Genomic DNA, 288358 nt, shown 5'->3' with positions numbered 1-288358 from the left:
TCTTGCTTTGGAGGATTTCCCCCAATAGGGTTAGGGATGTGCCCTCATCCCCACAGGGAGGAGGCACAAGGAGGGTGTAGCCACCCTCAGGGACAGTAGCCATTGGCTACTGCCCTCCAGCCCTAAACACACCCCTAAATTGAGTATTTAGGGGCAATCCTGAACCCAGGAAAACAGATTCCTGATGACCTGAACAAGAAGAAGGACTGCTGACTTGAAAACCCTGCTGAGAAGATGGAGACGACAATTGCTTTGGCCCCAGCCCTACCGGCCTGTCTCCAGATTCAGAGAACCTGCAACAGCGACACATCCAGCGGGACCAGCGACCTCTGCTGACTCAGAGGACTGCCCTGCAACCCAAAGGACCAGTGGACAGCGGCTCTGTCTAAATAACAAAAAAGAAACCAACTTTAAAGGGACTCCAGCCTCACACCTGGAGCGTGAGTCCCCAACACTCTGTACCCGATGCCCCCGGCTCATGTCAAGAATAATCAACACTGCAGCGAGGACCACCAGGCAACACCCACGATGTGGCCTGCCTGATACGACCTCCCTGCACCCTCACGACGACGCTGGCAGAGAGAATCCAGAGGATCCCCCTCACCGCCACTCCCCGGTAACAAGCAACTGCACCCGCGGCCCCAAGGCCCGAGTGAAACCAACTACCGGTGCAGGAGTGACCAGCAGGCTGTCTTCTTTTTGCCCAGTCGGTCGCTGGCGCGAGAAGCCCCCCTGTGCCCTGTCTGCATCACCAGAGTGACCCCGGGTCCCTCCATTGCTTTCAATGCAAAACCCGACACCTACTTTGCACACTGCACCCGGCCGCCCCTGTGACATTGAGGGTGTATTTTGTGTGCCTGTTTGCGACCCCTCAGTGCTCTACAAAACCCCCCTGGTATGCACCCCGAGGATGCAGGTACTTACCTGCTAGAAGACTGGCACTGGAGCACCCCTAGTCTCCATAGGTGCCTATGTTATTTGGGCCACTCTTTGACCTCTGCACCTGCCCGGCCCTGTGTTGCTGGTGCTGGGTGTTTGGGGTTGACTTGAACCCCCAACGGTGGGCTGCCTATGCCCCAGAGACTGATCTTGTAAGTGCTTTACTTACCTGGTAAACTAACTTGCACTTACCTGCCCCAGGAACTGCTGAATTTTGCAGTGTCCACTTTTAAAATAGCTTATTGCCATTTTTGCCAAAACTGTGTACCTTACTGTTTTCATTCAAAGTTCTATATTTACCTATGACAGGTACCTTACAAGTTATCTACTTACTTGAATTCTGCATCTTGTGGTTCTAAAATTAAGAAAATAATATTTTTCTATGTAAAAATCTATTGGCCTGGTGTTAAGTCTTTGAGTGTGTGTTCTCATTTATCGCCGTGTGTGTACAAGAAATGCTTGACACTACTCCCTGATAAGCCTAACTGCTCGACCACACTACCACAAAAAGAGCATTAGTATTATCTAGTATTAGTATTATCTATTATTGCCAATATCGACCTCTAAGGGGAACCCCTGGACTCTATCTCTCACTTTGAGATAGTATATAATGAGACAACTTCCTACAATATAAATATAAATATATATATATATATATATATATATATATATATATATATATATATATATATCAAACCAAGGCCCTTTCAGGGTTAGAGTGATGCATAAATTATGCAAAAAATAAAGGAGAACTCTGGGAAGTTCCCAATTTAGGTGGAGAGCTGCTCTAGTAAGGAGCACTCTGCAACACCAGCGACACTCTAGATTTGCTCACCTCAAATGTCTGCTTATCTAGCAAAGTTTTTAAGCATAGGATCAGCACAGTGCTATCCACGCCATGCTAGATAGGGACAAAGGTGGTCATTCCAACCTTGGCGGTAAAAGCAGTTTACCGCTGTCAGAAGACCGCCAACATACCGCCGGGGCCGCGGAAACCGCCACGGTCTTTCTGACCCACAACACGCAAACCGCCAAAATACAGACATCCACAAAAGTCCGCCACACCAAAGGGCAGCGAGAAACTGGCGATGACCAAACCTCCACCGTCATGCCAACAGAAATACGCCCACACTATCACGACCCATGAATCCATGCAGCGGTCTTTCAACCGCGGTAATCCATTGGCGGTACACACCTCCGCGCTCAAAATACACACACTCTTACAAAACACATCCACATTGGACAATTTGAAATACACACACCTGATACACATACACACACCACTCCCACACACCCAATACAATATAAAACACACACCCACATCACCCACAAACCCCCACTCCTACAGAATCGGGACCACACACTGAGAAAAAGAGAACTGAGCACCCAGACGCGCATTTTACTTTCACCCAGCAATATTTCCACGCACTTCACACAACACACCGATACACATCACCACACAATCCACCCCACACATCACCCACACCACCCCATGGCACCGCAAAGACACCCCAGGTTCTCCGAGGATGAACTCAGGGTCATGGTGGAGGAAACTGTACGGGTAGAGCCACAGCTCTTCGGGACACAGGTGCAGCACACCACCATTGCCAGGAAGATGGAGCTATGGAGCCGAATAGTCGATAGGGTCAACGCTGTGGGACAGCACCCAAGAAATAGGGACGACATGAGGAAGCGGTGGAACGACCTACTGGGGAAAGTGCATTTAATGGTATCCAGGCACAACATCGCGGTGCAGCGGACTGGCGGCGGACCCCCACCTCCTCCCCCAGAATTTACAACATGGGAGGAGCAAGTCTTGGGGATCCTGCATCCTGAGGGCCTCGCAGGAGTATCTGGAGGAATGGACTCTGGTAAGTGAAATCTTCACTACTTCATCCCCCCACCCCACCAGCATGCCAACTCATACCCCCACCTTCACCCCCATCACATCCTGCTCCTTGCAAATTTCTCACCATCACTAGCCACCCATCCCAACACCAATCCCTGCATGCGACCACAAAGCATGGACACCCATCACCAAAGCATGCCCACTGCACATACCCATCCCCCACCAAACCACCATCACAAAAGCCCCCACACGGGAATGCCAGCACTGGGGTACAAGGGCACCCACCCATTACATGCTATGGCACACACAAGTGTAATAACCATACTTTTATACCCCTGCAGGACCCGAACGCCACGTCACCGCGCAAGAGGGTCCACAAATGTCCACTCCACCCCCAGAAGAGGCCCACAGTGAGGACAGCACCTCTGTCGACCTGGATCTAGATGACCAGCATGGCCCATCGGGGCCCTCGGGACAGTCGGTTCCCCTCAGACAGCCACAGCCCATAGCAGACCTTCCCCCCTCTGGGAACACCAGCACAGCACCCACCCAGCGGGCCCATCCCTCAGTCCCCAGGACACGTCAATCAGCGGTGTGTCCACCACTACAGGGCACCCAGGTTAACCCCCCACCCCAACAACAACAGGGACCTGGGGGCAGTGGTAGTGGGCACACGGTCCAGGGGACAGAGGCCCAGGGAAACAGGGGAACTGGGAGGGCTGCTGTGCGACAGGGGGGGACAGGCCCAGGGAACCCACTCTCCACGAGGCCCTCTCCTCCATCATGGGAGCATACCACCACTCCCAGGAGACGATGGCGACGGTCCTGGCCAGGTTTCAGGAGATCCAGCTTCTGCAGGAGGAACAGTATTTGGGGTTCAGGGAGGAACTTCGAAACATCAGTTCCGCCCTGGCCACCATTGTAGGGGCTCTGAATCAGGTAGTCACCATATTGCGGGGCACTGTGGCAGGACAAAGGGCCCCTGACACTAGCATGGACCAAGAACTGCCTACCACCTCTGCCGGCGCCAGTGGACAGGAGGCCCCGCCACAGGACCAACAGGCCACCAGCACCCCACCCCCTGCAGAAGGAGAATCACCCTGCAAGCGGGCCCTGAGATCCAGGAAGAAGACAGAGTAAGATGCCAAGACCCCCGCCAGGAAAGGATACCTCCCTGACTGTCATCCCACTGTCCCACATTGACACCCTGTCCATTCTTATACTGCCCATGCTCCACTTTCCACATGGCATTTGGACATTGCACCTGTGAAACTAATAGTCTGGACTCTGCCATGGACAATCCTCCACCATCACCCCTCACCGATTTGCAACCACCCACCAATATAGAGCACTGAGATAAACACAGTTATTGCACAAAACAATCATGAGTCCAGCTGTGATTTTGTACCAATGTATTAGACATTACAGTTCCAAAATGCATATTTACATTGTGATGCCAACATACCACTGTCACACAGCTGTAGTCCATGGGGAAACAAAGCAGATGTCACGCAGTATGGCCCACATCTCTGAAACTGGAAATGAAAGTCACAACTCAGTTACCATACACAGGGGGAAAAGTTCAGACAGTAGAGAGGTAGTAGAGGTTAAGTATATGTAATATGCCGGGTTGGAATCTTACCTGTGTGTCATTGAAAATACTGCTGTATTACTGTGTTCCTGTTGTCTATGTCGTCCTCTTCGGCTTCCTCGTCTTCACTCTCCACAGGCTCCACAGCTGCTACAACACCACCACCGCCATTTTCTATCTGCTTAATCACTCGATGCCTGATCTTCGACAGGAGAGGACCTACACTGCAAGTGCTGCTGTGACCTCGGTCTGGAAGAGACAATGGCTCATGCGACTGGGGAAAGGGCCCCTGCCTTCACTGCTCAGGAATTGGAAAAACTCGTGGATGGGGTCCTCCCCCAGTATGCGCTACTCTACGGTCCTCTAGACCAACAGGTAAGTACACTGGGACCATGCTTTGTGGCCAATGCCTGTGTTGAGTCGGTGGATGAAAGATGGTGGGGAGGGGAGCGAATGAGGCATGCATCAAACGACGGATGACAGGATGTGCCACATGGCAAGGGTAGGGATGGGGGGCCACTCACATTGAGGGTGCAGAAGGTGATGACTCTTTTTCTCCCCCTGTACATTTCACATAGGTCAGCGCCCACCAGAAGATAGACATTTGGCGTGCCATTGCCAAGGACGTCCGGGCCCTGGGGGTCCACCAGAGACGGGGCACCCACTGGCGGAAGAGATGGGAGGACATCCGACGCTGGAGCAGGAAGACGGCGGAGGCTCAGCTGGGGATGGCCTCCCAACGTGGGAGGGGTGCCAGTCGGACTTTGACCCCCCCTGATGTCCCGGATCCTGGTGGTGGCCTACCCCGATTTGGATGGGCACGTGAGGACATCACAGCAGACACAAGGGGGTGAGTACACTCTCATTCTGGTGACTTTGCGTGCAGTGGAGGTGTCTGGGTGGGGGAGGAGGGCTGTGGGTATCCCTAGGCCAGGGCGATTTCTGTAGGCTAGGCCCCTCCGTAAGGCATGGCCCTGTGCCCCCGCCTCCCACCTCTGTAGGGTGCCAAGTACAGTTATCCATGGCCCTGTGTCATCTATGTGTGCAGTTTTCGTCCATAGGCTTGTAGGCCATGTCCCATGGATTGAGTAGTGGACCCCAAGTGCGCGGTGTAGTGCAGGGGGCTTCTGTGTCTGTCCTCTCCGCCAACGGTGTCGCCAATGCATGCACTAAACATGTCTTTCTTTTCTCCCCCCCCTTTTTTGTGGTCTTCCTGTTCATGTGTGCATTAGCATCATCAGGCGGAGGAGAAGTGGCATCAGAGCATGAGGGTGCTGCATCCCACATGGCCCTGGAGGGCCATGCAACGGATTCCGAATACACCAGTGGGACGGAGGGCGAGGGGAGCTCCACAGCGGGGACTCGTGCAGACATTAGTGACACGGACTGGTCCTCTGAAGGGAGCTCCCTTGTGGTGGCGGCAACATCCGTGCCCCCAGCAACAAGAGGTACAGCCGCCACCCAGCGCACCAGCACCGCCCTCCCAGCAGCCCCTCAGTGTTTGCCCTGTGCCCGCTCACCCAGGAAGGTGGGCATCTCCTTCGCCCCAGGCACCTCAGGCCCTGCCCCAGTCACCCCTGCTGCCCTCAGTGAGGAGATCATTGACCTCCTGAGGACGCTCACTGTTGGGCAGTCTACCATTTTGAATGCCATCCAGGGTGTCGAAAGAGAGGTGCACCAGAGTAATGCATACCTGGAGGGCATTCATTCTGGTCAGGCTGCCCTTCAGCGATCGTTCAACACTCTGGCCTCAGCACTGATGGCAGCAATTGTCCCTGTCTCTAGCCTCCCCCCTCCAACTTCCTCCACCCATACCCTATCACCTGTACCTCTGCCTATCCCAGACACACCATCAGACCAGCCTGCACACACCTCAACACCCAAGGGAAGCTCATCCAGACATAAGCACCACACATCACACAAGCATTCACACAAGCAACATCCACATACAGACATACCAACACCCACTGCCTCCACTGTGTCCCCCTCCTCCTCGTCTCCCTCCTCCCTCCCTGTCACGTCTCCACTCACACTTGCATGCACAACATCTTCAGCCACTACGTCCATCACCAGCACACACACCAGAACCCCGCGCACACGTGCAGTCACCACCCCCACTACCATTTACATGTCCCCTGTGTCCTCTCCCAGTGTGTCTGTCTCCCCCTCTTCCAAGATACACAAACGCAGGCAGCCACCCACCCAACAGCCATCCACCTCACGACAGCCTCCAGCCCAAGCACCTGCACCCAAAGACACCAGACTTAAGACTCCTACAACCACAACCTCTTCCTCCACTCCCATACCCACTACACCTACCCGTCCCACTGCTCCTAAAAAGCTTTTCCTGTCCAAACTTAACCTCTTCCCTACAACTCCCCCACCCCGTCCATCTCATAGGACTCCAGTCAGCACCTCAGCCACCACAAAACCGGGCCCTGTGATGACAGTCTGCCATGGACTGTGGAGTCCCCCACCCTCAAGGGCAGCCAGTTCAGTACGGAGCCAAGGCACGGGCAGCCCACCCCCGGAAAAACACCTGAAGATAATCAGCGGCCGGCGCAAGAGGGTGAAAACTCCAGGCACTAAAATCCCTACCATGGCTCCGGCACGAAGTGTGGAGACAGGTGGCACACCGCCCAAGGTGGGGAAGGGCCACAGGCGAACAGGGAAGGCTGGGAAGGGCAGCACGCCCGAGGAGACCGCCATCAGCCCAGCTGGCCAGGAGGGCCCCGCCAGCCCCATCCCACGTGGGCTGGAGGACACCAACAGGCCCGGTACTGCAGACCAGGAAGGCCCCGCCAGCCACCCGACAGATGGGCAGGAACCCCCCGCCAGCCACAGGACAGGTGGCAAATGACCTGCACGCCATGGCCGGATCCGTTGAACTGGGCCCTGTCACTCAAGCACCGCTGAACTGGGCCCTTCATCTCAAGCACCGCTGAACTGGGCCCTTCATCTCAAGCACCGCTACACTGGGCACCGACGTCTCAAGCACCGCTGAACTGGGCCCTTCATCTCAAGCACCGCTGAACTGGGCCCTTCATTTCAAGCACCGCTGAACTGGGCCCTTTCACTCAAGCACTGCTGCACTGGGCACCGCCGTCTCAAGCACCGCTGAACTGGGCACTGCCGTCTCAAGCACCGCTGAACTGGGCCCTTTCACTCAAGCACCGCTGAACTGGGCCCTTCATCTCAAGCACCGCTGAACTGGGCCCTTCATCTCAAGCACCGCTGCACTGGGCACCGCCGTCTCAAGCACCGCTGAACTGGGCCCTTCATCTCAAGCACCGCTGAACTGGGCCCTTCATCTCAAGCACCGCTAAACTGGGCCCTTCATCTCAAGCACCGCTAAACTGGGCCCTTTCACTCAAGCACCGCTGCATTGGGCACCGCCGTCTCAAGCACCGCTGAACTGGGCACCGCCGTCTCAAGCACCGCTGAACTGGGCCCTTTCACTCCAGCTGGGCCCTTTCACTCAAACACCGCTGCACTGGGCACCGCCGTCTCAAGCACCACTGAACTGGGCCCTTTCACTCAAGCACCGCTGCACTGGGCACCGCCGTCTCAAGCACCGCTGAACTGGGCCCTTTCACTCAAGCAACGCTGCACTGGGCACCGCCGTCTCAAGCACCGCTGAACTGGGCACCACCGTCTCAAGCACCGCTGAACTGGGCCCTTTCACTCAAGCACCGCTGAACTGGGCCCTTCATCTCAAGCACCGCTGCACTGGGCACCGCCGTCTCAAGCACCGCTGAACTGGGCCGTTCATCTCAAGCACCGCTGAACTGGGCCCTTCATCTCAAGTACCGCTGAACTGGGCCCTTCATCTCAAGCACCGCTGCACTGGGCACCGCCGTCTCAAGCACCGCTGAACTGGGCACCGCCGTCTCAAGCACCGCTGAACTGGGCACCGCCGTCTCAAGCACCACTGAACTGGGCCCTTTCACTCAAGCACCGCTGAACTGGGCCCTGCCGTCTCAAGCACCGCTGAACTGGGCACCGTCGTCTCAAGCACCGCTGAACTGGGCCCCGCCGTCTCAAGCACCGCTAAACTGGGCCCTTTCACTCAAGCACCGCTACACTGGGCACCGCCGTCTCAAGCACCGCTGAACTGGGCACCGCCGTCTCAAGCACCGCTGCACTGGGCACCGCCGTCTCAAGCACCGCTGAACTGAGCCCCGCCGTCTCAAGCACCGCTGAAATGGGCCCTTCATCTCAAGCACCGCTGAACTGGGCACCGCCGTCTCAAGCACCGCTGAACTGGGCACCGCCATCTCAAGCACCGCTGAACTGGGCACCGCCGTCTCAAGCACCGCTGGCCCATTAGCGGCAGGCGCAGGCCCGCATCTGTGTCGGGCAGGGCTGCACGGAGAACTCTGGGCACCAGTCCCCCTCCAGGACCAGTGGAGACTGTCATCCACTTGAGAGACTGTGGCTTTGCACTCCCCAGGATGGTCCAGTGGGCAACCCACCCACTGCAGAGACTTGAGAGACTGTGGCTTTGCACTCCCCAGGATGGTCCAGTGGGCAACCCACCCACTGCAGAGACTTGAGAGACTGTGGCTTTGCACTCCCCAGGATTGAACAGTGGGCAACCCACCCACTGCAGAGACTTGAGAGACTGTGGCTTTGCACTCCCCAGGATGGTCCAGTGGGCAACCCACCCACTGCAGAGACTTGAGAGACTGTGGCTTTGCACTCCCCAGGATGGCATAGTGGGCAACCCACCCACTGCAGAGACTTGAGAGACTGTGGCTTTGCACTCCCCAGGATTGAACAGTAGCCATGGAGGCCCCTCGTGGATCTGGCGTCGTACACTCATCTGGCTGAGGTGCCCCCCCTTCCCTTCCCCCTGAGGTGCCTGTAGTTTTCCTCTATGATGCCCCTGCAGTGTTCTCTCCATTGGAGTCAGGTATCCTGTGTGGGCTTTGCCCATGTGATTTGGGCCCAGTGGTCCACGGACAATGCCTGCTACAATGCTCTGACTTGTACATATATGTATATGAGTGTTTTTGATGTGTAGATATATATATATATATATATATATAATTCAGCCAGTATTACAATATATTCCAATGTTTAGAATAATTTCCTTTTGTCTTTGCGTACTTCCGGGGGGTTTGGGGGGGGGAACTGTGACGTATTTCTATGCATTGATGTGTGTGTTGTAGTGGGTGGGGGTGGGAGTGTCGCGTATGTGTGTGCCCGTAATATTTTCTCCTCCCCCCTCCCCTGTGTCGTAGGTGCAGTACTCACTGTTGTCTTCTGCGCCGGCGTTCGTGCTCCTGGTAGAGGAGCAGGAAGACAATCGCTGGGAGGATGTGGAGTTCGGGTTCCATGCTGTCCAGATTCCTCGTGGGGTGTATGTAGGTGAGCGTTTTCCGTTTGAAATGGTTGTTTCTGCCGTGTTTTTATCGGTGGGGCTACCGCCCCGGAAAAGGTGGCGGATTGGTGTGTTGTGATAGGGTGGGCGGTACATTGACTCCCGCCTGTCTGTTGGCGGTGACCGCTGCGCTGTTTGTTTGTCCCGCCGTGGCGGGCGGTGTGTTGATGTGGCGGTCTCTGTTGGCGGTTTCTGCCAGGGTTGGAATTTCATTTTTTTTCCCGCCAGCCTGTTGGCGGTTTAGCCGCAGGTTTAACACCGACTGACAGGGTTGGAATGACCCCCAAAGTATTTTGCCATTTGTACAGCAAAGTCTTTAAGCATAGGTTTGACACAGTGTCAACCTTGCCGCGCTCTAAAATGACAAAAGCAATTTACCACTCCAGGCATAGTATTACAGTTTTGGACTGGTAAAATACCATCCAGGCCAACCTGAAAAAGCAACCCGTGACACGTGTTATGCTCTCATTAGAGCTCATCAGAGAGGTTTAGCTTTGTCAAGACACAAGGGAGCACCCAGTATAAGTCAAAACAAATTGTATATCTATATATTGCATATTGATATATTACCTAGTGGTGGTCACCACTAGGTAGTTATAGTTAGGACCTAGTTTCTATATAAAAAGCGTTTTTTTTACTTGCCTATATCTTTGTCACTGGCTGACAAATCTTCACAAAATTTTCCAAAACAATTTGCCACTTATCTCAGTTGGTGTCTGGTAACTTTTGCTGTGATCCATCAAGCATGGCCCGAGAAAAAGGAGGGGGGGTCCCAAAACACATTTTCCTCATTTATTTTTCCATTGAGATTTTGAACAGCAATAGCACTGGAACCATTGGATGAAACTACACCAAATTTGGCATTCATTCATTAGTTTTAGAGAAATTAAGAAATTAAAGAAAATCCATATATTTGTGTATATATATATATACATATATATATATATGTGTGTGTGTATAGGGATGCAAGGATTGGCAACCCCTCCAGATCTTGTGCTGAGATCTGATTGGCTGCCAACACTTCCTTGTTGAAGTATTGGAACTTGGCTTCAGCCGAGTCCCAGAATAAAGGTTAAAAATAAAGAAAAGGGGCCAGGATACGGACACCCTGACCCCTCAGCTTTATTGGTGGGGTCCGAGAGGGCCCCCCCCTAGAGTTGAAAAGCATTTTTTTTAATGTTGCCGCAAATTTGTGACGGGTCATGAATCTGCTGCAACATTTTTTTTTTAAATGAAGCATGGGCTTCTGCGCTTCGTAATTCTGAAGCCCCCGGGTGGGCCAAGTCCTGGGGGCATTATTACTTTTGAGGGAGAGGGGTCACCCAACCCCCCTGCAGCCCTAGGAACCACCATCTCCTCTGGGCTTTCATGATTTATAAGGGGTGATGCCCCCCCGCCGCCCTGGGGACCGCCAACTCCCCAGTGCGACAATATAATTCAATACAGGGGGGCTGCGCGCCCCCCCTGCAGCCCCAGGGCTTCACAGAAATAGGGTGCGGGGCTGCGCAGACCTCTGGCAGCCCCAAGGACCTCCACCTCCCTGGGGAAACTGTCAAAAATAGAAACTGGGACTATTTTCATGAGAGGGGGCTTCGTGGCCACCCATGAGGAGCCACTGATAGTCCACCCCCTTAGGCCGGCTCCTGCTATGTCCTGGGGTGCCCACCTCCGGGACATAGCTGTTTGCTGTGGCTTGGCTGCCACCAAGTCACAGCAAATACTGTGCTCTGATGAAGGGAGTGCTGTTCATCGGTTCAGAGGCATCCTCTGTCTGCTTATCCACGGAGATGCAGGCAGGGAGACAGAGGAAACATAGCTCTCTGTGACAGCAATGCTGGCTCCCGCAGGAGGCGGGGAGCCAGGTGGGACCATGGGGGCCTTCAGGAAGGCCCCCATGGTCCCCATCATGGAGACTGGGTGCCCTGGGGGGCACCCAGGTCACATGGCTGGGCCCCGGGGGATGAGGTCCCCGGGGCCGAGATTGGCCCTGGCGACAGGGGGCACGGAGCCCTCCTCTCCAAAAAAAAAAAATTAGGCCGGGCTGCATGGGATGGGGTCCTCAGGAAAAGGTCCCCCCCCCATAAAAATTTAAGACTGGCCTCGGGTGATGGGTTCCCCGGGACCGAGATCGGCTTTGGGAGGGAGGGCACGCGGGCGACCTCCCCTCAAAAAAACGAAATGTTTAGGCTGGGCTCCAGGGGATGAGGTCCCTCGAGTGAGATCGACCTGGGGAGGGGGGCCGCACAGCCCCTCTCCCCCCCAAAAAATGTAATGCTTAGGCCATTTCCCGGTGGATGGGATCCCCGGGACTGAGATCGGCCTGGGGGGAGGCATGCAGGGTTGGGTTGTTATAGGGTTTGGCCGCAGGGACTGGCCACAGTCCAGGCCCTGCCTTCAGCCCCCGCTGTGCATGGCCAAAGGCCATGGGCAGTGCAGGATTGGGTGGTTATAGGAGTTGGCCTCAGGGAATGGCCACAGGCCAGCCCCTGCCAACAAACGCCACTGTGCACGGCCGAAGGCCATGCGCAGGGTTAGATAGGGTGGTTATAGGGGTTAGCCACAGCGAATAGGCGCAAGCCAGGGACTCGCACGGCCAGTGGTGGTGGGATTAATGTACAGTAATGAAAATTACTGAACGTTAAAAAAATCCATGGAAATTCACTGAAAAAAAACAAAGGTTACAGATACTTTATAGTTAGGAAATAGAACAAAAAAAAACATAGAATTTCACTTAATAAAACAAAGGTTACGGGGATGTTATAGTTAAGCTCACATTTTAAATGTATCAAACCATAGCAATTCACCAGTTATAGTTATAGTTATCTGAAGGAACTATAACTTGTGCCCTAAGGTAACTATAACTTGCGCCCTCGCTATGCACTGCTAATTACCCCACAAATTACAGCACTCATAACATCTTTGATAACATCATTGATAATGTCACTGTAACATCTGCAGTAAAATGATTAATCAGATAACTGTACATGGTGGGGGCGCGAGTTATGGTGACCTTAGGGCACGAGTTATAGTTACTTGAAATAACTAACTATAACTGGTGAATTTCTATGGTTTGATATGTTTAAAATGTGAGCCTAACTATATTGTCCTTGTAGCCTTTGGTTTTTTAAGTGAAAATATATATATATATATATATATATATATATACATTATTAGAAATGGTGTCTCTAGTTGGAAGTTGGTTTACACCCTATCCAAGTAGGGACCCTCACTCTAGTCAGGGTAAGAGAGGTACCCAGATCAGATAACCCCTGCTCACATCCTTGGTAGCTAGGCATGAGCAGTCAGACTTATCTCAGAAGCAAAGTGTAAAGCATTTGCACGTAACACACAGTAATACAGTGAAAACACTGCAAAAGGACACCACACCAGTTTTAGAAAAATAGCCAACATTTATCAGTGTAAAACAAGACGAAAAAGAGAAAACTCCAACATACAACAAGAAAGATGAATTTTTCAAGAATTACTTAAAAATTCAGTTCCTTGAAGAGGATAGCTCCAAATCCAACAGTTCGGGCCTTCCGCAGCGCTGCGAGCCAGTTACAGTGTCAAGAAGACCCGCAAACAGTACCTTGGAAATGTAAGGCGTTGTGATCCTTACGCTGAAATTTGCGGTGCGGCATCGCTGGCGTCAGCAGGCTTTGGTTCTGGAGCTCAGTGCAGGGGTCGTTGGGTCCTTGAAGTCACAAGAATTGTAGATTGAACTCCGGGCTGATGACAAAGTCTGGAGCGCTGGCATTGATGGCGTCGGGGCTGGGGTGCAAAGCGGGATGATGCGATGTGCGGTGCAGGCAGTGGCCCGGGGACGGCGTCCTGTGGCATCGGTGAGACCAGGCTTTGGTGTGAAGCAGGGCGGGGCGACGTGCAGGGTCTCCAGGTCACAGTGCAGGCAGTGGCATCATCGTTGCTGAACCTCTGTGGTCGGTAGGCCTAAGGCGGCAGTACGACGCAGGGAGGGCTCCGTGCTCACCCATGGTTTGCGGTGCAAACAGGGGCGTCTGTTGACAATGCTGTAGTCGATGGCACAGGTGTCGGTGGACCAGGGTTGCGGTGCGGGACAGTGCTTCGTGTACCTCCTGGTCAGTGTCCTCAGGCCACAGTGCAGGCAGCAGCATTAGTGTCAGCAGTGTAGAGCGTTGTTGTCGGGGATACCAAGGCTGTGGTGTGAGCAAGGTGTTGCAGAGTGCGGGCCCATGGGTCACGGTGCAAGCAGCGGCTCGGTGACAGCATCAGGTGGCAGCGTCAGTGAGACTAAGGTTGTGGTGTGAAGTGGGGCACGGTTCCGTGTGGTGGTGTCAGGTCACTGTGCAGGCAGCAGCGTTGTATATGGTGTGGTGGTGGTTTTTCTTCTGTTGCAGCACAAAACACAGTTCCTAGTGCTGTAGGCAGATGAAACTGAAATTATTGATAGCCCTGAGACTTCCAACAGGAGGCAAGTTCTACTTCAAGCCCTTGGAGAAACTCCACAAGCAGGATACACAGCAAAGTCCAGTATTTGTCCTTTTTAAGGCAGAATCAGCAACTGCAGGCCAACCCAGCAAAGCACACACAGCAAAGAGGCAGTACTCCTCCTCCACGTCTTCAGCTCTTCTCCTTGGCAGAGGTTCCTCTTTATCCAGAAGTGTTCCAAAAGTCTGGGGTTTTAGGTCCACTACTTATACTAATTTCTGTCTTTGAAGTAGGCAAACGTCAAAGGATAGTCACTGTTGTTCACAAGATCCTGCCTTGTCCAGTCCTAGCCCCTACCTCCCTTTGTGTCACTGTCTAAAGGGAATTCACAAACAGCCCAACTGTCAGTCTGACCCAGACGTGGATTCCACAGTCAGGCAGAGGCACAGAATGGTTAAGCAAGAAAATGCCGACTTTCTAAAACAGACAATCTAAAAACCAACTCTACTAAAAGATGTATTTTTGAATTGAGAGTTCAGAGACCCCAAACTCCATATCTCTATCTGCACCCAGTAGGAAACTGACCTTAAAAAATATTTAAAGGCAGTCCATATGTTAACCTTTGGGAGAGATAGGCCTGGCAATAGTGAAAAACAAATTTGGCAGTATTTCACTATCAGGACATGTAAAACACAAGAGTACATGTCCTACCTAGCACATACACTGCACCCTGCCCATGGGGCTACCTAGAGCCTACATTAGGGGTAACTTACATGTGCAAAAAGGGTAGATTTGGGCCTGGCAAGTGGGTACACCTTCCAGGTCGAATTGGAAGTGCAAGTCTGTAGACAATGCAGTGGCAGGTTTGAGACATGTTTACAGGGCTACTCATGGGGATGGTACAATCAGTGCTGCAGGCCCATTAGTAGCATTTGATTTACAGGCCCTTAGAACACATAGTGCACTTTACTAGGGACTTACAAACTAAATCAAATATGCCAATCATGGACAAACCAATCACTAGTACAATTTACATTGTGAGCACTTGCACCTTAGCACTGATCAGCAGTGGTAAAGTGCACACAGACAATAAATCAGCAAAAACAGAGTCCAGCATACCATAAAAACAGGAGGCCAGAAGGCAAAAAGACAGGGGAAGCACACCAAAAGATGTTAGGTCTAACACATGTCCCCTCCAGATGAGAGTAGGGAGAACTACCCAAACTCTTGGGAGTTCTCCTCACTAAGGCGGAAGAACCTGGACAGCCCATCAGCGTTGGCGTGTCTGTGCCAGGACGGTGCTCCACCGTTAAGTTCATCCCCTGTAGGGAAATGGATCACCTCAACAGTTTTGGGCTCTCACCCCTCATTTGCATTAACCATCTGAGGGGCCTGTGGTCGGTCTGAACGCAGAAGTGAGACCCAAACAAGTAGGGTCTTAGCTTCTTCAGTGCTCAGACCACAGCAAAAGCTTCCATTTCAATTGCACCCCACTTCTCTTCCCTAGGGAGTAGTCTCCTGCTAAGGAAGACTACAGGTTGGTCTAGGCCCTCTTTGTTCAGCTGTGATAGTACCACTCCAACACCATGCTCTGAAGCATCTGTCTGTACCACAAGCTCCTTGGAGAAGTCAGAGGCAAGCAGCACAGGCGCCGTGCACATGGCCTTCTTCAGGGTGTCAAACACAGTTTGGCACGCCTCAGTGCAGATCACCTGTCTAGGCTGCTTTTTGGAAGTCAGCTTTGTCAAGGGGGCAACAATGGTGCCATAACCCTTGATGAATCTCCTGTAATATCCAGTGAGGCCTAAGAAGGCTCTCACTCCTTCTGGGTCTTGGGGGGGGTGCCCAACCCCGAACGGTGTCAGTCTTGGATTGTAGGTGCGTCACCCGGCTGCTTCCTATCTGTCCCAAGTACAACTCTGTCCTCTGCCCTATCTGACACTTAATGGCCTTGATAGTGAGGCCTGCGGCTTTTAGTGCCTTCAACACTTCCCAGAGGTGTGCAAGTGGTCCTCCCAGCTGGAGCTTAAAACAGCAATGTTGTCAAGGTAGGCGGCACTGAAGTTCTCAAACCCAGAGAGGACCTGATTGACAAACCTCTGGAAGGTGGCAGCGGCATTCTTCAACCCGAAGGGCATAACCCAGAACTGGAAGTGCCCCTCTGTAGTGGAGAATGTCGACCTCTCCTTGGCCCCATCAGTTAAGGCAATCTGCCAGTACCCAGATGTTAAAACAAATGTGCTGAGGAACTTGGCAGCCCCTAAGGGATCAATGAGCTCATCAGCTCTGGGGATGTGGTGGGTGTCAGTTTTGGTGACTGAATTGAGCCCACGGCAGTCCACATGGAACCAAAGTTCTGGTGTGGCACCAAGTGCAGCAGCCTTAGGTACCAAAACCACTGGGCTAGACCAAGGACTGTTGGAGTACTCAATCACCCCTCAAGCTTACATCTTGGATACCTCATCCCTGATGCTGGCCTTCACTCTGTCAGCTAACCTGTAAACTTTGTGTTTCACAGGCAGGCTGTCCCCAGCGTTCAGATCACGCGTGCATAGATGAGTAACACCTGGAGTGATTGAGTACAGAGTTGAAAATTGTCCCAGTAACTGGCAAGTCACTCTGCTGCTCTAGAGTCAGAGAAGGGGAGAAGACCACACCTTATACTGACCCATCCTGCTTCCTGGCAGACAGGAGGTCAGGGAGAGGTTCACTCTCTTATTCCACCCCATCATCTGTAGCCAGAAGCATGATCAACTCAGACCTCTCAAAATGGGGATTGAGGCGGTTCACATGTAGGACCCTCAAGGGGTTCCTTGGAGTCTGCAAGTCCACCAAGTAGGTGACATCACTCTTACGATCCTTTACCTCAAATGGCCATGTTTACTTGTCCTGTAGAGCGCAGGGCTCTACTGGGGCCATGACCCACACTTTCTGGCCAGGCTGAAACTCAAGTAACACAAAAGGATGATGGACAGAGTGCTGAAATGTTTCAAACACTCACCCCCAGTCACATATCTGGGTTTAATCTACCGTTCTTTTGCTCACCATGCCACCCCAGTTTGGACCCAGCTATATGCAAATCAGTCTTGACCCTATTCCCCATGGGAACAGTCCAGCCCAACCTGTCAGGCCAGGTCCTCCATGAACCAGAAATAAGCATCCTGGGACAAGTTTCAGGGTATCACCATTCATCAGCCAGTCTAGCTTGAATCCAGTGGCACAGTGAGCAAGGAACCCACGTCTGGGCATACCCTTCCTACTTAGGCCAACTTTAGCAACACAAAAGGATGATGGACAGAGTGCTGAAACTTTTCATACACTCACCTCCAGTCACAGATCTGGGTTTAATCCATCGTTCTTTTGCTCACCATGCCACCCCAGTTTGGACCCAGTCGTATGCAAATCAGTCTCGACCCTGTTCTCCATGGAAACAGTCCAACTCGAACTGCCAGGCCAGGTCCTCCCTGGACCGGAAACAAGCATCCTGGGACCGGTTTCAGGGTATCACCCTTCATCCGCCAGGCTAGCTTGAATCCAGTGGTGCAGTGAGCAAGGGACCCACATCTGGGCATAACCTTTCCACTTAGAGCAACTTTAGCACAGCAAAAGGATGATGGACAGACTGCTGAAACTTTTCAATCACTCACCCCCAGTCACTGACCTGGCTTGGCAGTTCGGGCTGGAGTGTTCCCATCAGGAACAGGATCAAGGCTGATTTGCATATAACTGGGTCCAAACTGGGGGGCATGGTGAGCAAAAGAACAATGGATTAAATCTAGATCTGTGGCTGGGTCCACACTGGGGTGGCATGGTGGACAAAAAAAACATGGATTAAACTCAGATCCTTGTGACTGGGACTGAATGTTTTCATTGTTCAGCATTCCATCCATCATCTGTTGTTTTTGGCGGCTGAAAATCAACTAGAGTGGTATTCTTGTTGTACCAGAGTTTCATGTCCTCCTGGCTTGCCTCTAGGTTCTCTTGAGTGAGCTTCCTGAAGCAGGCAGTCTGGTTTCTGAAGGCTAGCATGTAACTAAATACATCCTGGGGTAAATTCCTAGGAGGTTGCTCCCAGCCCTCTTTCACCAAACCTAGAGGTCCTCTCACTGGGTGCCCATACAACAGCTCAAAGGGACTAAAGCTGAACTCTTTCTTTGATACTTCCCAGTAGGCAAAGAGACGGCATGGCAAGAGGACATCCCACTTACACCTCATGGAGACTGACAGACCCCAATCATGCCTTTCAGCGTTCGGTTGAACCTCCTAACCAACCTGTTACTTTGGGGGTGGTAAGGAGTGGTGAACTTGTAGTTGACTCCACACTCCTTCCACATGGCTTGTATTAACATTGACATAAAGTTGGTACCCCGGTCAGATACCACTTCCTTCGAGAATCCCACTCGAGGAAAAGATTCTCATCAGTGCTGGGGCCACAACAGGCGCCGTCACTGTCCTCAGAGGGATAGCCTCTGGGTACCGACTGGCATGGTTCACCAAGACCAAGATGAACCTGTTGCTCAGGGCTGCCATTGGGTCCAGAGACCCTACTATGTCAGTGCCCACCAGCTCAAAAGGGATGCTCATGACAGGGAAGGGTTGGAGGGGAGATTTACATTTCCCTCAACTTTTGTCACTGGCTTGGCAAGTCTGGCAGGACCTACAAAAAGCATCAGCATTTTTTCTCATTTGGGGCCAGTAGAAGTTGGTCACAAGCCTAGCAAAGGTCTTGCCCTGCCCCAAATGTCCTGCCAGAGGCACATCTTGAGCCAAACCCAGTAGGAAGGCTCTGAAGCGCTGGAGTACCACTTGAACACGGGCTGCCCCAGGCTCAGCAGCCTTAGGCTTTATAGGGAAGAACACTCTTTTTGCATGTTACCCCCAATTTCTGCCTGATGTCAGTGTGTTTTTGACTGTGTCACTGGGATCCTACTAGTCAGGACCCCAGTGCTTATGGTTTATGGCCTGCTTGTCATTGTGTTTCACTGTTTTCTAAATTGTCACTGGAGTCCTGCTAATCAGAACTCCAGTGCTCATGCTCTCTCTGTTTCTAAGTTTGTCACTACATACTAGTGACTCAGTATTTCACTTCAAATTGGCATACTGGACCCTCCTTATAAGTCCTTAGTATATGGTACCTAGGTACCCAGGGCATTGGAGTTCCAGGGGATACATATGGGCTAGAGCATTGCTTTTGCCACCCATAAGGAGCACATACAAGGGCTTCTAGAGGACTGTTATTGCAGCTTATTTCATGCAGCCTATTACATGCACTATTTCACAGCCATTTTCACTACACCAGGTCACTTATAAGTCACCTATATGTCAGGCCTTCAGACCCTGAAGGCGGGGTGCAAAGTACCTGTGTGTGGGCACCCCTGCACTAGCAGAGGTGCCCCACGTGGTCCAGGCCCATTTTCTCAGACTTCATGAGTGCGGGGATGCCATTTTAAGTGTGCACTGCACATATGTCAATACCTATGTACAGCTTCACAATAGTAACTCCGAATATGGCCATGTAAGGTGTCTATCAACTGGGAATTGTACCCCAATACTGATTCTACATACTGGTTTTACAATTCCATGGACCCCCAGAACTACCATACCATCCTTCTGAGGTTTTCACTGCGGCCCCAGCTGCTGCCACCTCACCGACAGGCATCTGCCCTCCTAGGGCTTGAGCAGCTCAATCCCAGGAAGGCGTGACAATGCATTTCCTTTAGGAGTTGGGAGTTACACCCTCTCCCTTCGGAAACAGGTGTTACAGGCATGGGAAGGGTATACTCCCAGAGCCTCTGGAAATGCTTTGAAAGGCACAGATGGTGCCCTCCTTGCATAATAGAGTCTACACCGGTTGAGTGACCCCCCAGTCCCTGCTCTGGCGCAACACTGGACAAAGGAAAGGGGAGTGACCACTCCCCTGTCCATCACCACGCCAGGGGTGGTGCCCGGAGCTCCTCCAGAGTGTCCCTGGGTTCTGCCATCTTGTTTTCAGCATGGTCAGGGAACTCTGGGAGCATCTGAGTGGCCAGTTCCAGCAGGTGACATGAGAGACCCCTCCTGATAGGTGCTTACCTGGTTAGGTGACCAATCCACTTCTCAGGGCTATTTAGGGTCTCTCCTCTGGGTGTTTCTTCAGATTCAGATTGCAAGACTCCAGCAGGAATCCTCTGCATCCTTTACTTCATCTTCTACCAACGGATCAACCGCTGACTGCTCCAGAAACTCTTCAACATTGCAACAAAGAAGCTAAGATGACTTCTGCAATATTGTATCTTTAGCTCCTGCCAGCAACTGCAACAGTTTCCAGGTTGTGCATCCTCCGAGGACTGCCTGTCTTCAGCCTGCACCAGAATAACTGAAGGAATCTCCAGTGGAGTGACGGAGTCACTTCCCTGCTTCAGCAGGCACATCTCTGCAGCGACGAACAGTGGCTTGGGTCCCCTCTCCAGATGACAGGCTTGGATCCAGCAACACGGGTGGCGGACTAAAGGTACTCCGCCAGTCCCCAAGTCCAGCTGTCTAACTTTGGTGGAGGTAAGAGCTTGCCTCACCACGCAAGACAGTACCCCCGTGCACTACATGATTTGCAGTTGCCAAGGCTTGTGTGCGCCCTTCCAAGACGTTCTTCATGCACAGCACAGCTTAGGCCCCCCAGCACTCCATCCAGCGACACACAGCTTCCTGAGTGGTTCTCCGGCGGCGTGGGAATCCTTTGTGTTGTGTTGCGTGGGCCTCCATTTGCACCTTCTTTGTCCCCGGGCTGTGGGACTCCTGTGCGCGCTGCCTGGTCTTCTGAGGGCTCTCTGAGTTGCTGAGGGCCCTCTCTTGTTTCCCCCTCTTGGATAGAGGCCACCAGGTCCCTCCTGGTCCCGGGCAGAGCAATTTTCCGCTAACCGCGAGCTTTGCGTTTACCAAGGCTTGTTGGCAGAATCCAGCGACACAAACCAGACTGCATTCTTCAATCCGGCGTGGGATATCTTTTACACCAACCAGGAACCCGTATCTATGTTCTTTGGTGCAATACTGACTTTGTCTTCTCGCCTGTGGTTCTTCTTTTGCACTTTTATCTGGGATAGCAAGGGCTCCTGTTCTCCCTGGACTCTTCAGTGCTTCTTGGACTTGGTTCCCTTCTTCCACAGTTCTCAGGTCCAGGAATCCATTGTTGGTGTCTTGGAGTCTCTTCTGGTTCTTGCACTGTCTTCTATCACGACTTCTAGTGTGTTTTAGGAAACTTGCTGTGTTTTACTTCTGCTTTCCGGGCTCTGGCGTGGGGTGTTTTACTTACCTTTGGTGTTTTCTTACACTCCCAGCGCCCCTCTACACACAACCCTTGCCTACGTGGGAAACCGACTTTCGCATTCCACTATTTTAGTATATTGTTTGTGTTCCTTCTAGGACCATTGCAACCTATTGTGATTTTCACTGTTTGCACTATTTTCTTACTATTTACTTACCTGTTTTTGGTTACTAGTGTATATATTGTGTAATTTACTTACCTCCTAAGGGAGTATAGTCTCCAAAGTATTTTTGGCCTTGTATCACTAAAATAAAGTACCTTTATTTTTGGTAACACTGAGTATTGCCTTTCATGTGTGTGAGCACTGTGTGACTACAGTGGTATTACAAGAGCTTTGCATGTCTCCTAGTTCAGCCATGGCTGCTCTGCCTACAACTACCTCTAGACAGCCTGGCTTCTAGACACTGATTACATTTCACTAATAAGGGATAACTGGACCTGGTATAAGGTATAAGTACCTTTGGTACCCATGACAAACCAGGCCAGCCTCCTACATCGGCGGTGCAGCAGTGGGATAAGCACTTGCAATTGCCTTATCACTCTGTCACCGCAGCTTTCCACAGGGAAGTGTACTCTGTACTTGGAGCTATACAAAAAGTATACCTAGTATTTTCACTTTCATTCTAATATTCTAAAGTTAGAAAAAGTAGGTATTTTCTTTCCTTTCATTTTACTCTAACTTGCCTATCACTCTGTCTTACTCTGAGGCCACCCCTAGGGTTATCAAAACTACTTATGAGAACCTAAACTTTAACAATGTGATGGGGCTTTGCTTAGAGAGAAGCCTAGGGATTGGGAAGAACTCTAACAAAGATGTCCTTTTAAATCTCCTTCTTCAGGATGACCAAGAACAGTCTGGTCACCATGTAGAGGAGATAGAGGGGGATTCTAACCAGGTAGAATCAGGAGAGGGTCCTGAGGATGCAGGGGAAGGCCCTTCCCAACATCTTACCCCTGGTAAACCATCTTGTGTAGCTGGCAGTGGAAGGGGGTCACACACAAGTAGAGCTCCCTTCAAACCTAGAGGCCAGGTTACTAGGGTTACAAAAGCCAGGGAAATATCTGCCTCTGCTCATTCCCTTGTCACTTCAGTCTCAGAAGTGTCCCACACATCATCCAACCCTGAGGACAACTCCCTAGATAGGGAACCCAGAAAGCTGAGGTTGGAGGAGGCCAGACTGAGGCTGCAACAGCAACAGTTGGCCTTAGGTAGGGATGCCCTAGCTGTGGAAAGGGAAAAATAGGGGTTTGGGTTAGTTCCCCATGATGGCAGCAGCAATAGCAGTTTCAAGAGCTATGGTGTTAGGAAGAACACATTTGGCTCTAGAAACTTGAACAAGATTGTTCCCCCTTATAAGGAGGGGGGTGACATCTACAAGTGGTTTGCTGCACTTGAGATGGCCTGTTGTTGCCCTTCTCTGGCAAAGGGAGAGACAGACTCCTTAATGTCAGAGAAGACGATTTAGAAAATTACAATATTTTGAAAACAACACTCTTGGATGGATTTGGCCTAACCACTGAACAATATAGGGTTAAGGTCAGGGAAACCAGAAAAGATCTTCACAAGATTGGATAGACTTTGTGGACTGTTCAGTGAAGGCTTTAGAAGGTTGGTTACATGGAAGCTAAGTGTCTGATTATAAGGTTCTATATATCTAGTTCTGAGAGAGCATATTCTTAACAATTGTGTGTCTGACTTGTTGTACCAGTACTTGCTAGACTCAGATCTGACCTCTCCTCAAGAATTGGGAAAGAAGGCAGACAAATGGGTCAGAACAAGGGTGAGCAGAAAAACTCATACAGGGGGTGACAAGGTCAAGAAGAAGGATGGTAAATCTCATGATGAAGGTGGGGACAAAGATAAAAAGTCAGAGTCTTCATCAGGTCCCCAAAAATCTTCTGGGGGCGGGCACAAATCTTCTTCCATCCAACAGAAAAAGCCTTGGTGTTATTTGTGTAGAAGCAAATGCCAATGGACAAGTGGCAATGCTTGTCCAAAGAAAAACACCAAAGCCCCCACCACCACGACCCCCACTGCTTCCACTAGTGGCCCTATTAATAGCAGTGGTATGAAAAACACTACTAATAGCCAATCTAAGGGTGTAGCTGGGCTCACTTTTGGTAATGTAGTGGGGGTTGGTCTAGTTAGGGAGACCACTGAGGCTGTTTTTGTCTCAGATGGTGGCATTGACCTTGCCACCCTGGTTGCTTGTCCGCTTAACATGGATAAGTACAAGCAACTACCCCTAATAAATGGTGTTAAGGTTGAGGCTTACAGGGACATAGGTGCCAGTGTCACTGTGGTGATGAAAAAACTGGTAGCCCCTGAGCAACATCTACTTGGTCTTCAGTACCAAGTAACTGACGCTCATAATAACACTGTTAGCCACCTTATGGCTGTTGTGAATGTCAACTGGGGGGGGGGTAACTGGTCCAAAGAAAGTTGTAGTATCCACTGACCTACTTGTAGAGTGTCTATTGGGCAATGATTTGGAGACTTCAGCTTGGGCTGAAGTGAAATTGGAGGCTCATACAGCAATGATGGGCATTCCTGGGCACGTCTTTGCTTTCACCAGGGCTTAGGCCAAGAGACAAAGAGGACAGGGAAACTTGGATCCTAGAACAATGGACCAAGTGCTCTAAAAAACTAGGGGTAGAAAGGGCAAACCATTGTCCACTATGCCTCCCTCTCCAGAAGATCCCCTCTTTGATGAGGAGGGGTCAACTCCTTGTGCAGAACCTACACCAGAGGAGCTTCAGGCTGGCACAGCTGAACTCTTGGGTGCAGGGGCGGGCTGCCAGGGAGGCTCTGAATGTGTCCCAACAGACCTGTCCCACATTAGAGTGTTTAAGACAGCAAGCTGTAAAACAAGATGCAGGGGATGTCAGTGATTCTCACAGAGTTTACTGGAAGAACAATCTCCTTTATACTGAGGCAAGTGACCAAAACCTGGTGCTACCGGGAGACTGGTCATTCCCTTGCAGTATAGAGAATTTCTCCTAACACTGGCACATGATATCCCCAATTCTGGAAATCTGGGGCAAAGTAAGACTTGGGACAGACTGGTCCCTCACTTTCATTGGCCTCACATGTCAGACGACACAAACAAGTTTTGTCGCTCTTGTATCACTTGCCAAGCCAGTGGCAAGGCTGGTGGTATTCCAAAGGCCCCCTTGATCCCACAACCTGTGGTTGGGGTGCCCTTTGGGAGGATTGGGGTTGTCATTGTTGGCCCCCTTGACCCTCAAACTGCTTCTGGAAATAGATTCATCTTAGTGATAGTAGACCATGCCCTCTAGATACCAGGAAGCCATCCCCTTAAGGACCACTACAGCTCCTGCAGTGGCAAAGGCCCTCCTAGGAATATTTACGAGGGTGGGCTTCCCTAAGGAAGTGGTGTCAGACAGGGATAGCAACTTCATGTCTGCATACTTAAAGGCAATGTGGAAGGAATGTGGTATAACCGATAAATACACCACACCCTATTATCCACAAACTAATGGATTGGTTGAGAGATTTAACAAAACTCTCAAAGGCATGATCATGGGACTCTCTGAAAAACTCAGAAGGAGATGGGTTGTCCTACTGCTATGCCTCCTTTTTGCCTACAGGAAGGTACCCCAGGAGGGAGTGGGCTACAGGCCCTTTGAACTCATTTTTGGTCATCCTGTTGGGGGTCCACTTGCACTTGTCAAAGAGGGGTGGGAGCAACCCTTGAAGCCCCCTAAACAAGACATTGTGGATTATGTGCTTGGCCTAAGATCAAGAATGGCTGGGTACATGAAAAAAGCCACTAAAAACCTTCAGGCAAGCCAAGAGTTACAAAAACAGTACCATCTAGGACAGAATGTGTGGGTTTTGGAACCTGTGGCACCAAGAGCACTCCAGGACAAACAGAGTGGACCACATCTCATAATGGAGAAGAAGGGTGAGGTCACCTACCTGAATTGCCTAAAACCCTACAATGATAAGGAAGACTTGACCCTACTCGTGGCCACTGACGAGGGGCAGGAAGAAGAGAGTGACCCTCTCCCTGACCTCTTCTCCAACCCTGCAGCTGATGGGTCAGTGGAAGGAGTTATCCTTGCAGACTGCCTGACAGTAGAGCAAAAGGAGGACTGCAGGAACCTCGTATGTCAATTTTCTGAACTCTTTTCACTTACACCTGGTCAGACCACATGGTGTGAGCATACCATTGATACTGGAGACAGTTTACCTATCAAAACTAAAGATTTATAGGCAGCCTGACCATGTCAGGGACTGTATTAAATCTGAAGTTCAGAAGATGTTGGACTTAGGAGTGACTTAGCACTCAGACAGCCCCTGGGCCAGCCCAGTGGTGCTAGTACCAAAGCCTCACTCATAGAATGGAAAAAATGAGATGAGGTTTTGTGTGGATTATAGAGAGCTTAACACAGTCCCCAAGACTGATGCTCACCCTATACCTAGGGCAGATGAGCTGATAGATACACTGGCATCTGCCAAGTATCTGACCACTTTTGACTTGACTGCAGTGTATTGGCAGATCAAGCTATCAGAAGATGCTAAACCTAAAACTGAGTTCTCAACCATTGGAGGGCATTACTAATTTACAGTTATGCCCTTTGGCCTGAAGAATGCACCTGACACTTTCCAAAGGCTGGTGAGTACAGTCCTTCAAGGTTTGGAAGCTTTTAGTGCAGCATACTTAGATGACATTGCTGTATTTATCTCCGCCTGGGATGACCACCTGGTCCACCTGTGGAAAGTTTTGGAGGCCCTGCGAAAGGCAGGCCTCACTATCAAGGCTTCAAAGTGCCGCATAGGGCAGGGAAAGATGGTTTATCTGGGACACCTAGTTGGTGAGGAACAGATTGAACCACTAAAGGGTAAGATCCAGAATATTTGTTTAGACAAGTCTCCCCCTACTACTCAGACCCAGGTCACAGCCTTTCTTGGTCTCACTGGGTACTACAGGAGGTTTGTTAAGAACTATGGCTCCATTGTTGCCCCTCTTAATGACCCCACCTCAAAGAAAATGCCCAAGAAGGTATTATGGACAGCCAGCTGTCAGAAAGCTTTTGAGGAGCTTAAGTAGGCTGTGTGCACTGCACCTGTCATGAAAATCCCAAACTATTCTAAGAAGTTCATTGTCCAGACAGATGCTTCTGAGGTAGGGGTTTCTGGCAGTATTATCACAACTTAACTCAGAGGGCCAAGAACAACCTGTTGCCTTTATGAGTAGAAGGTTGACCCCTAGAGAAAATCGTTGGTCAGCCATAGAGAGGGAGGCCTTTGCTGTGGGCTGGGCCCTGAAGAAGCTAAGACCCTACTTGTTTGGGACTTACTTCATAGTTCAGAGAGACCACAAACATCTCTTATGGTTAAAACAAATGAAAGGAGAAAACCCTAAATTGTTGAGGTGGTCCATTTCGCTACAGGGTATTGACCTTACAGTGGAACATAGACGTGGGAGTAACCACTTGAATGCAGATGGACTCTCCAGATATTTCCACTTAGACAATGAAGACTCATCTGAGCAAGGTTAGCCTTAATGTCCCTCGTTCGGGGGGTTGTGTAGGAAAGTACCCTCTTTTTGGCATGTTACCCCCAATTTCTGCCTGATGTCAGTGTGTTTTTGACTGTGTTAATGGGATCCTGCTAGTCAGGACCCCAGTGCTTATAGTTTATGGCCTGCTTGTCAGTGTGTTTCATTGTTTTCTAAATTGTCACTGGAGTCCTGCTAATCAGAACTCCAGTGCTCATGCTCTCTCGGTTCCTAAATTTGTCACTACATACTAGTGACTCAGTATTTCACTCCAAATTGGCACACTGGACCCCCCTTATAAGTCCCTAGTATATGGTACCTAGGTACCCAGGGCATTTGGTTTCCAGGGGATCCTTATGGGCTGCAGCATTGCTTTTGCCACCCATAAGGAGCCCATACAAGGGCTTCTACAGGACTGCCATTGCAACCTGTGTGAAATAGTGCCTGCACTATTTCACAGCCATTTTCACTACACCAGGTCACATATAAGTCACCTATATGTCAGGCCTTCAGACCCTGAAGGCAGGGTGCAAAGTACCTGTGTGTGAGGGCACCCCTGCACTAGCAGAGGTGTCCCCACGTCATCGAGGCCCATTTCCTAGGACTTCGTAAGTTCGGGGACACCATTTTAAGTGTGCACTGCACATAGGTCAATACCTATGTACAGCTTCACAATGGTAACTCCAAATATGGCCATGTAAGGTGTCTATCAACTGGGAATTGTAGCCCAATACTGATTCCAGTATTTGTTTTACAATTCCATGCACCCCGGGGGCTCCACTATGGACCCCCTGAACTACCATACCAGCCTTCGGAAGTTTTCACTGCAGCCCCAGCTGCTGCCACCTCACAGACAGGCTTCTGCCCTCCTGGGGCTTGAGCAGGTCAATCTCAGGATGGCAGAATAATGCATTTCCTTTAGAAGAGGGGTGTTACACCCTCTCCCTTTGGAAATAAGTGTTACAGGCATGGGAGGGGTATCCTCCCAGGGCCTCTGGAAATACTTTGAAGGGCACAAATGGTGCCTCCTTGCATAATCCAGTTTACACCAGTTCTAGGACCCTCAGTCCCTGCTCTGGTGCAAAACTGGACAAAGGAACCTGTCCATCACCACCCCAGGGGTGGTGCCCAGAGCTCCTCCAGAGTGTCCCTGGGTTCTGCCATCTTGTTTTCAGGATGGTCAGGGAACTCTGGGAGCATCTGAGTGGCCAGTGCCAGCAGGTGATGTCAAAGACCCATCCTGATAAGTGCTTACCTGGTTAAGTGACCAATCCCCCTCTCAGGGCTATTTAGAGTTCTCCTCTGGGTGTTTCTTCAGATTCGGATTGCAAGACTCCAGCAGGAATCCTCTGCATCCTTTACTTCATCTTCTACCGACGGATCAACTGATGGACTGCTCCAGGAACTCTACAAAATTGCAACAAAGAAGCTAAGATGACTTCTGCAACACTGTATCTTCAGCTCCTTCCAGCAACTGCAACAGTTTCCCGGCCGTGTATCCTCCGAGTACTGCCTGCCTTCAGCCCGCACCAGAACAACCAAAGAAATCTCCAGTGGAGTGACTGAGTCACTTCCCTACTTCAGCAGGCACCTCTCTGCAGTGATGACCTGTGGCTTGGGTCCCCTCTCCAGACAACAGCCATGGATCCAGCAACACAGGTGGTAGACTGAAGTGACTCTGGCAGTCCCCACGTCCAGCTGTCCAACTTTCGGGGAGGTAGGAGCTTGCCTCCACACGCAAGACAGTACCCCCATGCACTGCGCGATTTGCAGTTTTCAAGGCTTGTGTGCGACCTTCCTAGAAGTTCTTCTTGCACAGCACAGCTTAGGCCCCCCAGCACCAACTTGTGATGCACAGCTTCCTGTCTGGTTCTCCGGCAGCGTGGGAATCCTTTGTGTTGTGCTGCGTGGGCCTCCATTTGAACCTTCTATGTCCCCGGGCTGTTGGACTCCTGTGTGTGCTGCTTGGTCTTCTGAAGGCTCTTTGAGTTGCTGAGAGCCCCCTCTGCCTCTCCCTCCTGGGTAGAGGCCACCAGGTCCCTTCTGGTCTCAGGCAGCGCCATTTTACACTAACTGCGAGCTTTAAATTTACCAAAGCTTGTTGGCAGAACCCAGCGATGCAAGCCAGCCTGCATTCATCCATCCGGTGTGGGACATCTTCTGCACCAACCAGGAACCCGCATCTATCTTCTTTGGTGTAGTACTGACTTTGACTTCTTACCGGTGGTTCTTCTTTCGCACTTTCATCCGGGATAGCAGGGGGCTCCTGTTCTCCCTGGACTCTTCAGTGCTTCTTTGACTTGGTCCCCTTCTTCCACAGGTCTTCAGGTCCAGGAATCCCTTGTTGGTGTCTTCCAGTCTCTTCTGGTTCTTGCACTGTCTTCTATCACGACTTCTAGTGTGTTTTAGGAAACTTGCTGTGTTTTATTCCTGCTTTCTTGGGCTCTGGCGTGGGGTATTTTACTTACCTTTGGTATTTTCTTACACTCCCAGCGCCCCTCTACACATGACCGTTGCCTAGGTGGGAAAACGACTTTCGCATTCCACTGTTTTAGTATATGGTTTGTGTTCCCCCTAAGCCCATTGCAACCTATTGTGATTTGCACAATTTTCTGACTATTTAATTACCTGTTTTTGGTTACTAGTGTATATATTGTGTAATTTACTTAGCCCCTAAGGGAGTATAGTCTCCAAAGTATTTTTGGCCTTGTGTCACTAAATAAAAGTACCTTTATTTTTGATAACACTGAGTATTGTCTTTCATGTGTGTGAGTACTGTGTGACTACAGTGGTATTGCAAGAGCTTTGCATGTCTCCTAGTTCAGCCTTGGCTGCTCTGCCTACAGCTACCTCTAGACAGCCTGGCTTTTAGGCACAGACTGCATTTCACTAATAAGGGATAACTGGACCTGGTATAAGGTGTAAGTATCTTTGGTACCCACTACAAACCAGGCCAACATCCTCCAGGCTGGCTATACAGGAGACCATTCTTCCTATAGATCAGGTGAGTCTTGGGCTTGGGCCTGCTGCGTAAGACCCATGAGAGTACGGCACACTTTCTGCTCTGCACAGAACTCCTCCCTGGTGGGACCCTCTTCTTGCTGGCAATGGGTCATCTCAGGTATGTCTCCAGGTTCGGCCACTTGTTCCCCTGTAGGTGCTGGGGCATCCCCCTTGAGGTCAGACACCTCCTGCACCGTGGGAACTTCAGGGGGCAGTTTCCCTCACCCTCTGCCCTTTCTTTTGGCAGGCACCGTAGGAGACTAGCCCTCTATGTAGTGTATAAACTAGGCACACAGTGTAGGGGGTCCAGGCAACCACACATTGGTTTCCAAAGGTAAAAACTAGATCACATAATGCTCTAATTTTTGAGGTAGGTTGGTCGAGCAGTTATGAATTCTTCAAATTTTAATAAATGCAGTTTTTCTCTGTGTAAATACGCACCATATGAATCAATGGAAGGCCACTTTTAAAAATGCATATAAAATCATACAGTTGCTTTACCAAGTTCAGCTTTGGCAGGTTGGTCGCAGTCGTCGGTGGGCATGCTGTACCAGCAGGAGAAGTTCGAGCGGCTCCCGGTTCTGGGGAGAGCAGCTTTGGAAGGACTCTTGGAGCTGGTGCAGGGCCAGTGCGAGGGACCACGTGGAAAAGGTCTGCAGGGGCAGATTTAGAGATGGTGTCTTGGGGTCCCCTTGTGATGTTGTGGTCGCAAGGGGTGAGGCAACATTGGGGCACAGTTGGTTCCTTGTTGCAAGACGCAGGGCGGCCAGGTGCAGGGCAAGTTGTTGATCCAAGGGCTGTGTGCAAAGATGCCTCTCTGGTCCAGATGCCGTCGCGGTCAGGGTCACTTGCAGGACAACTGGAGCACTCTGGTGGGAGGTCCAGGATGTTCCTGAAGTCCCTTGACTGTGGCTTTCTTCTTGTCCAGTTGCAGCTCAGGGATAGCTGTTTTACTTTGTTTCCAATGTCCACTGACCAGTACCTCGGGTATTGGCACGACTCGGCCACTGGAGGGCACAGTGCCACCAAACTTGGCACACTTATGTAGTTTGTCCTGGCAGTCATCAGTGTGTTGTTGGGTCCAGCTGCATCGTCCGGTTCAGGAGATATCAGCCGGTCAGTGAAGTGAGCCTCACTGGCTTGTTGGTTCTTGATGTTTTGCAGAGTGGTACCTCCACTCAGAAGGGAGATGTCGGGCTATTGGTGAAGCCTGGAGGTCCTTAGGGCTTGTTGAAGTCAGTCCGGTGGTCAGCTCCTTGCCAGGACAGTGCACATTCCTGAGGAAGGGGGTGTTAGCTCCTCCACAGAGGAAGAGCATTGACTTACAAACCGGAGAGGCAGGTGTCTCCCCCAAGGCTTGTATATTTGGCTGTCTGGAGGTGGCAGCTGGATGAGAATAGTCAGCAACCATGCCAGGTTAGTTTAGCTTTTGCGGGGGGCACCTCTAATGTGGCCACTGGGTACATTTAGGGATAAATCTAATACTGGCACCAGTTTGGATTTATCATTCTGACTTATTTGATACCAAATAACCCAGGGTTCAGAGTGGCCACCATGTAGCTGGGAACCTCGTGTTGACCAGTGTCCAGCACATGTATTAAAATGGCTGCTCTGTTTACTCATTATGTCCCAGGTTTGGCAAGGACACAGTGGGGACATATTGCTCATGCAACTATGCCCTCACATATAATATGGAGCACCCGCCTTAGAGCCATAAGGCCTGCCAGAGGGGTGTCCTACCCACAGTAAAGCCAGTATGCCATGTTGAGTATGTGTTTTAGGTTTACACCAGAATACTCAGCCTGCAATGGCAGTGCTGGGTGCATCTGAATGCATGGCCCTAGAGGGTGGCACAGTCAGGGCTGCTGCCCTCAAGGACCTACTCCTAACAGCCTATGCCCTGGGCACCTCGGTGCCCCTTTGCTATGGACTTATAGAGGTAGCTAGGGGTGTATCCCATTGTGCCAATCCATCACAAACTATTGAGGGAAAGAGCTCTGGCCCAGGGAACCTGGTTAGGTGGGGCCCATGGCACTACAATTTCTAGAACACATCAACATCAGTCAGAAAAGTGGGGGGATAACCATGTCAAAAAGAGGCCCTCTCTCACACTAACCCCTATCCAAATGAAAGAGGGTCACATCAGCTCTATCATAAAAGGGTTTTAGCTGGTTGACATGAATTATTCTTTTGGGTTTTGTGCAACTGCCTAGGTCAACAAAATAAGTGATCTCCCAAAAGGATTAGGTTTGTGCCTCCCCTCCCCAAAGGGAGTGGGCACAAGGAGGGTGTAGCCACCCTCGGGGACAAAAGCCATCGGCTACTACCCTCTGACCCCTAAAAAGCCCCTAAATCCAGGATTTAAGGGCCTCCCTGAACCCAAGTCATCAGATTCCTGGCAACCTAACAAGAATAATAAGGACTGCTTAGCAGAAACCCCCAGCAGAGAAGAAGGAAGACGACAACTGCTTTGGCCCTAGCCCTTCCTGCCTGTCCCCTGCTTCAAAGAACCTGCAAAAGATCAGCCATGCATCCTGCGGGACCAGCCACCTCTGCCAAGCTCCAGAGGACTGCCCTGCACCCAAAAGGACCAAGAACTCCTGTGGACAGCGGCCCTGTCCAAGAAGAAACCAACGACTAAGGATTCCCGCCTCACTCTGCACCCGAGACCCACGGCCTGTGTCCAGGTGGCCCAACCAGCTAGAGAGGATCCCCAGGCGGTTCTAATCAAGTGCCCATCTTGGGTTGACCTCTCCACCCCTCCACGACGGCGCCTGCAGAGGGAATCCCGAGGACCCCCCTGACCACGAAAGCTCCGGACGAAGATGTCTGATGCCTAAAGACACACTGCACCCGCAGCTCCCAGGCCTTGGAGAAACTCACACCCAGTGCAGCAAAGTTCAGCAGACGGCCCTCCTCCCTTTCCAGCCTGTGGTTTGACCGAGACGACCCCCTGAACCTCGACTGCAGCCTCTGAGTGACCCCCGGGGTCCTCTCGTAGAGAATCATTGGAGTCCCGATATCTTGTTTGCACCCTGCACCCGGCCGCCCCAGCACTGCTGAAGGTGTATGTTTGGTGCCTACTTGTGGCCCCCCAGTCCTCCCCTAAATCTCCCAGGTCTGCCCTCAGAGTGGCGGGTACTTACATGACTGCAGATCTGAAACCGAGTGCCCCCAGTCTCCATAGGATCCCATGTTAATTTGCCTACACTTTGACTTCTGCACACGGCCGGCCCATGTTGCTGGTTGTGGGTGTTTGGGGTTAACTTAAACCCCACCCTGTGGACTTCCTAACCCCCGGAGACTGGAACTGTAAGTCTTGTACTTACCTGTAAAACAATCGAACTTTTCTTCCCCCTCGAACTGTTTCTGAAAATTGCACTGTCTGTTTTTAAAACAGATAATTGCCAATATTTCAAAAACTGTACAACTTAGCGATTTCAGTACTGTTGATACATGTGTGAAATACAAATCTAATGAAATACTTATCTGCAACTTGAATCTTGTAGTTCTAAAAATAAATTAAGAAAATATATTTTTGCACTATAAAAACCATTGGTCTGGAGTAAAGTCATTGAGTGTGTGCTTCTTCTATTGTCTGTGTGTGTACAACAAATGCTTTGCACTACACTTTGATAAGCCTAACTGCTCAACCACACTACCACAAAAGAGAACATTAGTATTATCTAAAAGTAGGTGGTGCCCTACTGGCGCTACCGCTATACGACGCAACGGTCGCTCGGACCGTATTATTATTCTTCAACACTTCTTGTCGTGTCTACACATTTACGGGACTTATTGACCGTCGCACTCCACAACAAGCATATTGACTGTGTTACTTGTGGTGGATCTCGATACACTTGCACCATTCACTATATATAAAAAAATATAAAAAAAAGATTTTTGGTATTTTTTCTCTTCCCCTACTACTACTGATTTCTAAGATTGACTGGATATAATTTTGCCCTGCAGAAGCCCACTTCTGTCGATGGGCGAAACGCGTTAGCTGTCTTATGTTTCATTATGTGCTGCAACATGTATACGACAATAGTGTGGAATTAAAATTCACTAACGGATGATCTGACTCGCCCCTACTACTGAAGGATTGGACTGTTTATTTACTACTCGCGGTGCACCACCTATTTTTGTTTAATTCCAGGGCTTTGCTTTGCTTATAGGGCCCTCTATGCAGCAGGGGCCGCGGTGTGGTTGCACGCCATTCTTGATATTTGAAATATCTATTTCTTTACTGAACATTGTGTTAAACAGGTATTCTTAGGGATAGTGCATTACCTATGAGCGTGCTGCATGAACTTTCTGAGTGTCATTAGTATTATCTACTTTAGCCTCTGGTAAGCCTTTGGGGAACCCCTGGACTCTGTGCACACTATATCTCATTTTGGTATAATATATACAGAGCCAGCTTCTTACAATTGTGCATGAATATATATATATATGTAATTGCTGTTTATAGATTGTAGTAGAATATCCTTAGTGCACGTTTTCAAGATTATTATTTCATGTATGTGATTATTTTTGAACGTGCACTTTTGGTTGTACACTTTCAACCTACTTCTTCTGCGGACCTTGCAGAGTGTTTTAATAAATGCAATTCTTAGACTAAGGCCCTCATTACAACCCTGGCGGTCGGTGATAAGTGGCAGTAATACCGCCAACAGGCTGGCGGTAATTGCCACCAAATTATGACCATGGCGAGAAGATCTCCAAAAGACAGCCAATGTACCACACCGACCACCATGGCGGTCACCACGGCGGTAGCTGCCTACAGTCAGGCGGAAGTCAAAGTTCCACCCACTATATTACAACAACACAATCCGCCACCTTTTCCGGGGTGGTACCAAAGACATCAAAAGCCTGGCTGAAACTGAGCTCAGAAGGGAAAGGACTCACCATTGGAGATACAGGGAATAACACTGCCGACATGGAACACGAACTGCATGTATTTCCGATAATATTCTATGTTCTGCTCCACCACAAACACCAACGCCAGTGAAGATGACAATGGTGAGTGCAGCCGCCTAGCACACAAGGGAGGGGGGGGAAAGAGAATGACACACACACACGCAACACACACACCCCATACACACAACCAGATGCACAAGAAAGAAAGTTAATCCCCCTAAATCAGCTGAATAATGCAAGAACAAAACAAATTTACCAAAGTGAGTGTAATAATATCAACACAGTAAAAAAATAATCAGTCAACCAATGTAACAGATATTTACAAATGTACAGAACAAGGGACACTGCCCAGTCCTCAGTTCGCATGGGCCACATGGCCACAGGCCAAAGACCAAGGCCCCACTTGTTACCTGCATCAACACGGAGAGAAACCTGCAGGGGCATCAGTTGGCAAATAGGCAGCCACCTCAGGGGTGGGGGGCACCTCAGCCGGGAGCAGAAACAAGACCACTGGTTCTGGAGGGGGCAACATGACCAGTGCTTAGATCTGGGGAGTGATAGGCCACAGTCTCTCAAGTGGGTGACTTGCCCACTGGTTCTCGAGGGGGCAACATGCCCATTGCTCTGTCCTGGGGAGTGCAAGGCCACAGTCTCTCAAGTGGGTGACATTCCCCACTGGTTCTGGGGTGGGGGGCAACATGCCCTGTGCTTGGTCCTGGGGAGTGATAGGCCACAGTCACTGGAGTGGGTGACTTGCCCACTGGTTCTGTAGGGGGCAACATGCCCATTGCTCTCTCCTGGGGAGTGCAAGGCCACAGTCTCTCAAGTGGGTGACTTTCCCACTGGTTCTGGAGGGGGCAACATGACCTGTGCTTGGTCCTGGGGAGTGATAGGCCACAGTCTCTCAAATGGTTACTTTCACACTGGTTCTGGAGGGGCAACATGCCCTGTGCTTGGTCCTGGGGAGTGATAGGCCACAGTCTCTGGAGTGGGTGTCTTGCCCGCTGGTTCTGGAGTAGACAGGCTGCACAGTAGCCCATGGAGGCAGGATTACATTGCGTCCGCTGGCGGTGACGGCTGCACTGTGTTGGTGGTGGGAGGCTCCTGCACATCCCCTGCACCCTCAGATGGATGCACTGTAGTGGTGCTGGTGGTGGTGGGAGGCTCCTGCACATCCCCTGCACCCTCGGATTGATGCACTGTGGTGGTCATGGTGGTAGGCTCCTGCACATCCCCTGCACCCTTGGATGGATACACTGTGGTGGTGCTGGTGGTGGTAGGAGGCTCCTGCACATCCCCAGCACCCTTGGACAAATGCACAACCATGATTGGTGGTGGGGGCTCCGTGACAGCTACTGGTGCAGGCTCCTGGCACTTCTTGCCTGCTGGTCCAGGCTCCTTGCCCTTTTGGGTGGCAGATACATGCTCTTTGCCCTTCTTGCCTATTGGTGCAGGCTCCTTGCCCTTTCGGGTGGCAGGTGCAGGCTCCTTGCCCTTCTTGCCTGCTGGTGCAGGTTCCTTGCCCTTTCGGGTGGCAGGTGCAGGCCCCTTGCCCTTCTTGCCTGCCGGTGCAGGCTCCTTCCCCTTTAGGCTGGCTGGTGCAGGATCCTTCCCCTTCAGTAAATGTGGCCTGGATTCCTTTCCATCACAAGTAGGTGCGGATGGAACTGGGCCCGTGGACTGTGTGGCTGAGTTGCTTGGCTGCATTTGTGATACCCTGGCCATTTGTGCAGGACTGGAGGGGGAGGGGTAGGGAAGGGGTCAATGGTGGATAGGAAAAGTTTCTTAGGGACATTGGGACGGGAAGAGGGAGAAGGGATGGGAGTGGAGGATGAGGGAGTGGTTATTGGAGGTGTTTGTCTGCTTGATTTGGGTGCAGGTGCATGGGCTGTATGGTGTTGTGAGGTGGATGGCTGTTGGGTGCTTGAGTGTGTGCGTTTGTGTACTTTAGGAGGGGGGGACAGACACAGTAGGAGAGGACATAGGGGATGTGTGCATGGATGTTGAAGAGGTATCTGCCACTGAGGTGTGTGTTCTGCTTGGTGTGGTGATGATGCTGGTAGGGGATGATGATGTAGTGCATGCAGCTGTGAGTGTAGATGTAACTGGGAGGGAGGTGGTGGAGGGGGAGGAGGAGGAGACAATGGAAATACTGGATGTTGTAGTGTCTGCAAATGAATGGTGTTTGTGTGAGTGCCTGTAGGATGAAGATTGGTGCTTGTGTTTGCCTGTGCCACTCTTGGGTGTTGTCTTGTGTGCGTGCTGGGATGGGTTGGGGTTGAGGAGAATTAGACTGGGAAGTGGAAGTTGGAGGGGGGACGGTAGAAACAGGGACAATTTCTGCCATCAAAGAGTGAATCAATCTCTGTTGGGCCACCAATCCAGTGTGAATGCCCTCCAGGAATGCATTAGATTGTTGCATCTGGGATGCCAGTCCCTGAATGGCATTCACTATGGTGGACTGCCTTTCAAAGATGGATCTCAGGAGGTCAATAGCCTCCTCACTCAGGGCAGCAGGGCTCACTGAGGCAGGGCCTGAGGTGCCTGGGGCGAAAGAGATGCCAACCCCTGTGGCTACTGGGAGGGCAGTGCTGGTACGGGGGTGGTGGCTGTACCTGTAGCTGGGGTGGTCACAGAAGTGTCTGCCACCTCCAGGGAGCTTCCATCGGAGGAGGTATCTGTGTCTGAAGTGTCCCCTCCAGTCTCCGCCGTGGTGCTCCCCTCGCCCTCCTTCCAATTGGCGCCCTCAGCGTCGGTGAGCTCTGCCTCCTGGGTCCTGTGGGATGCAGCTCCCTCCGTCGCCAGTTCCTCTGATCCTTCCCCAGATTATGCTAATGCACATAAGGACAGGATGACAAAACAAAAAAGGCAGGGAGAGAGACAAAGGATACACTAAGTCAATGGCTGCACCAACACCACTGTTGGTGTGCACAGCACCCTCACACACAGGGAACAGGCCTACGCAGTATGCATTGCACCACCACTGATATCCCTAGCCACCAAGGCATGAGGAGGGGCATACACCGCCAACTGCAGCACACCTGGGACCTATGCAGCCCTGACAAGTAGTGGATGCTTACAAGGTAGGAAGGAAGGATTATCCCTTCAGGACCGTAGCCACCAGAGGACCTATGCTGCTATGTTAGGCCTAGCCTAGGGGCACCCACTGACACACATCCACCACCCGGATACCACCCCACCAGGCGTAAGTTGTAATGATGGGCACTGAACTCACCCCCTTGTGGCTGCTGTGATGCAGTCAAGCGTCCATCCAGCTCGGGATAGGCCACTGCCAGTATGCGGGCCATCAGGAGGGGGTCAGGGTTCGACTGGCACCCCTTCCTCGTTAGGAGGCCATCCCTAGCTGAGCCTCCGCTGTCTTCCGTGCCCAGCGTCTTAGGTCCTCCCACCGTTTCCGACAGTGGGTGCTCCGCCCGCCATAGACCCCCAGGGTCCACACCTCCTTGGCGATGGCACGCCATATACCCTTCTTTTGATAGGCGCTGACCTGCGGAGGCAATACACACAGGAAAATACAATTAGACAAACAGTCCAGCCTGTTACACATATGGCCCACCATACCCATTCCATCACCATTGGCACACACATAGCCCAGCACACAAGCTGTACTCCGCAAAGAGGACATCCACCCACCCCACTTACACGAGGCCTTCACACACACCACTCCATGCATTCATGCCACATGCATCGTGCCCACAGTGAACTCACCTGTTGGTCTGGAAGCCCATACAGCAGTCCGTACTGGGGTAGGACCCCCATCCACCAGTCTCCCCAACTCCTCCGAAGTGAAGGCTGGGGCCCTTTTCCCTGGTCACACGGGCCATGGGGAGGTTCCAGGCACATGTCACAGCAGCACATGCAGTGTAGGTCCTCTCCTATGGAAGGTCAGGTAGCAAGTGAGGAATCAGATAGAAAATGGCAGTCATGTCTGCGGCGGTGCATACCGTCACCGCCGGCGTAGATCACCATTGGCCACTGTAACCCATAGGGCCCAATATTAACCAATGAGGAGCTACACAGCGGTTCCCGACCGCCTCCCGCTACAGCGCACAACGTCAGCGGAATTACCTCACTTCCACTTGTCCCTCAGCACAGGACAGGCAGACGCCATTTTGTTGGAGGGGCAGCCCTATGTATTCATGCTGCGTCACAGGAGAAATAGGCACATACTGGACAAATCACACTGTCCCATTACAAGTTTACAGATTGAAAACTCTTGTTGTGGCTCTAGTGTTAAGTTTGTGACAGCCTCCTCATTCTTGTGTCCCTTAGATACCTACCGCTGCAGATGAATAGGAGATGGAGATATAGCTTTGTGTACAGACCCCTGGTGGACTTGACAACACTGGAGGACAGGCACATTATCCTCACCTATAGACTTGACAGAGCCACAATCACAGAGCTGTGTGCCCAATTGGAGCCTGACCTGATATCTGATATCCGTCACCCCACTGGGATCCACTCTCTTGTGCAAGTGCTAGCTGTACTCCATTTCCTGGAAACTGGTTCTTTCCAAGTGACAGTGGGCTTGGCAGCAGGAATGCCACAGCCAATGTTCTTAAACGTGCTGACAAGAGTGTTGTCTGCCCTGATAAAACACATGTGCAGCTACATTGTTTTCCCCCAGGTTAAGGATTTGGCCACAGGGAAGGCTGAGTTTTATGCAATGGAACTTATCCCCAACATAATTGGGGAGACTGATGGAATACATATTGCATTTGTCCCCCCCCCACCAGGCAGAATGAACAGGTGTTCAGGAATCGTAAGAGTTTCCACTCCATGAATGTTCAGATGGTGTGCTTCCCGGACCAATACATCTCCCAAGTCAATGCTAAGTACCCTGGGTCAGTGCATGATGCTTCTATCCTGAGAAATAGCAGCATCCCAAATGTGATGGCCCAACTACAGAGGCAGATGGTGAGGCTAGTAGGTGAGCCCTGGTTCCCACCCAGTAGATGTTGGTGTATGGCTATGGTGTGGGACATATAGGATAGTATGTGGCTAAATGTTGTCCCTCAATATTTGCAGGTGACTCTGGTTACCCAAACCTATCATGGCTGCTGACCCCTGTGAGGAATGTCAGTACAAGGGCAGAAGAATGTTATAATGAGGCACATGGGTGAACAAGAAGGATAATTGAAAGGACCTTTGGCCTCCTAAAGACCAGGTTCCAGTGCCTCCATCTAACAGGTGGATCCCTGTGCTTCTCACCCAAAAGGTCTGCCAGATAGTAGTGACATGCTGCATGTTGCACAACCTGGCCCTCAGACGACATGTCCCTTTTCTGCAGGAGGAGGAGACTAGAGATGCCCATGTGGCAGCAGTAGACCCTGTAGACAGTGAGTATGAGGAGGCAGAGGATGAGGATGAGGACAAGATAACATCAGTTATTCGACAATACTTCCAATGACACACAGGTAAGACAGTGTAACTTTACATTTCAATGACTTTGGTTGTAATTTGTGTGGCAATGGCATGCGATATTTCCCACTTCTATGCCCACTTACTGTTCCCTCTGCCAATTCATTTTGCAAATGTTGGTGAATTGACATATACTCCTGTTACAGGTCATTAATCTATTCTCATTCTATGTACAGTTCATTTTCAATGTTTGTACCTGTTTCAATGAATACATAGGTGATATACACGACATACTCCAAATGGATTTTTTGCAAAGGGTGTTTATTGAAGTGCTAACATATAAGGGGAAAGTGCAATGGGATGGGGTGATGATGGAGGAAAGTCCAGGGTATTGTTCCAGTCTGTTTGTAGCACAGGTGCATTGTCCAAGGGGACATAGGAAGGGGAGCAATGGCAGTTCAAGGTGAACAGGGTGACTGAGTGGGACACAAGGGTGACAGTCAGGAGGGTCTAATTTCCTGGCGGGGGTCTTGGCAAGTGTCTCTGGCTTCTGTCTTGATCGCAGGGAACGTTTGTGGGGTGGTTCACCTTCTGCGGGGGAGGGGTGCTGGTGGCCTGTGATTCCTGTGGCGGGACCTCCTGGCCACTAGCGGCAGAGGAAGTGGAATGCTGTTGAGATGTCTGGCTAGTGGCAGGGGCCCGCTGGTGTGAGACTGCCTTCCTCATAATGCTGGCCATGTCTACCAGCACTCCTGCTTTGGAGATCGGGGTCTTGTTGATGGCCTGCAAGTCCTCCCTGATCCCCTGGTACTGTCCCTCCTGCAGCCGCCTGTTCTCCTGCACGATGTCCAGGATCTGGCCCATCGTGTCCTGGGAATGTTGATAGGCTCCTAGGATATCTGTGAGTGCCTCCTAGAAAGTCGGTACCCTGGGCCAGTCCTCCCCCTGGTGCACAGCAGTCCTCCCAGTTTCCCTGTTGGCCTGTGCCTCTGTCCCCTGAACGGTGTGTCCACTGCCACTGACCCCAGGTCCCTGATTGTCTTGGGGCCAAGGTGTGGCCTGGGGACTCTGTAGAGGTGGACATACTGCGGATTGATGTGTCCTGGGGACAGAGGTGTTGGTACGCTGGGTGGATGCTGTGGTGGTGTTTCCAGATGGGGGAGGCTCGGTGGTAGTATGTGACTGGGCCTGGGTAACCAGCTGTCCAGTGGTCCCTAATGGGCCAGGTGGGTCATCCAGATCCTGAAGACCAGAGTTGATGTCATCACTGTGGGCCTCTTCATTTGGGGGACTGGATAGTGCTGGCACCTCTTCTCCGCTGACATTGGCTGGGGTACCTGTGGGAATGTAAATGATATGTTATGGTTTATGTGTCTGACCAATTGTACATCCATGGCTTCCCCTCTATGGCTGGATTTGCCCAGCCAGCTTTCACTTGTGTATCTTAGTGTATGGTGGGATTGTTAGTTCTCTGTGGTGTGCATGCTTTAGTGATGAGTGTCCATGCATGGCTGTGAGGGGTGTCCATGCATTGGTACAGCATGCAGGGCTTGGCATTGGGATGAGTGAGATGTGATGGTGAGGTGTGTGGGATGGAGTGGAGTGATGGGAGTGATGGTGAGAGTATAAGATGGCATGCAGGTAGGGGGGTGATATTAGTGGAGAGTTGACTTACCAGAGTCAAGTCCTCCTCTGACTCCGGCCAGGCCCTCAGGATGCAGTATTGCTAAGACGTGCTCCTCCTATGCTGTGAGTTGTGGGGGAGGAGGTGGGGGTCCACGCCAATCATCTGTACAGCGAGCTGGTGTCTTGCTGCTATGGAATGTACCTTCCCCCGTAGGTCGTTCAACCTCTTCCTGATGTCATCCCTAGTTCTGGGGTGATGTCCCATGGGGTTGACCCTGTCCACGATTCTCTGCCATAGCTCCATCTTCCTGGCTATTGATATCTGCTGCACCTGTGCTCCAAAGAGCTGTGGCTCTACCCTGACAATTTCCTCCACCATGATCCTTAGCTTCTCCTCTGTGAAACTGGGGTGTCTTTGTTGTGCCATGGGTGTTATATGAGGTGTGTAGGTGAGGGTGTGTTGGGCAATGTGTTGCGGTGTGTGATGTGGACTTCGTGAGTGGTGTGTAGGTGTGTGTAGTGTGTGGCTCTGATTGTGTCAGTGGTCTTGGTGTCTCTCTGGTGGCAATGCTTTGTAGTCTTAAAGGGGTCTGAGTAATGTGGGTGTGTCTTTTATAGTGGTTTGGGGGTGTGGGTGTGGTGTGTGTATGGGTGTCCCATGTGTATTGTTTGAATTGTCCAATGTGGTGTTGTTTTGTCTGTGGGTGTCCATTGTGAGCGTAGTGGTATTTACCGCCGTTGAATGTCCGCCTTGGTGATCCGTGGGTCATAATGTGATGGCCGTTGTTCTGTTGGTGTAACAGTGTGGGTTTTGATACCGCCACTTTATCACTGACCTTTGGGCTGGTGGATCTGTGTGTGGCTGAATTCTGTTGGATTGGTGTGTGTGTCATAATATGGTGAATGGATATCCGCTGCCGCAGCTGTAAGTTGGAGGCAGACAGAGTGGCATTAAGTGGGATTTACCGCCAATTGCATAATGGGGGCCAAAGAGTGTTGTATTTCATTAATTCCTTTCAATGTTCGAGTATATCCTCTTGGTCTGTAGTGAAGCAAAACACATTGTTGTAGTCGGACAGTTTTGAGGAAGGGGTTATTAGTTGAGAGTGTACGATTTAAAAGTGAAATATGTTTGGCAGAAAGTCAAAAGCAGCCTCGCCTTCTGCTCCTAAAAACGTGTGTGAGAAAAGCGAGATTCCTGGATGGGTACGGGAGCCTTATAATGTTTTAGCAAATGAGTTTTCTTATCTATCCGGACTGTCGGAATTTTGAGGTAAATGTTTAGGTGAGGCAGAACCACAACATGTTTTATTATGTTTGAAAAAAGTACCTTTTAAAGGGAGATGATATTTCAGTTCTTGGCAGACAGGGTGGATACTTTTGTCTGCTTACAGGAAAATGCATGAGAAGTGCAAGCAGTTAGAACAATAAAATCAGCAATTAGAAAAACAACTTCTTGACACAAAAAATACAGTAACTATGCTGTCTTGCCAGAATACGTTATTACAGGACAAGGACAACAATTACCAAACCATCACTGAGTACGCAGCGGTCAAAGTTGCCCAGAACAAATTCCATAAACGCAGAAGTAGAATAAATCAGAAAAAGGCTATTTTAGCCATTTCCAAAGCTGGTTTGGACAGGAGGCCAGATTTGTGGGACACAAATGTTTGGGACAGCAGTGATGAAACTCTACTGATGAAGAGGATTAAAAATGTGGGGCCCAGCGTGAGCCAGAGGAGTAGAATGTGGTTCGTGCACAGCCAACATTTAGATGAAAACTGCAGCACACACCACAGATTCTGGCAGGAATTGAAATGCATTCCTTAGAAGATTACACCCAGCAATAAGTCAATGATATTATAGATAGATTTAAGCAGCGGGCTGGGGAAACAGCACTTACCTGGATAGTGCGTTTATTTGATTCTGGAGCCTTGGGGGTAATACTTAATATATGAGACTCTCCTAAATTCTACACTTTTAGCTCAGACCCGCTTATACAAGAACAGTTTAGAAGTTATCAGGGTCCACAACAAATCACCCTGTTGCAGTTGGCATCTGAGGGTGTAACCATACGTACCCTACATAATCAGATTGGCCACCAAATGATAAACCCTGGTACACATTAAGAGATGCAATGCAAAGAATTAAAGAGGAAGGTATGAAGACAGCTGCCTTTCTGAATGATGCACACAGTCTATTAGACGGACCGCTTGCGGTTTCAGTGCACAATAGAATTATTCATCTTGCTCCCCCAGCTTATCAGCAAGTAATCATGACTCTCCTAATTAATCAGACAGGGCAGCCATTGAAGGATGTGCTTGAAGCTGTCATGGAGTTAAGTGATTTGGGGCAATGGGACAAACCAGAGAGAGCATCACATTCTGAGGGTCGCATAGATAACAACAGAGTGTCCAGAAGAGATAGGTTTATGGCATTACTAAAGGATGATGTCAGCAAGGAGCAGATTGATGGGATAGATACCAAAAGCTTGTGGGAGATGTACCGTAAAAGAGGTTTGGATCAGAAGGAAGGGAGCAGAAAGGTTAGCATGCAGTACAATAAACATGAAACTCAGAGCCAGCCACAGTTGCCAGAGAAAGGAAAAGAAAGGGAGAAAAATGTTTCTGCATGAATGAGAGAGGAGAAAGAATGTCTGGACAGTACCGGTTACCTTTTGAAAACAGGGATGGAGGCGAGCCTACTCGCAAATGTGAAAGCATATATCCAGACCTCACGTGGGCAAAAGTCGACAAGTTTAAATCAGATTAGGAAACTGGCTAAGCTCAGGTACAAAGTTAGGCTTGTAAAGATAACAGACCACATGTTGATTTAGAAATACATTAGAAACACAGAAATGTGCAAAAAGTTCGAGCATTAGTCTATACTGGAGTAGAGGTCTTTTTCATATATGGAAATCCTAAAAAGTATTCAGGTCGGCAGTACACCATCACAGGGCTGGAGGAAAGCAGAACCCCGCCATGGAAACTAGAGTTCAAATGAAAATAGGAAGAACACCAAAAAGAGAATATACTGTTTTGATTGTGCCCCTTCTAGAGTAGATACCGGAAATTCACATTTTTAAAGGAATTACTTTGTATTTGGATGATGGCTGTTATCAGTTTGGGTCAAAAAGATACATTTCAGTGGCAGCCATGAGAGTGGGTCATCTGAAGATACCCCCAGTGAAAGTGCCCCAAACCACTAAGGTTAATTTGTTTCAAACAGTACCACATTTCCGGAGGACATGATGAAATCAGTGAAACCATAAAAGACATGATTGAGGCTGGTATAATAGCGCCAACTACCACTGAATGGAACAATCCCATCTGGCCCATTCGTCGACCTAACGGGCGGTACTGAATGACAATTGATTACCGCAAACTGAATAAATATACGCCCCCCCTTTGAGAGCCGTGGTCCCAGACACCATCACCTTGATTGAACGAATACAGAAACATAAATGGACATGGTGTGCAACTATTGACATAGCCGATGCGTTCTTCTCTATTCCCTTGGCCCCAGAATGTCAAGAACAATTTGCCTTTTCACATGCCGGCAGACAATTCCGGATACAAAGGCTCCCCCAAGGATATTTACATAGCCACATCATATGTCACCGGCTGGTGGCAGAACACCTGGAAGAAGTATCTATCATCCCAGGTGTGCAACTGACCCATTACATTGATGAAAAAATCTGTCCTTCATCCTACCAGGAAATCAAAGCAACCAAACATTTCTTAAAACCAATTTCAGGCTTTAATACCTGTGCTAACTATTCAATCTGCAAACTGGGTCTGTCTAAATCAAAAGAGATTAAAATCAATGATCAACATTTTGCAATACACAATTTTATTAACTGTGAAATTACCAATGTAGTATAACTTTTCATTTGTCCTTGTGATAAGTTCTACATAGGTAGTACAACAAAGGGACGATTTGAGACTTCCACTAGTGGAACATTTTATATCATGTCACCCTTACGGAAGGACCTACAAATTCTGTGGTCTCCCAAAATTAAAACAACATCCTTGGGGTGGAGACCTTGAACTGAAGCTGTGACAATGTGAAAGTGCCTTTATTATTCACCTTGATACAGTTCAACGTGGTCTTAACAAAGATGCAGAATGGCACTATTGGCTCCCCTAATGAATTGAACTATGGAGACTAAACAGCACAGTCTGCTCATTTTGCGTAAAGTACAGGGTAATAGGAATTTCAAGTATAAAAGGATGACATACCTATATATAGGCATTACTTGGTTTTATACATGAGGATGGTGTACCTATACAAAGATGTCACTAGTTTCAAAACAAAGATATTGGTGGTTTTCTCTTTTGTCTTTTCATTGGAGGTTAACGCCGGTTAGACTTTTATCCATTGCATTTATTCTGGCTCCTAAAAATCTTTCCCAACAGTAGTCTTGGTTGGAGACCCCCTTTTTCCACTCATAAGGACCATTATTTGTCAGTTTATGTAGAGATAATAAGAGGATGCATCTATTCAATCAGGATGTATATTACTTATTTTTTATAATGGTCCGATAATAGTACTTATCTAAAAGACAAGGACGCTAACATTTTATTCCCATGTGCTCTAGACCGGCAAGACACCTTCTTAATATATCCATTCCGTTTCATATGTAGGATGATCCAGAACTTGAGCTAACCTTCCATTCTTTTATTTTTTCGATGAGATCATATTTTCTTCACCTTACATTATGTCTTACTATGTTGCTTCTCTCCATCTCATCATGGCGGCTATAACAGAATCCTAGTATGACTTACATCCCGGACCATGACAACAGAAGAAGGACTATTAGGACTGTTACTATTAACATGACGCTAGGATAAAATATTATTATTTAACTCTAAACGAGGCATATGCTCAGTGATTTTTCTTCATCTCAATGAGACTGTATCACTCATTTCTAACTGACTATATTCCAATATTATACTCTGTTTATAAAAGTTCTCCATTATGGCTGCCAGAATAGGGAATCCAGAGTGACCTACTTTCTGGGGCATGACAATAAAAGAAGGACTACATCACGAACCATGATAATAGAAGTAGGAAGATAATAATGGAAGAAGGATGATAGACCAGTTACTATTAACATGACGTTAGGATGAAACTTTGTTGTCTACTTCCACATTTATATGGGATGACGTGTGTCCAGGGAGATTTTTCTTTTCGTCTCCATGAGACCGCATTACTAATTTTTAACTGATTCCAATGTGATTCTCTGTTCACAAAAGTTCTCCATCATGGCTGCCAGGATAAGGGTCCAGAATGACCTATTTCCGGGCCATGGTAATACAAATATGATTACAGGCTCGTTCCAAACAATATGGTGCTGGACTAGAACGTCAAGCCGCTGTTAGGGATTTAACCCAGGGTGAGCCTTTCCCTGCAGGACAACATTGTGTCCCTTGATCGGTAAGTGACCTTATGGAACGTTAAAGGGTATTATAATGATTTGGAAGTCCTTTTGGGATAACAAGTTATCTATATCCTATGAATTATGTAAGACATTGTCCAACTAGCTTGGCGAAATTGATTTTTGTGTTTATTAATTTGGTCATATGGCTCATCACTTATGTTGAAAGATGAATTTTGGGTTTTGCAACTTATGATGGTATTTTTGTTTGAATAACTTTTATCTGATGTATCCCGTAATATACAATGATGTACCGTTTAGAGACAAACCACTATTGTAAAATCTCTAGTCTAACTAGTTACTAAAGTTTATCTGTAACATGAAGCGCATGTTAATTTTAATTGGACATGGATACGTACAAGTTAAGTGATCGCTATCTGAAATAGTATATTCTCACATTTTCTTAATGACATGTTTCAATATAAGGCTATTACTATACATATTTCTTTTGTATAGACTGTGTATTCTGTTCAGCTAATATGCTGTAGGGAGTTGGCTCTGTATATACTATCTCAAAGTGAGAGATGGTGTGCACAGAGTCCAAGGGTTCCCCTTAGAGGTTGATAGTGGCAAAATTAGATAATACTAATGCTCTATTTTGTTGTAGTGTGGTCGAGCAGTAGGCTTATCAGAGGGTAGTGTTAAGCATTTGTTGTACACACACAGGCAATAAATGAGGAACACACACTCAAAGACTTAACTCCAGGCCAATAGTTTTTATATAGAAACATATCTTTTCTTAATTTATTTTAGAACCACAAGATTCAAGATTTGAGGTAAGTACATAAAATGCAAGGTACTTCACACAGTAAGTATGGAACTTTGAATTAAAGCAGTAGTATATACAGTTTAGGTTAAAATGTCGATAAGCTATTTTAAAAGTGGACACTGCAAAAATCAACACTTCCTGGGGGAGGTAAGTTTGGCTACGTTTCTCAGGTAAGTTAAGCACTTACCAATTCAGTCTCCTGGGCATAGGCAGCCCACCGTTGGGGGTTCAAGGCAACCTCAAAGCCACAGCACCAGCAACACAGGGCCGGTCAGGTGTAGAGGTCAAAGGATGGCCTATGGAGAACAGGGGTGCTCCAGTTCCAGTCTGCTAGCAGGTAAGTACCTGTGTCCTCGGGGAGCAGAACAGGAGGGTTTTGTAGAGCACTGGGGGGGAAACAAACAGGCACACAAAACACACCCTCAGCGGCTCAGGGGCGGCCGGGTGCAGTGTGCAAAGTAGGCATTGGGTTTGCTATAGAAAGCAATGGAGGGACCCGGGGATCACTTAGGTGATGCAGACAGGGTGCCGGGGAGCTTCTCGGGCCAGCCACCGACTAGGCTAGGAAGAGGGCCGCCTGCTGGTCACTTCTGCACTGGAAGGTGGTTCCTCTCAGTCCAGGGGGCTGCGGGGCAGTGCTTGGTCCAGGGGTCGGGTTCCTTGTTACCAGGCAGTCGCGGTCAGGGGGAGCCTCTGGATCCTCTCTGCGGGTGTCGCTGTGGGGGTGCAGAGGGGTCGACTCAGGGTACTCAAGTCATCGCAGTCGCCTGGGAGTCCTCTCTGTGGAGTTTGTTCTCTGGAGCTCAAGCCGGTGGCGTCGGGTGCAGAGTAAGAAGTCTCACGTTTCTGGCGGGAAGAGAGAGTTCTTTAAAAGTTGCTTTAAAGTTGCAAAGATGTTGCAGCTTTTGAAAATTGCCGCTGTTCTTGGGAGTTTCTTGGTCCTTCGGGTTCAGGGCAGTCCTCTGAGTCCTCAGAGGTCACTGGTCCCTGTTGGATGCATCGCATGTGCAGGTTCTTTGAGTCTGGAGACAGGCCAGTAGGGCTGGGGCCAAGTCAGTTGGTGTCTCCATTGTCTCTGCGGGGCTTTCAGGTCAGCAGTCCTTCTTCTTGTTGTAGGTTGCAGGAATCTGATTTCCTGGGTTCAGGGTCCCCCCTACATATTACATTTAGGGATGTGTTTAGATCTGGGGGGCAGTAGCCAATGGCTACTATCCTGGAGGGTGGCTACACCCTCTTTGTGCCTCCTCCCGGAGGGGAGGGGCACATCCCTAATCCTATTGGGGGAATCCTCCAATCTCAAGATGGAGGATTTATAAAGGCTGGGGTCACCTCAGCTCAGGGCACCTTAGGGGCAGTCCTGACTGGTGGGTGACTCCTCCTTGTTTTCCTAATTATCTCCTCCAGCCTTGCCGCCAAAAGTGGGGGCAGTGGCCGGAAGGGCGGGCATCTCCACTAGCTGGGATGCCCTGGGGTGCTGTAACAAAAGGCATGAGCCTTTGAGGATCACCGCCAGGTGTTACAGTTCCTGCAGGGGGAGGTGTGAAGCACCTCCATCCAGTACAGGCTTTGTTCCTGGCCACAGAGTGACAAAGGCACTCTCCCCATGTGGCCAGAAACTTGTCTGGTTGTGGCAGGCTGGCAGAAACTGGTCAGCCTAGCACTAGGAGTCGGACTGGTATTCAGGGGGCATCTCTAAAATGCCCTTCGGTTGTACTTTACAATAAATCCCACACTGGCATCAGTGTGCATTTATTGTGCTGAGAAGTTTGATACCAAACTCCCCAAATTTCAGTATAGCCATTATGGAGCTGTGGAGTTCGTATTTGACAAACTCCCAGACCATATACTCCTTATGGCTACCCAGCACTTACAATGTCTAAGGTTTTGCTTAGACACTGTAGAGGCATAGTGCTCATGAACTTATGTCCTCACCTGTGGTATAGTGCACCCTGCCTTAGGGCTGTAAGGCCTGCTAGAGGGGTGACTTGCCTATGCCACAGGCAGTGGGGGGTGGGCATGGCACCCTGAGGGGAGTGCCATGTCGACTTAGTCATTTTCCCCCCACCAGCACACACAAGCTGTGAGGCAGTGTGTATGTCCTGAGTGAGGGGTCCCCAGGGTGGCATAAGAAATGCTGCAACCCTTCCTTGGCAACAGGGCCCTTGGTACCAGGGGTACCATTTACAAGGGACCTATCTGTGTGCCAGGGCTGTGCCAATTGTGGGAACAAAGGTACAGTTTAGGGAAAGAACACTGGTGCTGGGGCCTGGTTAGCAGGGTCTCAGCACACTTTCAATCATAACTGGCATCAACAAAAGCAAAAGGTTAGGGCGTAACCATGCCAAGGAAGGCATTTCCTTACATATGCCCTCTTGTAAAATTAGAAAATGGACATATCCTTGTGACAATTGATAGGTATGATATGATCTTGACTATAGTTACCTATTGGAATTGGAGTATCGCAGTAGCATGCAGCAATGGTCACAGGATATGAGGTGTTCTTGACATGGGCTGTCATTCTTTATTCACACACCAAGGTTTTTTCTCTGAGTTGCAATAATTTTCCTATAAATTGCTTTTATAATCGGCTATAATCTGTCAGCATCTGTCCTATTGACAATCTCTGCATCCAATACTGAATGACTAACCAACAATATATGAAGAATATATGGATACAATCAATTATTTTTGTATTTCTTTGCAGTTTTTTCACAGGTGCTGATTTATTTCCTTTCATTTTATTTTTTCTCTGCACCATACTTGATAGGTATACCCTGGTATCATTCATTGCTTTTCCACATCTCTGAAGGTGCATGTGACTAGGTAGTTCCCTCATTTTCCTCAACTGATTCCACCTTTATATTTCCACAGCCTGGGAAAAGCCCCAGGCAGATATACCCTAGGGGACGAAACACATGTCGGCTGTTTCTTCAAGTGTGCATTTAATAAATATCCTCTGGATTTACAACTTTGATTCAGCGTATCAATCTTTATACTTAATCGATATACAGTACACGCTTGGAACGTTCATATTGGATATACAGTGGGTTTATCAATGCTTTGTAGTCTTGAGTTTGAATGGGGCGAGCAGCAGCAGTGTACTTTTGTTTTGGCAAAAGAAGCAATTCAACAGGCTTTAGACTTGTGGCCAGTGCAGGAAGGAGACATTGAGTTGCATCTAACTGTCCAGGGACAATATGCAAATTGGAGTATGTGGCAAAAACAAGGAAGGACGAAGGTGGGGTTCTGGGCTAGGAAACCACCTGACTCCCTCTGAAAAACAGCTTTTGGCTTGTTACTGGGCTCTAGTGGATACTGAGCAAATAACATTAGGCCATAATGTAATTCTGAGACCTGAGATTCCAATAATGCAGTGGGTGATGAATTCACCTAAATCTCACCGTACAGGACATGCGCAAGAAGCTAGTATCACATGCTGGAAATGGTGCATACAAAATAGGGCTCAAGTAGGACCAGCAGGCACCGCAGCCCTACATGAACAGGTGTCACAAGCCCCTGTGCAAGATGAGGAGAGGGTGCAGGAGGTACCACAGGTAAAATAGTCACCAGTGAGATGAGGTACACCATTTGAAACCTTGTCCCTTGAGGATAGGAATCATGTATGGTTCAATGATGGTTCAGAAACATATGTGGGAGCTAAAAGACTTTGGAAAGCAGCAACATATAATCCAGTCACCAAAAAGTTGTTGACCACTACAGGAGAAGGGAAGAGTAGTCAAAATGCAAAATTGTATGCTGTGTATCAGGCGCTGAAACAGGAGCTGCCTGGAACTTGTCATATATACACTGATTCTTGGTCCACTGTCAATGGGTTAGCCACCTGGCTTCCCACATGGCATGCTCATAACTGGTTTATCCATTTAAAAGAGGTGTGGGCAAAGAGTTGTGGCAAGAAATTTGGGAAATGCTGGAGCAAGGTGCCGTAACTGTGTAACATGTAGATGCTCACTGTCCCATTGATTCACTAGAACACTGGGTCAATTCCCTTGCAGACGACAAAGCCAAAATCTCAGAGGCAGAAGTGGCAACACAGGATTCTGACTTGGTGGGAATGGCTAAATGGGCACACCAAAAATGTGGACACCTGGGAGAAAAAGTTACTTACAGGTTGGCAGAGATTAGAGGGCTACACATTCCCCTAGATTGGATAAACACTGTGATTTTGCAATGTCCTATTTGTCAGCACACACATCAGGGATCTGTCCTGCAAACGGTCAAAGGTCAATTGGGGAGAGGAAATTTACCAGCAAAGATATGGTAAATTGATTACATTGGGCCACTACCAATTAGTCGCAGGTGTCAATACACCTCCACCATAGTGGACACTTACCCTGGTTACCTGATTGGTGTCCCTTGTAAACATGCCACTCAGCATAACACCATCAAAACTCTGGACTTGTTAATGTTATATTATGGAGTACCACTTCAGGTCTAGAGTGACAATGGGTCACACTTTAAAGGGAAATTGGTGCAGGACTACTGTTTATAGCACAATACTGAGTGGATATACCACATTCCTTATTATCCACAAACCTCAGGACTAATTGAGAGAATGAACGGCTTGTTGAAAGCTCAGTTGTGAAAATTATCTGATGGGACTCTGAAAAACTGAAGACAGCATTTAAATGAAGCCCTCCAGATTCTGAATAACAGACCGTTAACAAATGCTGAAACCCCCCTGATATGAATGCTAACCCCAGCTTTACAGATACAACCACACGTAGCCACCAACACTATCATGTACTGGGAAATAAAACTTGGAGCTTTAGCTCCTTACAGAGCCACAGCAGAATCTGCAGGTCTTGACCTACATGCTTTAGAAGCTTACAGACTGAAACCAAGAGACATGGCACTCTATGAAACGGGCGTATGAATACAGATTACCCGGGAGCATTTCAGATTTATTGCTCCCAGATCTGGGCTGGCACTTAAAGGTATTCAGGTCTTGGGGGAGCGATTGATGGACATTATCAAGGAGAAATTAAGACTATTCTTTTGAATAGTGGGGATACTGATTTACTTATACAAACTGGAGAGAGAATTGTGCAGTTTATCATAATTCCAGTGTATGGAGGATTAGTGAGAAAGGGGACTGCCCCAGCCCTTCTTATAGTACGTGGGGAGGGAGGTTTTGGTTCAACTGACAAAAACTCTGGTGCCAAAGTGTGGGTGGAATGCCCAAATCACCCTCCAGAACCTGCAGAAATTATAGCCAAGGGCCATGATAATGTTTTGTTGATCATGAAACCAGGAAAGGAACGATGGGAACATATCCCAGCTGACAAATGTTATTTGCCAGGATGATCATACTTGTTTCTTTTTCAGATCATACTACAGCTTGCCCCTGCTGTGAGTGTGCTGTTTGGTCTCCTTTTGGGCATGTGGGGATGGGATGGACCCAACACCCCCAAATCCAACCTGACTGATCGACCACGTCGAGCGACGCCACTGCTGCACTTGACTGAGAATATCTGGAGCCACTTAGCCCGAGTTGTGCTCAACAGATCAGACTTCTGCATGGGTCTTGTTAGAGATTTTCAATGCTACTAACCAGGATGTAGATGTTCAAGAACATGACATGAAAACCCATTTTAATCCATAGGAGTATTGTAGGGACTGTCAGGAAGCAACTGATGAGAAGTGGGATAATCTCACTCAGATATTCACATACAATATCACCACAGGCAACATTTGTTATTGGATATTGTGTAATCCTCGTGATGTTGGAAAATGCATTCAACTGTGTTTAGAAAGAAAAATATTCTCTTCTCAAGAGATACCTTAGGAACAAAGGACACTGTGTTCTTACCGAACAGATCAACATTGTAAAAATGTGACCAACCACATGGCTTGTCATCACTTGGTGACTGCTGCCAGCCACATTAAACATGTTAAATTGCAAGTGGCATGGTTGTTTTCATGCGGGAACATTACCTACACCTACATTCCTGCTAATATAACAGATGGACTGTGTACCTTTCAACGATTAGGACCCATGATGTTTCCATTTAACTCTGTACATACTCGGTATCCTAGGGTCGCAGTTCAATTAAGTGAGGACTGCAATTTGAACATTAGATTGTTATCCCAATCAGAATATATCAGCTTGAGTCTTTCTATTGTAGGCGTGTCTGGTTTATAATACTCGAATCATCAATATGTTGGCATGCTTAATAGTTACAAATATTAACCCCACTTCTATTGCTTTATCTGAATTTTAGCTGGATATACGTGGTACTAGAAAAGCTGCTTTGCAAAATAGGGCTGCTTTTGACTATCTTTTATTAAAATATGATCACTGGTGCTTAGAGTTTGAAGGCTGCTTCTATCTCCCAGACCACTCTAAATCTATCCAGTCCCATACTGACGCCCTATATGAACTAGTAAAAGGAGTAAAACAGGACGTGGATCAAGGGTGGTGGGACTGGTTATTTTAGTGGTTGCCTGATTTTGGGCAACTGCGCAAAGTCTTGGGTGGAATTTTTGTAGTGATTGCTCTTGTCATTTCATTATGTTGCTGTGTACAATGTATACCCAGTTTGCTTGCAATGTTGAAACAAAAAAAGGTTGATTTTAGACCTGTATGTTATGTGAGTCATTGGTCAAAGGGTGGAGTGTAATGATATCTGTATATAATAGATGCTACATCTTGACCACTGACTCCATCTTCTACATAGATTGGCAGCACACAGTCACATTGGTGACCAAAGGCTCCATTTTGAATACAGACTCCATTTTGCCTGTAAGTTAGCTTTAAACACCATGGAGGTATTTTTCCATGCACATGTTATGCAATGTGGTTTTCGCTTATGTTTTCACTCTCCCTGTTCTTTCCCATCAAGGGCTAGGACATAATATGGAGGAGTCAGAGAGATAAGCATGTACTAGGATGATGCTTATGGTACGGCAAGGACGGGTTTAGTTTTGGGAGAGCACCTTGGGATCTTGGCCAGTTCCAACGTGTTTCCTTCGAAACTGACCTGATGTAGCCAGCATTTTGAACAGCAATTTACACAACGGGGGGGGTTTCTAGAATTCTCCTCTCTGGCTTGTTTAAGGTTTCTAAGAGACTGAAACCGGATTGAACTCGAGCAGAACCAGGACGTTGGTGTTGGTTATTCCCTTGAGGGTAGTTTTCTCTCTCTTCACGGTCGACTGGGTTCACGACCTGTTGTTGCTGGCAAAGAGATTAAGCAAATTCAAGTTTGCCCCATGGTGATGATTTTTTTACTTTATTATTATTATATATAAGTATACAAGTCCCATAATGCATCTTATTTTAAACTTTTGATGCCTGTATTTTTGCTAAGTAGCGTTTCTTCTTTCAGTCATTTTTAGATGCATAATTGAGTACTTAACATTTCAATCGTCTCGTGCAGTGTATAATATAATTCATTCTCATAGTCCTTGCTCATTAGCCACCACAGTCATAATATTCCTTAAAGCCTCGGTGTGACTGAATCATTGACAGGAGACAAATTCCCTTGCCGTCTCCCTTGCTCACCTCCGTGCCTCCAAATATCTAGTTCAATCCATTTCATGGCATACAGGTGAGCAGGTCTTGCTCCCATAATAAATCCATCCTTTCATTCTCCATCCACTGGGAGCCCCAAACCCTGCAGGGTGGCCTCAGATTACGGGGGACAGAGCATCCCGTGTATAATCAAACCTCCAAAAGAAACACCGAAGTCTGATTCACCAGAAAACCACTGCTTTTATTTCAAGTGGCAGCACTTCATTTCTTTTTCTGACGCATTTCGGCTGTTCTAATCAGCCTTGATCACAGGTGAGCCTTATTGGTGTGCTGAACTAAGAATATTTGCATACCAATAAGGCTCACCTGTGATCAAGGCTGATTAGAACAGCCAAAACGCGTCAGAAAAAAGAAATGAAATGCTGCCACTTGAAATAAAAGCAGTTGTTTTCTGGTGAATCAGCCTATGGTGTTTCTTTTGGAGGTTTTATATATATACATATATATATATATATATATATATATATATATAAGATTATTATTTCATTTCTGTGATTATTTTTGAACGTGCACATTTGGTTGTACACTTTCAACCTCCTTCTTCTGCGGGCCTTGCAGAGTGTTTTAATAAATGCAATTCTCAAACTAAGAGTCTCGTATTTCATAAATTCCTTTCAGTGTTCGAATATTTCCTATTAGTCTGTAGTGAAGCAAAACAACATCCCATCTCCTTCTGAGCTTTTCAGGGAGTTCACTAATCATGCCTTTTAGGGTCTGGTTGAATCTTCCTACCAGCCCATTGTTTTGTGGATGGTATGGGGTAGTGAATTTATAAGTCACTCCACATTCCTGCCACGTGTTTTAAGTATACAGACATGAAGTTTGACCCTCTGTCTGATACTACCTCCTTGGGGAACCCTACCCTGTTGAAGATACCCAGGATGGCTTTTGCAACTGCAGGTGCAGTAATAGACCTAAGGGGTATAGCCTCAGGATACCTAGTGGCATGAACCACTGGGCTGATACTGTTTGAGGGTCAAGGGGGCCAACAATGTAGACCACTACCCTTTCAAAGGGTAGCCCAACCACTGGAAGTGGCATTAAGGGGGCATTTGAGTGCCCACTTGCTTTGACACTGGCCTGGCAGGTGAGGCAGGACTAAAAAAAGTCCTTTACTTTTTGGGACATTCCTGGCCAATAAAGGTGGTTAACTAACCGACTTCAAGTTTTAGTTTGGCCCAGATGCCCTGCTAGGGGAATGTCATGGGCTAGAGTGAGAAGTAATTCTCTGAACTTCTGGGGTACTACCTTCCTCCTGGTTGCACCAGGTTTGAGGTATCTGGCCTCAGTGTACAGGAACCCCTCCTCCCAATAGACCCTGTGGGTACCTCTGACATTTCCTAGCTCCTCCTGAGCAGCTTGCTGCCTCAGGCCTTCAATAATGGGACAGGTTCTCTGCCCCTGGAACAGGTCTTCCCTGGAGGGCCCCCCTTGGTCCAAGAGCCCTGGGTGGTAAGGACCAAGCTCTACAGGCTTACTTCCCTCTAAGGTGGGTGACTCCTCTTCCTGAGAACAGGGGTCCCGTCTTGGGATCTGTTGTGAAGCTGGTCCCTCAGTCTTCCTGCCTTTTCTCTTGGGAGGATGGTCCACTATTTCAGGATCCAGCTCTCCTTTTTTTCTTTGAAGTTTTCTCTGTGCCCTTGTCTTAACACATGCCCACTCAGGGATCCCTAGCATTGCTGCATGGGTCTTCAGTTCTACTTCAGCCCAGGGGCAATGCTCCAGGTCATTTCCAAGCAGACAATCTACAAGGATGGATGAGGACACAACCACTTCTTTCTGCCCTACTACTCCCCCCATTCAAAGGTTACCATAGCCGTGGGATGGAACTTTGTCTCATTGTCAGCAGTGGTGACAGGATGAGACTTCCCTACCAGAAACTGATTTGAGTGGACCAGACGCAGAGTTACCATAGTGATACTAGCTCCTGTGTCCCTCAATGCTTATATCTTTTCCCCATTAATCAAAGAGTGCTGCCTGTATTTTTGCATATTACTTGGTCTCCCCCACCAGTGGTAGTTTTGGTCATCCTTGTTTTGACCCAGTGGTCTGCCTTCCTCCCCAATTCTTGAAAGGAAAGTGGACCCAGGTCTACCAGATGCTGATGTAGTCTCTCACTGAAACAAATACTAAGCAGATGCTCTTTCATGAACAGGTTATACAGCCCATCATAGTCATATACCTTGTTTCTAGCTAACCAACCACCAAGGGCACCAATCTTTACTGAAAAGTCCACAAAGTCTACCCAGGTCTGACTCTGAGTTTTTCGAACCTCCCTGAACTTTATTCTGTACTCTTCAGTTGTAAATCCAAAGCCCTGAATCAAGGTACCCTTCATGGGGTCATGGAATTTAGAATCTGCCTTATTCAGTGCCAGGAGCCTACCCCTGCACTTTCCTGGAATAACTCCCACACCAGCGTGCCCCAATGTGTCTTTTCAATTTCCCACTCAAAGCAGGCTCTTTCAAAAGGCAGAAAAACATTTTACTATATCATCCCATTCAGTGAAGGGAGGGACAACTCCTTTTGGGAGTTTGATGTTGAAAGCTTTTTTTCCAAGACTTGAATGCTGCCACCAGAGATGGGTCCTAAGCCCAACTATTTTCTTTGTTTTTCAATTTCTAAGAGCTCACTCTCTGAGGTCAGTCTCTTAGTCAGCCTGGCAATATCCAGGTCTATCTCTGTGGGTGTTCTAGAGCTGCTGAGGGATGAGGAGCTACCCTCATCCCCATTCTCTACAGGATCTTCACCCATCACAGATGCATCATCATCATTGATCTCATCTGTGGGGATATTGCTTTCATACTGGGCCACCAGAAACCTAAGTTTCTCTATTTTGGGGCTCTTTCCAGTCTGAATCTTATATAGACTGCAGAGTTTCCTTCATTGGTCATAGCTATATACCTCATAAGGGTCCAGGTTGAGCTCCTGGGTTCTAGCCTCTGTCTCAGATGTATTTACTTTACTAAAGTTGGGGCCTTTTTAGAAATGTAGAATTCCTTTTTTGGATAGGCCCACTAAAGTAAGGACTTCTTAAAACTTTTTTGCTAGAGTTGTAGGGACCTAACCAGGGCCCTAACAATTATTTTACAAATTTTAAAAAAATGTTTAGCCAATTAGAAAATCAAAAATGATTTTCTAAAAGCAATTCGGAGAGTTATTTGTGTGCTCACACAATTGACAAAGTGGTATCAGCAAATGCAAAGTCTTAATCTCACCACTGATACACCAAATATAGGAGGCTGGCCCTCTATGTAGTGTATAAACTAGGCACACTGTGTAGGGGGTCCAGGCCATCACATGTTGGTTTCCAGAGGTAAAACCCAGATCACCTAATGCTCTAATTCTTGAGGTAGCTTGGTTGAGCAGTTAGGCTTATCTTGGAAAAGTGCAGAGCATTTGTTGTACTCACAGAATCAATCATGTGATTCACACACTCTCAAAAGAATAACTCAGGACCAATTTATAAAACTACTTCAGATTTTTATATAATTTTTAAGACCAAGATTATTAAGATTGGTTAAGTACTTTTTAAGTTACGAGTTTTTCGTATTTTAATAAATGCAGTCTTTCTGTGCATAATTACTCACCATAGGAATCAACAGAAGGCCACTTTTAAAAAGGCATCTAAAATCATACTGTTGCTTTACCAGTTCAGCTTTGGCAGGTTGGTCGCAGTCATCGGTGGGCATGTTGTATCAGGAGGAGAAGTTTGGGCGGACCTGATTCTGATGGGAGCAGCATTGGAAAGACTCTTGGAGATGGTGCAGGGCCTCTGCGAGGGCCGACTTGGAAAAGGTCTGCAGGGGCAGGTTTAAAGATGGTGCCTTGGGGTCACATTATGGTGTCCAGGTCACAAGCGGTGAGGGTCTCTTGGGGCACAGTTGGTTCCTCGCTGATAGGCACAGGGCGGCCTGGTGCAGTGGGAGTTGTAGATCCAAGGGCTGTGTGCAAAGATGCCTCTCTGTTCCAGATGCTGGTCATGGTCAGGGTCGCTTGCAGCACAATGGAGGCACTCTGGTGAGAGGTGCAGGATGTGCCTGAATTACCTCATACGTGGACTTCCTTCTGGTCCAGTTGCAGCTCTGGGGGAGCTGTTTTACTTGGTTTCCGTTGTCCACTGACCAGTGCCTAGGGTATTGGCACGATTCAGCCACTAGAGGGCGCAGTGCTACCAAACTAAGCACACTTGTGGAGTATGTCCTGGGGGTCATTGGTGTGTCATCTGGTTCAGCTGCAACTTTCAGTTCGGGAGATATTGGCCGGTTGGTGAAGTGACCCACACTGGCTTGTTGGTTCTTGTTGTTTTGCAGAGTGGTACCTCCACTCAGAAGGGAGATCTCGGGCTTTTGGCGAAGCCTGGAGGTCCTCAGGGTTTGTCGACATCAGTCCTGTGGTCAGCTGCTCTACAGTGGCGACTGTCGGGTCCTAAGTGCAGCAGGCAGGGTATGGCGCCTTTTCTTGTGCAGCAGGTCCACATTTCTCCGGCTTTGGTTCTTCTTTGGGGTGTCTTCTCTTCTTCCTTTTGAATCTGTTTTCTTGGTCTAGGGGTGCCCACTAAATACTGAATTTAGTGGGCATTTTAGAGACCTGGTAATGTCCAATGGAACACTTACCATAGGGTGGCTACACCCACTATAGTGATAACTGCCTGTGGGAAGGGTCACTACCCTAAACCTCATTGGCTATTTTCCTCTATCCCAAGATGGAATAAACTGAAAAAGAGGGTCCACCTCTCAGGCAACATCTTAGGGGTGGTGCATGCCAGGTGAGGCCAATCCTCCTACCCTTCCTTAGGTTTCCCACCAAAAGTGGGGGTTTGCAAAGGGGGATGCCAGCTGCTGCTAGAAGCAGGTTTGGGGGTCGAGTTTCAAGGGCGGTAAGCCCTTTGAAGCTCACTGCCAGGACAGTGCACAGTCCTGAGGTAGGGGGTGTTAGCTCCCCCACCCAGGAAGGGCATTGGTTACAAACCAGGCAGGCTTTTCCCCCAAGGTTTGTATATTGGCTGTCTGGAGGTGGCAGCTGGTTAAGACCAGTCAGCAACCATGCTAGCTTAGTTTTGCTTTTGCAGGGGGCACCTCAAAGGTGGTGACTGGGTACATTTAGAGATAAATCCAGTACTGGCACCAGTTTGGAATTATCATTCTGAGTTGTTTGATACCAAATAACCCAGGGTTCAGAGTGGCCATCGTAGCTGGGAAACTTGTGTTGACCAGTCTCCAGCACATGTATTAAAATGGCTGCTCTGTTCACTTACTATGTCCCAGGTTTGGCAAGGACACAGTGGCGGCGTATTGCTCATGCAACTATGCCCTCACATATAATATGGAGCACCCGCCTTAGAGCCATAAGGCCTGCCAGAGGGGTGTCCTACCCACAGTAAAGCCAGTATGCCATGTTGAGTATGTGTTTTAGGTTTACACCAGAATACTCAGCCTGCAATGGCAGTGCTGGGTGCATCTGAATGCATGGCCCTAGAGGGTGGCACATATCCCTGAAACCACCTATGGATATCATCTAACATCTTGTACTTGTTCCGACATTCTTGGAAATGTGTACCATCCTATCTAAGTGCACTGAGGTATTGCTGCCACCATTGCAGCTGGATCTACTCCTTTGATTCAACTCCTTTACTCTGAGGTCATGGTCTAAAAGCATCTTCCTTTCCTCCATGGCTCGCTTCTCCCTTTGGACCTCCATCTTTAACCTCTCCAACTCTATCTGATGTCTCCTGGCTTCTCTCCAGTCTTCCAGCTCTTCTGGAGTCAGGCCCTTTGAACCACCACTGCTGCCTGGCCCAGAGGGTACCTGCTCCCCCACAGCAGCACATGCGCCCCCAGAACATCTTCCCTTGGATTTGGTCCACAGTCTCCCCAGTTGGATCCTCAGGTCACTGGCATTTCTGGTTGCTACCTAGGCCCTCAGCACCTTTTTTCGCTCCAGCTTCCTGGTGAGGCCTCTAACTTCAACTCTGAGGCTTTTGCAAACTGACTTCAGTTCCTTCACGGTGTAGGTTTCCAACCTATCCTCCTCAAAAACCAAATCCAGGGATGTAACTGATGATGCTCTTGACTGAGACAGGATGTAGTAGGAAGTTCAACTTGAACTCAAGACCAAAAAAAAAACTGAAAGGAAAATCAAAAACAAAAAGCCTGTATGTGGTACGTAGTGGTCTGTGATATGGTAATAGTGTACAACAATCACTGTACGTCAAGTGCAAAATGCAAGTCCTATCCTCACTGCTGACAACCAATGTTAGAAATGGGGTCTCTAGTTGGCAGTTGGTTTACACCCTGTCCAAGTAGGGACCCTCACTCTAGTCAGGGTAAGGGATATACTCAGCTCAGATAACTCCTGCTCACACCTTTGGTAGCTTGGCACGAGCAGTCAGGCTTGTCTCAAAAACAATGTGTAAAGCATTTCCACATAACACACAGTAACACTGTGAAAACACTACAAAAGGACACCACACTAGTTTTAGGAAAAGTTTTAGGAAAATATCCAATATTTATCTGTGTAAAACAAGACCAAAACAAGAAAAATCCAACATACAATATTAAAGATATGAATTTAGCAAGAATTACTTAAAAATACAGTTCCTTGAAGTTGATAGCTCCATCTGGGGCTATCACGGTGTTGTGAACAACAAATCCAACAGTTCAGGCCGGCTGGGCATTGCGAGCCAGCTACGGTGTCCGGCAAACAATACCTTGGAAATGTAGGACGTTGTGATCCTCATGGAGAGATCTAGGGTGCGGCGTCACTGGGGTCAGCAGGTGTTGGTTCTGGAGGTCAATGACGGGGTTGTCGAGGCCTTAAAGTCACACATGTTACAGATCGAACTCCGGACGGTTAAGGAAGTCAGGAGCTCTGGCGTTGATGGCATCGGGGCTGCTGTGCGAAGCGGAACGACGCGATGTGCGGTGCTCACAGGTCACGGTGCAGGCAGCGGCTCGGTGACGGCATCTGCAGCGTCGGTGAAACCGGGGACGTGCGGTGCCTCCAGGTCACGGTGAAGACAACACCGTCATCATTCATGAAGCACTGTCGTTGGTAGGCCCAAGGCGGTGGTATGACGTGGGGCGGGCTTCATGTGGCAGCCACAGGTTGCGGTGCAGACAGGGGGGGGGGTCTGTTGATGCTGGAGTCGACTGCACTGGTGCATTTTTAAATTATGAGTTCAGAGGCACCAAACTCCACATCTCTATCTGCTCCCAATGGGAAACTGCACTTAAAAGATATTTCAAGGCAGTCCCCATGTTAATCTATGTGAGAAGTAGGCCTTGCAATAGTGAAAACTGAATTTGGCAGTATTTCCCTAGCGGGGTATGTAAAACACACCAGTACATGTCCTACCTTTCAAATACACTGCACCCTTACATGTACAAAACAGGAAGATTTGGGCCTGGCAAGTGGGTACACTTGCCAGGTCAAATTAACATTGAAAGACTGCACACACAGACACTGCAGTGGCAGGACTGAGACATGTTTACAGGGCTACTCATGTGGGTGGCAGTCAGTGCTGCAGGCCCACTAGTAGCATTTGATTTACAGGTCACGGGCACACATAGTGCACTTTACTAGGAACTTACCAGTAAAATATGCCAATCATGGATAAACCAAATCACCAGTGCAATTTATCAAGGGAGCACTTGCACTTTACCAATGATCAGCGGTTGTAAAGTCCACAGAGACAATAAACTAGCAAAAACAGAGTCCAGCATACCATAAAAACAGGAGGTCATAAGACAAAAAAACAGGGAAAACACAGCAAAAGTACCAGGTCTATCTAACATATATATGTTCACTGAAAAAAAAACAAAGGTTACAGGGACGTTATAGTTAGGTTCTGAATTTACTTGTGCAAAACCACAGAAATTCAGCAGTTATAGTTATAGTTATTTCAAGTAGCCACCCGCCCATATATAAAAATTGAAGTCCTGGGGAGGTGGCGGTCCCTGGAGCTGGGGGAGGGTGCGGGAGGCCCCCCTCCACAAAATTTTGAATGCCCCCGGGACCTGGCCCACCGGGACCTGGTCACCCCGGGACATGGCACACCCTGGCTCATGCCGAGTCCCAAGATGGCTGCCAACACTTCCTGGTTTGAAGTTTTGGCAGCCAATCAGAGCTGTGCATTTACTTACACAAGCTTGTCTTTGTTCGCAGTACTTCGCAGCCAGAGATATACAAATTTGAATTTCCCTAAATTTCTCAAAAACAACAGAACGGATTTACTCCAAATAAGCGAAAACGTAATGTGCGTACAGATGGCTAGCTTTCTGACAAATTTGGTGTAATTAAGTCTGGTGGTTTGGCCTGTAGTTGTGTCTAAAGAATCCTATGGAAATTAACATGGAAAACTCAAAGTTATTTGAGGCCCCTTTTTCTCTGTCCCCTCTTGACAGATCACGCTGAAACTTTCCGTGCGCAGCAAGAATCATGTCAACACTTTTCTTGGAAAATTTCATGAAGATTCGTCAAATTTGTGAAGTCGCAGCAAATAAATTAAAAAAAAATAAGCACGGGCTCCTGTGCTTGTTTTTTTTTATAGGCCCCCGGGTGGGCCAGGTCCCAGGGGCATTAACAATTTAGTGTGGGGGGGGCCTCCTTGCCCTCCCACCGCTCCAGTACCACCACCTCCCCGGAGCTTTCATTTGTTTATATGCAGGAGGGGGCCTGCACTCCCCGACTGCCCTGGGGACCGCCACCCCCCCAGGGCTTTCATTCTTAAATATGTGGGTGGGGCCGTGGTCCCCTGCTGCCCTGGGAATCGAAGCCCCACCAGGTCTTTCCTTTTTATGTATGCGAGAGGGCCCACAGCTCACCCACCCACCGGGGACCACTACCCCCGTGGCATTAACTAAAGTGTTGCTTTGAGGACCACCACCACATGGCTTTCCTAAATGAAGATATGTATGGGGCCCATTGCCCCCCCCCCAGCTACCCTGGGGACCGCCACTTTCCCAGGGCTTTCCTTAATGAATATGTGGGGGCCCACAGCCCCCCGCATACCGTCACCTCTCCAGGGCTTTCCTTTTTATGTATGCGGGGGCCCCACGGCCCCCGCACCCCAGGGACTACCACCCACTGGGGCATTAATAAAAGTAAATGCAAAGGCCTGCAGCCCCTCCACTGCCCTGGGTACTGTCAGCTCCACAGGGTGTTCAGAGATGAATATGTGGCAGGGTGCAAGCGGCCCCCCACTGCCCTAGGGACTAACACCTTCCAAGGGTTTTCCTTTTTATGCATGTGGGGGGGCCTGCAACCCCCCATTGCCCTGGAGATCCCCCCGGCGCATTAAGAAAGTATATGCGGGGACCTTCAGCCTCCCCCACCTGCCCTAAAGATGGCCACCTCCCCAGGGCTTTCCTTTTAACATATGCGGGGGGCCGCAGTCCCCTGCTGCCCAGGGACCACCACCACCCTGGGCTATTCTCGTTGGAGGGGGCGCACGGTGCCCCTCTTGGAGCCACTGATAGCCCTGGGGACCGCCACCCCCACAGGGCCGGCTCCTGGTATGTCCCGAGGTAACTATAACTTGCGCCTTTGTCATGCACAGCTAATTACTCCACATCCTATATCGATAACATATTCTATGCCATCTTTCATATTCTCACTGAAACATTTGCAATAAAATTATTGATGAGACAACTGTGCGTGGCGAGGGCGCGAGTTACCTTGGGGCCCGAGTTTTAGTTACTTGAAAGAACTCTAACCTTAACTGCTGAATTTCTAAAAAAATATATAATATTTATATATATATATATATATATATATGTATACATATATATATATATATATATATATATATATATATATATATATATATATATCCACAGTGCTGGCATTGTTGTCATTGTCTCTGTCCAAAGGTATTCCTAAAGTGTAGTGTTTGGAAAATCTTTTTCTTGAAACCTAATCTTCGTATTTGGTATTTTTAACAGAGCCTTGCCTGTGAAATAGGGGCTTCATTGTCAAACACGATAAAAACTCTAATGGATCCCACAATGTTTTTAAAAATTTACAAAGTTGAACCACTTTCAATTTTATTTCTGACATAATGTGTAACAAATAGAGTTTTGATAACCTGTACTTCAACAAAGAGGGGCAGCAAGTAAAGTGAAGGTAAAGAAACCTTTTAGATCTAAACAAGACGCCCAGTGATGCAACGTTCTGTAATCAAAGTTAGCACTCTAGCTCTTTGGTATACCGCTTTTGCCGCACACCCTTGCGAAAGAAAACTACATTTCCCGAAAGATGTTCGTACACAGCAGCAATTTGGTATTTTTTTTACGCTGTAGGTAGGTGGCTGACCCCGCTCTACGAAGGCTTCCGTACTCTTTTTCCAGTTTATCGATATTCTCAGCTTTTTTCTTCAGCTGCACCCTCAGACCAAGCAGCCCGTGTACTTGTGCAGAGAGGCTACTTTAGAACAGTTCTACTCTATTCTACAGTATTAAGAGTACTTTTAACTTTTCCCAAAATATTTCGGATACTGGGTTAGAACTATAAATATGACTCCTTTACAATGTCAGGAGTAAGCTACACGTCCCACAAGTCTTATGGGGGGGGCGGGCGGGAATAATTATGTGTTTTTCTTCCGTCCTGAGGGCTCAACGGAGGCAGAGGATGAAGGCGGTGACAGTTAACATTGTGACTCGCATGTGCGTAGTGTGACGTATTTGCCACGCCCTCTGATTCTGCGCAGTGCCTTCTGTGCCCGGCAGACATGGCGGCTCGGTGCTCCTCACGTTGGCTGTCGGTCACTGTGTCCCGGGGCCTTTGGAGCCGTGCCGTGCAGCCCCTGGGGGAAACGGGACGGGGCCCGTGGGCAGTCGTTGCTTTCGCAGCCCAAGGGGTATTTGCACCCAAGAGACTAAGAGGTAAAAGAGTAGGTGTCATGAACCTGGACTATGTGCGAGACAGAAACGTGTGTTCTGGTGTTGACCTTTGGGGACAGCGAAAAATATATTTTGATGGTTTGCCCGTATGGTTGAAAGTGGGTGATACACTCCGGTGATACGAAAGTTTCTGTATTTCTCAAATCTTTACGTGTTGGTCCTGTTGACGCATTTAATGCGAACTAAACTACACCTTCCAGAATGCACCAATTTGTTAAATGAAAGGGCACGGCTGAAAACCCGAGTTCGTCGTCCTTTTGGGGATCTGGTAACCGAATCTTCCGGTGGTGTAACTTTGCCCAGCAGTATTCCAGTTCTTCGTTTGTGATTCAATGGGAGGTGCACCTGCTAAAATGTGTCTCGAAACTAGAAGATCTTCAAAAACTGATTTACACCTGTTAGCCAGAGCTCCCCTTTCCCATGTCCGTGCACCAGTAGCTTATCATGTCCAGAGGTTTGCTTTGCAGTCAGGAGCTTGGAATTCTGATTTTGCAACCTGCTAAATAGTACTTCACATCCTCACATACGCCGTATGCTTGAGAACTCTGGATCTGCAGAGTGGATAAGCACCTCCAAATGAGGAGGTATGCGCTAGATTAGTTACTACCGAATGACCAATATAGGAGATTTGTTTGTAGGGTTGCGGGGGCAGTCAGCGATTGCGTGTGTAAGTGATGAGTGTCTGTTCATTTGTGGCACTGTGAAAAGTAGATTCATATTTTTTAGTATTTTGCTGCCATTGACATGGCTGTGGAGCACACTGAAGTATGCATAAACTTGAGTTTGCATGAATGGTTGTCTTTTCTGGTGTAGTCAAGTTCCCTTGTTTGCCAAGTAGCGTTCTCCTGAGGCTGTAACTTCTCACTTTGCTTGTAGATCAGGTCAGATTCCCAGATTCCAGACAGTTGAATTTAGTAATCTAGTACTTGAGTTTCTAAAATTAGGCCGTCTCAGACTTCTAGAGAAATGCATGTTTTATTTTGTTAGCGGATCTAAAGCCCCTGCTTATCCCTTTTAGGCAGCTAATGGTAATGATTCATGCTCTTCTGGGTCTCAGAGAGTTGGACTCCTGTAAGGTCTCTGTGTAGGAGATTCTGTTACCTCTTACACCCATATGAGGCAAACCTTACCTACACTTCCATACGCTTACAGTTAACTGCAGTTGCAGCTTGCTTACTAAATAGACAACACTTCTCTTGTCAAAGTCCTTTTCCTTAAGGCCTTCGTGGAGGCCCTGTATGGAACCTGCATGTAGTCTTCACATGACTTATGGGCACTCCTTTCCAGTTCTTTGCTCAATGTGCCACAGTTCTTTCTTGAGAGGTAGCCTTCTTAATCTCAATTACCTCTCTCAGATGCATTAGTGGGCTTCATCCTCTTACAATACCTGCTAGCTCACAAAGATAAGGTAGTCCTTTTCACAACCCCCAAATATCTGCCAAAAGCTTTCACTTTTTCACTTGAACCAGACCATTTATCTGCCTTTCGTCTTCCTGATATCAGAGTATGTAGTGGAAAGGGCCTTTTACACCCTAGATGTTAAAAGGATGCTCATTTACCATATTGGTAGGACTAAGCGAATTAAAAAGACTGGTCACTTTTTTGTAGCATTTGCCGAACTCTATATGGTTTGCTTCACCTCTGAAGCACGCATTGAGAAATGGATCGTCAGTGCATCAAGAGTTGCTATGCTAATGTGAACCACACACTCCCTGTGCCCCTGAAAGCCTATTAATATACAAAAATGGTGCCACCTTAGCTTTTCTAGGAAATGATCCTTTAGCAGATGTCTGCAGAGCTGCTACTTATTCAGTGCTACACACCTTTACCATGCATTATTGTGTAGACATTCTAACACTTAGGCAGGCTCTAGTTTGCCAAGCTTTCTTAGGAACACTGTTTAAAAAACATCTTCATCATTTGCTCATTAGCCTCTGCTTTTGTGAAGAAATACTTTGCAGTTCATGCAGAGCACGTGTTTCTACAGCCACACATGCTACAAACGGAAAATATTACTTACAGTGTAAAGCCATTCATTAGTGAAATTGTAATGAGAAATGTCCAAAGGTCTATTTGGGAAGTGCTCTGACTCACAAAGCATTGTAAAAAATCTAGAGCCAAGGGTTGAGCGATCAGATGAGAATTCTGTTCCTCAGTGGAGCAGCAGGATGATCCTCTCGAGCGGTGCACAGTGCCCTTCTGCCCATCTTCCAAAAGGCTTATTTAACCACAGTACATGTAAATCTAGCTTTCGTTTCACAAACAGATGAGGCTGTTAATTCTTCCATGCCACATTTAGGGACTAATGGCATTGCACAATATCATTTCCCCTGTATCATAACGCTGGCCCTAATTAAATACTGTTGCAGTTCTGTATTGTTTTCACAGTATGACAACTTTGCACAAACTTTAAAAAAAAAAAAAAAAAAAACCTCCTGTGTTGAATGATCAAATCTCAAAAATAGTAGTTTTTTCTTGAAATTTCCATAGACATTTTTTGAGGGGGGAGAACAGAAAAACAACTGCCCATTCCACAATCTGGAGATGGACATTAAGTACAGAGCATGACCAATGTCACACCTTGTTTTCTCCAAGCACTATTGTTAGGGCTATTTAGCACAGGAAGAGGCTGAAGCACATTGCATGTGCCACAAAGACATAACCACAGTATGAGCCTAGTGCGCTGGTAGACAAAATTGACACTAAGTGTTGCCCCTGGTATGCACTGCCTGCAAGAGTATTTTACTGAATGTGACGCTCAGTGGGCACTGGGCAAAAGTTACTGGACACAAGATGTTGCCAAAGACCAAGATACAAGTCCACTGTAGGCAAGGAAATTGATCTTGTCCGTCATATAGAGATGTAATATTGAAGTTGCATTGACAATCCAACCAGTGCCTTCTCTGAGATTGCATGGATACAGACATATAGAGAATATGTAACAAACTGGCATTTTTTTCTGACAGCAGATGTCATCACAACAATATATGCAAATATAAATCTTCATTTTAGATGGTAGCATGCATATGTGCACATGAACTGTGCATTTGACTAAAGGCTGAAGTTCCACTGGCCACATACAGCCACTAGGACTGTCTGCCATCATATTTCTCTCGGACATTGCCCTGATAAGCTGGTTTGCAGATCCACTGAAGGCAAACAGATCTGGCAGTGGCATTATTCTGCTGCATCATTGATGCTGTAACGTTGCACATTCACTCTGATTTCCTCACTAAGAGTACTGACGCAAACTATATAGAGAATGTATATACTGACACTGTTCTTTTGACTGCAGTAATCACAACTGTACATGCAAACATAAATCTGCATTTGAGCTGACAGTATGGATATACCAACTTGAACTGTGAATTCAGACAAAAGGCTGCAGTTCCACTGGCCTCAGACAGATTTCCTCTTACCCCTAGAGACTATGTGAAGTCGTAAAACTGCCTGCAGTACTGTCCACCATCACATACTCACAGATATTGCATTGATAGGATAGTGTGTAGACCTACAGGAGCACCTGGAGCTGGTGCTCACACTCTGGGCCTCCCACATTACACCAAATCACAGTATTAAAATATGACATTTCAACCAACACCCTTCATCCATGCACTATAGATATAGTAACTATTCACTTGAATGCATAGAAAGTCCTTTGAGGCCTACACGAAATTAGAAAAGCACGTAGAGACATACAACAATACAGTATAGTGGGGACACGACGAAACACTGCTCCATGAATGAAGAGTTCAGAATCCCCCAAGTCTAGTGGGAAGCAGTGTCCAAGATAACGTTTTAGCTTTGGTCACAAAGGAGTGGCCCTTGAGTTTGCTATATCTAGTAATAAGCTAGTTTTAGACCTGCTGTTGTACATGGTCAGGGTGCTTACTATACAGAGAGAGAAAGTTAGTGTAAGAATGTTTAATGGACACTAAGCCTGGTGGGGGTCTGAGTATGAAATCCTCAAACAGGCAAGTTGGACTTTCAGACAGTAGATTACACACTACATGTATGCAAGAACTCCGACTGAAATGTGAAACTTTTCGTCTCTGGCAGATTTCCAGAGTGGATGTTCTAGATACACTCTGATGTGGTAGAAGCATGCTACTGTCAAAGGCAATACAATCTCATCTGACCCTCAGGGTTGATAGCTCCCCTTTGTTGTGATGAGTTATATAAATCACCTGACGGTCTCTGGGTCATGACAGGAGACGGAGAGTCTTCTTGGTGCTGGTTCAGCATGTCATTACTCCACAGCTCAGGGAAACCATGTCAGTCATATGCTGCTCCCTTTTATGGAAACATGCTGGCAAAACACTTCTATACTTTTGACAATCCAGCCGATGCAGGACATATACTCAGTTTCCAGGCTCATCCGTGGACCTGTCAAAAGGCCGTCCTTTGGGGACAGTCAGCTTAAAGGACTGTCGTTTTTTTTGTCTTCAGCACATTGGATCTCAGCAGCAACTATATGAGGTTTTCTCACTAAGCACAGGAAGCATACTCCAATGTATAGTACAAGGAGACATAATAACTACATTTCACTCAAACGCCATTGCCTTACACACCATAAATCTATTTGCTACATATAATCCGATACTAGTACAGAACAGTTGGTGTGCTTTCATGGTATGTATCTAATACACCTGCTTTCACGTAAACTGCGTTTGTCTGCTATGCAGGAATAATGTACTCATAACATTTCAGCATGCAGCAGAAGTGCTAAACCCTTGTACTTCTCTGCATACCTGAATGGAACTGTAAACCTTTTCATGCATGTGCTTACTGCTATTCACGTAAACGTGTTTTCAGTATTTGCCATCTATTTTTCAGAAATTGTATTTTCCACGTTACAGAATGCTGGTTGTACTGCTTGCTTCAAATAGGCAGAATCCTGCTCTGTTCAGTTAATTGATGTCCTTTTGGTGGGGAGGGGTGGGAGCACTGGAACAACTGAAACTCATTGTCTGTGAGCTGAAAGTTCTGTTTTTAAGCTTTGCTCGCATCAAGGGATGTTTATTTTTCACTGAAGTACTTTTAAGAGAGTCACCCAAACTATAAAGCATTTCAAGACTGCATTTAACAGGACAGTACGAAAACAGTTGATCAATGAAATACGGGGAACAACAAAGAGATCACAAAGAATGAACAATTATGTTGTCTCTCTTGGCAGGGACTACTTTTACAGGTGTAGCTTTGTCGTGTCACAAAGGAATAGCAGCGAAGTTGAGAATTCTTATTCCACAATTTTGCCAAACAGGTCAATACCTAACAATTAGTTTAGCATTTTGGTGGCTTTATATATTTCTCACATCATTTGTGGTTTGGTTCTTGTTAAGACAGTTCCTGCTACGTTTCGGAGGAGCTTTGAAACTGTAAAACCTTCTCAATGTCGCAAACGATTTTGTTGAACATTCTGTTTTACAGAGGTATTTAATCTAGACCTTTTAGGGGTACTCTGTGGTCAAATCTTTTGCTGTAATATACGTTGAGCCTTGGCCCACTGGTTAAACTCCTTATTTTTCTTGCTGGCGCCTAACTAGTTAAATTGTGCTATGGGTGGTCTGCTACATCTCCCGAATGCACTCGCAGTACTCCAAAATTCAAATATGAATGCATTAAAAATAGGAAAAAAAAAAAAAAAAAAAGACAACTTATATTAAAAATGTCTTTTTTTTTTGTGCTTGGAAAATGTTAAGTCGTGTTTTGGGTAAGCATACAATAGTTCATCGTGGTTAAAATTACAGGGGTAAAAAGGCAGCTAGAGCAGGAGTAAAGTCAATGGATGGTGAAAGAAAGAGAAAGGCTTTGGAAAGAGAAGCCGTATAGAGATTAGAGAGCAAGTAAAGGCAAGTGGGACACAAGGGTGAAGGAGTGCAACTTGAAAATGATAGTGGAGAAAAAGAGGTGATGGAAGCGGTTTATATAGTTGAGGGCTTTTGTGTGATGTCGCCCCAATACATGTCAACCTGTGGAGCTCGAGGTGGTTACAAATGCTAAATGTTATTCCACTGCAGTGGTTTGATGTGTTTTTCTGGTTGTTGACATTTTGTTCATGACGTAAAGAAGTTGGAGCTGAAGTGGGTTTAAGACTTAACCTTACTAAGCTCTGCTTCAGCCTTCTTTGCCAGGAGTGTTTGCTTTGAAGTTTGGACGATGCGTATCATACAAAATAAACAGTGTTTCAAACTTTTTGTAAGGGTGAAAATTTTGGGCAGCAGTTTGCTCGGGCAAGTGGTTTAATAGGGTAAGCATCTTGACTCATTTAATCACGTATTTGGAACATTTCTTATTTTTTCATTTCTGAAAGCGAGCTGGTTTGAAAGAAAAAGGGATTTATAGTAAAAACAGGAACAGGTCATATACTGCTTCTGCTTTATTTCTTGTCCATTGGAATATTTAAAGTGTTTGCTTAGTTCTTTTGCACAAAATAATGTGTAGTTAAAGTTTGAAGACCACAGTTTGAAGTCTGGTCCTGACAATGGTCTGTCATTGCCTCCTTTCATGTAAATTGCAGCAGGCTCAGGTTTCGTGACATAGGAGCTGCTCCCATGGAGGATTAAAATGCAGCAATCAGAGCAGACTCTTTTCACAGTTACCCAGGCTTTGGGCAGCTACCGCATGTAAGAGTCACTTTGAGCAATATGGTCATCAATTCCTAAACAGAGGTGTGATGAAGCAATGGCACTTCACTTTTTGTATAGCGTTTGTAGACTTCTCCCCACCCTCATTGCTTTGTCTGACCTGATTTGGATTTTTTTGGGGCTAAATGTAATTTGCAATAAACCATTGCCGGTGGCAGATCTGTTTAGAAAGATTCTAAAGGGAAACACATAAAAGTAAACAGCAGTGTATGAAGTTAAAATCTGAATCATTACTCACAAACTCAGAAGGATGCATAATTACCTTTTTATTTGCAAATTTATGGAAACGGGTACTTGAATCTTCGTATTGCTATTCGGGGGGATACAAAGGTAAAGGTTTGCCCGTTATTGGGTTTTATGTAGTTTAATTTTTTGCAGAGATTAGTGCAGATAACAGACATTTACCTTGCTCTGCCTGAAGTGGCACAGTGGACAGAAATCATTGACTGGAGTGCGGTCTCGGGCGATAGGCAGTAGCTCCGATTGAATTCAAGATTGTTTCTTTCACCTTGTTGTTGCTTTCAGTGTTTTGTTTTACCCAACAAGGACAGTAGATTAAAGTATCCCTCAAAGTTTCCAATGCAAAGTTTACATATAGACTTACATGTAAGTTTAACCGTTTTTTTTAAGCCCAAAGAAATGCTTCTTGGCTGTAAATGAAATCCTAACGTAATTGGGGTTGATTTTCAATGGAATGTAATTATATATTTGTTTGCATTGGTCCGTCATTCAATGCAATATACTTGTGGGCGTATCAGTCAATTTGTTTCATTCACAGGGTTCTCAGAGGTTATTAAATCGCTTTATGAAGTTGTAACGAGCTCTAGTTAGTTTAGTTTTCAAAATATTGTGCTGTGGTTGAATGAAATCAATTGAATATTTCATTAAACAAACCCAGAAGGATAAATTGTCTCTTTAGGATAGTAACCTAACTCCATGGGACCTACAGCTGTGCTTTCTGAAGTGTGGAACTCTGCTCTGAGATGGTTATAATTGGTTGAGATTGATTGACTTTTTTCCTTCATCTATGTGGAAGCAGATCTTTAAATTGCAGTGAGTGTGTGGACGACGATGTGTGATAGAAAGTTTATTAATTTCCAATTCCCTATACTGTGACTGAAAGAAATTACGTTTTTGTTTTGGTTTGCTAAAATTAAAATCTCTAGTCGTTGTGTGTGCCTCCCTACCTTGCAGTATTTTCTAGTGTGGCAGAGCAAGTTAACACACATGAAGCACACTATACTAACACAGCAGCATCTTTGCACTGATAATCTGTCTTTGGGGTTTATGTTCCTTTTGTTAAATGGTCCATTGTTATAGTTCCTCATATTTGTTTGAAACTATGCATTTTGAAACTAGTTCAATGAGCTCACCTGCTTTCAATTTCCTGCAATCTTTTTTCGTACGCTTTGCCATTTCTGTGGGCGGATTGCATAATTTACTTGTGGTGCTGGTCAGATATACCTTTCTAAAGGACGTGTTAAGGTCAGGTGTGTGGATCTCATTTATTTTTTGTCAGGTTTTATTTGATATTCTTTTGAAGTTGCTCATTTTTTCTTTTGTCTTTTTTTATTTAGGAAGTTGCCCCTTTAAGCTTCCATTGGCTGCATTTCACACCAGTTCCTCTGCCTACGCCAAAACTGATTACTACCAAGTTTTGGGGGTTCCCCGCACTGCCAGCCAGAAGGAAATTAAAAAAGCTTACTATCAGGTATGTGTATCAATAACTGCATAAAAAAAGCCTTTATATAGAAAAACATTGTGCTGTATTTTGGTAAAGATTTATGCAAGAAGCTCGGTGATAAAAATGGGCACAAAAAGTTGCACTAGCAATCTCCCATGTGACAGGATTAAAAAAATGTGGCTTTAGCTTTGGGATTAATTTTGACTATTACCTTACAATTGTTTAAAATAAAACAAAGTAGTTCGAACTTGTTCAATGTCATAGGAAGACAGGGTAGTTTGCAACGTTTCTTCTGATTCAGGCAAAGCCTGGCTGATTGGTTTTGTGTTGTTTACTTTCTGGATGTCTTTCCTAGGTGTTTTTGCATAAATTGTCTGGATCATCCATCCACATTTTTAGAAATTTGAGAAAATGAATAAAGTCTAGAAGAGCAAGTCTTTATGGGTGGAAAACATTTCATATATCAGTCCTGGCCACGCCATAGGAAAGAGCGTTACATTGGGGATATTATCTGCTATGGTCACCATGCAGTCGCTGACTGTTTCCTGACTGTTTCCCAAACGGGTCTCAACATCTTTTAAAGAAAGGGAAATGAGCTTTCCATTATGTAATGCACAAAGTGCATTGTAAATATTTGGGTAGTTTTTTTTTGTTTTTTTTTCTTTCAGATTTTATCTAAATTACGTTTGCAGTTTGTTGCCTAGAGAAGCTTTAAACAGGTACCAGTTTGTCAGAATTCATCATGTCTTTTTCTTTATTCATATGTTCCAGAGTCATTTGGTGGAGCTGTTGACCAAATCCACCGATCGAACATTGTCATCCTGGAGGCCTACATGTTTGGTTGCATTAAGGGTTTTTGCATATCATCCTCTGACAGATTCCTTTTTCTGTAGGTTGTCAAATTTTATAAAGAGCTTTCTCCGTTCCTTTTATTGTCTCTTTTAGGTCTACATCTGGGGCCTTCAAGAGCTGAATGTAAATATAATTTCTAGGGGCCTAAGGATAGCTATCTTTCCTGTGTTAGAAGGTCTGGGCGAAAACAGAGCAGCTAGGTGTGAAAGTACTTAAAATGAGGCATTTAGATATTTGACAGGAATGTCACAGATGATGCTGAGCATCTGGTATCTAAACTACAAATTGAGACTGGTAAAAGTTTACAAATTGCTGACCTTCATTTTGAACAGGCTATCATCGAAAACAATGACATACTCAATGGAATAATGAGTGTTTCTGGAAAAAAAAGCGTAATGAAATAAAACTAAATAGGACCCTTTGGAGGAGCTCTGGCAGCACCCCTGGGGTGGTGATGGACAGCAGAATGGTCACTCCCCTTTCCATTGTCCAGTTTCACGCCAGAGCAGGGACTGGGGGTCCCTGAACTGCTGTGGACTGCTTTATGCATGAAGGGCACCAAATGTGCCCTTCAAATCAAATCAGTGGCTTGGGGAGGCTACCTCTCCCAAGCCAGTCACGCCTATTTCCAAAGGAAGAAGGTGTTCCCTCCCTCTCCCAAAGGAAATCCTTTGCTCTGCCTTCCTGGGCTTGATCAGATCAAGTAGGAGGAGGGCAGAAACCTGTCTGAGGGGTGGCAGCAGCTGCGCTGCCTGGAAAACCTTGTAAGAATGGTGGAGGCATGTTGAGGGTCCTCTAAGGAGCCCCCTGAGTGCATGGAATCGTACTTCCAATACTTGCGACAGTATTGGGGAATGGTTCCGACATGTTTGATACCAAACATGCCCAGATTCGTAGTTGCCATTATGTAGCTGGACATAGGTAGTGACCTATGTCCAGTTCACGCGTAAAATGGCGTAGACACACTCACAAAGTCCAGGAAAATGGATCTGGAGTTTGTAGGGGCACCTCTGCTAGTGAAGAGGTGCCCTCACACACAGGTACCTGCACCCTGCCTTTTGGGCTGAGAAGGCCTACCATAGAGGTGACTTACAGTGACCTGGTGTAGTGACTTTTAGTGAGAACTGGTGCATGCACCCGAGTCACGCAGGCTGTAATGGCAGGCCTGGAGAACCCTTTGCATGTGCCCCCTATGGGTGGCAAAATAACTGCTGCAGCCCATAGGGATTCCCTGGAACCCCAATGCCTTGGGTACCTTGGTACCATATACTAGGGACTTACATAGGGAGATCATTATGCCAATTGTGGGAAGAAAAAGATACAATTTAGAGGAGAGACTAAATCTACTGGGGTCCTGGTTAGCAGAAACCCAGTAGACACAGTCAAACATACTGATAACAGGCAGAAAATGGGGGTAACCATGCCGAGAAAGAGGGTGCTTTCCTACACGCAGTCTGCCAGAGCACCTCAGATCTTGCAATCAGTATGTTCTGTGCTGCTTCAGTACTGTGACCTCGGGCGCAGCTCCATCAGTGCACTGCAGTTCACACACTCCGAGCCCTCCGCCATGCCAGTGTCATGGCCCCCACACATGCTGTCTGCCACAGCACCTCAGTTTTCACAGTCAGTACACTCTGCTGCTCCAGTACTGGGACCACAAGCGCAGCTCCATCAGTGCACTGCAGTTCACACACTCCAAGCTCTCAGCTGTGCTAGTGCCTGGAACCCCACACATGCTGTCTGCCAGAGCACCTTAGTTGTCACAGTCAGTACACTCTGCCTCTAGTACTGGGGCCTCGGGCGCAACTCCATCAGTGCACCTCATTTCACACACTCCAAGCCCTCAGTCCTGCCAGTGCCAGGAACCCCACACACGCTGCCTGCCAGAGCACCTCTGTTCTCGCTGTCAGTACTCTCTGCTGCTCCAGTACTGGGATCTCTGACGCAGCTCCAACAGTGCACCGCAGGTCTTGCACTCAAAGGCCTCAGTCGTGCCAGTGGCAGGAACCCACATACGCTGTCTGCCAGAGCACCTCTGTTCTTGCTGTCAGTACACACTGCTACTCCAGTACTGGGACCTCGGGTGCAGCTCCGTCAGTGCACCTCAGTTATACCCCGGCAGGGTCTCTTCCTTTCCTATACTGGGACTCCTTCACATACAATTCCATTGCAGCAGCTCAATTCTAATATTCAGTCCCACTGCCCAGCCAATGCTGGACCCAGAAGAGCAAATCACAGCTCAGCCAGTGCACCTCAAGTCTAGCATCCAACGCTACTGTTGATGGGAACCACCACAACTCTGCCAGAATCCATCAATTCTAACATTCAGCGCACATTTCTTCTCAGTACTAAGGCTCACACACACACACCCTTCAGAACTCCTTGATTCTGTGGTTCAGAGGCAATGCCACTCCCATACCGGACCCCACTCTCAGCTTCACCAGTGCACCTCCAGGTTAACACTCGGCAACACTAGCAAGCCAGTGCTAGCCTCCACACATAGCTCCATTAACATACCTCACTTCTGACCTTGTTTGCCAATTATTATTCCAGTACTGCTGCCCACATACAACTCTGTCAGTGCACCTTAACCCTAACATGCAGCACCCCATTATTGCATTACCAGGAATTTCATGGTGCTCCGTTTCTCATGCCTCACCCACCGCCTTTCTGTTACTCTAGCACTGGGCTGGGATACAGCCCTGTATATTCCCCCATTCCTGATCTCAAGCACCCAAATATTGCTGTATTGGGGTTCACATACAACTCTGCTGATGCACCTCCTGCTGTTTTGCAGTGCCCCTCTGCTTTTCCACACGCTGACTTCTGTTTGAGGATATGGGGTGCCAATTAAATCTATTCTTAGCTGCCATGTTTATTTGGGAGTGCCTGTTTCACCTATCTCACTCCATTCTTTCGTTTACTCCGTTTACTCTCCAGTTTTCTTTCTTCTCCACATTTCTCTTTCCAGCTCTTAAAATCAACATGTTAAGTTTCGCTCTTTCTTTCAACTCTTTATCCTCTCCCTTTTTTAATTTCCCTCTTCCTCTTGCTACCTACTCTTTCAAACTCGCAAAAACTTGGTTATTTCTTTCATTGTTTCGTTCCTCTCTTTTCTTCAGGCATTCATTATTTCACTGTTTTTTCTCTTCCCTTCATTCTTTGTCTTTTTTTATTTACTCTTTCCTTTGACTCTATATGCGTCCTTTCACATTTAAAAAAAATCTTTCTTCCTTACTTTCTCTGGTGTTTTTCATATTTGTATCTGTCAATTCACGTTTTAGTATAAATCCCTCTTTTTCTTGTCTGTATGTGGAAGCCACAAGTTACTTGTTGGGACCTGTAGTGACAAAGTAGTTTTCCCATTCTCTGTCTGTGGAAAATGTCAGTAGATACATGCCCTAGTTCTTTTGCTGCTTATTTCTCTCACCATCTCTTTTTTTTTTAATCTAATGTTCATTTTCCTCTTTCTTTCGTTTGTTAGTTTCCTTCCCTTTTTTCTTTTGTCTCACATGTTTGCTCTATTTCTTCTTAGTTGTTTCCATTTTCTCGTTTTTTCTTTCTTTTATTTCCTTGCGATCCCTTCTTTCTTCCTTTTGTCTGTCGTATTCCTTTAGCTTCTTTCTGCCCCATCCGCTTTCTATCTTGAGGCCTAGTTATTATTGGAGCAGCAGGTGCAGTGGCACCGGGGCCCAGAGACCTATGGATCTCACTCAACTCTAATTACTGCTGTATTTTCCTACCGAAATTGCAGTCAACCTTTTTCGCTTCCTACTCCAAGGCCTATGACACCCTTACTACACCATTTGTCCTCTCAATCTTTACTGCAGACTCCCTCTTTCCTTTCATCCTCCAATCCGTCCTAAATTATATCTTTGATAGTGTGTCTTGAGCATTACACTCTAATGTCAAAAGTTTAATTGTGATAAAGGTTTTTATGATAATTGTATATGTTTTAAGATAGAGGAAGAAGGTAGATGGACGTGCTTTAATTAAATGCTGGGCCACTGGAAATATATGGCAGGAAAAGATGACATTTTGAGACTGGGTTGACCAATTTATGTGTCGAGAAAAGTCCAGTTATCAATTTACAATACTAATAGCTCTAACTCAAGGAAATGCGAGACCTATTGCATTGAAAATACTTGTTTCTTGTTTTCAGATGTGAGATACACCACAAGGCAGATCTTATATGCATTCTCTTTTATTTAAATGCATTGCAAAGATTGATCCATTTTATGTCATATCTTATTCTAGAATTCATCATCAGTTTCTCAGTTTGTCATTTCATTTTCTCATCCTATAGTGCAGAACATTTTTTCATTAGCATTTCACCTGGAGAAATATATATATATATATATATATATAAATATCCAGTAATATTTCTGTAGGTAACTCCTCATTGGATCCCTCGGTTTTAATTTGATGGTTAGTGATTTTTTTCAAATCTATTTAATTTAGTAAAATAGCATTGCATTGATTGATTTGCATTTTTCAGACACTTTAGCTGAGTATTATTTATATCTTCTCATTCAAGTTTGGTCATTTTTATGAATTTCATAAATTTGCTTGCTAGGGTATCAGAAAAGAAGTCAGGGTTCCCTAATAGGGTTGTGAGTGAGCTTGGTTTGGAGGAAACATTAAATATTCTAACTGCTTCTTCAGGGTGAATTGTAATAGTTTTCTCCATAGCACTTGTTTCTCCATTTCTATGATTTTTGGCAACCACAGTGGCTGTCTTGGTTGGCCAATTAATCCGTGTTTCTTTGGTAGGAATAAGCAAACTAAAGTTCATGGCTTATTGTAGGCTAGGGCTAATACATATTTCTTGGTATCTTGTGCTTCAAAACCTCCCTGGCTTACTGGTTAGAGTAAAAGAGTTATGTCTTGTTTTGTTTGATCTCCTGCATTAAACATGATTGTTTTGTTTACTGCATAAGATTATTTTTAGGAGTGTGACAGTGTTGGTTCGTAGCACACATAGTAAGGGAGTTCATTTTCATATTGATTATACTACCAAACATTGAAAATTATAATTTGTTACGCTCTTGAAGATCTTTGTATAAATCATGCCGTCAAGTTGCATGTATAAAGGCAGTTCTGACTCTGAGAAAGTATTTGATAGTCTCCTCTGTCCCAGAAAAATCAAATTGTCTTCTGAAGATTGTAATCTATCAGAGATCCAGTATTTATTCTGACGTTTATAAATTTATATATGATAAAAAAAAAAAAAGGTTTTGCAAAATATTTATTGTCTTTGGGGGGGGCTGCTTTCCAAAGGTCTGGTATAAGACCTAATGTGTTGTGATGCTTTGGATTAGCAGTATAAGGATCTTTAAACAAAGGAATATGCGTAAGATGTGGTGCGAGTAGCGTTATAAGGCAAAAATCAAGAGGTAATGGACATCCTTGCTGTGTGCCTCAGTATACACATTACTTTAGCAAAACTTTTCTATGGGTTCTGAACTTTCTTTTTCTTTTTTAAAGAAACTAAACTAAATAGTATATATTACAGGTGCCTTTATTGGCATCAAGTGCTGAGTGCATTTTCTATACTGCGGTTACTTATATTGATACTTTGTCTCCTGTATTTAACAGTTGAAGATGTGTGTTTATCATTTAGAAGGAATCTACAGTCCAGACTAAATCACTCCATGTATAGAAATAGGATGCCATCAGTCCATTTATTACATATTAAAGTGCTAAGTGCAGAAAAGTGAAAAAGTGCATTTCACCATCTCCAGTGTGGGAGAAACTGTCCCAGTCCAGTGGCTTATCTGGAAGTACCAAAAACCTGGAAGAGAATCAGCGTGCTCACATACACTTTTTAAGGCCTTTTTGTACCCACAAATACATTCTCAATGACTGGCCAAGCAGAATGTTATAGAGAAAAGTAGACCTAAAAACCACACATAGGCCTAAAGCCCTAGATGTTCACAATTTCATAACAAGCTGAAAAAAATTAACAAAATGTAAACAATGAGAAAGGTATATTTCTTCTGTGCAGTACAACATGTCCTTTTACCTCAGAACAGGCTTCCACTGCCTCTTGGGCACTACATTCTGGTACAAAAGTTCAAATGAGAAAACAAGACTTCTGAGAGTTGTGTAATAGTCTGACCTTCTACAAGCAACTGAGTTTAATTCTCATGCAAAATGCATGTCCGGTCCCTATGGGAAAACTTTGTGTTCTGCAAGATGCCTTCTCATTGAGTAATGAGTTTATAAAACAAGAAAGACAACCATGAGCAAAGCCAGTAGGTATTACCTATGCGAGATCTATTGGCTTTGGCAGTTTTTTAATTTTTTATTTTTTACTTGTTCCACAGCTGCTCAACATAGCTCAAAGTTAAGAAAAAAAATCACTATGGCACGGCCAGCTTTGGTTGCGTCACAGAAAAGAATTGAAGTTTGGCCTGTGTTGTCCAATTAGGAGTCAGCAAAGGAAAGTGGCAGCAGATCCAACAAATTATAGGCAATGGGCAGTCTTTAAGCCCTTTACTGTACACAGTACATCTTGCAAGTAAGAGTGCATGCAGTGCACGGTCTGTTGTAGGCTCCACCTAAAAAATGTTGCTCCTTGCACCAGAGTTGTCTTGCTATAAACAGTGTCCTACAATGTTGGTAATTTAAAATCAGTCATTCACTGTTGACTGCCCTCAAGAACTCTTGCGGTGCTTTTTGGAATAAGTCTTCTTTTTTTAGCCGTCTCGGTAGGGAGAGTTCAGGGGTGATAACTTGATCATTTCACCAACCAGCAGTCTGATGGAATCATTTTTCATCTGTTTTTTAATGTATTATTGTGGATATTCCAGTACTTCTGATCTCCTTATTAAAAATGCAAAGGGTGTGGCAAAGAGAAACCACAGGAGTTTTATAATCTGGCACTTTTTTTTAATTTATTTTTTATTACCTAAGGATACTATAGTCCCATGGCAAAAGATGTTTATTCCAGAGAATTTACCACTTGACATGTGATGCAGTTTACGTCAGATCCGTTTTAATACAGAGGCATATGATGTTGCTGTTTACACACTGCCCCAGGCCAAGAATGAGGCATATTGCTTGATTTCGGGAGTAGTCTAGATACACTGTCTACAGCAGGGGAGGAAGTTTTACTGGTGATAATCTGCATATCTACTCTATCAATTTAATCCCCTTGGAGTGTTGCAGAAAACTTAAAAGGCACCCTTGGTGCCAGAGGACACTTAACAGTAGTTAACACCTTTTTTTTAAATAATCCTTTGACTACTTTTGCACTGGTGTATAACAATTCGTAGCCTTTACTGCTGCAGTATGGAGTGCCACAGGGCATGCGTGTTTCTGTGAAGAGTTTGTTTTACCTCCGCTTGAGATTCAGTGTTAGCTATACAATTCCACTCTTATGATGTCCATACTCAGTTCATCTTCAAAGTCCTCAGTTTGATATCAGCTGACAGCAGAGGAAGTGTGCCTAATGAAAGAGTTCTGCAAATGTTATCAAAGAGCAGCCATTGACATTAAAAATTAACAAATGTGAAAAAAAATGTTAGGCAAACATAGGTGCATTGTGGTGCCGTTGCACCATATTTTGTGTTGCCCATCTTGCAGGCACCATTGCTAGAGGGAAATCTTCACTCCTTCGGCAGAAGCTAACATATCTGTGTTTGTTAAAAAAAAATAAAAAAAACAGTGAAGCCCTTTTAAATTCCATGGTATCATGTAGCGAGTTCACTCTGGCAAGGAGCACCAGAAGATGCATTTCATGTCCTTGGGCATCAGCTTACAGCAACTATGATGTGAGGAGCATTGGGAAAGAATGGAGGATTTTTTAGTTTTGCCACATAAGAAGTCAAATCATGCCTACCTAAAATTAAATCTGCAAAATACATATATGCAATTGGAAACAAAACTGAGTGTGAGGCTATATTTGTGAAAATCACACCCGTTTCCTTATATAGGTGACCTGCCTAAAATCTAGACAATTAATTGGCTAAGCTTGAATAATGCAGAGCCTGAGCTTTTGTTCTGTGTTGCCCAAACGAAGTAAAAAACCCACCTATCAGGGATTGTTTAGGGGGGAACTTATTATCCCCACAGTTCACAGGGTAAAAACTTGCTATACCTTTATTATTTTGGAAGCCTACATAGGTGACATTGTAAGTGCCTTGTATTATCCTATTCAATATACATGAGAATTATCATGTCTAACATTGCCACCGTTACTTGGGCAATTGCTTGTGCTAAGCTGGATAATGGAAATAACATTTTCTGGCATTTCAAAAGATCTAAAGACTTTTATTGTTTAAAATTTGTATTCATCAACAGGTAGAACAATCCTTAAGTATTAATATAGAAATTGAACATACATCCTCAATTCATATAACCTCATCATAAAGTATTTCTGACATGATTCAGATAGAGGTCTAAAATAAAATACCATGACATTTATATAAAGTCCAAATCGTGCAGTACCAAAAGGCATCCCCAGTTACTCCTAAGTGTGGAAGACTACCCTTACCAAGGATTGCAACATCCCTTCTGATAGTATCAAGCCATAGTTTGATCAGTTTAATCATGCCAGATCACCCTGAACTTTTTAAGGGTACTCACCCTTTGGGCATACAGCTCTTCAGAGCGCCTGACCCAAATCATCTTCATCTCCCAAAAACGTAGAGTTGGAACTTCAAAAGACAACCACTTTTGGAGTATCAGAGATTTGGCTATTAATATGAAGATGAAAAAAAAATGTTGCTTGTGCACTGTTATCTGATTGGATGGTGAAGCAAAACAATATAAGATTCCTTACAAATCGGCATCAATCTTGATTTTGCAGCTAACCGCTAATAGAGCCAAACATCTCCTGTCAGAACTTCTGAAGGACAGGGCATGTTGCACGTACTTGGGGCCGGTCACTCTTCTAATGACCATATCTAAAGCACGCTGCAGAGCTGGAAGGGAACAGTTTTTGCAGTTTTTAAGGGGTAAGATGAAGCATCCATCTAGAGAAGAAGGCCATTCTTTTAAAATGTGGCCCTCTGATTGCTTTGAGTGCCATTTGATTATAGCAAAGCCATGTCTGCCTGTCGAATCTACATCCGTAAGGGCCTGAACATTGGCCAGAAAAGCTGGGAGCAACGTATCGCCTAGGTCCTGAGAGAGTAGACAATACAAGTTCCCTGTCCCGGCAAGGCCAGTCACAAAGTATGCCCTACTGATATCCTCCCTAAAAGAATTTTTAGGCTGATTATACCCACAAAAAAATAACTAATTTGTAAACGGGAGAATATAAAATTAGGGGACACGGTTGGACTCTTTTAGTAGTGAGCAACTCCCAATCAATCCAAAAAATTGATAAAGCGCGCTACTCACCCGTGTGGGTCTATAGGTGCTTTGTGGGGGGGGGGGGGCAGGAGAGTCACTGCATCAATATCACTGTGTCCAACACCATGAAGTGTCAAACCCTTAGATACCCTGCCTTTTCCCACTCCGTAATAGATAAACAACCCAGTTGCACTCCCACAGAGGGCAGTCCCGTAGACACATCAAAGGGTGAACCAAGGTAATTGAGTATTCATTTTTAAATTGAGTGAATCTGGAAACTACGATATGGGGTAGTTTATTTCTAGTGCGTTTGGGTAGTCTAGGGATTTTCAAAAAAGCGTGGAGCTGGACTCAACCTCACTTAGCATCCAATGAAGATAAAAATAGTCTGATGAATTTGAAATATTAGCTGCACATAACAGCCAGTCTGAAAAGCCGATTGCTAATACTTTTTCAGGTTCAGGAGGGCAAGGCCCTCCTCTTCGTATTCAACTGAAGCGTAGTCAACTTAGTATGCGATTTTTTTTTTTTTTTGTTTTTTTTTCCCGACTTAAAAAGTTACATAGGATAGTATCAAGTGCACTAAGGAAAGAGTAAGGAATTTTGATCATAACATTTGTAAAAGTAAAAACAAATAGGGGAAGAATTGCTATTTTAATCAGGGCTGCATGACCTATCATAGAAAAAGACAAATGCTGCCACTGCTGCAACAGTCTGTGAGCCTTATTAATGGAGGTAGTGTAATTTAGTCGATACAAATGCAAATGTTTGAGTGACATAATTACCTAAATATCTAATTGGGTTTGTAGCAGAATCTTCGAGTAGCTTGGCAGTAGGTAGAACCAGTGGCCCACTATTCAAAAGAAGGACTTCAGATTTAGTATAATTTATTTTATAACCTCCTAAGTTGGTAAACGCCTGAATCATAGCTAGAGCATTGACAATATGATAAGGATGGTGACCGTTCTCAGATAAACTTGCTATGCAATATACCAAAACACTTGTAAGTACTGGTTACCTGTAATTGGCGCTAGCAGGTTACAACAGACATTCCAGGGTTGTGTTTACAGTTTGATTATTCCTAAATTGGCAGGACTGTGGAATGTAATTTTCATGTATGGTTGAAAATTGAATGGTACTCCGGGCAGTCATTGCTAAGAATACACAACAGATAGCGTGTTTAAACCATCTGTAGTCACAAATAGTGTGTTTAGTCTAGAAAAAGAATTGTGACGGTTTCCAGGCCAGCACTGTAGCTTGTATATAGTGCTATAAGGCTTGGGACAGTTGATACAATGTCTTGCTAGGCTTTAATCATCCTTTTGTTTTGTCTTCTAGCTGGCAAAGAAGTACCATCCAGACACAAACAAAGAGGATCCCCAGTCAAAAGAGAAGTTTTCCCAATTGGCTGAAGCATATGAGGTAAAGTGCCTGAGAGATTATCTGCATTCCAGGACTTTGGGCTCCATTTGGGTTTGGAGGGGGCTGTTTTGACAGTTATACTGGTAGCGTGGTGAAGTGCCCTGGTTACCTCTCTTAAATTGATGTATGTGACAAACTACTTTTCTTGCATGGTTTGTCAGGTCAGTGGAAGTGTTGTTTTTCATTCACACAGACTATTTTCTGAATTTATATCTGTAAAGATCTGACCATTTTTCACATTAGCCTAGTGCTCTTCAATTTCAAGACCATTACGTTTATCTTTGAGGATGCCCTCTCTGCTAAGGGACCTGTAACACCACACTCTTTCAGCAAAATATACAACTCCCAACAACCCATTCTAAAGCACATAGGCTAACAGTTTTCAGAAATGTTCGGACATTTATAAGAGACAGACCTATACCCGAGACACAGAATATCACACATTCCTTTTCTCACATATGTTCTGGGGCATTCTGTGTCTGGACCACAGGTGGGGATTTTTATTTTCTTTCTTCGGTTGTTCACTCAAATGCCACTCAAACCTAACATTATATCAACTTAGAGGACAGAATGCCCCGTGATTTTCTAGAAAAACATCAGCCCCATATTCAGTCAAAGTGTAACAGTTCCTGTAAACCAATTTTGAAGAAATAGCACTTCCTCTTTCTTTCCTGCTCTGTACAGGAGTCTGAAAAGTGTGCTTTCTTAATGATCATTATATTGCTAAACGGATTTTATATACTTAAATGGTATATCATTTATACGAGGATGCGTTGTGCTTGCATGCTAAATACTGTTGGTTTTCTTTTGTTCCACTATGGAGGTCATCCTGTGATCAAGAGCGGCCTAACTCTCCTGACCTTCCAGAGCTTAACATGCCCGCCTGGCCCAGGTTAGGTGGAGGCATGTCCTTCAGCCTGCCCACCTCCCGATCAACGGTCGGGGTGCTGAGACACGGCTGCAAGATGTAGTGGGCAGGCTCCATTCTTGCACGGGATGTAGTTGCACTCCAGCCACTGGGAACGTCTGTGGAGAGCAACACGATGCTGTATTCGGCAACATCTTGTTCCAGGCTTAGAGACTCCGCATTAAGAGCACTGCCACTGGGACCTGTTTGTTATAAATAACTGCTGGTTAAGGGACTCGCAGTCATCTATGGGACGGTGTTCCCAGCAGGATCTGACAAGTAGGAGTAGGTCCCCCTTTGCACCACGTGGGTTTTGCCTGAAAAATACAGTAGAATGTTGGTGCTGGAGTGCATTTTAAACAGGGTTCCTCAGATGGCCAGTTGGGATGGTGATCTCCAGGAGGAGATCTTCTCTCTGGGGGGGAAAATACACGTGGATGCTTTTGATTCATCGTTCCAAGAGGACTAAGTATGTACTGGCTTCAACCCAGTCACTGAAACCTCTGCTTGGGGAAACTCCTGGACATCCTATGCCCAGAGAACACTAGGGTGCTCAAGAACCAAATAAGCCGAAGTATAAATATGCCCCAGGTGTCCACTCGGATGCCTTTGAGTGCCTGAAAGTGGCTTCTCTAAAAAGTAAATAAATACATAAAAAAAGAAACAAGGATTCATCCTATCGTCCTCTCTTCCAGGGGACGAACATGGACAAACCTTGGTTTCAAGAGGTTTACCCCCCTTTGATGATCCCAATACCACGAATGCATTAGAGTGGCCTGATGAGGACTTTTATGAGAGTCGTGGACCCAGCCCACTCTGGCGCTCAAATATGAGGGACAAATGCCCAAGAATAGAGGGTAGGGACCTTTTGATCCAGTAGGTAAGAGTATCTCTGATTTACTGGAACATGAATACCTATATAACCCCCATCCTTGAAAGTCCCACCATCTGATAAAGTACAGTATGTGAGTAACATATTGCAAAAACATCTTTCTAAAGAGGTTAAAGGTTGCCTTTGGGTTGGAATCCCAAAGAGGTTCTCTAGAGGTTAGGGTATACCTAACTCCCAGAATAAATGGGAAGGTGGCCACTTTCCTGGCTAAATGTTTAAAGGTGTCTGAAAAGGAATCATCTGCTCTTGGAAAGTTTGACGAGATAAGCTTCTAGATATAGCAGCAGGCCTGCTTAGAAAAGTCCTTGACATTTCCAAAGCGGTCAGCGAGGCAGACAGTATGATAACACCATATTTCCTTTTAATTTGAGGACAGTGGGAACTTGTTTCTTGGGAAACACAAATGGCACCCTTTCCACTGGATAAAACGGTTCGCTTCTCCTCAAAACAGACCCAACATGGAAAATTTGTCAAGTCCTTTTTGTCTCTGTTTAGCCCAGCAATTAAGAGAATATTTGGCCAAAAGGGTTTTGGAGAGGCTGGTAGAAGTAGGAGGGTACTCAGCAGGCCATTCTTTCCAGCCTTCCAAAGAGGTTTAAAGTTCAAGATGGGCTTTCCAGTGGCAAAACTATAGAAAATGTGGAGGGTTTTTCCCTATTGTTAAACAGGCAGGGGTTGTGGAAGAAGTGGGGCTTACCGGGAAGCATCCAGTGTTCCAGGAGTAGTATTAGGTAAAGATTTCTTATTTTTTTCCAACCAAAGGTGGGAGGAAGTCTGGGTAGATTTTTTCACAGGTGGCAAGAGATCACCATTGATGTATGGGTCCTACAAACAACACAAGATTTTTGCACTGAGTTCTGTGGTGCAGTCCTCCTTCCTTTGCTGAAGCAGACAAAGCCCTTATCAATCAAAAGGTGCAAGCCCTTTTCAGAACAGGACAGTGATGCTCACTACTCTGCATCCAAGAGGCTTTGTGAGAAGTATCTCTTTGGTTCAAAAGAGCAAGGTTCATTACCTGGTTATTACCGTTCAGAAGTCCAAGAAGTGTTCGGTATGCGTCATTTCAAGACAGAGGAGATTCATCTTCTTCGAGACATACTCCATACGAGAGACTGAATTTGAGGTGTATATACCTCACTGTACCTATTTCACCTCCCAACTCACCCTCCCCATCAAAGATTTCAGCAGTTCTTTTTTGAGGGCCCAGATCTATGAGTTTGTGGCCTTCTGTTTGGACTATTGTTGCCCTCTTGGCATTTTACCAATAGACCAAGACCCGTTGTGGAACCTCTTTGGTTCACAGGAGTACCCTTGATTGTATACCTAGACGAGATTCCACTGATGAATATATCCACATCGATTGGAAAGGGGGCACCAGATGATGTTTCTCACCTATCTAGCAGAACTAGCCTTGATCAGCGAGGACAAAGAAGTTCTCTCCCTGACCCAAACGAGGAGTTAAAATTGATTCTATCCAAAGTGTGGCTGTCCCCCAGACAACTGGCCAGACTGGTAGGGTTACTGACCTCTCTGATTCATGCAGTTTTTCTTGGACTCCCTCCATTACCAGGCCCTCCAGAGACTAAAGACTTTCCACCCCAGGAGGAGCTTAACCTATTTTGAGACGTTCAGACTACCTAAGGAAGCAAAAACTAAAATCCAGAGGTGTTTGGATCAGAAGGGATTTTGGAATTGTTGAGCCATTTTCTAAACCTGGTTACGGAATCAAATGGGTGTCGTTTGGAATGGGTTGTCCGACGTGAGTATAGTAATAAAGGAGGGCAATGATGTGAAGAACTGGGCTTTTACATCACTTTAGAGCTTCTGATCGGATCCTTTTGTAGTGAAATGCATGACATAGGGCAACGTTTCTTGTTCAGTGCTCTTGGAGGACAATGTATTGACAGGCTGGTACAACCGCCTTATAGGAGGAACAAGATCCAGCACATTGACAGAACTAGCGAAGTATTTTTTGCACTTCTGCTTCAGCACCTCAGCAATCGGATTTTAATCTCAGCTGTGTACCTTCCAAAGAAATTAAATTTGAACCTAAGGTTCCTCTGAGATTCCAGTGCTTGGAAACTGGATGTGAAAGTATCCTATCCCTTGATTCAACACTGGGCCAATGCAAAATAGATGTCTGTACCCTGTTGTGTCAATCATCTGCTCCTGAGCTTCTTCAGCTGGAGGCTGGACCCTGGGTGCCTTCTTCCAGGTGTGGGATATGTCCCAGAAGTATGCTTTCCCTCCTTATTCATTGATGACAGATGTCAGCAGGTCAGGCAGAAGCAGGCAGATTAATTCTTGTGACTCCATTTTGGAGGTTTCCAGTTCTTCTAGAACTTTCTTGGGCTTCTCCAGTCCTCCTTCCCCTGTGTCTGAACATTTTGAGGGACAGTCAAGGCAACCGGCACCAGTTAGGCCTGGCCAGATCGCTGCCCCTGGTCACGTGGAGGATTACAAGACAATGTGAAATCCTAGAACTTTTTGTCCCGGCTTCAATGTGTATTAAGAAGTCCTGGTCAGAGACCACAGTTGAGATATAATTCAACCTGGAGAAAATGGTCCTTTTGGTGTTTGGGACGAATAGCGTTGCTTTGGAGACCGAAGTGGTAAATATTGTCAATTTCCTTACAAGCTGGTTGAGACTGGGATAGGGTCAGGGGACTCTCGATGCCCGTAGCTCAAAAATGTCCACAAATTTCACGCCTGTGAACAAGATACCTCTGCAGAAACACCCTCTAAATTGTAAACTTTCAAGAAGTATGTGTTTTTCTACTCTACCAGAACCTAGGTATGCTAATTTCTGGGACACTGAGTGTGGTCCTCGGATTCCTTCGAGTTGACAGTCCAATGAGTTACTTTCACGGAAGGAACGTTTAAAAAAAATTAGCCATGTTACTGTGCTAAATATCTCGTAAAAGTGTGTTGGCTGTGAGAGCGCTGGTTATTTCTTCCAGGATGAACACTCCAGAGGAAGTCCCCTTTACAGTATTAGGGTGATGGCATAGTATGTAACACATGGTGCTTTTCTTAGCCAGCTTTTCCAGCTGGCCCTTAACTCTGCATAGTTAATTGGCACAGGAACTACGAGGATGTGATGGAGGAGATCGGACCCTGTGGGGTTTGTCTACTTTTGATCTCTCTCAGGAAGCCCAGATAGCTCTCCAAGAATTGCTAGTTTGATCACAGCTGAAACTGGGATTTATATCTCTGTTTTGCAGGCCCATTATGCCAGACGCGCTGTGGCTTCTAAGGCATTTTATCTAGAAGGCCATCTAAAGGCTATTAGGAACACTGGGTTGGTCCTCAGAATCAACATTTACATTTTTTTATTTCAAACTATTTATGAGAGTGGCAAAGCTGGTGGTCAATAAGCTTTAAACATGGCTAATTCTCGCCTCCGTGCCTGTCATAGAATGAAAAAGTTCCTGGCTAACATGAAGGAAAGTTTCAGTTCTGTTAAGGAAACAGAGGAGAGGATTACCCCACCCTTTGCCTGTCAGACATCTTTTCTCTTGTATGATTAATCAAGAGGCGACATTTGATATAAGCATGGTTATTATTATGTGGTTATTAACTTGTGCCTACATACTTAAGAAAATGTGTTTTCTCTACAAGAAATGCATACCAATGATTGTTGATAGGACGCTTTGATATGGATTGTATGCATTTTCCCTTCCTGGTTTTAATGGGAGCAGAACAAAAACAGGATTACCAAGGAATTTCCCATCAAGAGAACATCTGAATTGCATGAAGAAAGACAAACTGCTGTTTCTTGAGGATTGTTATTTTGAAGCATAGATATGGGACGTGTTGTTTTTTGTAGCGACTCATGGGAAATGTAGTCCTTTATGTTGATATAATGTTAAGTATGTTCGGGTGCTGGGTGAATAAATGAAGAAAGAAGTGGATAATCTTCACATCAGTGTCCTTAACAGAAGTGAAACTTTCCTTCATGTTAGCTACATTTTTCATCATTCTTGCATGGGCAAACATCAGTTTTCAGTAACATGCTTTTCATTTTGGTTTTTCTGTACGTTGAACATTTAGATTATAACAATGTATGTACTGCAAATTTTCACATCAATTAAAAGGACCCTATGTGGTGTAAACATGGAAATATTATTAAATCAATTGGACGCTTTCGTTCTAGAATGCAGGTTTAATGAGTTTTGAAAAACGTGTCACAGTGCCTTTGGTTCCGAGTATTTAAACTTGGTGGGAGCAAGAAAGCGAAGCTAAAACACACAAACTAGTACATGAAGGAGCATAGAAAAATAAAACACTTAACATGTAACAGTACCCAGTGTCACATATAAGGATAGTGACTGCCACAACACAGTAGTACTTTGAGGGTATGAGAAGAGGCATAGCAAATGTCATGCATGAGATGTTTTGACTCCTGATTGAAGAGGGATAATGATAGGAGAGTACTAGCAATGCTTTGAGAGTAAAGAAAGCTAAGCACTGATCAGAGCAAGTATTGGCAAAGCCAATATGGCTTGCCAAATTCTTCATTTTACCTTTTGGCTCTGCAAATGCTTGTTGTCAGTGCTTCAAAAAAATGGCTCCACCATGATGAAATATGTGCTGATTTGTCGTCGCCCTGCGGAAGCAACTTTTTTTTTTTTACATAAAGAAAAATTATTTCTATTTTTTTTTTTTTTTATCTCAAGAAGCTGGACGTCCATCTTGTAGCACTAAATGTAAAACTTAACAGTGGGAACTGGTGGGTGAAGACCCATTCTAGAGAATTGGAGCATTCCAGTGGTAGTAAATCCCTCAAAAAGAAAAACAGCGCAGTGATGGACCATTGAGCAGCAGAGGGGGGTCGGAGGGGGTGGGAGGCACTGAGATCAAAAGAATGCTGGGGTGGGGTAAAAAAAAAAAAAGGAAACCCAAGCAGGATGGGGAGAGCTGGAGGAGTAGACTTTAGAGGCTGTGAATGAAGCTGCACAAGCGGAAAGAAAACAAATACACTCTGAGTGTTTAAAAAATAATTATTTACTGATTGTTCGCTCTGAAATGGTGCAGGTCATACAGTCTAGAGTGGTAAAGAAGCTATGCTGCAAGGGAGGGTCAGAGAAGAAAAGGGACGAAAGACGTCGGCTTAGAAGCAAACAAACAAGACAGACAAAAAAGAGAACCAGTCATGAGCAATGGGCTATCTTCTAGCCCACTGTAGGTATTGGAACCGTACATTATAAGTCTTCTGACAATAGACGGATAAAAGATGTCTGTAGGCAGGACCTAAAGATCAGTGGTTCTTTAAGTTGATGAATAGCATAAGTCATTCCAGAGTACTGAAAAGGGTGATAGAAGCCAGAAATGGAAAGTTTTAGTTTCTGGTCGTTAAGGAATGCACATGCAGTCAATCTAAAGACCAAACAAGAAAGAAAGGATAAGCAGTTAACTGAAGGAAGGCAGGAGGACATTAGCGAATTTATGTCTGAGAACGTATTGAGAGGATAGCCAGCCTCCGAGAAAAGTGGAGGAGTGTTTGTGAATTAAAATGTGGCAAGAAGAAAGTTATAATATCATAAACTTTTGGGATTGAAAATCGCCATTTTAATTGAGCTGTACGAGAAGTGTGCTCATTTTAGATAACACACAGTATTTTTCATGCCTATCAACTTACTTGTCTTAATATTCTTACACACACGTCCAGCAAAACATATACATGTTACATTGCACATAAAGAATATGTATTAGGTGCGATATTTGTCTTTTTCTAATTGTATTAACACAGACCATATACACAACATGACTGAACAGAAGAGAAGAGCTGAGGAAGTGTCTCAGAAAAGTGGGTGCATAATAGGATAGCATTACAGATCTTCATGTCACAAGCCTTGTGGGGAAAAAATGCACAGAAAGCGAATATGCACATCTAATATAGTCCCGGTTCTCATGGTACATTTGATACTTATACACCACCAAAGTGGTTATGACTGACAATATGGCTATCCTAGCAAAGGGATTAGTAGCGGCAAACAGGGGTTACGCATACATAGCTTGAAGATGAAGTATGGAGCACATGTCAAGACATAGACTTCAAAGACTCGCACGAATTGGCTCTGAGGTATACCGTTAAGGAGGTTTGATATCAGTGGAAACTTTATATCTTGTGGTCTGGACGAAGGCAGAAACAGGTCCGCATAAAGTTAAAGCTGGGCTGTGCATTAGGTAAGCAATTCCAGCCACATCTTAAACTTGGAGGTGCCCTACCTGTACCCCAGAGCGACAGGCCCCCATTCATTTGGCCAGCATCGGGGAAAGAGCTGTGAATTTCCTGTATGTCACAGTAATATCCCCCACCCAGCCACGGATGGTGATTTTGCAGTCCCTACTTTTCACATAGCCGTTCATTTTGGACAAGGCTGACATAGCCTCACTACAGTACAACTGCGCCAGGCCACCTAACCATTCCAGGTGGAGGAAGCAGCACCTGGAGACCTACATCAGTCACAATTAGAAGCACATGGACAACTATATTGATTATGCTTGATAGGGCTATAATATGCCATGTGCAGAGATTTAAAATGAATGATTTACCGCGTATTACTATGGGTAAGCATCCCCGTCTGCCTGCAGCAGGAGCACCACACATCATCCAACATGATCTCACTTAAGGCGGATTTCCTTCCAGGCTGGAAGTAGAATTAATATGTGCTGTACTTGTTGCCACTAAAGCTTTATGCAAGTGTACAAACAAAAAATGAACACTTGCAGAAAAGATAAATAAATTTTGATTGAGAGTTGTCACAGCCCGATGACTTTACGTAGGGATTTTTTTCCCTTTGCTTTTATTCCTTTGGGTGACTGGAGAGTTTTGCTGTCATAAAGAAGGGATCTTCCCGCATTATGCTTCTAACACTGAGGTGCAACCCTCTAAAAACATGCATGCTTTCTTTCTTAACTTACCCCTGCCAGCCCTTACCATCGGATCAAATGAAGGGTTTCACTCCTCGCTAGTTGGCAGTCAGGGTTATTTACGCAGATAACTCGCAGAGTGTATTGTCTTGAGAATAATGACAGCTGGTACTTCTGACAACAAATTATATTTCCTGGTTCTAGTAAAATGCACTTTATTCCTTTTTTCTTCCTTCTTAATAGCTTCTGTTTAGATTCAGCTCTTTGTAGGCTGGGGCAGCAGAAGGGGAATTGAAGCAACCGACTTGGGTGTAACTGTGTAATCCCATCTTCCGCTTAACCTATGCTATTCTTTTTTTGCCTCTTTAGCTCTTCTGTTCCACTGCAGTTTTTGTACTGCCCAAACAATCTCCATGACCTGTCCTTCTCTATTTACCCGCCCCCATGCAAAACCTTTTCTCTGACTTTACTTTTCAATTTTCTTGCTGCTTTTTTGGTCCGTCCTAGCTTTCAGAGATATCTGTGGGCAGAATCCTCTTGTGCATCATACTATACCATACTAAAATCTTACATTGGGCTTGGAGCCATCCATTGGTTGGCATTATTGTCACTTTTATTTGCTTGCTTCTTATTCGATGATTGCCTTCCTCCTCATGTCTGTTCTTCCTGCTAAATACTCATCCCGATGCTGCTTGTTGCTGTCTCTCGTGTACTGCTTACACCTTCATCCCGTGTCGTCCAACCTTGCTTTATTTTTTATTCCCACTCCATTGCTGCCCTAGCCCGCTACTCCGTTGATCGCCCACACCTTGCGATCCTATTAAAATTTGTTTTTAAATTATCTACATTTCCTGGAGAGCCTGGAAGTCTCCTCTTGCTGCCTAGCTCCTCTGCTTCAGAGATGCGCTTTAGTGCAATTGGAAAATGTATTTTTATTTACCATGCGAAGTGGCACCCACCATCTTGAGAAGCTAAATTAATAAAAACTAAAATTAATAAAAAATAAACTGTTGTTTTAGTACGTGTATGTCCAGCAGTCCATGTGCACATATACGTCATTATCAATGCGCACGCCTACTGAGCGATGCAGGTGCAATAGCATCATGATGTGGAAGTTGTATCATTACGTTATTTTCTTCATTTGCAAAAACTATTTTGCTTTTCACCGATACTGGACATCATCTCCAAAAAGCGTTGACAAAGCTATTCGACCAGAAAGGTCAGACCTGTTGGCTTTGCCTGTGCTAGTTTTTACTTTCTGCCTCGGTGTGGTGCAAGAGCTATCGCCAGACATGAACATACTAGCACAAGTCATAAACTAGCTCTGGCTCATATGTCGTATAGGCTACACCAGTTTTTTTCGATACTTTTGAACTGTAGCATAATATATAATCAGTTTGGTTGTTTTTATCAAATGGCATGATATATTATGTTAATATTTTTTTATAAAGCGTGACTGCTGCTCAGTAGGATGGCCTAATGCTAGAGCTGAAGTGAAAGGAGTCCATTCTACCGTGTCAGGTCTGATTATTATAAGGGCAGGGATTTCTTACAGCTCAGACGATGGGGATTTTGTCATTGTTTATGTGCCAGCATCTGGAAACAACAACCACCAGCTCTTTCTCTTCCGTAATAGTGCCTAACCAGCGACTCTTTCTCCTCTGTAATACTGCCTAACCAGCGACTCTTTCTCCTCTGTAATACTGTCTGCCCACCGGCTATTTCTCTTCTGTAATACTGCGTAACTTCCGCTCTTTCTCTTCTGTAATAATGCCGATCCAGCGACTCTTTCTCTTCTGTAAGACTGTCTATCCACCGGCTCTTTCTCTTCTGTAATACTGCCTAACCAGAGCATAGATAATGATGATGTGCAATAAATATCTTTGAGAATCCCTGTAAAGGGTAGTATGAAGGACATGTTACTACTTCTACCGCGCACGAAGAATCAATTCCTACGTCTGTCTTAGACGTTCAGGAGCAAGCTTAGGTCATAAAAATATGCTTTGATCACTGCTTTGTGAATGTAGAACTTTCTTTTTGTGGGTGGCTGGTGTTCAAATGCATAATTTGATAGACTGGCTGGAGCAGAAAATGTTTTGTTCTGCTAAAGGTTTTGGCAAATTATGGTATGGATTTTGAATTACGTTTTGGTCAAGTTTTTTTAATGCTATGTTTGGTCTAGTGTTATGCTTTTCTGTGAAAGTAAAATTAGAAATGTGAGCGTTGTTGCAAATGTATCTGCGCATAGGTCGTTTTCCTGGAAAATATGACGAAATCGGGCGAAACCCGAGGCTGTAGTGTACTTGAGCACTATCTATCCTTGTTTGTTATACAGGTCAGTTTGAAGTGTTCTTGGTTATTCATGAAAAGTGTGCATGCTTTTGATGAAAGGTTTTATGTCACATTTAGTTTTTTCCTCTCCAAGTTGCGAAAGTGTAATGATTGTTTGTATAGGTTGGTTCATTTAGGATTTGCAGGGATCTGCAAAATTATAGAGGGCAAACTTCAGTAGTCAAGGTCATTGGAATGGAGCAGTTTAAGCATGTGTGCCGTTAACATGTACGTTTGAGTTTCCTGCAGGACTGGCTCAGAATCTCTTCCAATAAAAGGCATACCATTGGGGCTGCGTTATAGTAGCATAGGTTATTTAAAGTTGAATACAGTGCACACTGTATTAAAAATATTTATTATGTTTATGTTTCTGATTATCCTAATGGAGGTGGCAGAAGTCAAATGTAGGCAGTAAACCGCGAGATGGAGGGGTGAGAGATCAAGTTTGGTCAACCTGCTTCAGGCTAAGAAGAAGTCTTGTAATGAATGACCAGATCAGCAACAATAACTCGATTTATTTAGCGATTTATGCTGTCGGGCCTTGCCCCTTGTTTACAGGAACTAAAGAGAGCAGTAAGACAAGTTTTACTACACATTAAAGTAGAATTTACCATCCAGTGACCTCCTCAGTTGAAATTCAGAGCCTCTGCCTGCCCAGTCTTCACTCTTTTTGGACGCCAAACAAGTGTGCACCTCTGCTGCTGCACCTCACAACTAGTTTCTTCCTGTTGAATATGACATTGTGTTTGCCGAGTCCTGCATTTTATCTTGCTAATCTTTCAGGTATGTTCTCCCTTGTTAATTCATCATCTTGCCTGCTTTCTAACTTAAAAATCTGGAATCCATTATCATTTAATTAGTTGTTTTTGTGTAATTTTCCATGCAGTGATTTGTATTTTCACCCCATAGCACCAATGCTGCCCCTCATCTCTTTGAGACCTGCAATTTCCACCCCAGGACCTATAGAAGTGCAGGCTTTTCCTTACTTAATAATACGTACAGCACTTTCCCCAAGCCCACGTCTCCACCTTTCTCTCTCTCTTGTAGTTTGCTTCACCCCTGCTTACCATCATGATATATTATCTTTTTTTTTGTTACATTTATTTATTAAACACTACATCGACTGACCGTTTAGCCAGACATTAGACCAAAGCATACTTGTACTTAGGAAAGTAGCAAAGAATAAAATTCAACTGGTTGTACATCAGAGCATTCCATATCAGCCATTAGTAAACAGGAAATTTAACAGTATATCCCCATTTCCACCCCCTCAATTCCAAGCTTCCATGTGGGAACCATTTTCTTCAACTTAACAATATAAAAAGGAGTTGTTCTTATGATGCATCTCGCTGGAATGAGAATGTTCATTAAGTGTTTAAGGGGGCTACTGGCCCCCGGCAAACTAATATAGTGATAGACAACTGCACCTCCCTGAGACTGAGTGGATATGCAGAGTATGCGAGTAATAATTTAGTCATTTCTGCCCAGGCCAGTAAGATGTCCTGTGCTTTTTCATCTTTTCTTGTCCTCCGCAGGTGGACCTCCTCTGCTCCTGCCCACTCCACCCTATCCGACTCCCAAGAGAGTCTGGATGGGCTTTGGGACTTAGCCAATAGATGGCAATGCACCGCTTTGCAGCTATCAAGCCCAGCATTGTGTAGTGTCTGCTCAGGTTTTTTTGCTATGTGGATTGGGAGAAGTCACAGTAAACACTGTGCCGTTTCGCATGGAACATCCCAACCTGTTGTCTCTTTTAGCTGAACAAGGATCTTTCTACAGAAAACGTATCTTGGGGCAATCCCAGGCCAGGTGAAGAAAGTGTGCCTCCTCAACCCCACATTTTGGGCAACTAGCATCTCTGGAAGGGTATATGGCATGTTGGCATTTGGGGAGTGAGATATAACATATGCACTAACTTAAATTAGATTAATTTAAAATGGGCGCATACAGCTACTTCGCTCACCCTCACATGAGTCCTGCTCCATTCCTTCGGCGTCAGATCGTAATCCGTGTGCGAGTGCCAAATTGCCTCCACTGTGAAAGTTTGTAGCCCTCTATCCAAGCGTAGTGCCGCAATAAGTGTGTGTTCTTTTCGGGTGTTAGAAGAACTTACCTGTGACATTTTGTTTTAGAAGGAAATACATTAGACATTTATTTTTGTGACAGCATTCACACACAGTGGTTACTGCACCCATGCTATTGTAAAAAAAAAAAAAATGTAAAAGGGTGACCTGTGCAATTCCCTTGTGCGACTGTTTAAGGTGGTGCATACTCCCAAGAACACAATACTACCAGTATTGTGTCTGTACTTTTTCATCTTGGGCAGCTTGTTTATGCTATGAAAACATGAAAGACCAGCAGGATTTTCTACCCCCCAGTGAGCCCCCCCCCCCCCAGTGAGGCGAAATTGGCACATTTATCATTTAACTTCGATTTAAGTTTTTGAGGGTTCCCAATTTCTCATGTCTTTGCTATCTGGATTGAGGTACTGCACAAAAAAGTGTCGGAAATTAATTTCCCTCAGAAATTGTTCAGGTTGGGAGTTCTTCTGCTGAAGGTGTGTTATTTGCAGTAGTTTTCTCTTCCAGACATAGGCCCTCATTACTACTTTGGAAGGCTTCTATCTCCTGTCACCTAAAATGCATAGCCCAGAGTGACTAGCCCGGTTTCCCTCAATTCTTTTACCTTCCTTGTGCCTTTTCTCAAGATCAGTTTCTAAATAACTGTTACAAGACCTTAGTTTTGCGTATGGGGTTTCGTTCTTAGACTGTGTCCATAAAATAGTGTACTAGTTCAATCCAGATTTTATTGACTAGTTTCACTTGTTGCTTCAGGTCATATGGCATCTTCTCTAGTTCTAGTGTCTGCCGTAAACCATGGATTCATCTGTGTCATGCACTATGGGGCTTGTCTTTTCCAGTGCATAGCCATAGCGTTTTTTTCTGCCTCCATCATGTGAGCAAGTAGGATTCTTTGGGCTCTGTTTGCGTGTACTCCATTTGTTGGTTTGAGTCCGAGAAAAACCAACCCATGGCCAGCTCTTATGGGATACACCAACACCATACCCACTATTTTGAGGTTCCCCTTTCAGAAAGGTTTGATGAAGTCACACTCCCAACAAATATGTATGCTGTTCCCAACCCCTCACATGACTTTCATGACACCTTCGTCTTGAGTACAAAAACGTATAACATGTCCTTATGATGGACATTCCTAAAGCACCTCTGGATAACACCCTTGATGTTTCCAATGCTCATTCTACTCAATGGACCATCCAAGGTTCCTTCCCCAGTGCGCCCACAATTCCGAAGGTTGTCTGCCAATAAAAGGTATAAACAGGCTGTTGGACCCTGTAGTTTATCAAACATAGACATTCATTTCTCAAAATGGGTAAGTGTTGGTATTTCTGCTTCATTTTTGGAGCTTTGAAAACTTAATGTCTCCGCTGCGGTTACTGCATCCTATCGCACACCGCTACCTTAAGCTTTTTTTAACGTACCTCGAAGGTTCTGACATGACCCTTCAGGAACTTGTCCCCCAGTTTAAGAGACACTCCCTTCCTTCTCGTGTTAAAGGCCTCTCTCTCATTTCCTTGCAGGGAAGTACTTCGAGTCGAAGAATATAGGTGGGTATGGTGAGGGGAGTACAGTGAGGCCACCTTTTAACCAAAAGATTGTCCCAGCCTCCAAAGCTGTCTTGGTGACCCCTGACAAAAAGAGATTCTGAAATCTCAATTTTCAGGAACCAGGGTACGTCGCACAATGTTCCACTTTCCAGTACTTGCAGTATGAGAACACAGGATCGCATGCTAATGGTAAGTTGGGAAGCTGGTTAGTATGTGAGGGGGGCCTCGCTACACCAGTCCCTCCTAAGATCTAGATGCCATGGATATTTGCCTGCTGACCTGTGCCTCACCCCCCACCTCCTGTAATATGCCTGAAAATCTGTGTTGTAATCAGAAAAACTGACTGTTTGGAATAGGTGTTGGCATTCCCTAAAATTGATAGATATGGCAGCACATTCATCTTTAGCTTAAACAATGCAGTTGATTCATGGAATGAAATATGAACTCCACTTTACCAGGTCAAATGTGTCAGTTGCAGAAATGTGCAAAACTCAATTTCTCTAATTCCAAGGCGCACTCAGATTTGTCTCGGACAGTCTCCATAACAAAGTGAAAAGACGGGTGACTAGAAACTATACTTCCTAGCGTCCATTTCCAGGTCCATTCTACCTGTCAATTTCCACTAACTTAAACACATGCTTTCAGGCTGAATAGCCATACTCCAACCATCTGGGGCCCTAAACGCACCCTGTGAAGAACAGCTCTAGTTAATCCAAGGTTACCTCATTAAATACTTTTTCTGCATCCATAAGAAACCCCACTTGGTCAGGTTCAATAAGGTGGGCCATCTCCTGGTTAAGCTTGTTTATGAGAACTGCTGGAAATATCTTAGAATGTACATTAAGCAATGCTATAGATCTCCCGTACCTAGTCTTCTGTTTTTTTCCTGGTTCCAGAATAATTTTTTTGCCACTTCGAGTGTGTCACTCACTTCTGTGCAAACCAATTGTGCATGCTAGTCACTGGATTTCCTGGTCCGGCAGTAAACGTTTTATAAAACTGGGCAATTAAGCCATTGAGTCTTGTTTCTTTCTAGTCCCCAAATTACCTGGCGTGTCTCGTCTGTCTGCGTTTCTGTAATTGCTCAATCGATTTCACCTGTGTGGTCTCTTATTTCTGGCGATGGCAATTGTTTCCCTGAAATAAAGATGTTGATAAAAGGTTCAAAATAGCTATCCCCATTTTCAACCTGAGTACCTTGCCCCCTGGCTTACTAAGTTGAGTTATGTGTGCTCTCGCTCTTTGCACCCTCATTTATAAGTCTAATATTCTGTCTGCTTTATTGCCATCTTTACAGGAAGTATCAGCATCAAGAGAACTCTCTCCGCTTTATTAGTGTTGGTACCTGCAGTTTGCCTTTTACGTGGGCTGTCTTTCTCTTGCAGGCTTTAGTTTGCGTATGTGTTCTCCTTATCCCTATTTGCCCTCGCTAGTTCCAGACCGTATATATTGAATCAGTCTTGCCTGCTTCATGACCCATCTTTTAAACAAATAGTTTGACAGCGTGACCCTTGCATCTCTTTTTCTGTCCTGCTTATGTCTGTTTTTTGCCTGTATAGTGGGCTCTATCAGTACCAGCTGAGAAATCTGGAGAATATTTCAAAATGTCTTGAAAGGGTCCTCTCACACATGTCGTATTCTGTCCCTACTCATTGATTGTGGTCTCAAATATCTGTTTTCAAGGTCTTCACACATACCCATAGGGCATTTGTTTGAGCCTGTAGGTGGCAGATTGTCATGATGGTGAGTTGGTCTACATCCAACAGTCTGTAGTGGAGTTTCCACTGACTCTACTCGCAGTTTGATGCTCTGCATGTCCATCTAGATTTCTGCTGTATCTATACCAGTGTCCTCAATTTAGCATGATTTTCCATAAAGTGGTTCTCAAAGTCTTATTTCAATTGCAAGAGACCCATGTTTAAGTCCACCTTAGTGATGGAAGAGTCACCCATGCTCTAAATACCTTGACGCGCCTCAGCAACCAACTATCAGTTGTCGTTTACATCTCGCCTAATGTAGGTTGTCCAGTCCACCAGTGCTTTCCAGAAGGCTAGAAAAAATCATACAAAGCTCCTGGTTTGATCCTGCCTGAATGCTTGAATTATTTTCATTGAGGCATACAGCTGGCTTCCAGCTTTTCTCTTCCAGCTAATGGGGAGCAATGGGCTCCTTCCGCTTTTCAGGTATTACTGACACAGGATGCTTGTTAAAACTGTTCAAGTCATGCCTTATGGCTAGTCACACTTCTCCAGGATCCCCACCCGCCCTCCTGCCATTACTCACTTATCAGTACCTGCTTTGAACTATGCCCAAATAGACTTAGGATGCCAAGACTTGTGTTTGTCACATGCCCGTCGCCACCAGCCTGGCTCAATGAAGTCTATAACCCCCCTACCTAGGCAATTTCAAAATGTTTCTCATTTCAGCCAACCCTTAGCCTTGAGGGTATTCAGTGGATCTTATCTCTATTGGTTTCTGTTTCCCCAAAAGGTCCTTCTACTTCAGCTGCCATTTGCCACTCATCAGTTCCTTGGGGTCCCCATCTCTCTACTTGCTTCAGCCCAGGGAAGGGCCCATCATAGCAGGCCACCAGACTCACTGTGTTTTATTTTATTATTCTCATTTTGGGCCTTTTAGCAGCTTTGTCTAATGTTTTAATCCTTCGGGTCCTTAGGGGAACCACACCACCAGAGCAGTGACCACATGGGCCAGACTCAGCCACACTTGGCCTTCTTGTGTCTCTTCAGTGGGCCACTCAATTACTGTTGGTGGTTGCTGGCCATCTTGTGCTCTCCGCTTCCAGGAACCTATAGGCTGCAGGGCTCATGCAGATACTGTTTTCCAGCTGCAGGGTCTTTATAAGTTGTCTCCTTGCCAGACCTGATCAAGTCTTGCAGCAGTTCCTCTGCTAGTTCCCTCAGTGGCCCATGCTTTTAGCCCTAGAGTGATGAGGCTGTTTAGGTCGAAAACTTACTGCTGTCTGGTTTGCTAAAGGAATCTTGGGGACATTCAGAAAACTGACCTAGGAATGGATTCTGTCCATTGCTTACCACTGGCTTTGTGGTTTGTAACTCACATTTTCTGGCTATATTTGCTTTAGACTGTCCAGCTTAAGTTTGTCCCTCCTGTTGCCCAATCCTTGTTTGCTGTAGTCTTCAACATACTCGCTTTCTGTAAACAGGCCTTCAGTTGTTCTTAACTTGTCACATTTACTGTGCATTCGAAGACGGGTCAAGTGTTGGGCTCTCTTTTCCAGTGAGCTTAGTGTTTATTTTTCTTTCTCTGAAAAAAGTGAGATAATTTATGTGACAATCCTGCAGAGTATCCATGTAAGAGAAAGGGTGTCTTTTTTTTTTTTTTTTTTCAAGTACACAAAAAAAGTGAACTATGCTTATGTTTCAGAATATATCATAGTTAGTACAAATGATGCCCTTTTTTGTAATTCTGAAGTGTGATGGAAACACATATTTGAATACAATCATAACACATCAATACACTGTGAGATGCCAATTGCATACTATTGTTTGTGTGCGGTAAAACTGTATTTTGGTGCAAATGTAAGTCATTTCAATTAAAATGTGTTTTTGTAATGGCAGTGCGCTGTCACACCATGCATACTCCACACTACTTTCCACTCTATGCCCTTTCATTCTATGCTATGCCACTGCCTTCTAGGACACTCAACACCACTCTGCGAAATGCCCCTTCATTCTAAGACACTCTGACATGCCATGTCACTTGACTCTGCACCACTTCAATCTACGCCACTCACTCCACAACACAACATTCCACTCCTATCTCCCCACTCCACCCTACTTTATCTCACTCCACTGTACCCCAATCTGCCCCACCCTACTTTGCTACAGCCTAGCCCAGTTTACTCCACTATATCCTGTTCCACTCCAGTCTATCCCACCCCAATTTACCCACCCCTACTCCAATGCACCCCGATTAAGTCTACCCACTCCAATTTACCCCAATCTACCCCAGTCTACTCCATTCCAGTCCAATCTACTCCACTCAATCTAACCCCAGTCTACCCCGATCTACTGTACTCTATTCAAATGTACCCCACTCTGCTCCAAGCTACCCCAGTGTACCCCACTCCATTCCCCAGTTCACACCACTCCAGTCTACCCCAATCCAACCCACTTCACTCTATCAGACTCTCAGTGTACCCTACTACAATCTATTCTAGTCTACCTCAGTCCAATTTGGCCCACTCCATTGTAATTTACACCGCTCCGTCCCAGTATATCCCACTCCACTCTCCTCTGCAATCTATCCAGTATTCTACCCCACTCCACTCCAGCCTATCCCGCTCCACCACAATCTACTCCACTCCAGTTTCGCACAATCTACCCCAATACACTCTACCACACTCCAGTCTACCCATTTCACTTGAGTTAACCCCACTTCAGTCTACCCCACTACAGACCATTGTACCCACTCAGTCTCCCCACTCCAATCTACTCCACTGCAATCTACCCTACCCTAATATATCCCACTCCAGTCCTTCCCACACCAATCTACCCCACTCCACTCTAACCCACTCCAAACAACCCCACTACACTTCACTCCAGTCTGCCCCACTCCACTGTTTTCAATCTATCTCCCTCCACTGCAATCTATCCATCCTCACTCAGCCCCACTCCAATCTACCCTACTTCTATCTATCTCACTCTAATCTATCCCACTCCCCTCCAGTCTACCCTACCATAATCTACCCAGTCTATCCCACTCCAACCTACCCCACCCCACTCTACACTACTCTACCCTAATCTACCCCACTCTACTTCAACCTACTCCTCTCCACTCTACTCCACTCTAATAGTAGTAGTAATCATTTTTTATTTGCATATTTAATGAAACCATAGAAGAACAGATTAATACAATAAAACATATACAAAAATAAAATCTTTTCAAAGTTGAATACCAGAAAACTGGCACATTCCGGTTAATAATAATTAACAGTATTTAGACTTGGGTACAATAATTTGTGTAAAGAATCATGGAATAGCAACTGTAGGATGCTCACATGTCAAATGACTTCTATGATACTAATCCCTCACTAATTAACAGCACTTGATTCCCTCTTAGTCAACCAGAATAATTTGTATCATTAATTCTTTCCCATTATACCTTTTATAATAGCATAGCATTCATCATTTAGGAGTTCATTGACACAGTTCATTAGAACAGAACTGAAGTACGTGTGCCTTGCATTTCAAAGTGCAAGTGCAAACACTAGGTGCAAATCATTGTCGCCAGGAATCCATTACATATCCTGGAACATAGCTACAAGTTCTTACATCTTAACTGCCTGGCATATACAAGGTATTTATATAGTGAAAAGATTAACCATTCTGTACAGTCACTTATAAGAATTCTAGTGGTAGTCTTCAAGTGCCTCAGATAGAATACAACAGATTGAAATTAGCCCGGTTCTTCTGATAGCAGTGTACCTAGGACAAAAAAAAAAAATATTTTTTTTCTTTCACGACCAGCCTCACACGATGGACAATTTGGAGAAATATTACAGCCATTCCATCTACTATGGATACTACTGACTGGCAACATATCATATCTGAATTTCAGATTCAAGGACTTTGCTTGAGGGGGTTCAATTTGGTTCAGTAATTCCTTACGATGCATTTGATCTTTAAAATCCAAGAACCTTTCTGTTAAGTCCCCAGAGGTACTGTAATTCATCCAGAGTCCACTAGTATAAAGCCAGTGTCTCTTTTTAAGGTACTTCAGCGTGTTTCTTTGTATACAATGGGGTTGAGAGGTCACTCAAACCTAATCTGACTAATTATTGTTGACCATATTTTAACCAAGGTGTAATCCTGTTAGTATCAAGTGTAAGCACCTTAGAAAGAGATTGCCTTAGGGGGAGTGGTGAATTTTCGGACCAAACTCGAATCCAGTAGTCAAGTGGTATGAAAGGTACCTCATGCAGTATGTTTTTGAGACCGAGGTATTTGCTGTTTTTTCCATGGTCTCTACACTGTTCAACCCCAAATCTCAGCACCAAGACCCTTAGCCCAGTAAGGGTATTACAATTAACTAGAGTCTCAATCAATCCATTGATGTAAAGAGTGAACAGAATCAGTGCCAAAACGCAACCTTGCCACACACCTTTTTTCACCTTCACACATTCTGTAAGTTCCCTTGCTTCCCTATCTTATCTTAGTATAGTTATCCATATGGAGCCTAAATATAGTATCTAAAAGATACTTCAGGAACCCTAACTGCTCTGAAGATGCCCTAATTTTACCTCTGGGAACAAGATAGAATGCGGCATGTATGCCCACGAACACTAAATATGTGTCCTCTTTGGATACCAACATATTTCTATAATATGGTTAAAAACCGAACGTCCGTTTATACTGCTCGTATTTTTCCTGAACCCATCTTCTATTGGTGATATTTGCCCTTACTTAGCCAGTCCTGTAGTCTCAACAGCAGTCGGGTATAGAATAACTTCTATGACATGTCAGTCACGCTAATATGCCTGTAAATTCCGTTGTTTGTATTTGTCACCCTTCTTATATACTGGTACTACCTCCACTCCCCTCTAGGGATCAGGTACCTCGGGACCCTTTAGGATGGCATTGAATCATTGATTAAGAATGACACTCCATATTTCAGGCGCAGAGACAAAGTGGTCACTGGGAATTGTATACAGTCCGGGTGCTTTGCCCTTTTATAAAGGAGCAAGGGCTAGTTTAGTTTTCTCCAGATTAAAAGGGACCATATCTACATCCTGTGTCTCTCTATGTATATCTGGATAGGCTGTTCCACTTGACCCCAGCTCATTGGCAATTAATCTGTGTAGAATAAGCTAAAGTGATTTATCCAAATCTGAGGCTGGATATAAAACTCCTCTTCAGTGATTTGGCTCTTAGACTCCTTCACTAATTTGTGCGAAAACTGCTTACTGTCTTTAATTTTGGCCACTTCAGCTAATTTACTCCAAAACTGTTCTTCACAATTGTTTTGGTCTCTTTTTGGATTGGCCCGGCTCCTCTCCTCCCCTCTCCTTTCTTGCTCCCCTCCCCCTGCCTTACGTCGCCTCCCCACGCCCGCTGTATTCCCTGGAATTCCTCGGCGGCCGCAGGTGTCTGAGTGCATTCCCTGCACCTACTGGCTGCCCAGGGTGTCGGGAGACTGGAGGGAGGGGCAGGGGTGGCAAAGAGGAGGGCCTGAGGAGGACTGAGGGTGGAGGTGGCTGTGGCTCCTGCTTCTCTACCCACCTTGCCCCTTGTCTCCCGTTTGCCATTCTGTAGTTTGCCCTTTATGCCCTCAGACCATCAGGCCATTTCATCTGGCTCGCTTGGGCACCTGGGTATAAAGAACCCGGGTGTCAGGACTCCGCCAGGCAGAGAGCCACGCCTCATGCTCCACCATCACCTCACCTCTTGGAGCAACGTCCAGGAGCTACCAGGGGACTACTACTGGTGCAACCGGAGTGATATAGTACAGCCAATCCTCTTTGCAGTAGCAGCAGGCAAGTGTGGTGACTGTAGTCAGTCACTGCGAAGGGTGTGCCCCAGCCACCCGCAAAAGTGGCCCAGCTATGGTGGGTGTGGCTTGCGGGGTCTGGCAGGCCTCACTTGCCTCCCCACAGTCCCCTTGGCCAAGGCAGTGCCTGCAGCGGTATCCATAGAGCTCTCCACCATCTGCTTCTGCATCAGCGGAACTTACCGAGCAGCTAGAACAGCTCACCATCAGTTTCTTCAGAAGGAGCTTGAATGCAAGAGCACCTCCCCGTCCAGAGTTTACCTAGACGACTCACCGATCTCTGGAGGACCTCAATCTTGCATAGTGCTTTCAAAAAAGCTGCCTGGAAATCAATTAGACTTCAGTCCTTGTTGGAGGACAAAGCAGTCTTTTCATGGAGATCTCACGCTTGGATGATTCTGAACACCTACACTACTCTGGCCCCACAAGCATACCTTGGCCATGGCTTTTCGAGGCGAACAAAAGAGAAATTCCTAAGGTACCGATTAGGGCTTTTACCATGTGCTCTAAACGCAGTCCCCTGGCTGAAAGATGCAACAAATACTACCTGCCGTTTATGCGGTGAGGGCACAGAAGATCTTACACATTCTCTGTTTATGCAAAAATCTTCTATTGGAAAGAAAAGCTTTATTAAAAAATGAGTTTAACGAAGGAGGCCTACGAACAAGGAGGCAAGCTGTGCTGTCTTGTTTTGCACCTGGGGATCTGCAACTGAATTGCGGCCTAATGAAATTCCCATCCCTGTTAACACAAAAGCATCTTCCAAAAACACAGTGAGCCACCAACTTCACACACCATCTTTCTCCAATCCTTAATACGGACTTTTATGGTACAAGACCTCTGTCATCATGGCAAACAGGGTCCTCAGCTGTCACACATGCTTAACTTAATCAACCAGTTAAAAAACTGTGCCTAATTACTGCTTAAACTTTTAAAGATTTTAAACAAAAATGTAATAGTTTTAACCTCCCGCAATGATAGGGCTGCACATCTCTGCATTCTTGTTCTCACTATTTTAAAAGACCGGGGGTTAAAATGGCTTGGACATTCAACTCCAGGTTCCACGGCTAAACTAGGGCGTTTTGCTCCAGTTCCATTAGCTTATGTTAAACGTGTCAGTTCCATAGCAGAAGTACAAACCCCAACTTCACCCCCTTTAGTAGCTGCACAGACCACATCATTATTCTCCAAAGGTACTGAAACCGTGCCAAGGGCTCCCCTAGAATCAGTGGCCTTGAAGGACTTTTTCTTTATAAAAAACATTTCCAGGACTTTCGGACGCAGAATTCCCACCAATACAGGGCTTGAAAAATCTACTTGACCACTCGCATTGGCGCGTTTTATTTTACGAGGTCGAGCTATTTTTATGTTCCACTTGCCCCTTCTGGTGAGTGGCCAAAGAACAGAAGTTCTGTTCAGCCAGAAACTGAATTAGCAATTAAGATGCCTTTATATCTTCTTCTTGTCACATTTGCTGTGTGTTCAGAGACAGAGGTCAAAAGTCAGTTTGTCTTCTTGCAATGCAAGAAGATTTCCTTGTGACTGCAGAGTTCCAGGATTTTGTAAGGTGAACTGTCTGATCTATGTGAAAGAAAGGCTTTTGGTATCAGGTTTTTTCCTAACACACATTTATTTATTTATGTAATAATTAACTCATCTTTACACACATTTCAAAAATATATTTCTGTTGCTGTGAAAGACCATTTTTCTACTTCTGTGTGGTGAAAAAAATATTTTAATAGAATAGATAAAAATGCAGAACACTTTACTTGATGATTTCAAATGATGTTTTCTGAAACCCAATTTTAACAGATTTTTGTTAATACACTATATAGTTTTATCAGTAAAGCTGCAAGTTAATGGGAAGTTTTTTGGACATTTCTTGGAAATTTACTGTCTGAAAATGACAGTGGGCTACTACATCATGCTTTGGTAATATATTTATTAAAAGTGAGTGTTTAAATATAAACTGAGAAACACTCCTGCCCTGATGGCAAAGCTATTAGTAAACTAAGAGGCAAGTCCTGCATGGATCATGTGTACCCTAAATGTGGGCTTAGATGTATTACACATGGAGCAAATGTTTAGTGTATTTAATCAAACAAAAGAGAAATGCTGAACTCACATATTTGAAGGTGCACTCATAAGAGAATGAAGAGAAAGGAGACTGTAAAATACAATATTTGCCTAGGATCACACAATTTGAGACCCGCTTCTGGGTCAAGTACATTACAGTCAGGTTGAGTATATTATTCAAGGTACTCGACCTGCAGGTCTAGTAATATTTTTATGATTGTTCGAGGCCTGCCCTAAGTAAAAGATTCCACTTCAATGTCATGAACTACACAGTTTTTTTTTCAGCATTAGCACCAGTCAGTTTAGCCATCTTTGTAACCCCTTGTGGTTTTCCTGCTTGCTTTGTAGCTTCCTTTTGCCTCACTTTTACCCATAATAAGAGAAAAGCCTTACCCTGGAATGACCACTACTTCAGGGAGCCGAAAAGTAATGATAGAAGACCACAAAAAGACAGCAGATGTTAATACCATGGCCCTGCCTTGCCTCTTCCTGTCTCAGACAGGCTAAGACTGGTCTTTCTTGGCCTCGTCTTTGCCTGGACACAAGCCCAGGCGCAGGCCGCTATTTTATGTTCGTGATAACATCCACGCCCCTCGTGGGCTTAATGTGACTTGGGGACAAAGTCTGACCCCAGCAGGCTTACACAAGTTCAGAAATGCGGGCAAATATGACGAGGAACAGCTTTTGGAGACTCCAGTCTACCCCACTCCATTCTGCCCTACCCCACTCCACCCCAAACTACCTAACTCCAAACTACCCCATCCAGTCCACCTCACACCAATCTACTTTACTCCAATCTACCCCACTGTAACCTGGTCTACCCCACACCATCCAAATCTACCCCAATCCACTGTATCCAACTCTACTCCAACCTACTCCACTCCAGTATATCCTACTCCAGTTTACCCCACCACACCCTACTCCAAACTGCCCCACTCCTTTCCATAGTTATCTATTCCAGCCTGCCCTACCATATTCCACTCAATCTATCCCTCTCCAGTTTAGCCCATCACTCCACCCTAATCTACCCCACTCCATTTTTGTACTCTGTACTACAATCTACCCCCTCTGCTCGTCTACCCCAATATCTCTCACTTCACTGCACCCCGATCTAACCCAGGCAATCTACCTCACTCCAGTCTACCCCACTCCAATCTATCCTGCTCCAATCTACTTCACTATAATATACCCCACTCTAACCCAGTCTACCCCACACCACCCCATCTACCCCAGTTCAATCCACCCCAATTCCCCACTCCAATCTACCCTACACCAATCTACCTCGGTGTACTCCACTCCACCCTAACCCAATCCACCCCATCCATCCCACACCACTCTATCTGACTCCACTCCAATCTGCCCCACTCCTATTTATCTCACTCCAATCTGCCCCACTACACCCCACTTCAATCTACTCGACTCCAAACTGACCCACTCCTCTTAAGTCTTCCCCCATCTACTCCAGTCTATCCCACCCCACTCCTGTTTACCCTAATCCAATCTGCCCAATCCTGTCTGACCCAATCCACTGTGCTCCACTCTTCCCCAGTGCACCGCACCCCACCCCACTCCAGTTTACCCCAATATATCTTGTCCCTGTCCCACTCTGCCCACTCCAATCTGCCCCAATCTAATCCACCCAGATCTACCCCCTCCACCCCCATTAAATCTGTACCACTCCAACCTACCACACCAATCTACCCAACTGACCCACTCCAGTATACCTCAATCCTCTCTACTCCATTCTACTCTGCTCCATCTCCAATCCATTGTGCGCAAATCTTCCCAACTCCAGTCTACCCCATGCTATCCTATTCCACTCTACCCCATTCTACCTCACTCCAATCTACTCCACCCCACTTACATTTAGCCATGCTGAACAGCTGCCACACTGGTGTACTACATGACTGGAATACAATTGCATAGGCAAGATCTATTGGCTTTGAAGTTTAAATGGACCTGACAGATCTAAATAGACTTTGTTAAATTTACATTAACCCTCATTCTTCAACCAGTTTATATTATGTTGTATTGAGCCACATAATGTCTCTCGTTCTCAAGTGTATTGCTCTGTCCTACTTTTGTCTTGCATAGCTGCACAGTGTATCCCAAGGCATTACAGACTGCTTCTCTCTCTGGTAGTCTTCTCCGTTGTAATGCCCTGCTGCAGTGTTTATCCTGAGAGCTACAGTTGTGTTTCTCTTCTCTTTAGGTGCTTAGCGACGAGGTGAAACGAAAGCAATATGATACATATGGAGCTGCCGGATTTGATCCTGGGGCAGGCTCTGGACAGCAATACTGGAGGGGTGGGGGCCCTAGCATCGACCCAGAGGAACTCTTCAGAAAGATTTTTGGAGAATTTTCTGGTTCTTCTTTTGGGGATTTCAACAGTGTTTTTGAGCAACAGCAAGAGGTAAGGCAAAACACTTTTTAAATATGTATCCGGCTGGTGCAGGAGACATTTGACATTCCGGGCAGTTGTCTCCTATTCAATTTGTGCTGTAAAAAAGATTTCTTGTGTAGTTAAATTGGCTACCTCAATATCAGCATTTCGTCTTGGGAGCTGTGGGTGGCAGTAGGAGCAAGAATTGTGTTCCACATTATTATATCAAGGTTTTTGCGTCCCATCTGGCTGTGATCGTACAGCAGCGTGCAGCAAAATGTTGCATTTTACCAAACGTTTGCATGATAGGATGGTTTTCTGGCAACTTCTCCCTGTTCCCCTAAGTGCATGCAGAATTGTGCTTGTGTTCCAGTTGATGCCGTTTTCTGCTTCCACTGTACTTTACTTCTGGTTTCAGTGACAAAACAAGAATAATTTCTAGCTGAGTGGGTAAATAATTATCTGTTGGTGTTAATAGGAGCTCGAATTCCTGACAAGTGCTGTGTGGTGAACCAAGGCTGGCTGACCCTCCCACCAAAAGAATTTAAAGAACATGTATTACCCTCACTTTCTCTCACTGCGAGTTGTTCAAAATCTTAAATAACTATAAAGGGTGTGAAGAACGAAAACGATGGCAGATATCTGAATAGCGTCCTGCATGAATAGGAGCTTCATTGGTCACAACTCTGTGGTTGTGTGTGTGTTTGTCTGTGTGGTGTTAAAAATAAGATGACTTCACATGAGAGAGACTGAAATCGAGTAGGAGATAATGAATGCATTGCAATTCCATAGATAGAGTGCCACAGCTAAAACTGAAAATTGTCATTTGAATACTTCTCTTCCAGGCTCCAGAAAATAAGTATGATTGGTTCAAGTAACTATAAGCATCAGTTGGTTAAGTCTCTGATATCATTTAGGGTAAATGTGTGCTTTCCAAATGAGCATTATGGTACCGAAGGACGTTTTCATGTTGTTGTTTTTTTTTGTTGTTGTTTTTTTTTTACCTAACTTTGAGATCAGCAAATCTGTAATATGGCTTAGAGGAATATGGTACTGTAGAGTTTCCTTTTATCATGGGGTTCTGAAGAATTAGCTTTACTGCTAACTGATGCTTTCAATCTTGTTGCTCTCATCAGTATGTCATGGAGCTGACCTTCAACCAGGCTGCCAAAGGTGTTAATAAAGAGATTTCAATCAGCATTAATGACACCTGCCAGCGATGCGACGGCAAAGGAAGTGAGCCCGGGACAAAAGTGCAACACTGTCATTACTGCAATGGCACCGGAATGGTAAGTTCTGACACAAATTCTACTTGAACAGTCTGAGCACCAGTAATGCTGCAAACCACCCCTTGACTTCATTTTGATAAACAACTTTTATTGAGTTTTCAGTAATAAGGTCAGAAACAGCACACCTAGCCACAGAGGCCAGCACAACATCATAAGCAAGCAGGCACTTTACAGTAGGTAATGGCCAGTTACATTCAAATTGCAAGACCTCGCCAGCAGTGGGCCCAGAGCCCCCAAAGAGTGTTCATGGGATCTGTCCCAACGACTTCCCCTATATTTTATCATGTTTTCAGGGGTGTTAGAAATGGGATCTCTAGTTGGCAGAGGTATACACTCTTGTCCAAGTAGGGACCACAATACTAGTCTGGGTAAGTCACACACAGTCCAAATTATCCTGTGCCTACCCTCTGGTAGCTTGGCACGGAGCAGTCAGGCTTAACTTACAAGGCAATGTGTAAAGTATTTGTGCAATAAATCGTACAGTAACAGAGCGAAAACACCACAGAAATAGACCACACAGGTTTTAGAAAAATAGATCATATTTATCTGAATAAAATAAGGTCAAAAAGACAAAGATTCAATAAGCGCAAGTTGAAATATCACTTTTGCAAGCTTTAAGAGTCTTAGGGCCTGATTACAACTATGGAACTCGTAATACGTCTGGTGGTATATCCATCACATTTGGGACGGATTAACACCTCCTTTGTTGTAATCAGGCCCTAAATCCCTAGAAATCAACAGTTGTCTCTGTTACACACAGTACCTGGTATGCGTAAAAAATAACGATGTGCAGAGGAGGGGATGTTTGGAAAATAAGGTGCGCATCGTATTTTCGGCACAGCACAGGTGATTAATTGCTTTTTTTCCATGCTGCAAGGGCTTAGTGTCATTTTTCGGTGCGCAGTCTTGGTTCCTCACTGTGATACAGGGTATTTGGACGCCCAGGGACGAGGCAGAGAAAAATCTTTGACTCGCTGGAAGAAGGCACGAGCACTGCGTCGATCTGGTAGGCAATATGTCAAATTTTCCATTGCAAGGCAGGCGCTGCGTTGGATTTCCACTCGGGAAGTCCGGCTGCATCGTTCTGGTTGACTCCACGGCGATTTCATGGTCTCAGTGCAGGCTTCACATCGATTCCGGCAGGCAGTTAATCGATTTTCGATGCACAAGGAGTTTCCTGAAGAGATTAAGTCTTTTTGGCCCTGTGACATCAGAAAACAGGTGGCAAGCTCAATCCAAGCCCTTGGAGAGCACTTTTGGGGAACACTTTAGAGTCCTTGTCAGCAAAGTCAGAGGGCAGCAGAGCAACAGCGAGGCAGCAGTACTTCTCAGCAAAGCAGTCCAGATGAGTCCTTTGGGCAGCCAGGCAGTTCCTCTTGACAAGTTGCAGGTGCAGGTCCAGAAGTGTCTGAGTTGGTTGGGGTCAGAGCCCCCGTTTATATACCCAAAAATGCCTTTGAAGTGGGGTAGACTTCACAGAGTGGTTTTGAAGTGCACAAGTTCCCCTTTGAGTACAGTCCTGTCTGCCAGGGTCCCAGTAGGGGATTTGGCAGTCCGTTGTGTGAGGGCAGGCCACTAGCCTTTGAAATGTAAGTGTCAAGCCCTCCACCCTTCCAGCCCAGGAAGACCCGTTCAATGTGCAGATGTGACTGAGTGTCGTGTTTGTGGTTGTCTGGATGAAATGCGCAAGGTGGCTGTCAACCAGCCAACACGTTGACTGGAGATGGGCTGTAAGGTACAGATATTTTTTTAAGTGCAGAGAAATGCTCACTTTCTAAAAGTGGCATTTCTAATATAGTAATATAAAATCCAACCTCACCAATAAGCAGGATTTTCTATTACCATTCTTGCCATACTAAATATGCCCTGGTTACCCCTTTCTGATCAGAATCTACCACTCAAAAAAGTATATGAGTGTAGTCCTAATGCTTGTCTGTGAAAGAAGCAGGCCTCACAGGAGTGGAAAAAGAATTTAGGAATTTTTCATATAAAACACGTGTACATGTCTTGAAATTTTACCTACATATCACCCTGCCCTAAGGGTTGCCTAGGGCCTACCTTAGGGGTGACTGATAGGTAGGAAAAGGGGATTTTAAGGCATGGAAAGTACTTTTAAATGCCAAGTCGAAGTGGCAGTGAAACTGCACAACAGGCCTTGCAGTGGCAGGCTTGGGACATGGTTAAGGGGCTACTTATGTGGGTGGCACAATCAGTGCTGCAGGCCCACTGGTAGCATTTATTTTGCAGACCCTGGGCACATGTAGTGCACTTTACTAGGGACTTAAGTAAATTAAATATGCCAATTGGGTATGAACCAATGTTACCATGTTTAAGGGAGAAAGCATATGTACTTAGCATTGGTTAGCAGTGGTAAAGTGCATAGAATCCTAAAACCAGCAAAAACTGTGTCAGAAAAGTGGAGGGAGGCAGGCAAAAAGTTTGGGGGTGACCACCCTAAGGCTTTCAGGTCTAACAAGGGGCAACCCAGAGCTTTATAGATCTGCTTCTCTTGTCTTGCACACCAGTCCACCCCTTGTCGGCATCTTGAGAGGGTAGGTGTTGTAATTGATTTCCATCTGTTTGCAATGTCTCTTTTAGCCACCATCAAGGCGGTTTCTAAGAAAGTTTGTTCTGTTCGAGTGCCCTGTATACCTTCTATAACTCCTAGCGGAACCAGTCATGGGGGCAGTGGGACCTTCCAGCCCAATACCTCAGCGATCTCGTTTAGCAGTACAGTCCAATACTGCTGAAATGGATGGCATTTCCAAGTCACATGAAGGAAAGCCGCAGGGGCACTTGCTCATCGGGGATAGGTTGGGTCGGGGATGAAACCCGCCCGGTGTAACCTAGCTGGTGAGAGATATTTTCCATATCGGTGATATGTTTGTATCAGTCGTAGTTGAGATGACATGGTTATAATTCTGGGCACCATTAAGGCATCATGCCATCCTTCTTCCTGAAGGGGTCCCAGTCATTGCTCCCTTCGTCCTCTGATGTGATCTGAGTCACCTGGCGCATTATTAATTAACATTTTATGTATTTGCGAGTGGGGAGGGGAGTCAGTGTAAGATAGGGGTGTATGCAGTGTGAGACAGAGTTGGATATATCAGTAAAATTAGGTATGGGAAAGCTGGTTGTTAGGTTTTGTCTGTTGAGTCAGGGTGTTTGTCCATAGAGTATGCTGTAGGGCTGGGCGCCATGCTACGAAAAACACCTTGGTCACCTGGTCCATATTACTGGGGATTCGGGAGCCGTGCAGCAGATCTAGTATCTGAGGAAAGGTAAGCTTGACTCGATACGCTGGGTCCGTCCACCCCCGTTAAACCATTCATGTTAAACAAAGAGCTGAGTTACAAAGTAGTATAGACAAAGGGTAGCCACACCCTGCCCCTGTCATAGGTGCCCTTTTTACAATATTGTCAGAGGAAAGGTGATGCAGATTTATCCAAGGCACGGAGGGCACCGGGAGCGCAGTAGTGGGACCGAGAGAATCTGAAAGATGTACATGAGCCGTGGGTGGATCATCATTTTGTATAGTGGTATGTGGCCCAGAAAATTCAGTGGGAGGGACCGCCATCTTGCCAGATCTGCTTTGGCACGCTGTGTCAGCCGAGTGAGATTCAGGGACCAGGTCAATTGTGGAATGAGAGCCACCCAGATATTTAAAGCTCAGCCGGTGAATGGACAAACGTAAACTTCGCACTTGTATAGCACACTACTCACCCATTAGGGTCTCAAGGCGGTGTACGCATATCGCTGTGGAACCCCTCGTGGATTTTCCCTGTGAGGCTCCCACTCCTGGGCAACCCCCAGGGTGAAACCAGGCATTCAAGCACCGTCAGGGCCGTTGTGAAGATTAAGCAAGCTATTGCCCAGAATTACAGAGTGGAACCCTTTAATTAGATTAGGCACCGAGGCGTGAATTATCTGGTCCAAGGGAATTGAGCCCAAGACCCGCCGAGGCGGGAATTGAACCCTGGTCCCGGGCCAGATCTCTTCATCATGGGTCTGCCGCTATAACAATTGTGCCACACTTCTCCACAATGCCCCTTGCCAGGCAAAGCAGTCTCAGGATGGCATCAGGGGTACCAATACCGATTTTTATGGATTCATGCTGAGCCCAGAAGCCTCCTCAAAGCATTGAAAAAGTTGGAAGCAATGTGGGCCACTGGTGACGGGGTTTGCCAATGAGAGAAGATGTCATCCGCATTGAGTGCTATGTGGTCCTCATGATCTCAGCCCCAATTCCATCCATGAAAAAGAGGATCACCTCTGATCAGTTGTGCAAGTGGCTCAATTGCCAGGGCAAAAAGGAGAGAGGGGCTGCCCTGATGGGTCCCTTGACGGATAGGTAATGTGTGAGAAAGGGTTACATTAATTTGGACATGGGATGTGGGGTTTACATATAGAGCCTGTACCAGTCTATGGAAACGAAGTCCCACTCCAGAATGACATGAGACCAACTGCAAATACCTCCAGTCCACCGTGTTGAATGCCTTCTCAAAGTCAGTAAAAAATAGTGCAAGTTTAGAAGGCAGTTGATGACTGTGGGCCAAGGCTACATGAAGGTGGCGGATACAGTGTCTTAATACAAAGGTTTGGCATGAACCCGCAGGATGAATTAGGAGTGGCACCTTTCTTTTGAGGCGGTTTGCCAGGAGTGTGGCATAGATTTTGATATTTCTGTTAATAAGCGAGATTGGGCGGTATTCTGCACAGGACTGAAATGAAGGGCGAGTCTTTGGGATTACCACTATGGTGGATGTGTACAATTTGGGTCAACCTCACGATAGGGTGCGAGGAGCTGGGGTATCCGGATGTCTCAAAGTGCTGCATAGTATTCGGCAGGGAAGCTGTTGGGGCCAGGAGTCTTCCCAGAGGGCAGGGTGGAGATCGCCAAGACTATTTCCACACTTGTAATAGGATCATCCAGTATATCTTTGTCAAGTAAGGTCAGCCTAGGGAGGGGTACGTCCTCGAGGAACTGCACAGAGTAGTCGTTGTCAACTTTAGAGAAGGCTGTATATAGTGATAGGTAGTAACTAGTGAACGCTTCAGCCACCTCCTGGAGTGTACTTGCTTTATTACCCCCAGAGTCCATGATTTCGGGCACAATTATGAATAATTGATGGTGAGAGACCAGCCAATAAAGTAGTCTACCATTTTTATCGTCCCATCCATAGACTCAGCTGTGGAGGCCCGCCAGATATATTTGTCGGCCTTCATCGACTGGTTGCATATTTCCTCTCTTATTAAGGAGAGCTGACAGGAGACCGTTTCTGTGGGGCGCACTGCCAAGGTAGCTTCAAGCCAGAGGCCCTGGGCTTCTAGTCTATTACGTGACGAGTGTGCCTGCTCTTGGGATTGTATAAAAACAATACAGTGGCCCTGCAGTGCCGCCTTACTAGACACCCAGAGGACGTGGGCGATGAGACTGAGCCATCATTAACATTGAAATACATCTGAAGTGCTTTCTGCAAGTATGGAACGCAGGATTTATGTTGCAAGTGGCAGACGTTGAGGCGCCACATGGGGCAGGTCACCGCCCCACGGGATCTGATACTGAGGAGGAAAGAGGCGTGATCAGAAATGCCCCATGAGAGAATCTCTGTGAGTAAGGTTACAACAGTCTGGGGCGAGCTTGAGGAGAAGATGTATTCTGGACTGTATTTGGTTTGCCACTGAGGTGTGAGTAAATTGTCGGTGTCATGGATGCCACTCCCTCAATACATCGTTAAGCCCCAAAGAAGTCAGCCAATCCGATAGGTGGCGTGCAGTAATGCGGCTGGAAGTGGAAGGTGGGTGGTGGGGGAGGTTGACGTATCCTTCCCAGGGTTGGGAACCGCGTTGAAGACTCCACCTATCAATGTAAGTCCCTGGGGTAGGACCAATATTAACTTAAAAAGATATCTAAAAAAGGTGCAGGGAGCCGCTAGGGGTGGGGACATATGCACTCACCAAATTGATCGGCCCTCTTATGTACCTGTAAGAGCCAAGAAGTGCCCCTGCTTACCTTTCACCACCCGGGCGACCGCCATTGGGAAGGAGCGGAGCAGGAGTATGGCCATCTCCCCCACACCCTCGGGTAAAACTTAAATGATGGACCCTATTATAACCACTGTGGGTCAGAAAGGGGCAACAGTTTCCCAAGAGATGGGTCTCCTGAAACAGGAGAACATCCGGATGGTGACTCTGGGCGAAGATAAGTATTGCTATACGTTTCACTGTATCCAGGCGACCATTAACATTCCAGGGTAAAGCTTGAATGGGGCCTACCATAAGATGCGTTAGGTGGAGTATTGCATTGCAGGGAGAGACCAAACTCCTTCCTGCCCTGACACCAAATGCCAAACCTGTGAGGACCAATAGTGCTGCAGATACGATAGGGGACGTGCCTGCCCCCTCAAGGTGTGTGCTTCTACCTGTGGAAAACTCAAGGAAAAGGTAAAAAAACATATATCCAAGGCAACAACAACATGAACTTATGATTCAACTTACGTTCCTTCCCCCCAACTTCCGCCCCTCACCATATTTCCTCCCAGAAGCATTTGTCGGACGTATATAACAAACACTTTCTACAACTCATAATACAAAACTGATGGACAGAGGCTGACCCTTCCATTATGTAGGATTGCGTTTAGCTCCAATCAATGTAGCAATAGACCAGCTTGCATAGTGTATGCGCCAGGTCACTGGGCCCGGTTTTGGGAAGAGCATTAGAGTGTAGGACTCCGGGAAAGGTCAGTATCACTGTGTGATTCAACCCGATGAGGGGAGGGCCTCCCCGGAGGTGTTCCAGGGACGGAGTTCGGAGCAGCAATTTGAGAACCTCCTTTGGCATTTGTCAACAGTTGAGACAAATGCAAGGTGGCGGGTCCTGGGCAATGGGGTTGCACAAATGGATTGCCGGAGTGGCCTCCGGGAGCTGGTCCGTTTCCACTGAAGCTTGGCTCCTAGAGCAGGTCCGGAGAGGGCCAGTGGATGCTCCTCTGTGAACCTAGTCCATGCGGGTGCCGGTGTCTCAAAGAAGCAGGTTTTGTTGGTGTAGACTACTTTAAGTCGATCAAGGAAAAGGGGACGGTATGATATCCCCATTGCCCTAGGTTTCTGTTTGACCTCTACATTTGATTGGCATTGCCGTTGGACTACTTTGGTGTAGTCCGGAAGCAGGAGGACCTTGGCATCCCCGTAGTGAAAATTATCATGGGCTTGGGCCTCCTGTAGAACCACATCTCTATCCCAGAAGATGACAAATTGGACTGTCACTGGTCTGGGTGATTAATCTGGAAGCGATTTAGCGATCAAAGCACAGAGGGCGGCGATAGTTGGGTGGCCGGCATCCAGTTTTCAAACCAGTTCTCAAGAAAAAAACAGTTGGTCCATTAGTCTATTGTTCCATGCAAGTTTGGGCAGTTGAGGAGCGGGTCGCCTTATCCATTCCAATGTCTGTCTCTGTCGCCAGCCAGGAATATGTGATTCTGAAATTTAGCCTGCTTACCATCCCTTGTGGCAGAAAGAGCAGCTGAGTCTTGGGGATAAGGGCGTCGCCCTTACCCAGGGAGATGAAGGCGCTGGATCGTTAGAGTAGCCCCCAGGCGATAGTTATCCCAAGAGATAAACCCCCTGAATCCATCTGCAGATGTGTTGTCAGAGCAGGCTGAGAGGGGTGGGAGTGGGGGTACCATATTAACCCTGCCCGCCCAAGGGAACAGGAGGCGCACACAAGTTCTTATATCCGCAGGTGGCAGCACAGACCCCAGATTACGACTGACCCATGGCGTGGCTCTGCAGAAGCATCTGAGTCTGGGGGGTAAAGGCAAACCCTTGTCTGAAGAAGCGAAGTTGAGGAAGTTCAGGATTATCACCCACAGGGTAGTATTCCTCAAATCCGCCGACAGAGGTGGCTTCAGAACAATCAAGGGGGTGAGGGAACCACATATGTCCCGCCTTCCCCAGAGTCCAGAGAGCGCACCAGAGTCCACATGCCACCTGACAGCAGCACAGTCGAGCTTAGGCGGAGACCGGGGTACGTTGATGGGCCAGGCAAAGGCACTGATGGCATCACCGGTTTATAGACGGACTCTGTCTTGAGGAGAGCATCACACACGTCGATTACCCAGCCTCACCAGTGCCTGGGTGGGGTAGAGGCCCAGGGCCCCGCTGCAGACCCCTCCCCCCGATCGCTCCCAGCTAGCAGGACCACATTTACAAGCCGGGCCAGGCCAGGCCTCTGGCATCTCCAGGCGGGACCCCCATGCTCCACAGGGGCCAATGGGTAAGCATGTCTTAGTGTGGGCCAAGGCCCAACCAGGAGTGCAGACACACTAGGCCCTCCTCCAGTCGCCTCAGCGCCCCACAGTTCTCCAGGCCGGGAAGGCCACACAGTGCTCTAAAGCTGGCCTCTGAACTCCTCAAGCCCTGGCAAGAGCAGATGGAAGCACTAGGCTGTCAGATCACAGGCCTAGGAGATCCAGGGTCACCCCTCCACACCCTGGGCCGATCCCCCCACCCCTCCTTTCACGGTGACAACAGGTGTTTGGTCTGACATCACCCCCGCTTCAAGCCCCACCCCACAGGGCAGTCGCCACTTCAGTAGCGACTGGGCGGGAGGGGAAGAAGAAAAAGAGGGGGAGGGGGCTGCCACAGTGCTCAACTAGGACATTGTTAAAATCTGTACAAGATGCTGGCCTCTGAAACTGGTGCTTAGTGTGTGACATGGGCTTAGTGCATGCTCAAGGCTGGCAGGTACAACAGTTTTCCCCTATATATCCCTTTTGTAATATCAAGCCATCATTCATAGTGTAACTGACATCATTCATAATGTAACTGATGGAACTCGTCCACTCTAAATGGCACTGATTACTGACAAGCCCATGCGTAGTGGAATCATGGGAAATCCCTGTATACTACAGTATTTGGAAACGTATTGGAAATATGGAATATTCAGGCCTTGAAAAATCATAATTTTACTAGACCTGCAGGTCGAATAACTGGAATATTATACTTGACCTAACTGAAATGTACTTAACCTGTAAACTGGTCTCATATTGTGTGATCCTAGGTGAATATTTTATTTTACAGAGACAACTTTTACTTCATTTTCTTTTTTTCTTTTTTGTTTGGCACATTCATTTGTCAATTTCGACATAGCAAAAGCAAATGAAATGATAAACAGCAGTTCTGGAGGTCAGCCCCATTGTCCGCATGTCAGTAGCAATAATCGTTAACTCATAACCCTTCCACTCTGCACCCTTACCTCAGACACTCATTAGCCCATACAAGTTCACTAATAAAAGAAAATTGTAGACAATTGTAAACAACATTTCATCAGATAAGGACACATTTTCTCTCTCCAAACCACACCCAGCTCTATATCCCATTGTCTTGCCACAGCTTTGAAGAACAATATTATATCCATTTACCTCCTACTTTAAGTAACTTTCGGGGGCAACCTCTGCTGGCATATGTAGCTTTTTCAGCCCCCATATACTTGTCCAAAACACTTTTCCATTTCTGGGGACTCCCCTGACCCGCAATATCGAGCTTTGTCTGTCTTAGCGACCACCAGGACTTAACTGCAAAACAGAAGCTGGGCCTGGGGTAGGTCATTGTCATTGGGGATCCCCAAGAGAAGGAACTCAGAATCCAGTGGAATTTGTACTTATAGTATTCCTCCAAGTTCCCCAGTGATTGCACTCCAGTAGGTCTATATTCAGGAACATTTCCAGATCGTATAGGAAAAAGAGCCCTCATCTTGACATCTCAAACATTGTGGGTTCTGAGCCCTCCCCATGGCATGCAAACTGCGTCTATTATAATACACTCGGTCTAATATTTTGAATTGAACCAGTTGTAGCCATCATTTTATGGCTACCTCCCTAGGATTCATTAGGGTCGCCTCCAAATCAATGTCCTCCATGTCCCCCACCTCCTCCACCCATTTTTCTTGCAATTCACTCAGGGTATCTGGCTTATTATTAAGGGTTTTATACGTGGAAGAAATTGCACCCTTCCCCATTTCGGCCATCAGTAACTGTCCTTCAAGCAGGGCAAAGTCTGGAATACCCTCACCTGGAGCCCCTCTTCCCTGCACGTGTGCTGCACCTGTGTGTACTTTAGTAATTGATTCTTATGCATCCTGTGCTCTCGTCGAAGGGAGGAGAATAGCGCAATATCGCCACTTTTGAATACTTCTCCCAGTTATGAGATCCCTATCAGATCCCAAGCCCTAAATTCCTTCAATTTTTAGTTTGGGAAGCCAGCGTCCCTCCAAATTGGTGTTCCTTCGTAGTTCTTTTGTACCACCCGATGAACTTCATGGCTCTATCCCAGGCCGCTATTGCAACCCGAGTGCCTGGAAGAAGAAGTTGAGTCCCCCAAACCCCATATAAATAATGTAGACAGGGCTGTGATTCTCATTGTAATCGTTCCAGTCTAAATGTAGAGTCAACTGGTGAAAGGGGGAGGGGTTGGGGGTGAGCGGAAAGACAGTTAACATTAATGAGATGGGGCGCCCAATAATAAGTGTGCATAACTGACAGATCTTTTCCTTCATTTTATTGATTGCAGTTTAGAGTTCTTAGGGCTATTCTGAGGTGCTTGCCATCCTGTAATAGGGTTCGCATATCTTCCTCAATCATTGTGAAGGTCTCCAGGGGATCGCATAATACATATTCAGCAGGGCATAAAGTAACTTAGGTAGCAACGCCATCTTAAACATAGCTGCTCTCCCCAACAGTGTGAGGGGCAGCCCTCACCACCTCTCCATGTCCTCCTGGCAGGTTTGTACCACTCTCCCGAGACCGCGCTCAAAGCATTATTTCCTTAAGCAACTTTGTGAATATGCCTAGGTATTTAAAACCAGGGTGGTGTGTGGCAGATGATGGGTTAGAAGAGACATCTCTGTTCCTCTCTCTGGGAGGTAACGCAACAACTTATCCCAATTAATGCGGTAGCCTGAATAGCTCCCGTAATATTCAAACACCTGAAAAAGCAGGGGGAGGGACCCAAAGGATGTTGTAACATAAAGGATGTTGTAACATAAAGGATGTTGTAACATAAAGGATGTTGTAACATAAAGGATGTTGTAACATAAAGGGTGTTGTAACATAAAGGGTGTTGTAACATAAAGGGTGTTGTAACATAAAGGGTGTTGTCCTCTTAAAGCAAGATCTTCTCCTCTAGTGCAGCCCCTCCTGAGATGCTGAAACCACGGATCCCGGGGTGGTCACAGACTCGACATCCCAATGATTCTATAGTATGGGCAAACTGGAGAGGGGATAGGGGGCAGCCCTGCCTTGTCCCCCTACTTATGGGAAGCTTTGAAGACACCACCCCATTGACTTGACGGAGGCTACCGGAGCCTGATAAAACAATTTAATCTATTTCCTATTGCAGGGATCAAACTCAAATTTGACCTCCTTTTCAGCGTGCAATGCTAGGAAAGTGAGTTTCTGGCCGATCTTTTTTTCGTTTAACCAGTTATATGTACGTCTAAGATTATACCTCGTGGACCCACCGGGCATGAAGCCTGACCGGTCGCAGTGGATTAATGGTATGATAACTTGTATAAGTCTAGCGGACAACATGGTGAACAATATTTTTACCTTGGTATTGAGCAGTAAGATTGGGTGGTATGAGCCACAGTGCTCCGTTGGTTTGCTGTCTTTATGTATAACTACTATAACTCCATGCCTAAGGTCCAGGGGGAGGGCCCCTTACTGGTTAACTTCTAAAAACATGTTAAAAAGATTGGGTTCTAGCAGACCTACCCATCGCTTGTATAATTCTGCAGTAATTCCATTAGGGCCCGGGGTCATATTGGAGTTGAGCTTCGCCATGGCACGGACTTGCCTCTGCATCCATTACAGGAGTCAGTCGTAACTGACTCTAGATAGTATGCTAGGTCCTGATAATAACAAGCAAAAGCTCCAGCAATTGAATCATCAGAGTCCTCTTCCACGGGCCCTACTGTCCAGTGAACCCACTTATCGGCCTTACCCAGTTTTCCAGCCTTATCGCCCATATCATACAGCTGGTGTAAGGTCCTTATCATTTGGCTTTTGGCAGTCTCTTGTGCCAGGGCTCGATATTCGTCCCTCAACAGTGCTAACTGTCTGAGGATTAAGGGGTCAGGCTCTGGTCCAAAGTTTTTCTTGAGCTCCAGCAGTTGATCCTCAAGTCGTTCCAGGGAACCAAGTGTCCTCTTTTTCTTCTGTGCCATCAGATTTTGGGCCTTGTCATAAAGGACTGTTTTGTAAGCTTCTCAACGCACCATTCTAAATGTGACTGAGTTTTCATTTTCTTCAAAGGTGAGCTCAGTGTCCTCCCTAAGTCCGACTGCTACGTCTGTCTTGTAGGTCCCATGCGTTTAGTTTCCAGATGAGAAACCCCCCCACCACACCTTCCGCCCAATCTCACCAGTAAGGCTGAACAATCCGAGAGGCCTCGGGCCAGGTAGTCGGCCTGCTGTTTTGTACCCACTTCCTCTGCCAGGGCAAAGATATCGTCTAGATGGGAAATCACTCTGTGGACCCCAGAGAAGTATGAATAGCTTTTTTCAAGGGGGTGAGCCGGGGCCTAAAGTAGTTTTAAGTCAGGCAAGCTGGGTTGGTGTGCAGTCGAACCTGGTGGGCTTATCCTAACTTGCTCAGGTATCATGACATCATTGAACTCTCCAACCGCCACATGGAATGAGGAGTCTGCCATCAGCAGTATAGTTGCCAATTTCTCCAATGTGGGGGCCTGTAGCCAGAGGAGAAGAGGGGGCGTATAATCTAATTAACATGACATCTGTCCATACCCAAAGACCCTTTACCCCAACATTTCTCCCTAATGGATCTATGCATTGTTTTGTGATTTTGAAGGGCAGGTTTTTTTCTGAGCAAAATAGCCATTCCCCTAGAGCCAGGCGTGTATCCTGAGTGCGCAAATGTAACATAGGCACTTCTCCGAAGCAATCTATACTGTGTCCCCTTGAGATGGGTTTCCTGCAAAAGTACCACGGACGGTTGAAGTTGTTTAATATATTGAGCCACTAGTCCCCTTTTGACCCTGTCTTGTAGGCCATTCACATTCCAGGATAGGACTTGTAATGTCCTATCGTCTACTTCTGAAGTACCCATCTTGAGTACAGAGGTGAGGACAAGAAGCACAGGGAGCGGTGCAGCTGCCTACTTGGTGGCTGAGGAATGAAGCGGTGTATGTGTTGAGAGACGAGGGTCTACCAGTGTGTTTGTTGCTTTCCTCCTCAAGTTGTGGCGGTGTCCAGAATCTGCATAAGCCCTAACCGGAATATCCGTATCTGCACCCTCTGAATATCACAACCCCAAACCAATCACCCATCCCACCCCACAAGGATTCCAGTGAGTAAAATCCATCATAATTAAACGTAAACTACTCAACTGGGGAGACTGAGAGGTCTGTTGCCTACCACCCTCCTCCCACTAACTCAATCCCACAAACTTCAAAAACAACAGTCAAATAGCCCTGTTAACAGTGGCTCTGTGATAGAAAGCAAATTTGTTTGTCTCTGCACTCCTGGAGTCGACCATGAACAGGTGTGGAAAGCATACATCTACTACTATTTGGTCCTGGTTGCCATGCCAGTCTGCCTGCTAAGGAGTTGACGGTGGTCCTGCAGCCATACCAATGGGGCAATCTCCCAGCCGTCCTCAAGGGTGTTTATAGCCACTGCAAGAAGGTGGGGGTCTCCACGTCAGACTCCTGGTCGTCTCCCACCTCCTTGTGTGTGAGTCCTCTCCCCCCCCCCCCCCCCCCCCCCCCCCACTTCATCTTTTGGTGCCTTCTGGCTGGTCCTATGTTAAGTCCGATGAGATATTCGGGTGCTACAGAGTGTCCGGTCTCTGCCACAGCATGTCTGTTTCTCTTTATGTGGGTGTTGTGGATCGCTCCTCCTGTGTCATCATTTAACCCTCCATAACACAAGGGCGGAAACCAGGCTCCCCATCTCTGTGCCCTGACAGCCTGGGACACTCCTCCAAGCAGGTCCGGGCCTCCTTCGGTGACTGGCAAAAAAAAAAGTTTTCCCTTAAAATAAAACTTTAAGCTTTCCTGTCAACAGAAGCATATACTGCAACTGGAGGCCCCGTAGTCTCACTTTCACTGTATCAAAGGTGCGCCTCTGCTTCTGAACCTCCCTGGTGTAATCGGGTAATATAAGGATTTTAGAGCTTTCATTGCGCATTTTGCCCAACCTGTGCCCCCCTGTAAGGATTGTGTCCTTTTCCTGAAAGTTCAGGAAGTGTGCAATCACAGTCCTGGGGGGTGGGAGGGGCTCTCCCCCAATATAAGGTGCAACCTTTCTATAACAAAGCAGGGGAAGAATTTGTCCTGAGGAAGAACAGTGCATAGCCTCCTGTTCAGTAATTGCATCATATTGGGGCCCTCAATCCCTACAAACCCTACGAAGCATGCTTTGCCAAGCACGATTGTTGGTGTCCTCCATTCTCCATGGCACATCTTTCATGGAGGCCCGGGCCTCAGTTACTTCCTTGTGGAGACTTGTGACTGTGTTTTCCAGTTCTGATATCCTGGACTTCATCTTCTGGACATCTTGGCATGACACTGAAACTTCTGAGCCTACTTAGCCCACTCATCCCTTGAATATCTCTCAAGAGGACTTTATAGTCAAAAGAAGGGAAGTGTTATCAGGCATGGGCTGTGGGGCATTTCTATTTTCCGGGGGTGGGGTTCTTCACCACACTTTTTTTTTTTCCTTCATTCTGACATGAGTGCACCTTCAAATATGTGAGTTTAGTATTTCTGCTGTACAAAATGAACTAAACGTTTGCTCCATGTATAATAAGAATCTAGCCAACATACAAGGTACGCTTGATCCCTGAATTGCCTGTTAGTTTACTAATAGCATTGCCATTGGGGCAGGGACAGGAGTGTTTTTCAGTTCACCTTTAATAAATATGAACTAAAAGATGATGTGGTAGCTCACTGTCATTTACAGGCAGTACATTTCCCATTGAAATGGACAGAAACATTTCCACTAACTTGCAGCTTTATTGTAAAACTGTATAGTGTACTAACAATAATCTGTGAAAACATATTTATAATTTTCACATCACCAAGTAATGATGTGAATTGTTTTCATGCTATTAAAATACTTTTTCCATCAGACAGATGTACAAAAAATGGACTTTCACAACTACTCGAATTTATTTTGAAATGTTTGTACAGTTGACTTATTAGCTATTTAAATGCTGTGCGTTAGGAACAATCTGACATCATACAGCCTTTCATTTCACAGTCTTTGTACAGCAGATGACAGTTCACTTTACAGAATCCTGGAAGTCTGCAGTCAGAGTTGTAAAATGACGTCTGACCTCTTATCTCTGATTACAGAGCAAATGTGACAAGATTAAAACAAGATGTAAAGGCATTTTTATTGCTACTTCACTTTATGAGTGAATAAAACACCTGTTATTTGTCAACTCGCCACAATAGTGAGATAACTATAGCTCGACCTGATAAAATCTGACTCGCGATAGGGAGTGGACTAGTAGATTTATGAAGGCCTGTTATACGTGCATAATTGTTTTGTGGGAAAGGCACTATTTTCCTAGCTTTTGTCACTGGAAAAACTTCTGTTATACCATATGAGTGTTAGTATACCTTTGAGCACTAAAGGGCATTAATCTCTGAGAAAGGCCACTTCACCCAATGCCCCATTGTTTTTTGTTCCCCTGTTCCCTTTACTTCAGGAATTGGCTTTCATGGTTGTAAGGAAATGCCTCCTTGGCATGGTTGCCCCCTGACTTTTTGCCTTTGCTGATGCTATGTTTACAATTGAAAGTGTGCTGAGGCCTGCTAACCAGGCCCCAGCACCAGTGTTCTTTCCCTAACCTGTACTTTTGTATCCACAATTGGCAGACCCTGGCATCCAGATAAGTCCCTTGTAACTGGTACTTCTAGTACCAAGGGCCCTGATGCCAAGGAAGGTCTCTAAGGGCTGCAGCATGTCTTATGCCACCCTGGAGACCTCTCACTCAGCACAGACACACTGCTTGCCAGCTTGTGTGTGCTAGTGAGGACAAAACGAGTAAGTCGACATGGCACTCCCCTCAGGGTGCCATGCCAGCCTCTCACTGCCTATGCAGTATAGGTAAGACACCCCTCTAGCAGGCCTTACAGCCCTAAGGCAGGGTGCACTATACCATAGGTGAGGGTACCAGTGCATGAGCATGGTACCCCTACAGTGTCTAAACAAAACCTTAGACATTGTAAGTGCAGGGTAGCCATAAGAGCATATGGTCTGGGAGTCTGTCAAACACGAACTCCACAGCACCATAATGGCTACACTGAAAACTGGGAAGTTTGGTATCAAACTTCTCAGCACAATAAATGCACACTGATGGCAGTGTACATTTTATTGTAAAATACACCCCAGAGGGCACCTTAGAGGTGCCCCCTGAAACTTAACCGACTGTCTGTGTAGGCTGACTAGTTCCAGCAGCCTGCCACACTAGAGACATGTTGCTGGCCCCATGGGGAGAGTGCCTTTGTCACTCTGAGGCCAGTAACAAAGCCTGCACTGGGTGGAGATGCTAACACCTCCCCCAGGCAGGAGCTGTGACACCTGGCGGTGAGCCTCAAAGGCTCACCCCTTTGTCACAGCCCAGCAGGGCACTCCAGCTTAGTGGAGTTGCCCGCCCCCTCCGGCCACGGCCCCCACTTTTGGCGGCAAGGCTGGAGGGAACAAAGAAAGCAACAAGGAGGAGTCACTGGCCAGTCAGGACAGCCCCTAAGGTGTCCTGAGCTGAAGTGACTCTAACTTTTAGAAATCCTCCATCTTGCAGATGGAGGATTCCCCCAATAGGGTTAGGATTGTGACCCCCTCCCCTTGGGAGGAGGCACAAAGAGGGTGTACCCACCCTCAGGGCTAGTAGCCATTGGCTACTAACCCCCCAGACCTAAACACGCCCTTAAATTTAGTATTTAAGGGCTACCCTGAACCCTAGAAAATTAGATTCCTGCAACTACAAGAAGAAGGACTGCCTAGCTGAAAACCCCTGCAGAGGAAGACCAGAAGACGACAACTGCCTTGGCTCCAGAAACTCACCGGCCTGTCTCCTGCCTTCCAAAGATCCTGCTCCAGCGACGCCTTCCAAAGGGACCAGCGACCTCGACATCCTCTGAGGACTGCCCCTGCTTCGAAAAGACAAGAAACTCCCGAGGACAGCGGACCTGCTCCAAGAAAGGCTGCAACTTTGTTTCCAGCAGCCTTGAAAGAACCCTGCAAGCTCCCCGCAAGAAGCGTGAGACTTGCAACACTGCACCCGGCGACCCCGACTCGGCTGGTGGAGATCCAACACCTCAGGAGGGACCCCAGGACTACTCTGATACTGTGAGTACCAAAACCTGTCCCCCCTGAGCCCCCACAGCGCCGCCTGCAGAGGGAATCCCGAGGCTTCCCCTGACCGCGACTCTTTGAATCCAAAGTCCCGACGCCTGGGAGAGACCCTGCACCCGCAGCCCCCAGGACCTGAAGGACCGGACTTTCACTGGAGAAGTGACCCCCAGGAGTCCCTCTCCCTTGCCCAAGTGGAGGTTTCCCCGAGGAATCCCCCCCTTGCCTGCCTGCAGCGCTGAAGAGATCCCGAGATCTCTCATAGACTAACATTGCGAACCCGACGCCTGTTTCTACACTGCACCCGGCCGCCCCCGCGCTGCTGAGGGTGAAATTTCTGTGTGGGCTTGTGTCGCCCCCGGTGCCCTACAAAACCCCCCTGGTCTGCCCTCCGAAGACGCGGGTACTTACCTGCAAGCAGACCGGAACCGGGGCACCCCCTTCTCTCCATTCTAGCCTATGTGTTTTGGGCACCACTTTGAACTCTGCACCTGACCGGCCCTGAGCTGCTGGTGTGGTGACTTTGGGGTTGCTCTGAACCCCCAACGGTGGGCTACCTTGGACCAAGAACTGAACCCTGTAAGTGTCTTACTTACCTGGTAAAACTAATCAAAACTTACCTCCCCTAGGAACTGTGAAAATTGCACTAAGTGTCCACTTTTAAAACAGCTATTTGTCAATAACTTGAAAAGTATACATGCAATTTTTATGATTTAAAGTTCCTAAAGTACTTACCTGCAATACCTTTCAAATGAGATATTACATGTAGAATTTGAACCTGTGGTTCTTAAAATAAACTAAGAAAAGATATTTTTCTATACAAAAACCTATTGGCTGGATTTGTCTCTGAGTGTGTGTACCTCATTTATTGTCTATGTGTATGTACAACAAATGCTTAACACTACTCCTTGGATAAGCCTACTGCTCGACCACACTACCACAAAATAGAGCATTAGTATTATCTATTTTTACCACTATTTTACCTCTAAGGGGAACCCTTGGACTCTGTGCATGCTATTCCTTACTTTGAAATAGCACATACAGAGCCAACTTCCTACATTGGTGGATCAGCGGTGGGGTACAAGACTTTGCATTTGCTGGACTACTCAGCCAATACCTGATCACACGACAAATTCCAAAATTGTCATTAGAAATTCATTTTTGCAATTTGAAAGTTTTCTAAATTCTTAAAAGTCCTGCTAGGGCCTTGTGTGTTAAGTCCCTGTTTAGCATTGTCTTTTTAGAGTTTAAAAGTTTGTTAAAAGTTTGAATTAGATTCTAGAAACAGTTTTAGATTCTTAAAAAAGTATTCCAACTCTTAGCAGAATAATGTCTGATACAGAGATGCAGGTGGTGGAACTCGACACCACACCTTACCTCCATCTTAAGATGAGGGAGCTAAGGTCTCTCTGTAATATAAAGAAAATAACCATTGGCTCCAGACCTACCAAAATTCAGCTCCAGGAGCTGTTGGCAGAGTTTGAAAAAGCCAACCCCTCTGATGATGACATCACAGAGGAAGAAATTAGTGACTTGGAGGCCAATGTCCCTCCTCCAGTCCTAAATAGGGAGAACAGGACCCCTCAAGTCCTGTCTCCAACTGTGTTAGTCAGAAATAGTGAGTCCCTCACAGGAGGGTCCCACATTTCTGAAATCACTGAGGATGCTCTCAGTGAAGATGACCTCCTGTTAGCCAGGATGGCCAGAAGATTGGCTTTAGAGAGACAGCTCCTAGCCATAGAAAGGGAAAGACAAGAGATGGGCCTAGGACCCATCAATGGTGGCAGCAATATAAATAGGGTCAGAGATTCTCCTGACATGTTAAAAATCCCCAAAGGGATTGTGACAAAATATGAAGATGGTGATGACATCACCAAATGGTTCACAGCTTTTGAGAGGGCTTGTGTAACCAGAAAAGTGAACAGATCTCACTGGGGTGCTCTCCTTTGGGAAATGTTCACTGGAAAGTGTAGGGATAGACTCCTCACACTCTCTGGAAAAGATGCAGAATCTTATGACCTCATGAAGGGTACCCTGATTGAGGGCTTTGGATTCTCCACTGAGGAGTACAGGATTAGGTTCAGGGGGGCTCAAAAATCCTCGAGCCAGACCTGGGTTGACTTTGTTGACTACTCAGTGAAAACACTAGATGGTTGGAGCATCTGGTAGACCTAGGACCAATTTCTCCCCAAGAATTGGGAAAGAAGGCGGACCATTGGGTCAAGACAAGGGTGTCCAAGACTTCAACAGGGGGTGACCAAAAGAAAGGGGTCACAAAGACTCCCCAGGGGAAGGGTGATGAGACAACCAAAACTAAAAATAGTAAAGAGTCTTCTACAGGCCCCCAAAAACCTGCTCAGGAGGGTGGGCCCAGAGCCTCTTCACAAAACAATGGGTACAAGGGTAAAAACTTTGATCCCAAAAAGGCGTGGTGTCATATCTGTAAACAGCATGGACACCAAACTGGAGACAAGGCCTGTCCCAAGAAAGGTTCCACTCCAAACTCCCATCCAGGTAACACTGGTATGGCTAGTCTCCAAGTGGGATCAACAGTGTGCCCAGAGCAAATCAGGGTCCACACTGAAGCTACTCTAGTTTCTGAGGGTGGGGTGGATTTAGCCACACTAGCTGTCTGGCCGCCTAACATGCAAAAATACAGACAGCAACTCTTAATTAATGGGACTAGAATAGAGGGCCTGAGGGATACAGGTGCCAGTGTCACCATGGTGACAGAGAAACTGGTTTCCCCTGGCCAATACCTGACTGGAAAAACTTACACAGTCACCAACGCTGACAATCAGAGAAAAGTACATCCCATGGCAATGGTTACTTTAGAATGGGGAGGGGTCAATGGCCTGAAACAGGTGGTGGTCTCCTCAAATATCCCAGTGGACTGTCTGCTTGGAAATGACCTGGAGTCCTCAGCATGGGCTGAGGTAGAACTAAAAACCCATGCAGCAATGCTGGGTATCCCTGAACTGGTGTGTGTGAAAACAAGAGCACAATGCAAGGCACAGGGTGAACAAGTAGAGCTGGAGTCTGGAAGAATGGCCCAGCCTACCAAGAGAACAGGAAAGTCAGTTGGGAAACCAACTGCAACACAGCAAAAGAAAGGGAACCTCTCTTCTCAGGAAGAAGTTCTGCCCTCTGAGGGAACTGAGCCTTTGGAGCTTGAACCTTACCAGGTTGAGCTCTTAGGCCCAGGGGGACCCTCAAGGGAGGAGCTGTGTAAGGGACAAGAAACCTGTCCCTCTCTTGAAGGCCTTAGGCAGCAAGCTGCTGAAGAGTCCAAAGGCAAGAAAAATGGAACACATAGGGTCTATTGGGAAGATGGACTCCTGTACACTGAGGCCAGAGACCCCAAACCTGGTGCCACTAGGAGAGTGGTAGTGCCTCAGCTGTTCAGGAAGTTCATCCTAACATTGGCCCATGACATTCCCCTTGCTGGACATTTGGGACAAACCAAGACGTGGGAGAGGTTAGTCAACCACTTCTACTGGCCCAATATGTCCAACATGGTTAAGGAGTTTTGCCTCTCCTGCCCCACCTGTCAAGCCAGTGGTAAGACAGGTGGGCATCCAAAGGCCCCCCTCATTCCACTTCCAGTGGTGGGGGTTCCCTTTGAAAGAGTGGGTGTGGACATAGTTGGTCCACTAGAACCTCCCACAGCCTCAGGAAATATGTATATCCTGGTAGTAGTGGATCATGCTACCAGGTATCCTGAAGCTATTCCCCTTAGGTCAACTACTGCCCCTGCAGTAGCCAAGGCCCTCATTGGTATCTTTACCAGAGTGGGTTTCCCTAAGGAGGTGGTGTCTGACAGAGGTACCAACTTCATGTCAGCATACCTAAAGCACATGTGGAATGAGTGTGGAGTGACTTATAAATTCACTACACCATACCATCCACAAACTAATGGCTTGGTTGAGAGATTCAACAAGACATTAAAAGGCATGATCATGGGGCTCCCAGAAAAACTCAAAAGGAGATGGGATGTCCTCTTGCCATGTCTGCTTTTCGCTTACAGAGAGGTGCCACAGAAGGGAGTAGGATTCTCACCCTTTGAACTTCTGTTTGGTCATCCTGTAAGGGGACCACTTGCCCTTGTTAAAGAAGGCTGGGAGAGACCTCTCCATGAGCCTAAACAGGACATAGTGGACTATGTACTTGGCCTTCGCTCTAGAATGGCAGAGTACATGGAAAAGGCAACCAAAAACCTTGAGGCCAGCCAACAGCTCCAGAAGTTTTGGTATGACCAAAAGGCTGCACTGGTTGAGTTCCAACCAGGGCAGAAAGTCTGGGTTCTGGAGCCTGTGGCTCCCAGGGCACTCCAGGACAAATGGAGTGGCCCTTACCCAGTGCTAGAAAGGAAGAGTCAGGTCACCTACCTGGTGGACCTGGGCACAAGCAGGAGCCCCAAGAGGGTGATCCATGTGAACCGCCTTAAGCTCTTCCATGACAGGGCTGATGTGAATCTGTTGATGGTAACAGATGAGGATCAGGAGGCAGAGAGTGAACCTCTCCCTGATCTTCTGTCATCAGACCCAAAAGATGGCACAGTAGATGGAGTGATCTACTCAGACACCCTCTCTGGCCAACAGCAAGCTGATTGTAGGAGAGTCCTACAACAGTTTCCTGAACTCTTCTCCTTAACCCCTGGTCAGACACACCTGTGTACCCATGATGTGGACACAGGAGACAGCATGCCTGTCAAAAACAAAATCTTTAGACAGTCTGACCATGTTAAGGAAAGCATCAAGGTGGAAGTCCACAAGATGCTGGAATTGGGAGTAATTGAGCGCTCTGACAGCCCCTGGGCTAGCCCAGTGGTCTTAGTCCCCAAACCTCACACCAAAGATGGAAAGAAAGAGATGAGGTTTTGTGTGGACTACAGAGGGCTCAATTCTGTCACCAAGACAGATGCTCATCCAATTCCAAGAGCTGATGAGCTCATAGACAAATTAGGTGCTGCCAAATTCTTAAGTACCTTTGACTTGACAGCAGGGTACTGGCAAATAAAAATGGCACCTGGAGCAAAAGAGAAAACAGCATTCTCCACACCTGATGGGCATTATCAGTTTACTGTTATGCCCTTTGGTTTAAAGAATGCCCCTGCCACCTTCCAAAGGTTGGTGAATCAAGTCCTTGCTGGTTTGGAGTCCTTTAGCACAGCTTATCTTGATGATATTGCTGTCTTTAGCTCCACCTGGCAGGATCACCTGGTCCACCTGAAGAAGGTTTTGAAGGCTCTGCAATCTGCAGGCCTCTCTATCAAGGCATCCAAATGCCAGATAGGGCAGGGAACTGTGGTTTACTTGGGCCACCTTGTAGGTGGAGGCCAAGTTCAGCCACTCCAACCCAAGATCCAGACTATTCTGGACTGGGTAGCTCCAAAAACCCAGACTCAAGTCAGGGCATTCCTTGGCTTGACTGGGTATTACAGGAGGTTTGTGAAGGGATATGGATCCATTGTGACAGCCCTCACTGAACTCACCTCCAAGAAAATGCCCAAGAAAGTGAACTGGACTGTGGAATGCCAACAGGCCTTTGACACCCTGAAACAAGCAATGTGCTCAGCACCAGTTCTAAAAGCTCCAGATTATTCTAAGCAGTTCATTGTGCAAACAGATGCCTCTGAACATGGGATAGGGGCAGTTTTGTCCCAAACATACAGCCTTTCATTTCACAGTCTTTGTACAGCAGATGACAGTTCACTTTACAGAATCCTGGAAGTCTGCAGTCAGAGTTGTAAAATGACGTCTGACCTCTTATCTCTGATTACAGAGCAAATGTGACAAGATTAAAACAAGATGTAAAGGCATTTTTATTGCTACTTCACTTTATGAGTGAATAAAACACCTCTTATTTGTCAACTCGCCACAATAGTGAGATAACTATAGCTCGACCTGATAAAATCTGACTCGCGATAGGGAGTGGACTAGTAGATTTATGAAGGCCTGTTATACGTGCATAATTGTTATGTGGGAAAGGCACTATTTTCCTAGCTTTTGTCACTGGAAAAACTTCTGTTATACCATATGAGTGTTAGTATACCTTTGAGCACTAAAGGGCATTAATCTCTGAGAAAGGCCACTTCACCCAATGCCCCATTGTTTTTTGTTCCCCTGTTCCCTTTACTTCAGGAATTGGCTTTCATGGTCTTTATTGTTCATGCTGCACCAGAAGGGTGCTACAATGTTTTTTTTTAAAGAATCCTGTATTATCTGCATGACTTCTACTCTACTGTCTGCAAACATATGGAATAATGTCCTGGAATGCTCATAGGCACATCTGGTGGCTAAAAGAATGGTTGGCAAGTGAGACTGGAAGTGAACTTGGCCTCTCTCTCTCTGGATGTGGCAGATACTGTGCCTTGGCAATCTCATGTCTGAAGGTGTGATTGGTCCTTGTTGGATGGCCTCATTTCTCTTCCTTCGGGATTGTCTTATTTGATGGGGACTGATTACATGGCAGCTGCTCGATTGCTTTCTCAAAAACTTGTATTTGAGTGTTTTTAATCCTTTATTTAGTTTAAATATAGTTTGTATAGTTTGTTGGGACCTTCATTGACCGGTCCATGTTTTTCCGGTGATGTGCATGTTGTGCCATTAGAGACATTCTATTTAATTGGTTTTTTCCTACCGAAGATACAATAATTTGTACAAAAAAGTTGCAACAAAATTGAAATACAGGATTGCTAAATCTGCAGATTTGCCTTTAATCGCCCACGAGTACAGGCCTCTCAGCAGGTGATGTGGGCTTCCGAGCAGCTTTGCCTGCACAAATGCATTCAGTTGCAGCCACCACTCAGCCGTGCCATAAACCATGTAAGTAATCTAAGAAAAGGTACCCTGTGAAACCTCAGTGCTTATGAACTACTGTGAAAGCAGGTTATCTACTAGACACTACACCACATACTAAATGAAGTCATCATGCAATCCCCACGTTTTTGCTCACATCCGAATGAGGCTTTTTTATTGTGATCAGAGCACATGCATTCTGATTACACTAAATACTTAATCTTTAAGTGTACATTTTTACGACTGGATTTTCAGCTGTTGAAGTGCTGCATTTGCATTTAATATGAACGTTTACAGCATTTAATCTCGTATTCTATATAAAATACTGAGCATTTAAGAAGTACTTCACTTTTATGAGGAGCACCAAATAAAGAAAATTAGTTTGAGAATGGTCTGCTTTGTGAAAATGAAGATTTCTATAACTGCTGGTTTACATTAATTGCTGCTTTTTGCGTGCTGATAAAGTTTTGCTATGGTGGAAAATCCTGGTGGACAATTCAGGCTTATTGCATGATTTGAATGCATACCATAATTTTGTGAAACCCATAAGTTTTGAAATTTTAAAAAGGTTATGAGTGTCGGAATTAAAAGAACGCCATGCAAAACAGAATGATTATTATTTCATGCATATCTATTTTCTGTGAAATCTGGTGATATTTTATTGAAAGTGTTAGTGACTTCAGTACATAGCAGCATTATTGGCAATACTTGCGTATCCAATTTGAGAGTAATCCATGCCTGAATTGTTTAAATAAGTGCATATTAAAATAGGGAAAGCCTCTTCATGTGATGTTTTTAAGAAGTATATGGAGATGAAAATTGTGTAAAGCGAGTGGGAGGGACAGAATACTCAGATTGAAACGCAGATCAGAATTGTGGAAAACTCAAAACCAGGTAGGAGTGTCAGGAAACCTGTAGGTAGGTTGGGTTTGTATTGAAATTGTGGTCATGTTTGTGCTAGTCAGAGCTGTAGGAAATTAATGGAACAGACATAATTGTAGGAAAATTCATGAAATGGTACGTATTGCCTGAATTTGAGGGACCGGAGGGCATTTCAGGTAATTTATGGGCACATTAGTATTGTCGAGATTACATGGTATTGTCAGATACGTTAACTTGTACTGACTAATGTAGTTGCATTTTTTTTCATATTCAAACATAAAAATCATATCATTTAAATCTGTGAAAACCTTCAGTTCCACCCAAGCTCAAAAAACGAGGCTATTTTCTCATCTTTCGTAATTTCTCCTTGACCTTTTTTGATATGAAGTATCAGCCACAGTATAAGGAACCGTTTGCTGTGAGTACGCCCTTTTTCAGAGTTATTCACTTTTCATAACCCCTACCGTTGGTTCTCATGGTCAGCCAGTCAGACTATCAAATTCCCAGTATGTCTGATAACAGGTCCCACTTAAGCAGAGGGGAGGTGGACCTGGGGAGACGGCATATGCGGCTCCTGATCAAACTTGTGTACACCACTTCAGAGGTCTCAGGAATGGGGAGTAATCCCAAGCATGCTTGTAGGTGTCTACTAAGTCCCCATCGCCTCACCACAGTGTGTTCCTAATATGTCACTTTTGTGGTGAGTAGGCACTATTTTTACCATACCTGCCCATCACTATGTGACCTGCACAGTAAAACGTGTGTTTCATATCTTTTGGACTGTTTGTGTTATCACCTGTTAAGGGGCAAGGAATGAAATCTTAGGCCTCTGTATTCCAAAGTACTGTGGACATGCTAGATAACATAGTCTGATGTGTAAAAGTTTAGAAAATAGAATCTTAACTTTTGTTTCAATTGCTTCTTTTCTGCAGGAGACAATAAACACTGGCCCATTTGTGATGCGATCTACATGCCGGAGATGCGGCGGCCGTGGATCAGTTATGACAACACCTTGTATTTCTTGTCGCGGAACAGGCCAAACCAAGCAAAAGAAAACTGTTATGGTGCCTGTGCCAGCAGGTCTGTATCCAGTATTAAATGATTTCTACTCGCATCAAAAGAGATTAGAGGGACATGAGAGGATTTGACTGTCACTGAGTTATGTTAACGTTTTAGTAAAGGACACAGATACCTAAAAAAAAACAAAAAAAAAAAAAAAAAGTGCCCTGGCGTTGAAAGAACCACTACTAACTAGGAATTGGATTAGATCCTATAAAGCTAGGTCCTCAAGTCTTTCCTAAAGCTCAGCAAATCATGAGTATTGCTAAGAGTGAAAGGAAGATCATTCCAAAGTTTAGCTGCTGCAACCAAGAAGACCCAGCAGAGCACCCATTGGATTATTGGAATGGTCAGTAGACAAGCATTTGTGAACCGAAGGGAGCAAGCAGGTATCAAGATGATAAATTTAGTCCAAAGGTAGCAAGGGCCTTTCCCATCAACCACCCTAAAAACATGACACAAGAAATTGAAGACATTTTGTTTTGTACACTGAGAGCCACGGTACAGTAGTAAGAGCAGAAACTGCAAATACAAAATGGAAGGTCCAAGACCAATTTATATGCCTCATTCTGAATCCTCTGCAATTTTTCTGTAACACCCACAGGTAGGCCCAGAAGCAGAACGTTACAACAATCTAGGCGACCTAAAATGGTCATCTGTATAACAACTTTATGCATGGCTCTAGGAAGGAATTATCATATCTTAATTGTCCTCAGTAGATGAAAACACGTTATGTCATTAACCTTCCTTGCTAGTAATAGTTCTGGTGAACTTAAAGTATGAAAGCAATCGGGTCTCCTGGATGTACACAACATGGCGAGCTTTGCTTTGAGTGCAGTGTTTTTGAGTGCACACTCCTGATGAGAGGTGTATGTGCCTTTCTCTGTGTCCTCCGAGTAGGAGTGAGGGTTATTGTGTACTGTAATGTAATAAATAATTGTATGCTGTAATTGCAAGCACATCGAGTGAAATTAGTTTGCATTGTCATGTTTGCTGTTTAACAAGTGCATCTGAGGATTCTGTGCCAGTAGATGTAACAGATGAGGGATTTGTCATGTTGCATAAGAGGAAACCTTCTCCACAATTCCTGGTCCTGGAAATGACCTGTCAGTCTTTTTTACTTTCTTGGAACAAGCTAAAGGTTTCTCTTATCTTCAAACATCACGTCATTAGAAAGGGATGGCATTGTGAGCAGGTTGCAAGACTTTCAATCATTGCAGATGTGCAAGGTAAATATGATGTGAGCTAACTTGGTTCAGGAGTCTTGATACTCATAGCCAAGGATCTTGCTTAGTAAGTGAGATGGTGAGGGTTTTAGAGAGATTTCCCAACATTCACTGTTTTATACCCTATTAAAAACAAGATGCGTAAAAGGGTGGTGGGATGATTTGTATCGACGAGAACGTAGTGGTTGTTTGGGGGGGGGGGGGGGGAGGTTGACATTATTGAAGCCCTTCAAATCGCTTCAAGCAGTCAGGTCAGTGTATGTTGTGATTTATTTTGAATATATTTATTTATGGCTTGTGCATTGTTTATACAACCGTAACAACTTTAAATATCTTTTTTTTGTCTTTAATATTTCGCCCTAATAGATGGTCTTAACAAAGGGGGTACCAAAAAGAATTCCCCACTATCTATCCTTGGTCTTCCAGCCTAACTGCTTACCTCTTACAAACAATTTCCCACAAATTTTAGGATTTCCTCTTCTAATTCCTGAAAAGCTGTAGGAAGTTGGCTCTGTATATACTATTTCAAAGTAAGAAATAGTGTGTACAGGGTCCTAGGGTTCCCCTTAGAGGTAAGATAGTGGCAAAAAGAGATAATTCTAAAGCTCTATTTTGTGGTAGTGTGGTCGAGCAGTAGGCTTATCGGAGGGTAGTGTTAAGCATTTGTTGTACACACACGGGCAATAAATGAGGAACACACAAAGACTTACTCCAGGCTAATAGGTTTTTATATAGAAAAATATATTTTCTTAGTTTATTTTAAGAAACACAGGTTCAAGATTTACAAGGAATACTTCAAATGAAAGGTATTTCACTTAGGTACTCTAGGAACTTTGAATAATCACAATGGCATGTACAGTTTTTGTAAAATTGCCAATAAGCTATTTTAAAAGTGGACACAGTGCAAAAATCAACAGTTCCTGGGGGAGGTAATAAAGGTTAAGTTTGCATGTAAGTAAAACACTTACAAGTCTCAAAGTTGGGTCTAAGGTAGCCCACCGTTGGGGGTTCAAGGCAACCCCAAAGTTACCACACCAGCAGCTCAGGGCCGGTCAGGTGCAGAGGTCAAAGAGGTGCCCAAAACACATAGGCTTCAATGGAGAACAGTGTTGCCCCGGTTCCAGTGTGCCAGCAGGTAAGTACCCGTGACCTCGGGGGCAGACCAGGGGGGTTTTGTAGGGCACCGGGGGAGGACACAAGCAGGCACAGAAAGAACACCCTCAGCGGCACAGGTGCGTCCGGGTGCAGAGTGCAAACAGGCGTCGGATTTTAGATAGGAAGTAATGGAGGGACCTGGGGGTCACTTCAGCGATGCAGGCAGACACAGGGGGGGGCTCCTCGGGGTAGCTACCACCTGGGCTAGGCAGAGGGTCACCTGGTGGTCGCTCCTGCACTGGAGTTCAGTTCCTTCAGGTCCTGGGGGCTGCGGGTGCAGGGTTGGTTCCAGGCGTCGGGTCCCTTGTTACAGGCAGTCGCGGTCAGGGGGAGCCTCTGGATTTCCTCTGCAGGCATCGCTGTGGGGACTCAGGGGGGGTTGTCTCTGGCTACTCACGTGCTCACAGTCGCCGGGGAGTCCTCCCTGTAGTGTTGGTTTTCTGCAGGTTGAGCTGGTGGCGTCTGGTGCAGAGTGGAAAGTCTCACGCTTCCGGCGGGAAACGTGAAGTCTTTAAAGTTGTTTCTTTGTTGCAAGAAAGTTGCAGATTGTTGAACAGGGCCACTGTTCACTGGAGTTTCTTGGTCCTTGGTTGCAGGGCAGTCCTCTAAGGCTTCAGAGCTCGCTGTTCCCTGTTGGATGCGTCGCTGTTGCAGTTTTCTTCGAAGTTGGGAGGACAGGCTGGTAGGGCTGGGGCCAAGGCAATTGTCGTCTCCGTCTTCACTGCAGGGCTTCAGGTCAGCAGTCCTTCTTCTTGTTAAGGTTGCAGGAATCTAGTTTCCTAGGTTCTGGGGAGCCCCTAAATACTGAATTTAGGGGTGTGTTTAGGTCTGGGAGGGAAGTAGCCAATGGCTACTGTCCTTGAGCGTGGCTACACCCTAATCCTATTGTGGGAATCCTCCATCCACAAGATGGAGGATTTCTAAAAGTAAGGGTCACCTCAGCTCAGGACACCTTAGGTGCTGTCCTGACTGGTGGGTGACTCCTCCTTGTTTTTCTAATTATCTCCTCCAGCCTTGCCTCCAAAAGTGGGGGCAGTGGCCGGAGGGGCGGGCATCTCCACTAGCTGGGATACCCTGTGGCGCTGTAACAAAAGGGGTGAGCCTTTGAGGCTCACTGCAGGTGTTACAGTTCCTGCAGGGGGAGGTATGAAGCACCTCCACCCAGTACAGGCTTTGTTCCGGACTACAGAGTGACAAAGGCACTCTCCCCATGTGGCCAGCAACATGTCTGGTGTGTGGCAGGCTGGCAGAAACTAGTCAGCCTACACTGGAAGTCGGGTATGTTTTCAGGGGGCATCTCTAAGATGCCCTCTGGGTGTGTTTTACAAAAAATTGCACACTGGCATCAGTGTGCATTGATTGTGTTGGGAAGTTTGATACCAAACTTCCCAGTTTTCAGTGTAGCCATTATGGTACTGTGGAGTTGTTTGACAGACTCCCAGACCATATACTCTTACGGCTATCCTGCACTTAAAATGTCTAAGGTTTTGCTTAGACACTGTAGGGGCATAGTGCTCATGCACCTAAGCCCTCACCTGTGGTATAGTGCACCCTGCCTTAGGGCTGTAAGGCCTGCTAGAGGGGTGACTTATCTATGCCACAGGCAGTGTGAGGTTGGCCTGGCCCTCTGAGGGTAGTGCCATGTCGACTTAGTCATTTTCTCCCCACCAGCACACACAAGCTGAGAAGCAGTGTGCATGTGCTGAGTGAGGGGTCCCCAGGGTGGCATAAACCATGCTGCAGCCCTTAGAGACCGTCCCTGGCATCAGGGACCTTGGTACCAGGGGTACCAGTTACAAGAGGCTTACCTGAGTGCCATGGTTGTGCCAATTGTGGAGACAAAGGTACAGTTTAGGGAAAGAACACTGATGCTGGGGCCTGGTTAGCAGGGTCCCAGCACACTTTCGAGTCATAACTTAGCATCAGCAAAAGCAAAAAGTCAGGGGGTAACCATGCCAAGGAGGCATTTCCTTACAAAAGCTTATTATTAATGGACTAAATCCCCAAATTATCAAATGTTTTCTCTGAGCCTGTTGCAGAGTGATCACCCAGAGGATTACTTTAGTTCTAGTACAGAGATCTGACCTTCACTTTACCTCTGTGCAGAACAATAATTCCTTCAATATCATTTCGAAAAACTTGCTAAGGTATATACTAAACAGGACTGTGGTTCGTGTTTACCCTTAACTCAGTCCACTGTGACAAGGGTTTTTAGAAGTTGTAGTTTTGTGCTATAAATATGTATCACCCTCCTACAGTAATAAAATGGGGTTCAATTAGAATATTACCCAGGTTCACCTGGGCAAACCACACGTGTTTCTTCCAGTCTAATTTTACAAATGCCATCAAATTCTTATGAAAAATAGTCACGTACAGTGCAGGAAAGCATCCCTTCTTAAGGCACAACTTCCTGTGAGTGTGAAAGTATTTCTTTTGTTCATTGTCGAGTAGCTTTTTCTTACCGCCATCTGGATTGGAGGAATTAAGTGTTGTCACTTACCCAGGTATTGTGTTTACACAGCAGAACCTTTGCATAAATCATAGCTGGGTATCTGAGCACATCCAATTATGTAATTAAGCCGAAGGGATTAATCAACTGTTGTCTTTAAATACTGGTATTCAAACATTTCCTTTTTATGTATTGTGAATATTTCTGATCGGTAAAAGTGGCCTGAAAACGCATAATACTGATGCCCAATTACATGGTTCCGATTTCTTGATATTCTATGACCAATTTGTGGGACGAAGTACATTGGACAATTTACTTCATTTTATCAGTGACATATGTTCACTTTATTAGATTGCTAACTTAGTCTGAAAGAAATAAATCCTGAATGTGCATCATTCCATGATCATCTTCATACAGAATCCTGATACATATGTAGCCCCTTGTTTTCAGCAGCTCAGCTTGTCTTAGTGCTGTTCTACTTGGCTCATTTAGTCCTGATTTCCAGAACTATCAACCTCATCTCCACCATATTGAGCATCAAATCCCAGTTCTTCAGTTTCACTTGCTTTTTTTATATTTTGCTATTTAAAGTCTGTTTTTCATTAGTTTTAACTACACTTCTTATAAACAGAGGTTCTCCATCCTCATTCTCTGCCCCTTGCTTGCACTCCTAACATTGGTACCAAACTGTGAGGTACTGTCATTTTTGTTTATTTGCAACACTCAATTGTTGTTTCGCTTGCACCTTCTCTTCAAGCTCACAAAACAGTTTAAGCTAGACTCCACAAAGGATTTCCCCTTACAATACTACACCAAGAATCTGTAAAATTGTGTACTCTTTTCTAACTAATTGGGATTAATCTGCTTTTTCAGTATACTCCAGAGTAGCATTTTTAAACCACTTTTGAAATTTGAAAGAACTGTATTATTTGCTCAAGTCTGTGAAATGATTGCCCTCCCATCAATAAAAAAATAATCCTAAACATTAAAAGTTCAGCTGACACCAATGAATAATCAAGTTAAGAAACGGACTACTCCTGTCACTCTTATAGAGCTCTTAAACCTGCAGTTGAGTTGCTGTGGATTACGTTTATCCAGGGTAGGTTTTGCTATTGCAAACCTGTTGCCTCTATCTTGAACAGAGGATCAGGGATGTTCATTTCAGAATCCTAATCGATTTACGACAGAGTTCAGGAGTTCGAAAGTTTCATATTAAAATAGAAGAGTGGTCTGAGGAAGTGTGGAATAAGGATGGCTGGATGTGGGTATTTAACTGAGGGAGAAAGTGAGATGTCTCAGAGGCATCCTAATGACAGTGTGAGGCACTGATGTTAGCAAAGGGTCAGTTATGAGTGACTGAGGAGTCCGATGGGACATGAAGGAGTGGATTAGTGTGTGGGTTAATGGAGCAAGATGGTGAAGACAATAGAAGGATGTGTCTTTGGGGGATTGAGTACCACAGGTATCTAGGTTTAGGAGGAGAGTGATATTCAGAAAATTGACTTCATTAAATGCAATTCATATGCAAATTAGCACACAGGAGTAGCGTGAGAAAAGAAACATAAATTGCAAGTACAGGAGAGGCAAGATTCTACTGTAATGGCAAGATTCCTACAGAAATAATGGTATTACCGCAGAGTACTAATGATGCTGGGTACATCCAGGATAAAGTTATTTAGTGAGAGGCTGAAAGAGGTGAATCATTACTGTAAATTGTTATAGTTGAGTTGGAAAAAAAGCATTTCTGTCATAAGGCCTGAACAGAGCCGAACAGCAGAGTCTGTCTTGAATTGGCCACAGCTAACTGGGGTACACCATTACAAGGACACTGTGGGATGTACACACTTGATGAAGGTGCATGTCACATGTTTGTGTCAGATGGCTGGAAATGGCCTTAGTTGGGGTTACTGTCAACTTTTGGACAGTTGGGAAACAAACAAAAAAGTTGGGTGGCTGGAGCACATTTTAGGAAGAAGTGGGGTGGACACGTTTGACGGAGTGAATTGTAAACTATGCTCTAAGTCATTGAATACATTCTGATTGATGTTTGATTGTGTTACTTGTAGTGACTGTCTTGTTGCAGCAGAATGGCCAGTTGTGGGAATACCAAGGCTAGCAAAACATTGGCATCTTTTTCTAGCCAGAGAAATTTGGTCATGCATTTCATTAACTTGTTTTTTCATCCTTAGTGGGTATGATCGCATTAATGTTAAAAAATATATATATATAAATATGAATGGCATACAGAAGACTGTACTGCCATTGTGCGTACATTAAAATATACATATGTAGTTTTGTGTGTTTGAAAACGGGACTGTAGACTTTCAGTTGAGTGATATTGTGTGCACACTCAGTCCTAAGTTTCTTTTAACCTGTAATTAAGTGACCACTGAAAGGAAGCAGGATCTTGTGCATTACTAAGTACAAGCATGGAAGGGAACTGGAGCTGTGAGGGTTGTTTATGCTGTTATTATTGAGGAGAAATGCACAGTTGTTCAAGGAAACTGAATCACTGTTTAATTTACATCAAACCATGTAAAGCTTTGAGCCTGCATGCCCCAAGGGAATAAATGAATCTGGATGCCATGTTATGCCATGGTTTCATGATGTGATTCAGACCCGAGTGTAAAAGGTAGTGTTCCATTTCGAGTAAACTGTCATGTTCACACAAAGCATACACCCTGTGTCTCATTTCATTCTTTAGTCCTGTGTGTGACTTTTCTTTCTAATTCCAGGAGTTGAGGATGGACAGACTGTGAGGATGCCTGTTGGGAAGAAGGAAATCTTCATCACCTTTAGGGTATGTAAACACAGGAGTACTGCTGGTTTCTTGCGGTTTTGTACCTCATGCTGCGTACTCCTTCCTCTTTTTCTTCTCTTGTTGACCCCATGTATGTTTACTCCTTCAAACAAGTTGATCTGCATTAGTTCTTGTTTTGGTCTACACTGCAAATCCTTGGTTTCCTTAATGTCCTCATTTTGTAGACCAGTGACCATGCACGTCTCAAAATGAGACCATAGCAAGAGGAATTGCAAGTTCAATGGAATCAATCACAAGGATCATTCGAAGATCAGATATCCATCATACCAATGATGACAAAGCTACTGGAATGGTGGTCTCACCAATCTCATCTTTCCCAAGGCCTCACTTATCTGCCATTAGTCACAGAATTTATTATTACAACAGATGTGTTGATGGTCAGATGGGTAGGTCACCTCCAAAATCTACGAATCCAGGGAAAATGGTCAAAACATCAGAAGCTAATGCACATCAACAGCTTGGAACTCGAAGCCATCTTCTTCTCATTACAAGCTTTTCACCCAGGGATAGAAGACTCTTCAGTGCTGGTAAGGAGAGAGAGCACGACCTGCATGTATTATATCAATGAGGAGGGAGGCACCAAATCTCTAATACCCTCACAAGAAACCCAGGATTAATGGACCTGGCTAACAGTCCACAACATCTCCTTGAAAGCCGAACAGGTCTCCGGAGTACATAGCACTGTAGTGGACGCATTCAGCAGAGCCAAGAACGATTGTCATGAATGGGAGCTGACCCAAACCCAGCTAGACAGAATATTTGCAATATGGGGAAAACCAGCACTGGATCTTTTCGCAACAAACAGGAATGCCAAATGCCAATTTTACACAAGTTGACATCCCCTTCCAGGGTCTTGGGGGAATTCCCTTTAGATGCAATGGTTTGGGATTTATGCATCCCCCCCCCCCCCCCCCCCCCCCCTTGCTAATTCCCAAAGTCATTGTCAAGATGGAGGTGGAAACCGGTTGCCTGATTTTAATCGCTCCCAAATGGCCCAGACAGTTCTGGTACACAGAACTTCTCCTGATGTCAGAAGCCACACAAATAACGCCTTCCACCAACTCCGTGCAGAAGGGACAGATATTACACCCAAATCTGATTACATTGCACTTGCATTCATGACTCCTAAATTCTACAAATTCCAACATCTGAAACTCACTCAAGAATGTGAAGACTTACTCTGTAAAATGAGACCAGACAGCAAGAACAAAACATACAGATTGAAATGGAAGCGGTTCTGTTCTTGGTGTCCAAATAGCTTACACCCATATGAAACCTCTCCAGTACAGATATTGACATATCTGCAAATGCTAGCAAAGTCTGGGCTCGTTCACTCCTCAGTAAAGGTACACTTAGCAGCAATTTCTACTTATAGACAGTCTTCAGATGCAGTGTCTTTGCTCAGCACGACTAATTAAGCAATTCATGAAGGGTTTGTTCAGAGCTTTTCCTCCAGTAACAGCTCCTCCTCAAGAATGGTCCTCAACATTTTTCTCTCACAATAAACAAAACCCCCATTTGAACCTATTTACAGAGCTGATATGAAGTTTCACACATGGAAAGTAGCCGTCTTACTTGCGATTACTTCCAACAGAAGAGTTAGCAAGATCCAAGCTTTCACTGCGCAAAAACCTTTCTTGCGCTTCACAGAGGATTTTGTCCTTCTCAGAACAAATCCAAAATTCATCCCTAAGGTTCTCTCTCAATTTAATCTCACTCAACCAGTTATTGTCGCTATGTTCTTTCCCAGTCCAACAACACCAGCAGAAAGATCTCTCCACGCGTTGGATGTTAAGAGATGTCTTAAGTTCTATCTCCAACGCACTAAAGCTATTCGCAAGACTGATCAATTACTACTGTCCTATAGGACTGGGCGACAGGGCACCACAGTAACAAAGGCAGCAGTAGCAAGATGGCTGTCAGCAACCATTGAGTTTTGTCATTCCACAGCGGGAAAACCTTTAACAATACAACCGAAGGCGCATTCAACAAGGGCAGTATCTACCTCTGCTGCTGTGTGTGCTGGAGTTCCGCTAGAGCAACTATGCAGTGCTGAAACTTGGAAGCGCACCCACTCGTTCACGAAGCATTACTGCCTCCAGTCCACACATAGAAATGATGCAGCTGTGGGACAAGTAGTCCTATGTCATCTGTTCCAGTAAGGTGAGCCTCAGTTGTAATAGAGTGTAGGAAAGTAACCTCTTTCTAGCAAGGTTACACCCACTTTTTGCCTGTTTGTCAGTGTGTTTGACTGAGTTCACTGGGATCCTGCTAACCAGAACCCCAGTGATTATGTTCTCTCCGTTAAACTTGGTTAGTAGAACCTTCTTCAACCCACAGTTGGCAAACTGGTGCCCCCATGTAAGTATATAGTACCTAGGTACCTCGAAGCATTGGTGTGCCAGGGGATCCCTATGGGCTTCAACAGTTAATTCTGCCACCCACAGGGAGCCCATGCAAAGGGTTCTGCAGGCCTGCCATTGCAGCCTGTGTAAAACAGGTGCATGCACCCGTTTTCACTACAGGTCACTGCACCAGGTCACTGTAAGTCATCCCTATGGTAGGCCCTCTCAGCCCAGAGGGCAGGTTGCAAGTACCTGTGTGTGAGGGTACCTAGGAGAGGTGCCTCCACAAACTCGAGAGCCATTTTCCTGGACTTTGTGAGTGCGGGGATGCCATTTTACGCATCTGGACATAGGTCACTACCTATGTCCAGTTACATAATGGTAACTCTGAACCTGGGCATGTTTGGTATCAAGCATGTCGGAATCATACCCATATACTGTTGCAAGTGTTGGAAGTATGATCACATGATGCACGGAGGGCACCAAATGTATCCTTCAAAGCAAACCAGTGGCTTGGGAAGGCTACCCCTTCCAAGCCAGTCACACCCATTTCCAAAGGGAGGGGGTGTTACCTCCCTCCCCCGAAGGAAATCCTTTGTTCTGCCTTCTTGGGCTTGATCAGTTCAAGCAGCAGGAGGGCAGAAACTTGTCTGAGGGGTGGCAGCAGCTTGGGCCACCTGGAAAACCCTGTGAGACTGGTGGTAGCAAGACTGGTGGGTCCTTTAAGTATCCCCCAGAGTGCATGGAATCCTACTTCCAGTACTTGCAACAATATTGGGGTATGATTCCGACATGTTTGATACCAAAGATGCCCAGGTTCGGCGTTACCATTATGTATCTAGAGATAGGTGGTGACCTATGTCCAGTACACTTGTAAAATGGCATCCCCACAGTCAAAAAGTCTAGGAAAATGGCTCTGGAGTTTGTGGGGGTACCTCTGCTAGTGCAGAGGTGCCCTCAGAGGTACCTGCACCCTGCCGTCTGGACTGAGAGGGCCTGCCATAGGGGTGACTTACAGTGACCTGGTGCAGTGGCCTGTAGTGGAAATGGGGGCATGCATCCGTTTCACGCAGCCTGCAATGGCAGGCCTGCAGAACCTATTGCATGTGCTCCCTCTGGGTGGCAGAATAACTGTTGCAGCCCATAGGGATCCCCTGGAACCCCAATGCCCTGAGGTACCTTTGTACCATATACTAGGGACCGACATGGGGGCACCAGTATGCAAATTGTGGGGTGAAAAAGGTTCCAGCAACCAAGTTTAACGGAGAGAGCATAATCACTGGGGTCCTGGTTAGCAGGATCCCAGTGAACACAGTCAAACACACTGACAAACAGGCAAAAAGTGGGGGTACCCGTGCTAGAAAGAGGCTACTTTCCTACATAGAGAATTTATTTCTAATGCACTTTACAAATACTACTATCCAGTTTATAATGTCTACAAATAAGTTTCCTGTTTTATGTAAGCGCATGATAATATTATAATATATTGTACGATTGCACATATAAATTCTCTGATACCCACCATCCGCTAAGATTTTGGTACTGTATATTGTTAAAACTGCTTGATATTCTGATTCAATCATGTGAATCTATGAAAGATCCAATACTGGATAAGAACATGACGTACTTGCCTGTAACTGCAGGTATCCAGTATTGGTGTCTTTCATAGGTTCACATGTGACCCACCCTCCTCCCCTTAGAGGCTCCCCTATAGTCTCAAGAAGTATAACTCACTCTAGTGCTGAAAATCTGAGGGACAGAGCCTCTCTTGGGAGTCTTCTACAGGGTGCTGTCACCTGATTGGTCATGGTTCAAGTTTGGTCCATTCTTAAAAAAGAAATAGGCTAGTGAATTCAAGGCCTACTATTATCATAGCCTATGTGTTTGTTGCATACTGCTCTCTATACTGTGGGACTCCCACTTCGATGATAGGGAAGGATTCAAGCATGTGAATCTATGAAAGATACCAACACTGGATAACTGCAGTTACAGGTAAGTAACTCATTTTCACATTTATTATGCAGCCGGTGAGATCGTTCCAGAATCCGGGCAACCTTACCAGCTGATGGAGAGGGATGCTGCATCGGCATTGCAGAACAATTGTCTCAATCTCATTGGGTGTAGGAGGATGTCAGGACAAGCAGCACCCTGTGGCACAGGAATTGTAGGCTCACCTGCGCAATGCCTTGAGGCAGTTGAACATTTGCTCGACCAGCGCAGTTCTCTCTCGCGTCCGTTTGGCATGGTGGCTGTTGCGACATAGTGCTCCTGGGCAATTTCAGTTCTTCAGGTTGTCACCACAGGCAGTTCTTCAAGTTTAGATGGGCCTTTGCATCAGATACTATCTCCTGGAATGTTTCATTCAGCTCCAATGTCAAGCAGTTGCCTTCTTGATATTTTTTCCACACCGTGTAGATGCCTTTTGTCACCTCCGAGGTGTAAGTAGTATTTGAGTGAGCAGAGCTTGGTGTTAGATAGACATTCTTGAATATTCTGTCATGGGCTGTTCTTGATTTTGAAAAGACTAGTGAGAGGTAATCCCTCTTAGAGTTCTTAAGATATTTTAATGCGGCTTCAATAGGCTTCCGAACTTGAACACTTGCTATGGCCTGTGAGTTGTTTTTATTCTCCATTCATTCATACAAATAATGACATTTAATTATGATTCTAATTTTTAACAAACTAAAACTGATAAACATCAAAAGAGCAAAGATGGAATTCAGTCCTAACACAGCTTCTAGTGATTGTGCCACCTGACAAATATAACATTACATATCATTAACCAGTCTGCAAAGTTTCACCTAATCAAACTTGATGTGCCTGCAACCACAAACCTTTATCCTACTTGGCTCCCTGCAGAGTGCAGCTACAGTGTCCAGTAAGATGAGACATCAGTCTTGATTTTGTTCTAGTCCTGTGCTGCAGCAGATGCCCAGGTTTTTTTTTTCATCCTCTTCTTCTTACTAGTGGGACGTTCCTTTATGCAAGATACAGTGCAAGCATCAAGCTGCTGCAATAAATATCAAAGATGTGAAAATGCAAGAATGTAAACATTTTTTTTTAGAACATTTAATAAATAAATATGCAACAAAAGCAGATGTGCATTAAAACAGCTATGCAATAAAAACAAGCATTTTATAAAATGTGTGCTAAAAAATAATAAGTATGTTAGCATGTTAAAACCCTGTCATGTGGAGAAAAAAATTATAAAAATCCCACAAGGATATGATGGGGCAGGCATGTGGCTGCCCCGGGGCATTGGCACAACTTGGGGAAGTGGTGAAGGCTGGCGATGTGAAAAGGTTAAACATATGTTTAAAAAAAAAAAAAAAAAAGTGAATGTTGTTATGTAAGATTTTGAAACCCAGGTTGGGCTTAGCAATCAGTACTTGAACAAGGTGCGGCCTATGAATGGTACTATATTAAAGCAATCTTTCATATTTCCATTATAACATAATACCAACGTTATTGCATCCTAAATACTTCATAGTAAATCCAGTTGTGGTTCACATGTGCCATACATTGTTAAAAAGCAGTGCCAATTTTTTTAAAAAACACAACCCCCTTTCAGACTTATCACAAAAGAAGTACAAGAATCACAGGAGTTTGAGGATCTTGTGGTCACTATGCCCTTCCCTCTCATGATGATATGAAAGAAAAAAACACCCTAAAACCACATACAAATTAGGGCAAGTAATTTGTGTAATATGACAGGTCCTCAATGACAGACATTTTTTGAAATAGATAATTAAGAAAAAACATATCCAATAGGCAAACTTTACAACCAGTGTGTAAGAAAAATGTTTTACTTGATAGTGTCAGAAGTGTCTTGTAGCCAGTTGAGAAATCTTTAATGAACTGGTCAAGATCCTAAGCTGGCATTGAGGAAGGTGAAGTAAATGCTGGGGACAAGACTAATGTTGTAGCTTTTCCGTCATCCGCTAGTAAGTCAACTATATTGTCAGACGTCAAGTCTTACTTTATTCGGTTGCATACATCCGCCATAAAGGTGCAATTAAAAATCAATAGGAACAAAATTTACAGCCATTAAATACACATATGCAACTAAATACCAATAAAAAAAAAATCTCAACTAGATTAAAATATAAAAATTATCTAAAAAACGTCCGTAATTTGATAACACCCAGTAAATATTTCACCACAACCCAACAGATGTGCAGCAAAGGTAGTGATTGAAAATAGAACATGGCTTCTTTACAATACCTAAAATGTGCATCTTTCAAAATAGGCAGCAGGAATCGTTGTCTGGGAGAAATGTAATATTTCCCAAAAAACAGTGACCGCAGTATGTAGTGAGTAGTTTGTTCATCACAGAGACATAATGGTAAAATCGCAGAATATAAAGTCGTCAATGGCAAAGCCACCATAAAGTGCATTGTTAACCACTTCGCTGCCAGGCCTTTTCCCCCTCCTGTGCCAGGCCTTTTTTTGCCTATTTGGGGCAGTTCGCGCTTAGGCCCTCATAACTTTTTGTCCACATAAGCTAACCAAGCCAAATTTGCGTCCTTTTTTTCCAACATCCTAGGGATTCTAAAGGTACCCAGACTTTGTGGGTTCCCCTGAAGGAGGCCAAGAAATTGGCCAAAATACAGTGAAAATTTCGTTTTTTTCAAAAAAATTGGAAAAAGGGGCTGCAGAAGAAGGCTTGTGGTTTTTCCCCTGAAAATGGCATCAACAAAGGGTTTGCGGTGCTAAACTCAGCAGCTTCCCAGCTTTCAGGAACAGGCAGACTTGAATCCGAAAACCCAATTTTTCAACACAATTTTGGCATTTTACTGGGGCATACCCCATTTGTGCAATTTTTTGTGCTTTCAGCCTCCTTCCAGTCAGTGACCGGAATGGTCATGAAACCAATGCTGGATCCCAGAAACCTAAACATTTCTGAAAAGTAGACAAAATTCTGAATTCAGCAAGGGGTCATTTGTGTAGATCCTACAAGGGTTTCCTACAGAAAATAACAGCTGAAAAAGAAAAATATTGAAATTGAGGTGAAAAAAACATAAATTTTTCTCTACTTTTTACTCTGTAACTTTTCCCTGCAATGTCAGATTATCGAAAGCAATATACCGTTACGTCTGCTGGACTCCTCTGGTTGCGGGGATATATAGGGTTTGTAGGTTCATCAAGAACCCGAGGAACCCAGAGCCAATAAATGAGCTGCACCCTGCAGTGCGTTTTCATTCTATACCGGGTATACAGTAATTCATTTGCTGAAATATAAGGAGTAAAAAATAGCTATCAAGAAAACCTTTGCATTTCCAAAAAGGGCACAAGATAAGGTGTTGAGGAGCAGTGGTTATTTGCACATCTCTGAATTCCGGGGTGACCATAGTAGCACGTGAATTACATGGAATTTCTCAAATAGATGTCTTTTTTTTTTACACACACCCCTATATTTGGAAGGAATAAATGTAGAGAAAGACAAGGGGCAATAACACTTGTTTTGCTATTCTATGTTCCCCCAAGTCTCCCGATAAAAATGATACCTCACTTGTTTGGGTAGGCCTAGCGCCCGCGACAGGATATGCCCCAAAATACAACGTGGACACATCACAGAAAACAGAGCTGTTTTTAGCAAAGTGACTACCTGTAGATTTTGGCCTCTAGCTCAGCCGCCACCTAGGGAAACCTACCAAACCTGTGCATTTCTGAAAACTAGAGACCTAGGGGAATCCAAGGAGGGGTGACTTGTGTGGCTCGGACCAGGTTCTGTTACCCAGAATCCTTTGCAAACCTCAAAATTTGGCTAAAAAAACACATGTTCCTCACATTTCTGTGGCAGAAAGTTCTGGAATCTGAGAGGAGCGACAAATTTCCTTCCACCCAGCATTCCCCCACGTCTCCCGATAAAAATGATACCTCACTTGTGTGGGTAGGCCTAGCGCCCGCGACATGATATGCCCCAAAACACAACCTGGACACATCACAGAAAACAGAGCTGTTTTTAGCAAAGTGACTACCTGTAGATTTTGGCCTCTAGCTCAGCCGCCACCTAGGGAAACCTACCAAACCTGTGCATTTCTGAAAACTAGAGACCTAGGGGAATCCAAGGAGGGGTGACTTGTGTGGCTCGGACCAGGTTCGGTTACCCAGAATCCTTTGCAAACCTCAAAATGTGGCTAAAAAAAAACATGTTCCTCACATTTCTGTGGCAGAAAGTTCTGGAATCTGAGAGGAGCCACAAATTTCCTGCCACCTAGCGTTCCCCCACGTCTCCCGATAAAAATGATACCTCACTTGTGTGGGTAGGCCTAGCGCCCGCGACAGGATATGCCCCAAAACACAACGTGGACATATCACAGAAAACAGAGCTGTTTTTAGCAAAGTGACTACCTGTAGATTTTGGCCTCTAGCTCAGCCGCCACCTAGGGAAACCTACCAAACCTGTGCATTTCTGAAAACTAGAGACCTAGGGGAATCCAAGGAGGGGTGACTTGCGGGGCTCGGACCAGGTTCTGTTACCCAGAATCCTTTGCAAACCTCAAAATTTGGCTAAAAAAACACATGTTCCTCACATTTCTGTGGCAGAAAGTTCTGGAATCTGAGAGGAGCTACAAATTTCCTTCCACCCAGCGTTCCCCCAAGTCTCCCGATAAAAATGATACCTCACTTGCGTGGGTAGGCCTAGCGCCTGCTACAGGAAACACCCCAAAGCGCAACGTGGACACATCCACAATTTTGGGAGAAAAAAGTGCCTACCTGTGGATTTTGGCCTGTAGCTCACCCGGCGCCTAGGGAAACCTACCAAACCTGTGCATTTCTGAAAACTAGAGACCTAGGGGAATCCAAGGAGGGGTGACTTGCGGGGCTCGGACCAGGTTCTGTTACCCAGAATCCTTTGCAAACCTCAAAATTTGGCTAAAAAAACACATGTTCCTCACATTTCTGTGGCAGAAAGTTCTGGAATCTGATAGGAGCCACAAATTTCCTTCCACCCAGCGTTCCCCCAAGTCTCCCGATAAAAATGATACCTCACTTGTGTGGGTGGCCCAGGTGCCTGCAACATAATAAGGCCCAAAACCTGAAGGGATAGAAGGGATAGCACAGCAAGTTTATAAGGGCATATTCTTTTATACATCTTTAGACGGACTCTGCTTTGGGGACCCACATAAGTGAGGTGTCATTTTACTTGGGAGACTGAGGGGAAAACTGGGGAGTAGGAATTTTGTGCTGGAGCGGTGATCCTACTAAGAAAAATCAGGAAAATATGCTTTTTTATGCAAATTGTGAGGTTTACAGAGGAGTCTGGGTAAGAAAATGTTGGGGGAGCCACACAAGCTACACCTCCCTAGACTCCTTGGGGTGCCTAGTTTTAAAAAGTTTCTGGGTTTTGTAGGTTTCCCTACATGACGGCCGCACCCAGGACCAAAAACATAGGTGGGCCCTCCCCCCCAAACACAGGTATTTTTGGAATATATCACTTTGATGTGTGCACATACGTCCGTGATGTGCCAAACACTAAAATTGTGAAAAGAAACACACTTAGGTTATGTGAAGAAGACCCCTCACCCACCAACCAAGTTGGTGGCATGCTTCATCATCGGGGTCCCACCTGAGGCACCTAGCGTGTCTCAAGTGTGCTGCGACGCCTGATTACAGCGGAGCAGGTTTTGTCATTTGTACCACACATACTGGTTGGATTTGGCACGAGGGTGAGTGATGGTTCAGTAGATCAAATTTTATTAACAAGAGATTTCACAAAAGTGAAATGCACTGGTAATAACTGAAAGGCCAAAAAACTGAACCAATGACTCACAGCTCGTGAGCTGTAAAGCCACGACAAGGCACCAACCGCTTTACAGTCCATTCACACACCTTTCATACATGACATGCACTAGACCATTCACGCCGCCAGCCACGGGCCCAGCACATTACAAGACTCGCATCCACAGACAGCGCCAGTCAAGGGCCCATCACTTTCATACGCCCACATGCCTGATACAGCAATCACACCAGCTGATGAGTGTGTGGACTGGCGTTTGGCCGGCACTGCCAGCCAAGCGCCACACCACCAGCCAAGCGCCACCCCACCCACACCACCAGCAAAGCGCCACCCCACACACACCGCCAGCCAAGCGCCACCCCACACACACCGCCAGCCAAGCGCCACCCCACACACACCGCCAGCCAAGCGCCACCCCACACACACCGCCAGCCAAGCGCCACCCCACCCACGCCGCCAGCCAAGCGCCACTCTACACATGCCATCCCCTTTTTTTTGTTTTTAAACAACAAAGAAACCACTAATCATAAATTAGTACAAAACTACAAACACAAAAGCTCTAACTGAATACATGACTAATGCCAACCGTGAAACCGAACATATAAAAATATAAAACACCAGTTTACGCTCACGGAATTTCCCAATAATTCTTCTGTGTGTGGTAGCTCCTGAAACAGCCACCCACACACAGCCCAGGCTTTGAAGGACAATCAGGGCAGTACATCCTAGTCTCCTTCCTGATACCTCTTCGAGCACAGACTCTACATCTCTTAGCAGGAAAGTTTTTTTTGGCCGTGGGAGGAATGTGCTCAGCAAAGTGACGATCTTTCAATCTAGCCACATCCTCCACCACTGCTTCTCTAGGAACTCTTGCCTGTTCCAGCACAACAAGGCTAGCTATGATAGACTCCTGAAATTTCACAAATGTCATCCTTGACTCTGGAGAACTATCCTTAAACACAACAAAAGCATTAAAAGTTGCCAAGTGGAACAAGTGAAGCGCTAATTTCTTATACCACACATAAGACTTACGAGCAGCAGTGTAAGGTTCTAACCTCTGATCTACTCTATCAACACCACCCATGTGCTTATTATAGTCTAAGATGCACACAGGTTTGCGCACTTCGGCAACGTGACCCCAAACAGCCACAGGTGAAGTACTCTCATCATGGATGGTGCTTAGCATGTATACATCCCTCTTGTCTACAAATTTCAGAGCTAGCAGCTCATCATTCCGCAAGGCACTGCACTGTCCCTTCTCAAGTTTTTCACAGACAAGCTCTTTTGGATAGCCTTTCCGATTAGAGCGGATTGTGCCACAAGCAACAGTGTCCACTCTGAACAACTCCTTGAACAACCGAACTCCAGTGTAGAAGTTATCTACATATAAATGGTGACCTTTGTTAAACTGTCGTCTACCAAGTTCCCACACAATTTTCTCACTAACTCCAAAAGTGGGAGGACAACCAGGGGCGTCAATATTGGAATCCCTACCAGTGTAGACCCGGAAATTATAAACATATCCTGTACTACTTTCTGACAGCATACACAATTTAATTCCATACCGTGCCCTCTTGCTAAGAATGTACTGCCTAAAAACCAAACGACCCTTGAACAGGACCAAAGACTCATCTACAGATATTTCTTTCCCTGGAACATAGATCTCTGAAAACCGATCTACCAAATGATCAAGGACAGGTCTAATCTTAAAAAGACGGTCAGAATCAGGATGATCTCGTGGCAAGGCTAAAGCATTATCTACAAAATGCAACATCCGAAGAAGAAGCTCATACCGGTTACGACTCATGATGGCAGGAAATATAGCAGTTGCCATCAAGGGACTAGTAGACCAATATGAAGACAGCGACGGCTTCCTTATCAGCCCCATCAAAAAAGTTAAACCCAAGAACTTTTTCAACTCTTCCAGATTTGTGGGAATCCACCGGCTAGCTCTAGAGTGTGGCCTAAGTCTGGCAGCGTTGTCCCTCAAAAACTGCTCTGCATACAAATTAGTCTGCTCAACAATCTCTTCCAAAAATATATCGTCCATAAACAACTCAAAAAAGTTGACGGGCAAAAAGTTTTCCGTATTAACTCGACACCCTGGAAAACCAGTAAACGCAGGCAACTGTGGCTGCTCCGTGTTTGGTGCAACCCATGCGTCAGGTCTTCCAATGGGAAGCCTTTCAGCCGCTGGCTCCTGCACCATTGGCACATCACTGTCCTCCTCTAAAACAGGCCCTTCATCAGCACTGAGAGTGGCTTCATCATCAGATGATTCATCTCTGACAGAAAATTCACTTCCAGAATCCTGCACTTCCTCCTCTGCCTCAGATGCAGAGTCAGTCTCATATTCATGGTCAGAAGATGACTCAAAAAGCACACTAACAACCTGCTGAGCGGTCATCCTACGGCTGGCCATGATCCTTCCTACTAAAATTAACTGGACAAATACACCACCAACAACCAGCACTGTGTAAGATAAGTAACAAAGTATAGGTTTATCACTAACAATTATAAACTCAAAAACTATACTGCTATACAGCTGAAAAAGCTTGACTCACCAGCAACTACTCTGCACAGCCACAGCAATCACCAACAATATCCCACTAAAAAGAGAAAAAAAAAAGCAAATTAGACATAAGACAACACAATAATCATTGTGCATAACTCTAAGGACAATTTCACACACAATCCTGCATTCAGTACACCACCTACAAACATGTCATTCATGCATTGCAACAATACTCACTTGGAGTAAATTTATGTTCGATGGCATCTGTCGCTGTAGATACGCATGTTCTGCAATAGCTCGCCATCTGGTGTTGGGCCGGAGTGTTACAAGTTGTTTTTCTTCGAAGAAGTCTTTCGAGTCACGGGACCGAGTGACTCCTCCTTTTGTCTCCATTGCGCATGGGCGTCGACTCCATCTTCGATTGTTTTTTTTCCGCCATCGGGTTCGGACGTGTTCCTGTCGCTCCGAGTTTCTGAACGGACAAAATAGTTAATTTCGGAAGATTTTCGTCGGTATTGTTGCGTTCGGGATCGGCGTACTTAGATTCAACACCGCATCGAAGATCGAAGAGCTCCGGTGCCCTTCGGGGTAGTTTTTCGATCCTCCGTCGGGGCCTGGTCGGCCCGACCGCGTGCTGAGGAACGCCGATGGAACGGACCCCGTTCCGTTTCTGCCCCAAATGCCACAATAAATACCCCTACACAGACCAACACTTGGTCTGCAACCTGTGCCTGTCACCTGAGCACAGCGAAGACACCTGCGAGGCCTGTCGTGCGTTCCGGTCCCGAAAAACACTCCGAGACCGTCGAGCCAGAAGACTTCAAATGGCGTCCGCACCGACAGCCCGACGGGAGTTCGAGGAACAGGAGGAGGAAGGTACCTTCTCGATCCAAGACTCAGACTCCGAAGGATTCGACGATACACAAACCGTGAGTAAGACGTCGAAAAACACACAGAGAAACATTTACAAGGCCCAGGGGACGCCACTGCCACCAGGCCATGGCTCGACCCATAAATTCGGTGACCGACCGTCGGCACCGAAAAAGGCCCAAACAGTGCCGAGATCGTCCGACTCCGGTCGAGACACCAGCACGCAGCCTTCTCGGGACCGAGAAAGTGCTGGAGACAAGCCTCGACACCGAGATACCGGTGTGGACACGGCTCGACGCCGAGACAGCGGCACCGAAACAGATCGACGCCGAGAGGTTTCGGCCCCGAAAAGGAAAAAAGTCACCTCGGAGCCGAAAAAACACGCAGACAAAGTTTCGACGCCGAAACAAACTGCAAGCGACCCAGCTTCAGGCTCTTATACAGAAGAGCACTCGCTAACCTCCCAAATGCAAAAGCATAGGTTTGAGGAAGAGCTACAAGCAACTGATGTGGACCATACGCAAAAGCGTATCTTCATTCAGCAGGGGACAGGAAAAATAAGCACCCTTCCCCCCATTAGGAGAAAGAGAAGGTTGGAGTTCCAGACGGAACAAGCACCACAACCAAAAGTGGTTAAAAGAATTACACCACCACCCTCTCCTCCGCCCGTGATTAACGTTTCACCAGCACAAACTCCATCTCACTCCCCAGCTCACACCACCATGAGCCAGGGTGACCAAGATCAGGACGCATGGGACCTATACGACGCCCCAGTGTCAGATAACAGCCCGGAGGCCTACCCTACAAAGCCATCTCCACCAGAAGACAGCACCGCGTACTCTCAGGTGGTGGCTAGAGCAGCACAATTTCATAACGTAAGCCTCCACTCAGAACAGGTCGAGGATGATTTCTTGTTCAACACACTCTCCTCCACCCACAGCTCCTACCAAAGCCTGCCTATGCTCCCTGGTATGCTCCGGCACGCAAAAGACATATTTAAGGAGCCGGTCAAAAGTAGGGCAATCGCACCACGGGTGGAAAAGAAGTATAAGCCGCCTCCTACGGACCCGGTTTTCATCACTACACAGCTGCCACCAGACTCTGTTGTTGTAGGAGCAGCTAGGAAAAGGGCCAACTCTCACACATCTGGAGATGCACCACCCCCAGATAAAGAAAGCCGCAAGTTCGATGCAGCTGGTAAAAGAGTCGCAGCACAAGCTGCAAACCAGTGGCGCATCGCGAACTCCCAGGCACTACTTGCGCGCTATGACAGAGCCCACTGGGACGAGATGCAACATCTCATTGAACATCTGCCCAAGGACTTCCAAAATAGGGCGAAACAAGTGGTTGAGGAGGGACAGACCATCTCCAACAACCAGATACGTTCCTCCATGGACGCTGCAGATACAGCTGCACGGACAATTAATACATCTGTAACTATCAGACGGCATGCATGGCTCCGAACGTCTGGATTTAAACCAGAGATTCAACAAGCAGTTCTCAATATGCCTTTTAATGAAAAAGAACTGTTCGGTCCAGAAGTGGACACAGCGATTGAGAAACTCAAAAAAGATACGGACACTGCCAAAGCCATGGGCGCACTCTACTCCCCGCAGAGCAGAGGGAATTACAGCACATTCCGTAAAACGCCCTTTCGAGGGGGGTTTCGGGGTCAAAGCACACAAGCCAGCACCTCACAAGCAACACCGTCCACTTACCAGGGACAGTATAGAGGAGGTTTTCGGGGACAATATAGAGGAGGGCAATTCCCTAGAAATAGAGGGAGATTTCAAAGCCCCAAAACCCCTACTACTAAACAATGACTCACATGTCACTCACCCCCTCCACACAACACCAGTGGGGGGAAGAATAGGTCATTATTACAAAGCATGGGAGGAAATCACTACAGACACTTGGGTTCTAGCAATTATCCAACATGGTTATTGCATAGAATTTCTACAATTCCCTCCAAACATACCACCAAAAGCACAAAATTTAACAACACACCATTCCAATCTCCTGGAGATAGAAGTGCAGGCACTATTGCAAAAGAATGCAATCGAATTAGTGCCAAACACACAAATAAACACAGGAGTTTACTCACTGTACTTTCTGATACCAAAGAAGGACAAAACGCTGAGACCAATCCTAGACCTCAGAGTAGTGAACACTTTCATCAAATCAGACCACTTCCACATGGTCACACTACAAGAAGTATTGCCATTGCTAAAACTACACGACTACATGGCAACTTTAGACCTCAAGGATGCTTATTTCCATATACCAATACACCCATCTCACAGGAAATACCTAAGGTTCGTATTCAAAGGAATACATTACCAATTCAAGGTACTGCCTTTCGGATTAACAACCGCACCAAGAGTCTTTACCAAATGTCTAGCGGTAGTCGCTGCACACATAAGAAGGCAGCAAATACATGTGTTCCCATATTTGGACGACTGGCTAATCAAGGCCCATTCGTTCATACAGTGCTCAAATCACACAAATCAGATCATACAAACCCTCTTCAAACTCGGGTTCACCGTCAATTTCACAAAATCCAAAATTCTGCCACGCAAGGTACAACAATACCTGGGAGCCATAATAGACACATCAAAGGGAGTAGCCACTCCAAGTCCACAAAGAATTCAAAATTTCAACACCATCATACAACGCATGTATCCAACACAAAAGATACAGGCAAAGATGGTATTACAACTCCTAGGCATGATGTCATCATGCATAGCCATTGTCCCAAACGCAAGACTGCACATGAGGCCCTTACAACAATGCCTAGCATCACAGTGGTCTCAAGCACAGGGTCACCTTCTAGATCTGGTGTTAATAGACCGCCAAACTTACCTCTCGCTTCTATGGTGGAACAACATAAATTTAAACAAGGGGCGGCCTTTCCAAGACCCAGTGCCACAATACGTAATAACAACAGATGCTTCCATGACAGGGTGGGGAGCACACCTCAATCAACACAGCATACAAGGACAATGGAACGTACATCAAACAAAACTGCATATCAATCACCTAGAACTGCTAGCAGTTTTTCAAGCACTAAAAGCTTTCCAACCAATAATAGTTCACAAATACATTCTCGTCAAAACAGACAACATGACAACAATGTATTATCTAAACAAGCAGGGAGGGACGCACTCCACGCAGTTAAGCCTGCTAGCACAAAAAATTTGGCATTGGGCAATTCACAACCAAATTCGCCTAATTGCACAGTTTATACCAGGGATACAAAATCAACTCGCACACAATCTCTCTCGAGATCACCAACAGGTCCACGAATGGGAAATTCACCCCCAAATTCTGAACACTTATTTCAAACTCTGGGGAACACCTCAGATAGACTTGTTTGCGACAAGGGAGAACGCAAAATGCCAAAACTTCGCATCCAGGTACCCACACAAACAATCCCAAGGCAATGCCCTATGGATGAACTGGTCAGGGATATTTGCTTACGCTTTTCCTCCTCTCCCTCTCCTTCCTTACCTGGTAAACAAACTCAGTCAAAGCAAACTCAAACTCATATTGATAGCACCAACTTGGGCAAGGCAACCCTGGTACACAACGCTGCTAGACCTATCAGTGGTACCCTGCATCAAATTGCCCAACAGGCCAGATCTGTTGACACAGCACAACCAAAAGATCAGACACCCAGATCCAGCATCGCTGAATCTAGCAATCTGGCTCCTGAAATCCTAGAATTCGGGCACTTACAACTTACCCAAGAATGTATGGAAGTCATAAAACAAGCAAGAAAGCCATCCACCAGGCACTGCTATGCAAGTAAATGGAAGAGGTTTGTTTGCTACTGCCATATTAATCAAATACAACCATTACACACAACTCCAGAACATGTAGTGGGTTACTTGCTTCACTTACAAAAATCTAACCTGGCTTTCTCTTCCATTAAAATACACCTTGCAGCAATATCTGCATACCTGCAAACTACCTATTCAACTTCCCTATATAAAATACCAGTCATTAAAGCATTCATGGAGGGCCTTAGGAGAATTATACCACCAAGAACACCACCTGTTCCTTCATGGAACCTAAATGTTGTCCTAACTAGACTTATGGGTCCACCTTTTGAACCCATGCACTCCTGCGACATACAGTTCCTAACCTGGAAGGTGGCATTTCTCATCGCCATTACTTCCCTGAGAAGAGTAAGCGAGATTCAGGCGTTTACTATACAGGAACCTTTTATACAACTACACAAAAATAAAGTCGTCCTAAGGACCAATCCTAAATTTTTGCCAAAGGTTATTTCACCGTTCCATCTAAATCAAACAGTGGAACTTCCAGTGTTCTTTCCACAGCCAGATACCGTAGCTGAAAGGGCACTACATACATTAGATGTCAAAAGAGCATTAATGTATTACATTGACAGAACAAAAAACATCAGAAAGACTAAACAACTCTTTATTGCATTTCAAAAACCTCACGCAGGAAACCCAATTTCAAAACAAGGTATAGCCAGATGGATAGTTAAATGCATCCAAATCTGCTACCTTAAAGCTAAACGACAGCTGCCCATTACACCAAGGGCACACTCAACCAGAAAGAAAGGTGCTACCATGGCCTTTCTAGGAAACATCCCAATGCAAGAAATATGTAAGGCAGCCACATGGTCTACGCCTCACACATTCACCAAGCACTACTGTGTAGACGTGTTATCCGCACAACAAGCCACAGTAGGTCAAGCTGTATTAAGGACATTATTTCAGACTACTTCCACTCCTACAGGCTGATCCACCGCTTTTGGGGAAATAACTGCTTACTAGTCTATTGCAGAACATGCGTATCTACAGCGACAGATGCCATCGAACTGAAAATGTCACTTACCCAGTGTACATCTGTTCGTGGCATCAGTCGCAGTAGATTCGCATGTGCCCACCCGCCTCCCCGGGAGCCTGTAGCAGTTTGGAAGTTACCTTCAATTATTTATATATGTATCATCTCAACCTTAAATAGGTGCATACTTAGTCACTCCATTGCATGGGCACTATTACTACAATTCAACTCCTACCTCACCCTCTGCGGGGAAAAACAATCGAAGATGGAGTCGACGCCCATGCGCAATGGAGACAAAAGGAGGAGTCACTCGGTCCCGTGACTCGAAAGACTTCTTCGAAGAAAAACAACTTGTAACACTCCGGCCCAACACCAGATGGCGAGCTATTGCAGAACATGCGAATCTACTGCGACTGATGCCACGAACAGATGTACACTGGGTAAGTGACATTTTCATTACTTACCTAAAACATGCAACTACGCAAACCGCAGGACAACTACTGCCAAAACTGCAACAAGCCACAGCAAAGTCAGCAAAAGCTTTGAACTAAAACAAAAAGGAGAAAAACTGTTATTATCATAAAAGCAAATACTTCGCCAGTTGACAAACACTCCGCCACTAACCATTTTTTCATTTTCCCCTGTGTCTAGTCTTCTCTGCTTGGGGGAAGATGGGCCTAAAAAAAAATAGGCCAATCTACCCCCAAGGGGAGGGGGCAGAAATCGCCCAGATTACATTGCACCCTTTGGGGGGGGGGGGGGCGACCCTTGCCCAAGGGGCCACACCCCCACACAAAGCACACACACACACACACACATAGTATCCCTGGCGCTATGGGGATTCTGCCCCCCTTGGGGACAGAAAGGCCTAAAAAATAGGCATATCTGCCCCCTAGGGGGGCAGAACTGCCCAAAAATACACGTGGGCCCCTGGGGGCGACCCTTGCCCAAGGGGCCGCCCCCCAACACAAAAAATAAAAACCAACAATAAAATCCCTGGTGTCTAGTGGCTTTCTGCCCCCCTTGGGGGCAGATCGGTGTAAAAATAGGGCCAATCTGCCCCCAAGGGGGGCAGAAACGACGATAAATACATTGCGCCCCCGGGGGGAGCGACCCTTGCCCAAGGGGCCACCCCCCAACACAAAGCACACATACAAACATATCTTTCTGGCGCTATTGGGATTCTGCCCCCCTTGGGGGCAGAAAGGCCTAAAAAAAATAGGCCTCTGCCCCCAAGGGGGGCAGAACTGCCCAAAAATACATGTGGGCCCATGGGGGCGACCCTTGCCCAAGGGGCCACCCCCCAACACAAAAAATAAAAATCAACAATAAAATCCCTGGTGTCTAGTGGCTTTCTGCCCCCCTTGGGGGCAGATCGGCCTAAAAATAGGGCCAATCTGCCCCCAAGGGGGGCAGAAACGACAATAAATACATTGCGCCCCTGGGGGGAGCGACCCTTGCCCAAGGGGCCACCCCCCAACACAAAGCACACATACATACATACTATTTCTGGCGCTATTGGGATTCTGCCCCCCTTGGGGGCAGAAAGGCCTAAAAAAAATAGGCCTCTCTGCCCCCAAGGGGGGCAGAACTGCCCAAAAATACATGAGGGCCCCTGGGGGCGACTCTTGCCCAAGGGGCCGCCCCCCAACACAAAAAATACACATCAACAATAAAATCCCTGGTGTCTAGTGGCTTTCTGCCCCCCTTGGGGGCAGATCGGCCTAAAAATAGGGCCAATCTGCCCCCAGGGGGGGCAGAAACAACGTAAAATACATTTGCCCCCAAAGGGGAGCGACCCTTGCCCAAGGGGCCGCCCCCCAACACAAAAAATACAAAGCAACAATAAAATCCCTGGTGTCTAGTGGCTTTCTGCCCCCCTTGGGGGCAGATCGGCCTAAAAATAGGGCCAAAAGGGGAGCGACCCTTGCCCAAGGGGTCGCTCCCCTACACTAATAAGCACACACACACACATACTGAAATCCCTGGTGTCTAGTGGGCATTCCTGCTGCCCGATCGCATCGCAATCGGGCAGCAGGAATGCTCAAAGAGACATTGAGGGAAAGGAAAACCCTTTCCTTTCCCTCGATGCCTCTCTGAGAGCACCCCCACCCCGCACGAAGGTGAAAAACTCACCTTCTCCCTTAGACGCGCTGGAAGCAAATGGCTTCCAGCGCGTCTTTCCCCCTTTCCCTGAAATCAGCGCGCGATTGCGCGCTGACGTCATGGGGGGGGGGGGGGGGGTGGGGGGGGGGGTGTGAAAGGGGAAGGGATTCCCCTTTCAGCCCTGGCCTGGGGGTGTTGGGGGGCGGCCCTCGGGGGAAGCGCTAGCGCTTCCCCCGACTGCCAGTCCCAGGACGTAATGGTTACGTCCATGGCGCCACACGGGCGCTGCCATGGACGTAACCATTACGTCCGTGGCGGGGAAGGGGTTAAATCTCAAGCATGTTGGCAGATGGCTTGTGAAAACTGAGAACCCAAACCACGTATTACACAGCCAGTGGGCTAGTAGTGTGCAAAGTATAGTCACTCACAGAGGTCTTCCTGACGTCCTTGCCCATTTTCAGTGAATGGCATAGGTCAGAGAATCTCTCTGCTAAGACATACTTAAGTGGTGGGCAAACCACTGGGATTGGCAAAAAAATCAGGAATACCAAAGGAGCGGCTGAATTCCTTGATGTTCATCAACCAAGAGATTTTATAGCCAAATCCAGGCTTAGGCAATCTTCTAGTACTTAGCGCATAAAAGTATTCAAAGGGTTAGAGCAAATTGACAACCACAGAAGGCCAAGGTGGAGTCTGATGACGTCATTTATATAATACAACCTTGATTAGTTATGGCACAAATATGTAGGGGTGCATTGGGGAATAGGCAGCCAAAAATCCATTCTCCACTTTCTGTATCCTATCTTACTCCCACAGTTCCCATATCCCTGCACCATATGTAGCATTTGAAAGACCTCTGCTTTTATAAACCATGACAGGCTCTCAGGCTACACTTCTCCCGAACATAGCTGCCCTTTTATGGTGTAAGGAAATGCCTCCTTGGCATGGTTGCCCCCTGACTTTTTGCCTTTGCTGATGCTATGTTTACAATTGAAAGTGTGCTGAGGCCTGCTAACCAGGCCCCAGCACCAGTGTTCTTTCCCTAACCTGTACTTTTGTATCCACAATTGGCAGACCCTGGCATCCAGATAAGTCCCTTATAACTGGTACTTCTAGTACCAAGGGCCCTGATGCCAAGGAAGGTCTCTAAGGGCTGCAGCATGTCTTATGCCACCCTGGAGACCTCTCACTCAGCACAGACACACTGCTTGCCAGCTTGTGTGTGCTAGTGAGGACAAAACGAGTAAGTCGACATGGCACTCCCCTCAGGGTGCCATGCCAGCCTCTCACTGCCTATGCAGTATAGGTAAGACACCCCTCTAGCAGGCCTTACAGCCCTAAGGCAGGGTGCACTATACCATAGGTGAGGGTACCAGTGCATGAGCATGGTACCCCTACAGTGTCTAAACAAAACCTTAGACATTGTAAGTGCAGGGTAGCCATAAGAGTATATGGTCTGGGAGTCTGTCAAACACGAACTCCACAGCACCATAATGGCTACACTGAAAACTGGGAAGTTTGGTATCAAACTTCTCAGCACAATAAATGCACACTGATGCCAGTGTACATTTTATTATAAAATACACCCCAGAGAGCACCTTAGAGGTGCCCCCTGAAACTTAACCGACTATCTGTGTAGGCTGACTAGTTTTAGCAGCCTGCCACAAACCGAGACATGTTGCTGGCCCCATGGGGAGAGTGCCTTTGTCACTCTGAGGCCAGTAACAAAGCCTGCACTGGGTGGAGATGCTAACACCTCCCCCAGGCAGGAATTGTCACACCTGGCGGTGAGCCTCAAAGGCTCACCTCCTTTGTGCCAACCCAGCAGGACACTCCAGCTAGTGGAGTTGCCCGCCCCCTCCGGCCAGGCCCCACTTTTGGCGGCAAGGCCGGAGAAAATAATGAGAAAAACAAGGAGGAGTCACTGGCCAGTCAGGACAGCCCCTAAGGTGTCCTGAGCTGAAGTGACTCTAACTTTTAGAAATCCTCCATCTTGCAGATGGAGGATTCCCCCAATAGGGTTAGGATTGTGACCCCCCTCCCCTTGGGAGGAGGCACAAAGAGGGTGTACCCACCCTCAGGGCTAGTAGCCATTGGCTACTAACCCCCCAGACCTAAACACGCCCTTAAATTTAGTATTTAAGGGCTACCCTGAACCCTAGAAAATTAGATTCCTGCAACTACAAGAAGAAGGACTGCCTAGCTGAAAACCCCTGCAGAGGAAGACCAGAAGACGACAACTGCCTTGGCTCCAGAAACTCACCGGCCTGTCTCCTGCCTTCCAAAGATCCTGCTCCAGCGACGCCTTCCAAAGGGACCAGCGACCTCGACATCCTCTGAGGACTGCCCCTGCTTCGAAAAGACAAGAAACTCCCGAGGACAGCGGACCTGCTCCAAGAAAAGCTGCAACTTTGTTTCCAGCAGCTTTAAAGAACCCTGCAAGCTCCCCGCAAGAAGCGTGAGACTTGCAACACTGCACCCGGCGACCCCGACTCGGCTGGTGGCGATCCAACACCTCAGGAGGGACCCCAGGACTACTCTAAGACTGTGAGTACAAAAACCTGTCCCCCCTGAGCCCCCACAGCGCCGCCTGCAGAGGGAATCCCGAGGCTTCCCCTGACCGCGACTCTTTGAATCCAAAGTCCCGACGCCTGGGAGAGACCCTGCACCCGCAGACCCCAGGACCTGAAGGACCGGACTTTCACTGGAGAAGTGACCCCCAGGAGTCCCTCTCCCTTGCCCAAGTGGAGGTTTCCCCGAGGAACCCCCCCCTTGCCTGCCTGCAGCGCTGAAGAGATCCCGAGATCTCTCATAGACTAACATTGCGAACCCGACGCCTGTTTCTACACTGCACCCGGCCGCCCCCGCGCTGCTGAGGGTGAAATTTCTGTGTGGACTTGTGTCCCCCCCGGTGCCCTACAAAACCCCCCTGGTCTGCCCTCCGAAGACGCGGGTACTTACCTGCAAGCAGACCGGAACCGGGGCACCCCCTTCTCTCCATTCTAGCCTATGTGTTTTGGGCACCACTTTGAACTCTGCACCTGACCGGCCCTGAGCTGCTGGTGTGGTGACTTTGGGGTTGCTCTGAACCCCCAACGGTGGGCTACCTTGGACCAAGAACTAAGCCCTGTAAGTGTCTTACTTACCTGGTTAACCTAACAAATACTTACCTCCCCTAGGAACTGTGAAAATTGCACTAAGTGTCCACTTTTAAAACAGCTATTTGTGAATAACTTGAAAAGTATACATGCAATTTTGATGATTTGAAGTTCCTAAAGTACTTACCTGCAATACCTTTCGAATGAGATATTACATGTAGAATTTGAACCTGTGGTTCTTAAAATAAACTAAGAAAAGATATTTTTCTATACAAAAACCTATTGGCTGGATTTGTCTCTGAGTGTGTGTACCTCATTTATTGTCTATGTGTATGTACAACAAATGCTTAACACTACTCCTTGGATAAGCCTACTGCTCGACCACACTACCACAAAATAGAGCATTAGTATTATCTCTTTTTGCCACTATCTTACCTCTAAGGGGAACCCTTGGACTCTGTGCATACTATTCCTTACTTTGAAATAGTGCATACAGAGCCAACTTCCTACATATGGCCTAGCATAGACAAGCCCAGTCACGAAAAAGGACACCCAAATAAGAAAAAGTGAAGACAGGTTGGATCTTGGTGCATCTAACAGTAAATGACTTCCACTTAAATGTCATGGGCTCAAAAACCATTATGTTTGTCTTGGACTGGTTTATGATGAGATCAGGATTTACCATAGCGTTTGTGAACCTGTCCAGCAGCCTCTCGAGATGAATCGGAGACTGGGTCATGAGGACATCAACACCCGCGTATAAATGTGCAGGAATAGGACGAAGGCCAAAGTATTGATCGTCAGCAGGATTGTTCTGGAGCTGCTTTTCCAGACCTTGGGTGTAAAGCAAAAACAACAAGCATTGGCAGAGCCAATAGGTCTCGGCAATTTGAGAGCTATAGGGTTGGCAATCTAAATGTATTTGTGTACGGCTCTGGGGTTGATTCTTATTACTGTGCACATATGCATTAACGTTGCCAACGCCTATAGCTCTCAGATTGCTGAGACCTGTTGGCTTTATGGGAAATAAAGACATTGAGTGGGGTTAAGGAGGATTTCAGTGAATTGGCATTTTAAATGGATAGCGCCATCCATTAGGTATGTTAATGGATGCATTTTTCCTTATTTATAACTTCTGGGCCAGATGCATTGCTTCAGCAGGTGAAATGCTGTCCATTTGTTCAGAAGACTGTGAGGCCAGGGGCACTCAATTTGGAATAAACCACTGGGTCTGGGCCTGGTGTATGTAAAGAGTCATACTGTGTGAAACAATGTGTTTCTAATACAATGTTGTGGAATTTTTTGTTATTTTATATTATTACCAAAAGCCTTTATTCAGTCCGATTTTTGGACGCAAGTGAATCAGAGACATCTATGGGAATGCTATTACAATTGTGCGTGCTACCTCTGACGAGGCTCAATGTTGGCAGCAAGCATATAAAAATACATTTTATTTACATTAGTCATTTGTAAGAATTGAAGGGAAAATGCAACACATTACTCACTCGTACTACTGGGTATAACCAAAGGTACATGTCTATATTCGTGAAAAAGAAGAAAGGAAAGCCCCCAAAAATATAAACATTATACATTTTTAAACAGTATCATATAATTATTTGGGCTTGTAAGGTCAGCAGAGTAACAGGAAATTGAAATATAATAAAGTTTGATACATACGCAATTAGCAAGTATCGATTTCCAAGATACTCCAACAATGTACAAGCTATGCATTTACAAGCATCTACAGTGCCACCCAGGGATGGAGGAGATTATTGCAGGTGACAACCCACATGGTACTTGTCCCACATTTGGAAGGAAACACCAACATTGTTATGTAGGCTTGTGCATAGCTGCCAAGGTTTCAGAGTGCTATGTCTTACATTTTCATAATTTCAGTGTAGTTAGGAGTGAAATTTCAGTAACTATGAGTGACACTTTCTCACGAGCAAAATCAAGCGATGAAGTTGAGGGAAGCTTATAAATATCAGAAATTACACCCATTTGAGCAACGCGAAACTCTAAGACCTTAAAATTGTTGCAAAGCACCAGAAATGAAACCACTTACTGCCCTTGTGACCTGATTGTACTATGAGAGGGTCATCACTGAACTCCTGGCCACTCTGTCCTAGGTGGGACTACAGGTCACCTAGGTGGAGTAACGGGTGTGAGAGTCCCTTGAATACGGATCTCAGCTGCCTCAGTCTGCCTTGACTCATAAATTAGAGTCAGCTGACTCGAACCCCAGCTGCCATAGTCCACACTGCACGGGCATGATAATGATTTGGCAAGTCTTAGAAGATGAGAGGCTGTGAGTGAGGCACACATAGCGCCACAGTCACAGCCAGGGCTGAGGAGCTGTATTCCAAAAAAGTCAGAGCTTATGTCTTCATTTAAAAACAAATAAGACTTTTACTTAGCTTCTTCAAGTCACACTAATCATTATTAATAAAGCATTTGAGTGTAAGCACTGCACCTTCTCTTTAAATACTGCGAGTCTTCAATTTGCAAAATAAATCAAACAAGGAAATGCAAATGTTATTACACTGGGGTAAAGATGGGTATAAAAATTAAAATAATGATATAAAGATTCGGAACTAGGCCCGTAAGGATGACATTTACAGGTGGAGGGGAAGTCTTGCAGTGCGCGTTGAGCTTCAGTACTGTACCTCTCTTCAAGCATACCTATCCTTTAGCAGCTGTCTCCTGCACACAGCAGCGTGCAGCACTCCAGGCAACAATGAGAAAAGAAGTCCAACGACCGTTGGAAAGACGCCCGAGAGAACACAAGATTACTAATGAACATGGATAGAACTTGGAGGTGGACTTCCCAAGCAGTATGTTCTGCGGGCATTCGTATGTGCAAGATATGTATGGAGAGTGGGGAAAAAGCAGAGAAAAACAGCAAATACTGAATGTCTTAAAATGTAAAACACTGGTTACATTTAATACCTGTAGCATGCTTATTATCTTGCTTATTATCTAATGTCATCAATGTGAAAATCAAGCACACGCTCTGTTTCGAGTCAATGTTTGCTGTGGAGAAGAAAAGTACAGAACAGCCATTGTAAGTGATTTAGTTGCATTCTTTACTTGCTCGCGGGCCAGTTAAACGGTAGTTACTCCGTTCTAAGACGGCCTTCGGTTTGCTACTCCTGCAGGAGGGGAGTGGGATGGCCTTCTACGTGCAACCTTCCCTTGCAGGGCATCTAGTCTGTGGTCATCCGAAAATGAGGGTAGCCGCCCATTGACCTATGAGGGTCTAAGGGGGAATACGATTAGAGCACCCAAATATTAGGACTATAGTGCCTACAGGCTGTCAGAGACAGCTGCAGGCAGAAGCCCGGCCCTGCCATCGGAGCTGAAGGAGCGAGGCAGCAGCATGGGCACAGGGTAAACGTAAAAAAAATAAAAAAGGAGCTCTGTGGTTGGAGCGCATGGAAACACCAGCGCTCGTGAGGAGCGCTTGGAAACGAAGAGCAGCATGGGCATGGGATAAAAGGAAAAAAACGGCGCACAGAGCGAATTAAAATATCAGACTTCTTTAATAGGGCTTGGAAGCTAAGAAAAAAAAAAAAGGTCCTAGATTGGGAATAAAATGAGGGATAGTGGAGGGATAAAGTACTTGGTCCCTGCTTTCAGGAAGGGGTAAAGACAGGAAAAGACATGGCCAAAGTTTGCCATGGACAAATGGTGAGAAACAATGGGAGAGCGACGGTGGAGCCAGCCAATGGCAAACCTATGGGTGGGCTGAAGCAGACGATGTAGGCACAGTATGACTCCACTAACAGTCTGAAAGGGTTTGATTGCCTCTACATAAAGTGGGCACTGTCAGCCTCAACCCCCAAATCACTCATGATATCCCACAGCTTGCTCCCATTCGCATGATCAAAAGCCGAGCTGAGATACGTAAATACGGCATGTACAGAACTACACTTTGCAGCTGAGTATTTATTGATTACTATATAAAAATTGAGGAACTGCTCTAACATCCCCACTTCCGGTCTAAAATCATTTTGTAGGTCTGAAATTACATTGTTGGCCTTGGCCCAAGATTCGAAACAACATAATAAAATTCTGCTCATTAATTTAGCTGTAGATTGTCAGATGTAATAGATGATTCAGAAATTGGCAGTGTTATTTCATTCTGAGTCATTTTGGAAGCCAAGGAACACCATTATGGGTGCTCTTGCAAGCTGCCCATGTGCTGTTGAGACACTGAAGGTGATCCTGAGCCCACCATCTCAAAATCCACTTCTAGTATGCCAGACAAATGTAAGGTCTCCAAGACATAATTTTACTTTCTGTGCTTCACAATGAACCTGGTGAAGGCATTTGTCACAGCAGCTGTATTCTGGAGAAAAATCGACACAAACTTTTCATTACATCATTATTGTTGGAAGGCAGAGTGTAACAGAAAAACTATCTGAAACTTTCGAATGGCTAGTGAGAATTCACTCATTCGTCCATCATTGTACATAGCCTGTTTAAGGACATTTCTAATGACTGCTTACGAATTCATCATGTCCTCATCGAAGAAGCTGAATGAATAGCACCAGTATTTCAATCAGAAGCACACTGTTACTTCTGAAAAGGTGCTGAAGGTTACTGATTTAAAGATTGAACAAACTTCAGACTGAAAACTGTTGGCGAAGGCACCACTGATGACTTTGAAGAGAGGCCATTAAGAAATGATGGACCAAGTGCAGAATTCTGTCGATCAGCAAGAAATAAAGAAATTGAAGTCTTTGTGATTTATTTCACTTCATCTAATGCTTTTGCACATTGTGATGGGAAAATAATTGCTGCTGAGGACAGAATACACATATTACCGTTTAAACAGCTAACAGCATGGTGGCTATGTTTCTGTGCGTGAACTCTGTCCCAGTTTAGTAGCTAAAATACCTTACTTGTAAATTCTTCTGGCCTAGAAGCATCAGCGGGGAGTGCATAGACTGTTATGCATCTGACCACGCTGAGTGGTCTCCTGTGAACGTGTCCCTGACTGTTGGGGTGGGTTGGTGTTTTCAGCGAGGAGAACAAAAGTTGAGGCAGAGACACCTTCAAGATGGTGCCTCACGTGGATGAAATGGAGGCAGAGAGGCAGCAGAGGGAGCTGGTCTAGCAGTGGCAGAAGATCTGCTAAAGCAGACGGAGCGTCTCCCTACTGAGCAAGAGAGATGCTCCTTATGAGCGCTGAATGACAGGCAGCCTGACGCTCTAGTTGAGTTGAATAAAGAGGGAGATGGCTATAAATTGGTGGCTCTACACGCACATTTCTGGCATTGCGACTGCCATCAGTGTTAAGAAGGGGAACTTCGTGAACTGTCCTAACTGTGTGGCTTCAGATTTGCTGAATGGCCCAACAGATGACAATCAGTAAAGTATATTGCTTAATATGACATCAATGACTAACCATAATGCTAATAGTTGAAGAGAGGTCTATCCTATGTACTGATGCGGAGCTGATGACAGTGCAGTTGGTGTGCAGTTTGTTCAAGGATAGCAGGTACACGAAATGTAGGTTATTTTCTTCTTTATTAAGTACACAAGTACAACTCCTGCCAGAGCACAGAGGAGGCATCCAAGCCGTCTGAGATCTGCCAGGACACTTCCAACATAAACACTCTAAATAGGAACCCTGTTAAAGTTGCTAGGATACAACACATCTCCCCCCTTTACTTCATCACAAACGCAAAGAAGCAATTACTAAGATTGATAAATAAAAACAAACTCACACAAATAAGGATTACATAGTATACTACACAGCACACGATAAAACTAAGACACGCAATATGCTTATGGTCATTAATAGATCTTAATTAATTGCACACGTAATCTTTCATCCATAATGGTTTAGATTACGTGCGACCACTACTCCTCACTGTGTGATCCATGTCAAAGCAACTCTCCCTGGCTTTTTCTCCATTCCATCTCATTACAAGGCGTCAATTTTCACATGTTCCATTTCCTACCATCACTTAACCACACACTACTACCCTTTACATCATTGACTAGCTTCGGTTTAGACCACTTAGATAAACTCCTTCTTTGACTGTATGGCATAAACGATCTTACCCAGTCTCCGTTTTTGTACTTATGACAAGCTTTCCGCATAAGGTCATTGTGTTTTTTAACATATTTGTTCTGGTACTTCTCAACTTTTTCTTCTGTATTCTTCCTGTGTATAACCTTGACTCTTGCTCTGTTCATCCAGGCAGGTGTTAATTTTGTGCCAGACACTCTTCCTTTTAGATAACAAAAAGGAGTCTCACCTGTAACCGAGTGGGGGTATTAAGATAACTCCACATCATTTCCTTAACAGCTTCTTTACAATCCATGCCTTGCACATTTCCCAACTTCACACATTCCTTCAGCACTCTATTAAATCTCTTAACAAGACCATTCTCTCTAGGATTGTACACAGCAGTGGTGTAATGTTCCACCCCACAACTCTTCAAGTAATCCTTAAATTGTTCTGCCACAAATTGAGGACCATTATCAGTAATAACACTCTTCGGATAGTCTTCTCTGCGAAACACCTCTTCGCAAAAATCAATCATGTTGTCAGTTTTCACCTCCATCATAAAGGCTGCCTCTGGCCATTTAGAGAAATAATCTACTAAAACTATTGCAAACTTTCCAATAATTCCCTTGGAAACAAATGGGCCACAAATATCTATAGCCACTTTTTGCCAGGGTTTTTCAGGCAAATTGGTACACGATATGGGTGAATCACCTTGTACATGTGATTTGTTACTACACATGCACGCAACACAATTACGCACACACCTCTCTGTCTTTGTCCATTCCCGGCCACCAATAATCTACACGTGCCCTCCTTTTCATCCCTGACATTTCACCATGACTGTCATGTAACAAGTTCACAAATCTTTTCCTTAAATTCATGGGTACTACTAATCTCTCACTCCTTCTCAAAACTCCATCAATGACAGATAATTCTGGCCAAATTTTGTTATACTCTCCAAATTTTCTATCAGACTTATGTACTATAGATACATCTGAAATATTCTCACACAACATGCTCAGAATATTATCTTCCTTAAGAGCCTGTATCCTTTCCTCCATGCTAATGCTGCCGCCACTCGACTCATCAACACTGGCTACCAGCCAATCCTCACCATCCTGTGTATCATTGTTGTCTGTTTTGTCTTGCACAGGCATGCGTGACAAACAATCAGCATATCTGTTAACCACCCCTGGAACGTACACTAAATTAAAGTCATACTCTTGTAATTGATACAGCCATTTGGCAATTCTAGGGGTTGCTTTGCCAGCACCCTTGGTAGAAAATGTCAACTAATGGTTTATGGTCAGTTCTTACTTCAAATTGATTGCCCCATACAAATATTTTGAAATAATCAATTCCCCACCAACACGCCAGTGCCTCTTTTTCAATCACAGAGTAGGTAGCTTCTGCTCCTTTGAGCGTTCATGACGCAAAGTCCACCCCTCTTTCCTGTCCCATTCTTCTTTGCATCAATACTGCACCAAGACCATGGGCACAAGCGTCTACCGCTATAATTGTCCGATCGTTGGGATCAAACGGTTTCAGCGCAACAGCATTTATAATTTCCTTTTTTTTTAAAGTCAAAAACTTCCTGACACTCCCTTGACCAGTGAAATTGCACTTTAGATTTCATAAGAAGTCTCAAAACATGTACCTTCTCAGCAAATTGGGGTCCAAACTTCGAATAATATTCTGCCAGACCCAGAAAAGACCATAATTGATCCTTGTCCACGGGGGCTGGTGCATTTTCAATGGCTTCTAATAAATTCTTTTTTGGCCTCACTCCCTCTCCAGATAAGGTGTGCCCAAGGTAGTCTATTTGTTTCACTCCAAATTTGCATTTTTCCACGCTTATTGTGAGTCCAGAATTCTGCAGTCTTTGTAGGACATCTACCAGAACGTCATTATGATCTTCAAAATTTGTGCCCCAGACTAAAATTTCATCCTGGAATACTACTGCTTTTTGAACACCCGTTAAAATGTTGTTCATCACTCTCTGAAACACCGAAGAAGCCAACGCTAATCCAAACGGCATGCACACACACTGGAACATACCCTCAGGAGTAATGAATGATGTCAACTGTTTGGAAGACGGATGCAATCGAATCTGATGGTATGTATTAGACAAATCAATTGACGAAAAATATTTCGCATTTTTAACAGAGGATAACAATTCATTGATGCGAGGTAGGGGGTGACGATCCACCCAGATACATTTGTTGAGGTCTCTTAAATCGATGCACATGCGCAATTTTCCATTAGGTTTGTGTGCTAAAACAATGGGACTAAGCCATTCTGATGATTCAATTGGCTCGATGACTTTAGCATCACACAATGTCTTTAGCTCATCTTTCAACTGCAATCTCAATGCAAATGGTACATTCCTTACTTTATGTACGTTAGGAATGCACCCAGATTTCACAATAATTCGATGCTCCAACTTTTTTAGGCATCCCAATGTATCAGAAAATAAGTTAGGAAATGCTGCTCGCCATTTGTTCTTCTCCACATCGTCTACTGATAATACCTGATCAGGATGGTTGGGGTTTAATACCATATTAAGTGTTTTTTATTCTTTCCACTCCAATAAATTCTTTCCTTGTTCCACTACAAACACAGAAGCATTAGTACACCTCCCCTTGAAAGTGATTTTACACTCTACATAACCAATTAAAGGTAATTTGCCCCCACAATATCCCACAGGTTCAATGTCTGAGGGCAAAATGTCACCACAATCCACATCCATCCACACTTGTTTGTTTATGATTGTGTAAGGTGAGCACGAATCCGCCTACATTTCTACATCTTTATCATTCATCTTTACTGTACACTTTGGGGGAGTATATTTGTCTCTAATTGCACCCACACATTCATCTATAGTTGACATTTTAATTCTTTCCTCGTCGTCCTCCTCCTCTGACTGCACACTAGCACATGCATTGATACTATTCACTGACTGTTTTTGAATCTGACGACCAGCTTTGCACAACCGTGCAAAATGCCCTACTTTTTTACAATTGTAACACATCACTAGTGTTGCAGGACATTTACTCGCATCAGCAGCATGATTAATGCTACCACATCTAAAGCATTCCCTTTCTTTTTTTCTTTCCCACTTAACAGATCCACACTTCTTAGGTTTGGAAATCATATTTATGTCTTTTGAAGAACTATCACCACATCGTTGTTTAAGATTTAGTTCAGTTAAATATTTTGACGTATTTTCAATACGCCTGGCTATATTGATAGATTTTTGTAAAGAGGTGTAGGAAGTTGGCTCTGTATATACTATTTCAAAGTAAGAAATAGTGTGCACAGAGTCCAAGGGTTCCCCTTAGAGGTAAGATAGTGGCAAAAAGAGATAATTCTAATGCTCTATTTTGTGGTAGTGTGGTCGAGCAGTAGTCTTATCAGAGGGTAGTGTTAAGCATTTGTTGTACACACAAAAGCAATAAATGAGGAACACACACTCAAAGACTTACTCTAGGCCAGTAGGTTTTTATATTGAAAAATATCTTTTCTTAGTTTATTTTAAGAACCATAGGTTCAAGATATACATTAAACACTTTAAATGTAAGGTAATTCACTTAGATACTTTAGGAAGTTTGAATGAAAACAATATCATGTACAGTCTTTGTAAAAATGGCAATAAGCTATTTCAAAAGTGGACACAGTGTAAAAATCAACAGTTCCAGGGGAGGGTAAGTAAAGGTTAGTTTTGGAGGTAAGTAAAACACTTACAAGTCTCAAAGCTGGGTCATAGGTAGCCCACCGTTGGGGGTTCAGGGAAACCCCAAAGTTACCACACCGGCAGCTCAGGGCCCTTCAGATGCAGAGATCAAAGAGGTGCCCAAAACACATAGGCTTCTAAGGAGAACAGGGGTGCCCTGGTTCCAGTCTGCCAGCAGGTAAGTACCCGTGTCTTCGGGGGGGCAGACCAGGGGGTTTTGTAGGGCACCGGGGGGACACAAGAAGGCACAGAAGGTACACCCACAGGGGCAGCTGGGTGCAGTGTGCAAACAGGCGTCGGGTTTTGTATAGGAAGTAATAAAGAGACCCGGGGTCACTTCAACGATGCAGGCAGGCACGGGGGGGCTCCTTGGGGCAGCCACCACCTGGGCTAGGCAGAGGTTCGCCTGGGGGTCGCTCTTGCACTGGAGTTCGGTTCCTTCAGGTCCTGGGGGCTGCGGGTGCAGTGTTGAATCCAGGCGTCGGGTCCCTTGTTACAGGCAGTCGCGGTCAGGGGGAGCCTCTGGATTCTCTCTGCAGGCGTTGCTGTGGGGGCTCAGGGTGGTGGTCTCTGGTCACGGCTCGCAGTCACCGGGGAGTCCTCCATGAGGTGTTGGTTTTCTGCAGGTCGAGCTGGGGGCATCGGGTGCAGAGTGGGAAGTCTCACGCTTCCGGCTGGAAACGTGAAGTCTTTAAAGTTGCTTCTTTGTTGAAAAGAAGTTGCAGGTTTTTTTAACAGGGCAGCAGTTCACGCGAGTTTCTTGGTCCTTGGGTGCAGGGCAGTCCTCTGAGGCTTCAGAGGTCGCTGGTCCCTGTTGGATGCGTCACTGTTGCAGTTTCCTTCGAAGTTGGGAGACAGGCCGGTAGGGCTGGGGAAAAGGCAGTTGTCGTCTCCGTCTTCTCTGCAGGGCTTCAGGTCAGCAGTCCTTCTTCTTTGTTAAGGTTGCAGGAATCTGATTTCCTGGGATCCCGGGAACCCCTAAATACTGCATTTAGGGGTGTGTTTAGGTCTGGGAGGGCAGTAGCCAATGGCTACTGTCCTTGAGGGTGGCTACACCCTCTTTGTGCCTCCTCCCTTTGGGAATGGGGGGGAACATCCCTATTCCTATTTGGGGAACCGTCCAAAATCAAGATGGAGGATTTCTAAAGGCAGGGGTCACCTCAGCTCAGGACACCTTAGAGGCTGTCCTGACAGGTGGGTGACTCCTCTTTGTTTTCCTCATTATCTCCCCTGGATGTGCTGCCAAAAGTGGGGGCTGTGTCCAGGGGGCGGGCATCTCCACTAGCTGGAGTGCCCTGGGGCATTGTAACACGAAGCCTGAGCCTTTGAGGCTCACTGCTAGGTGTTACAGTTCCTGCAGGGGGAGGTGTGAAGCACCTCCACCCAGTGCAGGCTTTGTTGCTGGCCTCAGAGGGCACAAAGGCCCTCACCACATGGGGTCAGAAACTAGTCTCTCAGCAGCAGGCTGGCACAGACCAGTCAGTCCTGCACTGATCAATTAGGTAAAATACAGGGGGCATCTCTAAGGTGCCCTCTGTGTGCATTTTGTAATAAATCCAACACTGGCATCAGTGTGGGTTTATTATTCTGAGAAGTTTGATACCAAACTTCCCAGTATTCAGTGTAGCCATTATGGAGCTGTGGAGTTAATTTTTGACAAATATCCAGACCATATACTTAATATGGCCACAACTGTACTTACAACGTCTAAGAATAGACTTAGACACTGTAGGGGCATATTGCTCATGCAGCTATGCCCTCACCTGTGGTATAGTACACCCTGCCTTAGGGCTGTAAGGCCTGCTAGAGGGGTGACTTACCACTGCCACAGGCTGCATTTTGTGTGCATGGCATCCTGAGGGGGATGCCATGTCGACTTTGCCTTTTTCTCCCCACCAACACTCACAATCTGAAATGGCAGTGTGCATGTGTTAGGTGAGGGGTCCCTTAGGGTGGCACAACATATGCTGCAGCCCTTAGGGACCTTCCCTGGTCACGGGCCCTGGGTACCACTGGTACCTTTTATAAAGGACTTATCTGTGTGCCAGGGGTGTGCCAATTGTGGGAACAATGGTACATTTTAGGTGAAAGAACACTGGTGCTGGGGCCTGGTTAGCAGGGTCCCAGCACACTTCTCAGTCAAGTCAGCATCAGTATAAGGCAAAACGTGGGGGGTAACTGCAACAGGGAGTCATTTCCTTACAAGAGGGATCTTTCAGTTCCAATAGATGTTCCTGGATTTTGGTATTGTTGGTTTTGTTAATGAACTGATCCCTTATTAACTCCTCTTGTAAATCCCTAAATTTGCAAGACACAGCCAACGTTCTTAATTCTGAGACATATGGCTCCACAGTTTTGCCTGGAGCTTGAATTCTAGAAAAGAACTTGTGCCTTTCCACAACTACACTAACTTTCTTGCCGTAATTGTCTTCTAAAGCTTTCATGGCCACACTGTATTCATCCCCATTAGAGTTGTCTGATAAGAGTAATCATCACCCTCACCATCTACAATCGAAAAGGCACTACGACTAGACCTAGGCAATGTCTTTAACACTCTTCTTCCCTCGACACCCAAATTGTGCTTCAATATCGCTAACTTTCGCAAAGGATCGAATGAGACACCTCCAATTGCATCTAGATAGGTTTCAAAGGCCTCACGCCAGTCTTCCCAAACCATGCACAGTGGACCTCGGTTTTGTAAAAACTTAACTGGTGCTAATATGGAAGACAGATCCACTGTTGCAAAGCCGAATGCACTCTTAAAACAAGAGCTGTGCTGGTTTGTAACTGCTCTGCTGAGAGCTGCCCTCCCACTCCAGTTCTTTTGAATTAAACCTCAAATTAAAAACAAATACAGTAGACTTTAAAAACAAAGTAGTCACCGTTGTCCTTGCCGCATGTTTCGCCTCGAGACGGTCTTTTGTATAACCAATGTTGCATGAGAGAACAAAAGTATTTGACGATTCCTTTGCCAATTTCCTTATTAATACTTGGTTATAGCGAAACCATCGCTTGTATCATCGTTGCGGCAAAAACTGTGTTCTGGTGTTTACGTTGCGTCTCTCGCACCCTGATGTTGCACAGGTTCCATTGTACAGCGTCCTTTAATTGTTGTGACAACAGCACTCAGATAGTACTACGCTACCTCTCTCTGTGGCGTCCTTCAGTTGCTGTGGTGACCAATATTACGCCAGTCGTCTTCGCGTCATGGCTGCACTCTGGTAAGCACCTCGCGTGTCACACTCTGTTATTGTTTGAAGTAGATTTCTGTTCCCCGTGCGTCCTTTTTCCGTTCGCGTCGGTCTCTATTATTTTTTGAAGTAGATTTCTCCTTCCTCGCGCGTCTCTTTTCTGTTCCTCGCGCGTCCTTTTTTATTATTGTTTGAAGTGCGCTTGCATTAAGGCCTGTTACCACCTTTAAAATTAAACCTTGCACTCACGGAAGTTCGGGTCAAGCAAAGCTGACACCGGTTCTCTCCTCATACAGGGCTTCCATACATAAAACGAACAAACTGAAATCTCTCACCGCTCTACGCGTGAAGTCTGTTCTCTGCGCTTTTGTGGATTACTCTTCCACTTCGTAACTTACTCTTCTGTTTCGTAACTTATCCTTTGTGGCTAGTTTGTCTGCTTGCAGCAGGTCCCCTTTCCTCACTTAGACAAGGTTTAGACGAATATATATATTTTTTTAATCCACGTCCTGACTGTTGAAAAACTCCTTCTGGCAGTGGATGAATGTGATGTACAAACAGCTGTGCTCATGCTCATTCGTATCCCACACTCGTCGCCATGTTCAAGGATAGCAGGTACACGAAATGTAGGTTATTGTCTTCTTTATTAAGTACACAAGTAAAACCCCTGTCATAGCACAGAGGAGGCATCCAAGCCGTCCAAGATCTGCCAGGACACTTCCAACATTAACACTCTAAATAAGAACCCTGTTAAAGTTCCTAGGATACAACACAGTGTTGTAACCAAATTTCAGAATCAGGTCAAAATGGAAGGAAAGGGCGTCTTTGAACAATGTGTCCTGCTGTGGCAAGCATTAAGGAACTTACACGAACACTGAAGGGAATTGAGAGGTACGTTGGTGTGGGAGGCCCTGGTACACCCTCCCACTACGCAAGCCTAAACAAACAAAGGTATTATGGTGCCCAGTGACTGGGATGAGAGATATCCTAAATTAAGGGTTTGAGAATTGAGACCATGCCCTTTTATAATAACTCCTTACTGAGGAGTTTCTTAAAAAGACAATTGCGTTCACCCACTTGCAGTGGTATGCTTCATCAATGGATACTTCCTTGCTGCTACCAACCTGTAGGTATCTAGTGGGCTTCCTTGTGGGGTAGAGTGTAGATTTAGTGTATACACAGATACAGTGAAACATTAGCCCAGAATATTCCACAGCAGCAGAAGTGGAAGTTGAGTCTGTTTTATAACCTTGCTTGAGTTTGGTTATCATTTGTATTTATAGTATTACTTATTAATTTTATTTTATTGCCTATGTACTTTAAGTGGTGGGAGGGTGAACGAAAATGACCATGACAAGGCTAGTAACAAATTGCAAAATGGACCTCATCGATCTGAAGGGATGTTTTTTCACCACAAAACACAGCATTCTACACCCTTCTATTTAGTGCTAAAGAGGCTAAATTCCCCGTCCAGAAGGACAAATATATCTGTTTCGCATCTGAAAAGGCAGAAATTGTAGCACTACCAGAAACTCACCTGAGGAAGGGTGATTAATGTAAGTTACGATCCAAGGTCTGTAGTACTCAGATTCACTCATCAGTCTCCTCCAAGACTTGTGGAGTAGCATTTGTGATTGCTAGGTCCCTCAGTTTTGTCATGCTGACACTGACAGATAGAGAAGCATGATACGTTAAGCTAAAAAGCAGTGTGAAAGGGGATATTTTAACAGTTTTTGAACTCTATGCTCCCAATCAAGGACAAGATTGAGTCATTAAGAATATTCTACAAATGGTAACAAGGTTTGCAAGTGGAATCTTGCTTTTTCTTGGCGACTTTAGTAACAGTAGTGGGGGGATGGAAAGGCCACCTGAAAGTTTTCCCCGTGCATTTTCCCGTAGGGTCTTTAGACACACCGATACCTTAAACCACTGAATGGAATTACACCAAATTTGGCAGAAAGCTAGATCTTTGTGTGCAGATTCTGCTTTTTGTATTTTTGCTAATTTGGTGTAAATATGTTCAGTAGTTTAGGAGATATTAAAGGGGAAACAAATTTGTATGGCTGTAGATCCTCCCCCGACTACGCAAATAATAAGAGCTTGTGGACAGAGCTTCAGAGCTATGATTGGCTGTCAACCTGGAAAGGTTGGCAGCCATCTTGGGACTCTGCTTCCGCCGAGTCCCACAAAAAAAGTAACAAAAAATAAGACAAGGGGCCAGGATAGAGTCACCCAGAAAGAGGGACCCCGGCAGGGCAAAATAAATAAACCACTTTTTTTTTTTTAATTAAATTGCCTCGATTTTGAGACAATGTCACAAAGTTGCGGGAACAACTAAAAAAAGGGAAAAAATGGAGGCTGCCACTCTTGTTTTTAAGAAGCCCATGGGTGGGCAAGGTCCGTGGGCATTGACATTTTGAATGTGGGGGGGACTGTCTCCTGCATACAAATATGTGTGCAGGGAACCAGAGGAAAAAAATGTTTTTGCAAGCAAGGAGCTACTTGATGCAGCTCCCTGCTTGTGGCAGCAGTCCTGGCTCCCGCAGGACGTGGGGAGCCAGCTAGAACTGCAGGGGCCTTGAGGTTCCCTCCGTGATCCTGTCACAGTCTCGCTTTCCATCTCGTAATGGGATGGAAGGGAGAGCGAGACATCATTATTGCAATGGTCTCTCCAAACAATGTCTTCAGAGTCAGACTATCTATATTTGGTACCAATATTATAGTTACGTTTGGATGCAGAGCAGAACAGAGTCACTTCTGGCCTAATGGTCAAGGCCTTGTGCTGTCAGTAGGCTGAAGGTTCAAATCCTAGTATCGCTTGGCAGTGTCTGTTTATTTTCTAGTGTTTTCAATGTTAAACATTCCTTGTGATGGAACATTCAAGCATTTTGACCCTCAAACTTTGGGTTGAATCTCATAGCTAAGTTTGGACATTGCACAGTAAGCAGTCACCTCTGGCCTAGTGGTTACGGTCTCAGACATGCACACTAAAGGTTAAGGATTCTAGTCTAGGTGAGTCTGTGGTCATTTCCTGCTTTAGTTTATTTTCACCTGTAAATATTTACATTACATACATATTATGTTGCGGCCAACTGCACCGCACATGGCTGAAGGCTGTGGGTGGTTAGCGGCTGTTGCCCATAGGTATAGTTAAGACCTTATTTTCATAGGGTAAGCGTTTTTTGTTTTGCCAGTAACTTTGCTGCTGTTTGACGAATCTTCACAAAATTTTCAAACTAATACGACAATCGTTTCAGCTGCTGCTGTCTTGAAGGTTTTCCAATGCATTTTCCCATAGGGTCTTTAGACACTCCTACAGCCTGAACTGCTGAATGTAATTACACCAAATTTGTCAGGAAGCTAGATCTTTGTGCACGGATCATGCTTTTTGTTGTTTGGTGTAAATCCATTCAGTAGTTTTAGAGATATTAAAGGGGAAAAAATATAGAAATATAGTGATGCGGATCCTCTTTGGATCCAACAATCCTCTTGCTCCTTTCTGATTGGTTGCCAACACTTCAACCAGGAAGTGTTGGCAGCCATTTTGAGACTCTGCTTCAGCCGTGCCTGAAAAGAAAATACCAAAACCAAAAGAAAAAGGGATAGGCTAGAAATACCCTAACCCTGCACCCTTGGTGCTGGGGGTCTCCCGGGATGCTGCCAGGGCAAAAAAAATATATTTTTTTTTTTATAAATGTTGCAGCTTTTTTTCCTAGCTTTTGTAATGGAAAGTTTCAATTCTATTAAGGACAGAGAGGCAAGGATTAGGCTTTTCTTTCGTCACTTTATTTTTCACAGCAGCGTTAACCAAGCGCTTAACCACTCAATAAAACGGCATTTCCCATGAAAACTTGGGAAAAACAACAACGAAGATGTGCCAAGCAGCGACATCCAATCAGCCGTCGTCAGGAGCCTGAAGAGCCCAAGCCTACGTCTCTTCCTTCTCTTTCTTGCTGCGACCTGTAGCAGTATGGATTTCTTCACTCCTGTTTCGAGGTATCTGTCCCTAAGGTAACAAATCAATGATTAACACAAGTAATCTCTAAGAAAACCTGAAATCAAACATTACAACTGAGTCATGTCCAAGTTCCACATGGTACCAACAACTACTGAAACAGCATGTAGGTATATAAAACCATCAAAGCCTTCATCATTAGCATTTATGTATACAGAACATTAAACCTTCATCATTAGTTCTTTTGTACAGGTATAGAAGCCAATTTAGCTTACCCACCTGATACTTCAGGCAGGAACCTTATCTAAAGAGAGGGCTAATCCTCGCTTCCGTGTCCTTAATAGAATTTAAACTTTCCATTACGATAGCTAGGAACTTTTTCATTCTGTCAGGACCGTAGGTGAAGATTAGACTAGTTTAAGGCTTATTGACCACTAGCGAGGCCACGTTCTGAATAGGTCTAAAGTAGAACGTCTTGAAGGTAGACTCTGAAGACCAGTCGGCTGCATTAAGGATACCCTCCTATTGAGCTCCCAAGGAGAAAGCTTTAGATGCCATAGCACCTCTGGCAGAGTGGGTGCCAAAAATAGAAATGTTTAATCCTGCCTCACTCATGGCACATTTAACCCATCTGGCAATTGTAGGGGAAGAAACAGCTCTATGGGGTTTCGTCAGGGCTATGAGAAATTGTTCCTCTCCATGTGGTCTGAGTTCACTTGTCATGGCTTCAGAAGCCTTTATCGCTCTGACCACGCACAGTTGTGGAGCCTGTGAGAACTGTGGGTATGAAATTGTCCGGGACTTGGACTTTGTAAGCCTGTGATTATGAAAAGTCAAGCCTTCAGGAGTGAATACTGTACCTGTTAAATCCAATGCCCTGACGTCTGAAACTCTTTGACATAATACCAGACATAAGAGGGTTGCTATCTTAGCTGACAATTGTTTCCTGGAAAGGTGTCTATTAGAAGGCCAAGCATTGAATAGAGCAAGAACCTTATTGACATCCCATAGGGAAGAGTAACAAAGCTGGTGAGGATAAGATGGTATAACACCGCTCAACAGCTTTTATACCATAAGGTGTTGCCCTTTGGGAAGCCCTTCAATTGGGCGATTACCTGCTGAAATGGCCGAGCGGAAGGTATTAATTGACCTATACACCATCCCTTCAGATGTTAAAGATGCAAAGTTTATTATATGGACAACTCCTGCCCCCATGGAGCCAGGTGTCGTTGAAGGCACCAACCCAGCCAGCAGTTCCATGTGGAATTGTATCTCCTGCTAGTGCCCTCTGACCATGCTTTGGCAAGGAGAGAGGTACCCTCTTGCAAAAGGTCTGGGACTTTCCGTCGTCCCAGATAATTCTCCTCTCCACAGGATTGAGAGAACCCTTCCCTATAGGGATGGGGATGCTCCAACGTATCAAGTAGGAGATCCGGGAGAAGGGGTAGACGGATTGGAAAATCCCCAAAAAGTTCCATCAGAACTGGAAACCAGCTTGAGACTTCCACGTCGGCGTGATCAGTACTAGATCTGCCTTCTGTCGCTGGAGGTGGGATGATGTCCTCATTATCATGGCAAAGGGAGGGAACAAATATCCTTGTTCCTGAGACCAGTCTTGGAGGAACGCATCCGTCCATATTATTCCAGAACCCGGTTTCCAGCTGCAGTACCTGTCGATCTGGTGGTCCAGTCTGGAGGCGAAGAGGTCTATAGAGAGAGGACCACAATGATCGCTCTGAAGACCTCCTTGTGGAGCTTCCAGAGGCTTGCGTCGTGCCAGTGACGTGAATGCCAATCCGCCACCTGGTTGGAGGTTCCTGGTAGATGTTCTGCCATCACCAAGATTCGATTGTCAAGACAATCCTCCCAGAAGGACTTTGTTAGGTCCGAAAGAGCCTTCGAGCGGGTGCCTCCCAGGTGATTGATTTAGCGGACTGCTGCCACATTGTCCATCTTTAGGAGGACACAGCACTGAGGCTTGTCTTTCGTCCAGCAGCGTACCACGAAACAGCCTGCCAAAAGTTCTAGACTGTTGATGTGGAGGGAACGTTCTTCTGAAGATCACATGTCTCCTGTGGTAAACTCCCCACATCATGCTCTCCAACTGTATGTGGTGGCATCTGATTCTATGACCACATCCGGTTGGGAGCCGAAGATGGTGCAGCCGTTCCATGGCTACATGTGCGCGATTCACCATTGGATTTCCTCCTTGGCTTTGTCCGAGAGGGGAATCATCTGAGAATATGTGAGGCCCCTCCGAAGGTGGGAGATCTTGAGCCTTTGCAGGGCTCGATAGTGAAGGGGACCCAGAAAGATTGCCTGAATGGAGGAGGATAGAAGGCCGACAATGCGAGCTAGGACGAAGGGATATAGTTTCCTTGACCAAAGTCTGCCTGAGTTTGTGACATATCTTGGATAGCTTGCAAGCCAGAAGAATTGGAGGGACTGAACAGGAGTCGGAGCTGACTTTGTCTCTTCATACCTAAAAGACTCCAGGAGAAGAATGGAGAATTGGAGATGCGTGGAGGGACGACTTGGGCTTTGATCCATGAGGAGAAGACCATCGAGGTAGATGATGAGCCTGATACCCCTGGACCTGAGGAATTCCACCATGGGACTTAAGAGCTTGGTGAAACACCATGGAGCTGAGGAAAGGCCGAACGGTAGAGAAGTAAACTCGAACATCTGCTCACTCCATTGAAACTGGAGAAAGTGGCTATGAGGGGGAAAAATAGGCACTGTTAAGTAAGCATCTTTTAGATAGACGCACCATCCAGTCATTCTCCTCCAGGAGGTCCCGCAGGACATGGATGCACTCCATTTTGAAATGCCGGAATACCCCCCATTTGTTGAATTCTTTTAAATTGATAACTGGGCAGTAACCCTCGTCCCTCTTCTCCACCAGGAAAAAGATTGCTGACGAACCCAGAAAGATGGGGAGAGGTTGGGGTAATAGCCCTTTTCTCCAATAGTTCGGAGATATAGACGTCTAACAGATCCATTTGGACTGTGGAGAACAGTAGGGGTCGGGCTCTTTTTTCCTGTACGGGAGAGTCGTAGAACTCTATATGAAACCCTTTCTTTGTCTGCAGGACCCAGGCATCTGAGGTAAGGCTTTCTCAGTTGTGAGAGAATTGCGCCAATCGGCCCCTCAAAGGATAGCAAATGACAGGAGATGCACTCACCTTGAGGATTGTTGTTATTGCCTCTGCCGGTGCCTCTGGATCCCTGGTGTCGGAGGTACGTCTGGAAGGGTAGAAGGACCTGAAGCGGGAGGCATCTTGCCATTGTTCTCGCCCCCAGAGGCATTCTGAGGCGGACGACCAGTCGAGCGCCCCCATCCTTAATTGGCCAAGGCAAAAACCCGAGGGGTGAAAAATGTTTTTGATGGACATCTGCGCTCTATCCAGGAATGTGAAGGTGTTGCCGAACTTGCTGAGTTCCAGGATAAACAGCTCACCGAAGAACCCGCCTTGAGTCACTGAGCCTGCCTCTGACGTCGCCAATTCCCCCAATTTGGGGTCTACCTTAATAAGTAAAGCCCTGCTTCTGTAGAGAGCGCGCAGTTGGCATTTCCCAGGAAGATGATTGCCCGCTCCGCCCATCCTGACAGCGCTTCCAGGAAGATGAGGGTACCCGAGGACTTGGCCTCTTCTGCCATGTCGAGGATCTTGGTGAGAGGGCCTAATATGTCCAAGAGTTTGTCCTGGCAGGCCCGCCAGGACCAGTCGATTCCCCCTTCTTGGGATCCTTCATGAATTTTGCTAGGAACGTTGCCATACTGGTATCTATCTCGTGGGTGGATTCTACTTTATCCTGGAGAGAGGGGAGAGGACATTCTGGCTTAAGACTGTTTCTGATTTCCCTGTCAAGCGGTTTGCGTAGGTGCCCCGCAAACGTAGGAGGCCACTTTGGGTGCTGTGATCCATTCCGGTGAGCGCAGGTGGATCAGATCCTCATGATCTAACATTTCTGAGGTTTCGGGGTGAATGTTGTCTTATCCTTGGACTTTTTGTGCAGAATTGGGATGACCCATAGGCTGCCCAGGTCTATCTGGTTCCGTGTGTGCGTCCGAGGAGAGTGGAGGGTCGTCGGGTTTGGTTGGCTCACGCATGGGGTCAGGGGATTGAGGATTGTCCATGAAAGCTTTTTTGAGGCGAGCAAAGGCCTCCAGGTCGATGCCATCGTCCCCTGTTTGCTTTTGCTTAGGATCCAGACTTTTCGCCTGCCCCGCAGGTGTAAGGCCTGAGGGTCCGCCCTGGTCTTTCCTTAGAGGGGGTAGAGGGCATTGGGATGCCATCAAGTTTACTTTCCTCTCCTGGGGGGCCATTAATTGACGACCTTAAATATGGAAGCATCCATTATTTGGCAAAAATTGACATCTATGGGGAGGTAAATATTTTCCTCCTCCATATAATCCCCCAAGGGGTCTTCATAATGGCATTTCCTAGCAATATTGGGAGGTGTGCTCAGGTCGGATTTAGAGCACTGACCACTGAGGGCAAGGTCGGTTTGGGTCAAGCCCCATGTAAGAATGTGCCCGGGACACTAGAACACACTTTATTTTATAGGGGAATTGTAAACCATGCCAAAGGTTAACCCCTTCGCTGCCAGGCCTTTTCCCCCTCCTGTGCCGAGCCTTTTTTTGGCTATTTGGAGCAGTTCGCGCTTAGGCACTCATAACTTTTTGTTCACGTAAGCTACCCACGCCAAATTTGCGCCCTTTTTTTCCAACATCCTAGGGATTCTAGAGGTACCCAGACTTTGTGGGTTCCCCAGAAGGAGGCCAAGAAATTAGCCCAAAAACAGTGAAAATTTCGTTTTTTTTAAAAAAAATTGGAAAAATGGGCTGCAGAAAAAGGCTTGTGGTTTTTTCCCTGAAAAGGGCATCAACAAAGGGTTTGCGGTGATAAAATCACCAGCTTCCCAGCTTTCAGGAACAGGCAGACTTGAATCAGAAAACCCAATTTTTCAACACAATTGTGGCATTTTACTGGGACATACCCCATTTTTACGATTTTTTTGTGCTTTCAGCCTCCTTCCAGTCAGTGACAGAAATGGGCATGAAACCAATGCTGGATCCCAGAAACCGCAACATTTCTGAAAAGTAGACAAAATTCTGAATTCAGCAAGGGGTAATTTGTGTAGATCCTACAAGGGTTTCCTACAGAAAATAACAACTGAAAAAGAAAAATATTGAAATTGAGGTGAAAAAAACATCCATTTTTCTCTAAGTTTTACTCTGTAATTTTTTCCTGCAATGTCAGATTTTCGAAAGCAATATACCGTTACGTCTGCTGGACTCTTCTGGTTGCGGGGATATATAGGGCTTGTAGGTTCATCAAGAACTCTAGGTACCCAGAGCCAATAAATGACCTGCACCCTGCAGTGGGTTTTCATTCTATGCCGGGTATACAGCAATTCATTTGCTGAAATATAAAGAGTAAAAAATAGCTATCAAGAAAACCTTTGTATTTCCAAAATGGGCACAAGATAAGGTGTTGAGAAGCAGTGGTTATTTGCACATCTCTGAATTCCAGGGTGCCCATACTAGCATGTGAATTACAGGGCATTTCTCAAATAGATGTCTTTTTTACACACTGTCTTACATTTGGAAGGGAAAAATGTAGAGAAAGACAAGGGGCAATAACACTTGTTTTGCTATTCTATGTTCCCCCAAGTCTCCCGATAAAAATGATACCTCACTTGTGTGGGTAGGCCTAGCGCCCGCGACAGGATACGCCCCAAAACACAACGTGGACACATCACAGAAAACAGACCTGTTTTTACCAAAGTGCCTACCTGTAGATTTTGGCCTGTAGCTCAGCCGCCACCTAGGGAAACCTACCAAACCTGTGCATTTCTGAAAACTAGAGACCTAGGGGAATCCAAGATGGGGTGACTTGTGTGGCTGGGACCAGGTTCTGTTACCCAGAATCCTTTGCAAACCTCAAAATTTGGCTAAAAAAACACATGTTCCTCACATTTCTGTGGCAGAAAGTTCTGGAATCTGAGAGGAGCCACACATTTCCTTGCACCCAGCGTTCCCCCACGTCTCCCGATAAAAATTAAACCTCACTTGTGTGGGTAGGCCTAGCGCCGCGACAGGAAACGCCCCAAAGCGCAACGTGGACGCATCACAGAAAACAGACCTGTTTTTAGCAAAGTGCCTACCTGTAGATTTTGGCCTGTAGCTCAGCCGCCACCTAGGGAAACCTACCAAACCTGTGCATTTCTGAAAACTAGAGACCTAGGGGAATCCAAGATGGGGTGACTTGTGTGGCTGGGACCAGGTTCTGTTACCCAGAATCCTTTGCAAACCTCAAAATTTGGCTAAAAAAACACATGTTCCTCACATTTCTGTGGCAGAAAGTTCTGGAATCTGAGAGGAGCCACAAATTTCCTTCCACCCAGCGTTCCCCCACGTCTCCTGATAAAAATGATACCTCACTTGTGTGGGTAGGCCTAGCGCCCACGACAGGAAACGCCCCAAAGCGCAACGTGGACACAGCCAAATTTTTGAAGGAAAACAGAGGTGGTTTTTGCAAAGTGCCTACCTGTAGATTTTGGCCTGTAGCTCAGCCGCCACCTAGGGAAACCTACCAAACCTGTGCATTTCTGAAAACTAGAGACCTAGGGGAATCCAAGATGGGGTGACTTGTGTGGCTGGGACCAGGTTCTGTTACCCAGAATCCTTTGCAAACCTCAAAATGTGGCTAAAAAAACACATGTTCCTCACATTTCTGTGGCAGAAAGTTCTGGAATCTGAGAGGAGCCACAAATTTCCTTCCACCCAGCGTTCCCCCACGTCTCCCGATAAAAAATGATACCTCACTTGTGTGGGTAGGCCTAGGGCCCGCGACAGGAAACGCCCCAAAGCGCAACGTGGACACATCACAGAAAACAGACCTGTTTTTAGCAAAGTGCCTACCTGTGGATTTTGGCCTGTAGCTTAGCCGCCACCTAGGGAAACCTACCAAACCTGTGCATTTCTGAAAACTAGAGACCTAGGGGAATCCAAGATGGGGTGACTTGTGTGGCTGGGACCAGGTTCTGTTACCCAGAATCCTTTGCAAACCTCAAAATTTGGCTAAAAAAACACATGTTCCTCACATTTCTGTGGCAGAAAGTTCTGGAATCTGAGAGGAGCCACAAATTTCCTTCCACCCAGCGTTCCCCCACGTCTCCCGATAAAAATGATACCTCACTTGTGTGGGTAGGCCTAGCGCCCACGACAGGAAACGCCCCAAAGCGCAACGTGGACACAACCAAATTTTTGAAGGAAAACAGAGGTGTTTTTTGCAAAGTGCCTACCTGTAGATTTTGGCCTGTAGCTCAGCCGCCACCTAGGGAAACCTACCAAACCTGTGCATTTCTGAAAACTAGAGACCTGGGGGAATCCAAGATGGGGTGACTTGTGTGGCTGGGACCAGGTTCTGTTACCCAGAATCCTTTGCAAACCTCAAAATTTGGCTAAAAAAAACACATGTTCCTCACATTTCTGTGGCAGAAAGTTCTGGAATCTGAGAGGAGCCACAAATTTCCTTCCACCCAGCGTTCCCCCACGTCTCCCGATAAAAATGATACCTCACTTGTGTGGGTAGGCCTAGGGCCCGCGACAGGAAACGCCCCAAAGCGCAACGTGGACACATCACAGAAAACAGACCTGTTTTTAGCAAAGTGCCTACCTGTGGATTTTGGCCTGTAGCTTAGCCGCCACCTAGGGAAACCTACCAAACCTGTGCATTTCTGAAAACTAGAGACCTAGGGGAATCCAAGATGGGGTGACTTGTGTGGCTCGGACCAGGTTCTGTTACCCAGAATCCTTTGCAAACCTCAAAATCTGGCTAAAAAAACACATGTTCCTCACATTTCTGTGGCAGAAAGTTCTGGAATCTGAGAGGAGCCACAAATTTCCTTCCACCCAGCGTTCCCCCACGTCTCCTGATAAAAATGATACCTCACTTGTGTGGGTAGGCCTAGCGCCCACGACAGGAAACGCCCCAAAGCGCAACGTGGACACAACCAAATTTTTGAAGGAAAACAGAGGTGTTTTTTGCAAAGTGCCTACCTGTAGATTTTGGCCTGTAGCTCAGCCGCCACCTAGGGAAACCTACCAAACCTGTGCATTTCTGAAAACTAGAGACCTAGGGGAATCCAAGATGGGGTGACTTGTGTGGCTCGGACCAGGTTCTGTTACCCAGAATCCTTTGCAAACCTCAAAATTTGGCTAAAAAAACACATGTTCCTCACATTTCTGTGGCAGAAAGTTCTGGAATCTGAGAGGAGCCACAAATTTCCTTCCACCCAGCGTTCCCCCACGTCTCCCGATAAAAATGATACCTCACTTGTGTGGGTAGGCCTAGCGCTCGCGACAGGAAATGGCCCAAAACACAACGTGGACACATCACATTTTTTCATAGAAAACAGTGCCTCTGGCCTCTAGCTCAGCCGGCACCTGGGGAAACCTAGCAAACCAGCGCATTTTTTAAAACTAGAGACCTAGGGGAATCCAAGATGGGGTGATTTGCGGGGCTCTGACCAGGTTCTGTTACCCAGAATCCTTTGCAAACATCAAAATCTGGCAAAAAAACACTTTTTCCTCTCATTTCGGTGACAGAAAGTTCTGGAATCTGAGAGGAGCCACAAATTTCCTTCCACCCAGCGTTCCCCTAAGTCTCTCCATAAAAATGGTACCCGACTTGTGTGGGTAGGCCTAGCGCCCACGAAAGGAAATGGCCCAAAACACAACGTGGACACAACATATTTTTTCACAGAAAACAGAGGTGTTTTTTGCAAAGTGCCTACATGTGGATTTTGGCCTCTAGCTCAGCCGGCCCCAGGGGGGGGGGGAAATGCCCTAAAATAAATTTGACCCCCCCAAACCCCCCCCCTGCCCGGGTGCGACCCTTGCCTACGGGGTCGCTACCCATGCGTGACATTGGCGCCAAAAAACAAATTCCCGGTGCCTAGTGGTTTCTGCCCCCTTGGGGGCAGATTGACCTAAAATCGACCAATCTGCACCCAAAGGGGGCAGAAATGCTCTAAATACAGTTTGCCCCCCAGGGAAGCGACCCTTGTCTGATGGGTCGCTCCCCATCTCTAAAAAAAACAAACAAACAAAAAACAAAAAAAAACATTTGCCCTGGCGCCTAGAGGTTTCTGCCCCCCCCTGGGGGCAGATCGGCCTAATAATAGGCCGATCTGCCCCCGGGGGGGGGCAGAAATGGCCTAAAATAAATTTGCCCCCCCCCAACCCCCCCCCCCCCCACCTCGGAGCGACCCTTGCCTACTGGGTCGCTCCCCCTGCGTGACATTGGCGCCAAAAAACGAATCCCCGGTGCCTAGTGGTTGCAGATTGACCTAAAATCGACCAATCTGCCCCCAAGGGGGGCAGAAATGGTCTAAACACAGTTTGCCCACCCAGGGGAGCGACCCTTGTCTGATGGGTCGCTCCCCATCTCTAAAAAAAAAAAAAAAAAAAAAAAACACTAAAAAAAATTTGCCCTGGCAACAAGAGGTTTCTGCAGAAATGGCCTAAAATAAATTTGCTCCCTGAACACCCCCCCCCCCCCCCCCCGGAGCGACCCTTGCCTGCGTGACATTGGCGCCAAAAAAAAAATCCCCGGTGCCTAGTGGTTTCTGCCCCCCTTGGGGGCAGATCGGCCTAATAATAGGCCAATCTGCCCCCAGGGGGGGCAGAAAAGGCCTTCCTAAAAAAATGCCCCCCCCGGGAGCGACCCTTGCCCAAGGGGTCGCTCCCTTTTGCCAATTTCACTGAAAAAAAAAAAATCCCTGGTGTCTAGTGGGGTTTCAAAAGCCGGATTGCAAGCAATCCGGCTTTTGAAACCTGTGAGAGACTTCAAAGGGAAGGAAATACATTTCCTTCCCTTTGAAGCCTCTCGGGGCCTCCCCCATGGGATTGAAAAAGAAATGCAAAAGCATTTCTTTTTCAATCGCGCTGGAAGCTCTGCTTCCAGCGCGATGGGGGAGACCCTGTGACTAATCAGCGCGCTGACGTCACAGGGGGGGTTGGGGGGGTCGGTGGTGGGAGGGGAAGGGCTTCCCCTTCCATCCCTGACTTGGGGGGGTGGGGGGGAACCCCACAGAGGGAGCGAGAGCGCTCCCTCTGGGCTCTGTGCACAGGACGTAATGGTTACGTCCTGGGCACAGCAGCACTGTGCCTCAGGACGTAACCATTACGTCCTGGGCACAGAAGGGGTTAACGTGCCTGTGCCGTGTCTCTTGGAACGTATTTTATAGGCCTTACCCCTGTCGGGTGTCAGGTTCCAGGCAGGTTCCGATATAATAATTGACAGCTCCCACCAAGCGTCGGGAAGGTAAATCCTCCCGGCAGTAAGAGAAACGGCCGCGCGTCAGTGACAGTTGCTCAGAACACTGAAACCGATGTGTGCCAGTCGCCGGGGTCTGACGTGCGAATCAAATTGCGGTATGTAAAGAATGCGAGGAATGCCCGGGGCCCTCTGGCGGTCGGAAGACCGCACTGTGCTCGGAGCCTGAATGCAATGCTGCGAAGGAGACTGGAAGCGTTCCTGAGGCCTTTCATTTCACCTTACAAAATCCTGGAACTCTGCAGTCACAAGGAAAAGTATTTGCATTACAAAAAGACAAACTGACTTTTGACCTCTGTCTCTGACCTCAGAGCAAATGTGACAAAAATAAGATTTAAAGGCATCTTAATTGCTATTTCAGTTTCTTACTGAACAGAACACCTCTTCTTTGTCCACTCACCAGAAGGGTCCAGTGGAATCCAAATATAGCTCGACCTCATAAAATAAAACTCGTCATAGCGGCTGGTCAAGTAGATTTTTCAAGCCCTGAGGAACACAAAGCATTTTTTTACTAAATAACAAACATTGGTCTAAATCTACTACTTTACAATAAAAACAGACCCTATCTGCTCCTCATTACAGCATGGATCTAAAATCCCATCATTGCTCAAACTGCAGGACTCTTATGTCACCTGCTAAACATTGTAATGATATTGGCTCCGCAAGTTTTAGCAACTTCAATGTTCACAATTTGTTTTTATCAAAGAAATTAACCTTTGCGTGATCTAAGACTGAAACCTTCACCAAATGTGGGCACCTTCTAACACCAGGTTTTTTTTTCCTAAAGAAAAATTTACTGTAGTGAGTTAAGCCAACATACGGTATTTTGGGGGGAAATAATAATCACCTCTGTAACAAAATCTCCAAAAGTATTTTAGGTATTCACAAGCCCTAACTGTGAAATTAAGATTATTTCATTAGCAAAAACGAACAAAACAAAAGGAGTTCATCGTTCATCCTGTGCACATCAGCACTTTGTTCAACTCAGTCCTGATAAATAAGTAGGATACGCAGAAAAATTGAGGTGATGATAGAGCCTTTTTTAAAGTTTTGGGAAACTGAATTACTGTTGTGTTATCTCCATTATCCAGCTATGCCTCAGAAATGTTGCCAGTAGGAAGATCCTAGTATCTTCCATAAGTTCCTGGAACACATCACAAAAATAGGGTGGACATAGAAATTGTTTAACACAGTAAAGGCTGTGTGTGGACAAGCTGGAAATTCAGGCTTCATATCTACATACATTGTGAGTGAATGCTGAGCAGATTCGATTCTACAGTTTAAAAATAAAACTTTAAAAAAGGAATGATTGGCAGAGCTACTCCTCCACGATAAGGCAAACTGAGCGGTCGGAGTATTGACAAATGTAATTTTGTTTCAGTTTCTAAAAAGAGGCTGGCTACGAAATAGGTCTACTATTCAAGATTAGTAATATTTCTGCATGCCTGAGCCAACAAATATAACCACATTGGACAGATGCAGTTAGTATGTATCTCCTGGTAAAGCGCTCCGACTGATAAGTGCTACTGTGGCCCTTCTTAAGCTCTGCCAAAAAGTGCTGATCCTATCAAGTAAGAATAGAACCAATCTGCCAAGAAGTACTAGCACTATTTATCATCAGTGTGAGACGTCTGCTGAGCAGAACTGGCTGTCAATTTTAAATAACTAAGTTTTGCTGAAATGTGTTAATAAGAATAATGAATGACAGCCATGTTCAGATATGTCAATACTAATATAGGGTTGACATTATCATTGTTTGAAGTACATATGACCATGGAAGCCTATTAGTCACTCGTCATCATGAAATAATAACTGTGTACACTGCCCTTCATTCAATGCTGTGACGCACAGTTATATCTCTAAATTTCCAGCATGGATGTGCATCAATGTCTAGAGGAGCTTCAAATGTTTCATATTTAGATCACAATCCACGTATATTTTTTTCTATCAAGTACCCTTTTTCAAGTAATAAAGCATTAGGTTGATCCACCTGTGGTACGTGTTGCAATAAACCGCTTTTTAAAAAGTACATGGTCATTAAAAGCTTCAAACACATACCAACACTTCCCCCAGGACAAAACTCCTAAGCAGCACAAATAAACAGAATATAACAAAATGTATTAGACGTGAAATCTAGAGTGTTCAGCTAGTTTATATTCCTGCAAACTAGGCTACTGAAAACACGCTTATTTCAGATTAGGGTTAGATGATCTGAAAGTTACATTATTCAGCTAATGTGGAGTGGTAGTACCATATTTTTCAGCCACAGACTACAAGACAAACAACGCAATATTTGTGTGTTGTTTGACTTTATGTAGGCAGAAATAATAGCCGAAAAAGAAATGAATTTGGTGGTTGTGGTGCCCTGGAGAATACTGCATGCAGTCATTCCTTGAAACACACTGTTTTTTCAGTGATAAATATTCCATACAATAAGTCAGCTTTCCTGAACACAACAAAACTGTGCACTAGTTAAATAACAGAATGTATCTTTTATGCAGACATGTACAACATTTAATAGCGATGGACTGGGCTTTATTTAGCCTACATCCGTAATTGCTGAAAAGAAGAATGGCCCAAAACATAGTAAACAAATCAGTGTACATTGATGATTCTAGCATCTACTAGACAAAAATATTGGTTATGTTAAGTAACCAGAAAGGAGACTCCAAAGAGTTGTGATGCTTTCTCTTCGAACTTCTGATGTGCTTTTCTGTGATCTGTCACTGATAACGTTTTTTTTTTTTTTTTTAATTTAAAGGTTTCAAAGCATGCATTTCCATAGGAGTAAAGGTAAAAAAACACAACTTTCTTTGCATTCCAGCATCTTCTCAGGTTGCAGAGTAGTGCTTACAAAGTCACTAGCAACCACCTTACTAGAGGGCAAATCATGTGCGTTATTTCTTAACTCCGTTAACTGTTTTCAGCAACACACATACAATATCCGGAAGTAATTTGAAACAAACGGCATGAAAAGTTAGTATTTTCCTTTTAGAAAAACAAGCATGTTGCAGTCAAAAATCCAAAGCAGATAGTGTTAAGAGGACACAAAAATACACACGCCTCCTTTGATGAATTGGCAGCCCCTCCTACGTACAGGCTGCACAATGCGAGCTTGTGCCACGACTCGTGCAAATGAAATGCTTCAACACAAAATCATCTTTGTAATTCATCATCAACATAGGTTTCTAAAATGACTGAAGTCTACTCGATCTCACCTTCCGGTAGGTGTCACATTGCAACTTTCTTAAGAAAAAATGCTTCCGTCTGCCACAGGAAAACGGGTTCGTGCTGTATGAAACTTCAAATCGCCATGGTGCGCGAAGCGGAGAGACAAAAGAAAAAAGTAGTTTGCTCACATTAAAGTATATCTGCAGTCATGCAATAATTTATGTAACGGGCAGTTTGCAAGGCGTAACAAAACAGCCTCAAGGTGGGACAAAGGTAAAGCACTTACAAATGACATCAAGGGATTTTTGAAAGGCCAGTTCAGGAATGATTGAAAGTGATGGCAGTGAGATGAGCATGGTTAAAGGCCACAGAATAGTTTGCGCACTGCTATTAAAAGGAAGGTTTTGCCCTGGCAAAAGTTTTTTTGTTTGTTTTTGTTTTGTTTTTTATCATGTCGATTTGGCAGGTTTGAAGATGCCCGAGTAGGCTGCATTGACAGACCTAGGGTCACATTTTCACCTTGTCACTTTAGTGGTGGTAGAATTAAGTACTGCAGTCCACTCGTACCATTTAACTTACTAGCCCTGGGGATATTGTGTACCATATACTAGGGACTTTGAAGTAAGTCTAAATGAGTGAATCGGGTATTAGCTAATTGTACATGTGCCTTGGAGGTCAGATCACATGCACTGGGGCCTAGTAACCAGGGCCCAGTGCACTACTGAGTCGAAAATCCAGCAGCATGAGTCCAAAAACTTGAGGGGGTGATGATACAAAAAAGGTCCTTTCCTACATATGGAATCTGACCTAAAGACAGTGACATGTTGACAAGCTATATGTTTTCTGAGATGTCAGACAGATGCTGGAGGGGTTGTCAAAAAGGGCGTATCTCTCCATGTACGGTGTTCTTGCCCCATTATTACCACTTAGTGGAAGGTGGCACATGCAGCAATAAAAAATATAGGGGTTTTCTGACAGCACCAAATCCTGGCACCACAGTTCTAGGCCTATCCCTCGATAACTTGTTGAAGGTCACCCCAGGTCTTGAAAATGGGTATACTTGTAGCCAAATTAACTAGTGCCAGACATTGGTTTAACTCCTGCCTGGCACACACAGTGTTTGAAATTATGGGAAACAGTGGTGGCAGAGAGGTTATCTGCACATATCATTAAAGATCAGGATCAGACCACGCGGTGCTGGTTCTACCATTTATGTAGAGTAATCAACACAAGTGTCCATGCTTTCCAGAGTTGAGAGCAGCAATAAGTCTTTACTGATCTTATGCTAGACACTTGAATGAGTTCTCAGTCCATTGAAAATATGATTTTAAATACATAGAGATGGTCAATGTCATCTACGACTTAATTTTCTTTGGGTGAGGTGGTATGAGAGAGGTTTGAGTTTTGGTAATGATTTCCTTCTTTGGTTTCCTTAGTGCAGTTCACAGCTGGCTATTACATAAGACTACCTGTTATGATTTGGCACCAGTGTGTATAAGTTAATGACAAAACTATTGAAGGAAAGTGCCCCTTTTTGACATGGTCATCCTCACTTTTTGCCAGGTATTCAATGCAATTTTGACTGAAAGTGCACAGGGTTCCTGCTAACCAGGTCCCCAGTACCAGATCTCTTTCCATAAAACTGTGCAGTTGTTCCCCAGTTGACAATACCTTTGGCTCCCCTACAAGTCACCAGTAAGTGGTACTCCTGGTACCTAGGGCATGGGTACCCAAGAGGTCCCCAAGGGCTTCAGCACGTATTGTGCCACCCTCAGGGACCCCTCACCTAGCACATGCAGACTGCCATTGCTGGCTGCGTGTCTTGGTGCAGCTAAAAGTGAAAACACTGCTTTGCACGCTGCCTGTGTGTCGTGTCCCCTAACACTGCATGCAATCTATATATCACCCCTACAGTAGGCCTTACAGCCCTAAGGCAGGGTGCATTATATTACATGTGATGGCATATCTGTCCGAGCAGATATACCCTTGTTATGTTTTTGTTGATTCTTAGAAATAATGAATGGGCAGGTTATTTTAAGTACATGTGCTGGACACCGGTCAGTATTAGTTCCCCAGTTACATGATGGCTTCACTGAAAACAGGGATAGATGGTATCAAACAGCTCACAATAAGCTCTCACTAATGCCAGTGATGGATTTATTTAACACATGCACCCAGAGGGTACATTAGAGGTGCCCCCTGAATAACCTACCATTTACCCTTGTGCTAGCTGACTAGTTCTAACTGGCCTGCCACCACTAAACCCGTGAGAGCCTTTGCTCTCGGTGGACAGAACCAAAGCCTGCTCTGGCAGAGGTGTTAGCACCCCCTCCCAACATGATAGCCTGCAAATCTGCCCTTGATATGTAGATCTGGTGTCCCTCAAAGGAAATGATTCCAATCCCTCAGACCAGGGGCAATTGGCACACGGACAGGCAGGAAAATTAGCATTCAGAGAGGTGTGCCCACCTCTCAGGCCATACTCACCGCAAAGGTGAGCTGCCTAATGTTCACATAATTTTTTTAAGTCTGCCATCTTGGTGATGGCAGAACTAGGAACTCTGGGACAGGATTATGCCCACTTCCCACAGGAAGTAGTCATAAATGGGGTGTAGTGACCCCAGGGTAAGCAGCCCATTGGCTCCTACACTCCCTCAACACCCCTAAATTCAGGATTTTGGGGAGTCCCTGGCCCCAGGAAATTAGATTCCTGCAGACGTACGAAGAAGGATGACACCCAAGAGCCTCAAAAGCAAAGACTTGAGGAAGAAACACTTGACTTGGCCCCAGCCCTCTGGCCTGTGTGTTGTTCCCGACTATTTGCAGCAAAGTCTATTCGTCCTGCAAGCTGTTGTGCCTCCAAAAGCCTGGGAGGACTGGCTGCCTTCAACAAAGACCCAGGAATTCCCATGGAGCGGCTAAGCTGCTTCCCTGCATCTTACAGACAGTCCAAGAGACCTCAGAGGACTCCTGACCACAAAAAAAACTGACACCGGAAAGCACCACTACACCTTTGCCATCTAGCCTGAGATGAAGTAGGCCAGTGGTGCCAGCGTGGTCCCCCAGTCCTCCAAAGACCGAGCTCATTTTGGACTTGCCCACTGTGGACTTCCCAATGCAGCCTCTGCCTCAGGTCTCCTCATCCACAGGTGCTCCCATGCACCCTTCACCAGTGGCCCTTGGAGAAGAGGACCCAAGGTGTCCCCATGTCTGCGAGTATCTCAAGACTTGAACCCACATGTTGGCTCTCCTTCGGTGGACTCCCTGTCCAAACCCACAGCCTCTTTTCAACAGGACAGATCCCCACTTACTAGCATTGGGCACCCGATTCTGTACTCCACCTCTGCACCCAGCCGCCCCAGTGTTGCCCGGTGTGACCTTTTGGTGTGGCCTTGGATCTTGCCTTATACTCACCTTAAGTACAGTAGATTGGTCCTGTAAGCCGCTGTACTATATCTGAATGTAGTACTTGTTTTTCCAATTGCCACTTCTGATAAAAGCAATTGTGTTGACTTTTGAAACTTGAAAGTATTTTTCTTGAAAAACTTACTTATCTAATCATATTGATTCTGGTGCCTATATATATATATATATATATATATGTGTGTGTATATATATATATATCTCAATTTGAATTGTAGAAAAACGGCACTCTACATGCTTATCAAGCCTGGACGCGTTTCGACCATAACAGTCTTTGTCAACAGCCTTGAGATATTTAAATATGGGTCCTGCGCCCATAATGGTGCACCAGCTCCGTAAGGCCAGTGTTGGAAGAACAGCAGGAGCAGTTGAAAAAAAAAAAATATATATATATATATATCTAAAAAGATACTTGCTATTTTTGTAAATTGGTGTGGATCTCCTTATTGAGTCGTGTCTCTCATTTATTGGCAATGTGTGTAATTATGATGTCTAACACTCCTCTCTGGTAAGGCTAAGGCTGCTCAACCACACTCTCCTAAAAGAGCACCTTGGGATTGCTAGAGCAACCCCCTGCCCACTAGTAAGGAAACCCCTGGAGGCTCTGCATGATATACCTCATTTTGATATATCTTATAAAAAGCCAGCTTCCTACAACTGTGTTTGATATTTATACATTATTGTGCAAGAGGTTAAGGGTTTTAGGAAAAAAGAGTTAAAAAAAAAAAAAAACAGCCAACAACCTCTACTCCTGTCAAAGTTCACTTGGAATAGTTTCATAACAATTGATACAAATTAATACTGTTTTCGATAGTGTGTACAAATTATAGCTGCAACAATGTACGTGCACCATGACAGTGATAAAATACAGCATACTTTTAGTGAGACAGGAACACTTGTCATTAAATATGAAAAAATTGTACCACTTAACAGTAAATCATTGTGCTTTGGATCAAATTCTAAGCCATGGTCTGCAACTTCCAGTGCATATTTGTTTTTCCAAAATCACAAACAGAATGTCAATCACTTCACAAATCAGTGCTCGCTGAGTGGTAAACGGTACTTGAGTATCATTTAATAAGCAGTGAAACTGTTAAAAGAGCTCCCAAACATAAAATGGCTAAGATTTGTGGTAAATTATCATTCCATGTATAAACCGACAAAATGAAGCTGTTCACTTGAAATGAAAGTTAGCCTTTCCAGCATTTGAACAGAGAGCAAAATATTTTTATCTTGATGCCCCATGGCTCTTGTTGGAAGTAAGGTTGTGCAGGAAAAACAAAACAGTGTCATTTACTGCTGACCATGGAACTGAGTTTTCGGTGCTTGAACGATCCAATTCACTTGTGTAATAGCTCTCCATTACAACTGATCTGCACAAAGGTAATAGAGATCTACTAATTCTTCAGGTGCGGACAGCTTAGTGAGAGGAATATCCTGCTTCAGGCTGAGCTGAGAAGTTGGTGTGGTGCATGCCCTGCGGTGGAAGATCTCCCACATTGCGTAATGCGAATACATATTTATGTAAATGTTCAACCTTAACTAACTCCTGATTACAAAATGTGTCCTGTTGCTGTGTGCATTGTATCACCACCTTCTGGTGGTAGCCGTGCTCTGTGTAAATATACTCATTGAAATAAAATCTGTATAAAGTTATCCTTTCTTCTCTGCCTCCCCACCTACTTTACCATTTAAACTAGAAGGCTAGTTTAACCGGCGTTCAAAATAACATTTTGTAATTTTACACCATTCTGAATGCAAGTGCTCTTGAGTCTAAAAAGGTTGTAGCCAGGTAGGTAGTTTATTACATTCACCTATGGCACTGTAAGTCTAAACATCTTGTTTCCAGGTAAGGCTAGTCTAGTCATTCCACTACTAGAAGAGCGGCACATGCATTCCTGGTATGAAACATTAAAACATTTTTTGTGTTTTCACTACTACTAAAGTGAGTTTTCAAGTAGTGCAGGTTGACCCCATAAGTTGTTAGTTAGTGAAAATAATGTAATCTAATTGGGATCAGAACTTCTAATTGAATTCTAACATTTTTTATAGTTATGAAGATCCTGCAAAGGCGAAGTTAGTTTCTTGCCCGTTCTTCTTGCTTATCTTCATCAGATAGCAGTGAGATCGTCTAGACTGTGGCTTTTGTCATTTGTATTTGATTATAATATTGATAAAATTATTTTTTATTGCTGTTAGTTTAAAAACTCAACATCCTGTATTTTTGGAGAAATGTGAGTTCTCTTGTGGCACTTTAAATAGATTTGACGGGTCAGGCTGATAAAGGGTGTTCTGGATGCTGTGTAACAGGTGACTTTAAATAGTCAATGCCGGATTTCCACTGCTGCCTTTGCTTCTGTGCATTTGCGACTAAAAATACATAAGGAATATTTTTCTCTACAATGTTATAACTTATTTTAAATCTATATATGAACTGTTCCTCAATTCCACTTGACTGGTGGGAATAGTTGCATTTTCATGATTGATGACAATATCCATAATGGATAACTATTGTTACAGGTAAGAAGAAAGTCTTTTGTACTTGGCAGATGTTATTAGTGGGATATGGAAAACGTCACTGATTCCTTCAGTACTCAAAAGACATGAATGATAATTGTAGCGAAAGAAAACAAAGTTAGATAGTTCATGGTGGGTGTGAGCAGCTGCTGCTTCTTATGCGTGCCTGGACTTGAGGAGCCCTGGATGTGCAACCTCTGGGGTATATTTGATTGCAGCATGATAATGGTTGCACAGATTTTTCTGTGCTAAGACATATTAGACCTTGCATTTACTTGTAGTGGCTTGAGAACAAATAATTGGTCTGCCCCCTTTTCAGACACGCCTGCACAATGTGAATGACTAAATTGAAAGACTTTCCTTGAACCTGTTACGAAGTTTACAGTTAGTGTACAATTCAGCATCTTGCAGTTTGACACAGGTCTTTTACTTGAGCGCATCATACATGATTCCACACTTACATGAAGCTCGCCATAATGGATTTGAGCTGGCTGCAATGGTCTTTGAAGCTTTGCAGTGTATTGGATCGCATTAATGTGCGTAACAGTTTAGTTTAACACATTTCAAATAGGTGCATGTAGGATGTGCATTTAGTCAGACTGTAGGTATGAGTCTGACACATGGTCTATACAAAAACCTGAACGTTCTCCCATAAGTGTGGGACTTGATTTCACTAGGCCTTTGAAGCACACCAAGTCACCTGTCTTTATGATCTCCCTGCTAGACTTGCCATTCAACATGAAGCTCCTTTTGCAACTATTTGTAGGATTTTGGAAGTATAAAGTTGTAGTTTTGTACCATAAACTAATATCCCTTTAAAGCAGTGGTCGCCAAACTTTTTAATGACGTGCGCCGCCCAGTTGAAAAATAGAAATCATTGGGCCCCCCTTCGAATTTTTCACAATTATTTTATAAAGATGGCAATGTTTAAATATGTCTAGACCTATTTAAACATTGCAGTTAAGTACCGTTATAATTGTTTTTAATGCAATAACATGCTTCTGCTTAAAACAAAGGCCTATTATCTGTATAATGCTTCTTTTGGCCAGAGTCTGGTGCCCCCCCCCCCCCCCCCCCCACCACCACATCCCCCGAGATAACTTGAACCCCCTCCAGGGGGGCTGCCCTCCAGTTTGAAGACCTCTGCTTTAAAGGAATTGCATGTTTTACCTTAAACATGAGCACGGTGAGGAATGCGACTAAACCAAAACTTTATTTGCTTCCAGGTGCAGAAAAGCCCCATCTTCCGGCGAGACGGAGCAGATATTCACTCAGATCTTTTCCTCTCCATTGCACAGGCTGTTCTTGGAGGAACAGCCCGAGCCCAGGGCTTGTATGAAACCATCAGTGTGACGGTATGAGCCTGCCAGCTAGATCAGCTGGCATCTGAAGGGGCTTTGCATGTTTCCTGTCATGGATGTTTAACTACTACCCATGCATGTTGTTTTATCACCTTAATTGCTGCCCACAGTTTGTCCTCCATCTGTCACCCCTAGGATCCATGCCTGCACATATGACTCATAACCTATCTGTCTGCCATACACATAACTACATAATCTGCCTATATCCATGCCTATGAAAAAATGTTGTGCTAAAATACTTTTTTTTTTTTTTTAGCCTTCAAATTTAGATAGGATCAAATGTGGATTTAGTTATGTTAATACTGTGCAGGTTATGCTGTTTGTAATCTATCATGCAGAGAACTCAGGATTGTGCAGGTTTCTAAAGTTTGATGCTAGATTCCATATGGTTTTGTTAGGAGAAGCCTCACGTTCTTAGTAACATTGTATGTGCTAATTTGTGCTCATTATTGGTAGATGTTTTGTTAGTGGAGTCACATAAGAGCACTGTTGTGTGAGGGCTGTGAACTCCATTTGCTATACTCTGGTGACAGTATTGAGAATTGCTCAGATAATAAGCTATTGATAAAGTAGGATTATGTATATTTTGTAATTCATGCACTTGATATCTGGCGACTATGCATGTATATCCAGTATTGGGAGTTCTGGAGGAGTTCAGCTAGATTTGCAGTCGGGGTCATGCAGAGTGTACATAAATAGATAGTAAAGACAGTTCTAGATGCATGTAAAGTTTTTATTTTAATTACAGCTCCAGTAGGGATACTGATTTGTGTAATGCACCTCTGTTGTGGAGATGGAGCTTTACCTGCTGGTAGGGTGAATTGCCACAACATTCAAGGGGCGTTGTCTTTAACTTCTTTGTCTTGACTGCTTGGCAATGTGATGTGAAGGATGTGTTTCCTTGTTAGTGTTGAGCAATTGTCTTGTAATGGATAGCCTTCTACTGGTATCATCTTATTGGTGATGGAGGGGCATACTTTTCTGCATTCTCCAGTTATTTTAAAGATGAAAGAGTTGAGCTTTAATTGTATTCATGTGCCTACTTGTCCAATTCTCCTGCCACCCTCTACATTAAAGGTTTTAAACAACCATGGCCCATTGCTGCATTTATTCAACACTTTTTTGACTCCAAGAAGTGAATTTACATCTAAAGATTTGAGCTAACATGTATATCGATTGTTTTCAGTGCATTGAACAGTGGTTTTTGAGGTTGACCCACCTCAACAAGGATTTTCATCATTGCAGCATGTTTTTGTTTTGATGTTGCATCCCTTTTGTGAATTCTCACAAGTTTTGTAGATGCTAAAGAAGACATTCTCACTTATACAGACATGCATACAATGAATGCTCTGATCGTATCAGAATATCTTCTGCACCCCTCTGCTCATTTGTTGCCACGTCTCTGCTGTTGAGTGTTCCACCTCCTTCAATTTTTCACTCTGCATCTTTTGCTGGAACATCATACATGCCTCAGTCTGTGAGCTCATGATCAAATGATGAAAAAGTGAAAAGTTTTATCTTGATCTGCTATTGCTTGAACACTGAAGTTGAGTAATATACACCGTTATGTCTCAAACCATGTTGAATTGGTTAGGAGGACCAGGGACAACTTGACAAAATATATACAGGGCTATTCATCAAGGTTACACTTGTGAGTAATTTTCATGTATAAAACACTTTTGAGTAACTTTATTACGTTTGGTTTTCACAAAATCCAAGTGCAATGTTACTTAGAGGAGTAGACATATAGATCAGGCCAAATTTATGACTGTTACTACTGCAAGAAAACAAGACTGTAGTAAATTCATAACCATGCATGGCCAAACACTGATACTCCAGCATGGTCCCATAGACCATACTAGAGGTAAATAATATATCTGATAGAGAGAACTAGCCGCAGCTTCCTTATCTTAGAATTCCCCCCCAGGGGTCAGACTGAATCCGGAAACCCTTCCTCAGCAGTACCTCTGCATGTCAGTAGTGGGCGTGGAGCAACTCCGCAACAACGTCGCGGAGCCCATATATTCCCTCCTCAGATGTCAGTTTCTTCATTTCCGCGCAGCAACGCTGATCCAGTATATCTAGTACCTTGGGCTCTTTTGGCCTTTCCTACCCTACTTTGGGTATTTTGTATTACTTTCTACGTAATAGTGTATATGCCTTCTGGGTTTAAGCGCTGTGGATCCTGTTCTTGGCAGATGTCTACCACGGATCCTCATTCCGTCTGTTTGTGGTGTCTGGGGTCTCATCATGACGGTGCCGACTGCGACGCCTTCCATCATTTGAAGCCAAAGTCTTTGAGGGAGCGTCGCATGAAGCTCATTGCGGCGTGAGCTGACAAGTCCTCTTCGCGCAGTCCGTCTTCGACTTCACAGTCCCGGGAGTGCTTCAGGAGTCGTTCTCGGATGATTCTGTTGACCTCAGTTGAACCCTCGGCGTCTCCAGGTGTGTCTTCCTAGGCACCTGCACGCTCTTCGGCGTCTCTGCGTTCTCCTCCAGTGGAGTCCACCCCTGTGTCGACCCCATCCCTTCCGCCGTATCCCAGAGCCGGGGCGACTGTGCAATGTCATACATCCCTCCATTCTGTCTTTGGTCCTTCCCCTCCCTCTGGAGCGCCTTCGGGCCCTATGGAGTTGAGTGTTTTGGAGGGGTCTTCGCTGGCAGTTTCCACCTCAGTGTCTGCTCACACTCTCAAATCCGACTCCAGAGTCGGGTCGGTGCGCGGCCTCGTACAACCTCCATCTCCTTCACCTGATCCTCTTGTCCCGATGCCCCTCACGGCGCCCTTGGACCAGTTGACTCCGCTTGACACGCCTATATTGATATCTCCGGAGTCGGACGTTGCCGCTGCCAACAACGCTTCCCCCACTCAATGTTGATCGATGTCGCCACCGAATCCGGGAGCGGCGCTGGGGACTTTACATGAGGCTTCTGTGCTGGGTCCACTTTCTGAACCTCTTGCACATCCTCCTGCTCCCCTTATTGGGCCCATTCCAGGTTCATCCTTGGATTGGTTACTTGATTTGGGAATTGCTAATGGTCTAGACTCCTCCCCAGCGTCTAGCCTGCTCTTGTCCCCTCGCTTAGCGACGGAGGCCAGCACTGCATTTGCAGATGTTTTCAGGCGGTTGGCTGATGTTTTCACTTTGCATCTTTCTATGGTGCAATTGTCTATTGATTCATTACCTTTTACTCTGCATCAATCAGACACCAAACCCGTTCTGCCTTTTTGCAAGGCTCTCTACAACATCCTTCTTGGTGTCTGGAATCAGCCTGTGTCTGGTCCTTCAGTGGATTGTTCTAGTTCACACAGACATCGGCCGGCACAGGAAGACCCTTTGTGTCTTTGCAACCACCCTACTCCTCAGGGGTTTGTTGTTCAAACTGCTTTAGGCGTTCCTGCTCTGGAGCAGGTTCCACCTATTCTGCCGTACAGGGATTCTAGGCAGCTGGATGCTGCAGGAAGGCATATTTTCGTCTCTTCTAGTGCCGCTCTTCGTTCCACCAACACTTCCTGTGTGTTGGCCCACTTTTCCCATGTTCTTTGGGACTCTGGTGCACGTTTAATACCATCGCTTTTTGACGATGTTCACCCTGCTCTGACGTCTTTGTTCAGAGATGGTCATCAGGCTGCTCGACTTGCAGTTCGATCTGGTATGGATTTTGCTGATTGGGCGGGTCATGGCTGCTTCTGTTGCCATACGTCGCAGGGCTTGGTTGGCAGCTTTCAACTTCTCATCTCCACTGCGAGATGCTCTACTTGATGTGCCATTTGATGGCAAGTCGCCTTTTGAGGCGCGCGTAGAATCTGCCTTGCATAGTTTCCGTGATTTCCATGGTGGGACTAGTGACCTTCCTCTTCTAGCACACGTGATCATCTGTTGCGACTATATGTCAACTGTCAAGTTCCTCTCAAGTGTATGCATACTCGCCCCCCACTTCAATAGGAGGGGTATGGGCTACGTCCAACACTCGATTCTGCAAGATTTTACAACTTGCTTGGTGCCCTTTTTGTCCCTCGCCTTCCTTGTTCATGGTGATGGCCTGGGTGGTGTAATGTCTTTTGTTTTTTGTTGTCGGTATTCCTTCCATTGTTTTGGTATAATGCTACAGACACATGGTTTGGTCCCCTTCTGTGCAGGTCTCTAGGGTTCCTTCCCTAGTGTTTCTTATCTACTTGGTCATTGCTCATTAGCATTGCTTCGGTCGGATCTCTCTCGAACACTCTATCCTTCTGTATCTGGGATGGCTCTGTGTTTTTCTTACAGCTGGTGTTGTTGACACCTTGCATGTTTCCTGTCTTTCTTCCTTGGCATGAGCCATAGTTGAATTTCAACATCTTTTTACATCCTTCAGGACCTGGTCACAGAAACACTTACTCTTTTCAGACTTTTCACATTTCACGGGTCTCCGACTCCATGTTCTTAAACTTACCCTCATTTCCCTTGCAGGGTGCCATGATTCAGTTACTTTGCGATTTCACAGAGCTCTAGCTCGGTGGCTAGGTCCGCTGTCTTGGTGCAGCAGGCTACCCCTCTACAGGGGTTCGAATTTCGCCACTGCTCTTAAATATGAGCAGGCTCCTTCCCTTATGATCTGTGCTTTGTTACCCAGTTCTTTGGCTGCCATGGTATGCGGTTGATAATTCTGCCTCCGGTTACCCTGTTTGTTTTCTGGCATAAATTTTTGTTCTCAGTTCACACAGAAACGTCTGCTCCTTTTACCTCGTTGTTCAAGTTCGTATATCTATACACTTTGCACTTGCATAAGGCCTTGCTGGTCTTTCCCATTTTGTTGTCCCATTTGGGCTAGGAGCTGTTCATCCGCTCCTTCTGAGCCTATCTTCCAGTCCATCTTTACTCTTACATTTTTTTCATTTGCTACTAGAGCTGTTCATCCGCTCCTTCTGAGCCTACCCTCCAGTCTATCTGTACTCTGTTTTTTCATTTGCTACTTTAACTGGAGTGCTTTCTCATTACTGACTGAGATTCTTGTTTGTCACGGTTATGCTAGTCTTTCTACTTTGACTCTTTTACACGTTTTATGTCACCTGTGTGTCTTTTCCGGTGCCCCTTACCAGCGTTCCATTTTATCATCCTGCTGGTTTTTTCGCAGCTTTCACTCCCCTATGGGGATGGGTGCTGCCTAGTCTCCGGTAGAGACTTAACCTTACTAGCCATGACTTAGCTTTCTCCTGGTGGATGTTCAATTCATTTTCTCGCATGTGTCACTTATGTTTTTCTCTTGCCCACTCTGTCTCGAGCTGGGTTATTCCTCTGTGTTGCTGGGATGTTTGTTTGCAAGACTAGTGTGGTCTGTTCGCGTCCCTCTGCCAGTGGTTGGGATTGCTTAAGTATCTAATTCTTCGATTAGGAATCTGCGGCTGGTTGTCTCTATCAGATGGACAAGTTACATACCTTCAGTAATGCCTTATCTGGTAGAGACACGGACTAGCCACAGATTCCTTATTGACCCACCAAGCCTCCCCGCTTGTGAATTGTGTACTCTTCAATCTTGCCTAGGGTGGTTTTGAGTGTTTTGTAGTTCTGCTAAGAAGGTAAGTAACTTGTCCGTTTGTGGCATGTGTAGCTGTAGATACACATGCTGTACGTACTCTTGCCATTTAGAGTTGGGCTGATATGTGTGCAAGTTGTTTTTCTTCGAAGAAGTGTTTTGAGTCACGAGATATAGGGACTCCACTTACTGCTGGGTAATGGATTGGGCATCCGCTCCATTGTTAGATTGTTTTTTTTCCTGCACCGTCTGGTTCAGGTGTGTCTCCAAGTCCTGGTGCGACAACACATGGTGTTGTTGCCGGGCTTGCTCAGATCCTTCTTACTCATCGGAAGAAAGTACAGTTGCATTTAGTTATCTGCATTTGTGTTGTATACCTTATTTCTTCGGCTCTGTGATTGAACACCTTTGGCACCTTGTATGGGAGCCTTGGTCCCAGGGGGCTCCATCGGTTCCTCAAAGATTTTGATGGAAAGGACTAAATTAAACTACTACCCGAAGTGCTGAGTAAAATATCGGAGTACAGACCTTGATGATCAGGTGTGTACCTTCTGTCTGTCCCTGGACCACCAGGAGGCCTCCAGTTTGGTGTGCCTTGCCTTCTGGGAAAAAAAGATTCTCCCTTACTATCAAGATTGTCGGATCACCTTGGCTTTGGTAGTGCAATGACAAGCGGTCAGTACTCTAGACGTATTCAGAGACCAGGACACTGAGTGTGAGCAGCAGCCATAGGCTTCCAACGGAGAAGTCAGTTGTTTTTTATAGAGAGCACAGACGCCGAAGCAGACTAGTCTCCACCTGCACAGCAACCAGCATCGAAAACCAGCTTCAGGGAGTACAGACATGCCACCTCCCACCCCTCTATATCACTCAAAAGCAGAGCATTACCCGCGAGGGGCTCAAGTTTGTAGGCAGTCTTGTGGCCCCTGGTCAACCACTGCTGTAAGGTCATGGTTGGCAACAAAACACAGAGTTGGACTTAATGCTTTCCCACCTTTCTGTGCCAAATTCAACCTTGAAGCCATGCCCTTCAACTTTGCCCATCTCTTCATCAAGGCTTTCAGAGTGGAAGTCGGGTTTGATGCCAGCAGGCATTCTTGGCTCTGAAAAAACATTGTCCAAGGCTGTTTCCTCTTTTGCTTCTGAGAATCAACACGAACCCATCCACCAACAGGAGTTTGATATCAGACAGCAGGGCTTCTATACCCAAACCGAGACTGGACAGATTTTAGCCCAACCTCCTCTCAAGGCAAAGGACCTTATTCCTCCCAAAGAGGAAACTGACATTCATAGCGTGTGTTGGCTGTAGATACATATGCTTAGCATACTCCTGCCATTTAGTATTGGGCTCAGGAGTCTGCAACTTGTTTTTCTTCTAAGAAGTCTTTCGGTATTGTGACTCTTCCTCTGTAGTCTGCATTGCTTATGTTCATCAGCTCCTTTGTTAGATTGATTTTCTCCACCATCCGGTTTGGACATTGCCCTTGAAGCTCCAGGACTGAAGCATCAGTTCCTGCCACAAGGCCTTACCTGTGTCCTGATTCATAACCCTTCGGCGGAAGATACAACCACCAACCACTGGTTTCCTTTACATACTTCAATCCACCTGCCCGGGCTCGGTTCAACCTCTTCCTCTAACTCTGCTGCCATCTTCTTTCACTTGACGCCACAGAGTGATGGAAAAGACTCTCTTCAGTTTCTGACCCAAGTGCCACACCAAGTACTCCATACAGGATCAACACTCGGTCTGTAACCTCTGCTTGTCCCTAGAACACAACGATGTGTCTTGTGTAACTTGCCTGGTCTTCCGATCTAAGAGACTTTTCGACGAGTATCCGGTTTGAGGCCTGATGTCCAGCAGAATCTACTCAACTTATCATTCGATGCCGAACATTTGTTTGGAGCACAAGTAGATAAGATGCTCTAAAAAATAAAGAAAGACATTGATACTGCCAAGGCCGTGGGTGCGCACAAACCTACCCACAGAGGGGTTCCTTTTGTAGAGGACACTATAGAGGGGTATCAAAAACAAGCACCCCCACAGACACACCCACTGAGCGGAAGCAGCAAGGTTCCCATCAGTCCCAATACACCAGAGAGACATACTATAGGCCAAGTACAAGAACAACAGATAATATGGGTCATGGATCTGCCTCCAAAAGGACCACTCCCACTAAGCAGTGACCCTCTACGCCTCCCCCCTCCAGTAGGGAGATGGCTGCAGCACTACCACAAAGACTGGAGACTGGTCACAAATTGCAACAGATCAGTGGGTCCCTACATCATGAAGGATAAGTGCGGTCTATAACTTACAGCTACCCCACCCGCTATACTACCACGTACCCAAACTGTTAAAAGAACACCTATCACTCTAACCAGAGGAGATCCAAGCTCTGCTTTAAAAAGGGGCATTCGAGCAGGTCCCAAAAAAAATCAAGGACACAGGGTGTACTCCCTGTACAGTCACATCCCAAAAACATGATAGAACTTTAAGGCCTATACTAGACCTCATGCCACTCAACAAGTATATCCTGTCAGAGCATTTTCATATGGTAACACTTCAGGAAGTAATATGTTGCTACAAAAAGGAGACCTCATGACAGCCATAGACCTCAAAGACTCCTACTTTCATATTCCAATACATCCAGCCTATTGTTGCTACCTCCAATTTCATGTAAGTGGCCAACATTACCAGTTCAAGGTAGTGCCATTCGGAGTAACTACTGCACTGGGAGAATTCGCAAAATGTCTTGCTGTAGTAGCAGCTCATCTCAGAAGGGAAGGGGGCGTGAGAAACAAACGTGTTCCTATATCTAGACGGCTGGCTGATCAAAAGTGCAAGCAAACAATAATGTGTGCAGGGCACTCAAAAGGTACACAAATTAGGCTTCATGCACAATAAAACAAAATCTCACCTTCAACCCTGGCAAGTGCATCCGTTCTTAGGCACAACCTTAGACTCTATTGCACCAAACGTATATCCTAGTCCTGTAAGAGTTCAAAGGTTTGTTAGCATTGCCTCTTTTTCAGAAACATCGTCAAGCTACAGTCAAAACGTGATGAATTTTCTCGGAATGATGGTGTCACGCATCTCCATAGTGCCACACACAAAGATGCACATGCACCCCCTTCAATGCTGTCTTCAGTCACAATGGTCTCAAGTGGAAGGGAATTTACAAGATCTAGTGTTGGTAGGGCCAGCGACCAATCGCGCTCTGCAGTGGTGGGAAAGCAACAATCTGTTGGAGAGTTGGCCCTTCAAAGCACCACTCCTGCAAATGACCATTACGACAAATGCATCCCTTCAGGGCTGTGGGACACATTTGCAGAATCTCACAATACATGGTCTATGGTCTCCAACTCAGAAACTCTTACACGTCAGTCACCTAAAGCGTTTTGTAATTCAGTTATCTCTCAAAGCTTTTAACAACATCTTCAACACAAAGTAGTTCTAGCCGTACTGACAACGTTATTCAATGTACTGCTTTAAAAAACAAGGAGGTACACACGCTATACAACTCTCATGCATAGCGGGACATGCTCTGGACCATATATCACAAAACCTACCTCTTCGCAGTATACCTATCGGGTGGACAGCGACTTCGCAGATATGCTCAGCAGAATGTATCAGCAAGGACACTAGTAGGTGATCCCCACAACACTGTTCCACTCATATTTCCAACTGTGGGGAACCCTGAAGATAGATTTCTTTGCTACCCAACAGAACGCAAAATATAAAGCTTCGCCACTAGGTTTCCTCACCCATAATCCAAAGGCAATTTCTTATGAATCAACTAGTCCGGGATATTTGCTTACTCGTTTCCCCTCGCACTTAATCCTTATGTGGTTCTGAAGCTCACACAAACATCTGACTCAAATCCTAATATCCCCAACATGGGAGCAACAAGCTTGGTTCACAACCCTCCTACAACTGTTGTTTGTGGCACATGAAAAACTGCCATTTTTGCCTCGTCGTCTGACTCAGAAACAGTTCATGCATATAAATCCCAAGCAATATGGCTACAGAAGTCTTAGAATTTGGATACCTAAATCTGCCAATAGAATGCATTACCATTTTAAAACAAGCTTGCAGGCCAACAACACAAGCCTGCTTTGCATATAAATGAAGAGGTTTGTCCATTACTGCTTAGCCAGAAATATCCAACCAGTTTCTCCAACCGTGCAAGACTCTGTTTGTTACCCGTTATATTTACAAGGGGCAGGCCTGGCATATACCTCTATTAGACTACATTTAGCAGCTCTTGCAGAATGCATGCAAAACAGACAACATATGTTGCTGTTCAAAATTGCAGTAATCAAAGCATTTATGGAAGGACTAAAGCGAATCATTCCAACGTCCATCCCACCAGCATCAGTCTTAAACCTCAATATTGTTCATCGGAGTCATAGGCCCGCACTTTTGAACCACTACATTCATGGGATTAACAGTTCTTCACATCGAAAGAAGCATTTTTTGTAGCTATCATATCTCTTAGGCGGAACTTCAAACTTCCAATGCTTACTCTAGAAGAATGGTCCTTCCAAGTCTGTCTAGATAAATTAGTACTTAGAACAAACTCTAAATTCCTCCCTAAAGGTTTCGCTTTCCACACAAATCAAACATTTGAGCTACCAGTATTCTTTCTGAAAACCAGATTCAGTAACAGAAAGAGCTCTACACACCCTCGATGTTAGGAGCATTATGTACTACATTGAGAGAATAAAACCCTCTTGTAAAACACAACTTTTTGCTGCCTTTTCAAATCTACAAAAGGGTTTCTCTATATTTCTAAAGCTGGAATCGCAAGATGGATAGTAAAAGTATTCAAACTTGCTACTACAAAGCAATTGCTACCTGTAACTCTACTAGCACACTATCTACGCAAAAAAGGAGACTCCATGGCCTTTCTAGGAAGCATCCCATTAGCAGATATCTGTAAAGAAGCTACATGGAATAACCCACAAACATTCACAAAACACTATTGTGTTGATGTCTTAGCTAATCAACATGCCAGAGTGGGTCAAGCTGTAATGCGAAAACGTTTTCAAACATCTATGTCAACCACTCGCTAACTAATGATTTTTTCGGAGCACTGCTTTGCATTCGACGCTACTAAAACACTCAACCTTATCTTGACTTGCACATCCTTTCTGTCACTATACTGCTCCTGTCCTCAGCTCACCCGATGAACCAAAAAACAGTCAAAGGAGCCAATGAACATGCGCCATACAGATAATAGGAGGTGTCACAATACCTTGTGACTTGAAAGACTTCTTCAAAGAAAAACAAGTTGCAAACATCTGTGCCCAACACTAGATGGCAGGAGTATGCTAAGCATATGAATTTACAGCACTACACACTACAAAGAGATGCTTACAGGGTACGTAACACTCCTTTCGGTAAAGCCTAGAATCCACTCTTGGGGACAGCACCTAAGAAGCCTCTCAGCACCATGACCAAGGCACATCTCCACCACATCCATTGCCTTGTCTAACTCGTTCTTCTCCTCCTCTACGCCTGCCTTCCACACCACATCTATTTGCTGATACAAAAATGGATGCTTATGCCTGCTCCTCACCTCTTTAGGAGCCGGTAAATGCTCAAGTCATCATGCCTAGGGTTGGCAAGAAATATTAGGAATCTCCTTCTAAACTTCTCTACATCAGTGGTCAACTGCCACCTGACCCACAGCCCGAAAATGTGAGAATCTCTGGGCACAGGGGATGCACACCCTCCTGACAGGGGGAGTAAAAAGATTGGTGCATTGGGAAAGCACATCACTGCTCGGTCTGCTGTGCATTGCTGTGTCGCCAATTCAGTGGATTTACTCTTCTGGAACGATAGGGCCCACTGGGATGAATTGGAGGAGTTGCTTCAACACCTCCTAGACCAGTATAAAATGAGAGGTCAGGAGTTGATTAAAAGTATATCAAATACAAGCATTTGATGCATGCTAGATACAGCACACATCACTGCTCATGGTGTAAACACAGGTGTCCTCTGCTGACACATTTGGGTGCGTGTTTCCGGCTTTAACCCGAAGTGCAGCAGCATCTGGTCAACTTGCCCTTTTACGGGGAATACCTGTTCGGGCCCACAAGTTGACCAGATGCTGGAAAACATGTAAAAAGGACACTGAGACAGCTAGTCATGGGTGTCCTACAGTCCCTATTTGCCTGTGGCTTCTTTCTCCACACTTGATACTGTGGAATGGCTAAGACCACCACCTCCAAAGCATCCTCCTACCTTCCCCAGGCTTCAGCAACCCTCTCTGGGCTGTTATGGCCGGGCAAGTTGCAAGAATAACAATGGTTGAGGCAGAGGCAACGGTAGGGCCCTCAAGGAGGCTGCACCTGCGAAACAGTGATTCCCTTTCCTCTCTGACCAGTGGATTTGCAACATCATGGTAGATGGGTACTGTGTAGAAATCACACAAATAGCTCCCCTCACCCCCCACTATGTCATGGCCTTTCTTTTCTTGGTAAGAGTTGGAGAAATGTTGACAAGCTACCTAGATTTTCTAGGGATCATTTTCATAAACCCTATTGATCCAACGTTTGGGCCAAGAGTTTGTGTTAAATATGCTTTTTTTTTTTCTCCAAATGTTGTGAAAAAATATCATCCAAATGTACTTGGACACAGGGTAAGTCCGATTTAGGTGTAGAAAATTGTTTGTTGCTGCAGCGACCTGACAAATGGGGATAAAACTAATAAAACTAGGTTTATAATAGTATTGACTAACACATTTAAATTATAAGCGTTTGTGTTTAATTCATGGCAGTTGCTTAAAACTTCAAATACATGTCTCATAATAGTTACAACATTATCATTTTCCACTGTGCTTAAAGATCAAACTGCCTCCTCTGGAAATAAGTGGATCAAGGGGCCTGCGTGTTCAGATTGGTTTGGGAATGTACCCAGAATTCCTTCAGCATACACTTGATTAGATCTGATTCAGGCAGGAGACTCCTAGTTCCTGAAGCCAAAACTGGCTTTATTTTTGCAGTCTCTGACCTAAAATTGCCTCTGCCATAATAGAAGTCAATGGGGATAATTCATTCAAGCGATTTTAATTTTTTCTCCCTCCAAAATCTCCTACTTTCCTGTTCCAAAATATTGGCACGTCTGCTTCAGGCAATCATTAATCAAAAAGTTTTGACTGTTTTAGTTGTTATATACATATTTTGTTTTAAGTTATTGACAAATTTATATGGATTGATTTTGACATTGTTTCATGAAAATAGTTCTCAAATGTGACAGACCCTGAATGTTGACAAGAGACACATTAACTAGTCTTTCTAAGTGATCCCTGTCATGCTCCTCTTATTTATGGCTTGATGCTAATGATACCGGCGTAGATTGGGTAAATTCTCTGCATAGGTGAGGATGTTCTGTGCCATTTGTGCCTGGACCCTAAAGATTTTCTTAAAATTCAGAGCTGAAAGAATCTGTCTGTCGTATTGTAGTACTAAAGCTTTTCATTTAATTAGTGGCTGTTTACTCTGTGAGTTTAACATGAGAGTTCTCATTTGAGAATGTTTTTCTCTGCAATATTTGTATGATTTGCAAATAAGTATACATATTTTTGCCATATAACCATCTTGATTATGTATCCCACTTAATGCCAAGGATTTGCGTTGCGTTTTAGCAGTGCCGTAGTTGAAGTGAAACCTTGCATCCAAATCGCTGATACTAGTCATACTCTTGTTAGTCTCCTTGAACCGTATTTGTTCCTGTTTCATGTGGTAAATAAGTTAAAGGAGATATTTCCAGCTTTGATTAGTTTATGGAGAGTCCTGAAAATTCACCATATGTGAAACTATTATCCCTGGTAGGTTTCTAGTTAGCTTCTGCATTTGAAACATCTGCACAGAGATTGCTAATTACATAATGCAGGAGAAGGAGCTTATTGACAAGCTTTTCTTTCATAAGGAAGGCTATGGGCTCAAGTGCTAATATAAGTTGTGAAAGGGGACAGCCCTCTCTGACACCTGTGATAAGTGTTATTTGAGCAAATGGAGCTCCATGTGTAAGAAGTCTGACCTGGGGTAAGTAAATTGTAAAACAGCTAGAATCAGATGGTGACTTCTTCAGAGTTTCTTAAACAGAAATGTCCACTCAACGGAATCAAACGTCTTTTCAGCATCTAGCGTCATCACAGCTATATATTTATTAGGATTACTTTGAGGGTGACGAATAGATGATACCCGACACCTTCAGGGGATTAACCCAGAAAGGTGTGGAAGAACTCGGGCATTAGACAACAAAATCTTTCTATGACAGTATAAGATCATGCATCATCGGATTTACCTGTCTTTGAACAAGGAAGTGATTGTTGCTTTCCTGACAGTAACTGTTCACTCACTGCCTTATTGTACATTGCAAGTAAGCATGGGAGAAGCAGTTCTGAAAAGGCAATGTACATTTTAGCTGTGATAGCAGTGCTGAAAGGTGAGGCCTTAAGAGTTAGCCATGGCATCAATTGCTGCCATTATTTTCTAATCTGGCATGGGGTTAATTAGATATTGGCTAATATGTGCATCATTTCATGCAAATACAGTATGTGAACAGTACTCTTGAAGTGTAGTGAGTATTCCAAGAAAATATAACTAAGGTCAGAATTACTAGTTACCAGACAGTAGTGAATTATGGGGAGTCTGGATTCAAAATATACTAATTCACATCACACAAGCAGAAATCTTGGTCATATATTGTATGCCTCTTACTAAACGTGCACACTTACATGGACATGGTTTTGGCATAAGGAATTGCAGACATTTTACTCAAGGAGGGCATTAGGCCTCATCTCCAGGTTAAAGATAAATGTTACACCATCAATGCATTATTTCCTGACCTTAAACAGGATGTTGCGATACGGAAAAGGTTTCAAGAGGAATACTCTTGAGTACCCAGCTGTATCCTAGGGTGCTTGTTGGGAGCACTGTCGGTGGCAGCCTTGTAAGCAATGAATAATCATAGTCCACAGAGTGTAAATGTGAATGGAAACTTTTAGGGTCATTGGAAGAAATTTAAAGTGGCACAGCTTTATCCTTCATTACTGAACTTTCATCCTGACAACGATGATCACCGATGCAGTTACAGCTTTTACAATGTGGGCCATTTGCGAAACCTTGCCAGTTCAAAAGATGGCTAGCTAAAGCGAATGTAGGAAGCTAGCTCTTTATATAGTGTACCAAAACGAGGTATACTGTGTATAGAGTCAAGGCAAACCCCTATCGGTTTACAGAGGCACAAATGACCTCTCTTGTGGTAGTGTGGGAAAACAGTTTACTCCAGTATTGGAACTTTTATAGATTCACTTGCTTGAATCATTCCTCGTTGTCGAAGTGGGAGCCCCCAGTGTATTATAATAGCAATGTAATGATAACTAAAGTGTATGCAGACCTGAGGCCTGCCGCCTTTGTAGTCTATCCTTGTCTATTTGAGAGAAAAGACCCAAAGCAGGTTTCAGCCCATCAGGCTGCCCTTCCCTTTGGAACACTCCTGTGAGAAGCTCTAGTGCCTCAGATTTTCTACCACACGTCGTGCTAGGGAGGCTCCATTGAGCTCTGCTCAGTCACACCTTTCAGAAATCAATTCTGGTATTTCACTTTGAGGACCCCCACAAAGACTGCATATATTGCCCTTATCCAGACCATTCTGCTAAGGATTGGAAGGTATGCAGAACATTTTTTAACAAGACTCTTAAGGACAGGGAGGGCAGGCTGCTCATTTGGCTCCAGAAATTGAAATCTAGGAAAAATCCTGTTTCTGGTTCTGACAGTGAGGATTCTTCTATATCCTCCAGAAAATCTAACAAAAGTGGCAGATCACCTCAAATTGGTCATATAGAAGATCAACCTAAAAAAGCTTTAAAAACACTAAACGTGGGTCTAACAAAGCTCACAGCCCTTCAAGTTATCCTCACAGAAGGTCTGTATCCTCCCACAGAGAAAGAAGAGAACGTTCTGCCTTGTCAGAACATCCTACAAAAGTGTCTTCTGAGCCTTCTGCACCACCTCCAATGACTAAACATTCTTTCAAGAAGCCATCGGTCAAACAGTCGACGAAATCGTCCATGAAATCGCTGATGACTACAGCGTCAAAGAAGGTGTGCACGGCATTGTCTACCTCTACAACGACAAAGTTCTATACAGTATGCAGTACTTTCAATGTGCACACGACAACAACACCGTTGACGGCCCCCTCCGTCAGGTCGTCGACACTAAAAATAACCATCTCCTCACCTCCGTCAGGTCGTCTACAATAAAAACAAACGTCTCCTCACCTCCGTCAACGAATCCGATGACAAAACCATCATCGACGATGCCCTTACCGCCGACGACTGCTCTGTCGCGAGTCACACAGTCATTACTTCGAGCACTGTCGACGGTGATGATTGTAGAGAAACATGGAAAATTGAAATCCCTGATAGTCGCACACTTCCCCTAGTAAAGTATTGTAGGAGGCTGGCCTGGTTTGTAGGGGGTACCTTGGATACTTACACCTAATACCCGGTCCAGTTATCCCTTATTAGTGAAATGTTTTAGTGTTCTAGCAGCTTAGGCTGATAGAGGTAGCTGTAGCAGAGCGGCGTAGGCTGAACTAGGAGACATGCAAAGGTCCTGCAATACCATTTATAGTTACACAGTACTTATACACAAGTAAGGACAGAACACAGTGTTACCAGAAATAAAGGTATTTATTTGGGTGACATAGTACCAAAAATATCTTAGAGACAATAGTCCTTCTGGAGGTAAGTATTATACACAATATATACACTAGACACCAAAATTAGACAAGTAAATTGTCATAGAACAATGCAAACAATAGGAAATGCTATAGAATGCAATAGGAGAAAATAGGTCTAGGGGCAACACAAACCATATACTAAAAGTGGAATGCGAATCACGAATTTCCCCCCTAGACAAGTGTAGTGTGTGCAGAATCGCTGGGAGAGTAAGAATACAGTAAAGGTAAGTAAATTACCCCAACCCAGAGCTCAGAAAAGCAGGAGTAAAGTACTGCAAGTTTCCCTAGGACACACTACACCTCGTGATTGGGATTATACAGTATCCAACCAAGTCTGGAAACGACAACTGCTGGATTCCTGGTCCTGAAAACCTGCAAAAGAAGGGGGCCGAGTCTAGAAGTCGAAAGAAGTTCCAGGAAGTACAGGAGGAGCCCCTGCCAGCCCAGAAGAGGGTGCAAAAAGAAGAGTCCACGGTTAGTCGAAGACTGCAGAAATGCACCCTAGGAAGATGCCAGTGGGTTCCCGTGTGATGCAAAGGATGTCCCACGGCGTGAAGATCTTTGCAGACGTGATTTCGTGTTGGAAGTCACAAACAAGCCTTGGCTACGGCAAAAGTGCGTTTTGTGTGAAAATGGAGCTGGATGGACCCAGGGGGGACCTGGGGGCCTCAACTCAGTGTGAGGAGGAAGAGGGGGCTCTCAGCACTTCATAGAGCCCTCGGGATGCCAGCTAGCACGCCCTGGAGTGCCAGGACACGGGACGAAGGAGGTGCAAAACGCTGTTGATGCAGCACAACAAAGGAAGGTCCCACTCCGCCGGAGAGCAGCTCAGCGAGTTGAGCGTCGCAGGATGGAGTGCTGGGACCTGGGCCAAGCTGTGCACAAAGGAATTTTGCAAATAGTGCACAGAGACCTCAGAAGGTGCAGAAGTTGCAGTACACCGGGATACTGTCGCTGTCTGGGAAGGCAAGGTGTTACCTCCTCCAGATTGCGTCAGCAGGACCTCAGGACAGTCTGCCGATGATGTCCACCTTCTATGTCCTTAGGATTACGCTTGTCGCTGTGAGAAGAGTCCAAGGGTACTGGTTGTCGTCTTGGAAGGTGCCTGCTGGAGCAGGGGAGTGACTCTGTCACCCACCGGGAGATTTCTTCGGTCCTTCAGGTGCAGGATGGAGACAGGGTGTCCTCAGAGCGTGCACACCATGGAAACTGTTGCAGTTGCTGACTTGGAGCTGAGGTTGCGTAAGAAAAGTATCTCTTGTGGATACTTTGTTGAAGTTACAGCGGTTCTTGGAGGAGGCTGCAGTTGATGCGAGGTCAGAGGATGATGAAGTTCTTGCAGAGGATTCCTGAAGTAAACTTGCAAGCAGAATCTGAAGAGAACCCATAGGTGAGACTGTAAATAGCCCTGAGAGGGGGATTGGCTACCTTATCAGGTATGGACCTATCAGGAGGGGTCTCTGACGTCACCTGCTGGCACTGGCCACTCAGAGGCCTCCAGAGTGCCTCCACACCTTGCAAAGCAAGATGGCTGAAGTCTGGGACTAGGGTGGTGATGGACAGGGGAGTGGTCACTCCCCTTTCCTTTGTCCAGTTTTGCACCAGAGCAGGGGACAAGGGGTCCCTGAACTGGTGTAGACTGGCTTACGCAAGGAGGGCACCATCAGTGCCCTTCAAAGCTTTTCCAGAGGCTTGGGGAGGCTACCCCTCCCCAGCCTCTAACACCGATTTCCAAATGCTTTGTTCTGCCTTCCTGGGACTGGGCTGCCCAGACCCCAGGAGGGCAAAACCCGGTCTGTGTGGTAGCAGCAGCTGTAGCTGCAGTGCAGTGCAAGCTTAAGAGAGCTGGTTTGGCAGTACTGGGGGTCCATAGTGGAAGCCCCAGGAAGCATAGAATTGGCTCCCCAATACCAGATTTGGTACGGCGGGGAGAATTCCATGATCTTAGACATGTTACATGGCCGTATTCTGAAGCTACCTATAGGTATTGACCTTTATGTAGTGCACACGTGTAATGATGGCCCTGAACTACGTGGGAACAACTTTGCTAGTGCAAGGGTGCTCTCACACTTAGTAACTTTGCACCTAACCTTCAGCAAGTGAAGGTTAGACCTATAGATGACTTATAAGTTACTTAAGTGTAGTGAAAATGGCTGTGAAATAAGTTGTGCATTATTTCACGCAGGCTGCAATGGCAGGCCTGTGTAAGAGTTTGTCTGAGCTCCCTATGGGTGGCAAAAGAAATGCTACAGTCCATATGGATCTCCTGGACCCCCAATGCCCTGGGTACCTAGGTACCATATACTAGGGACTTATAAGGGGGGGTCCAGTGTGCCAATTGAAATTGGTAATTGAAGACACTAGCCTACAGTGACAAGTTTAAAAACAGAGAGAGCATAAGCACCGAGGTTCTGATTAGCAGAGCTTCAGTGACACAGTTGAGCACTACACAGACATACACATTAGACCAGCAGGATCCCAGTGAGACAGGCAAAAACATACTGACATACAGGTAAAAATGGGGGTAACATGCCAAGGAAGATAGTACTTTCCTACAAGTGTCACCTTTAATTCCTGCTCATCTTTTGGAGGACGATGACTCGGAGGGGTGAAGGCCATTTGGTATTGCCCACGGTCCTTCTGAGCTACATGTAAAGTGTCAGAACTTGGACGATGACAACCAGTATGATCCTCAATCCTTTTATTGTCCTTAGGATCAGTATTCGTGCCAGTAACAGATGTTCCATGTGCCTGGTTCCCTTATTTTAGATTTGAAATTAATGCTGGCAGAGTCTAGGAAGAGATTTCCACCAGTCAAATCTGAAGACCAGCAGGCATCTATACCTTGATCAGTGCCACCTCCTCCCACACCTGTTAGACCGTGGATATTGCCGTTGGATGTACACCAGCATACACCTCTTTCTGTTCCACCACAAGACCCTTTAACATCCGATGATGACTGAGAAGAGGGGGAGTTGCCAGATGCTATTGTGGAGTGAGATGACTATCAAATACCTTCTCCTTCCCCAGTTCCAGTAGACTCTCCACCAGGTGACATTGGTGGATTCCGCAGTTTGTTGGAGTGGGCAGCAGCAAGATTTGCCCTACCTATGCCGACAAAGCAGATGGACTGCTTTCTCTATGATTTTTGGAACCCTTTCAAAAAAGTGTAGGATCGATGCCCATAGTGGACTACATATGGAATGAGAGTCTGAAGGTAATGAAAAATCCTGCTACTGTTACTGCGGTATTGCCCCGCTTGGATAAAAAATATAAGGTGCCAGACGATGCCCCAGCGTGCCTTACTGGACACCCAACCCGGACTCTGTTATCACTTAGGCAGCACAACGCAGTTCTAGAAATCCTTCAGCTCGAAGCTCTGCTCCACCTGTTAAAGAAGGAAGAAGTCTTGATAATATAGGAAAGCCCTTCTCCTCTCCTTGATGTCTTCTCTTACGGTAAGGGTGTCAAACACATTAGGTCTAATAGACTGATACGACAGGCAGCTATGGGCAGACACTGCTCCTTACATTGCTTCTGAATCCTCTGGAAGTTGGTCAATCAAGATACTACAGGAAGGGGAAAGGACTTCCGTTGAAGTCATTGACTGTGCGATGGATATTGCTACCACGGCCTTTCGTCAGCTGGCGGGTGCAGCTGTTTTAAGAAGGCAGGGCTGGCCTCGTATGACTTCTTTTAGACTTGAAATGCAGAACAAAATTCTCTATTTACATCTCGCTGGAGAAGCCCTATTTGGGAAACATATTGATGATGCCCTGTAGGCCATAAAAACTGATACGGACGCAGCAAAGTCCCTTTGAATCCTGCAATTAAAAAAACAGCCCTTTCGGGGTCCCAGAGAAGGGTATATCCATCCTACAGAATGGTATTTCAACAATCTAAATATCCCTCTTCTTTCTCCACTTACCAATCCTTTCGTCCCCAATATCAACAGAGGCAGCTTCCACAGGGGGTATGTGTTAGAACCATGCAAAGAACAAGAGCAGGTTGACAAACAAGAGAAGCAGGATGCAGGCAATGACTTCTTTCTTACTCCGGCTACCTATCCTTCTTCAAATCCAGTTATAGGAGGGAGGATCTCCCAATATGTACACAATTGGGAAATCTTCACCTCCGACCGATGCGTATTCAACCTTATTCAATTTGGCCATACACTGGAGTTCATGTAAATTCCGCCAGCAAGACCTCCTCCTCTGGTCTCTCTGAAACTCCTAAATCTTCTCAGAAAGGAGGTCCAGATAATGCTCAAGAAAAGAGCTTTAGAAAGAGTACCTGTTCCGGACAGAAACAAGGGGTTTTATTCTCATTTCTTCCTTGTCCAGAAGAAATGGAAAGATTGGCGTCCAATCTTGGATCTCGGGGACCTGAATACTTACCTCAAAAAAGTAATTCTGTATGATTGCTTTACAAGATATCCTTTCCCTTCTCAATCCAGGAGATTATATGTCCATTCCTGATCTTCAGGATGCATATTTCCATGTTCCTATACAACAATCCCACGGAAGGTTCCTCAGATTCGCAATAGCCGGAGAGCATTTCCAGTTCAAAGTTCTTTTCGGCCTGAAATCAGCCCCCAGAATTGTCACCAAATGCTTAGCTCCAGTAGCAGCTTTCCTCAGAGGACACAAACATCAAGTCTTTCCATATCTGGATGACTGGCTCATCAAGGGCAAGTCCAGGTTGCAGCATCAGAAAGCGACAGAGGCCTTCATAGAGCTGTTTGGAAAACTAGGCCTAACTATCAATTACAGCAAATCAGCTTTCCAACCCCTGAAAATAAGGACCTTTCTGGGTGGAGTTCTAGACACATCCAACACCAAGGCAGCTCCTACAAGACAGAGGCAGAAACAAAATTATTTCCTTAGCCAGTCTGGTTAAAAAAAAAAGTCTGTTTCAGTTTGCCTCTTCAAGTCCCTACTATGAATGATGTCTTCCTGCATCTCACTTGTGCCATTCTGTCGTCTCAGAATGTGTCCACTTCAAGAGCAGCTAGACAATCAGTGGACGCAGTCCAGGGGGGGTCTTTCGATAATGTAATCAAAATTACAAAACGCATGAGAACACACATATCTTGGTGGACCCAGGGATCTCGCCTATCAGTGGGCCTCTCCTTCCTCAGCCAGCCCCCTGGGTGATCACAACCAATGCATCCCTAGAAGGTTGGGAAGCCTTCCTTCAAGATTTACGAGTCAGAGGCAGGTGGGAATCACATCAAAAAACGTACCATATAAATTATCTCAAACTGAAAGCAGTTCGCCTAGCGCTTCAAGGTTTTCTACCAGAGATAAGAAATTTGTCGGTACTCATACGTACGGACAACACCACAATGATGCACTATATCAACAAGGAGGGGGGGAAACAGATTTCTGCTTTTATCTTGAGAATCTCAAGGTATTTGGAACTGGTCCATCCTACAGGGAGTGTATCTCTTGGCAGAGCATGTACCGGGCACTCTGAAAGTTATTAAGGACTCCCTCAGCAGGCAGACAACATCCAACCACGAATGGGAGTTAAGTCAGAGAGTGCTAGATCACATTTTCTCTCAATGGGACAAGCCAAACCTCAGTCTTTTTGCCACTCCCTGGGATGCAATGTACCTATTTTACGCAAGTCGGGATCACCATCCGGGCTCGTGGGGGGAATGCGTTTTCAATGGCATAGTCAGGAATTTATGCTAATGCTTTTCCTTCAGTTCCCCTCATTCCGAGAGCCCCAGCCAAGATCAAGAACGAGCACTGCAAAATTCTTCTAGTAGCCCCGGAATGGCCTCAACAGCATTGGTATACAGAGCTACTCCTCCTGTCAGAGAGCCTCAGCATCCCTCTGCCAGTATACCCCGCTTGCTAACAATGAGCGACGAGCATGTTCTCGACCCGGACCCAGCATCCCTTCATTTGACTGCCTGGCTCCTGAACACCATGAATTTGAACATTCCTTCTGACTGTAGAGTCATTCTTGCCGGAGCTGCAGCTGATAGTACCATTAGATCTTACTGCCTTAAATGGAAAAGATTTTGCGTATGGTGCAAACAAGCTCAGGTGCACCGGTTCTCATCATCACCAGAGCAGGTGCTACCTTATTGCCTCCATTTAGCCAGACAAGGTTTGGCGAATGCTTCAATTAGAGTCCACTTAGCTGCAACTTCCCATTATAGGCTATCAGAGAACTTGCCATCTTTGTGGTCAACAAGACTTATCAAGCAGTTTCTTGAAGGACTTTTTCGTTCTTTCCCGCCAGTCAGACCACCACCGCCATCCTGGCAGCTTAACGTAGTTTTGTCCCAATTAATGAAACATCCATTTGAGCCTATTCACAGGGCGGACTTAAAATTCTTGTCATGGAAGGTTGCACTTCTTCTTGCGCTGACCTCAGCTAGAAGGGTTAGCGAAATACAAGCCTTCACAATCCAAAACCCTTTCTTGCAGTTTAAAGACAATTTAGTAATTCTTCGAACTAATCCAAAATTCATATCCAGAGTTCCTACAGACTTCCACATTAATCAGCCAGTTGTGCTAAAGCCTTATTTTCCAAATCCTTCTACGCCAGCGGAAAAGTCTCTTCATTCCTTGGTCAAAAGGTGTCTCAAATTTTATCTGGACAAGATGAGATGTTTTAGAAAAACAAATCAATTATTTATGTCATTCAGTGCCCCTAGGAAAGGGCAATAGATTTCTAAACAAGGAATTGCTAGATGGATATCTACTGCAATTGACTATTGCCCCAAAGCTATAGGGAAGCCCCTGCTCAAACCATCACATGCACATTCCACTAGAGCTGTTGCAGCATCCACAACGCTCTTCGCTGGTGTGCCTATACAGGACATTTGCAGAGAGGCCACCTGGAAGTGCACGCACACTTTCACAAAGCACTTTTGCTTGGAAGAATAGTCACAAGGTGATGTAGCAGTGGGGCAAGCGGTGCTGCGGCATCTGTTCCAGTAACGGTGAGCTGTGCTATTCTTCTCTTTTCCCTCCTACCCCGTATAATGCTCATCACATTGTATGATAATGAGGTGTCTTTCCTTCACAGTACATTGGTGGTTATTTAGCACTGTGTAATAACCTTTTTTTGTTTCAATAGCAATTAATCATCTAAAGCTTTATTTTCTATTCATGGAATTAAATCTATCAATTGATATAAAGGGTTCACAATACAATGTGCTTCACTACTGCTTGCTACTCAGATTCAAGCATGCGAGTCTATGAAAGTTCCAATATTGGAGTAAGAAAATGTAGTTACTTACATGTAACTGTAGTTCTCCAGTATTGGAATCGTTCATAGATTCACAAGAGACCCTCCCTCGCCCCCTTCCCCCGAGAAGCTCACTGTTAAAGGTTATATACCTTAGGTACTTCAGCACTCGTGCTGTGGGAAAATCTGAGGCACTGGAGCTTCTCACAAGAGTGTTCTAGAGGGAACGGCTGCCTGATTGGCTGAAACCAGGTTTGGGTCTTTTGTCTCCAATAGACAAGGATAGACTAAAAAGGTGGCAGGCCTTAGGCCTGCATACACTTTAGTTCTCATTACATTGCTATTATAATACACTGGGGACTCCCGTCTCGATAACCGGGAATTATTCAAGCATGTGAATCTATGAAAGATTCCAATACTGAAGAACTACAGTTACACTTAAGTAACTAATTTTCTTAGGCTAATCAGAGGGCAGTGCTAAGCATTTGTTGTACTTAGAGTGGCAATATGAGACACACTCAAGAATAAATCTGACGGCTAAGGACTCGAGAGGGACTACATATCCCAAGCTGCTTTGAGGCCCCAGGAGGCGGCCATTTTCACCTGCACCCACCTGACACCAACGAGCACCATAAAGCGCGTGGGGGCACTTCGCTACGCGGGTCGCGCTAAAGACTCGAAAGGGACTACATATCCCAGGCTGCTTTGAGGCCCCAGGAGGCAGCCATTTTCACCTGCACCCACTTGACACCAACGAGTGCTATAAAGCGCGTGGGGGCACTTCGCTGCGCGAGGCGCGCTAAAGACTCGAGAGGGACTACATATCCCAAGCTGCTTTGAGGCCCCAGGAGGTGGCCATTTTCACCTGCACCCACTTGACACCAACGTGCACTATAAAGCGCGTGGGGGCACTTCGCTGCCCGGGCCTGTCGGAGCCCGGAAGAGGCTGGGCTGGGTCACCCCATAACATTTGGCCATTCAAGTAGGCATCATTGATCTTAGCTCTATGCGCTATTGCCAACACTGTGCCATCCCGTAGGTTGCTTCATTATACTGATACTCTGTAGAACATTTTATCACCAATAACCGTCCCAGATGGGTAAAAGGAAAGCAATAGAGGCTGGGGCAGGGGCTGTGCTAAAAGCTAAGCAAAAAAGACACAAGCATGCAGCTAGTAACTGCGTTATGGACAGAATTTACTCTCTTTTGGGTGAATGCAAGGGAATTTTAACTACTCCTCGGGGACATAATTCTAACAGCACTGTGGGGGAGCACTCCCCAACTAATAGGAGGGCTGGCCCAAAGAAAATTGCTGATATTTTTGTGAAATGTGGGCAACAAGACACAGCCACTACAGGGCAGGGAGAGGGCAGGAATTTTATCACCCACACTGCTCCATCTCTAGTGCAGGAGCTACCACTGGGATCTAACGATTTCATCCAGTGCAGCAACCGCTTTAATCCGTTAATTAACGCCCTAGAATCACATGATGACATCGACCCAGGTATCAGGGTGGATGGGTTAGCAGCCGCAAGCACACACTCAACCCACATAAACCCACAGCACACTCAATGCATACAAGATTTAAAAAAGGAAGTAATAGAACTTAAGCTCATGGTTAACTCCTTAATTGCAATAGTAAAACGGTTAACTCTTGCAGATGGCACGGCCACCATGAACCTTACCCAAAGCTCAACCCTACCAGGCACCATGACGAATCTGCCCATTCTTTCAGCACCCAGCTGTGATGGCCTCCTCCCAGTCGGTGCTAAGACCAAGAACTTACTCCACCCTCCTTCGCACAACAGTTTAGGCGCAGGGAAAACACTAGACCCCCATTACAAAATCTCCAAACTCATGAGCAATACTGCCCCAAGATACTCTGCACAGCCTGCCATTGATTGGTCTCAATCCGGTAATGTAGTTCTAATGGTCAACGTTCCCAAGTTAAACACATCGACACATAAGGAAGGGCCAGACTCTATTAAAAACAAGGCAGTCCATTGGATTCGCCATGTAAGAGGCTGTCGCTCTGTAATACGCGAGGACATAATCAATGTAGCAAGATGGCCAGACCCGGGAACACACTTTGACATTTTAAAACTGACACTCAAGGACGGGACCATGGTGGACAATTTGGTGGCCCTAGATGCTAGAACAAGCCCACCAGCACATTCGCGCATCTAGTTCAAATACCCTAGGCCACCTACGCACTACGGGGATTGCCCGAGCTACTGCCCAGCAAAAAATGTACACCGCCTCACGTAGGAAATGGCTGGCCCCGGCATGCAGACTGCTGGGAGTCCGCAGCTCTGAAATCGCCCTGTGAATCCTCATATCAGACACTAGGCCAACGCTAGTGATCGCCATTGCCAAGTTCCTCGGAGCTAGCTGGTTTGTCAGAAGGAAATTCTTATCTGTCTAATGATTCCAACAAAACTGTCCCATCGCACTGTGTGAGTGTATTTTATCTTTATTCCATTTTTTATCATTATATGTATCGTTATATTTATTACCTTGTGTATTTATTTGTATTTATTGCTGCTATGCGCTTTTATGGCTCTTGTAGCCGAAATAAAGTTTCTTTGACTTGACTTGAATAAATCTGAGTGCAATTTAGAAAAATAAAAAAAGTATGTACATTTTGATACCAAAAACTTTATTAAGTAAGTACTTTTTTAAATATCAGTTTTTACAGGTAAGTAAAATGTTCACTTAAATGAGTCTTTACGTTGCAATGCTTTCCTATGGAGAAAAAGGCTTATGTTATTTACAGCCTGTTTCTGGGGAACTCCTTCGGGACTTAAAGTTGTAGGAGGCCAAGGTCCAAAGTGCCACCAGCAGTTACTTGTTAACGGCCTTAAGGCGTATGGGTGCAGAGGTGCTGGTTGGTAGTTTTGCACACTACACCTGTGGATCGAAGGGTGTGCCACCTGGAAACAGGCTACCGAGAGGGACTTGGGGACAAGTCCAGGAGCTTCCAGTGGGGGGTTGCAAGGGTCCTGAAGCAAAGAAAGCACAGTCTGTTCCGTGGTAGCCGGGCTCGGACATTCGGTTGCAGCGTAGATAGGTCGTCTGGGCTGGGTGTGTCAAAGGTCCTCACAGATGTTGGTCTTGCCGGTTGATGGTGCAGAATCAGAACAGCTGGACCACTCTCGGAAGTAGATCTGTCTGGTGCTAACGCCCCTCAATGGCTGCTTGGTCTCGGTGTGGTGGGAGTCCACCTGGACACACAGGCTTGGTTTGGTGCAGAAGGTCCGGTACCTCGGGTATTGGGTCTGCGGCTCCGGTTGGTCCTGGTGTCTTCACAGTTAATGGGTCAATAGTTCTTACCTTCAGTGACACGTACTTTTTTCTGGGTGGCTACGGCATTGGACTGGCCAGAAAGCTGCAAGATGGTGGACTGGACTCGGCTGCTTCAGTGCCTGTGGACTACAGGGCAGTAGCTACTCCTAGGGAGATTGCTGATAATTTGCAAAGGGATGTCAGTCTACTGGGGTTCTTGGCAGATGCACAGCTGCAGGACAAGTCACATTGATGTGATTGTCGAAACTGGTGCAGGCAGGGTTTGGTGCCAAAAGTCCAGAGCAAAGTCTTCTGTTCTTGCTTTCTTGCGGCTCTTCTTTGTCCTCTTCTGGATCTGTCGAATCTGAGTTCCTGGCTTTGGGTGTGCCACCTAAATACCCAGTTTAGTGTTAAGAGGAGTGACAGGTAGTAGCCAATGGCTTCCTCCCTTTAGGGTGACTACACCCTCTATATGACAACTTAATGTGGGGAGTCGGCATAACCCTATCCCAGTGATCCTAATTCCACCAAAAACCAAGATGGTCGATGTAGGAAAATGCCACTGTTGGCATGGTCACCCCCCACTTTTTGGCTAGTGTTGATGCCAACTTTGGAAGTGTGCTGGGACCCTGGTAACCAGGCCCCGGAACCAGTGTTCTTTCCCTAAACTGTACCTTTGTTATCACAATTGGCACAGCCCTGGCACACAGTTAATTCCCTTGTAAAAGGTACCCCTGGTACCAAAGGCCCTGTGGCCAGGTAAGGTCCCTAAGGGCTGCAGCATGTATTATGCCACCCTTAAGGACCCCTCACTCACTACATGCACACTGCTTTGCAGCTTGTGTGTTCTAGTGGGGAGAAAAGACAAAGTCGACATGGCACTCCCCTCAGAGTGCCATGCACACAAACCACTGCCTGTGGCATAGGTAAGTCACCCCTCTAGCAGGCCTTACAGTCCTAAGGCAGGGTGCACTATTCCACAGGTGAGGGCAAAGCTGCATGAGCACTATGCCCCTACAGTGTCTGTCAGTTCTTAGACATTGTAAGTGCAGGGTAGCCATACCGAGTATATGGTCTGGGAGTCTGTCATTACGAACTCCATAGCACCATAATGGCTACACTGAATACTGGGAAGTTTGGTATCAAACATCTCAGCACAATAAACCCACACTGATGCCAGTGTGGGATTTATTGAAAAATACACACAGAGGGCATCTTAGAAATGCTCCCTGTATGTTAGCCCAACTGCTAGTGCTAGGCTGACCGGTCTGTGCCAGCCTGCCATTTCCAGACGAGTTTCTGACCACATGGGGAGAGTGCCTTTGTGCACTCTGTGGTCGGAAACAAAGCCTGTCATGGGTGGCTCTCCCCCTGCAATAACTGTAACACCTGGTGTCCACCCCTAAGGTGACCAGAGTTGAAGTAAACCCCCCCGCCCCCTTTGAGAAATCCTTCATCTTGCTTTGGAGGATTAGGACCAATAAGGATAGAGATGTGTCCCCCTCCCCAGAGGGAGTGGGCACAAGGAGGGTGTAGCCACCCTCCGGGACAGTAGCCATTGGCTACTGCCCTCTGACCCTAATACACCCCTAAATTTAGTTACTGGCAACTTCAAGAGAGATGAAGGACTGCTGAGCTGAAAACCATGCAGAGAAGAGAAGGAGACACAAACTGACTCAGCCTCAGCCCTACTGGCCCGTCTCCTGCTTCGAAAAGCTGCAAGAAAAGAAGCAACGCGTTCTGCAGGACCAGCGACCCCTGAAAAGCCTCCTGGGGACTGCCTGCATCACCGAGGACCAAGAAACTCCCATGGTCAGTGGACCTGTCCAAAAAGAAGATCAAGAAACCAACTTTAAAGGGACTCTCACCTCACTCCAGAAGCGTGAGTCCAACTACTCTGCACCCAATGCCCCCGGCCCGTGTCCAGAGAAACCAACTATCCAGAGAGGACCCCCAGGCGACTCCGAAGTGTCCTCCCTGGGCTGACCTCTCTGCATCCCCACAACAACACCTGCAGAGGGAATCCCGAGGGCCCCCCTGACCAGGACTGCCTGGGATGAAGATATCTGACGCCTGGAGAAGCACTGTACCCGCAGCCCCCAGGCCCACGAGAAACTGACCACCGGTGCAGCAATGACCAGCAGGCGGCCCTTACCCTTGCCCAATTGGTGGCTTGCTCGAATAGGCCCCCTTGTGCCCTGCCTGCAGCACCTAAGTGACTCCCAGGTCCCTCCATAGAGTTCTATTTAGAACCGGATGCCCTGTTGGCACACTGCACCCGGCCACCCAGTGCCGCTGAGTGTGGTTTTTGTGCCTACTTGGGGCCCCTCCAGTACTCCTCCAAACCCCCCTGGTCTGCCCTCCGACAACGCGGGTACTTACCTACGAGCAGACTGGAACTGGGACTGTTTCCATAGGCACCCATGTTATTTTGGCTCCTGTTTGACCTCTGCACCTGACCAGCCCTGTGTTGCTGGTGCTGGGTGTTTGGGGTTGCCTTGAACCCTTGATGGTGGGCTACCAAGCCCCGGAGACGGAACTGTAAGTGTGGTACTTACCTCAGAAACTGTACTTACCTCTCCCAGGAACTGTTAAAAATTGCACTGTGCCCACTTTTAAAATAGCTTTTTGCCATTTTAAAGAAAACTGTGTATAATATTGATTCTATTCAGTCGTAAGTATTACTATGCAAAGTACCTTTCATTTTATGTACTTACCTACTAAATTAATCTTGTGGTTCTAGAAATAAATTAACATAAGAATATTTTTCTACATAAAAACCTATTGGCCTGGAGTTAAGTCATTGAGTGTGTGGGTTTTCACTTATTGCTTGTGTGTTTATAACAAATGCTTAACACTACCCTTTGATGAGCCTAACTGCTCGACCACACTACCACAAATAGAGCATTAGTATTATCTATTATTGCCTCTGTCGAGCCTCTTGGGGAACCCCTGGACTCTGTTCACACTATATCTCATTTTGATATAGTATATACAGATCCAGCTTCCTACAGTCGAATTCTAAGTTTTGTGTTCACATCAGGTAGCTCACCTTAAGAGTGAAACTAGTATAATAGGGAACATGCCCCTACTGACTAGCTAATTTTCCCGCCTGTCTTGGTGCCAAATGGGCCTGGGCCTGGGGCAGGGGGTTGGCATCACCACTAACAGAGGAAGCTAGGGTCTTTGAAGCCTCTTGCCTTGATATGCTGATAACTAGCAACCCTGCTTGGAGAAGGTGTTGAGTCCTCTGCCCACAGCAGCCTTTGGTTAGGACCTCAGGGAGCATAGGCATTCACCTCCCGGGGGGGGGGGGTCAGAAACTCATCTGTGGTGGTAGGCTGGTCAGGGCCAGCCAGCCAGCACACTAGTAGTTGGTAGGTTTTCAGGGGACACCTCTAAGGTGCCCTCTGGGTGTATGTATTCATAAATCCTTCTCCGGAATCACTGTAGACTTATTAATATGAGATAACAAACATCTCTGGTTTCTATGAGGCCATCACGTACCTGGGAAGCTCATAATTACCAGTGACCAGCACATGTACATAGAATGGCTTCCCTGTTAACTTGCAATATTGAAGAATCGACTTAGACATCACAAGGGCGCGTCTTCTCATGCAGATATGTCCACACATGTAGTAGTGTACCCTGCCTTAGGGCTGTAATGCCTGCTGTAGGGGTGACTTACCTATACTGCATGCCATGCCTGTAGGCATGGCACACAGGAGGTGTGCCATGTTGTGTTTTCAGCTTTCTCCGCACCATGTGAGGCAGCCTGCAATGGAAGTTTGCATGGGTGTGCTGAGGGGTCCCTTAGAATGGCACAATACGTGCTGCAGCCCTTAAGGACCCTCTTTAATATTCTCATCCCTAAGTACCTGGGGTACCATTTACTAGGGACTTAAAGGGGTGCTAAACGTATTGCCAATTGGGGAACAGTTGCACAGTTTTAGGGAAAGAGATCTGACACTGGGGACCTAGGTAGCAGGAACCTAGTGCACTTCGGTCAGAATTGCATCTGATCCCAGGCAAAAAGTGGGGGTGGCCATGTCAAAAAGGGGCTCTTTCATTAAGGGAACACTTCTGCATCTTACGATCTTCATTGAAAGTCGTAAACACTGGAATAATTCCCCACTTTCTGTGCAGATCTTTCTTTTTACCTCTCAGTCAAATTTTCCCTGCCTTTCAAAGTTCTTATTGACATCCCTGTACAGATGTTGCAGTCTTGAACAGAATGAGAGGCAGGCAAGCACAATGCCCACACTTTATGGGAGTCATTTACAGCATTTTTCCTTCTGTACGTAGGACACTTTGAGAGTAGTGAAGGAATCATGACTGGAAAACCAGTCAGAATCTTGGAAGAAAATGTTCCAGCTCTATAAGAGATGATCAAAATGCCAAGTGTGGCTTGGCAAATTGGATTACTGACAGGAAAATATAAGGTTTTAAAGGCAAAATAGACTTAGAGGTGTCCTTTAGATCCTTTTTTCACAAGCTGGAAAAACAACTGGGTCAGAAAGGAAAACTTGTCAGTACAGTGTATTGGGTTTCCTCCCAGGTTCTTAATTGCACAGGCCTTTCCCCTTCTATCTGTGATTAATGTACACCTAACATTTTACCCTCATGTTCTTGTTAAGGACATGCTTTTTTGCCTGAATGTGAATGCTGCAAACCAATTCTATTCAAAATAAAGAGTTACTGGAATATTCAAGAAAACTTAGTTCTCTATTAGGCTGATATCCCACAGATACATATGTATTTTCATGGGCAAAATACATTTTCTGATGCTTATTCCATGGAAGAAAACTACACAGAATAGGTGTTCCAGGATCCATTCATGCATCAGCTAACTACAACGTCAGTAAAGATTCCTACTATGCTCAAACAGGACTACAGATGAATAACCTTTTTTAATTGAAATCTGTAGCCCTGAGTGGTCATATGGGGAGTCGCATTTGCAGCAATATTGATCTTAGCGAGTGTTGATTTCTCTAAGAATTTTCTTTGCCTGACACAGTGGATGAAAGCTGTTTTTACTTACTTTTTTCTTAGTTGAAGAATTACTAATTTATGTATTAGCTGTTCTGTGCATGCCTTGTCATTGAAACATCTTTTCTTTTGTTGAAAGCAGCAGCATGCTGCCTCTGGCCTGAGGACCACACACTATACATTGTGACATGGCATCTGGCAGTAGTGCAACTAGAATTTGTTTGGTCCCACTATTACAAGGGTTTCAGTTTGATATTTGGGGGCATGAGTTTGCTTGCTGACGTTGTTAATGGGTTTCTGCCTTTTACTTTCTTGCTCTTTTCCAAAATTTTACTTAAATAAACCATTTATTGTTTTGAGGGGGAGAGTGTGCATTTTTTATTTTAATGCTGAAATTCAAATTTGAAATGAAAATGGTTTATATCATCTTTGCATTTACTGTAAAGGCTTTAAATTTAAAGTGCTTGATATGATTCCTGTTTGTTATAGATCCCTCCTGGTATCCAAGCTGATCAGAGGATTCGCATGGGTGGGAAAGGCATTCCAAGGGTCAACAGCTATGGCTACGGAGACCACTACATTCACATAAAAATTCGCATACCTAAGTAAGTTTCAGTTTGAGGCCCGTCAAAACTTTCTCTATTTGTAACAACGGTTCCTTTATGCACAACATTGCATCGATCAAAAAGTTTTAGCCGATTGCTACATAGAAGTGAGAGACAGACTTTTTTTTCATTTAACATTTTATAAGGAATCCATACTGCCAGCAATAGGCAGTCAAGTAGTGCATCATAGCTTGATCAAATTAGTTACAGTGTTGCAATGTATTAGGGGCCACCAGAGCAATACATAGCATCAGTAACACATAGTCCAGTAAATTAAAAGACATGGGGATTGATTGTATATACCAGGTAATCACACTAAAGGAACATTTTAATAGGCATCACCTTAAATTTTCACCAGTATTTGTGAAGCAGTATCACCAGTGCTTAATTTGATCCAATGGGTTCCGGTGCTCGGCACGGTCACTTAATTGCCAGCATCGGCACTTATGAAAGATCCCATATGGTGGCACTGTTTGTGTAATTGAAAGATGAGCAGAACATCAGTTCTTTATTAATTCAATATAAATTAAAAACAACTAATACCTGCCACCCAAACCATTCCTATAGCTTTGGGGCCCTAAATGCTAAAGTGTCACACTGGTAGCAGTGTGATGGTTAGTAGTTGTGTAAGTAATGTTATTGCCAGTGCTGGCAGTGGCAATGTGTGATGCAAGTTGCGGTGGCCTCCTGACTGGGGCCTTGACACTTACTTTTTATTGTACTTATTTATTTTTTTACAAATTAAATACTGGAAAGCACTTCTGAAGTTTAGCAATTCAACATCTTGAACCCCACATACAGCAAGGATCTGTCTAAAACAATCAGTCTATTCATTGCAATAGGCAACGTCCTGTATCCAGGCCATAGTGGTGGTTTGGAGGTCTCATTAGCCAAGTCATAGCAATTCTGTGCTTTGCCAACAATAAAAAGAGCACAGCAAGCCTTTTTGCCTGGCTTCGGGACATTTGACACATAACCTAATAGTGGGATCATGTAGGTTGCCTTATGCCAGTATGTGCAAATGACTGGGCAGTGCCAGGCTAAATGAAACATCCTCCCCAGTCGGCAGCACACCAACAACACTCTGCACTTATTGTATCATTAGTTTGTACATTACAGCCGGAGATTAGTATAGGTAATTAAAAACTTAACATGAAGATGATTGTGTCTGTAGTTAGGTGAAATCACTTTAACTTGAGGGCATTAACAGTACCAGTTTTTGTCAACTACAACATTCCAGAATCTGATTTCCATAAACACCTATCCAGCAGGTCAGAGATTACTACAGTATCCAAGCACAATTTCTATAAAGCTTGGGGACCCATCTTCTAGTAGAGTTGAAGGTTATTAGCTGTGTGGCAGGGGTGAACTCCGAAGTTGCAAGGACAAATGTTTAGATTTGTTTCCTTGGCCATCTGCTTAATTCGAAAGTATTGACATAGTTCTAATGTCTTAATGACAACCCTTGTCTTGTTGTCCCAAAGAATCAATAATTGTTGATCCAGAAAAAAGTGTTCAATATGGGAAAGAAGTGAGGCCATCAGCCGTGTTTCAAGTGTAGACGTAAGCAAGCAAGAGGTTGAAGACCAGAGGCATGGCCAGGGATTATAATATATTTACGCTGGCTGTGTTGGCCAGTATCCACCACACCCATTGTGTCCATTATTTACCATTGACTTTGGAAATTGGTCCATGTTAGAAATGGGGTCTTTGGTTGGCGGTCAGTTTAACCCCTGTCCAAGCAAGGACCCTCACTCTAGTCAGGGTAAAGGAGAATCACCCTCAGTTACCCCCGCTCACCTCCTTGGTAGCTTGGCATGAGCAAGCAGGCTTAAGTTCAGAAGTAATGTGTAAAGTGTTGGTACCAACACACACAGTAACACAGTGAAAACACCACAAAATGACATAACACAGGTTTAGAAAATTAGGTAATATTTATCTAAAAAAAAAAAAATCCAACATACACAAGTCGAGATATGAATTTAAAAAAGAATAAGAGTCTTAATCCTTAGAAAACAGTGAGAATGCTGTTATTGGACAAAAGTACCTGGGTAACATCAAAATAAAGCCGCACGGGCAAGCGTGCTTTGAAAAAGGCCAGCAGTGCATTGATTTCTCACTCGCTAGCGAGACCGTGCGTCGTTCTTCCTCTGGTCGGGTCCGCGTGTGTCGTTTATTCTCTCCTGCAAGAGATGCATCGATCCCGGACGGGCACCTCAGGTCCGGGCAGGCTTTGCTTTGATTTTCCACGCCTGGTGATATTGAGTTGAGAAACCACTGCGTGGGGGCTTGCGTCGTTAACAGCAGCTGCTGCAGGTGTTGCGCATCGTTTCTCCAGCCACATTGCATCGATCTCCCAGCCGCGAAGCAGGTGGAGCATCGATTTTAGTCACGAGGCCAGGGGCGCATCGTTTATCAGCCGTGGGGCGTTTGGTGCATCAAAAGTTTCCCCACAGTGCGGTCTTTGCATGGATTTCTGTCCTTTTCCACCAGCTTCACCTTTCAAGGGCCCAGAGACAGGTTAGGGCACCACTTGGCAAGCAGCACACTCAGCAGAAAGTCCAGGTGCTGGCAGAGAGAAGTCCTTGAGGTCCCTGTGCAGCCCCCCCATTCCCACCCCTAGCTAAAAGTGGAGAGCAACTACCCAACCTCATGGGAGTTTTCATCTGTAAGGTGGAAGAATCTGGACAGACTATCAGCATTGGCGTGGTCAGTGCCAGTGCGGTGTTCCACCGTAAAGTCCATTTCCTGTAGGGAGATGGACCACCTCAACAATTTGGAATTCTCCCCCTCATCTGCATTAACCATCTGAGAGGCCTGTTGTCTGTCTGAAAGTGAGTCCCAAACCAGTAGGGTCTTAGCTTCTTCAGTGACCAGACCACAGCAAAAGCTTCACGCTCAATTGCGCTCCACCTACGTTCCCTGACAAGTAACCTCCTGCTAATGAAGGCTACGGGTTGATCTAGGCCCTCTTCATTAAGCTGTGAGAGTACTGCTCCAATACCATGCTCTAAGGTGTCTGTTTGCACAACAAATTCCTTGGAGCAGTCAGGTGCCTTTAGCACAGGTGCTCTGCCCATTGCCTCCTTCAGGGCATAAAAAGCCATCTGGCAAGACTCCGTCCAGATCACAGTGCTGGGCTGCTTTTTGGAAGTTAACTAGGTCAGGGGAGCAACAACTGTGCCATACCCCTTGACAAACCTCCTATGGGACCTAAAAAGGCTGTTACCTTCATCTGGGTCTTGGGGGGCTCCCAAGCCAGAGTGGTGTCAATCTCTGGCTGTAGGGGTGCCACCTGGCAACTCCCTACCTGGTGTCCCAAGTACACCACAGAACCCTGCACTATTTGGCACTTGCTTGCCTTAGTAGTGAGGCCTACCTTCTGCAGGGCCTCCAACACTTTCCAGAGGTGTTGCAAGTGTTCCTTCGACGTGGAACTGAATAAGGCAATGTCATCCAGGTAGGCGGCAATGAAATCATCCATTCCAGCCAACACCTGGTTGACCAACCTCTGAAAGGTGGCAGGAGCATTCTTCATCCCAAAGGGCATCACCCTAAACTTGTAGTACCCATCTGGTGAGAAGAATGCAGACTTCTCCTTAGCTCCCTCAGTTAGGGCAATGGGCCAGTACTTAGAGGTAAGATCAAATGTACTTCGGTATTTGGCAGCACCCAACCAGCCAATGAGCTCATCAGGATGGGGGATGAGGCGCCTCAGTCTTAGTGACCGCATTGAGTTCCATGTAATCCACACAGAACCAGCTCCTGGTTCTAGAGTGGCACCAGGAGCAGCAGCTTCTGGGACCAAGTCCACAGGGCTGTCCCAAGGGCTACTAGAAAACTCAATAACCCCCAACGCTAACATGTTAGAAACTTCACCCTTGATGTTAGCCCTAACCTTGTCAGTCACTCTGTAAACGTTAAGTTTAACAGGAGGACTGTCCTCAGTTTCCACATCGTGGGTACACAAGTGTGTGACCCCTGGGATCAAGGAGAACAGGGAGGAAAATCGACCCAACACCTGGCGACAGTCCCTCTGCTGTTCTGGGGTCAGGGAGGGTGAGGGAGGTTCACTCCCTCCATGGACCCATCCTTCTCTCCAGGAGGTCAGGAAGAGGCTCACTCTCTTCCTCCACCCCATCATCTGTTGCTAGGACCATGGACAATTCAGTCCACTCAAAATGTGGCTTGAGTCGGTTCACATACAGGACCCTCTCTGGGTTTCTGGGAGTCCGCAAGTCCACCAGGTAGGTGACTTCACTCTTGTGCTCCACCACCTCAAATGGCCCAGTCCACTTGTCCTGGAGCGCCCTAGTCTCAACTGGCGCCATAACCCACACTTTCTGGCCAGGCTGAAACTAGACCAGAGTGGCATTCTGGTCATACCAGCATTTCATGTCTTCCCTGCTTGCTTCTGGGTTCTCCGGTGCGAGACCCCAGAAATGGGTAGTCTGGTTTCTTAGAGCTAGCATATAACTGAATACATCCTGGGGGGGGTTTACTGGGGGCTTTCTCCAAAGTCTCCTTTACCAGACTCCAAGGTCTCCTGACAGGGTGGCCATACAATAGCTCAAAAGGACTAACTCCAAGCCCTTTTTGAGGCACCTCCCTGTAGGCGAACAGAATGCATGGCAAGAGGATGTCCCACTTACGCCTCAAGGGCTCTGACAGGCTGATAATCATGCCCTTCAAGGTGCGGTTGAACCTCTTAACCAGACCATTGCTTTGGGGGTGGTAAAGAGTGGTGAATTTGTACTTTACCCCCCCCCCCCCCCCCACTCTCTCCACAGAGACTTCATATAAGTTGATATGAAGTTGGTGCCCCTATCAGATACCACTTCCTTGTGGAACCCAATGCGAGTAAATACCCCCATCAATGCACGTCCCACCACAGGGGCAGTGATCGATCTCAAAGGAATGGCTTCCAGTACCAGGTGGCCTGGTCCACCAAGACCGGGATAAACATGTTGCCCATGGCTGTCTTGGGATCCAGAGGCCCCACAATGTCAACACCATCCCTCTCAAAGGGGGTACTAACCACAGGAAAAGGCTGAAAGGGAACCTTGCATTTCCCCCCACTCTTGCCACTTGCCTGACAAGTTGGGCAAGACCTACAATGAGCATCTAAGTGCCTGCACATTTGGGGCCAGTAGAAGTGGGTGACAAGCCGCTCAAAGGTCTTGTCCCTCCCCAAATGACCAGCTAAAGGCACATCACGAGCCACACCCAGTAGCAAGGCTCTGAAGCACTGGGGTACTACCAGCACATGGGCTGACCCAGGTTCAGGAACCTTAGGCTCACTGTATAAGAGGCCATTCTCCCAGTAAATCAAATGTGATCCAGGCTCCTTGCCAGACGGCTGGTCTGCAGCCTGCTGCCGCAAACCCTCTAGAGTAGGGCATACTTTCTATGCCTCACAGAATGCCTCCCTGGTGGGCACCCCTTCCTGCTGCCACGGTGACAGCTCAGGGACCTCTCACAGTTCAGCCACCTGTTCCCCTGTAGACTCCAGGGCCTCCCCCTCAGGTTCAGCCTCCTCCTGGGCCGTGGGAACTTTAGGAGCCGGTTTCCCATGCCCCTTACCTTTCCTCCTTCTGGCAGACACCTGAGACACTCTTTCAGGCTCCAGGGTCTCCTGATCACCCTGAGGGGCTGCCATAGACCTGGTAGACACACACACCCAGGCAGACCCAACATCTCCAAGTGTGAACTGCATTCAACCTCTTTCCAAGGGGAATCCTCCAGGTCATTGCCAAGCAAACAATCCACTTGCATGCCTCGGCGTGCGTCGTTTCTTTTCTCCCACAAGAGAACGATGCATTGATCCCGGACGGGCACCTCTGGTCCGGGTAGGCTTTGTGTTGATTTTCCACACTCAGCGATGTTGCGTTGAACTCTGGTCGCACAGTGTCGAGAACCCACACTGTGTGGGGGCTTGTAAAGTCAGCAGCCGCTACCGGTGTTGCGCTGTGTTTCTCCAGCCGCAATGCAGGTGGAGTGTCCATTTTAGCCGCAAGTCCAGCGTCGCATCATCTATCAGCTACGGGGCTCGTGGCGTGTCGAAGGTTTCCCCGCACGGCGGTCTTTTTGTGGATTTCTGTCCTTTTCCAACAGCTTCACCTTTCAAGGGCCCAGAGACAGGTTAGGGCACCACTTGGCCTCTCAGCATAAAGTCCAGGTGCAGGCAGAGAGAAGTCTTTGATGTCCCTGAGACTTCATCAACAGGAGGTAAGCTCAGTTCATCCCTTGGAGATTCTTCACCAGTGGGAAGTCACCCAAAAGTCAGTCTTTGTCCTCTCTCAGGCAGAAGCAGCTACTGCAGGCCAAGCCAGCAAAGCACAGTCACAGCAAAGGGGCAGTACTCCTTCTCCTCCTCTCTCCAGCTCTTCTCCCGGGCAGAGGTTCCTATTGGTTCCAGAAGTAACCTGGTTTGGGGTCCTCTTCTTATACCCCTTTCTGCCTTTGAAAAAGGCTTACTTCAAAAACAAGTCTCTGTTGTTTACAAGATCCTGCCTTGCCCAGGCCAGGCCCCAGGCACACACCAAGGGACTGCTTTGTGTGAGGGCAGGCACACCCCTTTCAGGTGTAAGTGACCACTCCTCCCCTTCAGCCCAGATGGCCCATCAGAATATGCAGGCCACACCCCTGATCCCTTTGTGCCTCTGTCTAGAGGAGAGGTGCAAACAGCCCAACTGTCAAACTGACCCAGACAGGGAATCCACACACAGTCACAGAATGGTTTAAGCAAGAAAATGCCTACTTTCTAAAAGTGGCATTTTCAAACAGTCTAAAAACAACCTTTACCAAAAGATGTATTTTTAAACTGTGAGTTCAGAGACCCTAAACTCCAAATTGCTATCTGTTCCCGAAAGGAATCAGTGCTTTAATTATATTTAGAGGCAGCCCTCATGTCAACACATGAGAGAGATAGACCTTTCAACAGTGAAAAACGAATTTGGCAGTATTTCACTGTTACAACATGTAAAACACATCAGTACTTATCCCACTTTTAACATACACTGCACCCTGCCCATGGGGCTACCTAGGGCATACCTTAGGGGTATAAAAAGGGAAGGTTTAGGCCTGGCAAGTGGGTACACTTGCCAAGTCGAATTGGCAGTTTAAACTGCACACACAGACACTGCAGTGGCAGGTCTGAGACGTGTTTACAGGGCTACTAATGTGGGTGGCACAACCATTGCTGCAGGCCCACTAGTAGCATTTGATTTACGGGCCCTGGGCACCTCTAGTGTACTTTACTAGGGACTTACTAGTAAATCAAATATGCCAATCAGGGATAAGCCAACTCACATATAGAATTTATACAGGGACCATTCACACGTTAGCACTGGTTAGATGTGGTAAAGTGTCCAGAGCAAACAAAACAGCAAAAACGGAGTCCAGCACACAGAAACAACCTGGGAAGCACAGGCAAAAATTTAGGGAGACCACGCCAAGGATGCCAAGTCTCACAATCTAGATTACCTTATTTGCGATATTGTGTGTACAAAACCATTCCTCACCTAATCCCAAGTGAGGGATGTGCTTAGTAGGCTTAAATCGAAAGGCCGCAAAATGCACTTAAGCTGCCATAGGATACAGCTGAAAATCATCCAAAGCATCCTCTTTCAAGCACTCTAGCAAGAACTTTCCACCTGACCCTGGAATGTTTACTGGAGTATATTGACTTATTCAATAGTGTTTGTAGTATAATTAAAAAATAAAATACTCACTTGGCGGGATCCGTATGTTAATAGAGTGGTAGTATTATCCATCTCTCTTCTTTGTGCCTTCAACCACTGGATAAACAGATCATATTTACTGTATATCAGAGCAACATTATCACATTGTACAGCTGTCCGGAAGTATTTATCCGAGATGGGACACCACTTTAATGGGTACTCTACATCCGGCCTAGCCATGTTCTGGGTGAGTAATTCACTTTTTTCCTGTAAATTCACAATCCAGAGTAGCCTCAAAAATAGATGACATCCCTAATCGGTGGGACACATTATCACCAGGGTTATTAACAGATAATAATATATCACTTACATAAAGCATCCATCTGGAAAGGAAAGATATCCCCCCTCTGGGAGTTACCCTGCCTCAGTTTGCAGGCAAGAGTCTCCAGTGCCTAATTAAAGACTGTTTGGAGGTAGAGGCAAGAATGCTTTTAGGCCTCCGGAAACTCTGCACTAAGCTCATTTTATTCAGGGGTCTTCTTTTCCTGGAAACTTTCTTTTGCATTAATTATTTCCTTTGTCTTTAGGAGCAACCAGAGGTTCTCTAAACTCATCACCGACCCAGGCCATGGTGACCTCTTCTAGATAGGCATTTACCTCCCAGGTCCTGGGATGTTTCTAGCAGTGCATACATCTACATAATAAGAAGCAAATGTCTTGTGGAGCCTCCTCTTTAGTTGTATTCTTCTCCAGCTCCTTAGTATGAAGGACCACAACTGTAGAGTTACATGTGTTCATGTTCCTGAGGAATTGGACTATAGTCCTGTTAGGTTGTTCTTCTCTTGCTGGCAAACCAGTGATTATTTGCAAGAATGTTTACCTCCCTGTCTGCCCACTCACTATATTTCAGGAGTACTACCAAGTGTGATAGATTTGGGATTGTCAACATGTTGTTTTTCTAGTTGTCTTCTGTCTAAGAAGCTGCTGTTGTATGTCTTTTAAAACTTTTTACATATTAAACATTGCACATATGTACATGTTGAAGACCTTACAGATAGTAACATAATGAGCAACATATTCCAGATTATTCTCAAAGAATTCTGCAATGACTGTCCCTAACTTCTCACAAAACATTTGCATGCAAGGCTGTTGACCAAAGTCACCACTCCACTCACTGGAATTTAAAGCCTCATAACTATCGGGGATGGTCTGAAAGCGTGCATGGAAGATATTCAGTCTAGTTGACCCATTGTGCAGTATCACAACCCAGGAACCAGTAGTCTAACCTTAGAAAACAGTCATTTACCAAGGATTATAAAGAAAAGACTCTCATATTCCCCCCTTTGTAGCTACCACATGTTTAAATTACCATAGTCCTCCAGTAGTCAAGCTAGAAGCCTGCTTTGCTTGTCATGATCAACAGGAGGCAGACCCAACCTGTCAGGAGAATTCCCATAGTTGTGCAACATAATGTCTGCTTTCTCAAAGTATTGAGGTTACTCTTCATAAGGGGTAAATTTGTTAACAGTAGTGTATCTTTCCTCACAGAGTGTGTACCAAACACCAACAGGAATCTAGCCTCGGGATCTGAATATATCTCCATCGGGGTTACATGCACCTCCCTCTCAATGAGAATAGCGGTGCCTGTAGCATAGGAGCTATATGATGTTGATAAGGTCCCAGTTTCTGAGTCAAGTCTTGTGGGCTCTTTTGGTCCAGGTGTACCTTCTGTAGAAGAACTACGTCTATCTTGAGTGTCTCAAAGTAGGCTAGGACAGGTTTTGCCGCCTTTGGGGTTAATGAGCCATAATATGTTCCAGGCTATACATTTAATACTATGCGTTGCTGAATCTGGCATTTGTATGGTACATAAACATGTTAAATAGAGCTGGAATAGACACCATGTAAACTACAATATAGTTCCACTTGATTATAAAACAATGGTTCAAACCAGCATCCTATCTCCAACTCCCCCTTTACTAACTCACACTGTAGTCCCCATTTTGGAGTGTAGCCACCCATAACTATCCTAATCAAAGCTATTGCTTAACCAATCTGTGACAGATGCACTAAGAGGCGTGTGCCATCAGCTCCACCTGCATATATACACACACCATTATTATGGAGTGAGGAGGTAAAAGACAGAATTTCCACACTCCCGTGTAAAATGCATGGAGCTCAAACCATCCCACCCTGCATCAAGGAGTACATCGCTCTCAAATAGCAATTGAGAAAGAGCGTTACATATGAATTACTTGAGCTCATATAAAAGGATGGAGGTAGGAGTTTACTCCATATCACTCATTGGTGCCTGAGAGCCCCTTAAAATGCCAGAAGGCTAAGTAGAGTTCTTTCTTCTTAAGAACCTTTTACAGGACTTAAAAGGTCTTCTCTCTTAGTAAAAAAAAAAAAAACGACGACCCTCTGCCAACACTGGGAGCTTTGTAGGGTACAGACAGCATGGAGTACCTAAAACCATCATGGCGAAGGGCATTCTTCATCGCCATTGATAAATCCTAGCCCCTTGGCGCTCAGTTCTGTTCCTTTCTCTAGAAAGTTGCATGATGAAGTTACTGTCTCTGAAGTTAAGGACCTGTGCTACATTCGGATGGAAAGGTACCCATCGGAGAATCTGTACCAAAGCCCTATGTGAGCTGTTCACTATGAAGTACTTCAAGAATTACTTTCTATCAAAGATTTCCGGGAGGTGCTTTTTCACGAAAAGTTCTAGTTTCACAAAGCAGTGAACGCTGCAGTACCCAAAAATCGAATATTGAGCCATGAGTGTGCTTCTAAAACTTTGCTGTTTGCACAGAAAGTGGCCACTAACTTTGTGTCGCTCGAGGTCTTTGCACCATCCTCAGGATCTGAGATGTGGTATTTAGCCTTGTCAAGTTTATTGGTCTGCCTGTTGAGGTGCTCTTTCTTTTGATCAAGTGCAGTATTACCCTGTTCATTTTCTTATATGTTGCCTTAAGACTGTTTCATCTCATTCAGGATGTTTGTCATGCTATCCATAGATCTGGGTGAAGATTCCGAAGTGGCATACCTTTGCTCATGTTTTTAGACTTTGCCACACTGAATGACTTTCTCCCTTCAAATGTAATTTTTCAATGCCTGGCATTGGATTTCTCCATGATGTCTGCAGTATAAATCCAAGGGGACAGGTATTACACTCCAACTGCAAAGTTGAGATGTACACTTCCGTGTGGGGGGTCCCATGTGGGTGCCTCAGGGCTTGTCGTTAAGCCCTACACTTTTTAATATCTATGTCACCCCTTTAGCCAAATATATTCAATCTCACTGCTTCTCTGTTGTCTCCTACCCCGATGATGCTCAAATAGTAGTGTCAATATCATCCAATGTCGACAAGATGGTCAACAAATTTAACAACTGATTGGCGCAAATTATGACCTGGATGCAGGCGAATTTTCTGAAACTGAACTCCGAGAAGACGGAGGTGCTCCTTCTTAGAAATAACACCACCTTTTGGAACACCTCCTGGTGGCCTTTCAGTCGGGCCCACTTCCAGCACCTGTACAGAAAGATAAGAACTTTGGGTTGTTGTTTGACAGAAAGGTTTGCTTTTCTGATCAAATTAATCGTCACATATTCCTGTTTCTATCTGCTCAGGATTCTGAATTAGGTTTTTCACCTACATTCCCAGATCTGCAGAAAATAGGCATTGTGGCCCTTGTCATGTCCAGAATTTACAACTGTATTGCTCTACATAGGTTTACAGAAGCGTCTGCTTTATGCACTACAATACTTGCAAAATGCAGCAGCACGGCTGCTTTTGAACATTTCAAAATGTAACCCCGTCTCTCAAAGTTTTTTTGGCCTTCACTGGATGCCTGTTTGCGAGCAGATCAAATTTGAGTCCCTCTGCATGGTTCACAAGGTGCTTCACAAGACTGGCGCTCAGTACTTTCAAAACATATTTTGCTCGCATGTGCCCAGCCATGATATTCCGTCCAGCTCAGCCAAGCTGGCAGCCATCCCTAGAATCAAAGCAAGATGGGAGTGATCAGGGCGTTTCCTACTCCACCTGCAGACTATAGAGTTCTATGTCCTCCCATTTAAGATCCCAGTCTAATCTGACACAGTTCAGGAGAATGCTAAAAGCCTGGGTTTTGTTGGCCCTCACCAAATAGGAATATATTTATTGGCTTCTTCTGAGAATGCTGGTGCCAAGACGCCGTTGGGCATTTGCAAGCTTTATAAGCTTTTGACTTCTTACAGCAGCAGTCAGAAAGTTCGAGAGCAGTCTCTTCCAAGCCTTGAGAAGACCAAGCAAATCAGATTCTCACGTACGAATTAGCCAGGAGAGCAGTGGAAGTAGGCCAAAAGGCCATCTCGAGGTACTAGAGCAGCTGAATGCAGCAGCATTGTCTGGACAGACAATGGAGCACACTAGAAAGCTTAATGTGGTGTATTCATTTCATAGTTTATAGATTGGTGATCGGATCTGAGGAGCCAGGCAATGAGCTAAGGTCTTTGGATGAGGCCAGGCCAAAAGGGAACAACTTGTGTACTGTCTCTTCAGGGCATCCACAGTCGGATCAGTCTTAGCTGTTATAGGCAAGCCCACTGGTGACTGCTGAACCTTGCCTGCCTAATGCAAAGTGGTGATAATACTAGTGTGCTGAGGACGCACATGAGACAGGAAATCCCTCTGGTGCGGGCACCAGAGGGATTTCCTTATACTAAAATTATCCACTGGAGGTGGGGAAGAGCTTTCCCACCACCAAGGCTCTTTTAGTTTTTTCATTGAAATAACTATCAGCGCCCATGGTGCGCTTACATCATTACAATGAAAGTGAAATGAGCTGATTGGCTCATTTCACTTTCATTGCATCAGTGCTCAGAGGGCTATCTTTCAGTCACACAAGCACCGATTCAGACGGTAGAAGTATTATTGGAAAGGGTAGAATCTCTCCTTTCCAATGGTATCATTCCCCGGTGAATCCCTGCTTTGGGTTCGCCACAGGAGGGCGATCCACATGCAGGGATCCACCCTCTTGCCCCAGGGACATGGAGGTGCGGCCCCTGATATATATTTGTAGGGGTAGGGGCTGCCCAACATCCACATGACAATGCTCACTCCCCATAAAAAATTTGGAGACAGTCTTTCTGCCCCCTTTAGGGTCAGATTGGGTGGGGGTGGGGGGGGGGGGGGGGGGGGGTTACCCCCATCTTTCACTCCAGAAAGCCCACTAGACACCAGGGATTACTTTGTGTATATATTAGCAGGGCTGGGGCTGCCCAACATGGCCATTCCCCACCCCCATAAAAATGGGAAAATTGTATTTTTGCCTCCTCCTTCCTCCAGGGGGCAGTTGGGTGTATTTACCCCCATCTGCGCCCCCCCCCCCCCCACACACACACACACACATACACACGCACTCTGCCTCCTTTCTGGTTTTAGCACAATAAAAGGCAAATATAATGAAACAACAGACGCAAGTGAAAATACAAACATTATTGCACACACAGATGTTGAGATACGGAGTTAAGGAAATCTCATCCCATTTTTTTGTCCCTCTGTGCTGTTAATCCTGGTTGCCATTCATGAATGATAGCTTAGAAAATCGTTTAAAAGAAGCCCAGTTATCTCTATTTTTCCACTTTTTAAAAAATAAAACCAGACAGTAAACACACTATTTTCTATCTTATTTATCTGTAAAAATGAATAAAAACAGAAAAACGTGAAGCCTTAGTTAGTGGCAAGTGCAATCAAAGATGTGTTGTTAATATTGAAAAGATGATAAAATTAAAAAGTGCAAAACAATCCTAATATATACATTATACACTGTCATTGCTGGACTAATGTGCACTTACTACCTCCCCTAGGTTCATGTGGTAAAGCGTAAAATTCTCATTAATATTCCCCAAAACATTAAAAAAATCATTTTCTTGTCTGGCACCCAAGGTCCAAACACATAGAAGTACTATCAAAATCTTCTTTTATTGTTGGCTAAACAGTATTTAAAAGCTGTCAACGCACATTGCAGTTTGATCGCAATCCCTTGGAAACAACCTTCTTCAGGACAATCTTTATAATTTTAATAGGATTTTTTTTCTGTGTCTTGTGGGTTCTGTGAAAGAAGGACCTGACCAATGTTGATCTATTGAGCCACCATTTCAGCACACATACTGTCCCCCAAACACAGCTTCTACTCACTTCCGTGTCTATTTTCACCAGTGACTGAAAATATAAAACCATTATGTCTTTCACAGTGTTTAATACGATCCAAAATTTCTATTGGCTCTCATTTGGTTACAACGTAATTGTAATTTCACTCCCTCATAAGAAAGCAGCCCCCCCTCCAAAAAGTGCTGACAACGTAAAGCCTCACAGAAAGAAATGTTTTGTGGAATACTGATGGGAATGTGGTACTTTACCACTTGAAGTTGTGTGGGAGTATTGAGTGCGTACTGGACATAGACATACTGTCTAACGTACATAATAATGTTTGTCACTTGTGAATGTTAATATTGTAATGATGAAACAAGTTTTAGGGTATGGTGAGCAACACTACATTAAGGTATTAATGTGAAGTTGGGGTTGTAGAGCTGTTTTGTTGTTACGTAAAATAAAGTCTTGCATTCCTGACATTGATTTGTGTGTTGTTTCACAGGAGGCTGACAGACAGGCAGCGGGCGTTAATGCTGAACTTTGCTGAAGACGAAACAGATGTGGAGGGTACTGTAAACGGAGTTGTCAATACTGCTACAGGTTAGATGCGCTTCCCAATGTCTTAGATTTTCTCTTGTGTTGCCCAGTGTAAATCGGCTTTGTGGTCATCTCCCTCCCAACACTAATCCCCTTCCTTGCAAGACCGTGGGTGCAATAGAGATAGATCTGTGAGCATGGTGTACCGAAAGGATGAGATCTGGACCAATGTATTGTGTGAATGAGATTTGTTACAACACAGGGGATGGTGAGACTGGCGACATCCTATTGATAACATGCTCTTGGTGACTTTAAAATGATTACTGTGGCAACCGTTTGTAGTATTCAATTTTACTACACTAAGCTCACTAGTAGCGACTGTAGTGCATCTGAAATGCTGTCCTGTGTACTCGACTGCTTCTTCATAACCACTGTGTGCTGCCTGTTTCCTGAACCGATGCTCTGTATGTACTGTGTGCTGCCTTAATATGATAACTAATGTTTATAAAAGCACACAGTATGATGGCTGATTCTACTTGTTTTTTTTCGAAAATATACTACTTGTTTTAAAGAGCTTAACGTACATCTACGTTCTTGTAGTTTTTGAACAATTTGAAAATCTGAGTTCTTGTTACAGAGATTGAAGGGCATTTCCTCTTTCAGTATTTAAACTAACCTCCAGAACCTGTGCTTGAAGTGCTTTATCTGATGGCTTCCTGAAGTTTCTTGATAGTTTGCAGACTACTTTTAGCGTGGGAGTATGTATCTCAGTGGTAATATGTTTCAGTGATGCATGGCATGGGGAAAATACTGAAAAGTCTTGTTTAGGAAATAAAAGTTTGACTGGTCTCAGAAGGCTGCATCAATCTTGAAATGTGAATATGAAAATACAAAGGTGAATCAAAAATAACCCTGGAAAAGATCCTTGTTGGTTCAAATTGCTCACAGAAATATAAAAGAAAGATTAGACTAGGCCTGAGAGGAAAGGTGTGTTGATAACAAAATATAAGGTCTATCTTAACGAGAATGAAATGAATGTAATCACTAGACATCGAGCCTTGAATACCATTTAAAGTTCTGGAGGTGCAGACATCTCATGGGATGACACCTGCATCTGGTGCCCCTATCCCTGCTGGATGGAAATACCCATTACCACATTTTCATTGGTTGCATACAAACATTAAAGAAAGCGGATATTGTGATGGATCTGTGGGGCTCCCCTCTATTGCATTGCCTTCAGGTGTTGTCTGGAGGTCCAAAACCATTTACTAGCTGGCTACATCTTGAGAGCATGGAAAGCTCCATAACCACCTCCTATTCTCCCGGTGCCCAGGTGAGTAGATAACCTGCTTACGATTGTATCATTCTCCCATTTACCAAATGCCTTTAAGAGTTCGAGAAGCACAAGCAGCCTGTCATTGCATTTATGGTGACAGTCTTGTTTCCATAGTTATGTTGAAAGCCCCATTCATGGGACGAGAAGAGGTGGTTGAATGGTTCTGAAGTCATGCTTTTGCCAATAAATGACAACAGGGTAATCGAGCAGAGATTTGTCAGATCAGAGCAAGCCCTAAGATCATTTTTCAATGATGGCAAGATCTTCAAATCTTTAAAATTATCTGTGAACTTCACCCAGGATAGCGGTTAAGGAATAGAAGAAAGACCGTCATAAGGGTTCGGTAAACTTGATAAAAATGTGATGTATAGAATTATTAATATCAGTGACTCATTACTGGGAGCACACATGCTTCAATGGGTTTATTGCGTTGTCTTGAGACTCGAAAAATATTATTTGTATTTATGCGGGCAGAAGCCATTAGTATCTGCAGACAGGAAGCATCGTTAGTAAATTACTATTTTGATTGGACATTAGTGGTCATCTCTTAGAGTAGTAAATTCATATTAAGTTTTGAACCAACATATAAACTCAAAAAAAAAAAATAACAATAATTGTGAGTTATTTAAATACAGAGATCTTTAAAATCCAATTAACAAAGAAACTACGGAGTTCCACACATTGACTAGAGAGCATAAAGAAATATATGCAACTTTTTCTGAATATATAATATCAAGACGATGTTTCACTTGGCATAGAGACCTTCCAGGCCCTTTCAGTAGAACATAATATAAAACCTAGAATCCACCACACCGCAATTAAACTGACATACGTGCTTTTGTTTGCCAGTTCGCAGCCATTTTTCTGCTGTATCGTTGATATGTATGACAAGGTTTTCTTTGCCTTGTGGTTTTACACGATGGGGGAAACTGAGAAGCATTCATTAATATCAGTTAAATAGCCCATACTATAAAGGGTGTCAAACTAGTTGCAAGGTAGTTGTTTTGCGGGCGAAGATTTTGTTTGGTTCTTCATGGAGGGAATAGATTTGGAAGATCTCAAACATACTAAATAAGCCTTTTGTAAACTTCAACTCATCTTCCTTTAAAACCCTGTGTCTTTCCCCACCCAAATGTGCCAGCAGACGAGCATTGACTATATCTCTGAATTTCTTTTTCGTTCACCCATCCGAAATGTTATCCACATCTCCCTAATATGGTGTAACACGGAAAGATTACTCCATATTAGGGTGTACATAGGTGCATATAGCTGAGTGACTGCTGCTATGGAACATGTATCCACAAACTAGCATCTTTAATGCAGAAAAGCTACAAATCCAAAGCTTTCAATTCATATATTCGTTGTCTCCACTCTAATCAAGCAGCGATTTGAGGTTATTCATAATGTTCTTTGCATGTTACCGTAGTTCTTCATTCAGACACTTGCTACACTGACAGCTCTTCATGCTTAAAGCATTTGACATGGGTTTGGGTGATTCCATTGTGTTCTTAAGCTGTCCCATTGTTGTATCACTTTACCTTTTACTGTGCATTCTGCCAGCAGTTTATTTCTTAGAAACTACGGTGTGGCGTGTATGCTTGCGTGTGCACGTCTGACATTTGCTGTGTGTTGCATATGGAAACCTTGCACTTACACTGTGTTGTCTGTCGGCAGCTCTCAGTAAGTTGGCAAGCTTGTATTTTGAGTCTCTGCATTGTAGAATATAATGTAAGTTGGAATGCTGCACTGTCACGCACTCATTGATGGAGAGCGTCCAGCACATCCCAAGGGCTCACAGTGCTCAGTCTGACAGCTGCTTTTTGCTGTTTCTGCCCAGGTAGCAGCACCCAGGACAGCACTCAAGCTGCCGAGGAGGTGCCCGAGGAGAACAAGGAGGGATTTCTTTCCAAACTAAAGAAAATGTTTAGTTCCTGAGACCCCCAGCAGAGGTAGGAGAGCCTCTCGTTTCTAGCACATGTGTAATTAAGCTGTGGAGAGTGGCTCCAAATTGACAATTTGTGCTCCTCTCTCTGGAGCAGGCTGCATTTCCCCTGGTGGTTATGAAAGCTATGTAAATTGCACTTCTTCATGATTTTCTGAATTTCTTGCCAGGTTTATCTTTTTATACTAATACTTAATTGTCAAGGGTAGGATTCATCTAGTTGCACCATTTGGTAATTATACCTCTTATTTCTGAAGTGCTCCGCTGAGAGGTCCTAACCAAAAAGTAAGACTCTTATAGTATGAAATCAAGCCTGTGAGCCCTTGGGTAGTCGCGATGCTTCTCATGAGATATAGAAGTTCACAGAGTAGCCCGCAGATTAATGCACTGCTTAAAATCAACGTGATGTCCGCTGCCTTGTAAGCTGTTCGTTAATTGGTTGAAACAGTGAATGACAGCCTTGTTTGCACTAGCACTTTTACCACACTCAGTGCTTCACGAGGACTCATGATATACATCACTATACGGAGCCTGGCTATGTGCCTACTGCTGTACAAGGTTATGCTTGGCATTGGTCATTGTATGTATTACCGAGAGAGAGATCCTGATCTAAGAGGCAAATGTTTGTGTGACCATTTGATTTCGTTAAATTAAAAAAAATAAACTTTCACAATCAATTAATTAGTCCTTTTCTTCACAAGATGATTTTCTAGCTATACGGTACTCAATTGGTTTACCCTTCATTTTTTGCAGTAGCTAGTTTCAGGTTTCAGATAAAATGGTGCTTTCAAAACATAGGTTATAGTAATACCCAGACTGTGCGTAATGATTTATTTTTTACTGCTCTGAAAAGCATACACTGCACAGCTCAGCCGGTAACTTCCTTGCACTACCAGTCCAAAAGAATAAACCTTTGTCATCACAAAGCTTCATGTGATTCGATCAATTGAACCAGTACCTGCTACCAACCCCCACTTACATTTGCAGATTGACCAGTTGTGCTCATTTGCATTTCTTTTGGGCAGGAGGCACCCTGGCAAGAAATACTGTTTATAGTTAAGCTGCCTGCCCCTCCCTCGGTCTCACAGCACAGGAGACTCCCTGAATGAAACTTAAGCTAAAGCATTCGCACTATCGGAGTTTACCATCCCAGGACAGTCATCTTTTCATAAAAAGTAGGGGAACGGTTTTTCATAAATTAAAAAGGTATGGGCACGTTGTGCCCATCTGATCCCACCCACTTCGACCACTGCACAAATCATACAGAAACACGTGATAAAGAGAATTAGGCGACCATGTAGGTTTATACTATCACAATTAATACTGAAACAAGGTGAAGAAGGAGTAATCCATGTGTTGAAAGCATAAAGTCATATAAAGGCACATAATTAAGTCTCCCTAAAGGGCTTGCAGTAACTATTCATACAAGCATATACAATGATAGGGAGATGACAGTAACTCAATTTACATAAGCGCATTGTGAGAGGGCTTTCATTTGACTAAATATTTTACATTAATACAGTTAAAAAGAGCAAGTGTTATGCATAAGATCATAATCTTGTGTAGTTTAAAATTACATGTCAGACTAGTGCTCTTTACCTTGTCATGGGCATTTTTAGTGTTACAAAATCCTGGTAGTCTAAAAATTGGATTTTTGATGACTGACGTTCGGGTTGACAATAACTTTCATTTTATTTTGTTTTTTTCCATCTTACCAGAAATAAGAAAGACTAGGAGAGGGGAGGCAATTCCAATTAGCAGTATGCAATTGTAACATAATAAAGTACTGTGTATGTTATGTATGTGCCTGAAGTGGTGATTTTGCCATCCTGCAGGGTAAGCATTTAGGTTGTTTCTCTATTCTTCCTCTGAATATTGGACGCTCTAGTTGAAGTGGGAATGCTGCATGCATTGCACTGAGGTATGTTTATTTGTTGAGCACTTCCATGGACCCAGTTCTGAACTCCTGTTTAGTAGCATTGCTCAGTATACCGTCAATGGGCTTCTTTCTGCGTCGGGTGCTGTTGTGTGGTTCTTCGTACAACTCTTTTGGAGTGTACTTATTTTTGGCAGACACAAACTCTTGGTCTAAAACCGAGTGCTTGAAATATTTGCAACACGTGCATTTGTTGGTTTACAAGCTGTGCAGTCATGCCCACCTACCTTTGGGCTCGGAACGTACCAAGTTTTTTTGTTTGAAAAAGAGATTTAAGTTATAAACTTACTTGTGATGCCTGCTCCGAAACTCATAACACAGACATACTCCGCTTCAGAATTTTTTTCCACCATTGAGTGCATTTAGAGTGCTTTGTTAAGGCTGCTGTTGAGTGGTTGTTTCAACATTGGATTACCAGTGCCGAACACCACTAGTTCAGCATTAGGCACAGTAACAGTCACTGACAGAGAATCGATTAATCATAACTGCTTGAAGTTAAGTCATATGAGAAGGATTTGCACAGGGAAAAGTATGGAAAGCATTACTTTCAAATCTTGCCCCACCCAGAGTTCCAAGTCCCCAGGTGTGATCTCACTCTACTCAGGGACCCCAATGAGAGAAAATGTTGGGCATGCAATACCTATCAGTGCAAAAGGGCAGATCAACACCAAATAGATCAGAGGTGGCATTTTCCATGAAAATGCAGTACCAAGACTCTACTAAGCCCCCTCTCCAGTAGCCTAGAGGTGTAGCAGGAGAGGAGTCCAGTATGTTTCCTCAGCAGACTCTCACTCTGGAGACCATTGTTAACCCCACTCCCCACACACCCCACCCTCCATCCAGGATATAAACCACACCTCCAATTTCAGGCATCGGTACAAAGTACTGGGCCCAACACCTCTGATATTGAAAGGACATTGTCGACAAGCCCAATGAGGGACAACCCCAGGGATTTACATCAAAAGGAACCCTGTTTCCAAAGCACTGAAAAGATTCCAGAAGAGTCTCAATGCCACAATACAGACCATACCTCGACACTGAGGCCAACCCAGAGACCGAGCAGGTCCTAGATTCTTATTGCTTACATAGACCCCAGCATGGGCAGAAAACCATTGTGGCCCTTAAAATGTCACAACTGGCTGTACACCATTATACCATGTACATTGTTATGTTACATTGATTTGTATACCACACTAAACGCCCAAGAGGGTATCCAGGCTCTTGGGCAGGTGTGTGGTCCCTAAGATGCTTATACAAAAAGCCAGGTCTATAGCTTCTTATGAAATTCAAGAAGTGAAGAGGAGGCTCTGCTGTGTTGAAGAAGGTTGTTCCATGTCTTGGGGATCAAGTAGGAGAATGAGCGACCTCCAGGTTTGCTTTTGCAGATCCATGGTGCGTTTACAAGTGAGGCAGAGCATAGGTGTCTGGTGGGTTGGTAAAAGTTATGCGGCTGTTAAGTTATAATGTTCCTATTTTTGTATAGAGCTGTTTGTGTGCATGAGAAGTTTGAATTGGCTGCACTTTTGAATGGGGAGCCAGTGGAGCTTCCTGAGGTGCTGTGTGATGTGGGAGGTCGAGTATGAGTTTTGTGGTGGTGTTCTGGATGGTCTGGACTCTTTGGCAATTCCGGCATAGATGTGCTGCTGTAGCCCAACCTGCTGGTGATTGCTCCCGTGACAGCCCATCTGGTTTTTGTGGTGTTCTGAGGCAACCATTTGAAGATCTTTCGCAGCATACGGAAGATGTGGAAGCAGGAGGTGCACACTGGATATACTTTGGCCATCATGTTGGCCTTTTCATCTAGGATTATCCCTAGATTTCTTGCGTGGTCTGTGGTTGTGGGTTTGGTTCCTAGTTCTGATGGCCACCAAGTGGAACCCCATGGGGGGGTCTTGTTGCCAAAGACCAGCACTTCTGTCTTGTCGGAGTTGAGCCTCAAGCAGTTGGTTTGCCACTTGTCTGCTGCCATGGTCATGAAGTTGGTTCTGGTGGTGGTGGTGGTTGTGTAGTCTGTCAGGGAGGGGATGCGTTGGGTGTCAGTGACATAGGAGAAGATGGTGATGTCTTGCGGGCGAGGTCAAAACCTTTTGATCAAAGAGATCTCCTTGCAGCTGTTTGAGCTTCCTTAGATGTGGTTCACTAGTGCTTTTTCCTTGGTGCTTCTTAGTTACTGGTGATAGCATCTGAGTGCAGCCTTGTATGTGATTGTTTGTGGTGGTGTGGCTGGCTCTCCATTTCCTTTCTCACTCTTTACAGTGTTGTTTGGTATACTGGAGGTCTTCTGTGTACCAGCTGGCCTGCCTGTTTGATCTAATATGCTTGTTGGGTTTGATGGGTACGTGGGGGTCAACGCAGTTCTTGGTCCAGTTGTTGATGTCCTTGTCAAGGTTGTGTGTGGGGCTAGGTTGGTCCATGCTGAGGACGCTGAGCCAGTCTGCTTCTGTAATGTTGTCCCAGCTGCCGCTTGGAATGCTTAACCTGATAGAAGGTTGAGGTGTGTTGATTTAGAAGTGGATGATGGAGTGGTCAAACAATGTGAGCGGTGTGGTGGAGTTGTATTAAATTCTGTCACTTGTGGTGAATATGGGGTCCAGCCTGTGTTCTCTGGTGTGAGTTGGTTCTGAGACAAGCTGGATGAGTCTGATGTTGCTCAAGCTTTCAAGGAGTACTGTGGAGCAGGAGTCGTTTCAGTCGTCCAGGTGAAAGTTGAGGTCACCGAGGAGAATGTTGGCTCTGGAGGCGATGGTGAGCGTAGAAACGACGTTGGTGAAGAGGTTTGTAAAGATGACTGGTGGTCAGTAGGTGAGGGTTCAATTCAGGGTGAAGTTTCAGAGATTTGTAGCTTGAAGTGCAGATGTTCCATGAATGGGGTAGCATCCTCTGTGGACATTGTGCATTTGATGGATTCCTTGTAGATGATGATAAGTCCTCATCCTGGCTGGAAGTCAGTCCTGTTGATTGATCTTGTAGCCAGATGGGATTGTTTTGGTGATGTGGGGACCCAATAAGGGGGTTGAGCCAGGTCTCTGTGATGAAGAGAATGTTGGGTCCGTCAGTGCTCGCCAGGTTCCATATTTCAGTTGCATGGTTGCTGAGTGTTTGTTTGTTGAGAAGCATGCATGTCAGTGGGTGTATAAGTGCAGGGTTGCTGTGGAGTGTGGTGTAACGTGGGGATGTAGTCGTTATTGGTGCTTGTGTGGCATGTGTATTGGGAGGGGATGTTAAGGGTATTGTTAGTATTTGCATGGAGGGGTGTGGGGGCTGGTGGAGACAGGCAGTGGGTGCAAGTGAAAGCTCCTGCTGTTGTGTAAGGTGCGACATAGCAGAGAATGTGGCCTCTACAAACTAAACCCGCTTCTCCACACACCAGTTGATAATGGCCCGCATATTTAGACTTTGAGGATGGGTAACAAACAGCCACATTGACATCGACCACATCTGATGGAAGATGACCCCATTCAGTCTGCACATAGGAAGGTGTAGATTGTGGTGGTTTGGTTGCAGGACTCTTCCCGACTGCTGGTCCTCCCACATAAGAATAGAAATGGAGGGTTTGTGCTGAGATTCAGAAGCTCTGAGTAACAGACCCTCCGAGCCCAGTCCGCGGCAATTAGACTGAAATTAACCTGGTCCTGCATGACCACCACCAGGACCTGTGGGATCAGTGGCAGAAGATATGCCTAAAGTAGTCCTGAAGTCCACTGAAGACTGAGTGCTTCCAATAAGGATCTTCAAGGAGTATACTTCAGGGTGCAAAAGACTGAGTGATGAGCATTTCAGATCGACTTCATGCATGCTCCACTAGGTGTAAATACTCTGCACCACCTCCGAATGAAGAAACCATTTGCGATTGGCCTGATGTGTTGCTGAGTTCATCTGCCCTAATTTTGAGGGAATCTGAAAGGTGATAGAACATTAGGGCGATCACATAAGGATCCCTATTTTGAAAAGTTGCTTTCTGGCTTCCAGGAAGTCTGCAGTATGTTACATAGTCAAGGATGGCCTGTAGATTTCTGAGCGCATTAGCTCCAGTAGTTAAATTGGGCCTGAACTAAATGCCTGGGTCGGCCCCTTCGAGTGCCAGCTGTGGTACTGTTCTGGGCGTGGAGCAGAAACAAGGAACCTCACTTAGACTTCTTGTATTTTCGTTTGGACTTCTCCTTCAGCTTCGTCCTAGACTTGTTTGAAGATGACAAAGGAGATTGGGAGTGGGAACGTCACTGCGATGTAGAATGGATTCACCCCACTTCTTCCATTTAGTTACGTAGACTTTCGCTTTCCTGTCCCGGATCCCTTTTATTCTATGCAGAACATGTGATTTACAGCAGCACATACTGCAAGTGAAAATAGTTTACTTAATTATAACAATCGGTTTGCAGCTGGGAGTACTGTAGATTCACATGCACCCTATCCACATTCCCCGATGTGGCACAGTAGGAAGTAGCCTCTAGAAAACATTGAAACGTTTTCATTGCACATTCATTCTTTACTGAACACAGATTTCATAAACATCTACATCTGTTCTCCACAACATCCTCTCTATGATCCATAGCTGAGATTGTCCTAGTTCATTGTAGGTTTTGGGGGGGGGGGGGGGGAAATAAGTCAGTTCAAAACTGAAAGCACCTCTTTTAACATTCGGAGCCCATTATTAAAGGCAGGAGTGCGCAGGTAAGTAACCTTTTTCACATGGTGATGCAGATTGTGCATGTGGCTCATAGGTGGGTAGTGTAGTTGGAGTTCTCTCCTTGTCTGTTTGTGTATGTCTTGTCCTGGCCACATGGAGAGAAAGAGATAATAAAGTGCTTCAATAATGATTGCTTGGTGATTACTTCGTGTGTGTGCTGCCAAAAGAGAGGACTAGTATGGATGATGATGCAGTCATTGAACGGTGTGGTAGCACTCTGCGCACAGCCCATTGGAAGATACGACAGGTGAGAATTCAGTCTTTTTGTTAATTTTTTGAGATGGCAAAAATCCACAAATGAAAACCAATGCAGGATAATTAGGATTTTCCAAAATACCTATTGCTACTGATATTATTTTGTAGTTGTTGCACTGCACGTCGTGATTAGTTTTTTGTAAGGTTTGTTCTGTAAGAATAGTTGCAAAAAATACGATTATTTTAAAATATTTTTTCTCTTTTCTTCAGGTAAACGCTCTGCGGAGAATTAGTCTCCTGTCTGTAGACTCGGGTTTCTGTCCTGATAATGTAAAGGACCAGAGATGTCTGCTTTGGCCTTTGAAGAAGAGGGGGCACGATTAAAGATGCTCAGTGCAGTTTACTTCGGAGGTGACCAACAGCTTTGGACGTTACAGGGAACTGCGTAATTGCCGTTCACTCTCTGATTAACGCAAGAAGCAAGCGGATCGCAATGAGCAGCTCCTCCATCACTGATGTTGGACAAAACGCAGCCCCTGCTAGTTTCTGGGACTCTTGCCAACAGGAGTAGATCAATCATACCGTCCCTTTTCTGCACCTTATAGGCAAATGCTCGCAGGAATTGTTTCTCCCTGTAAATTGTATAAAAATAAGTTTAATTAAATATGTCCGTATGTAGGTTCTTTGAGACGATCTTGTCTGTATGGTCTGTTTTGTAAAATGTGGGACATTTTGTTTTCAGCACTTGCTCAGTGTTAACATGGTCTCGTTTTTCGGTGCGAAATGAGCAATTATCTTAAAAAAAAACTATCAATTCTGAGCAGCTAGTTAGAGAATTTTACTTTGTAATTTAAAAAAATACCTTTTACCAGCAGACAAACAAAAAAACCCTACCAACTCTGAGTGGCTAGTTAGAGAATTTTTCTTTGGAAATAGAAAAATACCCTTTACCAACAAAGTACAATGAAAGTACGGCACCTTGAAGAAAACCATATGTATCTGCCTGAGACTGTGGATGTAAACGGTATGCTAATCTAAAACTTTGGTGAACACAGACTTTTGATTGTGTCTGTCTTGAAATGTGAATCATTCAAATGGCTGGTTGAGAAAAAACATTATGTATAGAGTGAAAGTGAATCAGGGTCGCTCATGGACAGTCTAAGCATTGAATAAGCCATTGTAAGGGGAATAGTGGCTTGATTGATACACACCATTCTGCTAAAGAGACTGTGATTTGAGACGAGCACACTGGTACTTTTTTTCTTTCCTTTCTTTAACACATGGTCTTGATGGTGTCTGTATTTAGTGATTGATTCATAAGTAACCTAAACAATTATTGTTTGGATAATTGTCAGAGAGTCATTTGAAGCAGTTTGCCCTTGGGTGTGAACGTAGTTGTCACATTTGAAAGGGAACTGTTCAGACCTTTTGGGCCACTTAGGATTAACAAAATAACTTTGGTGTGAAATGTTTCAGGAATGTCCAAATAAACTCTGAACTTGAAAGGGAGACACATGAGCAAATTCGATTGATGTCTCAGTCAAAAAGTCTCACATTACTTGTGGGAGTGAGTAAACAATGTTACGTAGCAAATTGCTCAGTTTCTAATTATATTGCCGATTTAATCACGCCCGATCTCTTAAGCAATGCCTAACCATTTTGGGGCCTTTGCTGTTCCTACCACATGTATGGGGTTCAAACTACCAGTATACAAAATGATATAGGCTGTATAACCAGTACTAAATGTGGGTGAGACAAGCTTTACATGTGTGAGTTCATTTTCCCGTTTTCATCCTTGCATTTGGGTACTTTACATTTTACATTGCAGTTACAAAAAGTTGTGTTCCCGATTGCAAATCAGAAACGTGTCCCTGTTCTAGATGCTAAAAAGCAGAGCTTTGGTGTCCCTTGTCTATAGCAGACTGCCTGGATATCATGGATATTAAACGAAATGGTTAAAAACTCACTTGAAGGTAGCCTGCTAGTGTTTTTACCTCTTAGTAAGTAAAGAATGGCGTTGCACCTATTTTCGACCGAGACCAATAACCATGTTTCTTGGAAGCAGATCACTTTCCACAGGCAGAGAAATTCCGGAAAGCCAATGTCGCCTGATTTGGACCCTAAACCAGCCACATTCTAGCAAAAGATTGTAAAATTATGAGGAACAATGAGTGGGAAAATGTAAGTTCAAGCAGACAGCTGTTATCTGCAAATGCACAGTCAATAACATTCCCATTTTCTGCCAGTACATGTTCTTGATCAGAAATAAAATTGATCTACACACAGGCATGTCATTACGTCAACTTATTTTTTCCAGATGAAACATCATTAGCACCGGACGATAGCAGCCACAGATGGCCATAAACTATTGTCATCTACAGGCTTGTACGTGTTTATTCAAATACATTTTCATTGTAACTCCCTCAGGAACATATAGACCGTGGTAGCAGATCTCAAAATCCCTTAAGGCATGTTATATTCACATGTATGTCTCTGGCTGCAAACTAATGAGGGCATTCCCCTAAGGGTGTGGATCACATTTCACGGGACACATCACATTGACTTCAATGTGTGACGTCAGTACCAGGCATGCTGGAAGTTTTGAGAATACACCTACAATACTGAAATTTAACTACACGTCTTAGCATGCAAATTGCTCTTGCCTAAAAAGTCAGGCCTTAAAGGAGGAGACAAAATGTGACATAGGTCCACTTGGCAGCCATGCCAACATTAGCCAGTTAAACCCGAGAGAAATTTCAAAGTCTTCTGAAGCATTGGCTCAGCTCCATGAAAGCAGAGTGATAATGGAGGAGTTAGCCCTTTGCGATCAGTCGCTTGCCCAGTTACACAGCATGGAACACGTACTGCAAATGATCTTGGCAGTTGAGTTGAGGATTCCATTTCTTCTCAGGGCTGCTGCAGAATCGTTTCTTCAGGGATGCTGTATTATTTGAAACCGTTTCAATACTTGCACAAATGTTTTAACTATGGAGGGCTCTAATAATTTTTAAAATATTCCTTGGTTCCATTCTGCATGCCTCAATGGAGCACAGCCATGTGATTGGAACTGATACCAGCACATCGGTTGGCTTATGTTATTTCCCGATAATTGCAATCCAAAGGTGAAGTTATGGCTGGTGCTATGCGGATCCACCTAGCATGAGTCACGGATGGGAGGGGGGAGTGGGGGACGGTGGGTGGGGGATTGGTGAGGGGGGGGGGTGAGGTTGAAGGAATTCTTTCCTCCAGACCCGTCTGAATCCTGCAAGGAGTGCTCATGAGGTGAAGAATCTGCATGAACATTAAGTAGACACCAGAAATCATTACTGCGCTTTTTCTTTATGCACCTCCAACATCAGGTTGAATGCAGCGCAGAACAGTGCATGTTTGCACGCACTGCGATGTATGTGCGCTTGGGAGCAGAGTAATATACCACGTGTCTACAAGTGCGCAGTAGAATGTAGGTGTGGCTGCTGAGGGTGCAGTACATGAAAGCATGTATGTGTGGAGGGAGCATTTGTGCTTGTGTAGGGGTACAATATTTTAGAGCCTGTGCATGTATGGTGTGCATGCTTGCACAAATGTATGTGTGTTGGTGAAGGTCTCATTATATGTGGAAGTCTCTGGGATCCATTTTGGGAGACCCCATGCTTGTTGGAGAAGCATGTGGAGGTATAGTAGCCCCACCACCGGACAGATTTGTGGATTGCTATATTCCTGAGGGCTGTGTGGAACACACACTGGAGGAAGGAATAGCCAGGCTTTTCAGTGCATTTCATAAGGGTGCTCTGACTCTGAAAGAGGTCACTGTTCAAAGGGGCCTGGACACATCTCAGGAAGGAGATTGGACTGATAAAGAAATCATCAGTGGGGGACCTTTGTAACCTTTTGATATACATATCAATGAAGCGGACATCCAGGTGTGATCCTCAAATCACTCACATGGCCTGTGTTTGGATCTATCAGGTTTGGAGAGAGACTCTGAAAAAAAGGAGTCGATGGAAGGAGTGGGAACTTCAATATGGTCAACCTCCATTTACACAAACTTGAGACTGAGGCAGTAAATCACATTCGTGTCTGGAAATGGATTATAAAAGGGTAGCTTGAGACTCCCAAATGGTCAGACTGAAACTGTACATCAGTGTTGATAAGCTCAGCACAATGTCTGCCGGTTGTAATCAGGGCTGCAGACTGAGGGTCTGCCAGTCTCCCTGCTGAGTGATGGGGACTTCATCCAGGAGCATCAAGAACACAAGCCTAGCACTCCAGCTTGTTCCTGACTTGAGACTAGTGGGATGTATGTGGAGAAGGAAATTGTCTGGAGGGCGTTGGGTCCAGCGGGATTCTACTGAGTGGATCCTGGGAGCAGAGCGTTAGGTTTTGGTCCTTCTAGGTCAGTGTACTGTTCGGGTTTGGCTACCTGTGTGTGCTGTTGTGACTCACGAATGCCGGGTGTGGGCTGTGGTGAAGATTGGACTGTTGTATCAATAGGCACCATGCGTTGTGCGACCCCAGTATTCCAGGTGGGCGCTGTGGTTAAGAATAAGGGCTGATGCTCTGCTTTGACAATAGAAGGGTCGTTGCCCTGTGGGACACTAGGACCCGAAGAGGCCCTCCGCCTTATTTATGCTACTCACAACCCCTGTCTGCCAGGTGAAGCCAATGGTAAAGATTGACTGCATCACTGTATCAAGAAGAGGGTTGTCACCCTGTGTACAGTGTTACATGCCCCAAATGCCAGGAGGGGTCTGTAGTAAAGTCACCCAGGGACAGCAGGAAACCATGAAGATGGAAGTGGTTGTGACCTGTGGAGGAAGAGCAGTGGTTCAGCTACCTTAATCAAGTAGCATTCTAGACTTGCTGCTGGACTGTGAGATAAACTTACCATATAACTGGAGGTACACTGGGCACCTGCTGCCTCTACCACAACATCCAGACTTCTGCTCATTGCCAGGCCACTGACGTTTGCCCAGGTACTCTGAAGCGCCACTCCAGCAAGAATGGGTAAGACTGAACACCTGGCTGCTGGGCCTCTGGGAGAACTTGCTCTACCTGACTCACTATGGCATGAGGATACTTTGACTTTTGCAAACCCACTGTGGAAATAGCAGGGCCTAGCTTGGATGTAATTGGAGAATCACAACAGTCCTTAGACGGAGAGATGGGATTTAAGAAGCTGATCCATGGTTCGCCAGTAGGCCTGCCTTAGGAAGACTGCGTATATCATTTGTGGTGTGCTTTATTATACTTTGTGTTTGTATATTAATACTACATTTTACATAAAAGCAAGTATTTGACTGGACCGCCTTTGATTGGTGTTGCTGGATGTATTTTGCGTTGTGAGGCTGTATTAACCCTACATCTACTTCCTTGAGAAGCCTTGGCCTGCTCGACCCCTGTTACCACTGAGAGTCACCTGCTGAAGGGGTACTTGACCCAGTTGCTCAAAGCCCATAGGTAGCCCAGATCTTGGTAGGAAAAGCCAACTCACAGTTGGGCTCAGTAGCTCCTGCTAGCCCCACGACCCTGTGAACTGGGTTCTGACACATGCATAATCATAAACACATTGATAAGATACAGGTAAGTCTCTGGAGACACTTCATCCTTAGCTTTATTCTTCCAGTCAGTGAAAGAGCAATCGCCAGTGGATTGCCAATTAACTTCTAGATAGTCTTGCCCCTGCAGGCTTTGGGCTACTACAGAAATGACATGGGCAACTCTCAATACAATAGGACCTATGGGCAGATTGGTGCGAAGACACAGCGGAAGCAGAGAAGGGCTTCTTCCAGTACAGACCACAATCAGGAAAGATGTACCTGGCTTCATCAGCCAGTTTGTCTCACACGGTCTGTAAACTGGTAGGGTAGAGGGTGAGACAGGGTATAGTACTTTTACCTGGCATGGCATAACATGACCTCAAATTATCAGATTCTGGACTTTGTCAGCTCCATAACATTTCTCACAGAAACCTGCTGTGACCTCAAATGAAGTAAAACATTTGCATCTGGTTGTCCTTTTAATGGAGATTCTATTTCTCCTAAAGCATGCAGGAAAGCTAGCACTAAGGACCTAACTGCATTAGGGGATTTTCTTGGTTAAGGGAAAGCCAGGAGAATAGCATCCCACCCTAAACGCCAGACCCCCTCAAAAGGTACATGAAAACTAAGGTTTCAAGATGTTCCAGCCTCCACCAACTTGGCGGATAACTAATTTCAATTGCAAGTGCATCACCGACTTCTCCCTCAAGTCATCTCTGCTTGTTTTCACTAAATGTTTTGTGGCAGCCATGGTTCACTTCAAGCAGGAAGTGAGTTTCTCCTTTTACTATGATGATTGGCTGTAACAGGCTGCTTCCAGATACTAAGGCTTTACAGTGGTTGACTCAACATTGTAATTGTTGCTCAGGATGAGCAACAACTAGCAAGCAGGTGCTTTTTTGGGGTTTGCTAAACTGCATGCCTGTCTGAAGACTGCTGCCTGACTAGCTGTTTATTGTTTCAATGCAGGTAGAAGTCAACAGCTTTAAAACAAAGCATTTCCTGGTAAATGACAGCTTACATCCCTCATTGGCATGCCAAGCCAGCAAGGGTTAAAGCCCACACCACCAGAAAATGCCTCTTGCTTGCATTTGTAGAACAGCAAGTTGGGTGTGATCCATCCATATGTTTGCTAAGCAATATATATATGTCTGGACGTTCACTCTAATGGAGACTTCTAGCCGAGGATTTCTTACCTTTGAATTCTCCCCAGGTGTCAGACTGGATCCGGAAGATTTTTCGTGAGCAGTACCCCTGCGCTCTCTGTGTCAGTCATTGGCGTCGGTCACACCAGAAATGAAATTGCAGTCCCTGTGTAGGTGCCACCCAGGTGCGCGAATGTTGGTTCTTTTCATTCTGCGTCAGCACTGATCCGAGAAGAGAGCTACCACTCAGTTGTTTTTTGACTGACCTTTTTTTACTTTTTGCCAAGCATTTTTGAGGTTTACCTCCTGGTGTGTCGAGGATGCCGTCACGCACGACTGGTTTTAAGCCCTGCCACCGGCCGATGTCTGTGATAAAAGTGCACTTTTTGTGCTTGTGGTGTTTAGAGCATGACCACAATCCTAAGTCAGGCCCAGAGTACCGAGCCATGCATCAGAAGGCTTTGAGAGAGTGGTCCATAAAGTTGATGGTTCAGCACACGATTCTACGCAGGTCGAGGTCCTGGTCAAGGGGAAGATCACAGGATCGGTCGTGCTGTCCATATTCTCCAAGCCCTCAGGACAATCGGGTAAGAAGAGGTGCAAGAAGTCGAAGGGGTCTTCGACATCTCCTTGTCTGTCGACTGACAATGACTCAAGTGCTTGATACTCTAGACCTCGTTTTTCGGAGCCTGTGCCTGGTCCAGCTCCGCGCCTCCCTGATTTTCTAGGAGCCGGAACGACTCCTGCCCAACTAAAAGAATTCTCATTTATGGGCAGTCCAACCCTGTGGGCACCCAATCGAGCCACTCTGTATCGGAGGGGGCCCATTGGGTTCCACACCAGCGGCTTCGGCGCCAATGGACCCCCAAAGTTTCAGTCATGGATTTGTACCGGCACAGGATGTAACATCTCAACCTTCCTTGATGCTGGTCCCTGATGCTGAACTTCCCGGTGCCTCTGACGCCCACTGACAGCGCCATCCCCATTGTCATTCCCGACTCAGACAAAAAGCCAAATGGGCATCACCCCACACAGGTAGGAGCCTTGTCTCCTAGATTGGAGCCTGAGCCCTAATCTTTTGGGATAGGCCTCGGAGAAGACTGGGAGTAGTTGCTGGATCCTTTAGAATACCAGCTCTACGAGGAGAAAATGGACTAGCATGAGGATTTGGGTGAGGCCAATGGACTGGACACATCCACAGATATTGGTATGCTTTCTCCCTCTACCTTGGCTACGGAGGAGGAAGCTTCCTATGCAGTGGTGGTGAGGAGGGTGGCTGAGGTCCTCTGTGGCAGTCAAAACTAATCTCTGGACATGTGCTGCAGGCAGGAGTTTCAACATCCAAACCCCTACTTCTGTTCAATGATGCCCTCATGGATGTCCTTTTGGGTACGTGTTCCAAACCCAGCTCAGGGGCCCTTGTGAATTAGACGACACCCCACCTCAGGGGACCCAACCTTTCTCATGCAACAGCCCACCCCTGAAAGCTTGGTGGTCCAAGCCTCACCTCCCCATGACATGTTCCCTTCTTCTCTCCCAGATAGGGAATCCAAGAGGCTGGACTCATTTAAGGAGATGTTTTCTTCTGCCAGCCTGGCATTGCAGTTCGTGTTCACCACAAGCCTTTTGGCTCCACCCTTTGTTGGACATGGTTGCACAAGTGCCACCACAGGTTCCGGAGGAGGCCTGGACTGTACTCTCTCAGGCTGTTGCTGACTGGAGAGATGCAGTGAAGTTCAAATTTTTTTTGCAGATTTGACACAACCGACTCGTTAGGCAGAGTGCCATGCCTGGCTGAGGACATATGACTTATCGTAGGATGTTAAAGCTTCTCTTATGGAAATGCCCTTCAATGACACCTTCCTCTTCTGCGACATTGCAGATTTACCGCTCAAGCGCTTTAAGGACTCTCTGGCCACAGCCAGGTTCTTGGGCTCACACAGCTACAGAGGGGGCTTCTAGCTGCACCAATTCCTGCCTAGCCGCCATGCTGCGCATGCAGCCCAGCCTCTGCATGGATGAGGGAGCGGAACCCACTGACCTCATGCATCAGGTGGCCAGTGGTCTGGTCAGTCTGCCGCCCCCCCAACTACAGCATCCTCTAAACCCTCCTAGTCTGCCCCTTTACCACCATAGGTACCCAGTTGGCATCAGGATTCGCCGTCACCTGCCCCACTGGCTGTCCATAACATCAGACAGGTGGATTTTGTCGATCGTCTGAAGGGGCTACTTTCTCCCCTTCAAGACTACCCCCTCCATCCATGCCACCATCTCAGGTTTGGATGACGGAGAATCATCTGTCTCTTCTCCGCGAGGAAGTCACAGCTCTCTTGGCCAAGGGAGCCATAGAGAGGGTTCTGGTGCCAAAAGTGGATGTGGTTGTTATTCCTGATACTTTATGGTTCCCAAAAAGGGCAAGTGTCTTCACCCTGTTTTAGACCTCCGAGCACACAGTCTCTTCCTCAAGAAGGGGAAATTCAAAATGCTCACATTTGCTCATGTTTTTTCTGCCCTAGACCCAGGAGACCGGATGGTAGCATTGGACTTGCAGGACGCTCATTTTCATATTTCCATCCTGCCCGCCCACATGCTACTTTTGGTCCATGGTAGGCCACAAGCACTTTCAGTTCACTGTGCTTCCCTTTGGTCTTACCAGTGCCCCATAGGTTTTAACCAAGGTTGTGGCAGTGGTTGCAGGACATCTGCGGAGATCAGGGGTTTCAGTCTTCCACTATGTCGCCGACTGGCTGTTGCAAGCGGGCTCGCCCCAAGCTGTTGTCTCCCACCTCAAGACTATGGCGATCCTCCTGCATTCCTTGTTCACAACCAACGTGCCAAAGTCACACTTGACTCCCTGTCAGACGCTATTCTGGAAGGTGCCGTTTTGGGCTTATCCTTCTCACTGCTAAGTCCAGGATATTTGGGTTATGATACAAATGTAATTAGAAATGATACCAATGTTTCAGCCTCTATCCTGAATTTCAGTGATACTGACTCTGAAGTTGTTGGGACTCATGGCCTCCTGCTTCCTGCGGGTGACGCATGCCAGATGGTATATGTGGGCTCTGCAGTGGAATCTGACGTTTCAGTGGGCGCAACATCATGGGAATCTCTCTGACATGGTCCAGATCTGGAGGGAACTGCAAAAGTTCTGCAGTGGTGGTGAACGAGCCACGATTGGGTTAGAAGCAGATCCCTCTCCCTTCCCCAACCAGACAGCACTGACCAATTGTCAGTGTTCTTCATAGCACTGCGCTTCTGGTGTGAAAAGCTGTGATAAGAAACTGATGTCAGTGGGTTTTGGTGGCTCCTATATAGGTTACCGCAACGTCATTTCCAGTGTGGATGATGCAGACGACGGACATGTAGCTTATCCATGCCACCTGCCGACTCGCAGGGGTACTGCTGACAAAAAATCTTCTGTATTCAGTCTGACTCCTGGCGAGAATTCAGTGGTAAGGAATCTGCAGCTAGATATAGTCTCTACCTGAGAAAATATTATTGAAGGTAAGTAACTTCTTCATTGAAATCGGAAGCGGTGGTGGTATAGGCATTGTTGTGAAACTAGTTTAATTAAGGTGAACCACATTCCACCTTTAATGGTTATACACTTTTAGTACATCTTGTGTAGTCTTAGTTCAAGCATTTGAATCTATCAGTGATTTAATAAAGGATAAGAAATAAGTTGACTTACCTGTAACTAATGTACAACACTGCTAGCTTTAATAAATTCAAATGCAACCCTCCCGCCTCCCCTTCTTATGTAATTGATATTTTTCACTCCTAGTTGCTATAAAAATCTCAGCTACGGAAGCCTCTTGGGGGAAGTTAAGGCCAATGTTTTTTCACTTGATTGGCAAGAGCTCGGACTATTTAATGTGGTGGATATACTCCATATACTACGTGGCTCAAGCAGTTAAAGGAGTGCATGTGAATACAGCATGCAAATATTGACTACCCAGGATTCCTCCTTTGAATGCATGAATGATACAAATTTTAGGCACTCACAAGTGTGTGAAATGTCCTGTAATGGCTTACTTGGGAGTCTAGAATAAATTTGTTTTCAAAACAGCCCTCAAGCATGTGAATGAGGGTGAAAAGTTGCAGAGGAAGTTTGTTTCACAAAACGGGGCCTGTCGCTGTGTGCCTGGTCACTTTCTGATTTAAAGTCTGGTCTAAGTTATTACTGACATTTAAACCTCCAACAACCTGGTTCTGACATAATCATGAGTGTAAGAATTCCTATCTTCACTTAAGCATCTAACATGAGAGCATAGCAGCGTTAGCCCTTCTGCCCGTCCTAGTCTGTGGAAGGAACCCTGACCCCTTACTTGAGAGAAGACAATTGTCTGCTGGCAGTCCTCCCAGTTGGCTAGAAAGACAATGCCAAGATCAGCTAAGCTGTAGACTAAGTTGCGCACAGCATAAGATGGCTGGCTGGAGTGTACCCGCTACTCGGGTCTGTGGGGGTGTTTATATAATAAAACGTGTTCTGAGAACAGGCCTGAAGTGATAGTATGTCTTTGGTTAGAAGGTTGACTCCGTAACTCCTGGATCAGCAATACTAAGTGAGCGATTGTGAATAAACATGACAGCCTTGAGCAGGCAACAGAGGGAAATGCACGCAAAGGACAGATAAATGTGGAACATGAGCAAGAATGTTTTCTAAGAAAGATAGCTGATAAAATATAAACAAGAGGCTAAAAGTGAGCTGTGCTAAAATGTAATAGAATTAATAAAAGCAAATAAAATGTTTGCTTCTTAAAGGCACAGACTATGGACCTAAGAGTTAAAATATGGGTGGCCGATCTAGGTGCTAAAAGGAACCCATGACACCTTCCCTATTGTCAGTTCAAGAATGCAGGGTCCAAGGCCTAAAATGCTCTACACTATTACTACTACATAAAAGCAGCCTAAAAAATATACATAAAAGAGATTTAAAAAATGTCCAAGTTGACAAACAGACGAGGCTGAGGCTTGCAGCCAAATTCAAAATGGGACAATTTAAGTTAAGAAAAAAGGTGTCAAAAATGCCAAATTAACAATAATCATGGTCTCGCAGGAAATCTACAATCATACATCCACGAGCTCACCAGTCAGAAGGTGGAAGGAGAACACATATTCCATTGCCTCAGCCACAGGTCCGGCCAAGGAAGTAGCATTTCTCGCAGTGCCATATGTTGAAGTGCCAGGAGCCAGCAAATCCACAAAGGGTGGCTCAGCATGCATCCCATAACAACCGCTTTCCCACTGGGCACGTCCGGAATGATCAGATTTACATCCATAGATGGTATATGTTGTAAGGCAAGACACACCTCTAATGCAGTTTTGAAGGGGCACCATAAGCAGCGAAAGACGAACTGCACACAATTAAGAACCAGTTGAAATGACAGTGACCAGTTCCTTTCTAGTTCTTCCAACAGTGGTGCCCTGAAGTACTGCATATTGCGTTCACGACACAGGTTGGCTGGTGGGAACGCCATTATTTCACATTGTTGAGTTGGGAAAGCCATTTGAGTCAAAAATAGCAAGAGCAGGATACCACCAATTAATGCCAATGTAATCGGGAACCCTCCAAAAACACTCAAAGTGAGTGGACGGTCTGGAATGTGCTGACAAAACCAGAACCAACAGCCTTAAAGTGTACAATCCCAACGGTGTTAGGCACATTAAAGATGTGTCTTATTAATTTACCAAAATGTTTTGGAAAGTTAGTATTTAAAAGGGACTGTATCTCTGCAGGCGTCCTTGCCACTTGGAGGTCATAGGTTTCATGGGCTGATATGAGAGCAATGTGTTTTGAAACAAAATGACCTTCAGTCTGCTCAGCTTGTCGAGGTTACAACGTGAAGCCACATATCTGCTAATTTTATCTCATGTTGGGGGGGGGAGGGGGGTTACTTTCCTGCAACAGGTCACAATTTTAGGAACCAAAATTGCATAGGGAACACCAGGACTTAACCCACAGGATCCTTGAGCGCTCAGCATTAAGTAACTCCCATTCGAAAGCACTGGGTGACTCAAAGGGACTGAAGTACCCGTCAGATAGCAAGCCAAATTTGCGACAGAAGCATTACATTCTCTGTTGAAGGACACCTGTTTACATATCATAAAATGACTTGGAGAAGTTTCATTCACTATCGCTAAGAAAGATCTCTTTCTTGACAATAAATCATTTGTAATCAAAGGGCAGCTCCCACACCTCATGAAGGCTCTTAACATTCAAATTTGCCTACAGTAAAATGTTTTAAACACAAAGTGACCTGAAATGTTAAAATGCAGGCAAACAAAATTCAAAAAAGGGGATAAATTGACCCATTGCTTGTCAGCAATGACCACATCAATTGTCACTGGGCCCACATTTGTTCAAAATCATTATTATTTATATTTTTCACAAAATACATTGTTACACCCACACCAAAGGTTTAGAGATATAAAGTATTTCAACAGAAAATCAAAAACACATTTTCCTAATGCAAAAAAAGTTCCTTGTAGCTTCCAAAGTTATTGATAAGGTGGTTATAACCAATCTTTAGGAAAATGCATTTTTGATTTTCTGTTTTTGCAATAAGGAGGTGGTAACTGCCACACCATCAGGGCAGAAGCAACTCCTTCATGTGCTGCTTTAATGGGATCTAATCTTAAGTCTTGATTGGGGATCACACAATAACCCACCCCTGGTATTATTGCAAAGGCAATGTTTTGGGCACTTAAGTGGTAGGAGTATTTTTCAGGATATGCATCATCCGAAGCTTTCACAGCAGCCAGTGGCTCATCATCCAGCCTCGTATGAAAATGGGTTACCACAGCAACAGAAGCCATAGCTACTGCAGATTTGGCTGCTTCATCAGCCAAAGTGTTTGCTACAACATGTATTCCAACACATTGGTGACCCAATGTATGTACTACAAGAGCCTGTGGCAGCTTTTCTTTGAGCTCTGCTAACTTCCCCACAAGAATTTGTTTATGGTGTTTCCTTTGGATTATCTGAACCTATTTAGATTCCAGTAGTGTAAGTATTCATTAAAAGACTGGACACAATAGTATGAATCGCACACAATCAAGATAAAACATTTAGAATCCTTGTGTTCCAGTGCCAAAATCAAGGCTTTTAGCTCTGCACATTGGATTTACCTTGCAATTGTGGTTTACCTGGTCTGACTTCCAAACTATCTTGACCTATAATAGTATAAGTCTTGGCGATAAGCTTAGGCAGCTCGTGTTCCTGTTCCTGTTGAGGAACGTCCCGGAGTAGCAAGCATACTGCTAATGCTACTGCTTCCCTTTTAAGATTATTTATTGAAGACAGTAAGGCACATTTGCCCATTAATTGCATCCCGAAATCCAAGGCAGCCCTGTATTTGTCTTGAATTTTTTTTGACACTTCAACCAGTGTTGGTATTCCATTGCGTTATTGTGAATTGCAGCAAATACTGTACCCTAAGTGGCTCAGTTATCTACTGAGGGAACCATCCCAAAGGGCTAGCATACTGTTAGAATTCTATGTTTATCTTGGGGTCCCATATTGGGAAACACTGCTTTCAGCTCGTTTTTTTTGTGCTAACCAAAACAGAATTTCTTCTCATTTGGTGGGTACCTTTCCCAATATAGAATGCACAGTCCCAAGATTTATCCTGGGTGCAGCCAAATGTGGTGCTGCTGGAGCAGCCCTTGCTGTGGGTGGTGTTTAAAGTCTGCAATACAAACTGTATTAATCATATGTATTTATATCTACTAAATTGTTCTTTAAGGAGGATAAATATGCATATTTGCTACATTGGGATGTGGTGCATATGTGGCTAAATCTGGCTATGTAGGTCCTTCATTACTTAGGGGACCTAATCTGACATTTTGTATAACGTGTGGTAAACCAATTTTAGCATTTCTAAATATGCACACGCTCTGTATAGTGCAGGTGCATTTGCTATTGTCTAGTTGTGGAAAAGTGTGTTTTTCTCCCTGCTGCTGGAAAGTTAACCCAGGTATAGAAATGTTCTTTTCTATACGCATCGTATGCCTTAACCACGAACGTAACATCCCCACCCTCATCAGTGAGCCCATGAGCTAATAGTATATAGTGTGAGGTTGTTTCATATTTACTGGAATTGCTACCCATTGAGGGTCTGCCATATTTCAGAATAGTAAGCTAAGTAATAGAAACACCAATTTGGATAATCCTTTTAAAGTAAGGTACTACCTTTTTAGCAGAGGAGGATATTTCCCTAATAACCACGGACGTCTCTGTAAAAGGTAATTAGGATTCCTTTAGCATGCAAGAGAGACCAACATTGGTGGTGACATGTCATAGAACTCTTACCATGGAGGTAAGACTGCTGAGTTTAGAGCATCAGCACCACTAAGTGTGGATGACTGAATTGGTCCGACACCGACTGGAAGCTGTCAGCCTTACCTCAGTTGCTCAAAGTCTTATATACATGCACAGGCAGACAAAGAGATGCAGAATAAGTTTCAATACATCTATTGAAGAAACTGTATTCTATGAGTAAAAGCAATAGCTGTGATTATTAGGATGAAATGTATTAGTGATGATTGTGACCATTAGAGTGAAACATATAAACAGTTCCAACATCCTGACATAATCATGAATCTAAGAATTCCTATCTACAGTCTAGCATTTAACATGAGAGCATAGCACTCTTAGTCCTTCTGCCCGTCCTAATCTCAGCAATACTAAGTGAGCTATTTTCATAAACAGGACAGCCTTGAATAGGGCACAGAGTGAAATGTGTGGAAGGGTCAGATAAATGTTGAACACAAATAAGCATGTTTTCTAAGAAAGGCAGCTGATAAAATCTAAAACAAGTAGCTAAAAGTGAGCTGTGCTAAAATGTAATAGAATGAATAAATGTGAACAAAATGTGTTTGCTTCTTAAAGGCACAGACAGTTGGCCTAAGAGCTGAAATAGGGGTGCCCAATGTATGCGCTAAAAGGAATCCATGACACATGTTTCATCTAATAATCATCCAAAAAATTACTGACATAAATGACTAATGAATCTCCTCCCATCTTTAACACACCAAGAAACTTAATCTTCACTGGCCAAGTAGGCATAAACATATATCATCTACTGAAATAAATCACAAATTAAAATACCTGTATTACCAATCCTAACAATCTAAATTACTTAGCTTTTTCTATATAGGCTACCAGCGTGCTTAATCGCCAGTCACAAAGGGCCTACATAACCATTGTAGTGTGTTGTCATAATATTAATCTGGGTAATCATATCAAAATGATTAACCTCCTTAAATGACAATAAAATTTGACCATAATCAAATATAATAATTCTCTGCTGTTTATATACCACGGAAATCACACAATACCGTTCATCACACTGAGAAGGTTATGCATTTTAAGACTTAATACAACAATTGCTATTAAATCAATGAAGCCATAGTGGGCAAAAAAACGTACCCCAATATGTCCACTGCCTTCCAAAGCTGCTATGTCAAAAAATCATTCCATCCTGCCTAAGCTCCTCAGTCATCACACCCAGGCTGTGGTTCTGTAAAAAAAACATTTAACCCCAAGGGTGTCTGGGGCGAGCTGGTGTCGTCCTCGGCCACGGTTGACATAGACCAGCTCGTCCTGCACCCGGCCCACCCACACCCCTGTCAGGGATGGACAGGGAATCGCTTCCCCTTACTACACCCCCTCCCCCGCAAGTGATGTCTCATGACGTCAGCACGCAATCCCGTTCTGACCTCGTCACAGGTCACCTCCCATCGTGCTGGAAGCTCACGATCAGAAGAGAAATGCATCTCCCATTGGGAGGTGGGGGCAGGCAGAGGCATGAAAGGAAAAGAAAGACCTTTCTTTTCCTTTCATGCCTCTGTGAGCATTTCTGCAGCACGATCATGTAGCGATCGGCTGCAGAAATGCCCACTAGACACCAGGGATTTGTGATTTAGGCATAACGGGAGCGGCCCCTTTGGCAAGGGCCGCTCCCCAGGCGGGCAATTTATTATTAGGCCATTTCTGCCCCTCTTGGGGGCAGTTCGGCCTATTTTTATTAGGTCAATCTGCCCCCAAGGAGGCAGAAACCATTAGATGCCAGGGACTTTTTTTTATGTCAGTACACACAAGGGAAGCGACCCCTTAGGCAAGGGTCACTCCTCTGGGTGGCAATTTTATTTTAGGCCATTTCTGCCCCTCTTGGGGGAAGATCGGCCTATTTTTATTAGGCTGATCTGCCCCCAAGAGGGGCAGAAAACACTAGGAGCAAGGGATTGTAATTATTTTTTAACTTAAACTAGCCCTATATGTCCCCGCAACCACAAGAGTCCAGCAGACGTAACGGTATATTGCCTTTGAAAATCTGACATAGCAGGAAAAAGTTAGAGTAAAACGTGGAGAAAAATGGCTGTTTTTTTTACCTCAAATTCAATTTTTTTTTTATTTCTGCTGTTATTTTCTGTAGGAAAACCTTGCACAAATGACTCCTTGCTAAATTCCAAATGTTGCCTACTCTTCAGAAAATGTTTAGCTGTACGGGATCCAGCAACGGTTTCACACCCATTTGTCACTAACTGGAAGGAGGCTAAAAGCGCACAAAATAGTAAAAATGGGGTGTGTCCCAGTAAAATGCCAAAATTGTGTTGAAAAACATGGTATTCTGATTCAAGTCTGCCTGTTCCTGAAAGCTGGGACGATGGTAATTTTAGCATCGCAAACCCTTTGTGGATGCCATTTTCAGGGGAAAAAACACAAGCTTTCTTCTGCAGCCCTTTTTTCCCCATTTTGTTTTTTAAAAAACTAATTTTTTGCTGTATTTAGGCTAACTTCTTGGTCTGCTCCAGGGGAACCTACAAACTCTGGGTACTGCTAGAATCCCTAGGATGTTGGAAAAAAGGACACAAATTTGGCATGTGTGGCTTATATGGACAAAAAGTTATGAGGACCTAAGCGCGAACTGCCTGTAATAGCCAAAAAAAGGCCTGGCACCTGAGGGGCAAAAGGCCTGGCAGCAAAGGAGTTAAAAGAAGCAACTTAAAATTAGACAGCATTAACAGCAAACAAATGTCAGTTGAATACATTGCAGACTGAAGAAATCACAAATGAATGTACATGTCCTCATCTCTGTTCAAATAATAGGATTCCTTGGAGTCCATCTCCAAGATATACCTAGACTCAAACCTTTTAAGGTCCTTTTCCCTGCCCCCACCACCGCCCCACCCCCTCCACCAGACTCTTCCTCGGTACATTGTCAATAACTGTATATTTTAACTGACAATGGTCCCCCTCGTGGAATCTTTGAAACTGGTGGGCTACCAGATAATTAGCATCACTGTTTTTTATTGTCCTCAAGTGTTGAAGGATGCGTTTATGCACAGGGAGTATTGTGCTATATAAAAAGGACTTTGGACATGAATAAAACACACCACAAATTCAGTGTTGCAATTCAATGCCCTTTTAATGTTGATCCTCTGTTTCAAGTGTGTAACGATTTCTATAGCATTCCTTCCATTTACACATGCCTTATATTTACCACATTTTTTTAATCTGTTGGACGGTTGTAATCACTGTTTGCTTCTTGTATGGAATCTCATTTTTCACTGGCAAACCTTTCATGGATGGGGTTTTTCTAAAAGTAATATGCAGTCTCCTCCTCCTATCTGTACCAATGACTAGGTCAAACCTGATAGGACCCCAGTGTTTATTCAAAGTTGTTCTCAATTTCTCATGTTGGTCATGGTAGATTGTGATAAATCTTACTTCTTGGTGAGAAGTCTTTTCACTCTTCTGGGTCCTAAAAAGTAAATCTCCACTTCTATAATTAGCTCTTCTGTTCTTGGCTGCTGTCAAAACTTTCTTCAAATAGACTATTGCTTCTAATCTATTGAGCATGTCTGCTGTGTGCCTTCAAATTTTCTTGTGGGCTGTAAATTTGCCTTGCTTGCGTTAATTCACCCAATGGAATACTATTTGTTGTTTATTAATTAACGCATCGGACATGGAATCTAAATTATTAGAGACCCTGATGTATATTTATATATTGTTACTGTAAAACTTTTTTGCTTTTGATTCAACAAATTGTTGACACAGGACAGATTGCTATTGAAAAAAGCCTGAGCTAGTGGGAAGCCCTGTAGGACACTGTAGCCAGGTATAAAAGTAGCAAACCAAACATACTTTATCCAATATTGGCTCGTTCATAGATTCACATGCTTGAATCATCCCTGTCGTTGAGGTGGGAGTCTCACAGTAACCTTAAATATACATAGCAGTAAGTGTATTACACTAGGCATCAATGGCCTACACAGTCATTGTTATAGCCTATCCATGTTCTTTTATAAAAAAAAAAAATAATCAAATCCGAACTACAACCAATCAGGCAACAGCACCCTCTAGAATACTCCCAACAGAGGCTGTTTCCCTCATTTTCTACCACACGTCGTGTGAAGGGATTCTCCCCGAGCTCTGCTCAGCTTCTTTTTCTGCTGCTATTCTAACAGGAACATTTTTTTCAGATATTTTGGAGATCAAGTGGACAGGTTGTCCCAACAAACTAAAAAAGGACTTTTCAGAGATTGTGACAATTGTGGGAGAAAAATACTTTATATTGATGACCCCCACAAGAAGTACATCTACTACCTAGATCCAGACCATAAGGAACGAGATTGCAAGATTTGTCGCACCTTCAGTCATAAAACCCTAAAAGATAGAGAGGGTCGACTTTTGTTATGGCTACAAAAGCAGAAGGCTATGGAATACCCTTCCTCTGAGGACAGTGAGGCCTCCTCACAGACTTCTCAATCCCTTAAAATGTCTCAAAGTAAAGAAAGACTTTCTGCAGAACCACCAAAGAAAGTTTTTTAAAAATCTAAACACCTTTCTTTAGGAAAACAAAAAGGCCAAGAAAGCTAAGCCTCATCATCGTCAGAACCACAGTTAAAAGCCTTAAAAAAAAAAAAGGTTCATTCAGAACCTACAACACCTTTGTGAGAAAAAGCACCTTCAAAAAGTGCTTCTCTGTCTTTGTCACCGAGGAGAAAACTGGAAAAATACTATTCAGACTCTGACACAAAAGGCTTGTCGACGACAATACTGTAGACGACTACGTCTATAGTAACAACGACGATCACCACAGCAGTGTCCCCTATGTTGCGTCGTCACTATATTGTCGACGATCATAACAGCTAAAATCTACAAAATGGCACAGTCGACGACTATTCAGCCATCAGCTACGCACGCATCGACGAGGAAATTGTCACCACTATCGTCGACGATCATAACAGCTATTCAGCCATCAGCTACGCACGCGTCGACGAGGAAATTGTCACCACTATCGTCGACAATCATAACAGCTAAAATCTACAAAATGGCACCGTCTACGACTATTCAGACATCGGCTACGCACGCGTCGACGAGGAAATTGTTGACGAGAGACAAACCACCTAAGACTGCCTCGACATCAGACCTGTCGATGAGACACAAATCGAAGGACCTGTCGACGATGCAATTGTCGCTGACATGTTCATCGACGACATGCTCGTCGACGGCACAACCGTTGACGACTCACACATCGATGAGGGAAACGTTGACGACCGATTCGACAATGACCACTTCAGGAATGTCAAGGTTTCTCCCTCTATCATTAATAACTGTAGGAAAGAAAGCATCTCCAATCTACCAATGCATACCTCCCCAAGGAAGGTATTACTGTATCCTCCTCAACACCTGTTAGATGATGACGACGGATCTTGTCAGGATGATGGAATGTTTGGAGTGGCCAACAGTCCGTCACAACTTAACGTCAAATGACCCGGATGATGATGGGGCTGATCAATATCAGGACAGCTATTATTCAGCAAAAGTCCAACCAGATCTGTTGCGGACCCCTATCCCTAGCAATCCAGGCACACCGCTTACACCGGATATGAACATCCCTTTTGTACAGCCACCTCAGGATGACCCTCAATCCACAGATGAAGAAAGGGAAGAGGGAGAAATACCTGAAACCACTCCTAGTGAGTGGGACGAATACTTGATTCCTACGCCTTCACCACTGTTTGCAGGACCAGTGGATTCACCCCCGTAGGACATAGGGGGATTCCATAATTTCATGGAAAGAGCGGCTAAACATTTCGAACTGCCCATTCTCTCTCGAGAAGCTGATTGTTTCCTGTATGACTTTAAAGAACTGTCACAAAAGTCTGTTAGACATACCTATAGTTGACTTTATATGGCAGGAAGGATTGAAAGCAATGAAAACCCCAGCTACAATACCTTCCCAGATCCCACATTTAGAGAAAAAGTCTAAAGTCCCGGAAGATTCTCCAGCTTGTTTAATTGCGGATCCAAAGCCAGATTCCATGGTAGCTCAGGCGGAGAAACGCCGCTCAAAAAACCCTTCAACACCAATATCATCCACACCAGATAGAGAAGGACGCAATCTGAACAACATAGGGAAAAGGTTCTCCTCAGTAGCAGCAATATCAGACAAAGATGCCAACTCATTAGCAATTCTAAGCAGATATCATCGACAAATATGGGCAGACATGTCCCCTTACATTGACCCCTTCCCTGAGGACACTGAACTTGAGGCAAAGAAAGTGTTGCAGGAGGGAGAGCGGATCGCAGCCGAGGTGATTGATTGCGCGATCGATATCTCACTGGCTGGATTTAGGCAACTGGTGGGGGAAGTAGTGTTGCGCAGACAGGGCTGGCTGAAATCTACTTCTTTTAGGCCAGAAGTACAAAGCAAAGTATTTGACATGGCATATGATGGGATATGCCTGTTTGGCAAGCATGTGGATGAGATGTTACAATCCATAAAGGCGGATACAGACACAGCCAAATCCCTAGGTACATTGCACTACAAAAGACAGCCATTTTGAAGGGCTAGGAGCAGGGGACGTTACTCCTTTCGTGGTGGTTTCCAAACATATAGACAACAATATCGCTCAAACAGGGTTTCGACAGCAGTACGGACAACAGCAATACAGATTACCATCTACAGCTGCCTATAGACACCCCATGAGGGGAAGAACTGCTGCCCCTGACAGAGACACAGGCAGAAAAAAAAATGACCACGCATTCATACCAGCTACCAGCCCCACCTGTGTTTCAAAGGTTGGAGGCCGCATCACTTACCACATCTTTCAGTGGTCAAGGATAACATCAGACATGTAGATTTAGTATCCAGGGGACATACTTTAGAATTAATTCAGAAGCCTCCAAATACCCCTCCATCAGGAACACCACCTCAACAGTTAAAACAGCTCCTCAAAGAAGAATATTCAATGATACGCAAAGGGGCAGTAGAAGTGGTTCCAATTCTGCACAGGATCCGGGGATTCTATTACCGCTTTTTTCTAATAAAAATGCCTTCGGGATTGGCGTCCCTTCCTCGATTTGAGGGCCTTAAACAAGTTCCAGAAAAAACAAACATTTCGTATGGTAACATTTCAGGACATTCTATGCCTCTTGAACA

At 45.4% G+C, this 288358-nt stretch overlaps 1 protein-coding gene across 2 annotated transcripts; it reads left to right on the top strand.

Annotated features, from left to right (window-relative positions):
* The first annotated feature begins 66327 nt into the window (after window positions 1-66327).
* On the top strand, window positions 66328-268504 carry DNAJA3 (DnaJ heat shock protein family (Hsp40) member A3). Of its 2 annotated transcripts, XM_069210448.1 has the most exons (12): window positions 66328-66578; window positions 74821-74954; window positions 86421-86504; window positions 112951-113151; window positions 114258-114410; window positions 140405-140552; window positions 148097-148161; window positions 209272-209400; window positions 241649-241764; window positions 256088-256185; window positions 259296-259407; window positions 266489-268504. In XM_069210448.1, the coding sequence occupies exons 1-11, from the start codon at window positions 66425-66427 to the stop codon at window positions 259391-259393; spliced, it is 1380 nt and encodes a 459-aa protein (XP_069066549.1). In that variant the 5' UTR covers window positions 66328-66424; the 3' UTR covers window positions 259394-259407; window positions 266489-268504. The 2 variants fall into 2 exon arrangements, with proteins under 2 accessions (XP_069066549.1, XP_069066550.1); XM_069210449.1 differs by lacking the exon at window positions 259296-259407 and having other exon boundaries at window positions 66329-66578.
* The last annotated feature ends 19854 nt before the right edge of the window (window positions 268505-288358 follow it).

Source organism: Pleurodeles waltl, chromosome 10, assembly GCF_031143425.1.
Source record: "Pleurodeles waltl isolate 20211129_DDA chromosome 10, aPleWal1.hap1.20221129, whole genome shotgun sequence".
Taxonomy (NCBI): domain Eukaryota; kingdom Metazoa; phylum Chordata; class Amphibia; order Caudata; family Salamandridae; genus Pleurodeles; species Pleurodeles waltl.
The sequence above is the reverse complement of the archived record's forward strand: the minus strand, read 5'-3'. Positions and strand labels throughout refer to the sequence as shown.

Coding starts and splice junctions, on each gene's coding strand:
- DNAJA3 (XM_069210448.1), top strand. CDS start 66,425: ATGGCGGCTCGGTGCTCCTCACGTTGGCTGTCGGTCACTGTGTCCCGG. Junction 66,579..74,820: donor TGCACCCAAGAGACTAAGAG/GTAAAAGAGTAG, acceptor TTTTTTATTTAG/GAAGTTGCCCCTTTAAGCTT. Junction 148,162..209,271: donor AAATCTTCATCACCTTTAGG/GTATGTAAACAC, acceptor ATTTGCTTCCAG/GTGCAGAAAAGCCCCATCTT.